This window comes from Panthera leo, chromosome B4, assembly GCF_018350215.1.
Source record: "Panthera leo isolate Ple1 chromosome B4, P.leo_Ple1_pat1.1, whole genome shotgun sequence".
NCBI classification, from domain to species: domain Eukaryota; kingdom Metazoa; phylum Chordata; class Mammalia; order Carnivora; family Felidae; genus Panthera; species Panthera leo.
The window spans coordinates 42041793-42322782 of NC_056685.1; the positions used below are offsets into that span (position 1 = coordinate 42041793).

Sequence of the window (280990 nt, forward strand, 5' to 3'; positions counted from 1 at the left end):
CTCCAGTTCAAGCACACCCTCTATTCTGAAAATCGAAAGCATTTCGTAAAGTGGTTCTTTTTGCTCTTCATTCCAACCCCTTATTATTGAAATAATAGTGAGGAAAACTCTTTGTCAATAAAGCTTCCCTGGAATTCTTCCATGATTGTAAGTTGCTCTCCGAGGAGTAAACTGGTAAGTTCTACATACTATGGATAAGATCAGACCTGTATAAAAACAACTCCTTTTTAGATACAGTCAGGAAATGAGTGGCAAATGTAATTACTCAGTTGTATCAAGATAATCGGGGCATAATCTCAAGAAGTCATACTTGGATAGCCATGGCTAGAATCAGCTTTACTATGATCAATTATAATTAGCATATGAAAGCAATGAATAACAGGCTTCATTATAAATCTATTTTATGTTGTAGTTGAAATAAAATGATCTGTAAGAATTCAGTGCAAAGGGGAATACAAATAAACCAGGAGCCATTTTGAGTGGCAATCTACACACAGAAACTATAAAACTTAAGGAAAAAAAAAACAAAAACTATCAGACTACCTAATGATTATACATCTATGTCAACTCACTAATAATAACTTCTAAATCTCTAATGTTGTTTTGGATTTCCCTCTGAGTGCACCCTGATGTTAAGTGACAGTCCAAGAATGAGCAGAGAATGCTAAGAATCCCAAATGGTCTACTGGGCCAAAGCCAGAAACTAAGTTCTATTGATGTGTATCATATTCCAACTGGCACATAACATGCTTCAGTTAAAGCTGATAAATGTCTGAGAGAAATGGAAAGTAATAGTTGGGATTATTCTGCTTTTGATCACTCTCGTGGAAAAAAAAAAAAAAAAATCCAGACAGAGAGAGGAACCCCATCACATAATCATACCAATATCATATACAATTACGTCAATGCCTAACTCCTTAAAATTAGGAAAGGAGGCTCATGCTTCCTTCATGTGTCTGCAGAAATATGATCTCTGCACATGGAGAAGGAAGAAATGAATGAATGCGTATACTGATTCTCTCATAAATGGAAAAGGTGACAGCCAATGGAAAACTTCTATGGAGCTTCCTTCCACAAGATTTACACATGAATAAAAAGAGCAAATTAGCTATCTCTATAAATGGCGGGTTCCAATTCAACCACATGTTCATGCAGAATGTCCCATTCATAAGTAGATCTTCGTCATCTTGCAAAGTGACTTGTGATGTCCATTACAAAGAACATCATTCCAGCCCCATTCTCTTGGTAGATGACGAAAATGTAATATAACACAACGCTCATTAAGATTACTGGGTTCACTTGAGTGCCAAAATCTGAAAGGGAAAAAAATGGATGAGGTTGTTTCTCCACACAGGGCTTTGAAAAGGGTTAGGGACAGTGAGGAAGGGGGCTGAGGTTGAACTGTGTGGATGTCAAGGGTGGATATGCCCAAATCATTCCTTCTCCATTTCTCATGCAGGTTCTCCTCCGCCTGAAACTCTGGCATTTCCCTCAGAAACGGTGTGTGCATCACCCGATATTGTGTCATTTCATTGCATTAAACGTTCTCCTAGCAGATAGCCCTTCTATTTGTCCATCATTATGTCCTGTTCCCAGAGGACTACCAGTCCATAAGCTCCCTTAAATGATGAAGGGAAAAAAAAAAAAAAAAAGATTTCATCCCAGTCCCAAATATCACTGTAGTGTGTTTCCTTTTTTTAAATATATATTGCTTTTGGTGTCTGAAGAACTAGTTAAGATCCCTAAATCTGCTAACATCCCTGTTATCTTGGACATATAATTTCATTTTCCTGATTTCCATATCTAAAAAATAGAGACTAGAGTCATATTCCTTTATGATATGAGGATCAAAGGTAGTATTACCCTAAAATGCACTAAAGGATTTAAGAGTTTTAAACGACCTACATGAATATGAGATATTATAAGTATCACAATTTAGCTTATTTGCTTTATGAGAAATATTAAGTCAATAACTGGCCATGACCTTAACTGACATAAATTTTTGTTATATTTAGAGACATAATGTAGTAGTTAAAAGTACAGACTTTGATGTCAAATAGAGCTGGATTTGAGGATCACTGTCGCCACTGTTGGATAACCTTTGTTGAGCTGTCTAAACTCTCTAAACTCAATTTCCTCAAATCTACACTGGGAAAAATAATAACGTGTGCCTCACAGAGTTCTTGTGATGATTATATATGAGATAATAAATAAAATTATTTAAACCTAGTGCCCAAGAGTTAAGAGTGAGCTATTTTATTTTCATAGCTAATAGTTGGAACATTCTAAAATCCGTGCATGATCCAGGGCCCGGGATTCCTGTATCGAATTCTGTACTCACGTGACACTTTCATTGTAGGGTGTCTGATCAACCCATTGCCAATCTCTTTTTCCCTTTGGGTCTGACAGCCCTATATAATAAGCAGAAGACATATCCACGTTCTGGATGATAAAATCCTAAGGGAAGAAAAGAAAGGAGTTATAGCCTTTAAAGTATTCAGGTAGAACTAAGTTCTTTACAGTAGCCTTAGAGAGAAGACAAGAAAAAGAAAGGATCCAGGAAGAGCCACATGGGGACCCTGCCCAGGAGCCGCAGTCTTCTCTGGCTGAGCAGTACAAGATCAAAGATAACACTTGTGACCATGATGTTTGTCTTGCTCTGCTCAGGCTGCTATAACAACATACCCCAGATTGGGTAGCTTATAAACCACAGAAATTTCCTTCTCACAATTCTGGACGTTGGAAACCGCAGATGAGGGTACTAGCAAGGTCAGGTAGAGGCCCTCCTCCTCATCCATGGACAGCTTTTTCTCACTGTGTATCCACACGACAGAAGGGGCAAGGGAACTATTTTATAAGAACATGAATTCCATTCATGAGGGTTCCACCCTCATTACCTAAACCCTCTCAAAGACCCTACCTCCAAATACCACCATCTCAGGGGGTTAAGATTTCACCATATGAAGTTTGGTGGGGATATAAACATTTAGAACATAGTGATGTTCAATATAAATGGAAGCCATTTCTATCCACGACCATAATGAATTCTCATCTCAGATTCACTTCCCTTCTCCACTTAAGTAGTGTTCTTCAAAATCATGCATTAGAAAATTTTTGCAGATTAAATCATTCTCCTTTCATAACTTCTTCAACTTCATTCATTTCTGATTGTTGACCGTGACTCTTCATGACCGAACTCTGTTTCTCTATTTGATATAATACCCCTTCTCCATGAAATAGTTACTACTTTCTAAAATATTTACAGGTTGAAAGAATAAACTAGTATTTCAGGCTAAGACATTTTCATTCTTCCACTCCAAGCCCACATATTATATTTTAAATGCCCCAATTTATTTTGGGAGAGATTCGTTTTATGGAAACAGGAAGAAGGTGTAGCACGTAATGGCTTAGGTAGCCTTTCTTATCAATTATACTAAAAGCCTTCTGCCACACCACCAATATCCCAAAACAGTGAAAACCTCCTCCTGAGACAAGAGAGGTAAACAACAACCAGATGGGACTCCTGGTTCCACCATCTATTAGAAAGCACCTGCTCGTCCTTGGTTTTGATCACCAGCAGGTGAGCCTCCATTGCTGAGCAGTTCTTCTCACTCTCCGTCCAATTTCTTATTGTATTAGAAATAAAGTAGCAGTTGGAACTAAATGGCTTCCAATCCTTTGGGCAGCAGCTCCAATCTTTCCCTGTATTGACAGAAAGGCCATAGATGTCCAATATAAAAGAAAAATTTTAAGTGTGTGTATTATTAAAATGAAGGACCAAGGAAGACCCCATGGAAACTGGAACTTGCATCTTCATCCAGAGGTGAAAAGGAGCCACCCACCAGGTATCAAGGGGATCAAGTCTACCTGTACCAGGCAGTAACAAGGCAGGGCCCCCCTTCCCTTGCCAGAGTGGTGTCTGGAAAAGGCAGCTAAAACAGAGGTCTTAAATAAGATCCAGACTACTATACCAAATGTCCAGGTTTCAGTGGAAAATCACCCATCATACCATGAATTACAAGTTCTCAAAGTTAGTTTTTTTTTTTAATGTTTATTTATTTTTGAGACAGAGAGAGACAGAGCATGAACGGGGGAGGGGCAGAGAGAGTGGGAGACACAGAATGTGAAACAGGCTCCAGGCTCTGAGCAGTCAGCACAGAGCCCGACGCGGGGCTCAAACTCACGGACCGCGAGATCATGACCTGAGCCGAAGTCGGACGCTCAACCGACTGAGCCACCCAGGCGCCCCTCAAAGTTAATTTTTAAAAAGAAAATAAATACATGCCAATATCAAGAGAACAGAAATACTAGAATTATCTGACAGATTTTAAAGAAACCATGACAAAGATGCCTCAACAGGAAAGTACAAACATGTTTGGACCAAATGAAAACAAAACAAAACAAAACAAAACAATGCCTCAGAAAAGAAATAGAAAATCTCAGCCAACAGGGGCACCTGGGTGGCTCAGTTGGTTCAGGGTCTGATTCTGGATGTCAGCTCAGGTCATGATCTCATGGTCGTAGGACTGAGCCACGCATCGGGCTCGGCACTGAGCGTGGAGCCTGCTTAAGATTCTCTCTCTTTCTCTCTCTCTCTCTCTCTCTCTCTCTCTCCCTCTTCTGACCTGCCCCCAATGCTCTCTCTCTCTCTCCAAAAAGAAAGAAAGAAAATCTCAGCCAACAAATTAGAGATATAAAGGAGAACAAACAAGTTTTTATAACTAACAAATATAATAACCAAAATAAAAAGTTCGGTGGCTGGGCTCAAAAGCAGAGGAGACAGAAAAATCAGGGAATTGAAAGGCAGAATTGAAATATAGAAATTACTCAAGCAAATAACAGAGCCAAAACAGACAAAAGTAAATAAATAAATAGACTTCCCATTTCCAGGCTGGCATGCAAGAATCTTGGAAGTTACCATACCAACCTAAGAAGCAAAAAGCCGAACAAACCACAAATCAACAACTCCTCACAAGCAAAGCCGCTGCTCTTAAAATTATGCAGGCAGGCAAATACAGAGGATCACAACTTACTGAAGCAGAAACCCAGGAGCCACAATTTCTGTGGGAACCAGCTGCAGGGTAGGGAAACCTGAGGTGTAAATGGGGAATTGCTAGAAGCATAGCAATTTGAAGCGCCCCAGTTTGAAGAGACAAAGCAAGCATCAGAGCCAGACTCGGATGTAGCAGGATATTGGAATTATCAGAACAGAAATTTAAAACAACAATGATTAATATGTTAAGGGCTCTCATGAACAAAGTAGACAGCATACAAGAAGAGATGAACTATGTAATCAGACAGATGGAAATTCTAAGAAACAAAAGGAAACATGATAGATGCTGTAACAGAAACAAAGAATGTCTAGGACGCCTGGGTGGCTCAGTCCGTTAAGCGTCCGACTCTTGATTTCTGCTCAGCTCATGACTTCCCAGATTATGAGACCAAGCCTCAGCTCTGCACTGGCAGCACAGAGCCTGCTTGGGATTCTCTCTCTCTCTCTCTCTCTCTCTCTCTCTCTCTGCCCCTCCCCCACTCCCCGCTTGCTCTATCAAAATAAATAAATACACTTAAAAAAAAAAAAAGAAATGGGATGCCTTGGTGGCGCAGTCAGTTAAGCCTCTGACTTTGGCTCAGGTCATGATCTCGTGGTTCGTGAGTTTAAGCCCCACATCGGGCTCTGTGATGACAGCTCAGAGCCTGGAGCCTGCTTTGAATTCCATGTCTCCCTCTCTCTCTCTGCCCCTCCCCCACTCGTGCACACGCACGCGCTCTCTCTCAAAAATAAACATTTTAAAAAATTAAAAAAAAAAAAAAGGAAGGCAGACTGTCTTTAGTGAGCTCATTATTATACTGGACACAGCTGCAGAAAAAAGTCTGAGCATGAGGGTGTCTCAATAGAAGTCTCCAAAACTAAAAAAAGGAAAAGAACTGGGAGGGGGGGGGGGGGGAGCAAACAGAATATCCAAGAAATGTGGGACAGCTACAAAAAGTGTTAATACGTGCATGATGGGAATAGCAGAACAATAAAAAGAGAAAAGAACAGAAGAAATATTGAAGCAATAACATTTGAGAATTTCTCGCAAATTAACGACAGATACCAAACTACAAATTCAAAAAAGCTCAGAGCACACCAAGCAGGATAAATGTCAAAGAAAACTACATCTAAGATATATCATATTCAAACTACAGAATATCAAAGATAAAGAAAAATCCTTTAAAAAGCTAGAAGGGGTAAACACATCTACAGAGAAGCAAAATAGAAATTACATCAGACTTCTCCAAAACCACAGATACAAGAAGAGAATGTAGTGAAATATTTAAAGTGTTCAGAGACAAAAAACTATCACCCTAATTCTTATCCTGCAAAATTAACCATCAAAGGTGAAGATGAAATAGGGACTTTTTGGACAAATAAAAATTGAGGGAAATTGTTGCCAGTAGAACTTGCAATGTTAAAAGAAGTTCTTTAGGGGGAAGAAAAATATTATAGGTCAGAAACCTGGACCTATATAAAGTAAGAGCATCAAAAAAAGAATAAGTGAAGGTAAAATAAAAACATATTTCTTATATTCTTAATTGATCTATATTCTTTTTTTTTTTTTTGAGAGAGAGAGAGAGAGCATGTGTGCAAGCAGGGGAGAGGGGGCAGAGAGAGAGAATCTCAAGCAGGCTCCACGCTCAGCATGGAGACCAATGTAGAGGTCAATCCCACACCCCTGGATCATAACCTAAAGCACAATTAAGAGTCGGACACTCAAATGACTGAGCCACCCGGGCACCCCTGATCTATATTCATAATTGATCTTTCATTTGTTCAAAATAATAATGTCAACAATGTATTAGATTATGTATACAAAGATGTAAGTGAAATAAGTGAGAGTATTAATACAAGAGACAGGAGGGAGGACTTAGGATCATTTTGCTATTTTAAGATACTCTCACTATGTATGGAGCTGTATAGTTATTTGAAAGTGGACTTGGATTAGTTGATAAGTATATTGCACACTTTAGAGCAACGAGTATAAAAGAAGTATAATTGATATGCTAAGAATGCAATGAAAATGGAATCATATCAAATTCTCAAAACCACAGAAGAGTGAAAGACAAAAAAGGAACAAAGAACAAGGGCAAGATATATAAAACAAAAGAAATATGATAAATATTGATACAACCATATTAATAATCACTTGGGATGTCAGTGGTCTAAATTCACGAATTAAAACACAAAGATTATCAGAGTGGATCAAAAAAAAAACCAGACTCAACTATATATTGTCTACAAGAAACCCACATTAAAACTTTAGGAGGAGAATATAAAGACATGTGTATATTAAAAGTAAATGGGTAGTGGGGCACCTGGGTGGCTCATCCGGTTGAGTGTCTGACTTCGGCTCACATCATGATCTCACTGTTCATGAGTTCGAGCCCCGCATCGGGCTCTGTGCTGTCACCTGGGAGCCTGGAGCCTGCTTCGGATTCTGTGTCTCCTTCTCTCTCTGCCCCTCCCCCACCTGTGCTCTGTCTCTCTCTGTCTCTCAAAAATAAATAAATATAAATTTAAAAAAAAATTGTTTTAAGTAAATGGGTAGTGAAAGGTATACTGAACAAAAGAAAGCAGGAGTAGCTATATCTTTTTTTTAATTTTTTAACGTTTATTTATTTTTGAGACAGAGAGAGACAGAGCATGAACAGGGGAGGGTCAGAGAGAGGGAGACACAGAATCTGAAACAGGCTCCAGGCTCTGAGCTGTCAGCACAGAGCCTGACATGGGGCTCAAACTCACGGACCGCGAGATCATGACCTGAGGCGAAGTGGGCCGCTTAACCAACTGAGCCACCCAGGCGCCCCAGGAGTAGCTATATTAATTGCAGACAGTGCGGGGTGCACAGCAAGTAAAGTTACCAGATATAAAGATGGTCATTGCATAATGATAAAGGGGTCAATTCTTCAAGAAGTCATAACATTTTTTAATGTGTATGCACCTAACAACACAGCATCAAAAAGTGAAACAAAATAGAACTTCAATACATATCCATTACCACAGTTAGAGACTTAAGCACTCCTCTATCAGAAGTGGTCAGATCCAGATGCACAAAATCAGTAAGAATATAGTTGAACTCAACAACAATATCAATAAACCATATATGACTGACATCTACTGACTACTCTATCTGACAACAACAGAATACACATTCTTTCTAGGTTCACATAGAACATTCATCAAGACAGACCACATACTGGCCATAAATATACCTTAACAAACTGAAAAGAATAGAAATCATACAATGTCTGCTCTCAGACAACAAGGCTTATTAAACTAGAAATCAGTAACAGAAAAATGGAAAATAGTAAGATGGACGAGTAGGAGCATCCTGAGCTCACCTTGTCCATCGACACACCAAGGTAACAACTATCTCTATACAACCAACTCTGAAGACTGACAGAATAGATCTTCCACAACTAGTCATAGAGAGAGGGCCACATCAAAAAGGGTAGGAGGGGCAGAGATACGGTTGGGAACCAACCCCTGGCACAACTAGCCACAAATGGTAGGGACATCACAAGCATGGAGAAGTGAGAGGATAAGACACTGGTTTTAAATGACATTAGACGAGATGGATCTAGTAGATATATACAGAATATTCATCCAAAAACAGCAGAACACACATTCTTTCCAAGTGCACATGAAGCATTCTCCAGGATAGATCACAGGACAAAACTCAATATATTTCAGAAGACTAAAGCATCTTTTCCAACCACAACAGTATAAAACTAAAGATTACAAGAAATTACAACAAAAAACTAGAAAAAGCACAAACATGTGAAAGCTAAACAACATGCTACTACATAATGAATGGGCCAACCAAGAAATCAAAGAGGAAATTTAAAAATGCAAGAAGACAAATGAAAATAAAAACACAACAGTCCAAAATCTTTGGGATGCAGCAAAAGCAGTTCTAAGAGGGAAGTTTATAGTGATATTGACCTACTTCAAAAAAACAAGAAAAATCTCAAATAACCTAACTTTTCACCTAAACGAACAAATAAAAGAAGAACAAATAAAGCCCAATGCTGGTAGAAGGAAGGAAATAGAAACTAAAGAAATAGAAAAGATCAGTGAAACCAAGAACTGGTTATTTGAAAAGATGAACACAACTGATAAACCTTCAGCCAGCCTTTGCAAAAAAAAGAGAGAGGATTCAAATAAATAAAATCAGAAATAAAGGATGAGAGGGGCACCTGGGTGTCTAAGTTGGTTAAGCATCCAACTTCGGCTCAGGTCATGATCTTGCGGTTCAAACCCGACATCGGGCTCTGTGCTGACAGCTTGGAACCTGGACTCTGCTTCAGATTCTGTGTCTCCCTCTCTCTGCCCTTCCCTGCTCACATTGTATGTGTGTGTCTCTCTCTCAAAAATAAATAAACATTGAAAAAAATTTTTTTCTTTAAAGAAATAAAGGATGAGAAATAATCAAAATCACAGAAATACAAAGAATTATAAGAGAATGTATAAAAAAATGTAGACCAACAAACTGGACAACCTAGAAATGGATGAATTCCTAGAAACATACCATCTTTCAAAACTGAACAAGGAAGAAATAGAAAATTTGAACAGACCAATTATTAATAACAAAATTGAACTGGCAACCAAAAAGTCTGAAGAAAAAAAAGTCCAGGATCAGATGGCTTTATAGGTAAATTCCCACAAACACTTAAAGAAAAGTTAATGTGTATTCTTTCAAACTATTCCAAAACTTAGAAGAGAAAGGAAAACTTCCAAATTCACACTACAAGGCCAGCATTACTCTGATATCAAAACCAGATAAAGATACTACCTTAAAAAAATTAAAAAAAACACTATTGGCCAATATCTTGGATGAACACAGATGCAAAACCTCAACAGAATATTAGAAAACTGATTTCAACATTAAATTAAAAGGTTCATTCACCACAATCAAGTGGGATTTATCCCAGGGAAGCAAGGGTGGTTCAATATTAGCAAGTCAATCAATGTGATACATGACATTAATAAGAAGGATGAAAAACCATATGATCATCTCAATAGATGCAGAAAAAGTATTTGACAAAATATAACATTTGTTCATAACAAAAACTCTTAACAAAAGGGGTTTACAGGGAACATATCTCAAAATAACAAAGATCAATTTTTAATTTTTTGAGGAACCTCAGAGAAAGACAGATACCGTATGTTTTCACTCATAGGTGGATCTTGAGAACTTAACAGAAGACCATGGGGGAGGGGAAGGGGGGGTTAAATTACAGAGAGGAAGGGAGGCAAACCATAAGAGACTCTTGGATACTGAGAACAAACTGAGGGTTGATGGGGGGTGGAGGAGAGGGGAAAGTGGGTGATGGGCATGGAGGAGGGCACTTGTTGGGATGAGCACTGGGTGTTGTATGGAGACCAATTTGTCAATAAATTATATTTAGAAATAACAATAATAATAATGAAGATCATATGACAAACCCACAGCTAACAACATAATCAATGATGAAAAACTGACAGTTTTTCTTATAAGATCAGGAACAAGACAAGGATGTTCACTCTCACCACTTTTATTCAATATAGTCTGGAAGTCCTAGCTGTAACAATCAGACAGGAAAAGAAATAAAAGGCATCCAGATTGGTAAGAAAAGAAGTAAAACTCTCACTATTTGCAGCTTATACGATACTATATATAGAAAGTCCTAAAGACTCCACCAAAAAAATCAGAACTGATAAATTCATTAAAGTTAAAGGATACAAATTAATATATTATATTATACATACTGTTGTATTTCTACCCACTAATAACAAAGTAACTGAAAGAAAAATAAGACAATAGTCCCATTTATAGTTGCACCAAAGACAATAAATTACCTAGGAATAAATTTAACCAGAGGGGTAAAAAACCTATACTCTGAAAACTATAAGATGTCGATGAAAGAAATGAAGATGACACACATGGAAAGATATACTATGTTCATGAATCAGAAGAATTAATATCATTAAAATGTCCATACTACCCAAAAGAATCTACAGATTCAATGCAATTCCTATCAAAATAACAACAGCATTTTTCACAAAACTATAACAAATAATCCTAAGATTTGTATGGAGCCACAAAGACTTGGAATAACCAAACCAATCCTGAGAAAGAACGAAGCTGGAGGTATCACAATTTCAGATTTCCAGATATACTACAAACCTTTTGTAATAAAAACAGTATGGTACTGGCACAAAAATAGACCCATCAGTCAAGGGAACAGTATAGAAAGCCCAGAAATAAACCCAAAGTTACATGGTCAATTAATCTATGACAAGGGAGGCAAGAATATAAAATGGAAAAAAGACAGTCTTTTCAATAAATGGTCAATAAATTTGACCGGTAGGGAATTCCGGTAGGGAATACCGGACAGCTACATGCAAAAGAATGAAACTAGACCACTTTCTCACCATACACAAAAATAAAGTCAAAATGGATAAAGACCTAAATCTGAGACTTAAAACCATAAAACTCCTAAAAGAAAACATAAGCAGTAATCTCTTGGACATCGGCTTAGCAACATATTTATGATATACCTCCTCGGAGAATGAAAACAAAAGCAAAAATGAACTATTGGGACTATATTGAAATAAAAAGCTTTTCACAGAAAAGGAAACCATTAAAAAAAAAAAGGCAACCTAGTGAATGGGAGAAGATATTTGCAAATGATATATCCAATAAGGGATTGACATCCAAAATATATAAAGAACTTAAGCAACTCAACACCCAAGAAACCAAATAATCCTATTAAAAATGGGCAGAGGACCTGAATGTTTTTCCAAAGAAGACATACAGATGACCAACAGACACATGAAAAGATGTTCAATACCATTAATTATCAGGGAAATGCAAATCAAAACCACAATCAAATATTACCTCACACCAGTCAGAATGGCTAGAATCAGAGACATGGAATCAAACAAGTGTTGGCTAGGAGGTGGAAACAAGGGAATCCTCATGCATAGTTGGTAGGAATGTAAGTTGGTATAGCCACTGTGGAAAACAGTATGGAGGCTCCTCAAAAAATTAAAAATAATCACATAATCCAATAATTCCACTACTATATACCCCCCAAAAAACCAAAAACACAAAATCGAAAACATATATGTACCTCTATGTTTACTGCAGTATTTTTTACAGTAGCCAAGAAACAGAAGCAACATTAGTGTCCATTGATAGATGAGTGGATAAAGGAGCTGCAATATTTATATACAATGTAATACTATTCCGTCATGAGAAAGAGGGAAATCCTACTGTTTGTTACAGATGGACCTAGAGAGTATTACACTATGTGAAACAAGGCAGACAGAAAAAGACAAATACCATAAAATTTCACTTTGTAGAACCTAAAAAACAAAACAAATGAACAACAAACCAACCAAAACCAAAAAATAAACGGACTCTTAAATGCAGAGAACAAACTGGTGGTAGCCAGATGGAGGTTACCGGAGGAACGGATGAAATAGGTAAAGGGGATTAAGAGGTACAAACTTCCAATTATAAAATAAATAAGTCCTGGAGATGAAAAGTACAGCATAGGGAATACAGCCAATAACATTGTAATAACATTGTACGGTGACAGATGGTGACTATACTTATCAAGGTGAGCATCAATATATAGAATTGTCGAATCAATATGTTATACACCTGAAACTAATATAACAGTGTATGTTAATTATACTTCAACAAAAATATTTAAATGATAAAATAATAAAATAAAATAAGCTAAGTAAAAACAACTACCAACTGTAATTCCAGTGAAAAGACTACCTACCAACTGTAATTCCAATGATAGGAAAAGACAAAGTAGGCAGTAAAATTTCAGTGGTTACCAAAAGTTTGGAAAGGAGAATGGAGCACAGGGGACTTTTTGGGCGGTGAAGTTATTCTGTATGATATTGTTTAATAATAGATACAGAACATTATGCATTTGTCAAAATCCACAGAACTTTACATATTTGTTGTATAAAGCTTTAAAAATCCATTTAGGAAGTCAGAGAATTCATGAAAGAATGAAGACTGTGACAAGATAATCTAACTGTATTACAAATGTCAGACACAACACACTGAAGGGGGTGGGAAGAGGATGATGACCTAAGTGACTTTGGAAATGGAGTCTACAAGAATAAAGACAAAAGACACCGCATGCCAGCACTGTATTCTAGTTGATAAAGTTGTTTCCCATGGTGGTATGAGTTTACAATTCCGATACTGCTATATGTGTTAATTGGAATTGAATAATTAAGGAAATGTACTGAGCAAGTTAATGGGACCAGATTTCTCTCTGTTGGAGTAGTCACTAAAGATATCAAGGGAAGTAGGCTAGAATGATGCAATGTGTTAATGGAGGAACATTTCAGACATCAGTAAAAACTGATGTATACCTTATTATAGATATACATAGTTGCCTATAGAAATATTTGTCAATATATGTACACGCACAGGTTAGTACACACATAGAGATTTCCTTGTTCTGTGAACTGGGAGGGCTAAAAGAACACCTCAGCAGCAGTGAGCATACCTAGTATTCAAATCTTGGTTTCTAATGCCATTCTTCAATAACAGGAGCCAGGACTCCACAGAGAAATAGCTGATTCTAAGACTAAGGCAAGAAATATACAATATAAGCCCAGAGAATATTACAATCCCAAAAAGTAAGGAAGTGCTCAAAAACCAAGTAAAGCAACAAAGTGATGGGGGCATGTCAAAGGGCCATGGGAGCCAACTGAAAGACTCCCAGGGGCACAAGCAGAACAATTTGAGCAACAAAATAAATACAGTATTGGATTATAACCCAAAGTGTAAGATAAATATCCATGAGTATATAGAGATATAAATACATGACTGAATAAATTAATAAATAGGATAGAACAAATATCAAATGCACAAGAATTCCTAGTAAACTACATAGAAACTTGTTTTGCACTGAACTGTGTTCCCCCAACAGTCATGTGCTGAAGTTATAACCCTCAATGTGACTACAGTGGTAGACTTTAAGGAGGTAATAAAGGTTAAATGAATCATAAAAGCAGGGCCTTAAAATAGGACTTGTGTCCTTCTAAGAGGAAGAGACACTAGAAAACTCTCTCTCCCTCCCCATTCACACAGAGAATTGGTTATGTAAGGACACAGCAAGAAGGTAGCTGTCTACAAGCCAGGAAGAAAGGCCTCGCCAGAAACCGACTCTTATGGCACCTGGGACTTCCGGCCTCCATAACTATGAGAAAATAAATTTCTGTTGTCTACGCCTCCCAGTCTGTGATATTTCGTTATGACACTCAAGCAGGCTAATACAGATTTTGGCTCCAAAGTGGGGTGCTATTGTAACAAACACCTAAAAACATGAAATGGCTTTAGAACTGGGTGATGGGTAGAGGCTGGAAGAATTTTGAGGTGCATGCTAGAAGAAGCCTAGATTGCCTTGAAAGGGCTGCTGGTAGGGGCCCCTGGGTGGCTCAATCAGTTAAGCCTCTGACTTCGGCTCAGGTCACGATCTCAGGTTTGGCTCAGGTTCATGAGTTCAAGCCCCACATCGGGCTCTGTGCTAACAGCTTGGAGCCTGGAGCCTGCTTCAGATTCTGTGTCTCCCTCTCTCTCTGCCCCTTCTCCACTCACAAGCTCGCTCTCTCTCTCTCTCAAAAATAAACATAAAAAAAATTTTTTTTTAAAGAAAAGAAAGGGCTGCTGGTAGAAATATAGATATTAAAGATAATTCTGGTGAGGACTCAGTAAAAGAGAGCTGTAGAGAAACATCCTATCGTCTTAAAGAATATACATACACCATAATGAACAGAATGTTGGTAGAAATTTGAACATTAAAGATGCTTCTGGTAAGGTCTCAGAAATGAGAAACACATTATTGGAAACAGGAAGAAAGGCAATTCTTATTATAAAATAGCAAGGAACTTGCTGAATTGTATTCTAATGTTTTGTGAAAGGTAGAACTTGTAAGTGACAGCCTTGGATATTTAGCAGAGGAGATTTCTAAGCCAAGTATTAAAGCTGTGGCCTGCAATGGAGTACTATGTGGCAATGAGAAAGAATGAAATATGGCCCTTTGTAGCAACATGGCTGGAACTGGAGAGTGTGATGCTAAGTGAAATAAGCCATACAGAGAAAGACAGATACCATATGTGTTCACTCTTAAGTGGATCCTGAGAAACTTAACAGAAACCCATGGGGGAGGGGAAGGAAAAAAAAAAGAGGTTAGAGTGGGAGAGAGCCAAAGCATAAGAGACTGTTAAAAACTGAGAACAAACAGGGTTGATGGGGGGTGGGAGGGAGGGGAGGGTGGGTGATGGGCATTGAGGGGGGCACCTTTTGGGATGAGCACTGGGTGTTGTATGGAAACCAATTTGACAATAAACTTCATATATTGAAAAAAAAAAAAAAAAAAGCTGTGGCCTGATTTCTCCTTACTGCTTATCGTAAAATGCAAAAGGAAAGAGATAAATTGAAGGAAGTGTGAAGCAAAAAGGAACCAGAATCTGAAGACCCACAAAATTCTTAGCCAGACTGTAGAAAGTGAGAAAGGGTGTTCTGGAAAGAACTCCAAGGATGTGGCTGGACAAACATTCCGTAAAGAGATTACCCATGGATTTAAACAGCCATCTCCACAATGAAGACTATTTCTTTGTACACATAAAGATACGCATATAAGAATTTTAGGTCTTATTTCTTTGTACACCTGAAGCTTGAAATGATCATGAGACTCAACTTCTTACTATGATCTGCCTGTGAATCTTACTGGAAATATTAACTTGGTATCCTTACATAGTGTAGTCAGCCACTGAATTATAGGCACATTCATTTTTACCTTCCATGGTCACATTCTCTTTCAGGCATTCCAATTCTGTGTGAGGGAGCTCTTTTGCAGTCTTTTTTTCTTTAAGAAGCTGAGAATATTTTTGGAAGAAAACTGAAAAAAAAAAAAGGCCATTCATTTTCTGGTGTTGTGACTTTGCTCTCTATTGTTACTTTCTCACATTCTGTTTTATAGGAACAAAATCTACAAATGTCCAGTTGCTTGAATGGAAGGCTCCTGACAATGGAAAAGATTTCTCATCACCCCACATTCAATGTAATCCTAATCCACTGATTTTGAAACCATAGATTTCTCCAGGAATAGCCAAAAGATCAGTAGTTGGAGGGAGGCATGATGGCTCCATTATAATGAGTGCAAAGGGATTTATCCATATTTTCCTTCAATACTAAATGCAGAAGGTGAGCCCTGAAGGTGGGAGAATGGAGTGAAAGCAAACAGTTCTGTCTGAGGATGTACACAGCGTAGGTCTGTTGTGGCGGAGGAGGGTGGGGGCCGTTGCAGACTGAACTAATTCTGAGTTGTGGGTTACCTGTAAAGTGAGATTTTTTTTTTTAAGCCAACATTGATCAGGAGATATGGGCATTATTTTCCTCCTCCTTCTTCCTTTACTCTATCCACTCTCAACTGGCTTTTTTTTTTCAGCACACCAATATACTCAAATATGTCACAACTTAAAAATAATTTACCTCTTCCTCCAGAAAGTGAATTTTCTCTTTTTTTCCTCCTTACCTCCCATTTGCTCCCTGCCCCACTACATGCTGGCTTCACTACTTCTTATGCCTTTTAAAATTTTGATATGCTCTTAAAGCCAGAGATACGAAGAAATCCACCTAGTTGCCAAATTGGCTTTAGATCTTACATAGTCTTGGGCAGGAAAGACATGATTAAGGTGAAATTTCAATGGAAACTCTTCCTGGAATATCTCTTCCCTTCGTCTTTTGTCCACCTGCTCATCTCAAAATCTATGTCTGTGCAGTCAAAAAAACCTGGCCTTATAAACACTAATAGGCAAACACAGATTTGTCCTCACTTACACAACTGTCTAGCGTAGAAATGGTACCTAATATAGGTCCCTCTACAAGACACACACACACACACATATATTCAATTTCTTTATAGGGTGGATACCATTATTTTTATAAGGAAGTAACTAAACTCAAATAAGTAACAAAATTTCTAACAGATTCCCATTAATTGTGTCTCTCCCTCCCAAAGAAGACTTCTTTTCCAGATTTCTGGATAGACCCGTTATTAAATGTCAGTATCTAATGGATGCCATCTCTTCATGGAAGGCAGACATTCCATATAGCTTCAGTTGGATACTTACTGATAAAAGCGATAAAAAATGAGATTGCCAATAGCAGCAGAAGCACCAGCAATGAGGCAAAAAGTAGCTTGGGAAAACTGGGATTACTTTTGTTCAGGCTGGTCTTCTCTTTGGGAGCTGAACGAGAAATCAAAGGAGTTTCATCAGTAACAAATTCTGATTTTTACTTTCCTTCTCCTCCCCTTCCTCTTCTCCCTTTTCTAGGATGATATACTATTACCAAGAATATGACATCTGAAATAATAGGAAAATAGGAAACAAAAATGTTCACTATAGAAACGTTGGAAACTACATAAAAACACAACCTCTTACCACTGGGGGAACTGTTGCTAATGTTTTGATATATATCCTTCCAGTAATTTTCAAAGTGTATATACATAAGTATACATTTTCCCACATGATTGACATACCACAGACACTAGCTTCAGACCTACTATATTGTTATACACTAGACCATGAACATTCTTCATACAACCATATTTTTTCTTTAACGCTGTCTATTGTGGTTGTATAGAATTTCATTATGTATTTAAATAATCTTCCAGATTGTTTCCAATTTCAACTACTATAAATAATGCCATAGCAGATAAATCGTTATTATGGTCATCTCTCATCACATTCTTAAAATAAGGTCAGACCTTTCTAGTTACTATTTCATGGTTAAGAATTATTTTCTCAGGGTGCCTGGCTGGCTCAGTGGGTTAAGCTTCTGACTTTGGCTCTGGTCACGATCTCATGGTTTGTGTGTTCGAGCCCCATGTAGGGCTCTGCACTGAGAGCTCAAAGCTTGGAGCCTTCTTCAGATTCTGTGTCTCTCCCGGTCTCTGCCCGCCCCCCCACACTGTTTCTATCAAAAATGGATAAACATTAAAAAATAAATAAAAAGAATTCTTTTCTCAATGGCTAGTATCAAAAAGGAAAAAAGTTTAAGGAGGGTACTTGTGATGAACACGGAGTGTTATATGTAAGCGATGAATCACTAAATTCTACACCTGAAGCCAATATTACACTATATATTAACTAACTAGAATTTAAATAAAAACTTAAAAAAAAAAAGACAAGAAATAACAAGTGTTGGTGACCATGTGGGGAAAAGGCAACCCTTGTGCACTGTTGGTTGGGATGTAAATTGGTGCAGCCACTATGGAAAACAGTATGGAGGTTCCTCAAAAATTTAAAAATAGAGGGGCACCCAGGTGGCCCAGTCGGGTAAGCATCGACTTCTGATTTCAGATCAGGTCATGATCTCACAGTTTGTGAGTTCAAGCCCTGCATCGGGCTTTGTGCTGACAGTGCAGAGCTTACTTAGGGTTCTCTCCTCCTCTCTCTGCCCCTCCCCCCCTCACTCTCTCTAAAAAATAAATAAACTTTTAAAAAATTAAAAATGGAAATATCATATGATCTATTAACTCCAGTACGGGGTATCTCCCCAAAGAAAACAAAGACATTTAATGAACCAAATCAAAAAGGTATATGCACCCCTATGTTTATTGCAGCATAATTTACAGTAGCTAGGAAAAGCAACCTAAGCGTCCATCCATCCATGAATGGATATACCAAGTGTGATATTTATATACAATGGATTATTATTCAACCATAAAAAAAAAAAGAAGGAACTCTTGTCATTTGTGACAACTTGGATGGGACTTGAGGGCATTATGCTAAGTGAAATAAGTCAGACAGAAAACAAATACCATATGATCTCACTTATCTGTGGAATTCAAAAAACAAAACGAAACTCACAGATACAGAGAACAGATTGGCGGTTGCCAGAGGTGGGGTAAGGAGTGGTGGGGAATGGGTGAAGGGGATTAAGAGGTGCAAACTTCCAGTTATAAAATAAAGAAGTCATGGAAAATAAAGTAAGATAACAACAGAGAGGGAGTCAAACCATAAGAAACTCTTAACTATAGAGAACTGAGGGTTGCTGCAGGGGTTGTTGTTGGGGGGGGGGTGGCTAAATGGTGATGGGCATTAAGGAGGGCACTTGTTGGGATGAGTATTGGGTATTATATATAAGCAATGAAGCACTAGATTCTACTCCTGCCACCAATACTACACTATATGTTAATTAACTTGAATTTAAATAAAAACTCGAAAGAAAAAAAAAAGAAGTCATGGAGATTAAATGTACAGCATATCGACTATAGTTAATATTATAGATTATTATAGTATTATCAACTATTAAATATTATTACATATTTGAAAGTTGCTAAGAGATTAAATCTCAAAAGGCCTCATCACAAGAAAAAAATTGGAGTGACTATGGTGATAAATGTTAACTAGACTCATTGTGGTGATCATTTCACCAATATATACAAAAATCAAATCACTACATTGTATACCTGAAACTAACACGGTAGTCCCCCTCCCCGCCCCCATCCCCGCAGTTTTGCTTTCCACAATTTGTTACCTATGGCCAACTGTGGTCTGAAGGCAGATGATCCTCCTTCTGATGTATCCTCAGAAGGTAAATAGTAGCCTAAGGCTAGGTCACAATGCCTAGGTCATTCACCTAACTTCATCTCATCACATAAGAATTTTATCATCTCACATCATCACAAGCAAGGTGAATACAGTTCAATATTTTGAGATAGAGAGACCATATTCACATAACTTTTATTATGGTATATTAATACAATTGGTCTGTTTTATTATTAATTATTGTTGTTAATCTCTTACTGTACCTAATTTATAAATTAAACTTTTATCATAGATACATATGTACAGGAAAAAAAAACACAATATATAGGGTTTGGTACTATCCACTATTCAGGCATTCACTGGGGATCTTGGACCATATCCCCCCAGATAAGAGGGGACTATTGCAGAATGTTTTATGTCAATCGTACCTCCACAAAAAAATAAAGAATAGTCTTCCCAAAGTTATGAGGTATTGACAAGCAGGGGGACGAAATCCTCAATAATGTATAACATAATCTCGGCTTTAGAAAAAATACAGTTAGATATAGTATTTATATCTGGAAAGATCTACACTGAAATGTAAATTATAGTGATCTCTAGATGGTAAAATAAATATAAATTCGTGTATGCCTCCAGTTTTTAATTTTTTCTTTAGTGAGCCTTTCAACATATAATAAGGAAGTTTTGTAAAAAATTTTAAGGGGAATGACCCAGCAATAGCACTGCTAGGAATTTACCCAAGGGATACAGGAGTGCTGATGCATAGGGCCACTTGTACCCCAGTGTTTATAGCAGCACTCTCAACAATAGCCAAATTATGGAAAGAGCCTAAATGTCCATCAACTGACGAATGGATAAAGAAGCTGTGGTTTATATATACAATGGAGTACTACATGGCAATGAGAAAGAACGAAATATGGCCCTTTGTAGCAACGTGGATGGAACTGGAGAGTGTTATGCTAAGTGAAATAAGTCATAGAGAGAAAGACAGATACCATATGTTTTCAGTCTTGTGTGGATCCTGAGAAACTTAACAGAAGACCATGGGGGAGGGGAAGGAAAAAAAAATAAGTTAGAGATGAAGGCAGCCAAACCATAAGAGACTCTTAAAAACTGAGAATAAACTGAGGGTTGATGGGGGTGGGAGGGAGGGGAGGGTGTGTGATGGGCATTGAGGAGGGCACCTGTTGGGATGAGCACTGGGTGTTGTATGGAAACCAATTTGACAATAAATTTCATATTAAAAAAATAAAAAAATAAAAAATAATAAGAAAAAAAGAAAAAGAAATAAAATAAAATAAAATATGCAAGAAAAAAAAAGGTTTTTAAGGGGAAAAAAACAGTTTCCCTGAGCGTTCTCCCTATCTCCACGGAAGTGTTTTGGAAAGCATGCGCAATCATGACCTCCCACTCACAGCTTCTTATAATACACATGCTTTTTTTCTCTTTTGCTCTATATCTGATATATCATAAATGATAACCATATTACCTTTTATCTACTCCCAAATTCAGTTAAATCCATCCTGGGGAGGCAGGATGCAATGGATTTCCTGAATTCAAGGAAGACTCCCTTTGCAACTTTCTAGTCCTTCATCTGCAATGGTCTTGGGTTACACTTTGGTCCCACGGTAACAAAGACGCCCACAAAGCTCTCCACCCAAGCTCTTCCCCTCTAACCGAGCCTGAGTCCACTGACTCATCAACATCCCCTGTATCTGGGTTGACGGTTTCAAGACCTGTACCCAATCTCTCTCTTTTTTTTTTTTTTTTTTTTTTTGGATAGAGTGAGAGAGTGCATGCAAGTGGGGCAAAGGGAGAGAGAAAGAAAATCTTCAGCAGGCTCCATGCTCAGCTCAGAGTCCAACATGGGGCTCGATCCCACGACTCTGGGATCATAACCTGAGCTGAAATGAAGAATCAGACGTTCAAGTGACTTGAGCCACCCAGGCCCTCCTGTACCCAATCTCTTGATTGCAGTCTCACTCAGCCTCAGAAGGCACAGGAGAATAACCTCAGCATAATTAGCATTCTCCTTAGCTCAGGACCTTAGTGGACTTGTCACACCTCAGTTTGGTTAGCGTATAACTACACAATCCCTTAATGCTTATCTTCAGATAACTCAATCTTCTGAGAATCCTAGGTGCCCCACCTGTGGCCAGAGAACCAGCAACTAACACTATCATGCTTCATTTACAATACTCTCTCTTCATCCTTCTTCTCATCACTAACTCTGACCACCAGAAAATGTGCTTACCTGCAGGAGGCCTTTCTTTGGTGCCTGAGGACTTGGATTCATTTTTGAAACTCAATTCAGCATAAGTGGTCTCTGAAGTCATATCGAGAAGAAATCTTCTCTTCAAAAAATCCTTTACATCTCTTCCTTAAAACATCTTAAAATAAAACCCAAACATGGTGGCAATTTGTCATACTTCCTATCAAGAACAGGGGCCCCATATAGGCAAATAACTCTGAGAGGAATCTCGTGAAAATTAGCAACCTCAGAGGCCAAATCTCCAGGATCAGCACAATGAGAATCATAGCATTTGGACATACGTCAGCAAATGTAATAAGGAACTTCTCATAAATTTATAAATGTAATAAGGAAATGTAAAGTAGGAACTCAAAGGGTAGATTTAAAAATATATATAGGAAGGAAAGACATAGAGAAACTAAGCAGTTAGAGAACGCTTTTCTGAGACCTGTATTATCTGAGCTCACCAGCCAAGAATGAACTTCATGTATTTGTGTACATCTGTATGCAAACATAATTATTTATAGACCAATCTGGGCATAGATTCATTCATGTTGTATTCTCATCACATGTGGCTGATCCGGCAACTTTTGGTGACCACATTCTAAGAGGATCATTGACAAAAAACTCATGTGTCAGCCTCCCCACTTTCAAGAGTGTATGTAGGAGGGAAGTCAAAGCTTACGTCATACATTTTCTGAAGCTGCTCCCCAGTGCTCTCTGCTTTTCCCTGTTCTTAACTGACTCTTTCATGGATCTCCATTCATTTTGATATAGTCGCTTCCAGAAGCTCCTGAAAGCAGCTCTCTTTGCTGGATGTTAGTGGAATAGGCCAGCCTGCACACCACCCTTCTCCATCCCTTTAATCCCTTACACCACCACAACAAAAAGACTCTACAGGCCAATGTGACTGTTTTTTAACAAGTTAAGATAATTTAATAGAGTCACAAATTAGGAGATAAAGTCAGTGACAAATGTGACTTTTTCCAAAGGACAAGAGGAAAGCATTCCAAAAAAAGAATCCTTCAGTTCAGAATCTTCCGAGATGTGCTCTTGAAAGCTCACTCCCTAGATTCAGCTCTCCCCAAAGGATCCTCCTTCTTTTAATCTCCTGCACCAAACTCCTCCATCTCCTGCATAACACACACACACACACACACACACACACACACACACACACACACTTACCTCTATCTTTCCATATCAAGGTACATTGAAAACCGTGCATTCACACTAATAACCTCTAATTCCAATCCAATGCTAAGGAGTTCATTCTAGTTTTCTCCCTTCCACATTTCTCCCTTCTGTTACAGTAAGAAACCGGCTTCCATTGTCTTTTACTTACTTACTTACTTACTTATTTTGTTATTTGAGTAATAAACACGTTTAGTCAATTTTCTATCTTTGCCATTCCCTCCTCTAAGATGCTCTTCTCTTCCTGACGGGGCTCTGACTTGCCAATCCAGGCCAACATTACTACTGGGGCCTTTAACCTGCTTGGGTGTTCTCGCACAGAGCCAGCCAACCCCCATGGACCTCATCCTCAACTTGCTCAGGTCTGACCCCACGCTGGGCCATCCTCCATAGGAAATCCCTCCTCACTCTGCCTAGACTCTGACTTCTGATGCCGGCTCCCTAACACCCACCTGGAACCCATCCTTACCCTACTCAGGTTCTAAAACCCGACACGAGATCACCCTGATGTGTGGAAGCTCTCCTCGCCCTCCCTGGGCTCTGAGTCCCCACGCAGGGCTACGCTACCATGTGGACGGCTTCCTCATCCCTTTCGGCTTCTGAAACCCACACCGGGTCTGCCACTTTCCTGACCCGTGCCGGATCCCCCACCTCCCAGCAAGGACCATCCTGCTTGAGCTCCCTGCACCTGGCCTCCCCACCACATAGATGTCTTCTTCACCTTTCAGGCCCTGGCACTCCAGACCAGGCTGCTTCTGACATCCTACACCAGGCCGTTGCCACGTGTGGACATTCTCCTCGGGATGCATAGGGTCTGATGCCCGAAACACTTTCCAATCCCTGCAGGGATGTTCTCCTCACTCTTTCAGGCTCCAGCACCACCATCAAGCCAACCCCCCTGCAAAGTCACCCTTCTCACCCTGCCTGAGCTCTGACAACCTGCACCAGACCACTGTTGCTCTCCCACCCCACCCTACAACAGACACTTACCTTGTTCTGCTCTACCTAATGTTTCATTTAGGACTGAATTGTTTCGTAAGGAAAAGGAAAGGGTTTTGAAAAGAGGCAAGAGAGGGAAGAGCTAATTCTTGCAAATTTTCTAGCAAATTACTAGACTCTACAAGTACTTGCACACTTGCCTGTGTGTGTGCATACACCCTCCTCCCGAGAATAATCACTGATGATCAGAGCCTCAACAACGTAAGTTTGTAAAGAAAAATACATACATACATACATACATACATACATACATACATAAATAAATAAATATGTTCCCAAAGGTATCTCTGTTTCCCTGGGACAAATCACATTATAACTGGATTATACTATATCACAAATAATCCCAAAACCTGAATGGCTTACAATGACATTTATGTCTCACTCACATCGCGGGTAGGCTTATGGTCTGCATAAGGTTGACTGTAACTGTGCTTGGCTCTTCTCTTAGTATTTTCTCATTCTGGAACCTAGGATCATAGAGCAGCTCCTTATAAGTTGAAACATACAGTAACACTCAAATCCTCTATTCAGATAAGGGACACATTACATCCGCTATGATTCCTTTGGCCAGTGGAAGTCACCTGGCCTTGATATGAAGAGGAAAATACACCCTACCTATGGGGAGACATGTCAAGGGCAGCAAAATTCCCACAGACTAAGTGGCTTAAATAACAATCTATTTCTCACAGTTCTGGAGGCTGGGAAGTCTAAGATCAAGGTGCCAGAAGATCGGATATCCGGTGAGGATCCCCCTTCCTAGTTCAAAGATGGCCATCTTCTCACTATGTCCTCCCATGGCAGAAGAGGTGAGGGAGCTCCTTGGGGTCTCTTTTATAAAGACACTAATACCATTCATGAGAGTTCTACCCTCATGACCTTATCGCCTCCAAAATGCCCCATCTCCTAATACCATCACATCAGGAATTAGGATTCAACGTATGAATTTTGAGGGGGGACACATTCAGGCTATAGCACTCTTTACTTTTTTTAATTTTTTTAATGTTTATTTTTGAGAGAGAAAGAGAGGAGCAGGGGAGGGGCAGAGAGAGGGGTAGAGGATCTGTGCTGACAGCAGAGCCCACATAGGGCTCGAACTCATGAACCATGAGATCATGACCTGAGCCAAAGTCAGACGTTTAACCAACTGAGCCACCCAGGTACCCCTAGCACACTTTAAATAATTTAGCCAAGGGATCTCTAGAGCAGTGATCTCCAAAATGGGGCACAATACCCCCGCTGGTATTAAAAAAGGATCCTCTAGGGGCGCCTGGGTGGCTCAGTCAGTTAAGCATCCGACTTAGGCTCAGGTCATGATCTCGCAGTTTGTGAGTTCGAGCCCCGCATCAGGCTCTGTGCTGACAGCTCCAGAGCCCGGAGACTGCTTTGGATTCTGTGTCTCCTTCTCTCTCTCTGACCCTAACCTGCTTACACTCTGTCTCTTTCTTTCAAAAATAAAACAAAAACATTTAAAAAAACTTTTAAAAAGGATCCTCTAGGGCACAGAAATAAAATACTAGAACATCTATTTTTAGATATTTAAAATGTTAAGTAAAATAAGTTTTATGACTATCATATGAGTTTAGTGTTTGTTGCATGTCATGTTGGTACAGGATCTATCATGAGGAAAGAGTGGAGGATCCACAACTTTCTTTTTTTATTTTTTTTCTAATGTTTATTTATTTTTGAGAGAGAGAGCGAGCATGTGAGCAGGCGAGGAGCAGACAGGGAGACACAGAATCCGAAGCAGGCTCCTGGCTCTGAGCTGTCAGCACAGAGCCTGACACAGGGCTTGAACTCACGAACCGTGAGATCATGACCTGAGCCGAACCGACTGAGCCACCCAGGTGCCCCAAGGTTCCACAACTCTTAAGAAGTTGATGTTGTACCTATACGTGTTCATTCATTCTCTGCATGCTGCATCATATTACAGTTTAAATATCTGTATAGTTAAGAAGTTGGCTGACCTTTGTACCCAGTTCCTGGAAGGTAACTTCTAAATCCTTAGAATTTCCTGAGTAATATGAATGTCTTTGTTATTCATGATGAGCCCTGACACTTTATGGTAATGAAGTCACTCTTTGTGAGCCCCTAGTTTGTGCTAACAAGATGACGCTAACAAGATAGGGACTGACCAAGTCAGAAAAAAGCCATGGGACTAGAGGGTTGAGGCTTTGAGCCATGAGATACCAGTCCAGCCAGGGAAGAGACGGAGACTGAGCTCAGCCTCATGGCAAATGACACAACCAAGCATGCCTATGTAACAAATGCCGATAAAACTCTGAGCACCAAAGCTCAGGTGAGCTCCTCTGTCTGCCAATACTGTGTGTACTGTCACATATTAATGTGCCAGGAAGGTGACATATCCACAGGGACAATGAAAGCTTCACACCTGGGACCCTCCCAGATCTCACCCTACGCGTGTCTCCCTTTGGATAACTCTGATGTGTATCCTTTTGCTATAATAAAACTGTAAGTATAGCTGGCAGTCTTCTGAGTCCGGTGACTTATTCTAGCAAATTATCAAACCTGAGGGAGTCATGGGAATCCCCAAATTTGTAGGAGGTTGATAAGAAATAAGGGAAGCCCGAGAAACCCCCAAACTTGTGACTGGTGTCTGAAATGAGAGCAGTCTTACACAGGACTAGGCCCTTAATCTGTGAAATCTGGCCTAACTCCAGGCAGTTGGTATCATAAATCATTACAATACCACAATATGATTAGTTTCATAAAACAAGATATTAGAATATTTGTGATTTTTTTTTTTTTTAACAAGATGGGAAGTGACCATCTTGTTCACTTTGGCAAATGACTTAAAAGAATTGGGAAACTTACTTAATATTGCTATGCTTAAAAAAAAAAAAAAAGACGTGTTCCAATTTTGCTGACTTTTTCAGTGCTATGTAATAGCTTCCGGTGGTATGCTAATTAGCAGATATCAAAGCATATGAGCACACACGTACATGCGTGCACACACACACACACACACACACACACACAATTAATCTGTGCTTTCAAGGTAAAGGTGATGTTTCAACAGTGAGAAGACGACTACCTCAAAAAAGGAACTGTGTTATGGAGAGAGCAGATAGAAAATTGATAATTAGAAAAAAATTAGTTCCACCATGTTGTGATGTTTTTCCTTTTGCCAAAAATTATATAAGGATGTGGTTGATACATCTTCCTTTTTGAAATCTTCAAAATCTGGTTTCAGTGGGTTTTGAACTCATTTATCAATGAATTTAAAATGAACACTCTCATTAGTCTGCAAGAACAACTGGATTAATAACAGGAAAAAAGATATTTACCAGCTGGTTTTAACAGAAAGATTTATAAAGAGAATTGAAAAACAAGAATCACAACTTGTTAAGTACAGCTAATAATACACATCCCTTTTGAGCCATGTATCGTTATGAGGTATGTTTCACAGTTGATAGTTACTAAAAGCAAGAGCTGAAATAAACCAAACTTATAACTAATCAGATACTTTGCTCTCATAACAAGTAACACTAAATTTAAAATCATTTGAAAATATTATTTACTTTGCCTTTACCACATCCTTTTTAACTTTCATTTTTATTATAATATACATAATAGACTTGCTCGGGAGACCATCAGTTATCTGTATAACCAACCATCTTAGTAGTTTAACACAACAACCGTTAATTCAGCTCAAATTCCTGATTTGGGCAAATTGGGCTGGGCTCAGCTGCATAGTTCTGGTTTGAGTCAAGGGTGGCCGATCTCAGCTCAGTCTATTCACATCTCAGCTCAGTCTATTCACGTATCTCTGGTCAGATACCAGATTGATAGGCACTTATCTAGGATGGCCCCGACTGAGACAGCTTATATCTGCTCTGTGTGGTCTCTCATCCTCCAGCCGACTAAGCAGGGTTCCAAGAGCAGCAAGAGAGCAAGTCCAATGCACATAATCCCTGCTTGCCTCACATCACGTAGTCTTTCCTTGGCCAAAGCATTGCACCATCAAGCCCAGAGCCAGTGCAAATGCTACAAGACAAAAACTATAAGAAGGTGTGGACAAATTAGAGTCACTGCTACATTCAGTCTCGTTCAGAGAGGTAAATAAATCTGGATCACAAGATGCGGTACCAATTCTCCTTGGGATTTCTCCTGGTTTGATGCTCACATAAGTGCTCTGGTTGAGACAATGGTAGTGATAGATCCTGAAACATAAACCATCCTTTGTTCCAGGACAGCAAAGAAACAGACTCAGAAATACTCCTGACACATGGTACTAAGGACACTAATGATCAAAAGGGGTGTCAAAAAGAAGGCTGACTGTGAGACGCCTCATTTAAATACAAAGAAATATACCAAAAAGGCGTGGGATGTGATCAATGAATGCAGACTAGAGGTCCCTGTCTGAGGGGCCATCATAACCTGGAGCTGGGGAAGGACAACACACACGAAAAGCAGACAATTAATACACCAACCACTTTTTAAAAATGGAAGCCCACAAAGTATGGCAGGAAAACAAACACGCATCAATAGTTTTACATGTGGCTAGCAACTGATAGGCCCTCAAAGTGACATTTTAATTACAAGATCAGATAATCGATGACTGGAAAGCACTGATGTGCACTGAAAAGAACTAAGAAAGCCTGGACTGCCATATTTTTCTTCTTCTGACCCTACCTTTAAAAAGAGGGATAAGGGGCGCCTGGGTGGCTCAGTCGGTTAAGCATCCGACTTCAACTCAGGTCACGATCTCGCGGTCCGTGAGTTCGAGCCCCGCGTCGGGCTCTGGGCTGATGGCTCAGAGCCTGGAGCCTGCTTCCGATTCTGTGTCTCCCTCTCTCTCTGCCCCTCCCCCGTTCATGCTCTGTCTCTCTCTGTCTCAAAAATAAATAAACGTTAAAAAAAATTTTTTTTAATAAAAATTTAAATAAATAAATAAATAAATAAATAAAAAGAGGGATAAGTTAATATCAGTTTTGGGAAAAATAAACCTGTTGGTTTTCCATTGAAGGTTTATGATACTTCCATCGAAGCTACACAAAGAGTGACAATCAAGAGTCCTAAGGCCCCTAAATAGAATTCATAGGACACCACAGCCAAATGAAAGCAATCCTTGCACTGGTGCGAACCTATAAAGAAGTTCGTAGCACCAATCACTCTAAAGACCATCTTCACGCTTGCCCTTCCTGGCAAGGTTATTGCTTATTTAGTTATTTGTTGTTATGACTCAACCTGGGTTTCCTCTCCTTAAAAGCGACCAGTCCTGCTATTAGTCATCAGCACTGAAAAAGAATGCCAATAATGGTTAAGGCATTTGAGCTTACCATGCCCTGTGCTGCGATGAATATATTGCTTTTCTCATTTCAATATTCAAAATAATCCTGAAAAATATGCATTGTTACTCCCCATTTGACCAATGAGAAAACTGAGAGTTTGACAAGTTATTAAACTGGCCACAGAGCCAACAAAATTAGACTTTTAATTAATTTGAATCCAGGCCTAATTCCCAAATTTGTATTCTAAAAGGTTATCTTTCGGAGTGGCTTCAACATGGTGGAGGAGTAGGGGGCACCAAAGTTCCCTTGTCCCTCAAACAGCACAGAAACATCTCTAGGGGCCCACGGGGACAACTTGGTGGGCCATCAGCGCTCAATTGCAACCTGGGAGAGATACAACAGGTGGCGAAGACACAGAGCGGAGAGATCCCCTTCTGTGGAGAGAGAAAAGGAAGAGAAAGAGAGGCTGTAGAAGTGTAGGATTGTATGTGGACAAGAGAAACACTATGGACTGGAGAACAGAAAAAATGGAGAAAGCACCAATTTCTAACAGGATCCAGGATTGTGGGTCTTTCTCCCGACTGGGGCAGGCTGCCCTGCACTTGCACCTGGCAGGGAGGAGAGCCAGCCCTGGGCTGGGTAGTGTGCTCAGAGGCACAGTCAGAGAGCAGTCCCCTCCCTTGAGTGCGGAAGAAGGTACATAGCCACTCTAAGGGCGCAAAACCCCGCAGCACCCACCAGCCGGAGGCCTTTTGTCAGCTGGCTGGGCAGAGTGGCTCCGGCTCTACCCCAGAACCCCGGGCACACAGAGCGGGATCCTTTAAGACATCGGGGTTTGAATCCCAGCTGACCGCCAGAGAGGCACGGGAGACTTAGAGCAGGACAAACCTGTCCCACTCACTCCCATGCAGAACTGTGAGGATGGCCTGAACAGAGTGGTCTGGGACACCCGGTCCATGGAGGAGAGACTGGGGTGTCGCCATTTTTCTCCCTATCACCAACAAGGTGGGGTTTCAGGGAACAGGACAGTGGGCCCACAGTGGAGGCGGGACCTGCCTACACCAAACCACACCCCTCCCTGCCTGGTAACTGCGTATCTATGGAGCAAGACTGACACTGATCAAACCAGACAGCCCCTCCTCCAGACCACTGGTTCCAAGGCACCATCAGACATCAGTCCAACGATTTTGCATTTTCTGATTTGATTCTTGGTCTATATCTATCTATATACCTATATATACTAATACATATTGTATATTTATACGTAATAAAAATATGTAATAATATATATTATATATAATATATATATTATATATATTATTTATATATAATATATATTTTTATATATATTTTATTTATATATAATATATATGATATATATATTTTATATATATATTATATATATAATATATTATATATATATAATATATTATATATATATATGTTTTTTTCTTCCTTTTCTTCCTCTTATTTCTTCCCTTCTCTATTCTGGTTGTTGGTTTGTTTAAGCAGACATTTTTAATATATTCTTTTTACACCTCTTCTGTATCTCCTTTATTTTTTTTCCTCTCTCTCTCTCTCTCTCTGTATTAAGCTATATAGTTTCTCTGATTCTCTGCCTGGTCTTTTTTTTCTTTTCTTCTTCCCCGCCCCTGTCATTTCTCTTTGTATGGGATAAGGCTTCTTCCAGCACGGTTCTTTTAAAATTTTTTCCAGGGTTACTTCAATGAACAAATCAAAGCATACCTGGTGGAGGGTCCAAACCACCACTACAAGTTGGGAAATAAAGCAACCAAAGTCACAACAACGGACAACGGACAACACACTCTGAAAACACCTCCTGAAGAGCCAGGCCCTATACAGTGTATGATCCCTTTTTAATATATCAGTGCTCACAGCTGCAGGACACATAACAAGCTATTAAAACATGTAAAAGATGGAAAACTAGCCAAAATGATGAAATGGAAGAATTCTCCTCAAGAGAAATTCCAGGAAGAAATGACAGCTAGAGAATTACTTAAAACAAATATAAACGGGGGCGCCTGGGTGGCGCAGTCGGTTAAGCGTCCGACTTCAGCCAGGTCACGATCTCACGGTCCGTGAGTTCGAGCCCCGCGTCGGGCTCTGGGCTGATGGCTCGGAGCCTGGAGCCTGTTTCCGATTCTGTGTCTCCCTCTCTCTCTGTCCCTCCCCCGTTCATGCTCTGTCTCTCTCTGTCCCAAAAATAAAATAAACGTTGAAAAAAAAAAATTAAAAAAAAAACAAATATAAACAATATAATTGAGCAAGAATTTACAAAAATGGTCATAAGATTCATCACTGGGCTTGAATAAAGCATAGAAGACAGAAGAGAATCTATTGCTGCAGAGATCAAGGAACTAAGAAATAATCATGACAAATTTAGAAATGGTGTAAATGATGTACAAAATAAACTAGACGCAGTGACAGCAAGGATGGAGAAGCAGAAGGGAGACTAAGTGAAATAGAAGATAAAATTAAGGAAAATGATGAAGCCAAGAAAAAGACAGATAAGAAAAAAACTAGATCACAAGGAGAGAATTAGAGAACTAAGTGACTGAATGAAACAATAATATCCATACACAGGAGTTCAAGAAGGAGAGACAGAAAGGGGCAGAAGGTTTACTTGAACAAATTATAGCTGAGAACTTCCCTAATTTGGGGAAGGAAGTAGACATCCAGGAGGCTCAGAGAACTCCCTTAAGATTTAACAAGAATAGGTTTTCTCCACAGCATATCACAGTGAAACTAGCAAAATTCAAAGATAGAGAATTCTGAAAGCAGCTATGGACAAACCAGCCTTAACCTACAAGGGTATACACATATGGGTAGTAGCAGACCTGTCCACTGAAACTTGGCAGGTCAGAAGGGAGTGGCAGGAAATATTCAATGTGCTGAATAGGAAAAATATGCAGTCAAGAATCCTTTATCCTGCAAGGTTAACTGCAAGGTTATCCTGTCATTCAGAATAGAAGGAGAGATAAAAGCTTTCCCAAACAAATAAAAACTGGAGTTCATGACCACTAAACCAGCCCTGAAAGTGGTCCTAAAGGGGACTCTGTGAATGGAATGCTGCCAAGACTACAAAGGACCAGAGACATCACCACAAGCATGAAATTTACAGATAACACAATGACACTAAATCGATACCCTTCAATAATAACTCTGAATGTAAATGGACTAAATGCCCCAATCAAAAGACATAGGGTATCAGAATGGATTAAAAAAAAAAAAAAAAAAAAGATCCATCTATATGCTGTGTACAAGAGATTCACTTTAGATCTGAGGACACCTTCAGATTGAAAGTAAGGGGACAGAGAACAATCTTTCATGCTATTGGAAATTAAAAGAAAGCTGGAGTAGCCATACTTATATCAGACAAACTAGACTTTAAACTAAAGAGATGAAGAAGGGCATTATATCGTAATCACAGGGTCTATCCATCAAGAAGAGCTAACAATTGTAAATGTTTATGCCCCCAACTGGAGATAACCCAAATATATAAATCAGTTAATCACAAACATAAGCAATCTTATCGATAAGAATACGGTAACTGCAGGGGGCTTTAATACTCCACTTACAACAATGGACAGATCATGTAGGCAAAAATCAATAAAGAAACAATGACCTTGAGTGATACACTGGACCAGATGGACTTGACAGATATATTCAGAACTTTTCATCCAAAAGTAGAATACACATTCTTCTCAAGTGCACATGGACCATTCTCCAAGATAGATCACATACTGGGTCACAAAACAGCCTTCAATAAATACAAAAGAATTCAGATCAAACCATGCATATTTTCAGATCACAACACTGTGAAACGAAATCAACCACAAGAAAAAATTTGGAAAGCCTCCAAATGCATGGATGTTAAAGAACATCGTACTAAAGAATGAATGGGTCATCCAGGCAATTAAAGAAGAAATTTAAAAATATATGGAAGCAAATGAAAACATGACAATCCAAACTTTCAAATGCAGCAAAGGCAGTCATAAGAGGAAAATACATTGCAATCCAGGCCTACCTCAAGACACAAGAAAAAACCCCCAAATACAAAACCTAATCTCACATCTAAAGGAGCTAGAAGCAGAAAGCAAAGAAACCCCAAAGCCAGCAGCAGAAGAGAAATAATAAGATTAGAGCAGAAATAAATAATGTAGAATACAAAAAACGGCAGAACAGATCAATGAATCCCAGAGCTGGTTTTTTGAAAGAATAAACAAAACTGATAAACCCCTAGCCAGACTTCTCAAAAAGAGAAGGGAGAGAACCCAAATAGATAAAATCACAAATGAAAGAGGAGAGATCACAACCAACACCACAGAAATACAAACAATTATTAGAGAATACTGTGAAAAATGATATATCAACACACTGGACAACCTGTAAGAAATGAACAAATTCCTAGATACCCACATACTACCAAAACTCAAATGGGAAGAAATAGAAAATTTGAACAGGCCCATAACCAGCAAAGAAAATTGAATCAGTTATCAAAAATCTCCCAACAAATGAGTCCTGGACCAGACGGCTTCCTAAGGGAATTCTACCAGACATTTAAAGCAGAGTTAATACCTATCCTTCTCAAGCCATTCCAAAAAACAGAAATAGAAGGAAAGCTTCCGGACTCATTCTATGAAACCAGCATTACCTTGATTCCCAAACCAAAGAGAGAACCCACTAAAAAGGAGAATTACAGGCCAATATTCCTGATGAACATGGAACCAAAAATTCTCAACAAGATACTAGCAAATCGAATTCAACAGTATATTAAAAGAATTATTCACAATGATCAGGTGGAATTCATTCTTGGGCTGCAGGGCTGGTTCAACACTTTCAATCAATACATCACATTAGTAGAAAAAAGGATAAGAACCATATGATCCTGTCAATAGATGCAGAAAAAGCATTTGACAAAACGCATCCTTTCTTAATAAAAACCCTCAAGAAAGTCAGGATAGAAGGAACATACCTTAACATCAGAAAAGCCATATATGAAAAGCCTACCACTAATATCATCCCCAATGGGGAAAAACTGAGAGCTTTCCCCCTAAGATCAGGAACACGACAGGGATGTCCACTCTCACCATTGTTGTTTAACATAGTGTTGGAAGTCCTAGCCTCAACAATCAGAAAACAAAATGGCATCCAAATTGGCAAAAAAGAAGTCAAACTTTCACTTTTCACAGATGGCATGACACTTTACATGGAAAACCCAAAAGACTCCACCAAAAAACTGCTAGAACTGATACATGAATTCAGCAAAGTCACAGGATACAAAATCAATGTACAGAAATCAGTTGCATTTCTATACACCAATAACAAAGCAACAGAAAGAGAAATCAAGAAGTTGGTCCCATTTACAAATGCACCAGAACCATAAAATGCCTAGGAATAAACCTAACCAAAGATGTAAAAGATCTGTATGCTGAAAACTATAGAAAAGTTACAAAAGAAACTGAGGAAGACACAAAGAAATGGAAAAACATTCCATGCTCATAGATTGGAAGAACAAATATTGTTAAAATGTCAATACTACCCAAAGCAATCTACACATTCAATGCAATCCCAATCAAAATTGCCCCAGCATTCTTCTCAGAGCTAGAACAAACAATCCTAAAATTTGTATGGAACCACAAAAGACCCTGAATAGCCAAAGCAATGTTGAAAAAGAAAACCAAAGCAGGAGGCATCACAATCCCGGACTTTAGCCTCTACTACAAAGTTACAATCATCAAGACAGTATGGTATTGGCACAAAAACAGACATAGACCAACAGAATAGAATAGAGAACCCAGAATTGTACCCACGAATGTAAGGCCAACTAATCTTTGACAGAGCAGGAAAGAGTATCCAACAGAAAAAAGACAGTCTCTTTAGCAAATGTGCTGGGAGAACCGGACAGCAACATGCAAAAGAATGAAACTGGACCATTTTCTTACACCATACACAAAAATAAACTCAAAATGGATAAAAGACCTAAATGTGAGACAGGAAACCATCAAAACTCTAGAGGAGAAAACAGGCAACAACCTCTTTTACCTCAGCCACAGCAACTTCTTACTCCACACATCTCTGAAGGCAAAGGGAAAAAAAAAGCAAAAATAAATTATTGGGACCTCATCAAGATAAAAAGCTTCTGCACTGCAAAGGAAACAATCAACAAAACTAAAGAGCAACTGAAGGAATGAGAGAAGATATTTGCAAATGGCATATCAGATAAAGGGTTAGTATTCAAAATCTATACAGAACTTACCAAACTCAACACCCGAAAAACAAGTAATCCAGTGAAGAAATGGGCAGAAGACATGAATAGACGCTTATCCAAAGGAGATATCCAGATGACAAATAAACACATGAAAAGACGCTCAACATCACTCACCATCAGGGAAATACAAGTCAAAACCACATTGAGATATCACCTCCCACCAGTCAGAGCGGCTAAAATTAACAGCTCAGGAAACAACAGATGCTGGCGAGGATGTGGAGAAAAGGGAACCCTCTTGCACTGTTGGTGGGAATGCAAACTGGTGCAGCCAGAAAAGTGTGGAGGCTCTGCAAAAAATTAAAAATAGAACTACCCTACGACCCAGCAATAGCACTACTAGGAAATTATCCAAAGGATACAGGAGTGCTAATTCATAGGGGCACATGTACCCCAATGTTTACAGCAGTGCTATCAACGATAGCCAAATTATGGAAAGAGCCCAAATGTCCATCAACTGATGAATGGATAATGAAAATGTGGTTTATATATATAATGGAATACTACTTGGCAATGAGAAAAAATGAAATCTTGCCATTTGCAACAACGCAGATGGAACTGGAGGGCATTATGCTAAGTGAAATAAGTCAGAGAAAGACAGATATCATATGTTTTCACTCATATGTGGAATTTGAGACTTAACAGAGGACCATGAGGAAAGGTAAAGGGAAAAAAATAGTTTCAAACAGAGAGGGGAGACAAACAAACCATAAGAGACTCTTAAATACAGAGAACAAACTGAGGGCTGATGGGGGGGGAGGTGCGGGGGAGAGGGGAAAATGGGTGATGGGCATTGAGGAGGGCACTTGTTGGGATGAGCACTGGGTGTTGTATGTAAGCAAGGAATCATGGGAATCTACTCCCAAAGTCAAGAGCACACTGTATACACTGTATGTTAGCTAACTTGACAAGAAATTGTATTTTAAAAAATAAATACATATATAAACATAAACTGCTACTTCTTGCAAATACATATGTACAACCTATGTACATACATACATACATACATAAAAGGTTATCTTTCAAAGAGTGAGCTACTGAAGCAGATATTGGATAACTATCTTTCAAAGATGTTATGGATATTTTCTACAAAACTGTCATTAAATCTCTTTCGAATCAAAAATTTTGATTCCTTGGAACATATAAAAATATTAAGGATTTGGATTTTAAAAAGATGGAGTTTATGTGGTGGCTGGTGAGAAATGGAAAAACTGTGTGTCTCTAGTCCCCCTATTGCTGAATATTATTTTTGCAGAAGTCCCATGCAACTAAATATAGGTTGTGGCAACCTGCCAATGACTCAAAGATACTCCTCCTGCCAAGAAAATATCTCAGAATCAGCCCTTTAGAGTTTCCCCCTGAATCTGACCTTCAACCACCAAATGTGAAGCATACTCTTGGCAAAAAGCAGCTAACTTGGGGCACCTGGGTGGCTCAGTGGGTTAAGCATCCGACTCTTGATTTCAGCTCAGGTCACGATCTCACCGTTCATAGGATGGAGCCCCACGTCGAGCTCCTTGCTGACAGTGTGGAACCTGTTTGGGATCCTCTCTCTGTCCCTCCCCTGATCACACTCTCTCTCCTTCTCTCTCTCAAAAATACATAAACATTAAAAAAAAAACTTTTTAGGGCACCTAGGTGGCTCAGTCGGTTAAGCATCCGACTTTGGCTCAGGTCATGATCTCACAGTCTGTGGGTTCAAGTCCCATATCAGGCTCTGTGCTGACAGCTCAGAGCCTGGAGCCTGCTTCAGATTCTCTATCTCCCTCTCTCTCTGTCCCTCCCCTGCTTGTGCACATGCGAGCACTCGCTCTCTCTCTCTCTCTCTCTCTCACAAAAATAAATATATAAACAGCAAAGACACATCTGATTAACATCACCAAGCTATGTCTAAGCTCCTGAGCATAGATTAATGTAATAAGTCACCTTTATTTGTACTTTTCTTCAGGCTTTATTGAGATAAAAATGGACATAGAACTTTGTGTAAGTTTAAGGTGTACAATGTGATAATTTGATATATGAATATATTGTGAAATTATTACAACAGAGTTAGTAAATACCTCCATAACTTCATATAATTGCCCTTTCTTTTTTTGTAGTGAAAACATTTAAAATCCATTCTCTTAGCAAATTTCAATTATATAACACAGTATTTGACAATATTAGACTATACTCACAATGCTATACAGTAGATCTCCAGAACTTGTTAATCTTAGAGCTGGAAGTGTGCACCCTGTGACCAGCATCTCTCTATTTCCCTTGGCTCCTGGTCCCTGGCAACCATGATTCACTCTGAGTTCAGTTTCTTTAGATTCCACATATAAATGAGATCATACAGTATCTGTCATTTTTTCCAGCTTTGTGGAGATACTATTGAAATATAAAAAATGTAAGTTTAAGATGTATACAGTAATGATTTGATACACATATATATTGGAAAATGAATACTACCATAGGGTTAGTTAACACATCCATCCCTTCACGTGACTGGTCTACACTCTTAACAACTGCCAAGTATGTAACACAATAATGTTATTTGACACACAAGCAAAGGCAACAAAAGCAAAAATAAACAAGTGGGGCTGCAGCAAAATAAAAAGCTTCGACACAGCAAAGCACAGACCACCCATCAGTAATACCTCTCTCCCGGGGCTTTAGATCAAAAAAGAAAAACCAGTAGTTAAGAACAAGAGGAATCTGGAATATCTTGTTCCATCAGATATAAAGGAACTGAATAATTATTTTTCACATCACCAAAACGGGTGACCCGTTGAGATTCCCAGCCTCGGTCCCCCCGCAAAGATCAACAGCTATCCATGAACAAAAACTGCTCTAGGAGAGCTGTGAAGTCTACTTCAGAAACTTTAGCAACACGGTGGAACAAAAAACCTGAGAATAACCACACAGGAAGAGAACAAACAGCTTCATTTTGCCTGCACTTTCCCACCCTCCCACCCCGGACCACCCAAGGCAACACTGCTCAGCACCAAGAGGGTTCTTCCCAGCTGGAAAGAGTTCTCCTTACCAGGAAAGGGAAAAATGGGGTGAATGATCAGCCTCCCTAGCCTTTCAGAGCGCTTCAAGAAGGTCTCACTTCAGTTTCAACCCACCCAGACTGGCAGAGTCGAGTTGCATAGCATCAGCTAGGAACAAGGAAGAAAAGCAGAAGCTACCAACAGCAGCCACGCATGGTCACAGGTCACATTTCACAGCTCGGCGACATGATCCGCAGAAAACCCAGATTGTGCCACTGCAGAAACTAACGACCGCGGCAGACTCCCTGTAGATTTCACCAGCGTTTGCCTCACAGATACTCACATTTGCTGACATCAGACATCCGAGTCCCTCCCCGTTCCACCACCTCTCCGTGCACACCACCCCCACCCCCCCGCCAGAGCCCCTGAACCACACCAGCAGTCAACCATGGCCTCTGCAGCTGTTCCAATACAAGATGCTAGCATGGACACCAGAGGATTACCCCAAACGTCATGTGTGCACTTAAGTGTAGCTTCTCCAGCTATACACTTGCACGCCACCAGCCTGATGCCTATCACTGGCCACCACTACCGTGCACACACCCAGAGGGGGAGACCATGCAACTAGAGGAGAATGCACCAACGGCCCAGGCTGTTGCCGGTGAGCCCAAAGCTGGCTCCCACCCTTGCGGCCTGCCCTGGCCCCCACTATTCCATGTGGCTGCAACTGGTCCTCACCGCTTAACTGGCTCTCGCAGCTGGTCCCCACACCCAAGTGTGTGCATACCACAAGCCCCAGCCACCACCACTGCCTGCCCTGGCCCAAACTGCTGGGGACTCCAAAACAAGTGTCAAAAACGAGCGTCAATGCCGTGGACCCCAACGGTCTGAGCCAAAGACACATCGTGCCCCACCCCATCTATGGCACAACTACACACCCCAGCAGTTGGCACCCTGCACCACTAGAACTGGGGTCACAGCATGCTCTAGCATAGGCCCACCCACAGACAAATGCCTTCCCTTAAGCAAGTTAGGCCATAGGTCTAGAAGAGGGGCTGTTTCTTCAAATATTCAGACAACTATACTAGGCTACAAGGATAATGAAGAATCAGGGAAATATGCAGGGGGATACAGTAAACCTCTAGTAACTAGCCCCAAAGAAATGGCGATCTAGGAATTACCTAACAAAGAATTCAAAATAATTGTTCTAAAGATGCTCAGAGAACTGAGAGAAACAATTTCATATTAGAAAAACAATACAAGAAAAAAGAAGTCCAACAGAGATCATAAGAAAATATCAGAAATTTTGTAGCTGAAGAATTATCACTGAAGAATTCAACAGAAAGCTTCAACAGCAGCCTTAACCAAGCAGAACAAAGAATTTTGATCTAGAAGATAGATCAAACGAAATCTAGAGAGCAAAAAGAAAAAAGATGAAAAGAGAGGAATAAACTCTACAAGACTTATCGGAAACCATTAAAACAAACACACATCATTGGAGTCCCAGGAAATAAAAAGCTCTTTAAAGAAATAATGCTCTTTAAAGAAATAATGGCTCTTTAAAGAAATAAAGAAAGCTCTTTAAAGAAAAAATGGCTAGGGGCGCCTGGGTGGCTCGGTCGGTTGAGTGACCAACTTCGGCTCAGGTCATGATCTCATGGTTTGTGAGTTCAAGCCCCGCATCAGGCTCTGTGCTGACAGCTCAGAGCCTGGAGCCTGCTTCTGATTCTGTGTCTCCCTCTCTCTCTGCCCCTCCCCCACTTATGCTCTGTCTCTCTCTCTGTCTCAGAAATAAACATTAAAAAAAAAAAAAGAAAAGAAAAGAAATAATGGCTAAACATGTCCCAAACCTAGAGAGAGATTTGGACATTCAAATTCACAAAGGAAGACATCACCACAAAAATGCAATTCAAATGATCTTCTGCAAAGAAGAACAAAGGTAGAGGTATCACAATTCCAGATTTCAAGATGTACTACAAAGCTGTAGTCATCAAAACAGTAGGGTACTCGGGTCTGGATGGCTCAGTCAGTTAAGCGTCCGACTTTGGCTCAGGTCATGATCTCACAGTTCAAGAGTTCGAGCCCCACATCCAGCTCTGTGCTGACAGCTCAGAACCTGGAGCCTGTTTTGGATTCTGTGTCTCCCTCCCTCTCTGCCCCTCCCCTGCTCATGCTCTGTCTCTCTCTCTCAAAAAAAGTAAATAATAAACAACTTAAAAATTAAAAAAAAGAAAAAGAAAAAGAAAAGCACAGAGAAGAAATATGCAGTCTTCTCTGTGGCACTTAAAAAAAAAAGAAAGAAAGAAACAGTACGGTACTGGCACAAAACAGACACGTAGATCAATGAAATGGAATAGAGCGCCCAGAAATAAACTCAAACTTATATGGTCAATTACTTTATGACAAAGAAAGCCATGGATATACAGTGGGTAAAAGACCATCTCTTCAACAAATGGTGCTAGGAAAACTGGACAACTACATGTAAAAGAATGAAACTGGAACACTCTTACACCATACACAAAAATAAACTCAGGTTAAAAATCTAAGTGTGGGGTGCAGGGGGCTCAGCTGGGTGAGTGTCAAGCTCTTGATGTCCACTCAGGTCATGACCCCAGGGCCCTGGGATTGAGCCCCCATGTCAGGCTCTGTGCTGAGCAGGGAGCCTGTTTGAGATTCTCTCTCTTTCTCCCTCTGCCCCTCTCCCCAGTTTGTGCTTTTTCTCTTTACAAGTAAAAATAAAAGGGGGGCACCTGGGTGGCTCAGTTGGTTAAGCATCTGACTGTGGCTCAGGTCATGATCTCACAATTCGTGAGTTCGAGCCCCACATGGGGCTCTGTGCTGACAGCTCAGAGCCTGGAGCCTGCTTTGGATTCTGTCTCCCTCTCTCTCTGCCCTTCCCCCACTTGTGCTCTTGCTCTTGCTCCTCTCTCTCTCTCTCAAAAATAACCAACCAGTAAAAAAAAAAAAAAAAAAAAAATTTAATAAAAAAAAAAAAAAAAAAAGAAAGGTGTACCCAGGAGGTTCAGTCAGTTAAGCATCTGACTTTGGCTCAGGTCATGATCTCATGGTTCATGGGTTCGAGCCCCACGTCAGGCTCTGTGCTGATAGCTCAGAGAATCCTGCTTTGGATTCTGTGTCTCCCTCTCTCTCTGCCCCTCCCCTGATCGCTCTCTGTCTCTGTCTGTCTCTCAAAAATAAACATTTTTTTTAAACTTTTAAAAAGTAAAAATAAAAAATAAATAGGGATGCCTGGGTGGCTCAATTGGTTAAGCATCTGACTTCAGCTCAGATCATGTCTCATGGTTTGTGGGTTCAAGCCCTGCATCAGGCTCTGTGCTGACAGCTCAGAGCCTGGAGCCTGCTTCAGATTCTGTCTTCCTCTCTCTCTGTTTCTCCCCTAATCTCTCTCTCGCTCTCTCTCAAAAATAAATAAACATTAAAAAAATTGTTTTAATTTAAATAAATAAAAACCTAAATATGAGACAGGAAACCATAAAATTCCCCACAAAAAAAAAAAAAAAACATAGGCAATAATTTCTACATCGGTTATAGAAACGGTTTTCAAGATATGTCTCCTGAGGCAAGGAAAACAAAAGCAAAAATAAACTATTGGGACCACACCAAAATAAAAAACTTCTGCACAATGAAGGAAACAAATCAACAAAATGAAAAGGCCACCCACTGACCAGGAGAAGAAATCTGCAAATGATATATTCAATAAGGGGTTAAAATCCAAAATATATAAAGAACTACAACTCAATACCCCCCCCCAAAAAAATAATCCTATTAAAAATGGGCAGAGGACCTGAATATTTTCTAAAGAAGACATATGTATGTCTTCATCAGAGAAATGCAAATCAACACCACAATGAAATATCACCTCATACCTGTCAGAATGGCTAGAATCAAAAAGACAAGAAATAACATGGGGAGAAAAAGGAAGCCTCACGCACCATTGGTGGGAATGCAAATTGGTACAGCAACCGTGGAAAACAGTACGGAGGCTGCTCAAAAAAATTAAAATTAGAAATAGTGTATGATCCAGTAATTCCACCACTGGGAAAACAAGAACACTAATTCACCCCTTAAGAGGCACCCCTTATGTTTACTGCAGCATTGTTTACAGTAGCCAAAAAATGGAAGCAACCCAAGTGTCTACCAATAGATAAATGGATAAAGAAGATGTGGGGTGTGTGTGTGTGTAATGGAATATCCCACAGCTGTAAGGAAGAAAGAGATCTTGCTATTTGTAATATGGATAGCCCTAGAGCGTATAATGGTAAGTGAAGTAAGTCAAACAGACAAAGGCAAATACCATATGATTTCATTCGCATGTGGAATTTAAGAAAAACAAACAAACAAAGAGACAAAAAATAAAAAATAAAAAGACTCAAATACAGAGAATAAACTGGTGGTAGCCAGAGGGGAGGTCGGTGGGGGGATAAGCAAAATAGATAAAGGGGATTAAAAAGTATGAACTTCCAGCTACAAAAAAAAAAAAAAAAAAAAAAAAATAAGTCACAGAGATGAAAAGCACAACACAAGGAATACAGTCAATAACATTATAATAACGTGGTTTGGAGACACATAGTGACTATACTTCTCATGCACTGAGTAATATGTACAACTATTGCATCATTACGTGGTATACCTGAAACTAATAAAACACTGTGTGTTAATACTTCAATTAATAAAATAAATTATCTTCTCCAGGACACATTATGGTAAAACTGTCTAAAATCAAAAACAAAGAGATTTAAAAAGCAGCAAGAGAAAAAATGTCTCTCTCACACAAAGCCATAAGCAGATTTGCCAGTAGAATCCTTGCAAGCCAGAAGAGAATGAGATGATATATTCGTGTTCAAAGTGCTGAAAGAAAGAAACAGTCAACCAAGAATATTTTACCCACGAAAATTATCATTCAGAAATGAAGGTGAGGGGTGCCTGGGTGGCTCAGTCAGTTGAGTGTCTGACTCTTGATTTTGGCTCAGGTCATGATCCCAGAGTCATGGGATCAAGCCCTGCATCAGGATCCATGCTCAGCTTGGGATTCTCTCTCTCTCTCTCTCTCTTTCTCTCTCTCCCCCTGTTCCCCTCTCTCTCTCTCTCTCTCTCTCTCCCTCTTCCTCTGCCCCACCACACACTCTCCCTCTCTCTAAAATAAATTTTTTTTTAAAGTTTAAAAATGAAGGTGAGAGAAAGACTTTCCCTAAGAAACATAAGTTGAGGGTGCTCATCACTACTAGACTTGCTTTATAATAAATGCTGAAAGGATTCTTCAAGCTAAAATGAAAAATTGCTAGTTAGTAATATGAAAGTATTCAACACACTGGTAAAGATAAGCCTATAGCTATATTCATTTAATTCTAGCATAAATGTTAAACACAAAGGCATTAAAAACAGCTATAGCTAGAATAATTAAATAGATATACAATATAACAAGAGGTAAATAGTGACATCAAAAACATAAAAGGGGGAATAAAAGGGTAGAGTTTTTGTATGCAAAGTTAAATTGTTATCAGCATAAAAGACTATTTCATATATGTGTATACACACACATACATACATATATATGGTGCTTTATGGAAGTTTCCAAGCCTACAGTAGAGTCAAAAACATTAAGAGAGGGGCATCAAAACATACCACTACAGAAAACCATCAATTCACAAAAGAAGGCAGCAAGAGAAGAAGAAAGGAACAAGGGAACTACAAAACAAAAAAAACAATTTTAAAAATGGCATTAGTAAATCCTTACCTGTCAATTACTCTAAATGTAAATGGATTGAATTCCCCAATGAGAAGACATAAAGTGACTAGATGGATAAAAAAACCAAGACTCAACTATATATAACCTACAAGACACCCACTTCAGTTTTAACGATACACATAAGTGAAGAGTGAATGGATGGGATAAGATATTCCACACAAGTAGAAACCAAAAGAGAATGGGATGGCGATCCATATACCACAAAACAGACTTGAAGCCAAAAATGGTAACAAAAAAATAAAGTCATTAAATAATGTCAAGAAGATATAACAACCCCAAATATATATGCATCCAACAGCAGAGCACCTAAATATATTAAGTAAATACTAACAGATTTGAAGGGAGAAATAGATGGTACAGTAATAGCAAGAGACTTCAGTATACCACCTTCAACAACGGATGGATCACCCAGATAGAAAAATCAACAAGAAAATGTTGGACTGCAGCCATTCTTCAGACTAAGGGACTTAACAGACATATACAGAACGTTCCATCCAACACCAGTAGAATACACATTCTTCTCAAGTGCAAACATAACATTCTCCAGAACAGATCGTATGTTAGATCAAAAAAAGTCTCAGGAAATTTAAAAAGACTGAAATGTTCTCCAACCACAATAGTATGAAACTAGAAATCAGTAATAGAAGAAAACCTAGAAAATTCATAAATATATGAAAATTAACACAACCCTGAATAACCAATACATCAAAGCAATCAAGCAGGAAATCAAAAAATAGCTTGAAACAAAAGTAAAAACATAACATACCAAAACCTATGCGAGGCTACAAAAGTAATTCTAAAAGATAAGTTTCTGGCGGTACATTCTTACATTAAGAAAAAAGAAACATCTCAAATAAAGAACCTCACTACACCTCAAGAAATTAGAAAAAGAAAAACAAACTAAGCCCAGAGTTAGTGCAAAGAATGAAATAACAATAGTCAAAATGAAAATAAATGAAACAGAGACCAGAAAAACAATAGAAAAGATCAACAAAACTCTGCTGGTGTTTTGAAAAGATAAAATTGCCTTGCCTTTAGCAAGACAGAGAGAAAAAGGAGACTCAAATAAGTACACTACAAAATGAAAGAGGAGACATTACAACTGGTACTACAGAAATACAAAGAATAGTAAGAGACTACTATAAACAATTATATGCCAAGAAACTGGATAACCTAGAAAAATGAAAACATTCCTAGAAACATACAGCCTACCAAGACTAAATCAGTAAATAACAGAAAATATGAACAGACCAGTAACAAGTAAGGATTTTTAATCAGAAATCCAAAACCTGCCAACAAAGAAAAGTCCATAACCAGATGATTTTAAAGGAGAATTCTACCAAAAACTCAAGAGGGAAAAACACTCCCAAATTCATTTCATGAAAAAGAAATAAAGAAAACAATCCCATTCACAATAGCACCAAAAACAACAAAATTGGAATAAATTCAACCAAGAAGGTGAAATTTCTATACCCCAAACACTGCAACTTTGATGAAAAAAAAACTGAAAACAAAACATGAAAAGTCATCTTGTGTTCATGGATTGAAAGAGTTAATATTGTTAAAATGTCCACATTTTTTTTTACAACACTCCTAAAAATTAACTCAAAATAGGTTAAAGATTTAAATTTAAGACCTGATATGGTAAACTTCTATAAGAAAACATAGGGAGGAAGTTCCCTGACATTAGTCTTGGCAATGATTTTTTAGATATGATACAAAGAGCACAAGCAACAAAAGCAAAAATCAACGAGTGGAACTGTATCAAACTAAATATCTTTTGCACAAGAGAAACATTAAAAAAAAAATGAAGACAACCTATGGAATGGGGAAAAATATTCACAAACCATATATGTGACAAGGAGTTAATACTCAAAATATTTAAGGAACTCCTACAACTTGGTAACAAAAAAACAATCCAATTAAAAATGGGCAGAGGAACTAAATAGACATTTTTCCAAAGAAGACAAAATGGTCAACAGCTCTTTTTTTCTTTCATTTACAAAAGGTTTATTTAGTCACAAGTAGTTGACTGTCTCAATGTGACTCAAGACCACAAAGATACTATTTCTACTTTACTCCCTTCCAAGCCCTAGGGCCCAGCCTGGCAGGAGTGATGCTTGGGGCCCATTCACAAGAAAGATGGTCAGCATCAGTAAACATCAGGGAAATGCAAATCAAAACCACAATCAAATATCACCTCACACCTTGTCATCAAGATGACAAGAGTTAACAAAAGTTGGCAAGGATGTGGAGAAAAGGAAACCCTTGTACACGGTTGATGGAAAGGCAAATTGGTACAGCACTACAGAAAACAGTATGGAGGTCTTTCAAACCATTAAAAACAAAACTACGATATGATCCAGCAATTCCACTTCTAGATATACATCCAAAAGTAATGAAAATAGGATACTGGAGAGATGGAAGCACTCCGATGTTTCGTGCGACATTACTCAGAAAGATCAAGATATGGAAACACCCTGTGTCCATTTATGATGTGGTGTATATATGTGTGTACATATTCAGCCATAAGAAAGAAGTAAAACCTGCCATTTGCAACCACATAGATGGACCTTGAGGGACAATGCCAAATGAGACAAGTCAGACGGACAAAGACAAATATATGTTATCATTTCTCTGTGAAATTGAAAAAACCCAAACTCACAGAAACAAAGAGTAGATTGGTGGTTACCAAGGGCTAGGGCGTAGGAGAGTTGGGGAGATGTGGTTTAAGGGTACAAACTTGCCACCAGTAGATAAGTCCTGGACATCTAATGCATGGCATAGTGATTATAGGCAATACTGTATTATAACCTTCAAAGGGGTAAGAGACTAGATCTTAACTGTTCTCACCAGAAAAAAGAAATAATAATTCTGTGATGTAATAGAAGTGCTACCTAACACAATGGTAGTAACCATATTACAATATATAAATGTATCAAATCAATATGTGGCACATGCCTAATGTCATGTTACATATGTCAATTATATCTCGATAAAAATTTATTTTTTAAAAAAGAAAAGAACTCCCATCATTATGTCCTTACACTTACCATTTTATTGCACATCCTGATAGCCAGAATTAGAATAGCCATTAAGCAGCAGTAGTAGTCCCATGTGCCAGGCCATCCTGAGCACTTTAAAATGTTATTGTCACCATCTCTCAAGGCAAGGGAAATGAAAGCAAAAATGAACTATTGGGACCTCATCAAGATAAAAAGCTTCTGCACTGCAAAGGAAACAATCAACAAAACTAAAAGGCAACCGACGGAATGGGAGAAGACATCTGCAAATGGCATATCGGATAAAGGGTTAGTATCCAAAATCTATAAAGAACTCACCAAACTTGACACCCAAAAAACAAGTACTCCAGTGAAGAAATGGGCAACAGATGTGAACAGACATTTTTCCAAAGAAGACATCCAGATGACCAACAGACACATGAAAACATGCTCAACATCACACATCATCAAGGAAATACAAATCAAAACCACACTGAGATACCACCTCACACCAGTCAGAGTGGCTAAAATCAACTCAGGAAACAACAGATGTTGGCGAGGATGTGGAGAAACAGGAACCCTCTTGCACTGTTGGTGGGAAGGCAAACTGGTGCAGCCGCTCTGGAAAAGTGTGGAGGTTCCGCAAAAAATTAAAAATAGAACTATCCTATGACCCAGCAATAGCACTACTAAGAAGGTATCCAAAGGATACAGGAGTGCTGATTCATAGGGGCATATGTAACCCAGGGTTTATAGCAGTGCTATCAACAATAGCCAAATTATGGAAAGAGTCCAGATGTTCATCAACTGACGAATGGATAGAGAAGATGTGATTTATATATACAATGGAATACTACTTGGCAATGAGAAAGAATGAAATCTTGCCATTTATAACAACGTGGAAGGAACCAGAGGGCAATATGCTAAGTGAAATAAGTCAGTCAGAGAAAGACAGATACCATGTTTTCACTCGTATGTGGAACTTGAGAAACTTAACAGAAGACCATGGGGGAAGGGAAGGGGAAAAAATAGTTTCAAACAGAGAAGGAGGCAAACCATAAGAGACTCTTAAATACAGAAAACAAACTGAGGGCTGATGGGAGGGGGTGCGGGGGAGAGGGGAAAATGGGTGATGGCATTGAGAAAGGCACTTGTTGAGATGAGCACTGGGTGTGGCATGTGAGCGATGAATCATGGGACTCTACCCCCAAAACCAAGAGCACACTGTATACACTGTATGTTAGCCATTACTTGACAATAAATTGTATTAAAAAAAAACAAAACACTAAAAAATTTTTCAGTAAAAAAATAAAAATAAAAAATATTATTGTGACAATAACTCTAGAAAACTAGGAACTATTATATTCATATCACATAGGAATAAACCAAGGCAAACAAATGTTAAGTAACTTGTCCAAAGCTAAAAAACCAATGGGGCGCCTGGGTGGCTCAGTCGTTTAAGTGTCTGACTCTTGATTTCGGCTCAGGTCATGATTTCATGGTTTGTGGGTTCGAGCCCCACGTTGGGCTCTGTGCTGACAGCTCAAAGCCTGGAGCCCACTTTGGATTCTGTGTCCTTCTCTTTCTGTCCCTCCCCCTGCTCATGCTCTGTCTCTCTCAAAAATAAATAAACATTAAAAAAAAAAAAAAAAAAAGTAAGTGGCACAGCAAAATTTTGCACTGTGGCAATTTGTTCCCTCCCAAATCCATGGTCATAACCACGACTACACTTTACTACCCATTAGTCATCTATTCTGATAGGATCAGGGGAAGGGTCATTAAAATTAATAAGTACATTCCTCATTCAAATATTTATTTATTAAAGTCTGAAGAAAGTATTATTCTGTACTTCATTTTCTGCCTACCTAAAGAGCTACCTTTCTACATTCTCAACAAATGCATCAAATGCATGGTTAGACTCCATAGATATGTCCCTTGACAGTCTTCATGTACGTCTTTCTCTTTAAACACCTTCCGTCACCAGGATGTATGAGCAGTATTTCCTACAGTTGCTGGAGTTGCTAGAGGGAGCTTGCCCTCTAGTGGCCCCATGCTGATATGCAGCCAGAGGTAGCATTCACAGAAAGGGCTTCAATGACATTCTTTCCTAGTATAGGTTCAGTGGCAGAACACATGTAAGGGAAAAGAAAATATTAAAAAGCAAGTAATCCACAATGGGTCTTAATGCATTATTGTGGGTTTTTTAATGTGTATTTACTTTGAGTGAGAGAGAAAGAGAGAGAGAGCATGAGGAGGGGCAGAGAGAGAGGGAGAGAGAGAATCCCACGCAGGACACGGAGCTCGATCTCACCAACTGTGAGACCATGACCTGAGCCAAAATTAAGAGTTGGACACTCAACCGACTGAGCCCCCCAGGCACCCCCCGCGTTACTGTGTTTTAATTGAGCTGATGACACTGTGCTTAGACTGAGTAGACCGATAAGGCAGAACAGGAGGGCACTGTGGACAATTACGTTACTCCCGGCTCAGATGTAGCCAATTCAACTATACCAGAGCTTTTTCAAAAAAATGAACTACCGCTCTACTTTGATATCTTTCAAAACGGGACTGAAAATGACAATAATGGCAAAATCTGAAATAAATGCCCAAAACAATCACAAGCCTATATGTAAGTCCCCCAGGGTTAAGGGACCTGAAAATCAAGATAACTCTCATTTTTCCTTTCTTTCTCAAGAGAATATGTGTGTGATTGATGGGGAGCTCTTGAGTAGGAGCTGTTGTTTGTTTTTTTTCTTCTTTTAAGTAGGCCTCACACCTAGCATCAACATGGGGCTTGAACTCAAAACCCTGAGATGAAATCAAGAGTCAGACGTTTAACCAACTGAGCCACCCCATTGCCCCCAAGTGGGAGTTCTATAGTCACATACCGTATGTGTGTGTCATGCACAGTTAAGAGGCAATAACAGAAATGGTGTGTTTTTTTAAGCTACAAGATAACTAAAACATAACCAAAGTGCAATGTCATCTTAAGACAGTGATGGTCATCAAAATGAGACCGTAAATTACCAAGCGTATCCGCAGCTGTGCTTTATTTACAATACCATTTTTCTTTTCCCAGGTCACAGGGTTTATGTACCAAAGTAAAATTTTTCTTCATCACTGCCTTTTTGATTCCCTCATAGTGATGGATTTTGGAGCACATAAATGAGATTTTCTGCAACTATGACAAAGCATACAAAGAACACTTACATCATGTAGCTAGGAACAACCCTGAGAATGAGTAAAAGAAGGAAAATACCCAACTTACTGATTTCTAATCCATCTTCACTGAAATCACTGTTAATTCGACAAGTATTTAATGAGCATCTACTATAACACAAAAGTATAGGGAAGTATGGTTTGTAGATAAAAATGAAGACATGGTCCTTATGTTCAAAGAGCTTAAAAACTAAATTCTAACTAATATTACAAACTAATATTAATTAGCATAATTAATATTACAAAGTAATGTTATTAAAGAATTTCAACAGCAACCTAAACAAAACAAAGGAGATCATTTTTCAGACTGAAAGAATAGGTGACATTTCATGAAGTATTATTCACGCCAGCTTTACGAAACGGGAAGGATTTCAATAGGCAGGAAGGTATTGTAGGCAGAGGGAATTTTAGCAAGCAGTCAATATTCAGGGTGCTAATGGCATTTGAAGAATGACTAGTATCCTGGTTTCAGGAGCATATTTTGAGTGAAAGGGAAAACAAGGCTGAGGATGAAATGGTACTTTGGCCTTTATGATCTAAGCAAAGGAAAATCATTAAAGACAATGAGTCAGGGAAGAAAGGGCGTGGGCAGGGCTTGATTTAGGAAGGTGATTCCGGTGGCAACAGGGAAGGTGAATTGGAGCTAGAGGAAAAGAAAAGAAAGCTAGAGGCAGGCCAACTGCCTAGAAGGTTATCAGGATGAAGTGGAGTAATACCAGTTCACACTACAACTGTGAAGGCAGATTCTAATGTATAACTGAGGGGGTTGAGCTAAAAAACAAAACAAAACAAAAAAACCAAAAAGACTGTCCACTTTCTTCCCCAAACAAAACCTGAGGCTTATGATACACTTCTGTCAGTGACAGTGCCTCACAACCTCAGTAATGATAAGAAAGGCCATGGGTGGGAAAGACATCTAGGCCCTACTCTAGGAGGTACATGAGAATCTCTACAGAGAGCAGTGTGTTACTTTATTTAAAAAAGCAAGCACACGTATCATTCTGATTCACCTTCTGTGAAAAGCACTGAATGAGAACTCCAAGATCCTTCTGGCTTCCAAAGTCTATAACTCTGTCTTTAGTTCCATGTCTCACAGATTCCCCTCATTGATGCTGATTATAGTTCTGGGACGTGAGTGGTGGCCTCGATCGTGAAGATAATCTGAAGCAAAAGAAATGAACTGTACCAGCAAATGAATAATTAATATATACGATCTCTATAAGGAGTGGAGTGCTCTGTGGGTTTAGAACCGTGAGTACCGAAGTCTAGCCTGAACTGCTGAATGAAACCCTATTTCTTGAAAAAGAGTATTAGATATAAAATGTCCATTTATTACCTACTGGCCCGTTTATATTGGGTCAGTTGAATTAAAAAGGCACTGAAATAGGCAAATTAAAGATAAAGGAGACACTACCTTTTTCCATATTTTTAATTACCATTATTGCACCAATACAGCATACGCTTTATATACATATATCTTAAATTTCATTTTCAGTTTTTCAGCAATTCAAATACATAATATATTATCATCTTGAGAATACAAAGAACACAACATGGAGGAAGATTGAGAAAATAGTTTCCCAGTAGTCAGTCACTAGTGATTCTATAGACTTTCCACTTAGTGTTTTCTATTGGAATTTTAAAAAGCCCTGCCATGGCTCTGTAAGAATAGAGCTGCCTGGAACAGGAGGCAATGAGAAAAAAATGGACCCAAAGTTAAAAAGAGTCAAGAAGGAAATCCAGGAGAGAGACTATATTTTGAAACTAAACACAAGCCTCCCAAAGTGTACACATCCAAAGAAGTGCTGAGGGAAGAAACGAGATCTTCCCATTTCACCCTCAAAATTGCTCATTAACAAACACAACTGATAGTGCCCATTCATTTGAGAAAGGGAACTGTCTTCACAGCACTGTAAAAGGAATGGTGGGGTAGAGGGAAGGGAAAGTGGTGGGAGAGCAACTTGCTTTCGAGATACCCTCTGTGATGGTTTAGCGAAGCGGTCACTCGGGCAGAACCTAGGACGGCTAGTGCCGTGGACTCTCCAGCTTCCTTCATAAGTGACAATGTATGTAATAGCAGCTTTCTATGAAAGGGCTAGATGCACTGAAAACTAAATGTTCACGCAAGGGGCCAGATACCCAGGCAGCAAGGCAATGTGGGTACTGAAAAAGAGTTACGTGCTTTTCAACCCGTCTGCTCTACAGATCAGGTTAAAAACTCTAAACCCTTCAACTCCAGGTCAAATAATGGGGCAAATACAAAGTAATGCCGCGCTTCAAATGCAGCCACCAGACGGAGCTGCAAGAAAGTCAACGCTTCTCTACAATAGGACTTGGAAAACACAGCCCCTCGAACCTCCTTCATCTAAGAGACACCCACTGATCAAAGATGTTGCACTATTCAACAAATAAAAGAACAGTGGAGGTGCCACCAACAAACCCTCTGAGCACAGGAAGAAACAATGTAAACACACGAGGGCGATGGAGCTGCCCCCCGCCCTGGATGTTCACTGGACAGGATAAGCCTGCAGGAGGGTCTATCTCAGAGACCCAGGAAACAGGTCTTTCTTCACACCTATCCCTGTCAAAACTCTGAATCTGTAAACACTGAGGTTGGTCAGTCCATTTGGAGGGTCGTAGGCTAGTGGGAAAGGAAATTTCAAGGTTTTTGTCTCCCCTGAAATTGCTCAATAGGGCTTCACAAAGAGGCACACAGGGTCATGAGATGATTCTGAAATAAGTTGAAGAATTGAAAAGAACAATTTTACAGATGTTAGAATTCACTTCTCCCTCAAAGAGATCTGGCCTTTGGGGCCCTGCATAGTCAGCCACAAGTATGAGAAGACCCACCACTCCCCTGCCTTAACAGTGAACAGGAGATGAGAGATTCTTCCTCGGCTGTACGCAAGTAACAACATAGGGGGGTGACGTGATCCAGCTTGAATGCAATGGAGGAGCTATGAAAAAGATTGTCCAGTAATTTTGGTTCTGGGAAGAGAAGGGGTTCCTAACTTCCCTCACAGATTGGTGCCCTCAAGGTCATTTTTTTTTTCTTCAAGTCTGTCCTTAATGCTATTCAGAACTGGACCCAGTTGGATGGCTGTGGTGCCTGGTTTGGAACAGAGCTGCAAGACAGGAGAACAGAGAGAAAGCCAAAGGAATTAGGACAGCTACTCCATTCTTCACTTAATAGTTTCCAAGAAATCAATGCCCAGATTTTCTGAAACTATACCTCACAGAAATTCTACTTATCAAGGCTTGAAACATCCCAGCCAAACTTCACCCTACAGCTTTCTTCTCCCACCATCCCCAGCACTAACTCTACTTCCTTACCTAAACTTCCTGCCTAAGACTCTATGATCTGGAAATGCCCTGCCTTCCCACATCAAGATTTCATTGGACGGTGACATTCCCTGTACCCTGCTTGACAGTATGCTGGTTTCACTATGCTCATACCTGGAAGCAGTGCTGAAGTCTCCCCACAAGTCATTGCTTGCAGACACTGGAGCTGGTGCTGGTGCCGGGACAGGAGCAGGAGCATCCAAATCTAAAAGGATATCTGAATACAGGGCAGACGGAAGAAAAAGAAAAGGGGAAGCATAATAAAAATCTTAGAAATAAAAACCTACGCTTACACCAAAATCTATACACAAATGTTCCTTGCAGCTTTATCTGCAATAGCCAAAAACTGGATATGAGCCAGATGTTTCCCCGTGGGTGACGACGGTTAAACGCGCTATGGTACATCCATACCATGGAATACTACCCAGCAAGAAAGAGAAACAAACTGCTGATGTACACAGCTTGGATGAATCTCAAGGGAATTATGCTGAGTGGAAAAAGCCAATCCCCAAAGGTTATGTACTGTATGTTTCCACTTATATAACATTCACGAAGTGACAAAATTATAAAGATGGCAAACAGACTAGTGATCGCCAAGGGTTAGAGGAGGAGTGGGGCAGGACTCGGGGGGAGGTGTGGGTATAAAAGGATGATGTGAGGGACCCTTGCACTGAGGGAGCTGTTCTGTATCCTGACCGTGGTAACAGATCCAGGAACCTAACACAATCACAGTGCAGAGAGCTAAACACACATATACACACGAATGAGAACACGTGTAGCTGGTGAAATCTACATAAGATCAGTAGACGGTATCAATGTCAATTTCCTGATTAAGCTGTTCCACTTCGGTTTTGTAAACAGTTACCATTTAGGGAAAATGGGTAAAGAGGACCCAGGATTTCTTTCTGTTATTTTTTACAACTGCGTGTGAACCTACAATCATCTTAAAATAAAAAGCTTCATTCAAAAAAATTAAAAATAAATCTTAGACATTATCCCCCCAGTGCCTTCTGGAGACACTTATGAAAAAAAGTAGGTTACAACCATTTTTATCTCAAAATTCCAGAAAGAAAAAGTTTACTCTTAGTCGTCAATTATATGAATAATCTCAGAAAAATTCCTTTTCACGTTCTAATGTTCTCACTCTTTCATTTTTTTTAATGTTTATTTTTTGAGAGAGCACACACATACATACGCATGTGAGAGAGGGGAAGGAGCAGACAGAGAGGGCTACAGAGGATCAAGGCAGGCTCTGCACTGACAGCAAAGAGCCTGACACAGGGCTCAAACACACAAACTATGAGATCACAACCTGAGCCGATGTCAAACCCAGGCACCCCTAATATTCTCATTCTTGAAATGGAAAGAACTAGATCTATTCTTTTTTGCCATTAGATGGTACAGAAAAGTGAAAATGTATTCACGAACCCAGATGCTGTCTAACGGTCTCCCAGCTGCCCTAACGAAGAAACAGGAAAAATGAAAACATCACGTTTACTGAGTGGCTGCTCTGCGCCACGGACAGTGCTAGGTGGCGTCAGGCCACCCCACCTTCACAATCTGGGTGTAGTTTTAAGTCTCCATTATGTAGATAAGGATATTAAGACAGAAAATGTAAAGGTAAATAATATTACCAAGTACACTCAGATATAAAATAGCAGAGCTCAGGGCGCCTGGGTGGCTCAGTCGGTTGAGCATCCAACTTCAGCTCAGGTCATGATCTCACGGTCCGTGGGTTCGAGCCCCGCGTCGGGCTCTGTGTCAGTCCAGAGCCTGGAGCCTGCTTTGGATTCTATGCCTCCCTCTCTCTCTGCCCCTCCCCCACGCAGGCTCTGTCTCTTTCAAAAAATGAATAAACGTTAAAAAAAATTAAAAAAAAAAAAAAAAAAAAAAAAAAAGCAGAGCTCTCACCAAAATCTGAGTGCATCTGACTCTCAGGCCTACTAGCATCTAACCAAGGTACAATGAAGGAAACAGTCTTTTTCTTAATAACCACTCATTTTCTTTTTTGGAGCGGGTGGGAGAATCTCAAGCAGGTTCCACACCCAGCTTGAAGCCTGATGCAGGGCTCAATCTCACAACTGTGAGATCAAGAGCTGAGCTGAAATCAAGAGTCAGATGCTTAATCAACAGAGCCACCCAGGTGCCCCAATATCCACTCATTTTCTGACAAAGAACCTACCAAATACCATGACTCTCGGTTCAATAGAAAAGCTTAAATCCCTTGCTAAAGGCTGTCAGAATCACCTTTCAGTACCAAGTGTCATTAATAGCAAAAACATCAATACTCTCCTTGGCAAACAGGGGTACGGTACCCAACTGAAACTTAAGATATGATGATTAAGATTGATGTGTAAGTGATGAATCACTAAATTCTACCCCTGAAATCATTATTACACCACATGTTAAACTTGGATTTAAGTAAAATTTAAAAATTAAAAAAAAAAAAAAGAAAGAGAAGATAAGATGATTTCTCAAAGTTAAAAGTAACAGAGATGGAGCGCCTGGCTGGCTCAGAGGGTGCAATGTGCAACTCTTGTTCTCAGGGTCTTGAGTTCAAAGTAACAGAGAGATTTACCTGCATCACTACCTCCATGGTTAGATTTTGGAATGGGTGGTGGAGTGACATGATTGCTGATGGCAACTGAGGAGGATGGTGGGGGGATAGTGACTTTGCCTCCAGGTGGGGGCGGGAGCAAGCTCAGGCCCCCAGTTCCTGCAGCCTTGGGCTTGGAAGCACCACCTTTCTTAGTTGTAATGTTCTATAAAAAAGAAAACAGAGAAGAAAGAGAAAGAAAAAGTCACAAGCTTATTATGGAAATTCAGGGAGCGGGAGGAAAGAAACCATACTCACCCCAATACTCAACTTGATGGTCTGTCCTTCCTTGAAGCCCAGATCCAACTTGGGACGAGTGTCCATTTCCTGAGATTCTCTGGAAATCTCAGATTCCTGCTTTACCCACCTTCAGTAAAAGAGTAAATTATCTCAATTTGGGACTACCTGAAAGCAGAGCTGACACACAAATTTGAGTGTAACTGGCTTATGTGAAACAGGACTCCAGAAAGCAGAGTGAAGGAACATGAAAAGTGAGGAAGGAAAAGAAGAAAAGCCAAAACAGGGCAACAGGGTTCAATATCACCGAGGAGCCATTCAGAATGCATATTTAACTTGTCCCTCCAAAGGAGGGCATTTAGCTGCCAATTTCCACCCGCCATGGGTGAGGGCTGCCCCTGAGGGGACGTTAATTCCTCCGTCCTTCCGGACTGCATCCCTGTGCCAACTGAGTGCACTTCCACAATTTCAGAGTTCTGAGGCAGAAAAGCAGACTTATGCCTGCCCTTGAAGTAGGAAGCTGACCATGCATGGCGCTGTCCACCACAGCTGTGGCAAAACTGAAGCAATGTCGTTGCAGGAGACATACAACACGTCAGCTACACAAAGCAACAAAACTGGCATGTAACTCCTCCTCTCTCACATACAGTCCTGCTCTTACTATATGCCTCCCTCGGCCACTGAAGAGAGCAAATGTCAATTCCTCCAGAGGCATAAGCAAAAGCATCATCTCAAAACACCGTACAAAGGACCAAAAACATATCCTGGGCTATAAGGAAAGGACAGAAGAGACACAAAGATGATGTAAGGAAACAGTGAATGGGAAGATTCAAATTCGTAACAAACTAGTTTATCAAATACAGAAACCAGCAGATAAAAGAGGTAGTATCCATTCAACTGAGGAGGAGCATTTCCAAAACCCTTTAGCTTGGTTAAGGGTTAACTTAGCCAAGGTTTAACTCGGTTAAGGACAAGAATCACTCACTTGAAATGATCTTGCAAGGAGACATTAAAGTCAAAGGCATCACCCCGATCTGTGAAGCCAATGCCAATGAAAGCACTACGCCCTGTGAAAAAGACAGGAATACTCAGAACAGGAAGTGTCCCTTAGGGAAAATTCCACCCAATGAAAATTAACAGTTACCTTAACTAGATAAAGTCTGTGAATGTGAAACATTTCTCACAGCCCAGGGGTCCACACCCTACATATTGCCCAAGAGACAAATGCTGCCATACTTGTTTTTGTCAATAATGGGGCGCCTGGGTGGCTCAGTCAGTTGGGCGGCCGACTTCGGCTCGGGTCATGATCTCGCGGTCTGTGAGTTCGAGCCCCGCGTCGGGCTCTGTGCTGACCGCTCAGAGCCTGGAGCCTGTTTGGGATTCTGTGTCTCCCTCTCTCTCTGACCCTCCCCCGTTCATGCTCGCTCTCTCTCTGTCTCAAAAATAAATAAACGTTAAAAAAAAAAAAAAATTTTTTTTAAATAATATTTTACTGGAACACAGCTATTCCCATTTGTTTACATATTATCTATAGCTGCTTTCATACCACATCAGCAGAACTGAGTAGCTACAATAGAGACCATTTGGCCTGCAATCTAAAATATTCACCATCTGTCTTTCCAGAAAGTTTGCCCACCTCTGATATAGACTATGGAGAAAAGATAGAAAATGCCCTAGACATAGATGATTTAAGACAGTCCCACCAAAACCCACCACAAACAATGAATGAGTGGGCAATATGTATGAATTCTTTGGTTGGATAGACATTTATTTATATCCACCTATTAATTATCATATCTTGAGCTTGTTTTTATTTATTACAAACAACATGTTAATCCTTGTCCTTTAGCAACCATAGTTAACTGTGGAGCAAGGGGTGGAAAAATTTAGTAAACTGAAGTTAAGATAAATGCAACTGAGACGCACTTTATTGAAAGGCATCACCTATTTTCCTAACCTCACCCATTCAAAATCCCAGATCCCTTACCAGTACCATCCTGGATCCGGATTACAAAGTAGCGGCTGGAATCTGTCACCGTCTCCACAGCAATACCAGGATATTGTTCTACTGGTGCCTGAGCAAAGAGCTCCCCTAACAGGTAAGAAAAGGACTTCCTTGAGCTAAAGAAGCAAAAATCTAAAACTCTAACAAATATTTCCATTCCAGTCTCCAACTTAAATGTATTTATAAAAGTTCACCAAAAACGGGGTGCCTGGGTGGCTGAGTCGGTTAAGCATCTGACTCTTGATTTCGACTCAGGTCATGATCTCATGGTGTATGGGTTCAAGCCACGTGTTGGGCTCTACGCTGAAAACTCAGAGCCTGCTTGAGATTCTCTCTCTCTCCTCCCTCTGTGACCCTCCCCCTGCTCACTCTCTCACTCTCAAAATACATAAATAAACATTAAAAAAAAAAAAAAAGAAGAAAAGAAAAAGGAAAAGAAAAGGCACACCAAACTAATACCCTTAATATCTTAGAGGGTCACCAGCACAGATTACCTGAAACTTTATCCTCAAGCTTGATATAAGCAATCTTCCCTTTTGAAGTGATTCGGAGGCGACCAGTCCAATCAGGCTGGTCTAATTTCCAGTCAGATGCCCTAGGACAGGAAAATAGGAAGCCTCAAGTCTATGGCTTTTATTACGAAAAACCTACACAGAATCATTTGCCGTATTTCTATTTCCCTTCTTGCTTATTCTACCTATTAAATAATTAACAAGAATAACTCATGATCCCTGCTGCCCAGATGCCTCATATGACATATAATCCAAAGCAAACAAAAGACAGTGTTACTTCTTAAGAATCCTGGAGTCTAATAAGGATCAATAAAAACATGTAAAAGTACAAATACAAGCAATTAAAACGAACTCTCATAATGGTACTATACTGCCACACTGCAGATGACATTTTATATAATAGTGTTTTACTGATCAAGTAATAACAGAGTCTACTGAATGAACTATACTGGGTAACAGAAGGCTTCCCAAATCCCTAAATGTATTATCATCTTTCACTGAATTCAACCAATACTTACAGAATGCATATTAAGTCACAGGCACTGTTCTAGGTGAATGAACAAAACAAAGACTCCTACCCTCGTGAGGTTTATATTCTAATAGAAAATAGACAATAAAAAATAAACACAATAAGTAAAATATCAGTATTTTACTGATCTCAGAAAATGGTAAGTACTAAAGCAGAAAGAAAATGAAGCAGAAAAGGGAAATCGGGAGGGTAGTGGGAGGGTAAACAGGTTGCAGCATTCAAGAGGGTAGTCAGGGGAGGCCTTATTAACAAGGTGAAATGAGGGGCACCTGGGTGGCTCAGTTGGTTGAGTGTCTGACTTCAGTTCAGGTCATGATCTCACAGCTCCTGAGTTCGAGCCCCGTGTCGGGCTCTGTGCAGACACCTCAGAGCCTGGAGCTGCTTCAGATTCTGTGTCTCCCTCTCTCTCTGCCCCAAACCCACGCGCATTCTGTCTCTGTCTCTCTCCAAAATAAATAAACATTAAAAAAAAAAATTTTTTTTTAAACAAGGTGAAATGTGGGCAAAAATGTGAAGGAAGCAAGAGAGTTACTCATGCAGATATTGGGGGGAGGGGGGGAGGAGCTCCAGGTTTGAAACAATTAGTGCAAAGGTGCTAAGGTGCGAGTGTACCTGGAAAGCTTGCCCTCAAAAAGAAAGCCACTGCAGCTGGAATAAAATAAGAGATGAGGTGGGGGTGAGGTAACAGAGGGGCAAATTGTATAGGCCTCGTACGAACTTTAGCTTTTACTGAGTGAAAAAGGAGCCAGTACCAGTTTTAAGCAGAGGTGAAACATGATCTTCCTTTGACTTTAAAAGGATTACCGGGCGCCTGGGTGGCGCAGTCGGTTAAGCGTCCGACTTCAGCCAGGTCACGATCTCGCGGTCCGTGAGTTCGAGCCCCGCGTCAGGCTCTGGGCTGATGGCTCGGAGCCTGGAGCCTGTTTCCCATTCTGTGTCTCCCTCTCTCTCTGCCCCTCCCCCGTTCATGCTCTGTCTCTCTCTGTCCCAAAAATAAATAAAAAACGTTGAAAAAAAAAAAAATTAAAAAAAAAAAAAAAGGATTACCTTGTCTGTTGTACATAGAAGCAATGTAAATACTGAAGCAAGGGGATTATAGTTAAGAGACTACCACCGCAATCCAGGAGTCATGACGGTGACTAGGAAGGGACAGGAGCAGAAGCGGCTAGATTCTAGACACATTTAAAGCAAAGAAACGGGGTTTTCTAAAGGACTGAATGTGAGGTAGGAGGAGTCAAGGATGACTCTGAAGTTTTTCGCCTGAGCAAAGGAACTGCCAATAACTGAGACAGAAAGGCTATAGGTAGAGCATGTCTGAGAAGAAAGCTCAGGAGTTCAGTTTTGAATATGTTGAGTTGGAGACGTCAAATTGATTTCTCAAGTGAAGATACAGAGAAGGCATTTGAATATGAGCCAGGAGTTCAGGAAAAACATGTGGGCTAGAGATACAGATGTCCGTGGAAACATTACAAAACACTGAATACTTATAATCTGTGTGATACATGAATTTGAAGGAAATCTAAGACATTATTTAAATATGACCAATTTTACAAAGCTCTGAATTTGTGAGTTTGTTTTTGTCAGCGTGTGGAAAAGAGAGGGCAAAGTAAAAGTTATTAAGTAACTCATCATGGGGCACCTGGCTGGCTCAATCACTACAGCATGTGACTTTTGATCTCGAGGTTGTGAGTTCAAGCCCCCTGTTGGGTACAGAGATTACATAAAAATAAAATCTCATAGCACCTTGGTGGCTCAGTCAGTTGAGCACCAGGCTCTAAATTTCAGCTGCATTCGTGATCTTGCAGTCACGAGATCAAACCCCGCATGGGGCTCCACACTGAGGGCAGAGCCTGCTTGGGATTCTCTCTCTCCCTCTGCCTCTATCCCATGCTCTCTCTCTTTTCGTCTCTCAAAAAGAATAAAAATTTTAAAAAAACAAAATCTTTGGGGCGCCTGGGTGGCTCAGTTGGCTAAGCATCCGACTTCAGCTCAGGTCACGATCTCGCGGTCCGTGAGTTCGAGCCCTGTGTCGGGCTCTGGGCTGACGGCTCAGAGCCTGGAGCCCGCTTCCGATTCTGTGTCTCCCTCTGTCTCTGACCCTCCCCCGTTCATGCTCTGTCTCTCTCTGTCTCAAAAATAAATAAACTTAAAAAAATAATAATTAAAAAGTAAATAAATAAAATAAAATCTGTAAATAAAAAACCTCATCCCTTAGAAACCTGAAGACTAATACTTGCAAGGCAGAAAGGTAACAATAAAATATATCTAAACAAGAAGCAAAGGTGGAAAGGACAAAAAAATGAAAATTAGCACAGGTTTTGAACGGGATTTATAAATCCTTGTCATGCCCTCATCTCTTAATGCAGTGCCTCAAGTACTTGAATCTGATCCACACTATAATGCTCTAAAGGTCCCTGAGTTTTCATTTTTTTTAAGGAGTCATTACTTATTCTACCATCACACCATGAGCTAAACACTGTGTACTGAATATATCAGGAACAAGCCTACTAGATGTGTTTCCTGGGACAGGTTCCTTGACTGATTTATCTTGCGTGGCTAGTAGCCAATATTTAACAAATCCTCAGTAAGTGAATGGATATCCCCAGAAGCAATTTCCCTCAGCCCTGAGCCTTAGTTGCTTTCCCATTCCCAAGACCTAGCCTGAGGAACTCTTGGTTTCGCTGGACTTCTGAACTGACTTCACAAATTTTCATTGACGTTAGTAATAAACCCTTACAGCAACCATCTGGAATAGGCATGGAAAGCCTACCATCTCTGTCCGTCTTAATGAAGAATAGTAACACAGGAAGTAATGCCTAACTTCGAAGTCCAGCATTCTTCTCATCACATTAAAACAGACTACTGAGTTTACTAATGATTTAGCTGAGGGAAGGGCAGTGATGAATATAACAACAGTTTCATAGGTTGGGAAACCATTTTCTAATCATTTGTAACATTCTCATCGATCTAAATTGTCAGAGAAAGTCTGGGAAGCAACAGCTTACGCTACGTGAATCAAAGTCATTCATTCCCTCAATCTTACTAATCACTCAAAGTATTCCTCCTGCTTCCTAAAAATCCCAATTTTTCCTTTAAAGGCAGCCTAAAGAATAAGTCATGCTCATAATGTAAAATGGGTTCTGTAAACAAGATTAGGCAGACAAAAGGCATACAAGTAACATTTATCAAGTACCTATTATGTGCCAAGCATTATGCCTCTTCCTATGAAAATTAAGTGAAAGGATACTGCAAGGTAAGTAGTAGTATATCCATTTTTACAAATGAGGAAACTACAGTTCAAGAGAGGTGTGGGGCGCCTGGGTGGCTCAGTCAGTTGAGCGTCCGACTTCGGCTCAGGTCATGATCTCATGGTTTGTGAGTTCGAGCCCCGCGTCGGGCTCTGTGCTGACAGCTCAGAGCCTGGAGCCTGCTTCGGATTCTGTGTCTCCCTCTCTCTCTGCCCCTAACCCATTCACATTCCATCTCTGTCTCTCTCAAAAATAAATAAACATTAAAAAAATTAAAAAATAAAAAAAAATTAAAAAGAGTTAGGTGTCTTGCCAAGAGTAACCCAGCAAATAAATGGGAATCTCAATGCACACTTAGTTCAGCTCTCTTCATTCACTATACTAAGAGTGGCTAATGATAAAATGCCTCTTGAGGATAAGAAATGTCAATAATACGCATAGACAACACAGACAACAAGAAACAGAGGAAAATTAAGAAATTGTTTTGATGGCTCAGTGCAGTTAACGGACATACAGATAAAAGGCTGTGGATAAACTAGGAAGTGAAAGTTGAGAATGCAGGTGGGTGAGAGGAGGAAGGTTGTTGAAAAAGCTTAAAGTAGAAGAAAGAGAAGAGAACCCCACTGTATGATGTATCATACCCTTTCGGAAGTCTTAACTACTGAACAATTCAGTCAGTGCTAATTTATGTGATGAAGTGTAATCTATTCATTTCTCCCACATTTACAGAGTGCCCGCTATGTGCAGGACACTGTACTAGACCCTGGTACTATAAACTTAGGAAAGACCTCAAGTTGTTCACAGCTAGTCTGGAGAAACAGCAGACGGAACAATCGATTACAATACAGAAGGAAGAGCGCTAGGACAGAGATCAGCAGTGGTGCTACGGAGGCCCGCACAGAGCGTACCTAAGCCAGAATGGCAGGGTCACTTCTTTGGGAAGCCCAAAGCAGCAGATGTCCCTGCTGACTCACACACCACTACCAGTAACTACCATCGAAAAGCACGTAGATCCCTATTCGTGGTCGATTTGGGGCCTGACTGAAAAACTGGAATTAGGACCACCTCCGCCAAAATGTGCAACCCACAGTGTCTAGTGCACAGGTCAGCAAGCACGAAGAGAGTGATTCATGATGAATGAAACCCCAGTAAGGAGGCAAGCTAATGGCCACAGGAGGAGGACAAGAGCCAAAGCAATGATAAATGCCAAGAGGAAAATCATGATGGTGAGGTGGACGAGAGAGGGGTAAAAACAGTGCCTTGTATTTAATATGCTGCTTTACTGTTTCCTAAATTTTTTCACATTTCTTATATTATTTCACGTAACCCTCCAAAAACTTCTCTGAGGTACAGAACCAGAGCAGGTTTTCTGATCACTTTTTTTTTTTTTTCTATTTTACAGATGAGAAAACTGAGGCTTGCAGAGATTAAGAGATTTGTCCCAAATCACACAGCTGTTAAACTGTCAGGGTTCATACCCGTATTTTTGAATATGTTAACCCTGTTAACGTGTTAACTCCTTCCACTACATGACTTCATGACTGCCTACAGCATCCTCAGAACCTCACCGACACGCGATCACAAAGGTGGTTGGTTAGCCCTACAGAGAAAATGCTGCATTAACTTTGGAGAGAAAGGCTATGAGAGAGATTAAGAAGGGAGGAAAGGAAAATAGAAAATACCATGTAATCATCAAGAAAATGTACTGGAAAAAAACAAACAGAATGGACAACCACTGGAAAACCTACCATCATAACCTTTGCCACTAGCAAAAGAAGTGAAAGGAAAACCAAACGGCGGATCATGCTTGGTGGCAAGACTGGCACAAAAGATTAAATCGTATCACCTAGAGAGCGGCCGACACAATGATTACCCACCATTATGCACGGGGTACTGGAAATGTTTATGAGAGGCAGGGAGGTCAGGAGGGGGTACGACGAGGAGGAGAAACCGAAGGACGCAAGAAAGAACGAACCAAAGGTGACAGGCGATGGAGCAGGCACGACTGGATGGGTATGATGGGGAGCAAATGGGTAACCCAGAGGGGCCCAAGGGAGGAGGGGTGGGAAGACGCAGATGGTAAATTTTTTTAAGCGGCGGAAACCAGGCTGGCATGCCACAGTGGGAAAAGAACAGGAGGACGGGGCGAGAACAACCCTGGTGGGAGGCTAGCAAAGTGACAACTCAGAGGTGGCAGTGGCGGGGACTCGCAGCGTGCCACCTGAGGAAGACACTGTCATCCCCGACCCGGTATGCGTGTACTGCAGAGCCTCGGGGCTAGTACCTGTAACCGCGGTTGGAGGCCCGGGGAGGGATCCGGTAGACGCTAACGTCGGGCTTCACACACAGAACAGACTCGTACTCCAACTCCGCCGCCATCTTGGCTCTGCACTCCGCGCCACCGGGGGCGGGGCGTAGGAACGGGGGCGGGCGTAGGAGGGGGTGGGAAGTTGGGCCAGGCGCAACTTCCGCTTACGCTACTTCCGCGCGAGTTTAGTTTGGTTCCTGAGATTAACCTCCGGTGGTGCGGGTTGGGGAAGCCATATTGAAAGCTGGAAACCGTGAAGCTGCGCAGTTCGCCATCTTGGGTAATGGCAAGACTTCCTTTCCAGGGCGCGGCGATTCGCGTTATGGAAATCTCCGTTTCGGAAAGGTGGTTGGGGTAATCGCCATCTTGCGGCTGGCAGGTGCCCGCAGTGCTTAGGAAGGAGGCGGACTGTCCTGGAATCTGGAGGATTTTTTTTCTGACAGAAGTCACTATTTAGCCGCAGTTTCCTGGCAAAAAAGGGGTATCTGCCCGTCGGTAATCTCAAACTGGGTACCTATGGTAAATGTATGACCCAGTCGTAGACGTGGTGGATTTTAATCCTCCAGCGTCTCAACGTTTAAAATGCCCAGCCTGATGAGTTGCCTGATAGCACCTTTTAATCTCGGATTAAAAGCGCTTGTTGAAATAGTTTGCCGCACTTCCGATGTGCATTCTGGTTATCTTTCTGGAAAATGTGAACCTCTTAAACTCTTAAATGGGACCCTCAATTCCTGACAAATTCGCGAAGAATGATGAACTGTTATTTAATGCCCGCAGTTTGCTCCCAGTCCTATAATGATAAATCCAACTGAATTCTTTCCATAAGTATGTTTCTTGTACACTCCACAGGTAAACTTGCCTCAACACTATCGCTTAGAAACTGTTTAACGTGGATGGCAAATGTCAAAACCAAGATACGAACTCAACTGTGACTACAATACAAGAGTGGTCTTAACCACTTCGTTATATTGACTGGTTGAAATGGGTCCTTAATTGTCTACGTAGCTAAGGGATAATCTTAAAATTCAAAAAGCCTTATGATGTATCCCTGTCAAGGATGTGGGAAATCAGCTACTGTCAAATACTGGTACCAAGAATGAAGTGAAATTTAGCAGAATTGATCAAAATACTGTAAATAACATTCAATTTAGTAAATCCACTAATACTTATTTTAGAGACATTCTTACATGTGCAGAAAAGTAGGGACAATGTTTATTACAGCATTGTTTGTAATAGTGAAAACTACGAAACAACATGAACGTCTATCAATAGAAATAATATACATATTAAAACATATATAACATAAAAATTTTTTTAAATATATCTTGATATTAGAACCATAGGAAAATATTTAAGATAAAAAACCAGACAGACAAAAAGAAAAACAGCAAACTTTCACTTAAAATTTCAGTAATCCTCAACTATTTCTCATTCCGGAATTCTGTTCTTCATATTCTTCAAACCTTTACTTGTGCTTAAACCTACTATCTCGAACACTTTCCCCCCGGCCTGTCAATTTCGCAAACTGATACATTCACCTATCTGCTCAAATATTACCTCCTTTGTGACTTCACCAGGTATCATATTTTTTTTATTCTAATTCCAGTGTAGTTAACATGCAGTGTCGTATTAGTTTCAAGGGTACAATATAGTGAGCCAACGGTTCCATATATTACTCACTGCTCATCAAGATAAGTGTACCCTTAATCCCTTTCACCCAATGCAGCCACCCCTCCACCCACCTTGCCTCCGGTAACCACCTATGTGTTCTCTGCAGTTAAAGAGTCCAGTTTTGGGGGGCACCTAGCTGACTGAGTCAGTAGAGCATGTGACTCTCATTTTCGGGGTTGTAAGTTCGAGCCCCACGTTAGGTGTAGAGATTACTTAAAATCTTAAAAAAAAAAGTCCGTTTTTTGGGTTGTCTCTTTTTTTTTCCTTTGTTAGTTTTGTTTCTTAAATTCCACCTAAGAGTGAAATCAAATGGTGTTTGTCTTTCTCTGACTGACTTTCACCAGGTACTTACTTCAAATGAATTTTCTCTGATGCTTCCACTTGTTTCTGTTATACCTTTTTGTTATACATAATGGGTGTATATTATGTTATACATAATACTTCAAATATCTCCCACTATACCACAAGCTCCATAAAGGCAAAAACTTTGCTTTTTCAGCACCCAGCACAATGTCGTTCACATAGTAGGCAATACTTATTATTAAATAACAGAAGATTTGCATTTAACTATAATCATTTAACTTATTACTTTCGCCACTTCCCAACATTTTTCAACTTCAGGCGCCTTCATATAGTTTTCAAAATATTCAGAGTGTTGGGGCGCCTGGGTGGCTCAGTGAGTTAATGAGCCGACTTCGGCTCAGGTCATGATCTCGTGGTCCGTGAGTTTGAGCCCCGCGTCGGGCTCTGTGCTGACAGCTCAGAGCCTGGAGCCTGTTTCGGATTCTGTGTCTCCCTCTCTCTGACCCTCCCCTGTTCATGCTCTGGCTCTCCCTGTCTCAAAAATAAATACAACGTTAAGAAAAATAAAAAAAAAAAAGTATTCAGAGTGTAGAAGGGGATAAAATGAAAAGTAAAAGTCCACATCTCTGTATTATAAACAACTTTATGCCAAAAAATTCGATAACTTAAATGAAATGGTCATTAATGTGCAAAAACTTACCTAATATTATTCAAGAAGGCATAGAAAATCTGAATAGTCCTATAACTATTAAAGAAATTGACTTCATACCTGAAAACCTTCCCACAAAGAAAACTCCAGGCCCAGATGGCTTCATTATTGATCAAACATTTTAGGAAGGAATAATATAAATCTTATGCAAGCTTTCTGAGAAATAGAAGAGGAAGGGGCACCTGGGTGGCTCAGTCAGTTAAGCATCTGACTTCAGCTCAGGTCATGATCTCAAGGCTCGTTGAGTTCGAGCCTCTCCTCAGGCTCTGTGCTGACAGCTCAGAGCCTGGAGCCTGCTTCAGATTCTGTGTATCCCTCTTTCTCTCTGTCCCTCCCCTGCTCATGCTCTGTCTCTCTCTCAAAAATAAAAAAATAAGTAGTAAAAATATTTCCCAACTAATTTTTATGAGACAATCATTTGCCTTGATGCTGAAACCAAAGATATTATAAGAAAACTGTAGACCAATATTTCCTCATAAGCAATAATTCTTACCAAAATACTAACAAATCAAATCCAACCATGTGTAAAAAAAGAGAATGCATCATGACCAACTGGGATTTACTCCAAAGAATTTAAGGTTCTGTTATAGAGAAAAAGCACATAGTCAACTCAACAGAAACAGAAAAAAGAATATGAAAAACTTCAGTACTCAAAAACTCTTACCAAACTAGGAATAGAAAGGGAATTCCTCAGTGTGATAAAGGACATCTATAAAAACCTTACAACTAACATCATGCTTACTGATGAAATATTGAATGCTTTTCTGCTAAGATCAAGAACGAGTGAAGAATGAGGCAAGTTTATGCCCTCACCACTTCTGTTAATTATCATCCTAAAGGTCCTCGTCATTACAATAGGGTAAGAAAAAGAAATACAAGTATACACATTGGAAAGAAAGAAAGAAAACTGCTTTGACTCGGGGATGGGGGTGGGGATGGGGAGGGGGGCACCTGGATGGCTCAGTTGGTTAAGTGCCCAGTTGATGGGATAGAGCCCTGCATCGGGTCCTGTGCTGACAGTACAGAGCCTGCTTGGGATTCTGTGTCTCCCTCTCTGCCCCTTCCCTGCTCATGCGCTCCCTCGCGTGCACGCACTCTGTCCCTCTCAAAATAAATAAACATTTTAAAAATTTTTTTTAAGTTAAACATACATTTATCACATAACCCATCATTCCACTCCAAAATATTTACCCCAGAGAAATTAAAACATAGATCCACAGTCGGGGTGCCTGGGTGGCTCAGTGGGTGGGGTGTCTGACTTCAGCTCAGGTCATGATCTCACAGTCTGTGTGTTCCAGCCCCACATCAGTCTCTGTGCTGACACCTCAGAGCCTGGAGCCTGCTTCAGATTCTGTGTGTGTGTCTCTCAGTGCCCCTCCCCTATTCACACTCTGTCTCTCTGTCTCTCAAAAATGAATAAATGTAAAAAAAAGAAAAAAAAATTTTTTTAAAAACTAAAAACAAAACATAGATCCCCAGAAAGGAAAATGTTCATAGCAGCCTTGTTTAAAATAGCCAAAAACTGAAAAAAAATACGAAATGTCCATCAATAGGAGAATGGATAAACAAATTGTGGTGTATCCATATAATGAAATACTGTCATATGGATATTCAACAGTATTAAGAAGGATAGCAATAAATAGCCTCAAACTAAACTCAGTAATAGCAATAAAAAAATTTGAAGTACTAATACCCATAATGACATAGATCGATCTCAAAAATATTATACCAAACAAAAAAGCCAGCCCCATACATACCATATGACTTCTTCTTTTTTTTTACATTTATTTATTTTTGAGAGAGACAGACAGAATGCAAGTGGGTTAGGGGCAGAGAGAGAGGGAGACACAGAATCCGAAGCAGGCTCCAGGCTCTGAGCTGTCAGCACAGAGCCTGACACGGGGCTCAAACTCACAAACCGTGAAATCATGACCTGAGCCAAAGTCAGACGCTTAACTGACTGAGCCACCCAGGGCCCCCCATATGACTTCATTTATATGAAATTCCAGAAGATTTGTTGGTTACACAAAACATATATATTAATCAAGACTCAAGAAAGTGTATTTTTAATGCATGCATTTTATCGTATGTAAATTAGAACTAAATAAAATTTATTTAAAAAAATTAAAATCTACCTCCGTGCTCTTCAAGATCTATTCTTCTTTCATTCTTCATTGAATTAACTACTGTTAATTTTTTCTGGTATTTTATGTGCATTACCCATTTATAAGTGTATGTGTACATATGTGTGTGTATATAAGTGTATGTGTGTGTGTGTGTGTATGAGTGTATGAATTTACACAAATGGAGTTATGCTATACATATTTGTCCACATTTTGCTTTTTACTTAACAATATACATCAAAACACCTTTTTGTGTCAGTATATATGGATAGACCTCAAACTTTTTAGCATTTTATGCATTCCATTAAAAGCTTATTTATCTATATAGTTCCATTTATCTATATATAAAGTTCCATTTATCTATACAGTATAGAATCTTTTCAAACTACCTGAAATTAAATTAATAATATTTACTTCCAAAGAATCAGCCAATAGGAGGTAGTAGAAGCATAGGAAATTTGAATTAGGAGAGACCGTTAGATATTTTTAAATAGCCTTTTCTGTACTTTTTTTTTTTTTTACTATGACCCACAGTACGAACACATTTTATATTAGAACCCAATGCACACATGTATACTTGAAACAAAGGTTTCCCAAAATGATAACCTTATTAAACATGATGGCAGTTTATAATTTTATTTTGCTCTGTTCTATTTTATATTTTTGTTCTCAACCCACATAACTGATTTTAATACCGAGTAGTACATCTTGACTCACAGTAAAAAAATAAATAAATAAAAAGGGATCTAACTCTGCTCATCATTTTACAGGTTAAAAAAAAAAGTAATGGAAAAAGACCAAGAATAATTCTGATAATTAGATCATATACTAAGATTATTATGTACATTATACTCTGCCTTTTAAAGAGTTGTCTTATAAACTCTCCACCAGCTGTACAATAAAGTCGAATTTTCGTAGCTAGTTGATTCTTCATAATCTTGCCCCAACCTTGCTTTTCAGGCTCACAGAGAGCCTCTTTTCTCATACTGTCTTCCTCTCACTCCCAGTGTCCCCTCTAACCTAATCGCATTGCTAATTTTGTAATTTTCCAAACACGTCTTTGTTCGTGTTACACATATTTGCATAGACCGAAATGCCCTTCCCATTCATTCCTTGGTAAAATGCCTTCAGATGTAATTTAAATATCAATTTATCTGAGCAGTTTTTCTCTCTTTTATTTAGCTTCCCTAAATAAAACTAGTAACTCCCTGCTCCATGCTCCCACTTACTTATACTTATCTATACTTGGACTTACTTATACTTAGTTTTAATTTTTACCACATTGCATTCAGCTGTTTATAGGTACATCTATTTTACAAAGGCAAGAAACCCATTTGTATTTACCCAATATCTACCACAGCTTTCAGAATGTAGCAAGAACGCCATATTTTTTCATTGTTGTTAAATGAATGATCATTTCTATCCATCTTTACTGGGACAATTTGTCCTTGCCCTGATCAAGAAAATTTTAAATGGCTCGGCTGCAATTCACCTTTGCCTACCAGTAGGGGGTAGCAGCTACACAATTTAAAAGTTCTGGACTGGAGACTGTCCTAGAAATCAAGCTAATTTTCTCGTATGTGTGATTTTTCCAAGTGTATGTGATTTAACCAAGTTCAACAAAAGCACTTTTGTTAGAAATGACAGAGGCTTCATCCAACTCAAATTTTGATTACTTTTAGATATATTTCAAACATGAAAATAAAAGTCAGAGTTTCTTGACTCTTTTCCACCAGTAACATATTTCTCAGCTCTTTATTCTTTGTGCGCATACAAAAAGCAGTTTATCACAGGATTTTCAATTCCGTTTTACCTTTGCTCAGGGTACTGTTATCTATCATGAAATGGTACTTGTTAAAGTATAACTTTCCCAAATCCTAGGATTGCTACAAATGCACTGATAACAATTGTAATGAGCATTCAATCATAGTTTACAAATCTTCCTAAGTTAGAATGGACCTTCGTGACCTTGTAGTTGAAATCTTGCACTTTACATACGACAGACTTGAATCCCAGACTTGTTAAGTCATTTGTCCAGACACATTTGGTGATGCAGTCAGAATTGAAAACTCATGCCTCCTGATTTACAAATCAACATTCTCTTCACCACACCATACTATTTAATACAGGAAGCACTTAAGATACTGGTTCAAGGAAAAAAAAAAGATATTGGTTCAAAAATAGTACACTCATGTAGTTTTGTATGCACATCTATTCTTTTCATTTGATATAAACCATAAAGATAAGTTCGCAAGTACATAAAATACATGGGATATGTATTGCAAAATTTTTGTGATTAGAAAATGGAAATAATCTAAACACCCATCCATTTAGAATTGATCAATTCCATAAATAAATAAATTACGGTACATCTATCGATAAAGTATATGCACCTATTAAAAATTGAGGTTGACCTATATGCTCAGATATGAAAAGGTGAATTAAATAAGTGGAAAACTGCATGTATAAAAAAAAGTGTAATATTAGGTCATTTGTATAAAAAACTAAATATAAGGGATGCCTGGCTGGCTCAGTTAGTAGAGCATACGACTCTTGACTCTCGACCTTGGGGTCCTAAGTTCAAGCCCTACATTGGGTCTAGCACTTCCTTAAAAAAATGATAATAAAATAAATAAGTAAAGAACTATAAGATATTTAGACTTGCTAGGCACAAAATATTTATGGAACTACAGCCAAGACACTTAATACAGGCTATTATATCTGGTAAATGGAAAGTAAAGAAAGGGAAACTCTTTTCCATTTTATATTCTTCCTTTTTTAATTTATTTTATTTAAAAAAAATTTTTAATGTTTATTTTTTTTTAACGTTTATTTATTTTTTGAGACAGAGAGAGACAGAGCATGAACGGGGGAGGGGCAGAGAGAGAGGGAGACACAGAATCGGAAGCAGGCTCCAGGCTCTGAGCCATCAGCCCAGAGCCCGATGCGGGGCTTGAACTCATGGACCGCGAGATCCTGACCTGAGCTGAAGTCAGGCGCTTAACCGACTGAGCCACCCAGGTGCCCCTAAATCTTTATTTATTTTTGAGAGAGAGAGAGAAACAGTGAGAGCAGAGGAGAAACAGAGAGAGAAGGAGACAGAATCCAAAGCAGGCTCCAGGCTCTGAGCTGTCAGCACAGAGCCCAATGTGAGACTCAAACCCACAAACTATGAGATCGTGACCTGAGCTGAAGTCGGATGCTTAACCAGCTGAGCCACCCAGGGGCCCCTCATTTTACTCCCTTCCTTATGTTACTCTTGTAATAACTAACTTGTAATAGTAAGTCAAGAACTATTCATATAAAATTTCAAAGCATGAAAATAAAGCTACATATTGCTGATGAAGTCATGTATATGTAATAAAAGTATAAAAGCAAATTGGGGGGAAGTGGTTATCTCTGGGAAAAGAGAGAGATAAAAGATTTGGGGAAGGAGTATGTATCTTTTAAAAATATCTGAAGTAGGGGCACCTAGGTGACTCAATCAGTTGGGCATCTGACCCTTGATTTCAGCTCAGGTCATAATCTCACAGTTCATGAAATTGAGCCCCTCATCAGGCTCTGTGTTAAATGTGAAGTCTGCCTGGGATTCTCTCTCTCTCTCTCTCTCTCTCTCTCTGTCCTCACTTGCTCATGCTCCTTCTCTCTCTCTCTCTCAAAATAAATAAAAGTAAATAAACATTTTTTAATAATAAAAATATATATATATCTGAAATAAATATTAAAACCTTAATAAAGCTGCATAGTCACAACTTGATAAAGCTGATACTGATCCTATTTTTTATGTCCTTATACATCTGTTTTAAATATGTGATTATAATAAAATAGAGAATGGGAGTCCAAGAGTTAAAAATTTTTAATTAAGTAATGAAGAAATGACGTGGTAAATTACTGAGTGCTATAAGTGAGCTGTTGAATTATATGTATAATTTAAAGTGAGTATGTGAAATATTCAAACACACATACACATATACTTCACATATACTTCCAGGTATGTAGAAAAACTTTGAAAAGGGTATATTTAAAGTTTATTTATTTTGAGAAAGACAGAGAGAGAGAGAGTGCTAGCAGAGTATGGGTAGAGAGAGAGAGGGAGGGAAAGAATCCAAAGCAGGTTCTGTGCTGTCAGCACAAAGCCCGATGTGGGGCTTGAACTCACACACTGTGAAACCATGACCTGAGCTGAAATCAAGAGTCGGATGTTTAACCGGATGAGCCACCCGGGCGCCCCTGAAAAAGGGTATATTTAATAGCAATAACTTCTTGGGAAATGGACTTGGGAAGTGGAGAATGTAGAGAAAGAATTTTCACTTTCACTTTCAACATGTCTGCATTCGATTTTTTGCAATGAGCACATATTAGTTGCATAATTCAAAAATGAGCATTGTTAAAAGTTAGAAACACTGTACTGGTTTTACAATGATCTCGTGATGTTTTAGTTAAAGAGTAAATAAAGCCAGTCATTCACCTAAATCTACCTCCTCCTACTCCTTGCTTCCCAATGTGGTGCTGTAGCTACTGGGTCAAGTTAAACGGGCCCAGTTTGTGAATTTGACAGTCTCTAAATCTGAAAGGTAACGAATTCTAACTTTGTCCAATTGATTTACTCCGTATCCCCCACACAGAAGACATGCCTGGCACACGGTGTGTTCCATCAACATCTACAGTTAGAATGGAAGTGACCTAGAGGCTTAAGGGGGGGAAGAAGACTGAGCAAGTCCTAGAACTACAGAGTTTAAGATCCAAGCCACCCTAGCATTTGTAGAGAAAGCTCTACCAGGTCCTACAACCGTGAAAAATAAAGGCTATGTCTCACTTGAAGTTCCAGATGAGAACTCTTGAGTTAGGATTCTTTTTTCTGACTTAAGAAAAATGCCTGTTTCTTCCTAGGTGTCCAAGCCTTAACGGCTGCAGAAGGTGGAAAATGATTTGGCTCCACGGAGGTTTGTAGCAATAACTCATCCTTTGAGAATCTTCATTCCATCTCAAGGACATGAGGCATGTGGCAGGTGTGGGATGGAATTAGGAGAAGGACCCGACACGACAGCTCAAGATGTCTGATTTTCCTCCCAACTCTGTTATCTTATACTGCACTACCAAATGCAAGTCCAACAGAAGCAATTTCTAGTCCCTCCTATAGCTACTAGAGTCTGTAGATGCTTTTTTTTTTTTTTTTAACGTTTATTTTTGAGAGAGAGAGAGAGAGAGAAAGCATGAACAGGGGAGAGGCAAAGGGGGGCGGGCAGAGGATCTGAAGCGGGTCTGTGCTGGCAGCAGAGAGCCCGGTGCAGGGCTTGAACTCACGAACTGTGAGATCATGACCTGAGCAGAAGTCAGACACTCAACCAACTGAGCCACCCAGGCGCCATTTTCTAAGGAAACAGTTGGTCTCCAGAGAACTCTCCTTATTTAATGAAGAGTTTGGGGTGACATTTCTCACAACCCAGAGAGTCAAACATTTTTAAAATCGGTCCACATCCAATGTTGGCAAGGATATGGGGCAATGGAACTGGTGGGAGTTTGGCGATATCTAGTAAAGTTGAACGTGCTCCTACCAGGAGTTCTCCACTGAAGCAGAACAAGCCCTGCATATGTCCCCCACGTGCAAACATACAACCAGGGGCTGGAGGTTGTTAGGAAAATTGCACAAAATATTATCGCGGCGTTGTTTACCATTTGTGACAGCAAGGCATTGGAAATAATGTCCATCACTGGAACAAATCAACTGGGGTATATTCCTACAATAGGGTAACATTAAACAGTGACCATGAGTGAACTGCTCACCACGTGCACCAAAAGGGATAGATCACAAAAACATAATGTTGACTGGGGAGAAAAGTGAGTTAACAAAAGAAACAACAAGATTGTCCATTTGGACAATATTCAAAAACAAACAAACCTAAAATCGTATGGTTTTGGCAAATACGTTTAGGCGGCAAAGCCATTTTCAAAATGAAGGGAAATGCTGAATACGAAACTCCCAACTGTGGATAGTGGGGAGGAGGAAGGGAGGAGGACGATCAGGATGTACACAGAGGCTGCTTGAGTGATACTGGCCAGCATTCTGCTTTTAAAACTGGATGATAAGCTCATAGTAGTCACGTCATTATTGTTTAAAACGTACATGTTCATTACAGACTCTTTCAAATGGGTTATATACCTCCCGGTAACATTTAAACAGTGATATAGGAAGCAAGCAAGTGGTCAGTTATTGATTTCAACAACAAATAATCAGTAGAACAAGAATAATGATATTGAGGGGCGCCTGGGTGGCTCAGTCAGTTGAGCGTCCGACTTCGGCTCAGGTCATGATCTCACACTCCATGAGTTCGAGCCCCACGTCGGGCTCTGTGCTGGCAGCTCGGAGCCTGGAGCCTGCTTCTGATTCTGTGTCTCCCCCTCTCTCTGCCCCTCCCCTGCTCATGCTCTGTCTCTGTCTCAAAAATAAATAAAAACATTAAAAAAATTAAAAAAAATAAGAATAATGATATTGATCATCTGACTCTTGGTTTCAGCTCAGGTCGTGATTTCTGAGTTCGTGGGCTCAAGCCCCAGCATCGGGCTCTGTGCTATTAGCGAGGAACCTACTCGGGAGTCTTTCTCTCTCTGCCCCTCCCCCACTCTCACCAAATAAATCAATAAATAAACAAAATTTAAAAAAAAACAATAATATTACCTGGTATTTATATAGCACCTTTAAAATTACAAAATGCTTTCACATACACTATTTCATTTATTTCTCACAACAGTGTTGGCTGCTAGATAGTATTAACCCAATTTTCATCAAAAATATGCTGAGATAGGGGCGTCTACATGGCTCAGTCGGTTAAGCGTCCGACTTAGGCTCAGGTCATGATTTCACAGTTCCTGAGTTCAAGCCTGGCATGGGGCTCCATGCTGACAGCTCAGAGCCTGGAACCTGGTTTGGATTCTGTCTCTCTCTCTTTCTCTCTCTCTCTGCCCCTCTCCTTCTCGCACTCTGTCTCTGTCTCTCTCAAAAATAAATAAGCATTTAAAAAATTGTTATTTTAAATATGCTGAGATACAGAAAGACCTATTGAGTTGCTCATTTAATAGTTAAGTGTCAGGAAAAGAAAACCTTAAATTTCTGATACCAACGCAACAGTTGCCTATAATTTATATGTTTACATGTATTATTAGTAATACTGTGTCTCTGGTTGAATTATAGTAATGAGTGACATTTATTGAGTACTGCGTGCTTATGTGCTTTCTATCATTATTCCTCGCAACAGACAGGTACTATGATTATCCTGCCTGTTTTATAGGCGAAGAAACTGGTACAATGTGATTAAGTAACTTGTCCACAGTCACAACTGGCAAACAGATCTAAATGTCTCCCAGCTCGGGTCCTTTTTTTTTTTTTTTTTAAAGGTTTAATTCTCCTTTTTTTTAATTAATTAATTTTTTAAAATTATTTCAGGGAGAGAGTGAGCAGGAGAGAAGGGCAGAGGGAGAAAGAGAGAGAGAGAGAGAGAGAGAGAGTCAGAGTCTTAAGCCGTCTCCACGCCTGACATGGGACTTGATCTCAAGACGTTGGGATCATGACCTGAGCCAAAATCAAGAGTTGGACACTCATCTGATTGAGTCACCCAGGTGCCCCCAAGTGCAGGTGCTTAACCAGCATGCAACTCTGCCTCCGTAATTTTTTCTTCTCCCTCCAACCTCCCCATTCAGTTGGTGGGCAGAATATGCAAGACTTTTAGCAGTTATGGTAGATCCTCATTATTCACGAATTCCATGTTTGTGAATTTGCCTATTTGCTTAAATTTATTTGTAACCCCAAGATTAATATTCACCAAACTTCCCACAGTCACTCTCAGACAGGCACAGAGTGGCAAAAGACTCACCAGAGGGGCGCCTGGGTGGCTTAGTCGGTTGGGCCTCCGACTTTGGCTCAAGTCATGGATCCAAGGTCCATGAGTTCGAGCCCTGTGTCAGGCTCTGTGCCGATGGCTCAGAACCTGGAGCCTGCTTAGGATTCTGTGTCTCCCTCTCTCTCTCTGCCCCTACCCCACTTGCACTCTGTCTCTCTCTCTCAAAAATAAATAAACACTAAAAAAAAAAAAAAAAAGAAAGAAAGACTCACCTGAAATGCACATATACAGCTGAGATTGAGATTGAACAAGATAGTGCCATGCCTTCCTGTTTCGCTTTTCATATTGCAGACAAATGCCCCTCTCAGTCTATGTAGTGCTAAGACTTTTGCATGTTTCATGCTTTTTCTTGGAAGTTTTCCTGTTTAAAATAGCCCCCCCAGGCATAGTGCAGAAGCTGTGCTATGTTTCTAAGTGCAAGAAGCCCGTGATGTGTCTTACAAAGAAAATACACGTGTTAGGTAAATTTCATTCAAGCATGAGTTATAATGCTACCGGTAGAGAAGTCAGTGTTAATAAACCAAGAACATACACTGAGGCTCATGGGTGGCTCAGTCAGTTAAGCATCGGACTCTTGATTTCAGCTTATGTCATGATTTTACGTGCATTGACAGCACAGAGCCTGCGTGGGATTTTTCTCTCTCCCTCTCTCTCTCTCGCTCTCTCTCTCTCTCTCTCTCTGCTCCTCGCCAGCTCTCTCTCTCTCTCTCAAAATAAATAAATACACATTTAAAAAAATTTTTTTGAAAACACGATGTACGCCGAATAAGATGTCTTTCAACAGAAACACATATAAAACAAGTTTATGCAGTTGGCCCTTGAACAACACGGGTTTGAACTGGGCAGTTCTACTTGTACATGGCTTTTTTTTAAAAAAATAAATAAATACAGGACAGTACTATAAATTTATTTTCTCTTTCGTATGATTATCTTTTTTTTTAATTTTTTTTTAACGTTTATTTATTTTTGAGACAGAGACAGAGCATGAATGGGGGAGGGGCAGAGAGAGAGGGAGACACAGAATCAGAAGCAGGCTCCAGGCTCTGAGCCATCAGCCCAGAGCCCGATGTGGGGCTCGAACTCACGGACCGCGAGATTGTGACCTGAGCTGAAGTCGGACACTTAACCGACTGAGCCACCCAGGCACCCCTCGTATGATTATCTTAATAATGTGTTATTTTCTCTTGCTTACTTCATTGTAAGAATACAGCATATAATACCTATACAAAATGTGTGTTAGTCTACTGCTAATTCGCAAGGCTTCTGGTCAATGGTAGACTATTAGTAGGTAAGTCTAGAGAGAGTCAAAAGTTATATATGGATTTTTGACTGTGTGAGGGGTCGGCACCCCTAACCTCCATGCTATTCAACTATCAACTGTATAGGGATCTGTTGACCAAAATACTGTGACCAGATGACGGAATGTAAATCTGCATTCATTTCCCCAAGCAGCAATCGTTCTGTATCTGCACAGCATAAATTACCACTAATACCAAAAGAATAGAGCATTCACGAGGGAACATGGTGGCCAAGAGGAGGGGGTCTGGAGGCCAGCTGTCTGGTTCTAGTTCTGCCATTTACACAGTAGTGTGAATGTGGGTAACTCCTCAGCCTCTTTGCAACTCAGTGTCCTTTTTGACAGTGAGATACTAGTATTAGGATCTTTCGCATCACTGGGGAGTGCTGGTGCTTAGCACAGTGTTGGTAGATGTGTTCTCAGTGTGTAAGGTCTTACTATTATCGATACCGATCTACGTTTGAGATAAGAATTCTCATGTTTGTTTAGGTAAAGATAAGCATTGACGCATTTATTTTCAGTAGATCAGTAGTTCTGCTGCTTCACAGCAGAGAACATAATAACTAAAGGGGAGTTACTATTCTGACATCATTTTTTCCTTAATGGCGGGCAAAAGTGGTGAGTACATAAGGAGCACTGTATCTGAAATGGCTATGTGTGATACTGTGATTTATAATAAGAAATATATATCCTGATCTCTGCCCCCAGTTCCTTACACAGAGCTGCTAAAACCCTTGTAAATTCCTAAGTGGGAAGAGCATTGGGAGCGTTTGTTCTAGGAGTGCTTGGGTGGCTCAGGCAGTTAAGCCTCCACTTCGGCTCAGGGCATGATTTCGGAGCTCGTGGGTTCGAGCCCTGCATCGGGCTCTGTGCTGACAGCACGGAGCCTGGAGCCTGCTTCGGATTCTGTGGCTCCCTCTCTCTCTCCGCCCCTCCCCTGCTCACACTCTGTCTCTAGATCTCAAAAATAAATAAACTATATTAAAAAAAAAAAAAAAAAAAAAAAGAGCATTTGTTCTGTATGTTTGGTCTTTGAACCTGATTCCTGACACAGGGGTCCTGAAATTCTTGTAATCTCTTGGGTGATAGAGGTGTCTTGGGTTCTTATGAGGCAGCTCTGGGTGGGCTCCCGGATAGCTCCTGGATGAGGGCTCCGGAAAGACGGAGCCATGGTTAGAAGCTTGAAATGTTCAGCCCCATTCCCCATTTTCTCGAGAAGGTAAAAGAGTGGGAGAAGGCATTAATAATTGATCTTGCCTAGGTGAGGAAGACTCCATAAAAATCCGCAAAGTATGAGGTTCAAAGAGTTACCAGGGTGGTGAACACATCCACACTGGGAGGGCTCTAGTAAGTAATGGAATCCAAGGGAGAGAAGGTCATGGGAACGTCCGACTCGTAGCCAAGAGGGACAGAAGTTGTGGGTAACCTGGGGACCTACTACTTGGGATTGGCACCCGAAGCGAAGCGCAGTCTTGCGGGACTCGGTCCTTGATCTGCGGGATGCGATACTATCCAGGTAGACAGCTGGAGTTAAACTGACACCGGCTGGCCTCACAGAATGGTTTGGTTGTGGGAAGAAAAATAAAACCCACAAGTGTGGTGGCCAGACGTGTCAGAAGTGAAATGTCGGCTGTATGAAAATAAAGGAGACACACAAAAGATGGAGAATTGGGTTTTTTCCCCTCTACGGAGGGGAACGCTGGGTGGTTTCCCAACTCAGTAGCGCCACCTTCTGTCCCCTGCATCCTAGTGAAAACGAAATGGGGAAGAAAAGAGAAAGAAGAAAGGAAATGGAGAAGACATTTTCTAAGTAATGCACAAATAGGATAACTAACCTACAAAATCCACCAAAATTTACTCACAAAATTGTGTAGAGACCTGTGTACCCCACAAGTGTCCTGAGTCCTGTCCCCACCAGAAAAAGTCCCTATGGTTTCTCATCAGATTAGATAAGCACAAACGGAAAGGCTTGCCCCCATGTCCACTTTCAGTTCATGGAATTAAAGTCACAGAGGGTGTTCTTGAAAAATGCAGCTGCACTCAGTTTACTTCCCTTTCAATCTCCCTTCCTTGGCTCTCCTCCGTACATACTATAATAGAAAATTAATAACCAATAGGGCTGCCTGGCTGGCTCAGTAAGAAAAACATGAGACTCTTGATCTTGGGGTGGTGAGTTTGAACCTCATGTTGGGTGTAGAGATTACTTAAGTAAATAAAACTTAAAAAAAAAGAAAATTAATAACCGGTAAATCAATAAAATATTTAATTTTCTTTAAGTCACTCAGATTTGAGTGACTTACCATGTCAAATCTGGCTGACTTCTTTCAAGATCCATGACTATGTGCATCAAATATTTGTTATATTGATGCGATAAACTGGTTTTTTGTTTTGTTTTGTTTACTTGTCAACTGAATTGTTTTCATTTCTGGGTGACTTTGTTCTTCAAATTGTATTCCTACTTGGTTTTATTATAACTATGTGCATAATTTGTCAGTTATACTAGAGGAAGAAGAGAGTACATCTAATCTACATCCTTAAGGGCCAAAGGTTAGGGTTTGATTTGGCAGAAAGGACATGACTTAACAATCAGAAAAGAACATTCTGTAAATTATTTGTTACACGTCCAAGATGGGAGAATGGCTGTGATATAATAGACGATTAGAAGCCATGTGATTTTTTTTGGCATAATAATCGCTAACATTTATTGAGAGCTTATGTGCGTGTATTAATTTATTCCTAACAATCCTACAGAGTACAAGGAATATTCCCCCAATGGGTCATTGCGCAGCCAGTAAAGTACAGACCATTGTAGGTACTTCAAACAGGGTATTTGATATAAGGACTTGGTTACAAAAGTGTCAGAAGGAGTAGAGGAATCAAAAGGGAGAAAATGATGTAACCGCAGGAGACGGAATTCCCTAGAATTGGAAGAGAAACACGGAGAAGGGTGTTACAAGAATGGGCAAGTGTGCACTTGTCTTTGAGGCTGAGGGCTCTTGGTGCTGCTTAGCAGGAATGTAGGAACTGACAGGCCTGAGACTGCTGCAAGAACCAATAATCCCGCTAGAGCCCACGGCTGCCAGCAGCTGCCACAGCCAGCCTCCCGCCTCTCATCTCCATTGCCGAAATCACCAGAGTTGTCTCCTGCTAGGGCGGCCACAATTTAAATGATTCCACTTTTAATCTCTTTCCGTGTGTGTATGTTATATATATATATATATAGTTTTAATATGTATTCTATTGTGCAATTTTTGTCCTTTTACCTTTAAAATAGGTTTGCAATATCGGGCACTTGGTTGCCTCAGCTCGTGGGGCACGCAGCTCTTGACCTCTGCGTCATGAGTTAGAGCCCCACATCGGGCTTAGAGATTACTTAATAAATAAATACGTAAATAAATAAATAATAAAATAGACTTGCAGTCGTTGCGAACAAACTAAGTTCCAGAATTAAATCTGATTCCCTTCACTTTTCACCGTCCATTAGCACACGAGCATGCCCCTCCGGCAGAGCCTATCCAGAACTCCACCCGAGAGAAGGTCTATATAATGTGGTTCCCAGGCTTCCAACAGAGAGATCATAAGGAAGGATGGGAATGGGCTTAAGTCTCGATAGATAAAACCTGACACAATCCCTGTTTTGCAGGTGAGGAAATGAAATCACAGAGTTTAAATCACTTCTGTACAGTCACATAATTTAGTGGCAGAGGTGGGATTCAAACTGTTTTCATCAAAGTCCTTAAGGACAGAAACTTTGTTGTATTTTGATTTTTAATTCTCTCAGACAAAACAGGCTAGAGATTCTATGACTCCAAAACGTTCAATTTGGCCAGGTGAGTAGAGGTTGCCATCACCGAAGACGTAGAATTATCAGCAGCTCATAGAAGGTTTTAATACGACTGACTTTGAAATATACATTCAAAACTTCATTCTTTCTAAAGAATGCATCTAATCTCTGCTTACATGTTTATAATCAGATATGTAAAAGAAACAAAACAGAAGATCACCGCATAAATCTCCCCAAATTTTCCACATTATACCACAAGAACCATGTGGTAAGGGACAGACATGTTATAAGAAGGGACAGACATCATCCAAAAACAGGAGTACTATTTACAAGATGTTTTCAGTAATTTTCTTCCCGATCTGAAAATCTAAGGAATACAACTGGAAGTTCTCTAATTGGTTTTAATTGCTTTATAATCTTTAGAAAGGCAGGAGTCGAGGGGCGCCTAGGTGGCTCAGTCGGTTGAGCATCCGACTCTTGATTTCTGCTCAGGTCGTGATCTCACAGTTCGCGGGTTTGAGCCCCACATCAGGTTCTGCACTGACAGTGTGGAGCCTGCTTGGGATTCTCTCTCTGCCCTTCCCCGGCTCGCGTGTGTATACGCAAACTCTCGCTCTCTTTCAAAGATAACAAATAAATATTTAAAAAATTAAAAGTCAACATCCTTTTCAACTATTCCTTCCTTCATTCGTTGGTGTCCCAAACATGTGTTATACCAAGCACGTAGCAGGTACTGGAGATAGAAACAAAGTCATGGTCTAGTAGGGAAGTAAGACAGACAAATTATTTTTTTCTACGCTACTGGCACCTATAACATTTCTACCCATCTTTAAAATTTTTTTTTTTTCAACGTTTTTTATTTATTTTTGGGACAGAGAGAGACAGAGCATGAACGGGGGAGGGGCAGAGAGAGAGGGAGACACAGAATCGGAAACAGGCTCCAAGCTCTGAGCCATCAGCCCAGAGCCTGACGCGGGGCTCGAACTCACGGACCGCGAGATCGTGACCTGGCTGAAGTCGGACGCTTAACCGACTGCGCCACCCAGGCGCCCCTCTACCCATCTTTAAAGTTCAGCTCAAGTGCTACCTTTTTCAGGGCATCATCTTTCTCTTTGCTTCAAGAAGAATTAGCCTTTCTCTCTTCCATGTTTACAGGGCAAATTGGGAATCTCCTAGCAGCCCTTAGTATGTAATAATTACGTAACTCTCTCATTGCTTCTGTTTCACCTAGTGCAAAAGCATAGTGTCTATAGTAGGAACAGGGTAGTGTTTGATACTGAACTTAATGATAAAGACCTCACCTTTTGCAAATGGAAAAAAAAAAACTCTCACCACTGTTGGTGGGAGTGTAAATTGATGGAATCTCTTTAATGGGAAATTATATATCTTTCAAAAATGTAAATGCACAAACTCAGCTTTAACAATTATAACTCTGGTAACCTATTCTACAGAAATATTCATAGATGTGTAAAATAAAAGAGTATTCGTTGGAGCATTGTTTATAACCGCTTTAAAATTTCATGGGGCGCCTGGGTGGCTCAGTCGGTTAAGCGTCCGACTTCGGCTCAGGTCATGATCTCACACTCTGTGAGTTCGAGCCCCGCATCGGGCTCTGTGCTAACAGCTCAGAGCCTGGAGCCTGTTTCGGATTCTGTGTCTCCCTCTCTCTGACCCTCCCCCATTCATGCTCTGTCTCTCTCTGTCTCAAAAATAAATAAACGTTAAAAAAAATTAAAATACTCCTTTAAAACAATAATAAAATAAAATTTCATAAAAACAGAATATCCATCAACAGAGGAATAATTGATTAACTGGGATAATATGGAGCAAATTAAAAAGCATGATGTGGATTACTATGTCCTGATACGAAAAGATAAATAGAAAAAGCAGAATAAGACACATGTGTAATGAAATTGCACTTATATAAATGAAAGAGATTACCACTAGGGAGTGAATATAGGATAACTGGATGTTCTGGAAATTTTGGTTTCCATTTTAATCCTTCTATATTTAGAGGGGTTTTTTTTGTTTTGTTTTTTGTTTTTTTGCCATGGGAATGAATTATCTTAAGTATATATGTGTGTGTGTATATACACATACACACATATATATGTATATATACATACATACACTTGTGATAATACTATCTGTTGTATGCTTAGTATTTGTGCTTTCTGAATACCTTCATTATTCAACGTTTCCAAATACTAGATCAAAAAACAGAATATAATTAATAGAATTACATGCACTAACATGGAAATATGTTCTGCTATATTGTTAAGCAAAAAAGCAGGTCATAAAATCACATGGAAATTATGATCCCATCTTTGTTTGAAACTACCTTTTTAGGGGCGCCTGCGTGGCTCAGTCGGTTGAGCGTCCGACTTCAGCTCAGGTCACAATCTCGCGGTCGGTGAGTTCGAGCCCCACGTCGGGCTCGGGGCTGATGGCTCAGAGCCTGGAGCCTGCTTCCGATTCTGTGTCTCCCTCTCTCTCTGCCCCTCCCCCGTTCATGCTCTGTCTCTCTCTGTCTCAAAAATAAAAAAAAATAATAATTAAAAAAAAATGAAACTACCTTTTTATTTTTATTTCTTAAAGATTTGATTTTTAAGTAATCTCTATACCCAACATGGGGCTTGAATTCACAACCCCAAGATCAAGAGTTGCATGCTCTATCCACTGAGCCAGCCAGGCATCCCTGAAACCACCATTTAAAAGATACGTGTTATGGGGCACCTAGGTGGCTCAGTCAGTTAAGCGTCTGACTCTTGACTTCGGTTTAGCTCACAATCCCAGGGTTGTGGGACCAAGCCAGAGTTGGGCTCCGTGCTGAGCGTGGAGCCTGCTTGAGGTTCTCTCTTTCCTTCTGCTTCCGCTCTTCTGCCCTGCTCGTGCGTGCTCTCTCTCAAATAGACATAAATACATTAATTACTTATTTAATTAATTAATTAATTAAATTCCATGGTGATTTCTCTGCAAACAGGAGGAGGAGCAGATACGGTTTGGACAATAAGTTGATTAATATGGACTGAAGCCTTTACCATAGGCAAGAGTGTTCAAATACATTTGACCCAAATGAACTTTATTTCACATGCATATGCGTAAAGGAATAACGTGAGCGAGAATTCTTTCCAGTGTATACTTCAAGCAGGAATCATTGCGCGAGGTCCCGCTTCAATCTTCTGCACTCCTTCCTGATGAAACGATCCAATTGACGGACTCTTCTGCCCATTCCCAATACCGGAAGCACTCTCCCACGCCCCCCTGCCTCTCTCCTTTTGCTCCATTTACACACTCTAAACAGCATGCCCGCTTCTGGTGTCTATAGAAGTCTTTAAGGACCTGCCCAGCTCTTACTTCTACCTTAAGACTTTCCAGGATTGCCCCAGACTAAATATACCCTTCCCTGTTATTTTCTACTATTCTACTTCTACTGGTATCTCTGCCGTTATAGTCTGGGTTGTATTACAGTTTTGTAGTGTATGGGTGCGTATTCCTACCAGATTGTGAATCTCTCAAGATTAGGGCATAGCTCAATCTGACTTCGGTATGGCTTGCTTCTTTCCACATGTTAAGCATTTAAGGGATGCTGTTTGAGAGCGTTAAGGGATGCCGTGCGGGGCGTTCGTCCCAACTACTCCTCACCTCCACCCTCACAGATGGCAGGGCCATTTTAGTGCGTTTTTAAAGCACAAGCCCAAACCTACAAAGCAAGAAGCTGATTACAGAAGTACTTCCCTCTTTAGCCGTATTCTGTCCCACAGAAATCATCTGAGAAGTATGCCCTCCCACTTCCGTTCTTTTACTCTCCTTATCTGAGACATTCATACATGACTCACTTTGAAACTCATCCTCCAAAGTCAAATAGGAGTCAAAAGTGAGGAATTCCGTCTATCGTCATCAAAAACGAAGAGAGAGGGGAAAGAGGAATGGTTCAGCAAGTTTCCTAAATATACTTCATAACTTGATTGTGGGTAAGAGTGAAGACCAGACTGGACGTGTGGGGACCTCCAGGCTGGTGCTGAAACCTTCAGCTACCATCTCAGGTTTTTGGTAAGAAAAGCTTACATCCACCTGGTCCCTGGTGCTTGTTTTCCTTGTTAGGGATAATGGTTTGAGGGTCGTTATCCTCTCCCTCCCCCCCCCCCCCCGCCCATTCCTTCCCCAGCTTGTATTGCTTTTGTTTTATCCCCACATCCACCTCTCTTTCTCTAAATATCCCACATTCTATTTATTTTTCTTCTTATAGTTTCATTCTAGAACTAATAGTGAATTTTCATACAATTTTTTCTCTCTTAAATTGGCTATCTTTCTCTTTTTGAACTATGATTCCAGCTTTCCAAATCAATGGTTTTGTTTGTCAAATCAGTGACCTATTTTTTCTTTATGTGTATATATATATATATTTTTTTTTTCATTCCACTTTCTCTTTTTTTTCTTTTATTCTTTGGCTTATTCCTTATTGTTACCGACTGTCATCCTATCACTAGTATTTGATTCTGGAATCTGCTTTCTCTCCCTATCATAATTGACTTTTAGCTTCAGGATTTCCTTTATCTTTTTAAATACTTTCAGCCAATTCAGTATTGAAAATTAAAAAGAAGAAAGGAAAGAAAGAAAGGAGCTCTACCAATCTTAAATGCAGAGGTATTTTTCAGTCAAAGCACTTGGAGAAATGTAAAAAGTTATCTTGTTCTGAAATACTTTTTTTTTTTTTTATGTTTATTCATTTCTGAGAGACAGAGAGAGAAAAAGAGCAGGGGAGGGGCAGAGAGAGAGGGAGTCACAGAATCCGAAGCAGGCTCCAGGCTCCAAGCTGTCAGCACAGAGCCCGATGCGGGACTGGAATCCACGAACCATGAGATCATGACCCGAGCCAAAGTCGGACATTTCACCGGCTGAGCCACCCAGCCGCCCCTCTTTTCAGTCTTTATTATTTCAGTTGGTGCAGTTCTCCATACCTTTCCCTTTATTAGCAATACCAAAGACTTTTTAGTTCTGTGATTTTCTCTAGTAAAAGGAGTATTGGTGTGAAAGGCATTGGTCCTAAAATCTCAGAACCCTCCTAGTTGTGAATGTGTGAAAGTCAGCTAATTTGCTGAGTGTCAGCGTCAAAAACTGCAAAATAAAACTAGAGACAAGGAAAGATGATTACTAAGTTTCCCTTGAGCCCTAGCTTTCTCTGATTCCACCCTTCTCTCAATATTTTATGGATCTCCGCATTAATATGTGTGTTGGAGTAGGACCCCGGACCAGGGTACCTGCCGTGCACAGCAGGGAAGGAAGGGCTCCTGATGGGACTTGAATATTGTGTGGGTAAGGCTACAGAGAGGGGAATGAGAATCACTTCTTCTTTTTTATTATTTTGTTGACTCGGTTATTTTAACTTCTGCTAATCATGGAAGGCCCTATGAAAACATCTGGTTAAGTCAGCAGAATGACTCCGAAGCCACAAAATTATTTTGGGACTCTATGAAAGGAAACATAAAATGCTATTGCAGCCAGTAAGAACCGGGAACTGGAAAACCAAAGGGAAGTTAGAAGAGACAGCGTCTTTAATGGGTTAATGGATAGGAATAAGAATTTTAAATTTAGTTGGAAAAAAAAAAAAGTAAACCCCCAAATGAACATCCATCCACTGAAGTAATTTTTGACCTTTAGGTCATCATATAAGGCATTGTGCTAAATTCTGTAGAACGAGTACTTAGGAAGAGGGTTCATCTTTACCATCATGAGATTTAAGGCCAGCATAATAGATAAGACAGCCACGATAATAATTATAATACAAGACAAAATATATCATTGCACAGATAATATGAAAGGAGATTCAACATACACGCATACACGCACAAATTTAAGAGGCTGAAGAATTAATTTCTGTTTGAGACTGTAAGAGAAGGTTTCAAGGAAGAATAATATTTGAGCTTGTTTTTGAAGAATGCCTAGGATTTCAACAGATAGAGATTAAGGATGCAAGACGGAGGAGGTTAAGGTTAAGGGTATAATTCCAGACAGAAGTAAACAACATGAGCCAGCATAGTGAGTTGTTCAGGAAAGCCGTAAGATAGGGTACATTTATGAGTCTTCAGAATTAAGGGAGAGTAATGTCACAGAGGTCAAGAGAATGGACTGGTGGATGAAAACAGAATAAGATGTTGCGATTTGTTCTTTCTTTCTTTCTTTCTTTCATTCTTTATGTGGAGGGAGGGGCAGAGTGAGAGAGAAAGAGGGAACTTTAAGCAGGTTCCACACTCAGCTCGGAGCCCGACGCAGAGCTCAATCCCACAACCCTGGGATCATGATCTGAGTCGAAATCAAGAATTGGATGCTCAACCGACTGAGCCACCCAGGCCCCCCTGGATTTGTTATTTATATGTAATTTTAGCATAGCGATGGGGCAGAAGACAAATTAGAAAAGGTAAAAAATGAATGGTGGGAACAACAGACCCTGAAACAAGCTAGTCTCCTTGAAAAAGAGAAACTGCTAAAAAAAAGAGACTTGTGAAACATAACATCCTGGGACACCGGGGTGGCTCAGTCAGTTAACCAGCTCTTGTTTTTGGCTCAGGTTATGATCTCACGGTTCGTGAGTTCGAGCCCCACATCGAGTTCTGTGCTGACAGTTCTCTCTCACCTTCTCCCACTCTCCCTGCCCCTCCCCCGCTCGCGTGCACACGCATGTACTCTCTCTCTCTCAATTCAAACCTCTCGTCCTAATGCAAAGTGTGATCCTAGATTGGCCATAACTGTGGACAAATCAGCTATCGAAGATATTTTGGGAATGATTGGAAAAACACTGGCTAAAGACTGAACATTCCTTAAGGTACAGTCTTACTGTATGATATGGAGACTAGCTGAAAAAAAAAGAAAGCAGTTTATAAAACAATATGCATGCCAGTTGATAGCAACATTATTCACAACAGCGAAAAGGTGAGAGCACTTCACATCAAGAGATGAATGGATAAATAAAATGTGGTGTTTACATAAAATGGAATATTATTTAGCCTTGAAAAGGAAAGAAATTCTGACACATGCTACAACATGGATCAGCCTTGAGAACATCATGCTGAGTGAAATAAACCAGACACCAAAAGACAAATGCCCAGTAGTCAAATACATAGTAACAGAAAGTAGAATGGTGTTTTGCCAGGGGCTGGGGGAAGAGGGAAGTGGGGAATTGTTGTCTAATGGGTGTAGAGTTTCAGTTTTACTAGATGAAAAAGTTCTAGAGAGTGATTGCACAATAATGTGAATATACTCCACGCTGCTGAACTTTATACTTAAAAATGGTTGGGGCGCCTGGGTGGCTCAGTCGGTTAAGCATCCGACCAGCTCAGGTCACGATCTCGTGGTCCGTGAGTTCGAGCCCCGCGTCGGGCTCTGGGCTGATGGCTCAGAGCCTGGAGCCTGCTTCCGATTCTGTGCCTCCCTCTCTCTCTGCCCCTCCCCCATTCATGCTCTGTCTCTCTCTGTCTCAAAAATAAATAAACGTTAAAAAAAAAAAATTTAAAAAAAAATGGTTAAACAGGGGCACCTAGATGGCTCAGTTGATTGCGTGTCTAACTCTTGATTTCAGCTTGGGCCATGATCTCACGTTCATAGGGATGAGCCTAAGTCGGGCTCGGCACTCACAGCATGGAGCCTGCTTCGGATTTTCTCTCTTCCTCTCTCTCTACCCCTCCCCCACTCACTCTCTCTCTCTCTCTCTCTCTCTCTCTCTCTGCAAATAAATAAACTTAAAAAAATGTTAATCTTTAAAAAAGTGGTTACAATGGTAGATTTTGCATTATGAGTATTTTAACACAATTTTAAAAACTGGGGGGGGGGGGGGGCGCCTTGGGTGGCTCAGTCAGTCAAGCTTCCGACTTCAGCTCAGGTCACGATTTCACAGTTCTTGGGTTTGAGACCCACGTCCGGCTCTGTGCTGACAGCTTAGAGCCTGGAGCCTGCTTCTGATTCTGTGTCTCCCTCTCTCTCCGCTCCCTGCCCCCCCACTCACACTCTGCCTCTCTCTCTCTCTCTCTCAAAAATAAACATTAAAAAAATTTTTTGAGAAAAAAATGCCTACATATATACACATATACATATACATATGTGTATATATGTGTGCATATTTTTTGTTAATCAAAATTTGACAAAATTAGATCATTCTGTGCATATTAAAAATTTTTTTCTCAAAAATACATATGTGTATATATGTATGCATATTTATGATTATACATTAAAAAAACTAACAAACAAGACAGAAATGATGGGTGAGGAGGAAATCAATGCAGAGAGGGTAAACAACTCTTGAGAAATTTGAAAGCAAAAAGGGAAAGATGAGGTATCTAAAGACATAACTGAATCCACTGCACCTTTTTTGTGGCGGTGAGTCCTTCAAAGGTCTGGTAGAGGGAATGGATGAACTTCAACCCTCAAAGAAATGAGAATATACTAAGTTAAAATCTTAACCTGGTGATGGAGCTTCACAAAGCCCTTTCATGGATATAAAGCTGGGAACCTCTGGTCTAGAAGTTATTGTTTGTTGGGGCGCCTGGTGGCTCAGTCAGTAGAGCGTCTGACTTCGGCTCAGGTCACAATCTCATGGTTTGTAGGTTCAAGTTCTGCGTCGAGCTCTGTGCTGACAGCTTGGAGCCTGTTTCGGATTCTGTGTCTCCCTCTCTCTGACCCTCCCCCGTTCATGCTCTGTCTCTCTCTGTCTCAAAAATAAATAAACGTTAAAAAAAAAAATTAAATTGATACAGTAGATTCTAATTGTCACAGATGTTTTTGTGTGGTCCAGTGTGAAGTCAAGGAATACAAACTAGGGGGGTCTGGGTGGCTCGGTAGGCTGAGCATCCAATTCTTGATTTCGGCTCAGGTCATGATCCCAGGGTCATGGGATCAAGCCCCATGTTGGGCTCCACTCAGAGCATGAAGCCCACTTAAGATTCTCTCGCTCTCCCCTGCCCCCCTGACCCTCGTATGCATGCTCTCTCTCTCTCTCTCAAAAAAAAAAAAAAAAAATTAAGAAAGAACACAAACTAAAACAGTGTGAGGACTTTTGTAGTTCATAATGGGGGAATGTTATAATCCCAAGCATATGCTTTTTTAACATTTTATTTATTTTTTAGACAGGGAGAGACAGAGCATGAACGGGGGAGGATCAGAAAGAGAGGGAGACACAGACTGAAACAGGTTCCAGGCTCTGAGCTGTCAGCACAGAGCCCGACTCGGGGCTCGAACTCACAGACCGTGAGATCATGACCTGAGCCGAAGCCGGACGCTTAACCGACTGAGCCACCCAGGCGCCCCAAGCATATGCTTTTTTAAAACAGTAGTTTTAATATTTTTGTTTATATTTTTCTAGAAGTTCAGCAATGGAGTCTTTCTCTGCTGAGACCAATTCAACTGACCTACCCTCACAGCCCTGGTATGAACCCCAAATAATTCTCTCCATGGTCATTCTCAGCCTCACCTTCTTACTGGGATTGCCAGGCAACGGGCTGGTGCTGTGGGTGGCTGGCCTAAAGATGCAGCGGACAGTGAACACAGTTTGGTTTCTCCATCTCACGCTGGCGGACTTCCTCTGTTGCCTCTCCTTGCCCTTCTCCCTGGCTCACTTGGCTCTCCAAGGACACTGGCCCTATGGCTGGCTCCTCTGTAAGCTCATCCCCTCCATCATTGTCCTCAACATGTTTGCCAGTGTCTTCCTGCTGACTGTCATTAGCCTGGATCGTTGCCTTTTGGTACTCAAGCCAATCTGGTGCCAGAATCACCGCAATGTGGGGACAGCCTTCACTATCTGTGGATGTATATGGGTGATGGCTTTTGTAATGTGCATACCTGTGTTCATGTACCGGGAAACATTCACCGTAGGCAACCATGATATGTGTGGCTATGATCTTGGCTTCTACGGCTCATTAGATTATTCAGACTTCACCATTGATCTACTGGAAAATGGATCTCTTGACAACTCCATTGTTCAGCTGCCTGGAGAAATGGATGCAAGGCTGCAGTCTTTCTCTGAACGAACCAATGATCTGCCTTGGACAGCCACCACTATCTTCCATTCTCAAACATTTCAAAGACCTTCTCGACAGTCACTCCCTATAGATCCAGCTAATTTATCTAGTCAACGTCCATATGATAACTTATTTAAGCCTGCGAATGAAGTCTCACCTATAGTCCCCAGTGGGTTTCCCATTGAAGATCACAGAGCTAACCCACTCGATTTAGAGCTTTACTCTGACTCTTCCAGCAATTCCTCAGACTTGTATGAGCTATTCCAAGATTTCCAGGGTGATTATTTAGGCCAGTTTTCATATAACAATCAAGTACTAACCCCCCGGGGGGCAGTAACCATCACCAGACTAGTGGTAGGTTTCCTTCTGCCCTCTTTTGTCATGGTGGCCTGTTACAGCCTCATTATCTTCCGCATGCGACGGGGCCGCTTCACCAAGACTCGGATCAAAACCTTGAAAGTGGCCATGGCTGTGGTGATTGTCTTCTGCATCTGCTGGGCTCCATACCACATTGTTGGGGTCCTATCATTGTTTTTTGACCCAGAAACTCCCCTTGGAGAAGCTCTGCTGTCTTGGGACCACGTGTGCATCGCTCTCGCGTCGGCCAATAGTTGCTTTAATCCCTTCCTCTATGCCCTCCTAGGAAAAGATTTTAGGAAGAAAGCAAGGCAGTCGATGAAGGGCATTCTGGAGGCAGCTTTCAGTGAAGACCTCACACACTCTACCAGCTGTCCCCAAAGCAAAGTTTTTACGGAAAGAAATAGTATCAGTACATCTGTGTGAAAATATGGAGCGGTTGACCCCAGCAGAGGTTCTTAGGTATTCACCCAGTGTGCCATTTTCTAAAACAATAAGGGATATTGTGAGTAGGGGATTTCAGAAACCATCAAAGAATCAATCCAGAGGTTCTCAAAGTATGAGCCCAGGCTAGGGGCATCCTCATCACCTGGAAACTTGCTAGAATCTCCAAGAAACTTGCTGAACCAGAATGTCTGAGGGTGGGGCTCCAGAAAGTGTTTTAACAAGCTCTCTTGTTTCTAATGAATGCTAAATTTGAGAATTGTAAAAATTAGTCTATTTCTATCCCAACCGAAGCTAAATGAAACCAACGAGAAACTAGTCTGTTTCAAAATAATTTTTCCATCATGAAATTTTTTTTTATCGTTATTTATTTTTGAGAGAGAGGGAGAGAGAGAGAGCATGAGCAGGGGAGAAGCAGAGAGAGAGGGAAACACAGTATCTGAAGCAGGCTCCAGGCTCTGAGCTGTCAGCACAGAGCCTGATGTGGGGCTCGAACTCATGAACCGTGAGATCATGACCTGAGCCGAAGTTGGATACTCAATTGACTGAGCCACCCAGGCGCCCCAAATTTTTTTTAGTATTGTCTGAATCCCTCCCCACCAGATTCAATTTAAAACCATTCCATCTAGTCTTACCTGAGTGAAAGATGATCATTTATTTATGGCTCTGTTGTGGTGGTGGTGATATTTTTAAATGAAAAGAAGGTACAAAAAGAAAGAAAAAGTCTATGAAAACAAGCAGTTATGAGACTGAGTCTGGAAGCAGAGTACAATGTCAGATGCTTGCTATGTGCAATACTTCTGGATATAGGACATGGGAATTCCAATGGAAATTCCAAATTTCCATTATTCCAATTAAATAGGCATCTACTGTGTAAGGACAGGCTGCTAAGGCATCTGAAAACTTCCTCACGAAATGGCACGTGAGCTGTGGTTTGTGGAGTTTTCTATTTGTTTACTCAGTCTGCCTACTGAGAGAACCATCTCTCTTCCATTAGAGTTTTCTTAAACTCTATTCCCTTAATCCCACCCTACCCTGGCCTCTAAATCGTCTTCCATATTAGACTTTGTGCATCTAGTAACCTCTAATTTCATAAGAGTCAAACTTGAAACTTGCTTGAAACTAATGCTTGAAACTAATACCCTCAACACCCACCCCCCGCCCCCCCAAAGTCGTTTCAAGTGAAAAGGGAAAGAGGGTAGAGGACAGAGCAGCAATCCTTGAATTCATTGCCTGATGACTGAGTACCCCCCCGGGAAGACCATCACACTTTGGAAAGCATGGCTACAGGTGTAGATCATTCACCGGATGTGTATCTTGGGGCTTTTTAAAATTATTCTTTATCTTTTCCAAAGTAATACATGCACATAGTTTAAACAGCATTCCCAGCTTATACTGAAATGTAAGAAGTTTCCTGCCCCACTCCGCGGAACCAATCCCTCCTCCTACACCCATCTCCCAGAAATAACACTTGTAGCAATTTTAGATGTTTCTTCTGATGTTTACCATGTTAAGTCATGTGCTTATGCAGCTAGTTTTTTATACATGATAAAGTGACTTCTCGTTTTGGAAGATGAAGAATTTTAACCACATTCCTCATTTTTGTGTATCCATCATCCTAACATTCATTAACCATCATACGTTAATTTGCTCATGACCACACATTTTCTTCTCCTCTGTGGATCCATTCCAACCATATATATGGCTTTCCTTCCATCCTTGTTTCATTGTTAGAAAAAAAAAAAAAATTATTTAACTCTATCACCTTCTCATTTTTCTGGGTATATAAACTTGTATGTGTTCAAACTCTAAAATTCCAGGTTTCTTTGTACTACAACATAGCCTCATCTAAGTGGAATATAATTATTTAATCTAAAAAAAAGAGAAAATGAGATGTTTTAGACTTGCAAGATACTGTTATTTGTTCAATGGTTGAGGTAAGGATCGAGACTACAAATAGGTTATAAAATACTATGCAGAAAAATTGCAAATCACTGGGAATTCTTCCAATTGTGAGGTAACAATGTCTAACATGATGTAAGATTTGCAATGGCACCTTCCAATGTAATCTGTTTACCTAATTGACATGAATAAATGCTTTCTTTCTTGTGGTTCCTTGCAAGGCTGTGATTTGTGGATCCTCTTAATTGTCTGACACTCAGAATATATCATAATCTCAAGGCACCTGGGTGGCTCAGTCAGTTAAGGGTCTGACTTCGGCTTCGGTCATGATCTCACCGTTTTGTGAGTTCAAATCCCGTGTCGGGCTCGGTGTTGACAGCTCAGAGCCTGGAGCCTGCTTCGGATTCTGTGTCTCGCTGTCTTTCTCTGCCCCTCGCCTGCTTGCAATGTGTCTCTCCCTCTCTTTCAAAAATAGACATAAAAAAAAGTAAAAAGAAAAAAAAGATTCTCTCTCTCTCCCTCTGCCCCTCCCCTCCTGTGCACACATGCATGCTCTCTAAAATATATATAAATGTATTAATATATATTTAAATATATATTTATAAATTTAAAAAATATATATTAAATAAATATATTTGATAAAATAATTATAAATATATTAAAATTTAAATATATATTTTTATATTTTATATATGATATATACATATATATATCATAATCTCTAAATAAACAACAAATAAATCTCAGTGGGTTGCTATAGGCTTGCTCTAACAGCAATTAGCTAGGCTTCAGGAAGTCCCAACATATTTCACGAGACCGCGGGTAGAATTCCCAAACTCCTGCATTTAGTATATAGGATATTAGGGTGGAATGGCACAGTTATATTCAATAGTTGCTATTTCTGGGTTCCTTTTGAGAGTTCCAATCCTTGGAAATGTAGTCTGAAAAAAAAAATCCTACAACTGGAATTCCCTCGTTTCTTATGAAAAACCCGGTAAGTACCTGTAAGTACTGACAGGAAGTCTCACATGGAGAGCCAGCTCCTCCCTCTAATCTTTGAAATGTCCCAGAACACAGGCAAGGTGGCTTAGTTCACACACCAAGCTACAAGGGGTGACTGCCTCTCCCAACAAGATTTTACTATATTTAATAGCATTTTTAAAAAGCAGTATTAAAAGCATGTTTTTTGTGGGGCGCCTGGGTGGCTCGGTCGGTTAAGTGACTGACTTCGGCTCAGGTCACAATCTCACGGTCCGGGAGTTTGAGCCCCGCGTCAGGCTCTGTGCTGACAGCTCAGAGCCTGGAGCCTGCTTCCGATTCTGTGTCTCCCTCTCTCTCTGCCCCTCCCCTGCTCGTGCTCTCTCTCTGTCTCAAAAATAAATTTAAAAAACATTAAAAAAAGTAATAATAAAAAAAAAATAAAAGCATGTTTTTTGATTCTTCTTTCCCCCTGAATCTTACCAAAAAATTTCAAAATCAACCAATCAAACCCAGTGGTGGGAGGGCGGGGAGGGCTACATGGCCAGCTGAAAACAAATGTTTTCGCTTTTCTCCCTTCCTACCCTGGCCAAAAGACATTTGAGACCGGCACCAGTAAGATAAAAGCGTCAACATTCGTCTTCCTTTTTTTTTTTTTTTTTTTTTTTTTATTAAGAAAGCATGCAAAAAACAACAACAACTTGTGAGACCAAACACCCCCTTGCCAGCCTGCACCAATGCAAAGCATTATGGGTGGTATGAAGGACTCACCAAACCAGAAACATGGGGGTTGAAGAGAGGAAAGCAAGGATGGGTGGACCTATATCAAGCAACTGCTCCTTCTGTCCCTCTCCTCCAAATTTCTCCCCTATTTCCTCTTGTAGGCAGTGAGCTCCTGCGGTTTTGCACACATCACCCAATACAACAACAACTATACTTCAAGCCCAGCAATGCCGGACTCTCCAAAAAAAGTAGTATTCTTTCCATTTCATGGAGGGGAGGGGAAACTGAGGCCCAAAGAGGGTCAGCTTTGTCCTGTGCCATTTAGCAAGGCTGAGTTTAATAGAAGGGAGCTAAAAATCTCAGGAGGTCTGAGAGCCGATCTTCAGCCCTAGTCCCAAATTTCAGTTACTCCAGCTGCCCGCCAGAGCCTTAATGAGACTAGTTTTCAGAAGACACAGATGAATTATAAACAAGGAACATTTACATGTACAATTTAGTCTACCCTCGCAGATCCTGTGTGGATCTGAGTAGAAAAGGGGCTTAGAAAAGAGAAGTGATCATCACTCATCACTTGTAAAGGGGGAATCTTGGGGAGAACAGATGGCAGGGTGTATGTAGGAGGCACCTTGACTGGAAGGAATAAGGAACAGATGCCTAGAATAGGAACACGGGGCAAAGGCATTTTGCCACCCTCTAAGAGAAATTCTCCTTTCCCCAATGGGAAATATTATGTCATACTTCAACCCCACTGACTGCCCTCCAACACAACAGGGGATTCAAGCCACTCATACCCCCATTTCTTACAAAGAACTTCACAGAAATAAAGTGCTCTTTAGTTAACCGCCCTTTCTTGCCCCTTTGCTTCAGCCTTCTTCAACAAGCTCTCGTGTATAACCCCCTTACAAAGAGAGGGAGGGGTGGGTGAGGGGGAAAAGCCGAGGAGCGGAAAGCTAGATCTCCTGGAAATCATCGGTAAATAGAAGAATGTGAACGAAAAGCAGAAATCACAGAGAGAGTGGCCTTGTCCATTCCTTACATTTTGTCCTGTAGCTTCCAGAAAGCGAACATTCAGGGAAATGAAAACAGAAGTAAAATTGTTTTTCCCTCTCATGACTAATATTCAACAATTAACATTAAGTACACACTAAGTACTTTGCAACAGTAACTCATGGCCGCTCCTCGTTGGAGAGAAGTTGTCCCCGTACCTTATTCTGGGAGTCTCCTTTGATCCTCATAAACTCTCCCCTCTAGATTACGTACTCCCCACAACCTATCTCCTTCAGCCCTCAAAAGCCTAATCGCAAAAGCTTCAGCCCCAGAGATCTGGATTCGGAGAGAAGTTATTTGCCCACATAGTTAAATAACTGCAATGTTCCCTACCCATGTGTATGCTGACTCCTATTTCCTTCCCCCACCCTCCCACCACTACCACTAAAGGTTCGGTTCTGCTATGATCAGCGGGAAAGAGATTCCCATGTTGTCCTAGCATAGGATGAGACTAAGAGGGTGAGAATGGCTCACTTTTCTTTCTTGAGAGTTCCAGAAAATGGAGGAAGAAATAAAAGGGAAGGAACTGAGCAAACAGCTGGAGGAGGACAAAATAAAATTTGCCGAATGGGCAAAAGGGATTGAAGGATCATTTGTAAATGCAAATAAGAGCCACAGTGGATTTCCAGAGGAAATTATGTTTGAAAACTCAGAAGGGTTGAACTGAAGCCATCTCCTAAAAGCCCAACCTAGACTGAATGGTTGTCCTCGTCCCTATCATAGAAGCAGAGTTCCGGCCAAGACCAAATCTATCCCCAATAGACAGAGGGCTAGGAATGAGCCAATGGAAGTTTCTAGTAGCATATACCCAATTTCTGACTGTTTTATATTCTATCGCCCCTCTAAAGTACTTGACTCGACCCACCCCAGACCTCTTATTCCACTAGGATTTTATCGTCACCCTCCATCGCTCTTGCCCTTGATGGGGAGTGAGGCTCGGCAGAAGGAAGGATTGGAGATATAAAGGGACAAGGAAGAGCTCGGAGGACAAAATTAGCACCATTGAGTAAAACCTGCAAATTCGCGGCTGCCAAGCAGTGTTTCAGATCCCTTTTACTCGATAAGGTGGCTTCTCTAGGACTGGACTGAACTGACAGGAACAGAAAACGATTTAGGGCCAAAAGGTGGGATTAGCATCGAGTTTCTCAAAGACAAAGGTAAATCAAAGTTGGAAACCCTTCTCTGCAGCCATCGGGGACTCCCCTTCCAGCCAGATGATTTTAAATTAGCAAGGGGTGGACATGGTCCGTGGAGTAGGGACAGGAGACTGGGAACAGCATATAACCAATAATAATAATAACAATAATAATAATAATAATACCATAATAAGAATAATAATAAAAGAATTAGGGGAAAAAAATAAGAAGAAAGAGGAAGAAGGAGGCAGGAAAGGGGGGGGTTATCTTCGGCAGCATCTTGCGGTGGCTTCTCTGACAGAGCAAGAAAAAAAGAGAATATATAACTATATACAGGCAAGGAGGAAGGGATGGGCTGGGACTGCTCTTGCCCCACTGCCAGACTTCACCACCCAGCCTTGGGCTCGTGGCCACACTCCGTGATGCCCTAAGTGATCAAGTCCCAGTCGAAGTCATCAGGGATCTCCTCATTGGCACCAGGAGGTGGAACCGGTGGCCGAGGGACCATATGGTGTGCTGTCGGAAAGACAGGAAGAAATTAAAAGGAGAGCGGACGGGAAGCTATTCTCGCAACCTAGACAGGCAGTGCTCCGCCCCAAATAATTCCACGAAGGGCTGGAGAAACTATTGTCCTTATCAGCCCAGAGTTATTTTCGTTGCTTAGCCACCACTCCGGCTGGGTCTCAGGAAATAAACCAGAGTAAACAGGGTTGCACGGCAATGTCATAGTAGGCAGGCACTAAGAATTATACTTATGAAGACCACGTAGCAATGAAAAAAAAATGCACAGAATGTACTGTTATATGAAATCACAGAACAGAAATTTGTATATGTACTACACGGATAAGGAACACATGAAGAAAGTGTCAGATGTCACCCGAAACACTGAAAACACTTGGGGTTAGGCGGGAAAATAATAGTGATTTAAAGTGAACAACCAGTTAATTTTATACTATTTATGGCAAGTTACGATCTTCCTTCAACTCCCCCCCCCACCCCGCCCCCACCCACAACAGAGATAGTTCAGTCCCAGGCCCCTGATACTAGAAGCCGGGTGACAGGAATGCAGACATGGGCACAAAGCAGGTACATCTGTATAACATGTTCATTTTAACTGCCTGAGCATATCTCCCATCTAGATTCCAAAGCTAGACATAAATGTTCTCCATCTTTTGTTTATATGGATGCTTTTACTTCCTTTTGTTATTGCAGGCACAAGTTACGTTTAAAGCAAATCAGTCTTGAGGCGCCTGGGTGGCTCAGTCGGTTGGGCGTCCGACTTCGGCTCAGGTCACGATCCCATGGTTCATGAGTTCAAGCCCCGCGTCGGGCTCTATGCTGACAGCTCGGAGCCTGGAGCCTGCTTTGGATTCTGTGTCTCCCTCTCTCCCCACTCACACTCAGTCTCTCTCTCTCAAAAATAAATAAGCATTTTTAAAAAGACTTTAAGAAATAAATAAATAAAGTCAGTCAGTCTTCCTTAGGCTTCCAGGACCTGTACCTCCCTAGCAAGGGGCCTGCCCTCTGGCCTTGGAAATCATGAAGGCTCACCCACTCCCAGCAGGGGCAGGTAAAAAGGAAAGAGAAGGCAGGCTCAGTGCCAGAGGAAAACAAGACGACTCGTCAAGGTAGACAGCGTTGGGTTGTTGGAGAAAAAAGCTTCCTGGCTCTTACCTGGGCGATTGTATCCTGCTGAGTCCTGGGTGGGGATCGGGTACATTGGTGACGGGCCAGGGTAGAGGTGGGGGGCTTGTGGGTGCACATAAGAGTTCACTGCCAAAGCAAGACAAGAATTATTTGAGTTACTTGAATATGCTTCACTATACTCAATGAAGGAGGGCCCAATAGAGAAAGGAAAGGGAGTAATGCTTCCTCCTCTGAATGTCTTCTCCCTTCCCTACTCTGTTCTGTAGCTCCAGCAGGCGTAAAGGCTTTCTGCAGGAGCTATCAGTCTTCCCCACTCCGTGTGAAAAGGCACCCCAATTGTCCCTAAAACTGTGAAATATCATAGCTATTAGAAGCATGACCCAATATAGAAACATGATCATTGAATCCCTCATTTCACTGGTTTGAAGCTCACATAACTAGCGAATCTCAACTCCACCTGATATGATTTGGGTAGGGGTTGCTGAGACACAAATTTGGAATGGCCCCTTTCCCTTCCCTTTCCTTAAGTAATTCTAGTCTCCCAAATTAAGGTGTACGAAGGAATCACACAGGTTTTCCGTATAGGACTTTACTGACACGAGAGCTGTTCAGTCAGTCAGCATAGCAGCCAAACTAGTCCCACCGCCCAGTGTGGGTCACCGCCCATCAGACGGTTTTTCTCAATTCCCCTCTGCCCTCTGCCTCCCCCCCTTCTCATTACAAGCTCCACCCCCTTGGCAACTTGCTTTTGTTCACTACCTGGGTTCATGGCTGGCTCTTGCTTGCCGCTGGTAAGGGCACAGGAGTCAGCGATACGGGCAGGGGCTGGTGGCCGGTGGGAGCCCCCCTGGGGGGGCACGTGACCAGTCTGAGTAAGGAAGTGGTTGAGCGAGTCACACAGATTGGCAATGTGATGCTGGTCGAGGCTCCAGTTCTTCTGCTCTGCCTGTCGCAGACACTCCATCAGTTCTGCAAACAGAGAAGCAAGAAATGCTACCCTCTGCAGAGGTCCCCAAGCCCCTACCGGATCTACCCCCGTCACTGTTCCAGCCACATCATAAGTCAACACCACTGACTATACTCATTGCCAGCAGTAATTGACATCTCTTGGGGCTCTACGTTTTCAAACTCTTCTTCTAGTTGTTCCTTACTAAATTCTTCTTATAACTTCCATCGTACTGGTAAAGAAAAGAAAATTTCCAAGTGAGTGAGTGAATTAGTCGTAATCACACCGGTAGTAAGCGGTGATAAAACTACAAAATGGCGGGGCGCCTGGGTGGCTCAGTCGGTTAAGTGACCGCCGTCGGCTCAGATCATGATCTCACGGTTCGTGGGTTCGAGCCCCACATCGGGCTCTGTGCTGGACGCTTGCTCGGAGCCTGGAGCCTGCTTCAGATTCTGTGTCTCCTTCTCTCTCTGCCCCTCCCCCACTTGTGCTCTGTGTCTCACTTGTGCTTGTGACTCACTCTGTGTCTCAAAAATAAATAAATGTAAAATAAACAAACAAACAAAAAAACTGCAAAATGGTGGTCCAGGTTTCTGAATTCCTGACAGCCTTCCCTCTCCGGGGACAGAAGTGGCTAGGATAAAAACACCGCCATACTTTGAGTGCGTTAAGGCAAAATTAATTAAAATTACTTTGAAAAGAACATCGGCATCGTCCACCCTGTGAAATATGGAGGGGAAGCAGTGGAGTCCTTCACCCTCAAACTTCCCCTTCTGGTTCTGGTTCCTACTGGGTTTTCTGCTAACACTGTCTTCCCCTGCCCTCCGGTCACCACCTTTTCACCACTAACCTGAGAGCTGTGACTGTTCAATGCTGGACCAGTTGAGCCGATTCACCATCTTAAAGCTTTCCTTTAAGGAGTCGATATTGCAGCACCAGTCAGGAGGAAAGGCTGGAGACAGAACGGGCAAGTGGGTAAGAAACGGAGGGAAGGGTAAGCCGGCAGCCAGCCGACGGTGGGCCGCCCGCATGCCAGGTCCTCAATCACATCACAAACACCATCTCGCAATCTCCCTCCCTGGAGACTGAGGACTGGTAGAGCTACCGGCGCTCTAGGGATGGGCAGCCTTGAGGGCAGGCCGGAGACTACGTCCAGCAATCGAGGCTGGTCCGAGAATTCCAGAAGACAGAGCCCCAGGTGGCAACTTCGGCTCACTCAGAGGAGCGAACCGTAACTTCCGAACCGACCGCATCTCCAGGCGACAGTCCGAACCGGGGGGAGAGGAGGGTCAGTCGGCCCTCCGCGGGGCCTCCCGGCACGTCCTTACTCACCGAAGCCAGTACTATTGACAGGAGCCTGGCCTGGTGCCTGCTGTGGCGGCGGAGGCGGTGGCTGGGCAGGATGGGCGTGCGGGTGGTGCTGGTGCGGGCGGTAGCCTCCGTGCTGCAGTGGGGGTGGGTGCATGGCCATCACGGAGGGAGGCCCGTAGCCCTCAGCCCCAGCTTGCTTCCCCCCTGGGGGGGTACAAGCATCCGGGCTCGGGGTGTGCAGCGGGGGCGCGCCCCCGACAGTCGAGGGGCCCTGGGCCGTTGCCTGCTGCTGCTGCTGCGGCTGGGACTGTTGGGGTGGCGGCTGTGGCGGCGGCTGCTGCTGCTGCTGAGGTGGCGGCGGCTGCTGCTGGTACATGTAGTAGTTGTTGGAGGGCGGCATGTCCCCCAGGAGAGACGAAAAGCCTGCGGGGCGGGAGCAAGCAGGAGAGCCAATGGGGCAACGCATTTTTCGGCCAAGAGGGATTTCCACGGGCTGAAGGTGGGAGGCCAGAAACCCCAGGCTTCAAAGGGTAAGGGCGTTCTGGGACAGCAAGGGTCCCCTGGGCCCCGTCTGCCTCCCACCGCTCCCCCACCTCTGCAGGTTTCACAGACAGGGGGAGGGCCTCGACAGCGTGGCAACTGCTGAAATTTCAGCAAAAAGATCAGCATGTGCCTCTTTGTGCTATTCTTCGGAGACCTGGCAGGAGGCCCGGAACCATGGTCTCAAAAGAAGTCAGAAATCAGGTGGAGTTTAAAAAGTAAATTATAGGGGCGCCTGGGTGGCTCAGTCGGTTGAGCGTCCGACTTCGGCTCAGGTCATGATCTCTCGGTCCGTGAGTTCCAGCCCCGCCTCGGGCTCTGTGCTGACAGCTCAGAGTCTGGAGCCTGTTTCGGATTCTGTGTCTCCCTCTCTCTGACCCTCCCCCGTTCATGCTCTGTCTCTGTCTCAAAAATAAACATTTAAAAAAAAAAAAAAAAAAAGTAAATTATAGGGCACCTGTGTGGCTCAGTCGGTTAAGCGCCTGACGCCTGATCCTGGCTCAGGTCATGATCTCACGGTTCGCGGGTTCAGGCCCTGCATCGGGCTCTTCGCTAACAGTGCAGAGCCGGCTTGGGATTCTCTCTCTCCCTCTCTCTCTCTCTGCCCTTGCCCCACTCTCTCTCTCTCTCAAAATAAATAAGCATTAACCAAAAATAGTAAATCATAAATAAAGCCATTGGGGTGCGGTGGCTCAGTCGGTTGAGTGTCTGACTTCAGCTCAGGTCACGATCTCACAGTTCATGAGGTCAGGCCCTACGTCGGGCTCTGTGCTGACAGCTCCGAGCCTGGAGCCTGCTTCCGATTCTGTGTCTCCTTCTCTCTCTGCCTCTCCCCACTCGCATAAACAAACATTAAAAAAAATTTTTTTTAATAAATAAATATAAAGCCACTGGGCATCTATTCTCTCCTCTTCCTTACTATGTCTACAATCTTCTGCTGTTACCACCATCTCAGGTTCACTATCAACAAATGGGGTTGGGTGAGGCGTCGAGTAAGGCTGGATTAACTTCTCACACACACTGGGCAGGAAAGAAGTAGACACTGAGGCTAAGGGTTTTCAGCCACAATTAAACTTGAGTGAACACTGTAGTCCTTACTCAATCTCACTGTTCGCTTTATTTCAGAGAGCCCCTCCCTGCTCCCCACTTCTGATCAACCAATCATCTGCCTTGGACTCATCCCTCGGGTAAAGGGGGGATAGAATCTTGGAGCTGAAGCCTTGGCCCCCACCTCTAATTTCTTTAAAAAACAGAAACATACAGGAATCACAGAGGGCTGGACCAGATGATCTCTCAAGGAGCCTTCCAGTAAAAACTTTACATTACTCTCCTGTGGTAATGCAGGAAAATTGAGTATGGACTGATATTAAGGAAGTATTATTAATTGTGTTAACAGTGGGCCACCTGGGTGGCTCAGTAGGTTGAGCGTCCGACTTCGGCTCAGGCCACGATCCCATGGTTCGTGAGTTCAAGCCCCGCGTCGGTCTCTGTGCTGACAGCTCAGAGCCTGGAGCCTGCTTCCGATTCTGTGTCTCCCTCTCTCCTGCCCCTCCCCCAATAACCAAGTCTTCATCATTAAGGATGCATACTGATATCATATCTATAGGCGGGATGATATGTCTGAGAAGTTCATTAAATTACTCCAATTAAAAAAAAAAAAAGCTGGGTGGTAAATGAAACAAGCTGAACAAAATACTGGTAGCTGTTAGGGGCGCCTAGGTGCTCAGTCAGTGAAGAGTCTGACTCTTAGTTTCGGCTCAGGTCATGATCTCATGGTTTGTGGTTTTGAGCCTTGCTGACAGCATGGAGCCTGTTTGGGATTCTCTCCCTCCCTCTCTCTCTGCCTCTCTCTTGCTCACACACGCGCACTCTCTTGCTCTCAAAAATAAACAGGGGTGCCTGGGTGGCTCAGCTGGTTAAGCATTCAACTCTTGATCTCAGCTGTGAACTCACAGTTCTGCGCTGATGGCACAGAGCCTGCTTCAGATGCTGTCTGTCCTCTCTGCCCCTCCCCTGCTTGTGCCCCCCTCTCTCTCAAATGAATAAAGAAACTTTAAAAAAAAATGCTTTAATAAATTAATTAACTAAAAACATACATTGGTAGCTGTTAAAACTGGTCTGTGCTAAAGTTGGAAACGTAAGGGTTTATTATACAGTTTTCTCTAGTTTTGCAGATGTTTGAAATTTTTCCTACTAAAAATCAACATAAATATAAAAATGCTAAAAAATTGTCTCACAATATAACGAGTTCTGAGGGTAAGGATACCACTGCTGCCCCCTCGTGGCCATCCTCTAAATGACCTGCGTTCAGCCATAAAGTCACTGCCCCTCGTCTGGAAAGGGGAATCCCTCCAACTCACTTTCTGAAGCTAATAACCTAGCCTGCCTCTTGAAACGGCTGTCCTTCAGAACTAAGCCAGAAGAGCTGGGCTCCAAATAATTTTATTTTATGAGATGCTTCCCCTGACCAGTGACCACCCTCCCCTTGTATTAAAAATAAGATAAAAGGCCAGGGCGACTGGGTGGCCCAGCGGATTAAGCGTCCAACTCTTAATTTCGGCTCAGGTCACGATCTCCCAGTTCGTGAAATCGAGCCCCATGTGGGGCTCTGTGCTGCCAGCACAGAGCCTGCTTGAGATTCTCTTTTTCCCTCTCTCTCTGTCCCTCCTGCTTCTCGTGCTTGCGCGCTCTCTCTCTCTCTCTCTCTCAGAATAAATAAATAGACATTAAAAAGTTGAAAAAGGGACACCAGGGTGCCTCAGTTGGTTAAGCATCAGACTTCAGCTCAGGTGAGTTCAAGCCCCACCCGGGGCTCTCTGCTGTCAGCACAGAGCCCGCTTCAGATCTTCTGTCTCCCTGTCTCTCTGCTCCTTCCCAACTTGCATGCTCTCTCTCTCTCAAAAATAAACATTTTTTAAAAAACTAAAAAGGGGGGGCGCCTGGGTGGCGCAGTCGGTTAAGCGTCCGACTTCAGCCAGGTCACGATCTCGCGGTCCGTGAGTTCGAGCCCCGCGTCAGGCTCTGGGCTGATGGCTCGGAGCCTGGAGCCTGTTTCCGATTCTGTGTCTCCCTCTCTCTCTGCCCCTCCCCCGATCATGCTCTGTCTCTCTCTGTCCCAAAAATAAATTAAAAACGTCGAAAAAAAAAAAATTAAAAAAAAAAAAAAAAAAAAAACTAAAAAGGGGTGCCTGGGTAGGTCAGTCAGTTAAACGTCCAATTTTAGCTCAGGTCATGATCTCACAGTCCGTGGGTTCAAGCCCCGCATAAACAAACTGTGTCAGCTGTGCTGACAGCTCAGAGCCCGGAGCGTGGTTCGGATTCTGCGTCTCCCTCTCCCTCTGCCCCTCCCCCGCTCATGTTCTGTCTCTTTCTCAAAAATAAAGAAACATTAAAAAAAAATAAGACAGATGGGAGAGAAGAGAACGTCACCACCCATTCAGAAGTACAAGTATAAGCAGAAGACGTTCATGCTCTCATCCCAAGTGCAGACTCACCATGCTGAGAGGAGGAAGATTTCTCCAGCATGGATTTGTAGAGGTTGCGAAAGGACCAACTTAGATCCTGAAAATTGATCTCTGAGTAGGAGAACTTGAAGTCATGGTTGGTATTATACAGGGGAGGGGGACCCTCAGCACTTTCTCGGCCTGGAGCCCCGGCTGCCACTGCTCCGCCATCCACAGATCCTGTGCCCTGCAAAAAGGAGTAAGAAAGACTTGATGCATGTCCTAAATAAGGACCAAAACAGCCCTTGAATGGTCACCAAGCTCTCTGGCTTGTCGTCATCCTCTCCTGACTTTTCAGTGAATGAACATCACTTTCTCCTTCTGTCTCATTTATTCCTACCACGATTACCTCTAGCCCTTTTCTTATGTTCCATCCATCTTCCCTTCTCCTAACCTTCTGGCTCCCCTTCTTCTCTTCTTACCACTTTATTCCCCCTGATCATTCTCCAAGTTCTGTTACGTCTACCTCTCAGCTTCCCTCTTGTGCTTTCCCCTTCCTTCCCAATTTATCTCCTACTGCATCACAAATACCCAATACATAGTTTTGAGCTGGCAGATATATGAAACCATTCAACTGTCCCCCACCCCCATCCACCCATCCCTATGCACCTGACACCTCTACTTCTTACCTGGCTGTAGCTGGTGATAGATGTGGGGCTCTGAAGTGACATCTGAGGATTCCCCTCGGAAGGCAGTGAGGCTTCTCCACTCCCTGGAATGCCTCCCCGTGGGCTCTTGCTTGCCTCCTGTTCTGGCGAGTCTTGAGATAGCTAAGGATTGTGAAAGAACAAAATCTATACGTAGAAACTAAACATCCTCCCAAGACCCATGGTTTCACCTCTGCAGGCATTCCTCCTTTGCCCCAAACATAGAAAAGGACTGAAGATACAGGAAAGGATGCGGAAGGAGCAGGTGGAGCAGAAGCAGCCCCTCCCCACGAGGTGGGGACTTACATCATCATCTGGAGGGTGTCTTCTCTTCCGGGAGATGTCAGGGCAGGTGTCGATCGTCCAGTAAGAGCCCTGGAAGGAGAACCCATCCCCACAGAAAACAAAATCATTACACACGGAAATTCTCACCTTTGGTAAAGTAGATACTTGGGAGAATTTTCACCAACAATTAGTCATATTAAGAAAAATAACTGGAGAGGGGTATCTGGGTGGCTCAGTCAGTTAAGCGTCTGACTCTTGGTTTCGCCTCAGGTCATGATCTCAGGGTTTTGAGTTCAAGCCCTGCATTGGGCTCTGCGCTCACAGTGTGGAGCCTGCTTGGGATTCTCTCTCTCCCTCTCACGCTCTGTCTCAAAATAATTAAATAAACTTGAAAAAAAAAGAAAAGAAAAAGGAGGGGCACCTGGGTGGCTCAGTCGGTTGAGCGTCCGACTTCAGCTCAGGTCACAATCTCGCAGTTCGTGAGTTCGAGCTCCGCGTCGGGCTCTGTGCTGAAGAATCACACAGAATCCTGAGGGAACTGGCTATTTTTGAGGAGTAAATTATGTCCTAAAAGCCCAACGAGTATGTCAGAGGTATGCCCAGTGGTCCAAACATAGGCCTGGATTGTTCTGGAGGGCCAAAACATTGGTATCTAGTTCAAAGAGCTGGAAATGTCCAGACACAACCCTTCCCTTCTGGGTGATCTGAGGCAAGGCTCTCCTGAACTCTAGTGTCCACATCGATCCAATGAAGAAACTGGTCTATCTCTTTTCCCCTTCTTTTCCCCTTTAAAGATAAAAGTCATGGGATTTTTGTACAGAAAAGTTCCTACAAAGGTTCTGAAGTCCACCTTTTACATCTAGAAAGAGGACCACACATTAAAAAAGACAGCATTAAAGTCAACTTTACCATAAATAAGTCTATTGAAAAATAAGATTTCACCATCTTTCTTTTTTTTTTAATTTTTTTTTTTTTTTGTTAATGTTTATTTATTTTTGAGAGAGGGAGAGACAGAGCGCAAGCTGGGGAGGGGCAGAGAAAGAGAGGGAGACACAGAATCCGAAGCAGGCTCCAGGCTCCAGGCTCCCAGCTGTCCGCACAGAGCCCGACGTGGGGCTCAAACTCATGAACCGTGAGATCATGATCTGAGCCGAAGTTGGACGCTCAACCGACTGAGCCACCCAGGCACCCCTTTCAGCATCTTTCTTAGTCACTCGTGCCAGTGGAGGCCCACAAGCTTGATAGCCACGCTGTTCTTTTGAGAAAAAATAAAGCTGCTTCTCTAATTAACATGATTTCCTCTTCTGGATAATTAAAACAGCCACAGGACTCTGGGCTGTCAACTACTCCTCTCTCCTTCCTGCCCCTTCTTTCAATGCTTACAGGAGTGTCTCACCTTCCCAGGGTCATCCCGAGGTCTGGGCACCTTCCGGAAACACTTGTTGAGAGAAAGGTTGTGCCGAATTGAATTCTAGGGAAACAGAGAAGCAAGTTAGCTTTGAGCATTGTGTAAAACAGAAAATTTTCCAATAGGACACAGAGGGACACCAAAGGACATAACACACAATAAAGTTCAAGTACCAAGCAAACTGAGCACCTCTTTATTGATGGAGGAACTTACCTACTAGACAGCAAGAGCAATGAGACACGAAAATGCAGAAGTCAAACTGATGGGAGGTAATGGCTACAAACTTGACCACCAGGTGCTTCCAGTATATAAAAGAAGTATATAATCTGATTATATAGTTTTTCAATCTTTCCACCCAACTGAAAATAGGTTTATAAACGCCTCAAAATCACATCTGTCCAGGGGGGCCTGCGTGGCTCAGTCGGTTGAATGTCCGACTTCAGCTCAGGTCATGATCTCCCAGTTCGCGGGTTTGAGCCCCGCGTCGGGCTCTGTACAGACAGCTCGGAGCCTGGAGCCTGCTTCGGATTCTGTGTCTCCCTCTCTCTCTGCCCCTAACCCACTCACATGCGGTCTCTGTCTCTCTCAAAAATAAATAAACATTAAAAAAAAATGCTTTTTGAAATCACGTCTGTCCAGTTTCTTAATTCATTCTATCCATGGTCAAAGAATAACACTTGAAAATGGTTTATGTAAATAAAAACAAAACATAAATTAGGAGCAAAACAACGGCACAGGTCCACCTTTTGTTTTCTCAACCGCCCACGGAATGCTCACATTTGGAGGAAAGAAGCCACGTTGCCTATGTGTGCTGGGTGAGGTTGGGGGTTGTGGTCTGTGGCGGGGGCATATCCATAAAGGAAAACCTGAACGCCTTTAATAGTCTCCAGCTCATCATCTGGTTTGTACATTAACTGGTGATTTGCAGAGCGAAAGAACTGCGTTAGAGTCCCAGTCCTACTCAACAATTGGCAGATGAGTTGCGCTTCTAAAAGACTGAGGACATCAGTCTTCCTTCTCTGCCTGGAAGAGGAGTTTCCTTCCTCCTTTAGCTCCAGCCAAACAACTTATCCTCTTAGGACTTGCTTGGTGGATGACGTGTTGGTGAAGGACATTATTATTATTATTATTATTATTATTATTATTATTACTATTGGCATACGATTCTTCAAAAGATGAGGATTATGTGCAATGAAGCTTTGGAAATCTGATGAGGCTCCTACCTCTAGGTAGGAAGGAGCAATGCCATGCCTTGCACAGTGACTTGAACATAGCAGCGTGGCAATAAGCATTTGTGAAATGAATGAATCTCCTTTTTGAGGACTCAGAAGATAAGAGGGTATGACGAGCAACAAGCATCCTGCCGTCCTCATAACTACACTCAGTAGCTCGGTATCCCTTGGAGTTCCCCTGATATACCTTATGAAAGTTGTTCAACTCTGAAAAAGAGTAGGGGATGGGAAATGATAAGATTTTTAAGTTCGCACATCTCTGAAACAGGTCAGAGCGAACCGGACCAGGTTATAGGAAGAAACAAAAGTCGAGGAAAAGGTTGTCAAGGGCTGAAAATAAGCACAGGCTACAGAAGCCATCCCACCTTCCAACCGATGCCAGCGTTCTTGTAATAGGGGAAGTTGTCACAGATCCAGCGGTAAATCTCGCTGAGGGTCATCTTCTTGGCAGGAGAGGAGTTGATGGCATAGGTGATGAGGGTGGCATAGCTGTACCGTGGTTTGCCATCCTGGTGGACAGCTGCCTCGTCTTTGCTCAGGGTGGCATTAGGATCTGTGGGTGAGCCCGGCGGGCACTTGCGGCCGCCACCTGGAGGCCCAGCCTGGGAGGCACTCCCAAGCTTCTCAATGGTAGCTCGAAGGGTCAGCTGGGGGAGCCAGTCTATGGAGGTGAGGCTACTCTCTAGGTCAGAAGCCATGGTACTTCTGGGTTCTGCACAGAAGAGAACAAAGGGGAGAGGAAAATAGAATAGGGGAGTGTAACCTCTGCTTACTAGCGGCAAATAATATTCAAATCTTTGCGCTTTCAGGGAAGTAGAGTTTCTTCGCACTATAATTCCCACAGGAGACTGTCATGGGAAGGCCCTCAACCAAGTGTTCCCAAAGCCCCCGAACAACGTATCACCAATCGTCCATCGGATGACAGATTGGTACTTACCTTACATCTTAAGGTAGGACAAGCCAATAGGACTCCCTCCCTTCCTTCAGGACTAAGAGAGATATCAAACCACCCACGGAATTGAGCTATTCCCTCCATCCTCCTTACTTGAAACCCTGCAACATAACATTTTAAACTATGTAATTAAGAAAACAAAAACAAAAACTTCATATACCAGGTAAAATCAGCCAAAGTCTACTCTGCGATCATGTGACACTTGTTTGATTACATACAACATCCCCGATAGATAGCACAAGTGAACATGTAAAGAAAAACAGTCTGAGTAAACACAAATGCACACTAACGAAGCACACACCGACACTGCTAATGATGTTTTGTGTCAGCTCTATTTGAGCACGCACCCTGTTGATTCCCACACATGCGCACCTGAGGCACATGAGATATATCCCAAGCATAAATTGCATATGACAACCAGCAAAGGACAGATTGGACGCGAAACACACACGCAAACGGTGGCCCACGTCCCCAGAGATCGCAATCGGCTACACAACGTACATCACCAGCAGAGCACAAAGTCACACACAGAGGCAACAGATCCTGAGTAGGGCTGCCCTCGCACCTTTAAGGCTACCCCTGGCGAGCTCCCGCCCACAGACACCAAACCAACACCAGGAAGAAGGCATCAGCAAGGACCTCCCACCTCTCAGCCCGCCTGGCTTCAAGGAGCCCGGGAGACACCCGGCTGCGTGCACACCGGTAACAATCAGATAGCCCGGCTAAAAATAGCCACTCCAGGGCCAAGAGCTGGCTCCCCTTCTCCCGCCCTCCTCCTCTCTCCTTCCTTCCCAGCCAGGCACACACACACGCTCGCTGCACCTCCGTGCAAACTCCTGGCGCTGCCAGACCGCCCACGCCTGATGTTTGCACACCCTGCTGCCACCCACACCGCCTGGGCGCTCCTGCTGGCGGAGAGGTGTAGCTAGAGTGACGTCTCCGCGGGGGAAGGTGAAGAACGCAGGGTGCTGCCTGTACTGCAGGGTCTAGAAAGGCTGGCAGGAAGCGCTTGGTAGCCATTTGGCGCTCCCCTACGGCCCATGCCGGCAAGCCCCTGGAGCACTTGCTGCCTGACGGGTTTGTGCCTGCACCGCCCGGGGGGATGAGGGCCGGTGTTTCTTTCTCGTGCCCCTGCTGACAGTCCCACCAGGGCATCTGTCGCGAGGAGCCGGGGCTGGCACGCCTCAGCATTCAGAATCCTGGGCAGAAACACATCGCGTATGTGATCTCTAAATCCGCACCCGGATAATATGCACAAGCATGGCACACACAAATCCACACACTTTGCAGGTAAAAAAGCTCAACCCCAGATACGACCGCCGAACCCTCTCTCCGGACTCCAACACACCCTTCAGGCCGTCAGCTCACTCTTTGACCGGTGACCCTTCCCCTTGAGATTCACCCTTTCTCCTCAGGGTCAGAGTTCTCACTCGTGTCCCTCTTCCCCACCCCACCCCCCAGGTCCCCGCCCACACGATCTTTGCATGTACACACATGTCTCCCGTGCTGTGGGCCTCACCAGCGACACACCCACTCCACAACGCTGAGGGAAACACCTTAGTGCCTCAGGGGACTGAGCAGCAAGAGACCCAGTTGAAACCCAAGAACTGTTGACAGGAGGAAGGAAAAAAAAAAAAGGCTATGTTTATAAATAGCATCATGAAGGGGCTTCCCCTTCACCCTCAGCTTCTCTCCCCACCATCCTCCTTTTCAGCCCACCGCTACCATCTGGCCTTAAAATCATGGAAACCTCGGCGGCTCAGCCGGTTGAGCATCTAACTCTTGATTTCAGCTCAGGTCATGATCTCATGATTCATGAGATCGAGCCCCGCATGGAGCTTGGCATGGACAGTGTACAGCCTGCTTGGGATTCTCTCTCTCTCTCCCCCTCCCTCTCTCTCTCAAAATAAATAAATAAACATTAAAAAAAAAAATCATGGAAACTTGGGAACTGATAGGGACATCTAATCATTCCAGGAAGGGTCAGACCTCCTAGCACATTAGTAAGTCAAAACTCAGTAACATCTGGGATAAAGCAGGGCACCTGGGGCAATAATCGGTCCTACAGCTGGGTTTTCCCAGCTGAACAGTAACATGACAATCAGCAGGTTCTCAAGGACCAGAGTTCCCCTGGATCCTCCCCAGAAAGGTTGGGGGTGGGGGGAGGCCTGTAAAGAATCCCCCATTATCTCTTGCTCAAGATCCCTAGGAAACCTCATCTTTTTTTTTTTTTTTTTTTTTATTTTTGGGACAGAGAGAGACAGAGCATGAACGGGGGAGGGGCAGAGAGAGAGGGAGACACAGAATCGGAAACAGGCTCCAGGCTCCGAGCCATCAGCCCAGAGCCTGACGCGGGGCTCGAACTCACAGACCGCGAGATCGTGACCTGGTTGAAGTCGGACGTTTAACCAACTGCGCCACCCAGGCGCCCCCCTAGGAAACCTCATCTTAAGAACACAGAAGACTTCCAGGATGCTTCATCTGAAAGTCTCCCCACGTTGGACAGGGACAATCTACAGAGTAAATTTCAAGTGGTTTACAGAACCCGTGTGGCACATGCCGATCACCGTGAATTCCAGAAGGGGAAGCACTCTCAGCCTTTTGCTAGTTGTTCTGTGCCCTGCCCTCTCCACAACCCGGCAAGCAGGTTAGGAGAGGTTAAATTTAACCTCTCGGCAGCAGCCTCCTGGTCAGCCCTCCAGATACCACCCAGCGCTCAAAATATATCTTAACCTTACCAGTTACAAGACGCTTGCAGCAAAAGGTCCTTCTGATCTTTTCGCACCATTCTCCCTTTACCCATCTGACTTCCTTGCCCTCGCCACTTCCCCATTCTTGAAGGGCAGCCTAATGCATAGGATCTCAGAGACTGAGGTTCCTCGGTTCTATTCCCCACCTTGACACTGACTCACCAACACTAAATGTCCCGAACCACCCCTTGCTCCCTGAAGTCCTGATGCCTCGGTTTCCCCCTTCAATAAAAGGGATGGAGTCATAAACACTGCCAAAGCTTCCTCCCTGGAGGGAAGTGAATGAAGCTTAACGACCTCGTGGCTGCCAAGCATTCCATGCTCCCCAAAATAATGGCAGGAGGCTAATGTTCAAGGCTATTATTAGAAAAGCAAACAAGAGGTACTTCCATGTCTCAGTCCCACCAACCTAATTACCCAGACCTCTCTCTCCAGGTGGGCCTCCTGCCACTGGGCTTGGGCAGAACCTGAGTCAGGCTACATTCTTCTCTGCGTGCTGGAAGACTGAAAGGAAATACCCATAGAAACTGGGAAAGGCAGCCAGAGGGCAGGCTCCATCAGATCCACAGGACCTCTAAGGAAGACTACAGTACTGGGGGAAAGGCTGAGAAAAACCGAAAGACACTCTGTTGGAGCGGAAGACTGATCCTGGATGAGACATGTAAGATCCCAAATAAGAGGCACGGTTTTCTTCCCGCTTTATCTGAAAGGCCAATAATTGTTCCCTGTATGGTGCCAGGTCAGGCATTAAGGAGCGATAACTCCCTGCCACGTACAGAATGCCAAAACTAACAGAGCAGTGGTTAAGTTTACCACATTACCAATTACCAGCCAGGCCGCCTGGGTTTCAAGCCTGGCTCCACAACCCACTGGCTGTGCCAGCGCAGGCAAGTTACTTAACCTCTCTGTGTTGCAGTTTCTTCTTCTATAAAATAGAGATGATAACTGCACCTACATAGGGTTGTTGTGACGATAGCCTCGAGTTGATATTTTCAAAGTATTTAGCATGTGTTATGTAAGTATAGCTATTTTTTTTTTTTAATGGGGCAGGAGGGGAGAGAATATTAGAAATTAGAAACTAGAAAACAGACCAGAGAGGTAAGACTGGAAGCAGCAAAGCCCGCCACGGTTTACAAAACCTGCGCTGAGCTTGCAGTAGCTTTCGGGATGTCAGAACCCCAAACTTTTCCTTGGGGGATCGTGTCACCCCAGTGCTGACCGAGGCCAGGACGAAGTAAACTCCGAAGATGAAGGAATGAGGGCGTATCATCTCTTGTTTTTCAGCAAGAACCAGGTCTCGTCGTAAAAGACACGATCTGGAAAACGGCCCTTTCCGAATCGTAGCTAAATCCAGGCCCACAGCCATCTGCTTCTAACGGATTCCACAGAGGCAGGGAGAATTAGGGAAACCCAGTCCCGGCTGGGCCGTTACACGGTGCGGTGGTGGGACACCTGGTAGTTCTGGGACGTGGTTTGCCCTGAGCCATTCGACAGGTTGCATTCCAGCGTCTGGGAAAGCACTTTGTAAAGAAATAAGCTGCTATTACACCACAGTCGGCTCTTTTCAAGAGGTGGGGGAGGGAGTCCTAGAGTTGAGAGCCAAGGATCCTCATGCTTTTGAGACCAGAGACATCAGAAATTAAACTCGGGGCGCCTGGGTGGCTCAGTCGGTTGAGCGTCCGACTTCGGCTCAGGTCATGAGTTCACCGTCCATGAGTTCGAGCCCCGCATCGGGCTCTGTGCTGACAGCACGGAGCCTGGAGCCTGCTTCCGATTCTGTGTCTCCCTCTCGCTCTCTGCCCCTCCCCCGCTCATGCTCTGTCTCTCTCTGTCAAAAATAAATAAACATTAAAAAAAAAAAAAAGGAATTAAACTCTCCTGCTAGTTCTAGAAGAAGTGGCCCCCAGGCTGACTCTGAGCTGCCCTGCCACAGGAGATGACTTTCATGCAGCCATTCATGAGGGTTCCCACCGGCCAGGGCAGACCGAGCCTTTTCTCCAAGCAGAGCATCCTGACCAGCACCTTCTCTAGGTCCTTGCACAGGAGCACCTGCTTCTAGAGGCCTACCAGAAACATAGGATTCTGGGTGATTGGAGGTTTCGTGTGAAAAGTACATGCGTAACTGTCTCCACACACACGTAACCACTCGAAACACAGAGGAGCCACATTCACCTGAATTAAGAAACACGTGCACACCCTTCTATAGCACAGCCGTAGAAAGCCGGATCGTAACCCTGCCTCATACACGACTAGCCGGTAGTTTCCAGGACCAAGTACGTGCATTTAGGGACTCAGGCAGCCCCCCACGGCTCAGACAGAGAAAGAAGAAGAAAACACCAAAATCACGTAGGATGAAGCCTCCCACTTGGTTTGGCTGTGAGGTGCCTGCAGATGATGAGGTAGATACAAATGGCACAACAGGAAAGCTAGCGACCCCGGGCTGAAAGACATACTGCTGATCGCAGCGCCCCCCTCCGGTTCTGCTATTGGGATTTCCTGGCACAGTTCTCCTGCCTTTTCTGAAGAGTCTGGGCTTTGATGATTCCTGCTCATGTCTCGTGAGAGAAAACAATATAAGCTTCCAGAGACACGGAACCGAACAAGAAACAGGAAGGGACAAGATGAAGCTGTTAGGTGCTCTTCTGAAAGAAAACTCATCAGAGGTCAAATCTCCCTGGTGGTCAACTGATTCGGATGGAAGAGTGGAAGGAGGCTAGGCAGCAGCACCCCTCTCTTCCTATCCGGGATCTACCTTTTCCTGAGGACCTGTCAGTGTAGGGCAGGAGCTGCGGAGGGCACAGGGGCAGTGGTACGGGGCCAGCCCCAGGGAGGAACTTCAACCCAGGAGTTAGACTTCCCTACACCCTTTCTTCTTGCCTTGGGACATGCGGGCTGTCCCTTTTCCCTTTGGAGTTTATTGCCAGAAGATTTTATTCCATCCAGGAATGGGAATGTCACAAGAGAAGGCCTCCTGGTGTCTAGGAAGGGTGAGTGGGGACAGGCTGATCATCTTGTCCAGGAGACGGTAACCACAGGGGTGGGAGAAAACACTCTGCTGGACATTAAGCTGAGGCAGGGTTCCAAGGTAAGAAAATGCAATGCCAATGGAGGCTAGTCAGGTTCAGGCTCTGGGATGCCACGATGACTTTGGGGCGGGCCCACTCTGGGGTGAAAAAAGCCCCCAAATGGAGGAGGGTATAGGAGTCCGGTTGGGATGTGTCCATCATTATTACACCGTATGGATGGCGTTGTGAAAATGCAGGTGTTTGCTGATCTTCCTCTGCCGTCAGCATGAAAACGTACATTTCCCCAGGGACCTCAAATGACTCCCATCCGTCTAGTCCTCAAACGCTAAAGAAGCCCATTTCCCAGAGCCTGGGCGGCAAGATGTCAGTTTGAATCCGAGAGCTTCCTCAGAACACATTGCCCTGAGGATTCTCGGAGTTATTACTCTACCTTCCCCAGCAGTGAAACCCACGAGCCACCAGCTCAGCCCCTACACCCACTAGTACCTAAAGAGGACAGAGAAGGTGAAAGAGAGCACTAACCTGTCTCCAAGGTTCCCCCAGCAAAGGGAGGGAACCACCTGGTACTGGAGTTTGGGGTTGGAGGGACTCCCCTCTTCAAAGGCAGATGAAGCGTGTCATCCTCGGTGGCTCTTCCGGTACTTGGCTGAGCATCCCAAGCTGGGGAGGGGAACCGGGTTCCCTGAAGGTGAGGAGCGGAGGGAGGAGGGGGAGGGGGAGGGGGAGAAGGAGGTCCTACCTGGGGAAGGTGGCACACCCCCCACACCCTGCCTGTTCCCCTGGGGAGGAGGGGAGGAGCCTCTCCCAACCAGGAGTTGTCTCCTCCCCCTTGGGGGAGTCCCCCTCCCCCCCAAAGTGGATCCTTCGGGAGTGGAGGGCTCCTTGTGTCTGCTGGAGATCTGAGCGGAGGGGCTCTGCCCTGTTCCACTGTCTAGGTACAAGGAAGTTGAGGGGACAGTTCTTCCCCTCTCCTGAAAGGCTGAAAGCCGACTCCTCTTCTGTCCCTGGAGGGTCCCCCGCTTCTGAATGCAAGGACTCCTCTCCCCCGTGAGTACTGGATAGGATGCAGGGCGCCTACTCCACAGGCATTTCCCCCTTTTCTCTTCGCCTCGAAAAGTCCTGAACTGCTGAGAGTGTGCGTTTGGAGGGGTGGAGGCACGCTGGGGCGGTCTCACTCGGTCTGCTTCCTTTAGTAAGATCACCCCTTTCTACTTCTGGAGGTCTATCCCCGGGCCAGGATGGGGGTTTTCCTCGCCCCTACGAAGGAGAGAGTCTCCCCTCCAGGGGTCTCTCCCTTGCCTCGCCCGAGTGGTGAGGGTCTTCCCTCCGGCCGGGAGAGAGGCTGCTCCCCGTCCCCGCTCCCGCCTCCGCTCCGGGGGTGCCCCCGAGGGTGGGGTTTTCCTACTCCCGGCTCTCCCTGAGCTGGCCTGGGCAGCAGGGTCCGGGAGGCCGCGGCTCCCGTCGCCGGTCCCCGGCCACTGTGGCGGCAGCGCCTCCTCTAGTCCCGTCCCGTCCGGTCCGCTCCCTCCGGCGCGTGAGGCCCCCGGCGCTGCCACCTCTCGGGCTGCGGCCAGTCCGGGCTCCCGGGGAGCCTGAAGGCGGACGGACAGTGTCAGGGCTCGGCTCGGGCTCGGGCTCGGCTCGGCTCCGCTGCAGGCCCCGGCTCCTCCCCGGCCTCCGCGCCGCGCTCCGCGCCCCTCCCCCTCCCCCGCCCGCCCGGCCGCCGCCGCCGCCGCCTCCCGGCGCGGGTTAAGGAGGAGCGGGCGGCGCCGAGCCGCGGGCAGCGCCGCCGGGGTGCGCCGCGCAGGGGAGAGAGGCGCGCGGCCCGCCGCCCCGGGGGCCGCGCCGCCGCTCGCTCACCTCCGGCCGCCCGGCCGCCGGGCCCCGGCGCGGGACGGCGGCCCCCTGCTCTCTCCAGCGGGACGGTCCCTCGTAGGCGCCCGACGCTGTCAGCTGCGCTTTAAGGCGCGCACGCTGTCGTGTTCGGTACCCGGCGGACCCGAGACGTTGTCTCCGGCATGTCTCCGGTGGGCTTCTCGGTCCCCTGAGCTAGTGCATGCAGCGTATGGCGTTGGGACGGGTTTAACGTGTTAGCCTGACCTCATCCTGGAGTTCAGGAAATGCTTGCCGAAGGAGTGAAGGTGTCAAGGGATAAAGGGGCATGTTACGGAGAACACTCTAGACTAAACTCTGCGTAAACTTGTGCAAGGCCCCTTTTCTATGGAATCTTAGTCAGAGGGGAGGGGACCTTGATACCAGCCCTGCCTACCCACTAAGGCTGTTGCAAGGATCACAGGAGATAGGGTGTGTGAAAATGCTTTTTAAACGGTACAGTATACAAAGGAGGCAAAATAGGATTATCGTTCAGCTCGCTTGACGATCTTATACCTTATCCTGAGTGTCAGACAATATAGGATGGTATTCTCTGCCCCTTCCAGAATAACCGCCTCCCAGAGGCAGAAAATGCCACCAGGGAGCCCACCTCCGCTTTTCTTTCCTCTTCCAGTCGCGTTATTCCTCTGGGAATTCTTACATGTTTCATCCTCTGGCCTGTTACACTTTTCTCAAACTGTCCTACTTTCTATCATATAAAACAATATGAATGCAAAAAAATATTTTCCATGAAATATTTGTTTGTTTGTTTTTTTAAACATTTATTTATTTTTGAGACAGAGAGAGACAGAGCATGAATGGGGGAGGGTCAGAGAGAGGGAGACACAGAATCTCAAACAGGCTCCAGGCTCCGAGCTGTCAGCACAGAGCCCGATGCGGGGCTTGAACGAGCTGTCAGCACAGAGCCCGATGCGGGGCTTGAACTCACTGACCGCGAGATCATGACCTGAGCCGAAGTCGGCCGCTTAACCGACTGAGCCACCCAGGCGCCCCTCCATGAAATATTTGAATTGCTCAGAAAAAGACTGCATATTCAAGATTGTAGCTTGATGACATCATTTTGCCTTTACATAATAAAGTCTTATCGTCTGGCTAAATGTATCAGACTTTATCTAAATTATACCTATATAAAATTACGTTGTATTTACTATGTGCCAGGCACTGAGCTAAGCACTCTGCATGTGTTGTCACGTTTCATTCTTCTAACAATCCCACAAGGTACTACTATTACAATACCTATTTTGTAGATGAGAAAACTATGACTTAGCGATATTGACGATGTCTAAGTTTACATGATTAGTAACTAGCAAAGTGAGACTTAGACTAACAATCCAAGTGATTCCAAAGACCCAACTCTTTTTTTTTTTTTTTAAGTTTATTTTTTACTTAGAGCGTGAGCAGAGGAGGGGTAGAGAGGGAGGGAGAGAGAGAATCCCTAGCAGGCTCCGTGCTGCCAGTACAGAGCCCAACATGGGACTTGATCTCACAAACCATAAGATCATCACCTGAGCGGAAATCAAGCCTAACCAACTGACCCACTCAGGCACTCCCAAGACCCAACTCTTAACTTCTGTTTCATTGCTTTGAACTGTCAGAATTAAAAACCGTCCTTAAACTTATCGAAACAGCAATGTATGAGGACAGATGGTAGGTACGCTTGTAATGAACATAGCATTGTTCATTACAATGGATCAATGGATAAACTTGTCCAATCACTGTGTTGTACACCTGAAACTAATGTTAACATTGTGTGTCAACTACACTCAAAACAGAAAATAGTGGCATTTCCTCTGTGTAAATAGAAAGCAGAAAGGTTGGGATTCCTTTCTGCATATATTTGTGTGTGTGTGTGTGTGTGTGTGTGTGAACACACATACATATATTTTTCACCAAATGCATATATTTTACAAAGAAAAAAAATCCTTAAACTTAAAGGAAGTGGAGTCCAGTTGAGCCTTTTCTTTCTCCCCACCCTTCCACTATCCAGATTTAAAGCTGTATTTTCCCCCTCTTTGAAACATTAACTCATTCTCCCACACACAGATAATTTGGCACCAAATGCTTCTTGCTATGTTTTGGATGTTTTGTTATGTTTTATTTATCAACCATTTCTATGTATTCCACAACATTTTCTATGTGTGTGGAATTTGGGGGGCAGGGGCAGAAAGGTAGAAGTACTAAAAAATGGGAAAGCCAGGGAAGGATTAGACTCTTTTCCTGGAAATTTAGAAAAAAGCTCAAGAAATTATTTGATATATACAAGATATTTGCTGCAGCATTATTTGCAACTGTATAAAATGAGAAAATTTGCTTAAATAACCATAATAGGGTAACTGTTAAATAAATAATGGTGCATCTGTATAATAGAATACTATTTACCTTTTAAAAGAGTAATTACGTTTAACTCTGGAAGGCAGGATTAGCGAGGAGTTGATTTTCTTTTTATTTCTTCTTTACCATTTAGATATTTTGCAATAGGTGTGTATTATTTTAAAGAACCAATTTTTTTAATTTTTTTTAACGTTTATTTATTTTTGGGACAGAGAGAGACAGAGCATGAACGAGAGAGGGGCAGAGAGAGAGGGAGACACAGAATCGGAAGCAGGCTCCAGGCTCTGAGCCATCAGCCCAGAGCCCCACGCGGGGCTCAAACTCACGGACCGTGAGATCATGACCTGAGCAGAAGTCGGACGCTTAACCGACTGAGCCACCCAGGCGCCCCTAAAGAACAAATTATTTTCATAGATCTGAATATAATCCAGTGAGAAAATCATGTTTAGAAAGTTTGTATAATACAGTTATATAATTGCTCTTTAAAACATATACTTATGTGTATGCGTATATTTGAGTATGCACACGCCCACGTGCACATTCAGGTGGATATACACCAAAGATGTGAGCTTGAAGATTATTTCGTTTACATCATTTTCTACTATATCTATAATTAGCGTTTGTATGGTTTTTGCTTATGTAATTTTTAAATTAAAAGAAAAAGAAACTGATAAATAACCTTGTGTTTGTTTTGATTTTACCCTAAGACAGAGGAAGCACTTGCATTCATTCTTTGTATACTTTGCATTAAGGAGGGTGATATGGAGCAAATAAAAATATAGTCACCGAGGGGCACTTGGCGGGCTCAGGCAGTAGAGCATGTGACTCTTGATCTTGAGGTGGTGGGTTTGAGCCCCACATTGGGTGTAGAGCTCACTAAAAAACAAAAATTACATATATATATATATATAGCCACTAAAACGTGCAAGAAACCAAAATATAAGGATCCACCCTTTTCTAAAATAGCACATGCTACATAATGCATAAATGTTAGTCTACCTTGAGCAAAACATTTCATCATACTGGTGACTAATATGTCACAATACTGTTTTGGAAGCATTTATTAAATATCTAAGTATTATATGAAACAGAGTGGATAATAAGATTTGTGTATCCAAATCCCAGCTTTGGTTCTCAATAACTGTGAGAACTTAAATCACTTAACTGTTCGGTTTCCTCATCAGTAAAATGGGGATAATATTCATACCTATTTCACAGTGTTGTGGAAAAACTATGACTTAGTTAAGTGCATGAGGGAAGAAGAACCTGAAGATTGAAAGAGACTTAAAAATCATAACAACTAAATGCAATGTATACGGATAAAGAGACATATCCACCAAATACAATATATGGGCATTTGGGGGGATCCTGATTTGAACAAAGCAACTGGAAAAAATATTATGAAGTAACTGGTAAAATTTCAATCTTGACTCTGATGATATCAAAGAGTTATTGTTGTATTAGATGTGTTAATGATACTGTGTTTTTATTTAAGGATTTTTATCTTTTCAGTTTTTTTGTTTTAATGTTTTATTTATTTTTGAGACAGAGAGAGACAGAGCATGAACGGGGGAGGGTCAGAGAGAGAGGGAGACACAGAATCTGAAGCAGGCTCCAGGCTCTGAGCTGTCAGCACAGAGCCCGATGCGGGGCTCAAACTCATGGACCATGAGATCATGACCTGAGCCAAAGTCGGAAGCTTAACCGACTGAGCCACCCAGGCGCCCCAAGGATTTTTATCTTTTAAAAATGCATACTGCAGTATTTAATCATGAAATGCCTGAAATTTCCTTCAAAATAATCAGGTGAGAGAGGTACAAATGATAAAAGATTGACCAAGCGTTGCTTATTACAACAGGTTTTTTAAATTATTTATTTTTTTTAATTGTATTTTAAATAATTTCCACACCAAACATAGGGCTCAAGCCCACAACCCTAGATCAAGAGTCACATGCTCCACCAACTCAGCCAGCCAGACCACTCCAATATGGTTTTAAAAAAAATAAATAATACTATTCTCAAGGCACCTGGCTGGGGGAATCTTGAAATCAGAGTTGTGACTTCCAAATCCATGTTGGGTCTAGAGATACTTAAAAATAAAATATTAAATAAATAATAAACAAATAAATACTATCCTTTGTACATTTGTATGTGTTTGAAATTTTCCAAAAGATTAAGTTTATTTATTTTGAGAGAGACACAAACAGTGCCAGTGGGGGAGGGGCAGAGAAAGAGGGAGAGAGAGAATCCCAAGCAGTCTCCACCCTGTCAGAGCAGAGCTGGATGCAGGACTCCAACTCAAGAAACCAGGAGATCATGACCTGAGCAGAAAACAAGAGTCTGATGCTAAATGCTTAAGGGATTGAGCCACCCAAGTGCCACTTCCCGAAAAATTTTTTAAGAGGAGCCTGGTTGGCTCAGTCCCTGGAGCATGGGACTCTTGATCTTGGGGTACTGAGTTCCAGCCCCATATTGGGGGGAGAGTTTACTTAAAAAAAATTTTTTTTTAAATACTGTTTAAAAAATGCAAGATAGCAAGGATTATGTAAATATGTCCTATAATTATATGCTTTGTATTTATAATACTGTATTATCTAATGTTTGCTTACACTTTTCAGATTACAACGTTTTCATTTACACTATGTTTTTTATTATTATCCCTATTTTACAACCGAGAAGAGTGAACCAGAGCCAGACTGCAAGGCTGTGTCATACACCGCCTACACTCTTCCAGTTTTCCAGGGGACCTGCTGGTAAAAGGTGTAGGAAGTAACCCACAAGCCACTAAGCACAGGATTCTTGCTTCCTTTCATGGCTGAAGTCAGATCTAGTGGGTAGGGAATACAGGAACATACAAACGATTAATTTAGAAATATTTACAGACGAAATTTGCGCTCACGTTTGCACATCAGAAAAATTCTAGCTGCTACTTGAAAGGGTAATGTCGGGAGCACAGAATAGAACACAGCAGAGGGGATTAAATTCTCTCCATGTTATGTTTCCTTCACATACATAACTGTTTATTATCTTAAGTTTCCTATGCTAACTTTATGACGTCTATTAACCTGTTTATTCTCCCTAAAACCAAGGGTAGAACTACGGTTACGGGATGAAAAACTGTAGGAAGCGAGGTTGGAAGGCAGGAGGACGTCACATCCCAGTGGTTTTGAGGCCCAGCCTCCCAACAGCTCTGTTCCACCTTAAGAAGCTTTGGCCTCTCCCCCAGCCAAGCGGGCACTCAGCTCCTCCCACTCCCGTGTCAGCTCCGACCCGGGAACGTGGGGAAGGGAGGAAAGACGCACTGAATGGAAAGATTGGCGCCCGAGGCCGCAGGGTCTCTCCTTCCCCTACTCTAGGCGCACGGGAGGAACGTGTAAAGCACCGGCCATTGGGTTTGGTTCTTTTCCGGAGGCTTCAGGATGGGGGCGTGTCCGGCTGAAATTGGCGGGGGTGGGGGAGGAATATGTGAGGGGTGGGGCTCATCTTGGGGTGGGGTCGAAGACAACAGAACTGAGGCGTGTGAGGTATACAGTATGCGGTGATTGTTAGTGGAAAATTGTAAATTCACGAAATCCGGACGCGCCCCTCCAAGCCATTTCCAAAAGAGGGGGCAAGTTTTCCATTCTCCGCCCCAATTCCTCGTCTTCGTTTTAATTGATTGAGTTTAAGGTAGGCTGGGCCCAAGCTTGCTTGTTGATTGGCTGCAGAAATAATCCATCAGGATGACGCAAGCGAGGGGGTGGCTATTGGGGGAGGAAGTGAAGATTATTTTGGTACAGCCTACCGCAACTACTGATTGGTGGAGATTTGCAGTGAGGTAAAAACAAGGCATACAAATGTCCACTACAGTGAAGGGCTTATTGGCCATCCTCTCAGGGACGATGTCTGGGGTGGGACTGAGAAGAGCGAGCTGGACTCTGTTATGGTACTGAAGGACCAAATTGATTGAAACCCGGAAATGAGTTTAGAAGGGAACTGAAGGAAAGAGGGAAATCCGCGGCACCTTCGTTGCCCTCAAACAAGGTCATTTCCTGCATAGGATCGATAATTTCCTGTTTACTCGAAGAAGTCAGCGCGTACCCTGGCTTTCTGGAATACACATGATAATTACATTCTTAGGAGCCTTTGGTCCCAGGCTTCCCATTTACTTACATTACCTACAAGAATGAGACAGAGGAAAGGAAAAGCATGGGGTTTAACCTTGCCTGAAGGGAAGGCTAGGGAAACTGAGGCTTTAATAGAGAAAGCTAAGGACGGACCCTGGACCACAGTATCCAAGCAGGTGGGTTCCTAAAGAAAGCATTCATAAAATAATTGAAGAGAGTGGGCAGAGGTGAAGAGAACTGAAACGATTTGTCTGAAGGAAAAGCATTAGTCAAAAAAGAAAGCTTGGGTATTCATCATTCTGTCTCTGATGCCTAGTAGCGTCAGGTACTGGCAGGTGATCTAAACCAAACAAGAATAAGACTAAGTATTTATGTCAATTTTATGATCCTGAAGAAATGTTTCACACCTACCACCTTGGTTAATCCAGCCATAAAATGAAAGCTAGATCTGCTTCCTAGACCTACCTGGGAAGCTACCTACCTGTGAAAACACTACCATTTTCCCCTTAATACCCTGAGGACTTTAAATTTTGCAAGCAGATTTCCCCTTAACCTGCATTTCTAGAAAAATTGAAAAGATAGATGGAATTAGTAAAAAGATGTCTTCTACATCCAATGAATGGAAAAATCTGAAAAAATCGAGGGTAGGAAGAACTTAAGTCTTTGAGAGTGTTGAGAGATAAACATCTATACTAGAGATTATGGAATTGCTTGCTTTCCAGCAAGTTAATAGCAAGATTTCATCAATGCTTTAACATGATCTAAAAACTGTGCTCTGGGTGGCTCAGTCGGTTGAGCATCCGACTTCCGCTCAGGTCATGATCTCTCAGTCTGTGAGTTCCGGCCCCGCGTGGGGCTCTGTGCTGACAGCTCAGAGCCTGGAGCCTGCTTCGGATTCTGTGTCTCCCTCTCTCTGCCCCTCCCCTGCTCATGCTCTATCTCTTTCTCTCTCTCTCTCTCTCTCTCTGTCAAAATAAATAAACGTTAAAAAAAATTTTTTTTAAAGAATTATATTTATGAGATAGAAGTGCATTTTTTCCCCTAGTAATGTTACATGAATTATGTGGAAACATACAAAATTACTTTGGGGTTAATAATTCATACAGTTAAGCACTGTCTGTCACTTTCCTTTTGATGATGTGCAATAAATCAAAGCAGAAATTGTCTCTGAGGGAAAATAGAGCCTAGCATCAAGTCTAAGGAAAGATAAAGAAAGAAAGAAAGAAAGAAAGAAAGAAAGAAAGAAAGAAAGAAAGAAAAGAAAGAAAAAGAAAGAAACTTGCATTGTTCCTGATCAAAGATCCAAGCCCTCTAGCACGTAAAGATAAACCAGTGACATCTTGATTGGTGAGAATATAAGACACTGAGTCAGATAGAATCTTAGGCCCTAGGAAAATCTTTAACCTTCTGGAGCCTAACTGCGCCCACCTCTCCAACCACCTGCCTTGAGAAACACAGTAATCTTGTTTCTTTCCATGGAGGTCCAAGGAATGGCTACAAAGCTCCAAAAGACCAAGAAGGCAAGCACCAGGTTATGCTGCACTTGGAATTTATGGAAAGAAGAGGAAAAGGGAAGGCAGAGGTGTAGGTGGGACAAAGTACTTACTATTGCTTAGATGTTCTATCTGTCAGGGTTGGCTACAATAAACAGAAACCACTTTATTTTAGGCAGAAAAGGTCTTAATACAGGAACGTGGGTACTTACAAAATTGTTGGAAGGACCTAAAAGGAGCAGGGCCTCTGCCGCATCCCAGAAATGGCTTCAAAAACAAGACTACTGGGGTGCCTGGGTGGCTCAGTGGGTTAAGTGTCTGACTCTTGATTTTGGCTCAGGTCGTGATCTCACGGTTAGTGGGTTGGAGCCCCACACCAGGATTCTCTCTCTCTCTGCTCCTCCCACCCCCTCCCTTCAAAGTAAATAAACTTAAAAGCCAAAACAAAAACAAGACTACTAAATTCACTCAGCAGGGAACCTTCAGAAAGGGGAGGAATCAAGACCGTTGCTGAAACTATTGAGTTCAAGAACATAGTGCCTTGGTTATGATCCAGTAGTCAGGAAGCTACTGTTGCTCACACTGCCTCAGCAGCCTTTAGGGACCATGAAGCTTGTAAGTGGATACTGGAACACTGCTGCAGAAAAACCCTACATCCCATGACCATGCTGGCCAGTAGCAACAACCAAAGCAGCCAGAAGATGGCCCCTGCCTCACTTCCACTTTTCAAGTCTCTTGGATGTGCCAATTATTGATAGATCAAAACTTAACAACTAGAACCCTAGCTGCAAGGAAATCTAGGAAATTGAGGTTTTGGTTTTCCAGCCTCTGTAGGTACAGGGAAAGATATAAAGAGAGAGAATGGGTGTCAGCCATACCTATCACAAGTATACATGTACCTGCATTAAAAAAATTTTTTTTTTTTTTAATTTTAGAGCACAGGGGGCGCCTGGGTGGCTCAGTCAGCGGAGCGCCTGACTCCGGTTCAGGTCACGAACTCACAATTCCGTGGGTTCGAGCCCCACATTGGGCTTGGGGAGCCTGCTTCAGACTCTCTGTCTCCCTCTTTCTCTGCCCCTCCCCCATTCTCTCCCTCTCTCTCTTTCTCAAGAATAAACTTAACAATAAAAAAAGAGAGAGAGAGAGCATGAGATAGGGAGGGGGCAGAGGGAGAAAGAGAGAATCTTCAGCAGGCTCCAGGAGGGGCTCCTCCCTGGTCGGGCTTCATGCAGGGCTCCACTCCGCTTCATCCTCCAACCCTGGGATCATTAACCTGAGCCAATCTCAAGAGTCCGACACTCAAACAAATGAGCCACCCAGGCACCCCTTTACATTTTAAAAATGTTCTTGGTAATGGGCACCTAGCTGGCTCAGTCAGGGGAGCATGCCATTCTTGGTCTCGGTGTCGTGAGTTTGAGCCTTACATTGGGTGTAGAGATTACTCAAATAAAAAACTGTGAAGGAAAAAAAAAAAAAGAACATGCTTGGTAATAAATAAGTAGAATGAAAGGACTCTGAGCCAGAACCAGCAAAAGAAGGAAGCAAAGTATGTTTCACACTTTTTTATTTTATAAACCAATCGGGATATAATGGGGAACAGAGAACTTTTGATATAGTGACATAAAGACATTACCAGGGTGCCTGGGTGGCTCAGTCCGTTGAGCGTCCGACTTTGGCTCAGGTCATGATCTCACGGTTCGTGGGTTCGAGACCCATGTCGGGCTCTGTGCTGGCAGCTTAGAGCCTGGAGCCTGCTTTGGATTCTGTGTCTCCCTCTCTCTCTGCTCCTCCCTTGCTTTCTCTCTCTCTCTCTCTCTCTGTCTCTCTGTCTCTCCCAAAAATAAAAAAATAAAAAAATAAAAAAAACATTACCAACTATCTTCTACCATAACCATCATTTCACAAGAGAATTAACATCTTTAATTTTTTTTTTTTTTTTTTTTTTTTTTTTTTTTTTTTTATGAAATGAAAGAGAGACAGAATGTGAGTGGGGGAGGGTCAGAAACAGAGGGAGACACAGAGTCCTAAGTAGGCTCCCGGCTCTGAGCTGTCAGCACAGAGCCTGACGCAGGGCTCGAACTCATGAGCCTCGAAAATCATGCCCTGAGCTGAAATCAGTCGCCTAACCAACAGAGCCAGCCAGGCCCCTGAGAATTTACATTTTTAATACAAAAAAGACGGGAAGGCTATACTCTCAGAATTTAAGAACTGGATAAATTTCACTTCCCCAAAAAAGAAATACTACCTCGTTCCTTCCTTTCTCAAGAAACATCTTGTTTCAGTGTGACAGAGCTGCGAAGCCACTGAAGTAGTATAAGGTCACTGCCAGTGCAGAGAAGAAACTTAGCTTCTCGTCCAGTCTGTTCCAAGACTTACCGAACAACCTTAGGGCGTCTGGGTGGCTCAGTTAGTTAAGCCTCCAACTCTTGATTTTGGCTCAGGTCATGATCTCACATTTCATGAGGAGTCTGGAGCTGGGCTCTGTGCTGTCAGCACAGAGCCTGCTTGGGATTCTCTCTCTCTCCCTCGCTCTGCCCCTTCCCCCTCAAAATAAATAAACCTTTTTTTTTTTTAAGTTAAAAAAAAAAAGACTTAGAAAAGATGTGGAAGGAGCAGTTTCTAAAAGGAACATATTCTAGGAAAAAATTGTTAATTAAAAAATTAAAAAAGCATTAGACTAATGGAACCCTTAGTTCCCTTACAGTTCTAAAAGTCCATTATTCAACTTTTTTCTGGACTCCTAATTACCCTCTCCCTGGACTTCAGCTTGTAGACTCTACTAAGGCCAACTCATCCCCTTCAGTGACCTAGATTTAATAAAGAAAAGCACAGATTTTTTTTTCCATGTCATTCTTTTTGTTCAAAAGCTACCAACTGTCAATAAAACATAATCCAAACTATTCAGCTTGGCATTCAAGGCCTTCCTCAACCTGATCCTAATCCCTACCTGATCCATAATTCCCTAACTTTCAGAGAAGAGCTGGTATCGCCTGACTAGGTGCTTTTGCTACTATTTTCCCTCATTTTATTTCAACTAATACTCATTGAGCTTACTGTGCATCTTCCACGCACCAGACTGTGTTAGAAGCTTCAAGTTTAACAATGAATCAGGCCTAGCCCCTGTTGGGGTGACCACCCATCCCAGGTTGCCCAGGACTATCCTGGGATAACTGGGACACTTGATCACCCTAGCCCCTGTCCACAAGAAATTATAAGGCTCTTAAGACCCCTTCCAACTCAGACACTCTGCCTAGATGCATATTCTTTCCCCCAACTTTCTTCCAGAGTAATTATTTGGGATTTCCTTAACAATTAGCATAGTATCAAAGACTATTCCTAAGCAATGACTTTTATGTCTGTAGCACCGCCTAGATTATAAACTCCTGGAAGGCACAGACATCCTTCCCGGACTCCACAGTGCCTACTAGTGCCTTTAGATAGTGACAATAAAAGGGATGCATGTTGAATTGAACAGAGAAGTTGGACAAAGTAATTTGTCAGGCTTTTTTGTTCTTTGTGTTTTAGCAGCAGCCATTTTTTTTTAATGTTTTATTTTTGGGGGGGGGGGTGTGCACGCAAACGGGGGAGGGGCAGAGAGAAGGGGACAGAGGATTGAAAGGGAGCTCTGTGCTGACAGCAGCGAGCCCGATGTGGGTCTCGAATTCAGGAGCCAAGAGATCGTGACCTGAGCTGGAAGTCAGGAGGCTCAACCCACTGAGCCACCCAAGCACCCCAGGCTTTTTTGTTGTTGTTGTTCTCCTTTGAAAACTTCTACAAGTGAAGCAGGTAAGGAAACATTTTTCATTGGATGGTTGTTTTTATAAAGTTAACAGCACTCAGACCAAGTGACAGAACATACTCCAAAAGCCCTTCCAGTCCAAATCCCCCAAAGGGTAACCACGATCTAGATTTATGACACCAGAGATGAGTTTTGCTGTTTTTGACCTTTATATACACACAACAGTTGACTACATTCTTTGCACCCCGATTTCTTTTACTTAACTTTGCGAGACTCATCCATATGGCTGTGTGCCACTGTAGGACATTTGCTCTCAGGGCTTTATTACACTCTCATTGAGTGACTATACCACCATGTACTTATCCATTCTTCTCTCAATGACGTTTGGATTATTCCCAGTTTTGAAGCTATTAGGGACACTGCTGAGATGAACACTTTGGTACCTGGTTTTTTTTTTTGGTGAACATGTATATGCATTTATGTCAAAATACCTTGCAATGAAACTGTTGGGTCATAGGCTAGGCCTAGGTTCTGTTTTAATAAATACTGCTAAATAGTTTCCCCAAGTGATTGCACCCAACTGATCAATGTATACTCCCCTGGACAGTGTATGAGTTCCTGATTCCTCATCCTCCCTCCCACGACTGACATTCCCTCTTTGTTCTCTTTTCCTCCACCTTCATTTTAACCCTTCTGGTGGGTGTGCAGTGGTCTCTCAAGCAGTTTTAATCTGGGGTCCCCTGAGGACCAACTCAGCTGCACACTTTTCACGCGTTTATTGTTCATTAGGACGGTCTCTTTTGAGAAGGGCAGTATAGATCTGTAAAAAAAACCCAAAGCCAAAAAAACCACCTTGTCACTGTTGCCTCGCCTCTTTACTAAAGGCCAAACCACCATGGGGAGGCTCCAAATAATTCCAGGTTAGGTTCGGGGAAGAATAATGTCTCTAAAACTTTTGTGTATCTGTCTCTTGGCCCCTCCCCTCCCCTGGGGAGCACCCAGAAAAAGGCAGCAGGGGACGACCTTTATTACTCCTAAGCCCCAAACTCTGAAGAGTCCTTTCTGGGAGGCGGCAAGGTAGACAGTTGGACTTCCCATCAGAAGACAGCTAATGGGGCCAAAAGAACTACCAGGAATTGCCGCCCCCCCCCCAACCCCGCCTTCTCGGCAAGCACTCAGGCCCGCCCCGCAGGGATATCTGGGGGCATCATCTCCGGGGCGAGGGGGCGGTGAGGGGGAACGGGTATCTCTTAAAGCAGAAATGTTAACACCCTCTTAACGGCGACATTGAGGATGGCGGGGCCCAGCGCCGTTTCCCCGTAAAGGGTCGCCCCTGCTGCCTCCGTCCTAAGACGCGGGATGGGGCTTGCGGCGGAGGCCCGGGCTGGTCAGTTTGATGCGGAGGTGAGAAGCAGGGCTGGGGCGGGCCAGGCTGGGGCTCGGGAGCGGGGCCCCTGCGCCGCCCGCGGGGGGGGGGCGGGGGGAGCATGCGTCTTCCTTCTGGAGGGAGCCGGATAAACGAGTCACGTTTTACTACCACATCAACGGATCCGTCCAAAAAGAATCCTTAGCATTTGGTAGCAGCGCGGGCCTCCTAACGGCCGCTCAGCGAGCGCGGCGGAAGCGCGGTGGCGCCGTCGCCGTCGCTGCCACTCCCGGGCGCGGCGGCCTGGGACCAGCGGGAAAGCGTGGCGGGCCCTGAAGATGGGCGGTTGAGCCGAGCCGCAGGGCCCAACTGCAGTTGCCGGGTCCGGGTGGTGGGCGCGCTGCGCTGTCCCAGTGGCCCTGCTCCCGTGGCCCGCAGGTGGGAGGACCGGCCCGCGAGCTGGGACCAGGTGAAGGTGGGTGGTGACCCAGAGTTGGGGTGGGCTGAAGGAGAAGGGGTCCTGCGGCTCTGCAGAAACTGGCAAGTCGTCTCAGAGCATTGGAAAGAATACTGATTATTTCCTGAGCGCCAATTATGTCCCAGTCCCTGCTCTAAGTGCTAGGAAGCCTACCGGGAACCAGGTAGGAACAATGGCCCTGGCCTCCTGGAGCTTATATTCTAATGAAGGGACAGACACGAAAACACAGAGAGACGATGATAAATCTTATGAAGAAAATGCACAGTGAGGAATGGGGAGGGGACTGGTGTATTAACCTGGGCGAGGGAGAAGGGGTCGCATGTCAAGTCAGAGGAAGGTGATGGGGTGGGTCTGGGAAGTCTTTTCCAAGGAAGTGTCTTTTGACCAGAGACCAGAAAGAAGTGAGGAAGCCTCCAAGAATGATTCAGGCCGAGGGGACTGTGTTGACCTTGAACGGTGTCTACCAGGAGTTTAACTGCTATGCAGATGAGATTAGCTTTGTAGGTGAAATCTGGAATTTTCTTAGAAAATTATGGGTCATCCATTCATTTAGTGCTTTATTCCTTAAGTGTGAGAGAAGGAGAGTAAGGCCTGGTGCCTTGGCAATACACTCTTAATAATTTTGTTCCAGTGGAATGCATAGACTAAATTTAGAACTTCCATTTGTTTTCCGGAAGAGATCACCTGAATGAATTTTGTTCGCGTTCCTCTGTTTCTGGTTTTGTTCCCACTTCCTCCCCTGCGCCCCGTTCCCCAAAAGAGATAAGTAGCAAAGGGAAGGGAGAGAGAAGAGGCTGGGGTAAGAAGTCTGAAGAGCAAAATGGGAAGGAGAAGTCACAAGAAGGCTGTGGGAGAGTCAAGGGAATGATCTGTCCTAATTCTCTGCCTCCTAAGCTCAGGAAATACTGGTGCTCCAACATCCCAGCCAATCCCCACAAGTATACACCCGCCACAGGAGAGGAAGGAACAGACTCAGACATGACTCCACCGCAGCTCACTGGAGCAGTTTAGGCCAAAGGTGGCTCATTTCAAATATTTTACATTAAATGGCAAAATAAGCCACGTTAAATCAAGGAATTTTGTAACAGCAAGATTACCTAACCCCCGCTTATTTTGCTGATGGAGAAACTGCTGGTTGGTGACAGAGCAATGACTCAAAATGTAGAGGTTCCATTTTTACCACATCCACCTCTGTCCCTTTTCTCTCCCCTGGAACCCTTAACTTGATAAAATTCTTCCCACTGGCTGCCGAACCAGTGGAAAGAGCTTTGTTTGAAGACCCCAGAGTGGAGTTCATCTAACACATCGTTAGAATCACATGAGGTTTCACTTTCTTCCACAACTATTTATTGGTATGCCCGATGGCCAGCGGGCTAAGTCATACTTTTAGCTCTCAAGGAGTTTTAAGTCGATAGAGCGAATAAATAACTAGCCAATTGCAATTTACAGGAAGCAGTACCTTGAAGAGGAAGTGGAGGGAGAGTCAATTCTTAGTATAGCAGAGAGATGGAGAGCAGCAAACAGGATGTGAGTATTGAGAATGTATTTCAGATTGGTGTCCAACTGTTTTGTCGTGGTTATGTTAATACCGATCATCTCCCTAAACTTTTGTTGTCTTGATCATGTATGACATACCCGAGTGGTGGTGGGAGAGACGATTGCAGCCCATAGACTTGGTCCGTTCCCACATTCTCTCTACTCAACAATCAATGAGCATTTGCCACTTGGGGTGTTTTGTGCTTTGATGTCACCGAGAACAATTAGAAGGACAAAATATCCGTTTCAGCACTGTAATGGCAAATAGGCCTTGGTAAAATTATACGCAAGCGGTCTTAGAGGAATGTCCTTGCAAAGAGCTGTGGCTGTGTAGATGTGAAGACTGATATGATATATGAATGTACAATAATAGGAACTCTTCTTATAGAGCAGGCTCTAGAGTGTAACTGAAGCCTGTCAGTTACAAAGCATCGCGGTAAAAATCCCCAAAAAGGTACTAAGTCACGTTTGACCCTTTGGAATGAGATGGGGGTAGGGTAGACATCATTTGGTGGCTAAAATTACATACTGCCTGAAGTGAGTGGTTTACCACATGTGATCACATCTAGAAAGACTAAATAAGGTCGCTTCTGGGAATTCTTTGGTACCTTGCATGGCTGGCATTTCAACCTGCCAGATTTTCTCCTGAACTTTTTAATAGTCTCGCTGAGGGAAGAAAACCCGGGGAAGCAATTGCTCTTCCTTAGCATACTTTCCAAAAGATGAACATTTTGGAAAATTTTTAAAGTCAACCCATTTTATTTATTTTTTTTATTTTATTTTTTAATGTTGATTTATTTTTGACAAAGAGAGAGACAGAGCATGAGCGGGGGAGGAGCAGAGAGAGAGGGAGACACAGAATCCAAAGCAGGCTCCAGGCTCTGAGCTGTCAGCACAGAGCCCGACATGGGGCTCGAACCCACAGACCGCGAGATCATGACCTGAGCCGAAGTCGGACGCTCAACCGACTAAGCCACCCAGGCACCCCAGTCAACCCATTTTAAAAGATGATGCATTTATATGACAATTATTAAGACTATCTTTTTAAGTTTATTTTTATTTATTTTGAGAGAGAGAGAGAGAGAGCAAGTGGGAGAGGGGCAGAGAGAGAGGGAGACAGAATCCCAAACAGGCTCTGTGCTACCAGCACAGAGCCCAGTGGGGGGCTTGAACCCACGAACTGAGAGATCATGACCTGAGCCAAAGTCGAGCTGGACCCTTAACCGACTGAGCCACCCAGAGGTCCCTGTTAGGACTATTTTAGAAAGACATTAGAGGAAGCTCTGTAAGAGCAAGATATGAAACACAGAAATTAGAATGATTATTTTTTTTAAATTATTTTTAAAAAACCTCTATACCTATCAAGAGCAAAGCCAGTGTGCCCCTGCCATCCCAGACCCCTACCCAGCTCCCCCTGCCACGTATTTATTTAATTTAATAATTAGATTTGACTCCTTACTTTGTTTTCCATTTCAAAAATCACAGGACTGTCTACCTCTGTTAATTGTGGGCTTCTATTTATGCTGACCTTGTCATTATTAACATACCATATATCACGGGAACGCCTGGGTGGCTCAGTTGGTTAGCGTCCGACTTTGGCTCAGGTCCTGATCTCACGGTTCATGGGCTCAAGCCCCGTGTCGGGCTCTGTGCTGACAGTTCAGAGCCTGGAGCCTGCTTCCGATTCTGTGTCTCCCCCTCTCACTGCCCCTCGCCTGCTCGTGCTCTGTCTCTCAATAATAAATAAACGTTAAAAAAAAATTAAAAAAGATACCATATATCATGGTTGTTGTTTTAATTTAAAAGAAGTACATGCCCACAAAACCTCGCAACAATACGGAAATCAAAGGACAAAGTCTCTTAAGTTTTGGTGGTAAATAAGGATAAGCAAAGGTTTAGATGGTTGTTTGTGTTGTTACTGGCATTAAAAACAGTGACTTTTCTTTTGACATGGTCATTTTGACATAGCCAGATATAAATGGCTCTGAAAGTTTGTCCTATTTCATATCTATTAGCTACACTACAGTTAGCTCTTTGCATGACATCTCTCTTTGCCAATTATTGTGACAGTTAAATTAGATCATATGTTCTAAGCTCTCGGCAAGGCATTGGGCTATGGAGGGAAACATCCAGTTCTTCCCTACTATGATTGTCTCCTGTGGGTCTCATTACTACTCACATAAAACACTTCAGTTCTGGTCACATGTGTAGAGGTTTTCCTCACACCAAACAATTTTCTGTGACACCACTTGGTTGTCCTACAGTTTAATTCAATGCGGACACTATACCTGGAGATAGTGTCAGATTCTACAGGTTAGGGACTCAGTCCCATTAGACCTCCCCATCACACACACACACACACACACACACACACACACACACACTTCAGAAACCAGTCAAGCCCTGGTTATACCTGTACTTTTTTTTTTTTTAATGTTTATTTATTTTTGAGAGAGAGAGAGAGAGACAAGAGTGCGAGCAGGGGAGGAGCAGAGAGAGAGGGAGACACAGAATCCAAAGCAGGCTCCAGGCTCTGAGCCATCAGCACAGAGCCCGACGCGGCACTCGAACTCACGAACCATGAAATCATGACCTGAGCTGAAGTCCGACTCAACCAGCTGAGCCACCCAGGCGCCCCTATACCTGTACTTCTGGCCAGTTGACTGTAGATCAGAATTCCAAAGTCCCCCTCTTTGGGTTTGACTAATTTTCTGGAGCAGCTCACAGAAGTCAGGGAAACGCTTGTGTTTACCAGTTTATTAAAGAATATGATAAAGGATACAGATGAACAGTCAGATGAAAAGATACATAGGGCAGGTCTGGGGGGTTCCTGAGCGTAGGAGTTTCTATCCCCCTGGAATTGGGGTGAGTCACCCTCCCAGTGGACATGTATTCACCAGCCCGAAAGCTCTCTGAACCCCCTACTATGGGGATTGTGTGGAGCTTCCTCACGTAGGTGTGATCAATTATTAACTCCATTTCTAGCCCCTCGCCCTGCTCTGGAGGGTGAGGGGGTAGGGGTGAAAATTCCAAGCTTTTAACCATGGCTTGGTCTTTCTGGTGACCAGCCCCCATCCGGAATCCACTCATTAACCTGAAGAGTCACCTCTTTAGAACAAAGGATGTTCCGAGTGCTCTCACCACTCAGGAATTTATAAGGGTTTTAAGATCTCCGTGTCAGGGACAGGGTCAAAGACAAATATTAGAACAATAGGTGCTCGTAATGTTCTTATCACCTGGGAAATCACAAAGGTTTTAGGAACTCTGTGCCAGGGACTGGGCGTATAGGAAATATTAAATAATTGGGAACTTGCCGTTATTGAAATACATTGATTTGTGGGGCAGATGTTATTATCTAGAGATAAGTTTTCTAGGTCACACAACTAGACAACTAGAGCATGCTACAGCTGGCCTATGATCGGTGTCTTTATACCATAACCCTCTTTCTTTCCTTTTGTTTTACATTGTTCTAGTAGACATATCAAGAGGTTCAGAATTCAAAAGCAATTAGGAGAAACCAATCACAGTGTTAAAAAGATAACCTACATTATTATTCACCCACTGGGTTTTAGTTTAGGCTCAAGAGGAGATCGAGAAGGAATATGGAGTTAGAAAACTAAACCTAGGGGCGCCTGGGTGGCTCAGGCGGTTGAGTAACCGACTCCTGATTTCGGCTCAGGTCATGATCTCATGGGTTTGTGAGTTCGAGCCCTGTGTTGGGCTCCACGCTGACAGTGAGGAGCCTGCTTGGGATTCTCTCTGGGTCCCTTTCTCTCTGTTCCTCCCCCGCTTGTGCTCGCTCGCACTCTCTCCAAAATAAATAAATAAACTTAAAAAACAAAACAAAACCTAAATCTAAAGACTGTCAAACATCCTTGCCCTCTAGCCCTATGTAACTCTTCAGCTTGTTATGTTAGGAAATGCCATGAAGGTATGGAGGTACATAAACATCACTTATACAAACTATGATGGGAATGAGATATATAGTTCTTTTTTTTTTTTCATGTTTATTTATTTTACGAGAGAGAGAATGCAAGCAGGGGAGGGGCAGAGGGAGAGGGAGAATCCAAGGCAGGCTCCACACTGTCAGCACAGAACCCGATGCAGGCTCAATCGTCAGACACTTAACCGACTGAGCCACCCAGGCACCCTGGAAGTGATACATTCTGTGAGGGAAAATGAGCAAGGGCACCCGGGTGGCTCAGTCGGTTACGTGTTGGACTTCAGCTCCAGCGGTTCGTGAGTTCGAGCCCCAAGTGGGGCTCTGTGCTGACAGCTCAGAGCCTGGAGCCTACTTCTGATTCTGTGTCTCCCTCTCTCTCTGCCCCTCCCCTGCTCGTGCTCTGTCTTTCTCTCTCTCTCTCAAAAATAAATACACATTCAAAATTTTAAAACAAATTAAAAGAAAGCAAGGTAAAGACATAGATGTTGGAATAAGAGGGTAGGGTTGCATATTCTAAATACTGTGGTCAGGGAAGGGCTGTCCAGCATGAATTCAAGCAGAAACCAGAAGGACAATAAGGAGTGAACCATGAGAAGATCTGAAGAAAGCGTTTCAGATAGAGGGAAGACTAGATGTAAAGGTCCTGGAGTAAAAAGGCTTAGCAGATTAGAGCAGGGGGTCCATAAAGTTTTTGTAAAGAGCCAGATAGCAAATATTTTAGGCTTCGTAGGCCCTTTGTCTCTGTTACAACTATTCAACTCTGCTGTCATATGTTAAAGCAGCCAGAGACATTATATAAACAGCAAGGTTGTGTTATAATGAAACTTCGTCTTTATAAATCTTTTTTTTTAAATTTTTTTAATGTTATTTATTTTTGAGAGAGAGAGACTGAGCGTGAGTGGGGGAGGGGCGGGGGGGGGCCCGGGGAGGACACAGAATCCGAAGCGGGCTCCAGGCTCTGAGCTGTCAGCACAGAGCCCGATGCGGGGCTCAAACTTACGAACTGTGAAATCATGACCTGAGCCAAAGTTGGACACTTAGCTAACTGAGCCACCCAGGTGCCCCAGCAAGAATTTTTTTTTTCAATGTTTATTTATTTATTTGGAGAGAGACAGAGAGCACGAGTGGAGAAGGGGCAGAGAGAGTGAGAGAGAAAATCCCAAGCAGGCTCCAGGCTGAGCATGGAGCCCAATGCAGGGGTCAGTCTCACAACCTTGAGATCATGACCTGAGCTGAAATCAAGAGCTGGATGCTTAACTGACTGAGCCACCCAGGTGCCCCCAAAAGGCAAGAATTTTTTAAAATGAACATCTTGAGAACCATCTCCCTGCTTGCGAAATAGAACCTTATAGGTAATGTAAGAGTCTCCTCTAGCTTCTTACCATGCTAGACGTCTCCATGTTTCTGAATTTTTGTCTGTCTAAGTGAAAGTCTTATTAAGAGATATGATGGTATGGATATAGTAGAAAGGGAAAATTTGATGATATAAGGGAAATACTTTCCGGTCAGAATTCTTGAGTAAGGTAAGAGGGAAAGGGATCCAGGTCTCTAGCCGAGAGGCTGGCCTCACCAGATGGGAGCAGGAGACACAAGCATTTCAACAGGGAGTGGGGGGGAGAGGGGGGGCTGAGTGTTTGGATTCAGACACGGTCAAGTTAGTAGACTTCGTAGTGAAGTAGAAAGATGAGGAATTTCTCGTCTCCAGTTTTCAGTGAAATTAGAAAGGAGATTATCACTTGAAGAGTGAGGAAAAGGTGTGAACTTGTTTTCTTACAGAGTAGGGAGTGAACTGATTTCAGACAAGAAAGCTTTGTGGGGCGCCTGGGTGGCTCAGTTGGTTAAGCCTCCGGACTGGATTTTGGCTCAGGTCATGATCTCATGGTCTGTGAGTTTCAGGCCGGAGTCTGGCTCTGCTCTGGCAGCACGGAGCCTGCTGGGGATTCTCTCTGTCTCTCTGCCCCTCCCCTGCTCGTGTTCTCTCTCTCTCAAAATAAATAAGCTTAAAAAAAGAAAGAAAAAAGAAAGCTTTGCAGAACAGTGCTGAGAGCCCACTTAAGATCATCACCTAATCTAAATTAATCCCCTAAGCAGGGTTGTGGATTTTTCCCCAGCCATTTGTTTAGTTAGTGAGTGCAAGCAAGCAGAGTAAGTACAGTTGGAATTAACCAAGGGCTGGGATCTTACCAAGGAATACAACGGGAGGGGAAGGAGTGCCAGAGTCGCAGGTTGTGCAAAGGAGCCTGTAGAGGGACGAATGAAATGATTCAAGCTGGGTGATGTCGCAAATAAAAACCGAAAAGTGCTCATCAGTGAAAAGTTGATGGGGTCGATGGCTTAGAGATCCTACTTGTATTATGAATTGTTAGGGGCGCCTGGGTGGCTCAGTCGGTTAAGCATCCAACTTCAGCTCAGGTCATGATTTCACACTCTGTGAGTTCGAGCCCCGCGTCAAGCTCTTTGCTGACAGCTCAGACCCTGGAACCATCTTCAGATTCTGTGTCTCCCTCTCTCTCTGCCCCTCCCCTGCTCATGCTCTGTCTCTCTCTGTCTCAAAAATAAATTTAAAAAAAATATTAAAAAATTTATGGGGCGCCTGGATGGCTCAGTCGGTTGAGCATCCGACTTCAGCTCAGGTCATGATCTCACGGTTTGTGGGTTCGAGCCCCGCGTCGGGCTCTGTGCTGACAGCATGGAGCCTGGAGCCTGCTTTGGATTCTGTGTCTCTCTCTCTCTGTTCCTCCCCTGCTCTCACTGTCTCTCTCTGTCTCAAAAATAAATAAAATTAAAAAAAAAAAGAATGCAGAGGAGGTGATGGACAGTGTGAGATGCAAGAAAGAGGTTTTGGAAGGAATACGTCTATCATTAATGGCCAGGCCTGGGGTGTCACCATGGGATTAAGTGACTGAGGTGGGTTGGAAAATAAAATGACTGGAAATGAGTAGACAAGGAACTGAGAGCCCAGCACATTGTTTCCAGGGATGACAGAGTGCCTAGGAATGATGATGGTAGGAGGGGTGTAACCAAGAGAGTGAATCAGGTTTTAAAATGTCCAGGGAATGAGGGGAAGTAAGCCAGGAGATCAGCAGATGATTACAGTATCCTGATGGCATGTACCTCAAAGGATCCGAGTCTTGAGAAACTAGACGATGAGAAGTTGTTTGGAAGTGACACTGTAGAGCTTCGTTAAGAATTACAAATGAAATGCTAACCCGGGCCGTAGTACTTTGACGGGAGTGAGAAACTCTGACTCGAAAGTTCAGAAAGGGGCTCATGGAAAAAATGGCATTTACGGGGGACTTTGAAAGGTGAAATGAATTTTGACAGAAATCGCTTTGGAAAGATATCGCCAGCCAGAGAAAATATTATTACGAAAGAAGAGGGAGTTAACACCGACTGTTCCGCCCATGACTGGTGTTTCTGCCATCGGGCCTGTTGCCGTGTTGTTAACTGCGGTAGGGTGTCAGTAGGCCACTAGGTGGCAGTGCATATCCTTGAGGATGTACAGCCCTCCTTGGGACTGTGGGTTTTTGTGAAGGCTGGAAATGAAAATCTAGCCCCAGCACTGCCGAGGGGAGGCAAGTGATGTGTGGATTGGTGTATTTAGTAAGGCTTCAAAGTGTTGTCATGGTCTTAGCATTAAAGGGGCAAAGCCGTCAAGAGAATAAACTTGAGAACATTTAGGCAAAAGATCAGGAAGAAGATGAAAGGAAGCTGTCTCAAGACAAAGGTGTGATGTGTCAGAAGTAAAGGCCGCACTTTCTTATACCATACACAAAAATAAACTCAGTGAATGAAAGACCTGAATGTGGAAACTGAAGCCATAAAAACTTCTAGAGGAGAGCATAAGCAGTCATGTCTTTGACATCAGTCAGCCTTAGCAACATTTTCCTAGATCCGTCTCCTCCGGCAAGGGGAACCAAAGCAAAAATAAACTCTCGGGACTACACCAAAACAAAAAGATTTCCACAGAGAAGACAATCACCGACAAACGAGAAGGCAACCTACTGACTGGGAGAGGATGTTTGCAAATGGAGATGTGGTGTCTATATACAATGAAATAGTACTCTGCCATGAGAAAAGAAAGATCTTGCCATTTGCGAAAACACGGATGGACCTAGTGGGTATTATGCTAAGTGAAATAAGTCAGACAGAGACAAACAAATACCATATGATTTCACTTCTACGTGGAACCTAAAACACAAATGAACAAACAAAGCGAAAGTGGACACACAGCGACAGAGAACACACTTCCGGTTTCCAGAAGGGAGGAGAGCACGAGGATGGGCAAAACGGGTGAAGGAGAGTGGCAGGGACAGGCTTCCAGTGATGGAATGAATCCATCATGGGGATGAAAGGCACAGCTTGGGGAATAGAGTCAACGGTATGATAACAGTGTCATATGGTGACAGATGAACTTCACTTCCTGTGGTGAGTGTAGCTTGTCATTCAGACTTGTGGAATCACTTTGTTGTATACCTGAAACTAGTGTAACACTGTGTGTCAACTCTACTTAAAAAAAAAAAAAAAAAAAGAAGTAAAGTCCCAAAGAAGGAAGCACAGAGAAGGGAAGAGACTTGCAGACCTGTGGTAACAGGGCGGGAAGTGGGTACCAGAGCAATACTGAAAGACAGAAGCAGTGGTCTCCTCCTCCTCCTAATTTTTTTTTTTTTTTTTTTTTTTTACTTATTTACTCACAATTTGGAGAAGTTTTGAAAAACTACATACCCTTCTTACACATTTTTAAGTTAACAGCTAAGAAAAATTTTCGATGTTTAAATAGCTTCCGGGGATTAATTTTTCTGCTGTCTAGTATATGAAATATGTGCTTTCAGGGCCAATGCTGGACTTTCCAGTGCCTTTGTGCAAATTTGGAAATGAATTCCCTGGGGAAAAAAAAAAGAATGGGCAGATTTTCTAGGGATGGGGCCCTGTGCAAAGAAAAAAGGCGCATCCCCTGTTGGCCAAGGAGCAGGGCCTGGCCAGTGGGATGCAGACTATATTTCAGCCTCTACTTACCCCAGGAAACTGCACAACTGGGTTTCACCCTCCACCTGCCGCTCAACCACACAGCCATCCACACGGCCTTGTAGATTTTTTTGGAGTATAAAAACCTTTGCAGAAATACAGACTAAGTGGAAAAGCCAGGAAGCCCATTCACACTTATGTTCTGTCAGAAAAAGTCTTAAGTTGTTTCATTTCAAATAAAAATGCTAATTTATATCCCTGTGTCAACCATCATACTTAGTTCTAAGACAAACAGATGCTGTGGAACTTTGCTTCGGGTTTCTTTGCCAGTTGCTGCTTCTAAAACGTCAGCACACTTAAGACTCACTTGGAAGAGTCACTTGTTAATACAAATTTCGTGGTCCCACCCTACTGGCATTCTGAGACTCGGCAGGTCTAGGGAGGAGCTGGACATTTGCTTGTCTTCCAAGCTCCCAGGAGATGCCCACGTGGTCCCTCCATGGATGATCACACTTTGAATAACACTGGATGAAATAAGGCATTGGCTGCTTTAATATTTCCCGTCAATGCCATAATGACTGTCACAGTGCTGTCCCTGAGGAGCGATGTGCTCTCAGATTTTGCCTGTTGCACCACTGTAAAAATTTAAGATAGGTTAGAGATTAGCTTTTCTCTTGCCGAGTAGGTGAAAGTAGTGACAAGTGGGAAAGAAAAAAGAGCAAACCTTTTTTTTTTTAAGTTTATGTATTTATTTTGAGAGAGAGAGACAGAGAGAGCCTGTGTGTGAGCAGGGGAGGGGCATAAAGAGAGGGAGAGACAGAATACAAAGCAGGCTCCATGCTGTCAGCATAGAGCCCAACTCCAGGCTCGAACCCATGAACCATGAGCTCATGACCCGAGCCAAAGTCAGATGCTTAACAGGCTGAGCCACCCAGGTGCACCAAACTAGGCACACATTCTTAAGAAAAGCAGTCTTATGAAAGAAAACACATGAAAGTTGGAGATCAGGAAAATTATTTCATTAAAAATGGGTTGGAAGGGCTAAGTGAAATAAGCCATACAGAGAAAGACAGATAACATATGTTTTCACTCTTATGTGGATCCTGAGAAATTTAACAGAAACCCATGGGGGAGGGGAAGGGAAAAAAAGAGGTTAGAGTGGGAGAGAGCCAAAGCATAAGAGACTCTTAAAAACTGAGAACAAACTGAGGGTTGATGGGAGGTGGGAGGGAGGGGAAGGTGGGTGATGGGTATTGAAGAGGGCATCTTTTGGGATGAGCACTGGGTGTTGTATGGAAACCAATTTGACAATAAATTTCATATATTGGGAAAAAAAATGGGTTGGAAGGGAAGGAAGGGGTGAGTAGGTCCTGCGTAGGGGATTTTGGAGGCAGTGAAACCATGCTGTATGATACAGAGGGGAGATACAAGTCATTATACATTTATCCAAACACCAAGAGTAAACCCTAATGTAAACTGTGGACGTTGACTGATAATGATGTGCCACTATAGGTTCATCAACTGTAACAAATGTAACATTCTGGGGAGGGATGTTGGTAATGGATCTTGAAACAAACAAACCAAAAAACAATAGGGGCGCCTGGGTGGCTCAGTCGGTTAAGCCTCGGACTTCAGCTCAGGTCACGATCTCATGGTTCATGGATTCAGCCCCTCATCAGGCACTGCGCTAACAACTGAAACCTGCTTCCTGAACCCTGTTTTGTATCCTGTGTCTCCTTCGCTCTGTGTCCCTCCCCCACTCGCGCTCTGCCTCTCTCTCTCTCTCAGAAATAAATAAACATTAAAAAAGAAAATTAAAAAAAACAAACCAAAAGCCCTGTCATCAGAAAATAAATAAGCACTGCAATTGACATAACTATCTTAAAAGGGTGTAACTCATGTTGGGTTGCCTAATGTCCAGAGTGGGAGGTAAGGGGTTACCCAAGGAAGTGATGAAGTCATTTTACTGAGCAAATGACACTCTTCGATTTCCAACACTACAAACAAAGAGAAAGGCCTCTGAGGGAAAGTCCACCTGTGGGATGAACTGTCTACTGACCTCTGGCAAGTAACCTTCACTTCCGGGGCTTTGTGGCCCTCGGCACCAACAGCTCAGAACTTTACGATTTCCAAAGCACTTTAATGTAGGTTATTTAATCCTCTCAATAACTCCATGCCTAGCTCTGATGCTACAGAACTAATCCATAAAGCACAAATCAGCCAAGGTATACAGGTTTATAATAGGCCCTTTCACGTTATACAATAAATTCTTTCAAACATCTGAAGCTGCAAAGTATAAAACGAATTCTTTGTCATAATGGAAGCTATTGTATGCTTAAAACATAACAATTTATGACTTTTTCGATATCCACTAGCAGATTTTCTTTTATAATTATGTTTCATTCACTACCAAGTATTTTTTCCTATTTTTCATTGCTGTAGCTGAGAGAGATGGACGGGGGCGGGGAATGACCCAGAAGTATGGTGGGTGACTGGGATAATGTACACGTGTAATCGACACAGATAATTGAAAATTAATAGCATCATATTCCTCAGCCTAAGAAGGCACGGAGAGCTTTTATTTACTGATAATTGCATTAGGTACTTTGCCACTTTTTCCGATTTAATCCTCTTGACAATGTATGAGATGGAATAGAACTTCAGCTCCCTGGTTACGGTTGTTGCCAGAGAAAATAGTTTTTCCGTGTAGGTATGTCTCAAACATTGCATGGGCACATTAACACTATAAAAAGTATTCATTATTCATTTGAAATTCAAACGTAACAGCATTCTGTTTGGTTTTTGCTAAATCTGGCAACTCTTCCTGTTTCTGTTACCCCTCATGCTTAGAATGAATTACTTTTCTTCAAAAAACACATTGCAAAAAAAAAAACCACTTTGCAACACATTACAGTCCTTCAACGAATTGCCTACCTAATAAAGGCCTATCTCAGAGATACTGCAGGTGCAGTTCCAGCCAGCACAGTAAAGCGTATATCACAATCAGCTAAGTCGGATGAATTTTATGGTTTCCCGGTGCATATAAAAGTTATACGTACACGATACTATAGTCTATTAAGTGTGCGCTAGCTTCATGGCTGAAAAACACAATGTACATTCCTTAATTAGAAAAATACTTCAGGGGGCTCCTGGGTGGCTCAGTTGTCAAGCATCCAACTCTTTCAGTTCCGGTCATGATCTCACAGTTCATGAGTTCCAGTCCCACGTGGGGCTGACAGGCAGAGCCTGCTTGGGATTCTCTGTCTCCCTTTCTCTGCCCCTCCCCGGCTCATGCACTCTTGCTTGCTTGCTCTTTCTCTCAAAACTAAATAAACATTTTTTTTTTTTTTTTTTAATACCGTAGGGGCACCTGGGTGGCTCAGTTGGTTAAGTGTCCGAATTGTGATATTGGCTCAGGTCATGATCCCGGGGTCATGGGATCGAGCCCTGCATTGGGCTCTTCACTGAGTGTGGAGCCTGCTTGAGATTCTCTCTCTTCCTTCTCCTCTCCACCCTGCTAAAATAAATTTTAAGAAAAAAAGTTCTTTAGGGGTACCTGGGTGGCTCAGTCGGTTGGGTGTCTGACTTCGGTTCAGGTCATGATCTCACGGTTTGTGAGTTCAAGCCCCGCGTCGGGCTCTGTGCTGACAGCTCGGAGCCTGGAGCCTGCTTCGGATTCTGTGTCTCCCCCTCTCTCTGCTCCTCCCCTGCTCATGCTCTGTCTCTCTCTATCTCTCAATAATGAATAAACGTTTAAAAAAATTATTAAAAAAAGAAAAAAAAGTACTTTATGGCTTAGAAATGCTAACCATCCTCTGAACTTTTTGCTGGTGGAGGGTGTTGCCTTGATGTTGATGACTGATCAGGGTGGTGGTTGCTAAAGAATGGGGTAGTTATGGCTCTTTCTTTCTTTCTTTCTTTCTTTCTTTCTTTCTTTCTTTCTTTCTTTCAATAAGTTGTAGGCCCAATGTGGGGCTTGAACTTAAGAATCCTAGATCAAGAGTTTCATGCTCAGGGTGCCTGGTGGCTCAGTTGGTTAAGCGTCTGACTCTTGACTTCAGCTTAGCTCATATCTCAGTGTTTGTGAGATCAAGCCCCACATCAAGCCTTGTGCTGACAGCATGGAGCCTGCTTGGGATTCTCGCCCTCTCCAACTCTCTCTGCCCCTCCCCTTCTAGATCTCTCTCTCTCTCTCTCTTTCTCTCTCTAAAAATAAACTTGGGGAAAAAAAGAGTTGCATAGTCTACCAACTGCCAGATGGGCACCCGTGGCATTTTCTTAAAATAAGAAAACAGTGAAGTTGGCCCCATTGATTGACTCCTTTCACAAATGATTGCTCTGTAGCATGCGATGCCGTTTGATAACATTTCACCCACAGTACAACTTCTTTCAAAATTGGAACCAGTCCTCTCACACCCTGCTGCTGCTCTATCAGCTCAGATATATGTAATGTTCGAAATCGGTTGTGGTCATTTCAACAGGCTTCACAGCGTCTTCAACAGGAGTAGATGCCATCTTGAGAAACCACTTTCTTTGCTCATCCGCGAGAGGCAACTCCTCATCTGTTCAAGGTTTATCTTGAGATTCCAGCAACTCGGTCGCAGCTTCAGGCTCCACTTCCGATGTAGTTCTCTTGCTGTTTCTACCACACCTGCAGGTCCTTCTCCACCGAGGGCTTGAACTTCTCAAAGTCATCAGAGAGATTTGGAATCACCATCTTCCAAACTCCTGTTCACGTTGATACTTCAACCCTTTCCCACGAATCACAGATGTTCTTAATGGCATCTAAAATGGTAAATCCCTTCCAGAAGGTTTTCAATTTACTTTGCCAAGATCCATTGGAGGAATCACTGTCTCTGCTAGCTAAAGCCTCACAAAATGTATTTCTTTTTTCTTTTTTTCTTTTACTTTTTTTAATGTTTATTCATTTTTGAAAGACAGAGAGAGACAGAGCACAGGCAGGGGTGGGCGGAGAGAGAGGGGGACACAGAATCTGAAGCAGGCTCCAGGCTCTGAGCTGCCAGCACAGAGCCTGACGCGGGGCTCAAACCCAAAAGCCATGAGATCATGACCTGAGCCAAAGTCGGACGCTTAACCGACTGAGCCACCAGGTGCCCCACAAAATGCATTTCTTAAATAAGACTTGAAGTAGACTTATTCTTCGATATGCGCCCTGCAGAATGGCTGTTGTGCTAGCAGGCGTGAAAACAGCAGGAATCTCATCGGACATCTCCATCGGAGCTCCTGGGTGACCAGGTGCGTTGTCAATGAACAGTCGTGTTTGGAAAGAAGTCTTTTCTTCTGAGGAGTAGGTCTCAGCGGTGGGTAAGATATTCAGTAAACCATGTTGTAAACAGATGTGCTGTCTTCCAGGCTTTGCTCTTCCAGTTACAGAGCACAGGCAGAGTCGAGTTAGCAGAATTCTTGAGGCCCTGGGACTTCCAGAATGTGCACGAGCACTGGCTTCAGCTTAGTCACCAGCCGCATTACCCCTTGCAAGAGAGTCAGCCTGTCCTCTGAAACTTCGAGGCCAGGCACCGACTTCTCCTCTGTAGCTATGAAAGTCCTAGGTGTCATCTTCTCTCCGTAGAAGGCCGTCTGTCTACACTGAAGTTCGGTTGGCTGTTTAGCGTGGCCGCCTTCATTAATTATCCGAGCTAGGTCTTCTGGACAAGTTGCTGCAGCTTCTACGTTAGCACTTGCTGCCTCACCGTGCACTTTTATGTTATAGAGATGACTTCTTCCCTCAAAGCCCCTGAACCAACCTCTGTTAGCTTCAGACTTTTCTTCTGCGGCTTCCTCGTCTCTCTCAGCCTTCATTGGATTGAAGAGACTTAAGGCCTTGCTCTGGATTAGGCTTCGGCTTAAGGAAATGTGATGGCTGGTTTGATCCTCTATCCAGACCTCTAAAACTTTTTCCATTATCAGCAATAAGGCTGTTTCATTTCCTTATCATTTCTGCGTTCACTGGAGTAGCACTTTTCATTTCCTTTTCATTTCCGAGAATTTTTCCTCTGCATTTATAACCCTTTGATGCAAGAAGCCTGTCTGAACTTTGAACATGCCTTCCTCACTAAGCTTCATCATTGCTAGCTTTTGATTTAAAGTGAGAGATGTGCAACTCTTCCTTTCACTTGAACAGTTAGAGACTATTGTAGGGTTATTAAGTGGCCTAATTTCAATATTGTCGTGTCTTGGGGAATTTGTGTCTTGGGGAGTAGGGAGGCCCAAGGAGAAGGAGAGAGTTGGGGGAATGGTCAGTCAGTGGAGCAAGTCAGGACGCACACATTTATCCATTAAGTTCACCATCTTATATGGCACGGCTTGGGGCACCCCAGAACAATTACAGTAGTAATATCAAAGATCACCGATCACAGGTCACCAAAAGAAGTATGATAATAACGACAAATTTTGAAATATTGTGAGAATTACCAAATGTGACAGAGATATAAAGTGAGCAAATGCTGTTGGAAAAATGGTGCCAATAGACTTGTTCAACACACTGTTGCCACAAACCGTCAGTTTATAAAAAACACAGTATCTTCAAAGCACAATAAAGCAAAATGCAATTAAAAAAAAAAAAAAAGGTATGCCTGTAATTTTGTCCTACTGACGATTATATTGGCAGAGGAGCCAAAAGTTAGAGGCAGAGGGTTGTTAATGCTTTAGATAACTTTTACAGGACTCTACTGCGGGAACTGTAGGAAATCCCAGAAATTTACTTCTACTATTCCAAGATTTTTCTGAGGCTCGAGTCCTCAGTCCTAACTTCAGTGAAGAATGATTTATTTCTCTTTATGGATCAACCTGACGAATAGACATGTTGGTGAAATCTTACAATGAGAATTGTAAATTTTTTAAATTGGAAGAGACTTTACAGATCATGTAATTTTTGCAGTTTCCAGAACCGGGCTCTGACTCTCTCTTTATTTTTTTTTTATTTTGTTAAGTTTATGTATTTTGGGAGAGTATGAGAGCAAGCACAAGTGGCAGAGGAGCAGAGAGAGAGGGAGAGGGGATCCCAAGCAGGCCCAGTGCTGTCAGTACGGAGCCTGACATGGGGTTCAAACTCAGGAACCATGAGATCATGGCCCGAGCCAAATCAAGCCTCAGACATTTAACCGGCTGAGCCACCCACGCGCCCCTGACTCTGATTCTTAAGCAAGAGCCATTGTCTCCAGGACTTTGCAGGTGGGGTTTCCCATGCCTACTGCCAGGGAGTGTCAGCACACCTTACCTTTCCCCTCTTCTTGCCTATGCTCCCTCCCAGACACCTCTCCCTGTCTGAGTACCAAACATTCCAAATGTTTTTTGTTCTTAGGTTGTAATATGTTATCTATGGCTCCAAAGTGGCGGTGATAAAGGAGAAGGAAAGTGATATGGAACAATCAGAGATGAAAATAAACATGCCCCAGACATGAGACAATCCCCTTGGTGAAACTGTGACAGGCCTGAAGAAGTCTAGTTCTTCCCAGTGAGGGAGAGAGAGACAGGAGAAGGTCAGTCTGCACAGGCTCCTTGTAGTGGCTAAACGTGAGGTTATTCTTCCAAAACCAATAGGATTCAAGGCTGTGAATGCTAAAGGACAGTAAATGTCAAGTTAGTCAGCACCTGATCTCTAATGAATATGTAACCTTGCCTTTGTTGTGGAGAAACGAACTGAGATTAGCTGAAATATTTTCTAAAAGACTTTCTTCTACAAGGAGGGTCACCAGCTCTCAGAAAGGGTTTTCTCCATGATCAGATAGGACATGTCTAGAAGCTTACAGTGGCTTTAATCCATAATACATCTCTATGGGTATACAGAGATTAGTGCCAAAGACTCAATATATAATAGTTGATCAGTAAATGTTTATTGAATAAACACCCCCAGGTCAGGTTCTGTATTATTTTTCCTGCTTTGTCACAACTATTTCTATGGATTATTTTTGTTGTCTGTAGTTTAGGAAAAACAAAATCAAACAAGTAATCATACCATCTGCCTCTCAGGGAAATTTACTTGAAAATAGAGGTTTACATCAGATGTACGTATTAAGTCCTTTCATGCCTGATATTCTTTTTTTTTTTAGATTTCATTTATTTAAAAAAATATATTTTAAAAAATTTTTTTTAATGTTTATTTATTTTTGAGACAGAGAGAGACACAGCATGAGCAGGGAAGGGGCAGAGAGAGAGGGAGACACAGAATGTGAAGCAGGCTCCAGGCTCTGAGCTGTCAGCACAGAGCCCGACGCGGGGCTCGAACTCACGAACTGTGAGATCATGACCTGAGCCGAAGTCGGATGCTTAACCGACTGAGCCACCCAGGCGCCCCTAAAAAAAAATTTTTTTTAATGTTTATTCATTTTTGAGAGACAGAGAGAGAGACAGAGCATGGGTGGGGGAGGAGCAGAGAGAGAGGGAGACACAGAATCTGAAGCAGGCTCTAGGCTCTGAGCTGTCAGCACAGAGCCCGACTCAGGGCTTGAATTCACTAACCTGATCATGACCTGAGCTGAAGTTGGACGCTTGACTGACTGAGCCACCCAGGCGCCCATGTAAGATTTATTTAAGTAATCTCTACATCGAGTGTGGGGCTTGAACCACAACCCCGAGATCAAGAGTCGCGTGCTCCTTTGACCAAGCCAGCCAGGCCCCCAATCTTTACCTGATATTCTGAGCCCACCTTCCAGTCATCACCCTCTGTTAGTATGAAAGCCCCTAACTAGTTTTAGTAATCTTAGTAATCTTGCTAAAATTTGTGCTCATGTTATTAGAGTGCTGAACCTGCTAGCTGTCTCTGGTACTCAGAATAAAGTCCAAACTCCTTCACCTAGCATATTAAGCCTTTTGTGATATGATCCCTACTTAACTTCCCGGCCTCTTCTCATCCCTTGGCCCTCTACACTTCAGCCATGCAGACATTTTGGCAGGTTCACAAACATACCATACTCTATCCTTCGAGCTCTTTCTCACACGGTACCCTCAACCTAGAACACTATTTTCTCCTATCTCTCTCCCTCCTAAATTGTCAGGCCTTCAGGTCTTTCTCAACTTATCTTCTCAAAGAGGAAACCTTCCTGGTCACTACCACACCCTTCCTTCTGCCTGAATTTTGTATCTCTTCCCCAAGTCCCCCATGCAAGACCGGAAGTCATGCACTGCTGAGGGGGGGGGGGGGGGCGGTTTATTCACATAACTCTGTCGTGCATGGTGACATGGGGTGTGCAGACACGATCTGCACAGTCATGTGGGGTCATCATGGGAGTTGATGAGTCTTTTAAGTCTCCCGTGTTTCCATCTCTCATAAGTCTGATAATTCAGTACTGACACGGCCTATTACCATTCTGCCCCACACGAGGGCTCCTTTACAATTCTAGGCCCTGTACTGAGTGCTGGGAGAAAACGAAGGGAAACTAAAGAAATTAATGTGTATATTCAATTTTAAAACATAACAAGGTTGTGGATAGTCCCATAATGGAACTGTAAATGTCAAAAAAAAAAAAAAAAAGTTCTGTGTAAGTACTCCAGAGAGATTATTGTTTCTGGGCATTGGAAAGAGCACAAGTGGAGGGACATTTGAGCTGGGCCTTGAAGGGATGGCCACTGGCAGATACAGTAAATAACCATGTTTCAGACAGAGAAAATATAACACAAAGAGTATAAAGGTAGTCTGTGTGACCCGATTAGATAGGAGTGAATGAGGAGGCTGGAAATAAAGTCAGTGGTGGAGGGTTTTGAGTGCTTCATTAATCAATATGAATTTTATATTGTAGGCAGCAGTCATTGAAGAGGTTTGAGTACAACCAGTGATATAATTAGTTCTGTTTAAAAATATTTTTCACTATTATTTTTTACTACCAAACAAAGCACACCTATTCTTTTTTTTCTCTCTTCATTTGTTCCACAAAAATATACATCAGATAAAGCAAATAATCCCACTCACTAGAGTTAACCATTTCGTATAATGCTCCATATTTTTCCTGTGCACATGTGCATGTGTTTATGTATAACTTATTCATTCCTAAGAATGAGATCATTCTCGTCTTTTATGTTTATTTATTTATTTATTTATTTATTAACGTTTATTTATTTTTGAGACAGAGAGAGATAGAGCATGAACGGGGGAGGGTCAGAGAGAGAGAGGGAGACACAGAATCTGAACCAGGCTCCAGGCTCTGAGCTGTCAGCACGGAGCCCGACACCGGGCTCGAACTCACGGACCTCGAGTTTGTGACCTGAGCTGAAGTCGGCCACCTAACCGACTGAGCCACCCAGGCGCCCCTATGTTTATTTATTTTGAAAGAGAGAGAGCACATGCACACACGAACAGGGTATGGGCAGAAGAGAGGGAGTGAGAGAATCCCAAGCAGGCTCTGTGCTGTCAACGCAGAGGTTGATGCAGGGCTCAGTCTCACAAACCTTGAGATCATAATCTGAGCCACGATCAAGAATCCCGATGCTCCACTGACTGAGCCACCCAGGCACCCCAGAAAGGAGATCATTCCAACCATGCTTTTGGCCACTGCCTTTTTGGAAGTAATAAGTATCTTCTATGAGGAGGCAGATCACACAAACATGATCAACTGCAACAAAAACGTGAGCATATGTAACTATATCCTACTTCACTAATAACATTCAACATAGAAATGATACCCTATTTTTACCTATGAGACAAGACAAATTTAAAAGAATGATCAATATTTAGTTTTGGCAGGGATATAACAAGACACTCTTTATGGATGTGGTGGGAATAAGAATCAGGACTTTAGGAAAGGGAAACCTAGCAATTCTATTCAGAATTTAAAGTATATCTACCTTTGAGGGACACCTGGGTGGCTCAGTCAGTTAAGCATCTGACTCTTGATTCCGGCTCAGGTCATGATCTGGCGGTTTGTGGGCTCAAGCCCTCCACCGGGCTCTGTGCTAACAGCGCAGATCTCTGCTTGGCATCTTCTCTGTCACCCTTTCTCTCTGCTCCTCTCCCACTCCCAAGCATATGTGCGTGCTCTACCTCTCTCTCAAAATAAATATGCTTCAAAACTTTTAAAAAAATCTGTATCTACCTTTGAAATAACAATGTCGTATCTGTAAACTTTTCCTATAAGATTCTCTGAGAGACGTTCATAGTATAAATGCACAAAGACGTTTATTGCAGACTTATTTGCGATAGAAGTGCATCCTAAAGGAACGATAAATTGTGGTGTCCCCTACCATATTATGGGCTACTGTGTAGCATATCGAAATGTACTGATACAAAAAGAATGTTTTTGATATGTTGTTAAAAGAAAAAATATCCGAGTGGTAAGATGGTATATGTATTTATAGAAACCGTTCTACAAATCGTACATCTAGACAAGCAGAAAGCATGGGTATGCATTCGTCTATAACGTGTGTATGTATATGTGTGCTCATGTGTTGTGTATTACACCCCCAAAGTTGAACCCTTGTTAATGTCTATAACGTCTGTATGTATATGTGTTGTGTATTACACCCCCAAAGTTTAACCCTTGTTAATCTTGAAATTGAACAGGAATGCAGTGAGTCTTTCACTTTTTACTTTTCATATTTTTAAGTAAAAAAATACATTTACAAAAATGAACATACGTTATTTTAAAAATACACAGTGAAGAAGGGCACCTGGCTGGCTCAGTCAGTAGAGCATGTGATCTTGATCTCAGAGCTGTGAATTTGAGCCCTGTGTTGGGCATAGAGCTTACCTGGAAAAAAAAGAAAAAAAAGGTAAAATATACAGTGGAGAGAGGCGCCTGGGTGGCTTAGTTGGTTAAGCGTCCGACTCTTGATTTCGGCTTACGTGATGATCTCACGGTTTGCAGGTCAGAGTCCTGCGATGGGCTCTATGCTGACAGCGTGGAACCTGCTTGGGATTCTGTCTCTCTGCCCCTCCCCCACTTGTGCTCCGGTGCACGAGTATGTGCATGCTCTCTCTCAAAATAAATAAATAAAACATTAAAATATATATATACAGGGAAGAAGCATATACCTAGACATGTTTCCTTTTTTCTTTTTTTAAAACCATTTTTTTTTTAATGTTTATTTTCTTTTTTTTTTTTTTTTTTAAATTTTTTTTTTTTTTTTTAACGTTTGTTTATTTTTGAGATAGAGAGAGACAGAGCATGAACAGGGGAGGAGCAGAGAAAGAGGGAGACACAGAATCTGAAACAGGCTCCAGGCTCTGAGCTGTCAGCACAGAGCCTGACGTGGGGCTCGAACTCACGGAACGTGAGATCATGACCTGAGCCGAAGTCGGATGCTTAACCAACGAGCCACCCAGGCGCCCCTTTAATGTTTATTTTCGAGAGAGAGAGAGACAGAGTGCAAGCAGGAGAGGGGCAGAGGGAGAGGGAGACACAGAATCCCAAGCAGGTTCCCAGCTCCAAGCTGTCAGCACAGAGCTGCACTCTGGGCTCGAACTCATGAACCACTAGATCATGACCTGGGCTGAAGCTGGATGCTTAACCAACTGAGCCACCCAGGCGCCCCTACCTAGACATGTTTTCAAGTCCATATATATACTTATATTTTATTCTTTTTAATAAGGACATAGTATTTTATTGATACCTATACTATTTATTCCTTCTGCAGTTATTGAGAGCCTATTCTACGGCAGATACCAAGCCGGGCATTGAAGGAAACAACAAGCACTTAAAACAGATTAACAGAGAAGGGTCTTCTTTAGGAAGAGTGAGTAGGGAAGTCCTTTCTCAGTAGTGACATGGAAGCTGGGACCTAAAAAAAATATGCTAGCCATGGGAGAAAAAAGCATTCTTGGCAGAGGGAACATATATAGACAGCCCTAAGGTGCAAGAGAGCTTGGTGTTTCCTGGGGAATTGAAAATAATATCGATGTAGTTGTGACTGGTATGTTAGGGAGAATATATAGTGCAAGGTGAGATTATAGGTAACATTTTTTTTTTAAGGTGGCTCCACGCCCAGTGTAGGGCTTGAACTCAGGACCCTGAGATTAAGAGTTGTGTGCTCTACTGTGCTGACAGCTCAGAGCCTGGAGCCTGCTTCAGATTCTGTGTCTCCCTCTCTCCCTGCCTCTCCCCTACTCACACTCTGTCTCTCTCTCTCAAAAATAAATAACGTATACAGGGGCGCTTCGGTGGTTTAGTTGGTAAAGCGTCCGACTTTGGCTCAGGTCATGATCTTACAGTTCATGAGTTCAAGCCCCCCATCGGGATTTGCACTAACAGTGCAGAGGCCGCTTCAGATCTTCTGTCTCCCTCTCTCTCCTCCCCTCCCCGGCTCCCACACACGTTCTCCTTCTCTTTCTCGAAATAATAAATAAACACTTAAAAAAAATAATAAAATGAATGTTTACAAACTTTACATGTATTGCAAGTGTCTATTTTCTTTTTTTTTTTTTTTTAATTTTTTAAATGTTTATTGTTTTTTAGAGAGAGAGAGAGAGCACGGGTAGGGGAGGGGCAGAGAGAGGGAGACAGAATCCCAAGCAGGCTTCATGCTGTCAGCACAGACAGGCACCCTGCAAGTGTCTATTCTCCAAAACCTTAGCCAGGCCTGGGGATTGTCAGTCATCATACTTTTTAACAATCTCGGTAGGGAGAACAAAAGCAAAAACAAAACCCTTTTTCTTTTCATTTGTTTTGTTCCTAAGTTTGGATGTCTTTTTGTTTTGGCCATTACTGAATCTTCCTGTACACGTGCTTGTTCCTGTGCTTGGCCTGTTATTGTCTTTCATTGTTCACTTTCTTTTATTGCTATGAAAGAGCTCTTTGTATATTATGAAAATTAAGCCTTTGTCATATGAGTTGCACACTTCTTTGCCAATTTTTTTAAATTTTATTTATTTATTTATTTAGTTTTAATTTTTTTATGTTTATTCATTTTTGAGAGAGAGAGATAGAGTGCGAGCAGGGGAGGGGCAGAGAGAGAGAGAGAGAGAGAGAGGGAGACACAGAATCAGAAGCAGGCTCCAGGCTCTGAGCTGTCAGCACAGAGCTCGATACGGGGGCTCGAACTCCTGAATGGTGAGATCATGACCTGAGCCGAAGTCGGACGCTTAACCGACTGAGCCATCCAGGGGCCCCTTAATTTATTTTAATTAATTAATTTATTTATTTTGAGAGAGAGAGAAAGAGCAAGTCAGGGAGGGGCAGAGAGAGGGGAGAGAGAATCCCAAACAGGGTGTGCACTGACCCTATGCAGGCTGATGCAAGGCTCAAAGCCGCCAGCCATGAGGTCATGATCTGAGACAAGTCGGATGCTTAACTAACTGAGCCACCCAGGTGCCCCAGTTTTTTTTTTTTTTTTTTTAATTTGATCATGTTTTATCACATAGAGAGTTTTAATTTTACGGGCACCCGGGTGGCTCAGGTGGTTGAGCACCCAACTCTTGATTTTGGCTCAGGTTATGATCTCACGGTTCTTGGGCTCAGGCCCCACACCGGGCTACCTGCTGGCAGTGCGGAGCCCGCTTGGGATTGTCTCTCTTTCTCTCTGTCTGCTACTCTCCAGCTTTCACCCCCTCCCAAAATAAATCAATAAACTTAAAAAAATGGAAAGTTTTCATTTTCTGTGGTCATGTTTATAAGGTTTACTCTTTATAACTTGCATGTTACAGGTTTTGCTGAGAACAGATCTGTATTTTAAAAAGGCGATTATAGTGATAATGAAGTATATGATTATACCTGGGGAAATTGAAGAAAATGGGACCAGTTGGTATTCACTGCAAATTGAAGCAGTGACTGACTATGAGCATGGGGAATAGAAGACAGATTTGAGGGACTTTTTTTTTTTTTAAATATAACAGCTTGATTGAGATACAGTTCATAGCATATAATTCACCTACTTAAAAAAAAAGTGTTACAATTCAAGGGTTTTTAGTATGTTCCCAGAGATTCACAACCATTAATCAATCTGAGAACATTTCATCACCCCCAAAGGGGCCCCACAACCATTAGCAGTCTTTCTGCATTCTTCCTTAACCTCTCCCAGCCCTTGGCAACCACTAAGGTATTTCTGTCTCTCTAGATTTGCCCATACTGGACATTTCATGAATGGAACCATAAAGTACAAGACCTTTTGGGACTGGCCTCTTTGACTTAGCATATTTCAAGGCTCATCCATGTTGTAACATGTACTTCTTTCCTTTCTGTGGACAAATAATATTTAATTATACGATGATAATCCTGCATGTGTTTATCCATTGATCGCTTAATGAACACTTGGGGTTTTTTTTCCATTTTTGACTCTTATGAATGATACTGTTATGAACATTATTACATATTTTTTTATTTTGAGAGAGAGAGAGAGAGTATATGGCAAGCAGGGAATGGGGCAGAGGGGGAGAGGGAGAATCCCAAGTAGGCTCTGGGCTGTCAGCACAGAGCCTGATGCGGGGCTCAATCTCACAAACCATGAGATCATGGCTGAGCTGAGATCCAGAGTCAGACACTTAACCAACTGAGCCATTCAGGCGCCCCTGTTATGAACATTCATGTGCAAGTTTTTATGTGGACATAAGTTTTCAATTCCCTTGGGTATTTACATTGGAGTGAAATTGCTAGGTCATACAGTAATTCTGCGTTTAATTATTTTCCAAAGCACTGCACCATTTTACATATACACCAGCCATATGCGAGGATCCTCATTTCTCCATATCCTTGGAACAATTCTTATTTTGTCATTTTTATTATAGCTGTTCTAGTGCATATAAATTGGCATCTCAATATGAGTTTAATTTGCATTCCCTCAAAGACTGAAGATGTTTCTTGCTTATTGGCCATTGGTGCATCTTCTTTGAAGGCATGTCTGTTCAAGTCCTTTGCACATTTTTAATTGGATTATCTTTTGTTGAGTTGTAAATTCTTTTTTTTCTTTTTCTTTCTTTTTCTTTTTTGTGAGCTCTGTGCCCAATGTGGGACTTGAACTCACAACCCCAAGAGATCACAAGTCGCATGGTCTACTGACTGAGCCTGCCAGGTGCCCCGAGTTGTAATCTCTTGTATATTCTGTTTATGTTCTTTATCAGATATATGAATTATATTTTCTCATTGTATAGGTTGTTCTTTCACTTTCTTGATGGTATTCTTTGGTGTTTTGTTTTTGATGGTATTCTTTGAAACACAAAAGTTTTATGTTGATGCAGTTCACTTTATCAAATTTTTCTTTCCTTACTTGTACTTCTGATATTATAACACAAAAAGCTTTGTCTAACCCAAGTCAAAAGTGTTTATATTTAGATTTGTGAACCATTTTGAATTAATTTTTAAGTGAGGAAGGGATTCAACTTCATTTTTATGTTCATGGATATCCAGTTGTAATGGCACCATTTTCAAAATAAACTTTGATCTTATCAATAACTAAGCCAGTATTGAGGGACATTTTTTTTAAACTTTTTCTTTCTTTTTTTTTTTTTTTTTAATATTTCCAAGAGAGAGAGAAACAGAACATGAGCAGGGGAAGGGTAGAGAGAGAGGGGGACACAGAATCCGAAGCAGGCTCCAGGCTCTGAGCTGTCAGCACAGAGCCTGACGTGGGGCTCGAACTCATGAACCGCAAGATCATGACTTGAGTGGAAATTAGGTGTTTAACAAACTGAGCCACCCAGGCGCCCCTAGGGACATTTTTTTAAAGCAGACTTAAAAGTACTTGACAGTTGGAAAGTGAAGGAGACAGAAACATCAGAAATTTTAGTTTAAGAACTAAAATTAACTTCATTAACCATTAATGGTAACTTCATTAATCAAAGTGGAGAAATCAGTTGGGGGAGGAAAAGCAGAAGCAGATTTGGAAGATCTGTTTTGAGCATACTGAACTTGAGGTATTTATAGGGTATCCAGGTGGAGATTCACAGCAGGCAATTATAAATTTGCTATGGAAATCAAAAGAATGTTTGGAGTAAAAGCCAAATTTTGAAGTCCCTTCTGTGAGTGAGGTTGAGACCACTTGAGAATCGGTTCAAAGATGAACCTGATGTTTGAGTCATTGAAGAAGAGCCCAATGGAGAAAGAAAAAAAGTAGAAATTAGAAAAGTTGAAGACTACCTAGAAAATGGTGTGGGAGCTGAGAGAGATTGAGGTTGGGGAGGGGGGGGCTCATTAACAGTTTAAATGATGAAAAGAAGGAGGCACCTGGGTGGCTCAGTCAGTGGAGCATCGGACTTTGGCTCAGGTCATGATCTCACGGTTTGTGAGTTTGAGCCCCGTGTTGGGCTCTGAACTGACAGTGTAGAGCCTGCTTCATATCCTCTGTCTCCCTCTCTCTCTGCCCCTCCCCAGCTTGTGCACTCTCTCTCTCTCTCTCAAAAATAAATAGACATTAGGGGCGCCTGGGTGGCTCAGTCAGTTAAACGTCTGACTCTTGGTTTCTGCTCGGGTCATGATCTCACGATTTGTGAGTTCAAGCCCCACATGAGGCTCTGCGCTAACAGTGTGGAGCCTGCTTGGGATTTCTTCTCTCTCTCTCTCTCTCTCTCTCTCTGCCCCTCCTGTCCTCTCTCTAAATAAATAAACCTAAAAATAAAATTAAATAAATAATCTTTTTTTTTTTTTTAATGATGAAAAGAGTATGCATTGGACGATAGCTAGGAAGGCCACTGGTTTTACATTAGGTTATTCGTGTCTTTTGCACCCGAAGCTTCAACAGAGAGGTTGCAGTGGAATGTGGGGAAGAGTGCTTGAACCTTCAAGCAAAAAAAGTTTTTTCCTTTGGAAATTATTGCTAAAGACTGTACCTACCACAAGGAGGGCAGAGTGCTTTTCTTTTGCTCTAATCCTGTCCCTATACTCCAAAACTTAAAACAGCTCAGATAAGCCTTGGAAAGCAAGACTTTCCAAAGACTAGGAACGAAAAAAAGAAAAAAAGAAGATTGCAACTTACGATTAATAGATATTTCTCTCGGGGTGCCTGGGTGGCTCAGTGAGTTAAGCGGCTGACTTGGGCTCAGGTCATGTTCTCTTGACTAGTGGGTTCGAGCCCCGCATCAGGCTCTGTGCTGACAGTTCAGAGCCTGGAGCCTGCTTCCGATTCGGGGTCTCCCTCTCTCTCTGCCCCTCCCCCACTCACGCTCTGTCTCTCTCTCTCTCTCTCTCTCAAAAAATAAACCTTAAAAAATTTTTTTTAATACATACTTCTCTTTCAGTGAAGTGGTTCACTGAAGACTTATCTTCCTGAGAAGCTCTTGGCCTCGTTCCATTTATCAGAGGCCAACTGTCCCTTGTACCTCTTGGGAGGGTCCTCAAACAATCAAACTCAAAGTCTCAGGGAACGAGGTCCAGTTTCCTTGTACATATGTGTAAGAGCTCTGGTTTCCTTTTTCTGGACTTAACCTCTTTTCTCCAGATAAAAGAACGTCTACTTCTTTGAAGGAAACCATACCTTCTCACAAGTATGTCACCATAGGCACAGGCCGTAGCCTATTTCCATAAAATAAATAAAAGTTTCAGTCATACCAAAGATATCGCTAAGTAGCAGGTGTGTAATTTCATACAGAGGTCCGAACTTCTATGCAGACCACTAGCTATTCTGATATATGTTGATGCTGAATAGGAGAGAAAGAAATAGAAACAGGAAGTATAGAGTCCTCTTTGGAGGAATTTGACAATGGAGAGTACCTTGACAGAGTCCGCTAGAGAAGTTGAGGTATAGGAAGGATGAGAGTATTTCAGGATGTGGGTACTTTAGAATTTCATTGGTAATGGGGCGCCTGGTGGCTCCGTCGTTTGGGCGTCCGACTTCAGCTCAGGTCATGATCTCGCGGTTTGGGAGTTCGAGCCCCGCGTCGGGCTCTGTGCTGGCAGCTCGGAGCCTGGAGACTGCTTCGGATTCTGCCTCTCCCTCTCTCTTTGCTCCTCCCATGCTCATGCTCTGACTCTCCCTGTCTCTCAATAATAAATAAACGTTAAAATAAAAGAATTTTTAGACTTTCATTGGTAGTAGGAAAGGACATGCAGAAGGTGAGAAATTTAAGGCAGAAAGGGGAATAATGGATGGAACAGTGTCCTGGATCATGGACCATAAGTTTGAGCCCCACATTAGGTGTAGAGATTACTTTTAAAAAGTAAATAAAATCTTTATTTATTTATTTTTAATTTTTTTTAACGTTTATTTATTTTTGAGACAGAGAGAGACAGAGCATGAACGGGGGAGGGTCAGAGAGAGGGAGACACAGAATCTGAAACAGGCTCCAGGCTCTGAGCTGTCAGCACAGAGCCCGACGCGGGGCTCGAACTCACGGACCATGAGATCATGACCTGAGCTGAAGTCAGACGCTTAACCGACCAAGCCACCCAGGCGCCCCTAAATAAAATCTTTAAAAAAGGAGAAGGACTTATTGCAATAGAGCAAGTGACAAATTATGATGGTTTTCACAAGGATGGTGCAGTGGAGATGGGAGAGTAGAAGAAATCTGGGATATTTGGGAGGTAAAGCTGACAATACTTGCCATTGTATGAAACGTGGAAGGTGTGAGAAGGAGAGAAATCCTGAATAGCCCCTAGCAATTTGGCTTTTGCCATAGGGCAATGGTGATCATGTTTACTAAGATGGAGAAGGCTAAGGAAGGAAAACATTTGGAGATTTGGAAGAGGAATCAGTACTCCTATTTTGGCTACGCTTAGCTCAAGTTGCCTTTTAGCCACTCAGGTAAGAGAGGTAAGACAGGCAATAGATTCATGACTTTGGAAATCAGGAGGCAAGTCAGTAATGAGAAATTTACTGCCTTACAGTTACAAAGCAGCTCATTATATTTTCAATAGCTCTAATTACTAGAAAGTTCTTTCTATGATATTTGTAATATAAATGTGATGCCTACTTCTCTCAGGATACTGAAAAGTACATATTTGGGGAAGCACACCAAATATTTGGAGAAGACGTTCATGTTCTACCCATCGTCTTCATCTCTAAGCTAAATAACCCTAGTTCCCTCAGCTTCTCTTCATTACCTTGTTTCCAAATACTTCATCATCCTGGTCACACCTTTTGTGAAGTAGGATGCCAAGGGACTTAAAGTGACCTGGATAACATATCCCAAACATAGGACCAATAGCTTTCTGACTTGCTATTCTTTCAAAACTACGTTTGGGGCCCCTGGCTAGCTCAGTTGGAAGGGCCCGCAACTCTTGATCTAGGGGTTGTGAATCCAAGCCCCATGTTGGGTAGAGAGATTACTTAAAAATAAAATCTTTTTTTTTTAATTAAAAAAAAAAATGTTTTTATTTAGTTTTGAGACTGAGAGAGACAGAGCATGAGCAGGGGATGGGCAGAGAGAGAGGGAGACACAGAATCTGAAGCAGGCTCCAGGCTCTGAGCTGCCAGCACAGAGCCCGATGCGGGGCTCGAACTCCCAAACCGTGAGATCATGACCTGAGCTGAAGTAGGACGCTCAACCGACTGAGCCACCCAGGCGCCCCCCAAATAAAATCTTTTTAAAAATACGTTTATGGGGCACCTGGGTGGCTCCATTGGTTGATCATCCAACTTCGGCTCAGGTCGTGATCTCACGGTTCGTGAGTTTGAGCCCCACACTAAGCTCGCCGCTGTTAACACAGAACCCACTTCGGTTCCTCCGTCCACCTTTCTGTCTGCCCCTCCCCTCTCAACAAATAAACATTAAAAATTTTTTTAAATATGTTTGTTCACTTTTTATAATTTGTCTCTTTCTTTTCTTGCTGTCATTAGTGTGTTAGGGTCCCCTCCTGTGGCATAAGACATCTCTTCTAATTTTCTTCTAATATGTTGCCGCTTTGGACATCAGGTAAAAAAACTTACGCTCTGTATCAGATATTAACATTTTGCATTGTATGTTTGCAATGTTTTCTAGTAATCTAAAAAGAGAGAGGGGTGCCTGGGTGGCACAGGCTTAAGGTTAAGCATCCGACTTCAGCTTGGGTCATGATCTCATGGTTCCTGAGTTTGAGCCCTGCATTGGCTCTGTGCTGATAGCTCAGAGCCTGGAGCCTGCTTCTGATTCTGTGCCTCCTTCTCTCTCTGCCCCACCCCTGCTTGTGCTCTGTCTCTCTCTCGAAAAAGAAACATTAAAAAGTAATAATAAAATAAAATAAGTTAGTATTCCAAATAATTGAGTTCCAGATAGGTGAGGTCTTTCACCCAAGGATCTCATTAGAGATTTTCCAAGGGAATGGTTCTCACTCATCAGCGACTTTGCTCCCCAGGGACATTTGGTATTTTCTGCAGACATATTTGGTTGCTGTTACTGTGGCAAAGAGAATGTTACCGGTATCTAGTGGGCAGAAACCAAGGATTCTAGTAAACATCATACAATGCACAGAACTGCCCCAAAGACAAAGCCCAGAATAGTACCTAGATTTAGAAACGCTGGTCTGTGGTATTTCTCTGAATTTTTTTAAATAACCTTATTGGAAAAAAGGTTAGGAAAACCTTCGGTAAAAAAACTGACACAATGTACTTAAACTTAAATTAATTCTGCATCCAATTAATTAGTACTCCTTCCTTTTGTTGCATGCAACTATCTGTTAGTAATCTTTCTAGAATTGAAGGGGAAAATAATGAAGCCCCACGCTTTTTCACTGAAAAAAAAATTCATAACTCCAATTTCTTTTGTTTTTTAAGTTTACTTTTTCATTTTTTTTAGTAATCTCTACTCCCAATGTGGGGCTCGAACTCACGACCCCGAGATCAAGAGTCACGTGCTCTTCCCACTGTGCCAGCCAGGCGCCCCTCCAATTTTTTTTGGCACCTCTCTCAGTCTCCGCAGTTGTTAGAATATTAACAGGTGGTCAGTGATCAAATCTGGGCATTTCTATGTGCATTTATTTAAAGCAAAATTACACTCTCACTTTTCTCCTTGCCCTTTCTAGCCTTTACTTTCTCTGGTCCATACTTTGTTCATTTTTTCCGGGAGAAAGGTCGTGTTTCTTGAGAAGAGGAATCACCCTGCTTTTCTTCTGTCATCTCTTAATATTAGATAAATAGAATACAACTTGAACTAGAGGCTTTGTTCTCCTTATCTTTCGGGTGCCCCAGTGAGGCATGCAGCTATTTTGGGATGTGGCTTTACTACTTACTACTCACTAGTTTGTTACCAGCGAGTCAGACGGCGGCAGAAGTCAGTGTCCTGTCACTGGTTGTACTTAGAGGTAGAGGTGTGGGAGACAGAAGAATGCAGTTGGGTGCACGTCCTCCGCCGTGGGAACATGCCAGTCTTCCTGGGGCTGTTTTGTTTCTTGGTATTGACTGCAGGTGTCAAGATCAAAGGGGAAATAATGAGACAAGAGTAAATTCTTCATTCTCTGAGTACCTGAAAGGAGCAGGGCTGAATCGAAACTAAAAAGTCAAAGGGAAGGGATGCCTGGGTGGCTCAGTCGATTAAGCGTCCGACTTCAGCTCAGGTCGTGATCTCACGGTCTGTGAGTTCCAACTCTATGTCGGGCTCTGTGCTGACAGCTCGGAGGCTGGAGCCTGCCTCAGATTCTGTGTCTCTCTCTCTCTGCCCCTTCCCCGCTCACACTCTGTCTCTGTCTCTCTCTCTCTGTCTCTCTCTCAGAAATAAACATTTAAAAACAATTTTTTTAAGTCAAAGGGAAGAAATAAATTCTTTCCTCAGCCATACCCTAGGACAACAGCCAGGTAGTTCTTTTTGGATGCTTCTAAATTTTCAAATTACACCTGTGTTACCACTCAGAATCTAGTGGCAAAAGTCATCCTTCCCCAGTATCTTTGTGTTTAGAGCTGGAAGTTCATTCATTCATTCATTCAGATATTTATTGAATGTGTCTATATGTACCAGGTACCTAAATGAACCAAGGAAGCTTCCAAAAATATGGAAATTTCAAGTGTATATTTGAAAGTGGAATGATAAGTGAATACCCCATTAATAGTCAAAATAGTCCTATAACTTACCACCTTTCTTCCATGGTAATAAGCCACTAAATATTTGTATAGGCTGTCTATTTGTGGAACTCTTGAGATTGCAGAGAATAAAACAGTTTGGACCATCTTTTAGAATGAGAGGCCCAAGACACAGGTTGAATGACTTTATTAATTCCTAGATGGTGGGAGCACAGCAGGTCACTACCGTAGTCTGAACTACTACCTGGATTTTCTAATGTTCAACCTTGTCTTTGCTCTGACAATAGCACTGAGAGAAGATTGTTTACAGAAAATGCAAAACCACCCCAGATTGGTTTCTATCCAGAAAGCCTTCTGATTGCAACAATGGACAGGAAAGTGAAATGAAACAACGGAATTTGGAGTTCAGGGGTGGGGTTGAGAGAAGCAATGGAAAGAAGAGATTAGAAAAAGCAACAGAATGAGGAGACCATATTTTAGTTGGGACAAAGCATATAAGATAAAAGTGACAAGTGGGGCGCCTGGGTGGCTCAGTCGGTGAAGCGTCCGACTTCGGCTCGGGTCATGATCTCCCCGTCCGTGAATTCATCCCGCGTTGGGCTTTGTGCTGACAGCTTGGACCCTGGAGTCTGCTTCGGATTCTGTGTCTCCCTTTCTCTAACCCTCCCCCGTTCGTGCTGTGTCTCTCTCTGTCTCAAAAATAAACATTGAAAAAAAAATTTTTTTTAAATAAATAAAAAAAAAAGGTGATAAGTCTGGTATCTCCGGAGTACAGGTAGTGTTGTAAAAAAAAAAAAAAAAAAAAAAGGAAAAAATGCAATAAGATTTTCCTTCATTCCACACCCAAGGGCTTACAGTCAAAATAGCATGTCTGGTATTCAAAGACTCCAGCAGTGTAGCCTGAACTTGCTTTTCCAGCATTCTCTCTCACTAGACTCCTATAGGCATCCTGCTCTTCAGCTCAACTGGTCGAAGCACTATTACCCAACCTTCCACACCAGCTTCCTACCACCATACCTCTGCCAAGGCCATTCCATTTTCCCAAAACGCCCTTCTCTCATGTCTACCTGTCTCTTACCTTATTCGTCTTTCAAGATCTACTCCAAATTCTGACTCCATGAAGACTTTCTCGATTCTTCCCGCACAAACAGAATCCTTTGGCTTCCTTCAGAACTTTTTTTATCTTGTCCCCTCCGTGGCCAGATCGTAATCAACTTCTGGGGGGAAGGGGGGCACTTTGGGTCTTCTGCATTACTCAGCCGTGCATTTTGTAGGCTCTCTCAATACATGTTTATGTGTATATCTTCATTTTTCTCAACATTGTATTTAAAAAAAAAAAACTCATTGAAATTTTTCTGTATTTAGAAACCCATTGTTTCTTACTGTTTTTATTAGATGTTGTCTTATCCAAAGATGGAGAGGTCCAAGTAAGAATGCAGCTAATGGGCGAAAAAGTAGAGTGAAATTGGAAGAGGCCAAGTTTCTGGCTAGGGAGTGGGGACAAGTCTGACTTTAGGTGAAGGGAGATATTGTTAAAGAGGGTGGGCTAGACAAAAGGAGCATTAAGAAGATGGCTTATAACCTGGGATAAATGCAAAGAAAAGAAAAGAGAGCAAGAAAGAGAAGGAATTGTAGAAAATTTGAGGTCCAAATATTTGAGATCCAAATATTGAAAAGATGGGAGGAAGAATAGTCAAGAGACTAAAAGGGTTATGTCTAAGAGAAAGAGCCCAGCCTTTGGTTGTCTTTGGGAGGTCCTTTCTGTGTGCAGGCAAGAAAAGGAAGTGAAAAGCAACATAGAAGTAAGGGTGTCCTCTGTATAACCTCCCACTGGTCCCTTCGTTGGAAATAGGAATGACTCAAAGAGGTTACATATAAGGATAAATAAACGTTTTCTTGGAATTGTTGCTGTTCACGGCAAAGTTCTGTGCGAAGCTGTTTTCACCAGAATCCTGTATGATCTGGTTCAACCCCTGACTGTGTGTCTCCTCCCCTCCTGTGTGTCTATGTATATTTCAGGTCCCTGGGTTTGCTTATGTCTGTTGCCTTAGAACCTCCACTGTGTGCCTTTTACTGGGCAGTATGTCTCCACCCATTTCCATAAGTAAGTTGTTTATGGCATCTTATCACCTGTGCAGTTCCTCCTTGGATGGTATCAGGTCTTATCTGTGCCTATGTCTTTTCCTTTTGCCTTAATCTTTTATTTTTCTCTATGCACTCTCTCCCATTCCGCTTCTGTCACTGCCTTTCTTACCAACTGGCTTACTATGATTTCATCTCCATGGCAACCCCTCCCTGGGGAAGAATGAGGGGAAAGGGAAGTAAGAGAGAGCCTAGAATAAATGGACAATGAGAAGCTGGATTGGAGTTGAGGGCAACCTTCTGTCCTGGAACAGAATAGAAACAAACCATGTAGATGGATTGCAGCCAAGTCACACAAAACCTTAAGGGAACACAAATTGGGGGGCCTGACCCCAGCCCCTGTTAGCATACTCATTCAGCAGATTCCTCCTATTTATGCCAAGCTGTCATCTGTTTTTCCTTCTCCTGTGATCCAGATGAACTATTCTTTCTTTCTCTGTTTCTAGGCTTCATAATTCTTATACAGTTATAGTGTCTGATACGTTATAACTTGACAAGTGATTTTCTTAAAGATTCACGAGTATTCACGTTGGAACTGCAAGGTGATTCTTTTGAGGTCCTACAGCTTTTGACAAGGATTCCTTCTGGACATTAAGTGATCGTTAAGTGATAATAAAGAACACTTGGAGTGGCCTTAGAAAAGGACAGAAAAATATATTTAATGATACTGTGCACTCTTGTGTAGGACCAGAATGTTAGACAAGAGGTTTATTAAGTAAGAAAGAAGATTTCACAAACCACGGGATTTGTTTTCCATAAGGAAAGTGAAGTAATGGAGTCCTTCTTTCCAGTGATCTTTAAAACCGAGTAGTTATCTGTGTATCTGTAAAGGAAATTGGCTAGATCGGTGTATCTCAAACTTTAAGCTCCTTTTTCCCACTTGCTTCCCTTGACCTTAACCTGGAGAGCTTGTTAAAAGATAAAAGTGACACCTGTGGTGACAAATTTTTGAGCCCCACCCTTAGAGACTGGGATGGTGTTGTCCTGGGGCTGGAGGGAGGGATGGTGGAAGGGGTATGAAGTTGTATTTCTAACAGGATCCCTGGAGACGATGTAGCCGATCCCTTGATCACCTGTGAGTAGCACTGGTGTAGATGGATTCCAAAGTCAAAGAATACAGTTGACATACAGAGTACATAAACGTGTGGATATCGCCTTACTCTTGGATTAAAAATATCTTTTTCTTGGGGAATGGAAAAGCACAGATGAGCTAACTCAGGTTTTGTTTTTTCCCGCCCATTTATTTGCAAGCTGTGATACCCATTTGACAGCTTTCTTTGCTCTGTAGAGTGACGGACAATCCCCGTTTGCTCATGGCCTTTCAGTGCCAAAACTGGGACAGTCCAGGGCAGAGTGGACATTGGGGTGATCTCTCTGTTTACACGAGGCTAGTGAAATAAGAGGACTATAAAAAGAAAAATGAATTTGACTAAGAAAATGTGGTTTCTAGTCCTAATTTACAATGTATTAATTTTATGACTTTAAATTGGATGTTTAAATTTTCCCTATTTCCGGGCGCCTGGGTGGCTCAGTCGGTTAAGTGTCTGACTTCAGCTCAGGTCATGATCTCACAGTCCGTGGGTTTGAGCCCTGTGTTGGGCTCAGTGCTGACAGCTCAGAGCCCGGAGCCTGCTTTGGATTCTGTGTCTCCCTCTCTCTCTGCCCCTCCTCCACTCTCTCTCTCTTTCTCTTTCAAAAATAAACATTAAAAAAATTTTTTTAATAAATTAAAAAAAGAACAACAAAATGAATTGATGATGGTAGAAGTAAGTATAGTGGTTACCTCCGGAAAGGGAGACTATAGACTGGAAGAGATGCAAGGAAACATGGGGAGCTAGAAGTGGTCTAGAATCTAGATCTCGATCTGGACAGCGGTTATACAGGTGAATATGGACGTAAATATTCACCCAGCTGTACTGGGTGTAATGTACTTAACATTAGTGCATTTTTACCTGCTTTATTATATGTAAAAAAGAAAAAAAGAAGGCATAAAGAAAGAACTCACCCTCAGTTCTGACCCCACTAGAAAACACATTCTTGTTCTTGAAATTTTTCTAACAGCCCCAACACTATCAGGCTTGGCTTTGTGACTTGAACACCTAATATGTGGATTTAGAGGTCATCTCCTTGTTCAGATATCTTGCTTTCTAGACTTGAGTAATATATGACAGTAAAGGGAAGTGGAAACCCTTTGTCACTTGGTCAGGAAGAGGGCCAGGTTTACATCAACATTGCAACAAATCTTTGTTTTTATTGTTCCTTTTCTTATTTTTCATCTTGGTGCCGGTAGGCCTACTTTTCTTAGATTGGCTTTTCCCCTACCCGCCCCCCCCCCCCCCGGCCCCCAGCACACCCCTCATGTGTGCTGCAGGGGGAGGGGAGGAGTGGTCTTCACTTTTTCTTTGTGTCTGTCCCATCAGTAGCCTACTTTGGCATCTTTTCTCATGTGTCTCATTAAACTGAATGGTCCATGCTGACGCTTCCTTTTAAGAGTCTATTCCAGGGACTCACATCCGGTGCCCCTTGCCAAGGAGACTTCCAGTAGCTTTTACAGCTGTATTCCCAGACTTGACTTGTTTTTGAAATGTGCCTGTGGCATTCCCACTTCTGGGGAAATCTCCCTTGCATAGTCCTCTCCCGCCCTCCTTTCCTCAGCAACGATTCTGCTGTGTTTCATTCACCCTCAGCCTAGCTTAGGTAAGAAGAAAACTTTCAAAAAAAAGAAATCTATTTCTCAGAGGATTAATCAGGTGACCAAGTTGTCTGCGGGTCTAAAAAGGAGAGATTATCAGAAATATATGAGTGGAGAGATAACAGAAACCATGAGTTGTATGATATGTCCTTTCCCTTTAAAACTGTGTTGCTCTAGTTTCTTTCTTTTTTTTTCTGTAACATCAGTGTCTGTTTCATAGAAGTTACTTAATAAATGTAATGCATGGGGAGAAATATAAGGTGCGTCTGAAAAATGACACAGTAACCACACCCAGAATCAGGATGCTAAGGGAACTTTCTGAGATACAAATCTGTGGATCAGTGTTTGCATGGGTGTGTATATCTGTCAGAAGTCATGATCTGTGCACCTAAAGTGTATGAATTGTATATATTTTATATGTAAAACTGACTTTTAAACATAGAATCAAAATGCTGCAGGGGCATTAAGAAGAATCTGTAAAGATCCGAGATCAGGAGAAGTGTGAAATGTGGAACCTACATAGAGAAGAGGGGATCAGAGGTGAGAAAAGAGCAGAAAAAATGAAAAGACCAAACCAGACATGGGGCTAAACAGACATGGTTGTCGGGGCAAAACGGAGGAATGGGGGCTTGCAGACTGACCCTGCTCAGTGATGCCGAAAGGGATGTTTGGGGATTAGTTGTGCAGAACAGAAACACCTGCCCTGGAGGCAGAACTCTTGTCTAACCTTTTGCATCTCTCTAGAGATGCCTCGAGTTCCTGGAAATTGCAACTTTGGCCAGTGGGGTGGGCAGGCCTGCGTGCCCCTCGGGGCTTCGCGCAGCTGCGCGGCGGAGCGGAAGGGCGGGCGCGGCGGGTGGCGGGCTCGGAGCTCAGCGTCACCTTCTCGTCACTGCAGGGGACGTGCGGGGTGGCACGGCGCCCGCGGCGCGCTCTCGGCGCGCGCTCATCCTGTCCCCGCCCAAGACCTGGGAATCCTGGCGGAGGGGCCCGGCCCCAGAATCCCCCGTACACAGGGCTTTCCTCGGTGTCTGCTCTTGGGCCAGTTTTGGTCAAGGAGGGAATGCAATGAAAAGAATGAAAGTGGAAAGGGGCAGGGAGAGCTCAGGAGAAAAAAGACTGAGCAGAGTGCAAGGCTGGGGCAAGAGGCGACCTGGAAACCGGGCAGCCCAATGTGTGTGAGAAGGAGGGAGAAAGAGCAGTTAGGGGAGGAGGGGGACTGAGTTGCCATGAGAAGAGTCCGTCCGAGGAGAGCAATGATTTTGAACTGATGAAGATGCTGAGTCGTGGGGTCGCCTGGGTGGCTCAGTCGGTTAAGCGTCTGACTGGATGTTAGGTCAGGTCATGATCTCAGGGTTTGTGAGTTCGAGGGGACAGCCAGCGTCTGGCTCAGGGCTGACAGTGCACAGCCTGGTTGGGATTCTCTCTCTCTGCCTCTCCCCTGCTCATGCTCTCTCTCTTTGCAAATAAATAAATAAACTTTAAAAAGGGCGGGGGGGGGGGTAGATGCTGGGAAGGTGTGGCATGATTGGGAGTGGAAAGCATCAAAGAAGAGAATAAACTTTTATAAGGAAATGGAGGAAACGCAAGTTGCAGGTATAAGGGCCAAGGGCAGGTTGCCCCCAAACGTGTCACTTCAACATATTGATTATTATAAATAAAAGTGACTTAAGGGAAAAAAAACGAAACCTTACTCAAGAAAGCCTATGCAAGAAGGACACTCAGACATTCCTCTGTCTCCCTGAAAGCAGAAAATAAATCTCCCATGTCAAAGGTAGCTTCCCTGTACCAGGAGGTAAGGAGACATCCTTATCGCCAGAGGTAGGAAATTTAGAGCCCAGAAGACTGTATAAACAACCTTTGTTACTTTGTACTAATTTACTACCCCCCCTCCCCCCACCCCAATTCTGTTTAAAATTCCTTACTAATTGAAGCTCCCAGTTTGCCCTGTCAATTCCTCAGATTTTTTGTCTCTTTGTCTAAACAGTGTAAAAACTGCCTACCTTTGTTATTGTTTGAGGTCTCAGTTTCATCATGGGGCCTCTGTGTGCACCTAAGAAAACTTTGGAGTTTTTTTCCCTCTGGTTAATCTGTCTCCTGTAAATTTAACTCTTAGTCCAGCTGGAAGACCTTGAAGGGTAAAGGAAGCATTTCCTTCCCTTCACAGGCAAATAGGAGTTGTTTTGCATGCTGCTTGCTCTGGACCTAGAAGTTGCCTGAGAGGAGAGCAAGTAGAAACCAGGAAAAGGAAAGAAATCGAAATCAAGGTCTCCCCTTTTCCTGCCTCAGTTGCCTTACTCTTGAGGTGTAAGTTCCTCTGTGTTTATCTTTCTTTCCCTTCATGTACTATGGAGAAAAACAAGCACCATGTTTTCAAAACGAGGTGATTGGCTCAGTTGGTTAAGTGTCAGACGCTTGATTTCGGGTCAGGTCATGATCTCATGGTCGTGGGACTGAGCCCCACGTTGGGCTCTGAAAAAAAATTAAAAATTAGAATAAATAAATAAAAACGAAGTGATTTACGTATCATGACATTCTATTTGTGAACTGTATTTTAGTTATGCACTTGGTAGTATCCTTTCATGCCACTTGATGTAAACTTTTTATGACTATGGGTAGACACATACAGCCTCTATGTGTCTTCAAAACAGTATCTATCGGGGGCGCCTGGGTGGCTCAGTCGGTTGGGCGTCCGACTTCGGCTCAGGTCATGATCTCGCGGTCCATGAGTTCGAGCCCCGCGTCGGGCTCTGTGCTGACAGCTCAGAGCCTGGAGCCTGTTTCAGATTCTGTGTCTCCCTCTCTCTCTGACCTTCCCCCACTCATGCTCTGTCTCTCTCTGTCTCAAAAATGAATAAACGTTAAAAAAAAATTTAAAAAAGAGAGAAAAAACAAAACAGTATCTATCGTATCGTAGAAATTCAGTCATTAGCAAATTCAGTTCTGGGGGTGCCGGGTGCCTCAGTCGGTTAAGCATCGGACTCTTGATCTTGGCTCAGGTCATGATCTTGGAGTATGTGAGTTCAAGCCCCACATCGGGCACAGATGGCCCTGATGGCACAGAGCCTGCTTGGCATTCTGTCTCCTCCTCTCCCCCCCTCACCTGCTTGTGTTCTCTCTGTCTCTCAAAATAAATAAACTTGAAAAGAAAAAAGAAAATCCAATTCCGTTCCACCGGAGACGCATCGATTGTGCCACATTAAAATCTGAATTTGCAAAGAAATGAATTAGAATAGTCATTTGTATTACAGAATTATGCAGGGCTTCAAAAAATTATTAGAGTTTTACTTTTTCTTTATAACAAGCTCCCATAGTATATTTAAAAATATGACTCAGGGGTCTCCTGGGCGGCTCAGTCGGTTGGGCGGCTGACTTCGGCTCAGGTCATGATCTCGCAGCTCTTGAGTTCAAGCCCCGTGTCGGGCTCTGTTGTGACAGCTCGGAGCCTGGAGCCTGCTTCAGATTCTGTGTCTCCCTCTCTCTGCCCCTCCCCTGCTCGCACTCTGTCTCTCTCTCAAAAATAAATAAACATTAAAAAAATTTTTTTTAACTGTTTAAAAAAATATGACTCAGCATCTAGCAGTGACAGAAACCAGTAAGTATAGGATCGACAGATTAATGATCTGTATTCAATAACGTGTTCTTTTTATAATGATTTACTCAGAGACCTAATTCCCCTAAGGTCCTTATTCCTCTGCTATTCACATCCCATTTCTCACCCATCACTTCATTGAATAAACGGGCAACGGCGGTGGTAACATTTTGGCTCCGGTTTCCATCCCCAACTTTTGCAACTTGCACTTCACTGGAATAAGGGGTATTAGAAGCTGGGGAAACCTCTGGCAACAGTTTAGCGCTCAGTACATTACTGTACACTCCAGCCATCCTTCCATCCTTCTCGCCTGCCCCATCTTCAGTGGTTGTGTAAAACTCAATGTGTCTGCTCCCCTTTTTGGGTGGTGTGAAGTGACCATGCAGCTAAGAAGGACAGGGACACAGGACTTGAAGATTAGCCACCAACCCATCTTTCATTAGCTGCTTTCTCTAATCCAGACCTTAGTTTTCCTCTCCCTAATAATTCGGAGGTCGCTATGTTCAAAATGGCCACTAGGCTCTGGAAAACAGTGTGGAGGTTCCTCAAAAAATTAAAACTAGACCTACCCTATGACCCAGCAGTAGCACTGCTAGGAATTTGCCCAAGGGATACAGGAGTGCTAATGCACAGGGGCACTTGTACCCCAGTGTTTATAGCAGCACTCTCAACAATAGCCAAATTGTGGAAAGAGCCTAAATGTCCATCAACTGATGAATGGATAAAGAAATTGTGGTTTATATACACAATGGAGTACTACGTGGCAACGAGAAAGAATGAAATAGGGCCCTTTGTAGCAACGTGGATGGAACTGGAGAGTGTGATGCTAAGTGAAATAAGCCATACAGAGAAAGACAGATACCATATGTGTTCACTCTTACGTGGATCCTGAGAAACTTAACAGAAACCCATGGGGGAGGGGAGAGAAAAAAAAAAAAAAAGAGGTTAGAGTGGGAGAGAGCCAAAGCATAAGAGACTCTTAAAAACTGAGAATAAACTGAGGGTTGATAAGGGGTGGGAGGGAGGGGAGGGGAGGTGAAGGCATTGAAGAGGGCATCTTTTGGGATGAGCACTGGGTGTTGTATGGAAACCAATTTGACAATAAATTTCATATATTAAAAAAAAGAAAGAAAAAAAGAAATATTAAATGTAAAAAAAAAAAGCAAAAAACAAAAACAAAAAACCAAAATGGCCACTAGGGATTTAAGCATTATGGTATACACTGTGTTTCTAAATAAATAAAAAGAACCAGGTGAACCTATCAGCCCCCCCGTGAAGCAAGGGAACCCGTTTGAGAAGGCACTTTCAACACTGGTAATGTTCCTCCCATGCCCTGTTAGAAAGCATGAGAGAAAGGTGGAGAATGAATCCCTATTTCCTTTTGCATCTCCAACTTGGTAGGCCCACTTTGTTTGCATTCCCTAACAAGAAATCCCCAGGGGGTTTTTGCTACTCAAGCTGTCTGTATCCCACCCGGGTGTATTCTATTCTCCCCTTACTCTAATCCAGCTGCACTGTCCTTTGCACTCCTTCCCCTGACCTGGACCTATGTAACCCTGGGTTCTCCCGATTTAGGAACTATTTCACTTGATTCCTCCATTGTCTAACTCAGAAGCTGGCAAATTTGACCTAAAGGGTCAGATCCTAAATATTTTAGGCTTGCTGGGGCCCCGTGGTCCGTGTCATAACTATTCACCTCTGACATTGTAGTGCAAAAGCAGCCACTGACAATATGTAAATGAATGAGGGTGGCTGTGTACCCGCAAAACTTTACTTATGGATGCTGGAATTTGAATTTCATATAATTTTTTACAGTGATCTCTATGGCCAACATGGGGCGCGGACTCATGACCCCGAGATCAAGAGTCACAGGCTCCACCAACTGAGCCAGCCAAATGCCCCTGAATTTCATGTGATTTTTACAAGTCACAAAACATTATTCTTTTTAATTTTTTCCAACCATGGAAAAATGTCAAAAGTATTCTTGCTTTATAGGTGGTACAAGAACCGGCTCCCCAAATCCATTACTCCTGAAGGAGATGCTGCCTTTTTGCCCTTTGGTATTTTTTGTTGTCAGAGCCAACGCTGATGAGGAACAGGAGCTTTCTGTCCCTCACGTCGCCTCCTTTCCTGCTCTCCTCATCTCCTCTCCATCTATGAGGATCTTCTTGCTATAGCCTGAGAATAAAGACCCTTACTGCACCACTAAGGGGGGATGGCTCCCTTTTCCCACAACTCTTGAATAACCACATATCGTCAGCCTCCAGATTTATTGCACCCCAGCCATGCTTCCTGTTTATGACCAGCGGCTTAAGAAGGGATCAAGAACAAGCTCTATTTCTAGGAGGAAAGAGATGGGGGTGGGGATGGGGAAACACTGGCTATCCCAGATACTTTGCTGTAAACCTACATGGACTGTATCTTTCTTGTAATATACAGCAATATAGTGTAGAAGTACAGTCAGGCAATTAGCTTTGCCCTGAACTGTGGTCCTTAAGCAAATTACTTCTAGATTTCTCACGGGAAATCAGGATGGTAATACTAAATTTAAACTATTGTTGTGAATTGTAAACGAAGTAACATGGTAAGAACCTGGCACTCAATAAATACAGCTTCAATTACTACAGAGAAGAAAATTTGTGAGCTTCTCACATGTAATTAGAGAATCTTTGGAAAGTGTTTAGGTTCTTTTTTTTTTTTTAATATGCATACCTGTATTTTTTTTTAATGTTTATTTATCCCTGAGAGAGAGAGAGAGAGAGAGAGGGAGAGAGAGTGCAAGCAAGGGAGGGGCAGAAAGAGAGGGAGACCCAGAATCGGAAGCAGGCTCCAGGCTCTGAGCTGTAAGCACAGAGCCTGACGCGGGGCTCGAACTCACGAGCTGCGAGATCATGACCTGAGCCGAAGTCGGATGCTTAACTGACTGAGTCACCCAAGGCGCCCTGAAACTGTTTAGGTTCTTAAAAGTAATGAAGATCGAGACTTTCGTTTGTGATTTGCAGTAATTTCTTTATCTCTGAGCATATATATGTTCGACTCTTAAGTAGATATGTCTGTTTCTTTTTTCTTTTCTTTGTGGATGCTTACATGACAGTATATACTGGGCACTGTTGTGTGTGACTGATTTAATCTAATCCTCATAACCAATCTTGAGAAGTAGACTATTATTGCCTTCATTTTACATATGAGGAAATAGAAGCACAGTGGAGCTAACTGACTTTCCCAAGATCACACCATATAAGTAGCAGAGCTAGAATTCAAACCCAAGATGTCTGGCCCCAGAATCCATGGTCTTAGCTACTGTTGTTTTAAAATAATTTTTGAGGGGCATCTGGCTGGCTCAGTCGGTTGGGTGTCTGACTTCAGCTCAGGTCATGATCTCACGGTTCGTGGGTTCCAGCCCCACGTAGGGCTCTGTGCTGACAGTGTGGAGCTTGCTTGGGGTTCTCTCTGTCCCTCTCTCTGGCCCTCCCCACTCACGCTCTCTCTGTCTCTCAAAAAATAAGCATTAAAAGCCTAAAGAAAGAAAAGAAAGAAATTTTTAAAGCAGAAATAAAAAGTAAAAATGTACTAAATCATATTAAAGCTAATTTGTCAACCAAATAAAAAAAAAAAAAAAGTAAAAATGTGTGCATAACCCCAATACACATTTAAGCTCCATGCAAGCAGAGAATGGAGTTCTCCTACCACCTTGACCACAATACCCTTAGTATCTAAAACTGGGCCTGGCAACCTACAGATCCGTATGAACGAATAGATGAATTAGCCCTGACCTATATCCCATCATGGATTTTCCAGGCCATTTGTCTTTCTTCCTTATTCTTAGTATAGTATTAATTAGTTAACTAATTGATACCTCTTCCCTCTAATAGTATTAAGAGGGAGAAAGCCAAAGAATATCAATAGAAGGCCCCGAACCCTTAAAGGACCACTGAACAAGGGTCCATGAATTTAATGGACTACCTTTTTCCTTTAATTTTGCAAAAACGTGTAAACTTGTTTATTTCCAATTATCTGAAATTACCCATTTATATGTAACCGGAATTAAACTGGATTTAAAAAGCCCACCTGGAACCTAATATTTAAAGAATTGAGATTGTGATTTTAATCAGAGTAACTCTCCCACATTTGAACATTCATACGGTTACAGGATCGTAGGGACAGGCTATCAAAGTCACATTTTTTTCCACACATTTTTTAAATAGGTACATAATCATGCAATAAGTTCACATCCAACCATTCAAGAAGAACTCGGGTTTTACACACCCAGGAGATTGTACAGATTCGTGTCAAATAGGGAAGAACCAGAAAGGATGAAAAACAGCCAAAAAAGGGAGATAAAGATATTGCCTACATCCCTGGTAGCATCAGCACGAAAATACATTCCGTGGGAGGAGGGGAGAAGCAGAAGAGTAAAAAAAAACGACAGGAACCTTTGGTCACCCTTGAGTGATGGAACTGGTCGCTTAGGAGATTTGGCAGACTGTCTGCAAAGCACGTCTGCACCAGCTTACGTAGCCTCAAAACGCAAGCAGGCGGGGCTAACCTACAGGGTAGCACAGCCGAGAAGAGATTCTTGGGTTTCTGGGCCCGCCTCATCCAAATATTCCAGTGACTTCTGCTTCAATTCGGGGCTGAAAACAAGAAGGCTGGTGGCCACAGCTATTTGAAAAGAAGATGTGTAAATTAGGGAAGCTGATTTTTCACTGCCTAGAAAGATTGCATGGCACTTGTAAATGAAGCACGTATGGGAGACATAAAATTATTATAAGTACAGTGGCTAGAACACTGCCTGGCACATCATAAACACTGGATGAAATTTGTTGAGTGCATGTAGTATGGACAGTTCTGATAAGGAGAATCCACGGTTCTCAGTTCAGCTCAAGCCCCCAGTGCCTCACACATCTCTTCCGTGATGAGTTGCTGAAGGCCAAAGCTAAAATATGTGGCTGTTTGGAGGAGTGAAGGTGGAGGTTTTTTAGTCTCTTCCCACTATGTCTGTCCTGTTAGGAGGGTTGGTCATACTTCTCGCTCAAGTACCCTAATAATAAATGGCGCTGTGACTGCTTTCTCTTAACCTACCCCCTGCTAGGAGGGAATTAGAGCCTCTGGCTTGAAAAAGATCTTGTTCTTTGTGATCCCACCTGGAGCTCAGACCATCTCGGAGTGGGAGGGGAACTAACTTGAAAGCAGACAATGCCTGCGGTTTCCACACTGCAATTCCACCGATGACCCAGAAACCCCCAGATTCCTCCCCTCCCCCTTCCTACCATAGCCAATGCTTGGCAGCTCCTTCGGCTGTTTTCTGGGTCTTGTACTCCCTTTTTGAGACTGTCATAAAAGCTTATGGTCAGAAAAGTACACTGAAATGCAACTTTTGCATTGACTTTCAGGGGGATTGTGTCCATCTCAGAACCCCATATTAATAAATGCCACCCCAGAGCTTCAAACAGCCTTTTTCTTCCTAGAGAACTTGATGGATTTTTTTTTTTTTTTTTTTTTCCTGAGGACCTGGCCTGTGCTGGGCAGGAGGGTCACCAAAGTTGGGGAAGTAAGTGTCCTGCTGAAAGAAGGCAGAAACTTAATTATGAAACACTGCATCAAACTGTAGTGGCATTGCTCCTTACGCCATCCACAGATTGGCCCTTGGTTATGGTTTTTTGAAAGGGTGGATATGAGTCAGTGTGAACACTTCACTTATCAGTGTTTAGTAGCTGTCTTCCTGTAAATGAGCCAGGCAGGGGTATCCTGGTGATAGTGTCAGACTAATAGCCACAAAGAGAACAAAAGACATTTATGGTTTTAGAGCATTGCCGGAGTAAACTTAAGGAACTTAAACAAAGCTCTTTGCTTCTTGCAAGCAGAAGTCTATGTTTTCTATTAGCGATTGTACAGAAGTTGACATTTAAAATACTTGTTTGTGATCCATCAGTCACACTCCTTGGTATTTACCCAAATGAATTGAAAATCTACATCCACTTGATAGAGAACTGAGGGTTGTTGGAGGGGAGGTAGAGGGGGGGATGGGCTAAGTGGGGATGGGCATGAAGGAGGGCACTTGTTGTGATGAGCCCTGGGTGTTGTATGTAAGTGATGAATCACTAAATTCTGCAACGGAAACCAGTATTATACTCTGTGTTAACTAACTAGAATTTAAATTCAAATTTGGAAATAAAATCTACGTCCACACACAAACTTGTGCATGAATATTTATAGCAGCTTTGTTTATAATTGCCAAAACTTGGAAGCAACCAAGATGCCCTTCAGTAGGTAAACAGATAACAAGCTGTGGTACATCCAATGGAATATTATACAGGGTAAAAAAGATATGACCTATAGAAGAAGAGGTAAAGAGATAAAGATAAAGATAAAGAGATAGCTCATAAAAATGAGCTATCATGGGGTGACTGGGTGGCTCAGTCGGTTAAACATCTGACTTCGGCTCAGGGTGTGATCTCATGGTTCGTGGGTTCAAGCCTTGCATCGGGCTCTGTGCTGACAGCTCAGAGCCTGGAGCCTGCTTCCGATTCTGTGTCTCCCTCTCTCTGCCCCTTCCCCACTCACACTCTGTTTCTCTCTGTCTCAAAAATAAATGTACATTAAAAAAAATTACGAAAAAAAAAGCTAGAAATGATTATGGTTAGTGAGGAAGGCATGTCAAAAACCAAGTGAGCGTGAAAGCCGGGTCTCTTGTACCCGTTAGTCAAGTTACGAGTGCAAAGGAAAACTTATGAAGGAAACGAAAGCACTATGCCAGTGAACACAGAAATGATAAGAAAATGAAACAGCCTAATTACTTATATGGAAAACTTTTCAGTGGTCTGGATAGATGATCAAACCAGCCACAACATTCCTTGAGCCAAAGTCTAACCCCGAGCAAGGCTCTAAGTCTTTTCAATTCTATGAAGCTGAGGGGCACCTGGGTGGCTCAGTTGGTTAAGCCTCCGACTCTTGGTTTTGCCTCAGGTCATGATCTCACGGTTTGTGGGTTTGAGCCCCGCGTCAGGCTGTGCCGGCCTGCTTGGGATTCTCCCTCTCTCCCTCTGTCTGCCCCTCTCCCACTCTCTCTTCCCCTTTCCCTCAAAATAAATAAATAAACTTTATTTTAAAAATAAAATAAAAATCTGATGAAGGCTGAGAGAGGCGAGGAAGCCGCAGGAGAAAAGTCTGAAGCTAACAGAGGTTGGTTCAGGGGCTTTGAGGGAAGAAGTCATCTCTATAACATAAAAGTGCACGGTGAGGCAGCAAGTGCTAACGTAGAAGCTGCAGCAACTTGTCCAGAAGACCTAGCTTGGATAATTAATGAAGGCGGCCACGCTAAACAGCCAACCGAACTTCAGTGTAGACAGACGGCCTTCTACGGAGAGAAGATGACACCTAGGACTTTCATAGCTACAGAGGAGAAGTCGGTGCCTGGCCTCGAAGTTTCAGAGGACAGGCTGACTCTCTTGCAAGGGGTAATGCGGCTGGTGACTAAGCTGAAGCCAGTGCTCGTGCACATTCTGGAAGTCCCAGGGCCTCAAGAATTCTGCTAACTCGACTCTGTCTGTGCTCTGTAACTGGAAGAGCAAAGCCTGGAAGACAGCACATCTGTTTACAACATGGTTTACTGAATATCTTACCCACCGCTGAGACCTACTCCTCAGAAGAAAAGACTTCTTTCCAAACACGACTGCTCATTGACAACGCACCTGGTCACCCAGGAGCTCCGATGGAGATGTCTGACGAGATTCCTGCTGTTTTCAAGCCTGCTAGCACAACAGCCATTCTGCAGGGCATGGACTGAAGAAGTCTACTTCAAGTCTTATTTAAGAAATACATTTTGTGGGGCACCTGGTGGCTCAGCCGAAGCATCCGACTTCGGCTCAGGTCATGATCTCATGGTTTTTGGGTTCGAGCCCCACGTCAGGCTCTGTGCTGGCAGCTCAGAGCCTGGAGTCTGCTTCAGATTCTGTGTCCCCCTCTCTCTCCGCCCCACCCCTGCCTGTGCTCTGTCTCTGTCTTTCAAAAATGAATAAACATTAAAAAAAGTAAAAGAAAAAAAGAAAAAAGAAATACATTTTGTGAGGCTTTAGCTAGCAGAGACAGTAATTCCTCCGATGGATCTTGGCAAAGTAAATTGAAAACCTTCTGGAAGGGATTTACCATTTTAGATGCCATTAAGAACATCTGTGATTCGTGGGAAAGGGTTGAAGTATCAACGTGAACAGGAGTTTGGAAGATGGTGATTCCAAATCTCTCTGATGACTTTGAGAAGTTCAAGCCCTTGGTGGAGAAGGACCTGCAGGTGTGGTAGAAACAGCAAGAGAACTACATCGGAAGTGGAGCCTGAAGCTGCGACCGAGTTGCTGGAATCTCAAGATAAACCTTGAACAGATGAGGAGTTGCCTCTCGCGGATGAGCAAAGAAAGTGGTTTCTCGAGATGGCATCTACTCCTGTTGAAGACGCTGTGAAGCCTGTCGAAATGACCACAACCGATTTCGAACATTACATATATCTGAGCTGATAGAGCAGCAGCAGGGTGTGAGAGGACTGGTTCCAATTTTGAAAGAAGTAAGGGGCGCCTGGGTGGCTCAGTCGGTTAAGCGTCCGACTTCAGCCAGGTCACGATCTCGCGGTCCGTGAGTTCGAGCCCCGAGTCAGGCTCTGGGCTGATGGCTCAGAGCCTGGAGCCTGTTTCCGATTCTGTGTCTCCCTCTCTCTCTGCCCCTCCCCCGTTCATGCTCTGTCTCTCTCTGTCCCAAAAATAAATTAAAAAAAGAAAAAAAAAAACGTTGAAAAAAAAAAAAACGTTGAAAGAAGTTGTACTGTGGGTGAAATGTTATCAAATGGCATCGCATGCTACAGAGCAATCATTTGTGAAAGGAATCAATCAATGGGGCCAACTTCACTGTTTTCTATTTTAAGAAATTGCCATGGGTCATGGGGGGCGCCTGGGTGGCTCAGGTGATGATCTCGCAGTTTATGAGTTCAAGCCCCGCGCGGGGCTCTGTGCTGACAGCTCAGAGCCCGGAGCCTGCTTCGGATTCTGTGTTTCCCCCTCTCTCTACCCCTCCCCTGCTCACTCTCTGTGTCTCTCTGTCTCTCAATAATAGATAAACGTTAAAAAAAAAAAATTTAAGAAATTGCCACGGGTGCCCAGCTGGCACGGTTGCTAGAGCATGAAACTCTTGATCTGGGGTTTTCAAGCTCAAGGCCCACGTTGGGCCTACAACTTACTTAAGAGGAGAAGGCGAAGAGAAGAGAAGAGAAGAGAAGAGAAGAGAAGAGAAGAGAAGAGAAGGAGAAGGAGAAGGAGAAGGAGAAGGAGAAGGAAGGAGGAGAAGGAGAAGGAGGGAGGAGAAGAAGAAGAAAAAGAAGAAGAAGAAGAAGAAGAAGAAGAAGAAGAAGAAGAAGAAGAAGAAGAAGAAGAAGAAGAAGTTGCCACTATCACTCCATTCCTTAGCAACCACCACCCTGATCAGTCATCAGTCATCAACATCAAGGCAACACTCTCCATCAACAAAAAGATTGCCACTTGCTGAAAGCTCACATGATGGTCAGCATTTTTAAGCAATAAGATAATTTTTTAATGCTTTTATTATGTGCTCTGTCAGCACAGAGCCCGACGCGGGGCCTGAACTCATGAACTGCAAGACCATGACATGAGCCAAAGTCGATTGCTCAACTGACTGAGCCACCCAGGTGCCCAAGCAATAAAATACTTTAAATTAATGTATGTACATTGTTTTTTTTTTTTTTATCAGACACAGTGTTATTGCACATTCGATAGACTGTAGTATAGTGTGCATATAACTTTTTGTGCCCTGGGAAACCAAAAAAAAAAAAAAATCATTTGACTTGATTTATTATGATATTTGCTTTATTGCAGTGGTCTGGAACCGAACCTGCAACCTCACCGAGGAATACCTATGTATGACATTCTACAAAAGGCACTACTATGGAAGCAGTCAAAACCCTGGTTGCCAGGGGATGGGGTGTTGAGGGGAGGAGGGATGAATAGGCAGAACACAGGTGTTTTAGGGCAGCGAAACTATTCACTATGATACTGTAACGACGGATACATGTCATTACATGTTTGTCCAAGCCCACAAAACGCACAAGACCCAGAGCGAACCCCCGTGTAAAGTGTGGACTTTGGGTGACTCTGATGTGTCAAGGTAGGTTCATCAGTTGTACAAATATACCCCACTAATGTAAGATGTTAATAATAAGAAAGTCGGGATGGTATATGGGAACTCTCTGTACCTTCTGCTCTGTTTATCTGCAAATTTAAATTTGCTCTCCCTAAAATAAAGTACTAATAATAAGAATAATAAAACCCCCGAACACTGGTTTATATGTTTCTCTTCATCCCCTTCCATGAGACCTTGAAGACAGAAACCAAATCCTTTGCATCTTTAGAATCACAGAATCTAAGGATGGAAGAGGAGGAGAGTGTCCTATTGTTAGCACAGATCCTAAAGTATTCACATGTCTAAAACAAAACTCTTGTTTTTTTTAATTTTGTAAGTTTATTTATTTGGAGAGAGACAGAGACAGTGTTGGTAGGGAGGGGCAGAGAGCGAGAATCCCAAGCAGGCTCTTCACTGTCAGCACGTACGCCACACGGGACTCGAACTCACGAAACCGTGAGATCATGACCTGAGCCCAAACCGAGAGTCTGACACTTAACCGGCCGAGTCACCTGGGTGCCCCCACAACAAAATTCTTGATTTGACCCCTCAAACCTGCTCCTCTCTCTGCTTTCCTAATTGAAGTAAATAGCAACCCAAGGCCTGCAGCTGCTCAGACCAAAACCCTGAGGATCATTTTCTACTCCTTCTTTTCTTCGCTCGCACCCACCATCTAGACTCTCGGTTAACCCTATAGGTTCTATATTGAAAATATCTTTTCGAATCCAACCACTTACTGCTCCCACTACTACTACTCTCATTCAGGTCAAGTCGCCATCATTTCTTACCTGGACCAGCAGCTTCCTAATTGGTCTCTGTGTTTCCACACTTGCTCTCCTCTAGCATCTTCTCCACTGGACAGCAAAGACCTTTTGGAAAACATAAATCAACTAATGTCACTGGTTTGCCTTAAAACCTAAAATGGCCCGGTAGCTTCCTGGCTTTCTGTCACCTCTAAAATAGAATCCAGGGGCGCCTGGGTGGCGCAGTCGGTTAGGCGTCCGACTTCAGCCAGGTCACGATCTCGCAGTCCGTGAGTTCGAGCCCCGCGTCAGGCTCTGGGCTGATGGCTCGGAGCCTGGAGCCTGTTTCCGATTCTGTGTCTCCCTCTCTCTCTGCCCCTCCCCCGTTCATGGTCTGTCTCTCTCTGTCCCAAAAATAAATAAAAAAAATAAAATAAAATAAAAAAAAAAACGTTGAAAAAAAAAAATTTAAAAAAAAAAAAAAAAAAAGAAAAAAAAATAAAATAAAATAAAATAGAATCCAGGGGCGCCTGGGTGGCTCAGTCGGTTAAGCGTCCGACTTCAGCCAGGTCACGATCTCGCGGTCTGTGAGTTCGAGCCCCGCGTCAGGCTCTGGGCTGATGGCTCGGAGCCTGGAACCTGTTTCCGATTCTGTGTCTCCCTCTCTCTCTGCCCCTCCCCCGTTCATGCTCTGTCTCTCTCTGTCCCAAAAATAAATAAAAAACGTTGAAAAAAAAAAAAATAAATAAATAAATAAATAAATAAATAAAATAAAAATAAAAATAAAATAGAATCCAGAACCCTTGCCACGGCTTACAATGGCCTAGATGATCAGAATCCTGCTTAACCTCCAACATCATTTCTCCTCCCTCTTTGCTCCTGGTTCACAACACTCCTGCAGAGCAGGCTTTTGGCCCCATGCCAAGCACACATCTTCCCCTCCTCTTGGCGTCTTTGTACTTCAATTGCCTTCTGTTTGAAATGCTGTTCTCGAAAATGCTCCCTAGACTTGCTTCCTCCTGACACTCCGATTTCTGTTCAGATGCCATCTCTGCTAAGATCAATCCTAACTCCCCCATTGTATATACCCCCCAATTCTTTATTACCTTACCTTGCTCCACTGTTCTTCAAAGTGCTCCCTTATCATTCCCTGACATTATATATTTACTTGTTTGCTTGTTATCTGCCGCATTAGCCTGCTGCTATAACAAAATGCCACAGACTGGGTTGTATTAAATAACAGAAATTTGCTTTCTCACAGTTCTGGGGGCTGCAAGTCCAAGGGCAGGGTGCCGGCAGGGTTGGTTTCTCCTAAGACCTCTTTCCTTGCGGTAAACTGCCGTCTCATGGTGTTCTCACATAGCCTTTTCTCCGTGCGTACATCCCCAGCGTCTCTTTCACTTTCTACAAGGACACCAGTCATTTGGGATTAGGGCCCCATTCTTATGACCTCATTTAAACTTTATGACCTTGTTTAAACTTAATAACTTCTGGGGCGCCTGGGTGGCTCAGTCGGTTGGGCATCCGGCTTTGGCTCAGGTCATGATCTCACAGCTTGTGAGTTCGAGCCCCACGTTGGGCTCTGTGTGGACAGCTCAGAGCTTGGAGCCTGCTTAGGATTCTGCACCTCCCTCTCTCTCTGCTCCTCCTCCTCCTCTCTCTCTCTCTCTCTCTCTCTCCAAATTAAACATTAAAGAAAAATTTTTTTAACTTAATAACTTCAGGGCTTCTGCATGGCTCACCCAGTTATGCGTCGACTCTTGATCTCCACTCAGGTCATGATCTCGTAGTTTGGGAGATCAAGCCCCGCATCAGGCTCTGCACTGACAGTGCTGAGCCTGCTTGGGATCCTCTCTAACCCTTTCTGCCCCTTCCCCCCACTCTCTCTCTCTCTCCCTCTCTCTCTCAAAATAAATAAACATTAAAAATAATTAATAACCTCTTTAAAGGCACTGTCTCCAGCTATACTTACACTCTAAGGTATTATAGGTTAGGGCTTCAACATACACATTTTAGGAAGGCACAGTTCAATCCATAACACCCACCCCCAGATTTATGTCCTTCTCACATGCAAAATACATTCATTTCCATCCCAGGAGCCTCAAAAGTCTTTCTTATCCCATTCTAGCATCTGGTCTACATCCAGAGTCTCACCTGAGTATCATCTGGATCAGATATGGGTGAGACTGGAGGTATGATTCATCCTAAGGGAACATTTCTCTCCAGCTATGAACCTGTGAAAGCAAACAAGTTACGTGCCTCCAAAATACAGTAGTGGGACAGGCGTAAGACAGACACTCTGTTTCCAAAAGGGAGAAACTAGAAAGAAAAAAGGGCTGATGAGTTACCAAACAAATCTAAAATCTAGCAAGGTGAACTCCATTAGTTCTTTCTCTTTCTTTCTTTCTTTCTTTCTTTCTTTCTTTCTTTCCTTCTTTCTTCTTTCCTTCCTTCCTTCCTTCCTTCCTTCCTTCCTTCCTTCCTTCCTTCCTTCCTTTCCTTCCTTCCTTCCTTCCTTCCTTCCTTCCTTCCTTCCTTCCTTCCTTCCTTCTTCCCTCCCTTTCTTTCTTTCTTTCTTTCTTTCTTTCTTTCTTTCTTTCTTATTGCGGTTAAAAGCACATAACATAAAATTTACCATCTTAGAGCACCTGGATGGCTCAGTTGGTTAAGCATCTGACTTTGGCTCAGGTCATGATCTCACAGTTCGTGAGTTCGAGGCCGCATCGGGCTCTCTGAAACCTGCTTCAGATCTTCTTTTCCCCTCTCTCTGCCCCTCTCCTGCTCACGCTTGCACATGCACATGTGCTCTCTCTCTCAAAAATAAACATTAAAAAGGTTTTTTACCATCTTAATCATCCATAAGTGTACATCAGACGTGTTAAGTGTATTCACATTGTTACGAAACAGATATCCAGAACTTTTCATCTTGCAAACACTTTATACTCATTAAAGGACAACTCCCCTTTTCTCTTTCCCTCCAGCTGCAGGTAACCATTCTACTGTCTGTTTCCATGAGTGTGACTACTTAGTTTATTTATTTGTTTATTATTTGAGAGAGAGAGAGAGAGCGTGCGCAACTGGGGGAGAGGGGCAGAGACACAGAGCGAGAGAGAATCTCAGTCGGGCTCAATGCTCAGCCTCTAATACCTTAGAATGTAACTGTAGTTGGAGACAGGGCCTTTAAAGAGATTGTTAAGGTTTTTATTTTTTTTAATGTTTATTTATTTTGAGAGAGAGAGAGTCAGGGGAGGGGCAGAGAGAGAGGGAGAGAGAGACTCCCAAGCAAGCTCAGCACGGTCAGCACAGAGCCCAACACGGGACCCGATCCCACAACCTTGGGATCATGACCTGAGCCGAAATCAAGAGTCAGATGGACACTCAACCAACGGAGGCACCCAGGCGCCCCTGACTGTGATTACTTTAGATACCTCCTATAAGTAGAATCCTACAGTGTTTATCTCTTTATGACTGGTTTATTTCACATAGCATTATGGCCTCAAGGTCAATTCATGTTGTAAGATGTGACAGGATTTCCTTTCTTTTTGAGGATGAATAATATTCCCTTGGATATATATATATTCCTTGGATATTTATCTGTTCATCTCTTGATGGACACTTGGATTGCTTCCACCTTTGGCGATAGTGAATAGTCCTGGGTGTGCTACATGAATGTGCAGATATTTCTGTTTAAGACTTTGCTTTCCATTCTTTTGGACATATACCTAGAAGGGAGCTTGCTGGATCATAGGGTAGTTCTATTTTTAATTTTTTTGAGCAACCACTATGCTGTTCTCCATGACAATGGTACTACTCTACAATTCAACCAACAGTGCCCAAGAGTATCAATTTCTTCATACCCTCACCAACACTTGTTATTTTCTGTCGTTGTCGTTTTTGATAATGGCCGTTGTAATGGGCATGAAGAGATTTCTCATTGTTGTCTTGATTTGCATTTCTCTGATGATTATTGATGTTGAGCGTCTTGTCACGTGCCTGTTGGTCACCGGTATATCATGCTTGGAAAAATGTCTATTCAAATCCTTTGCCCATTTTTGATCAGGTTATTTGAATTATTTTGTTGTTAAGCTGTTCATATATTCTGAATATTAACCCCTTATCTGATATATGATTTGCAAAATTTTCTTTGGTTCCATAGGTTGCCTTTTCACCTTGTTCATTGTATCCTTTGATGAACAAAGGTTTTTAAGGTTGATGGAGACACATTTGCCTTTTTTTTTTTTTTTTTTTTTTTTTTTTTTTTTTTTTTTTTTTTTTTTTACTTTTGTTGCCTGTGCTTTTGGTGTCCTAGCCAAGAAATCTGTTTCATTAGATTTAAGTCTCAAGATAACCCTCCTTGGCTGAGTACTCTGCCCTCGGGGCCCCCTGCGGTGACAGCCTTTCCTTGAGGGCCCTTGTGCTCTGGCCTGTGGTAGGAGAGGCAACCCTGCTGATCTCTGAATCAACTTCAGTGTCATTCTTATCTCTTATTGAAAGACAGCACATGACGATAGTTCTGTTGTCCCGTCCTGTAGAATCCTAGCAGGCTTCACCTTCCTTCATTTTATCTTCTCTCTGTGCCCATAGTCCAAGCTGACTGTGTGTCTACTGACATAACACCATTTCCCTTCCTAGATTCTGCTAAGGTGGCAGATTAAAGCCATGCGTTCTGCTCATGATCTATCAAGTGAACTTTCAGCCATACCCTTGGTGTCCTCTCCAGAGCAAGCATTCTTGTTTTGTAATATGGATAGGCTAAGAATTTTCCAAATCTTCATCTTCTGGTTCCTTTTTGCTTGACGGTTCCTCCTTCAATGTATCTCTTTCTTCTGCTGTGTTACTATCGGCAGCAACGAGAAACCAAGTCATACTTTTTACACGGTACTTAGAAATCTCCTCAACTAGATATCCTATTTCATTACAAACAAGTTCTCCTTTCCACAAAACACTAGAACACAATTCCTCCAAGTTCTTTGCCACTTTACAACAAGGACCAACTTTCTTCCAGTTTCCGATAACATGTTCCTCATTTTCGTCCGAGACCTCACCAGAATCACCTTTCCCATTCGTATTCCTAGCAATAATTTCTTCAAGACAATCTCGGCTTTTACTAGCATGTACCTCCAAATGCTTCCAGCCTCTACCCATTACTCAGCTCCAAAGCCACTTCTAGGTTTTTAGGTATCTGCTATAGCAGCATTCGATTTCTTGGTAACAAAATTTGTCAGGGCCCTGCAGAGAAACAGAACCAATAGGATGTGTATATATAGAAAAAGATTTTTGTTTTAAGGAATTTACTTATGGAGGCTGGCAAGTCCAAGCAGGGTGGGCTGGCAGGTTGGAGACTCTCTAAAGGCCATCGCCTGCAGAATTCTTTCTTGCTTGGAGGCGGAGCAGGGGATATTAGTCTTTGTTCTCTTCAAGCCTTCAACTGATTGGATGAAGTCCACCAACATTATGGAGGGCAATCTGCTTCATTCAAAGTCCCCCAATTTAAATGTAAATCTCACTTGAAAACTCCCCCAGAGAAACATCTAGAATAATATTTGACCAAATTTCTAGGCACTGTGGCCCAGGCAATTTGACATATAAAATTAACCATCACAGGGGTACCTGGGTGGTTCAGTCAGGAGAGCATGCAACTCATTTTTTTTTTTTTTTTTTTTTTTTCAGAAGGGGCAGAGAGAGAGGGAAGAGAGGGAGAGAGAGATTCCCGAGCACTGACAGTGCAGAGCCCCACATGGGGCTTGAACTCATGAACTGTGAGATCATGAACTAAGCCAAGATCAAGAGCTGGATGCTTAACCAACTGAGCCACCCAGGCGCCTCGAGCATGCAGCTCTTGATCTCAGGGTTGTAAGTTCGAGCCCCATGTTGGGTGTAGAGATTAGTTAAAAATAAAATCTTAAAGGGGCACACCATCAGTGTGGAGCCCGCTTGGGATTCTCTCTCTCTCCCTCTCTCTCTGTGCTTCTCCCCAACTGATGCGTGTACATGTGCATGCTCTGTCTGTCTCAAAAATACACTAAAATAAATATATAAATAAAATCGTTTTAAAAAATTAACCATCACATATGCCTTCCATATTGAAATTTAAGGTTAGGGTATGGACTTTGAGGGTAGGGACTTGTCTTAGTGACATTTGTATTACCTGCACCTAGAACTGTGCCTAGCGTGTAGTAGGCAATGAACAGTTGAGGGAAACTGCATAAATGATTGACTGAATGAATGAATGTATACATTTGCCAGAGCTTTAGAGTTTGAGGGTTTTTTTCTTCTCTTTTCTCTTTTCTTTTCTTTCTTTCTTTCTTTCTTTCTTTCTTTCTTTCTTTCTTTCTTTCTTTTTCTTTCTTTCTCCCTCCCCCCTCCCTCCCTCTTTCTTTCTTTCTTTCTTTCTTTCTTTCTTTCTTTCTTTCTCTCTCCCTCCCCCCTCCCTCTTTCTTTCTTTCTTTCTTTCTTTCTTTCTTTCTTTCTCTCTCTCTCTCTCTCCCTCCCCCCTCCCTCCCTCCCTCTTTCTTTCTTTCTTTCTTTCTTTCTTTCTTTCTTTCTTTCTTTTCTTTCACATTATCTCATTTCTCTCAATAATCCCATGAGCTGAGTATTATGGCCTTCAACTAAAATACTGAGGTTGAGACAGAGAAGTTACGTGACCTGTTCAAATGTCTAAACTCTAGTTCATGTTTCAGAGCTGGGACTCAGATTCTGCTCTTTTGACCCCCAATCCTCTGCTTGGTCAATTATAGTAAGCTGTGATTATTCTGTCTCTCCTACCTATTCTTCCTAGTGTTGATAATAAGGACAGTGGATAACATAATAATGCCAAGTCTCTGCTAGGTGTTAAAAAGGGTGTTTAAGGGGCGCCTGGGTGGCTCAGTCGGTTGAGCGTCCGACTTCGGCTCAAGTCATGATCTCACAGCTCGTGAGTTCGAGCCCCACGTCGGGCTCTGTGCTGACAGCCCAGAGCCTGGAGCCTGCTTCAGATTCTGTGTCTCCCTCTCTCTCTGCCCCTAACCCACTTGCATTCTCTCTCTGTCTCTCTCAAAAATAAACATTATTTTTTTTAAATAATAAATAAATAAATAAAAAGGGTGTTTAATGAGTGAAGAGGATATTTATGCCCCACTCAAGGCAGCTGTAATCAGTGAAGGGAGGTGTCAGAGGAGGAACTTCTGCTTTAGTGGTAAGTGATCATTTCAGGGAAGCACTGAGATGCTCTGCAAGGAGAGAGTGTCACTTGCTTTCTAACCCCGAAAGACCAGTTAAGAAAACACTAGAGAGTATCTATAAATCTAAACCCCGATATTTTTTTTGCATGCTGCTTATCTTTCAGAATTAGGTTGGCATATGGGAGGGGTTAGTATGGGGCTGCTTGTGGGCAGCTATTGTATAAGGCAGTGGTATTTTTTAGTTTGAATTGTGACATAGACACTCACTTCCTTTCCTTCCTGAACCAGTAACCTGGTTCTTCCTTTTTCTTCAGATCTTCCTTTGTCTACTATGATGACCTACTTATCTGTCTAGATATTGTGTCAAGAATATTCTGACAATATTATTTGTTATGTTTATTTCTTCATTTTGAGAGAGAGAGTGAGAATGTGTATGAACGGGGGACAGAGAGACAGAGACAGAGAATCCCAAGCAGGCTCCATCACTGTCAGTGCAGAGCCTGACACAGGGCTCGATCTCACAAACCGTGAGATCATGACCTGAGCTGAAATCAAGAGTTGGACACTTACCCGGCTGAGCCACCCAGGTGCCCCCTGACAATATTATTATTGATTATTAACAATAAGTATAATATACATGATGTTATGGCATGGTAAAATCACTTTAATCTCTGCTAAATATTAAAAAAAATACTTGATCAAAAAAAATAACTACTTGGTATTGACAAGCAGACTTAAAAGCATGAAATGAAGTTTTTAAGGACATGAGCACCAAATAAGGGTATATATTCAAAGAAATTTAGGGGTATGGTGTTCACTGTTCTTTTCATGAGACGTTCTTACCAAATGATTGTTCAATTGAAATTAATCATTTGATTTCATTAAAGAGGCGACAAGGAACAAGCCTAGTTGACTGATTAGGCAGGGCTTAAAGGGCAAGTTGTGCTAGTGAAATTGCAAAGAAACAGATCATAAAATTTTAAGTGGCATTCTGGTTTACCAGTGGAATGAAGAGTTCATGTCCAGTCAATACATTCACTCCCACAGAGCACAGTCTCCAAAACGAAACTATTTAATCCCCCCGAATACTTATCTAGTGTCTCCTCTAAATAATGTATCGTACCAAGTGTGGAGAGGGTGATGGAAATGATGTTGGAGGAAGAGACACGGAAATGAAATGGACACAGCCACTGTTTTTAAAATTGGAGTAGATTTCTTTCACTTGGTAATATGCATTTAAGAGACTTCCATGTCTTTTCATAGCTCAAGAGCTCATTTCTTTTTAGTACTGAATAATATTCCATTGTTTGCATATACCACAATTTGTTTATACATTCAAGGATATCTTGGTTACTTCCAAGTTTGGGCAATTATGAATAAACCTTCTGTAAACATGCGTATGCATGTTTTTGTGTGGACATAAATTTTCAACTCCTCTGAGTAAATATTTACCAAGGAGCAGGATCACCGGATTGTATGGTAGATGTATGCTTAGTTTTGTAAGAAAGCACCCGTCTTCCCAAGTGGCTGTACCATTTTGCAATCGCAGCAGCAATGTATGAGATTTCTGATTGCACCACATTCTCGTCAGCATTTGGTATTGTCAGTGTTCCAGATTTTGGCCCTTCTAATAGGTGGTACTGGTATCTCGTTGTTTTATTTTGCATTTCTCTTATGACATATAATGTGCAGCATCTTTTCATATGCTTATTTGCCATCTGTATATCTTCTTTCTGCTGAGGTCTTTGGCCTATTTTTAATCAGGTTGGTTTTTTTTTGTTGTTGAATTTTAACTGTTCTTTGCATATTTTGGATATTGGTCCTTTATCAGATGTGTCTTTTGCAAATATTTTCTTCCAGTGTGTGGTTTGTCTTCTTATTCTCTTGAAAGTGTCTGTGGCCCCTGGGTGACTCAGTGAGTTAAGCGTCCAGCTCTTGGTTTCGGCTCTGATCATGATCTCATGGTTGGTTCATGAGTTTGAGCCCCATGTAAGGCTCTGCGCTTCACAGCATGGAGCCTGCTTGGGATTCTCTGTCTCCCTCTCTCTCTGCCCTTGGCCTACTCACACTCACTCTCTCAAAAGTAAATAAATAACCATTTTGAAAAAGTGTCTTTTGCAGAGCAGAAGTTTCCATTTTAACACAGTCCAACTTACCAAATATTGTTTCCGTGAATTGTGCCTTTAGTGTTGTGTCTAAAAAGTCATTGCCATAGCCAAGGTCATCTAGGTTTTTTTCCCCATGTTATCTTCTGGGAGTTTATTAACTTTGTGTTTTAAATTTGGATTTGTGATCCATTTTGAGTTAATTTTGTGAAAAGTGTAAGATCTGTCTGTTACTAGATTGTTGTGGGGTTTTTTTTTTTTGCCTGTCGATGTACCATTGTTCCAGTACGATGTGTTGAGAAGGAGACTATCTCTGCTCCACTATGTTGCCTTTGTTTCTTTGTAAAAAATCAGTCAGCTGTATTCATGTGGGTCTTTCTGGGCTCCCTATTTTGTTCCATTGATCTGTTTGTCTATTGTTTTCACCAATACCACAATGTCTTGATTACTGTGGCTTTATAGTAACTCTTGAAGTCAAGTAGGTAACATCGGTTACACAACTTTGTTCTCCTTCAATATTGTTTTGGCTATTCTGGGTCTTAGGCCGCTTCATATAAAATTGAGAATCATGGGGTGTCTGGGTGGCTCAGCTTACTCAACATTTTCAAGATGTCGGGTCTTCCTAACTTGAACTATGGATCCAGTGCAATCCCATTCAGTGTCCCAGTAAGTTATTTGATGGAAATCAAAAAAACTGATTCTAAAGTTTATTTATTTATTTATTTATTTATTCATTCATTCATTCATTTACTTATCTATCTATCTATCTATCTATCTATTTACTTATTGAGAGAGTGAAAGAGAAAGAGTGGGAGAGGGGCAGAAAGAGAGGGAGAAAGAAAATCCCAAGCAGACTCTGAGCTGTCAGCTCAGAGCCCAGTGTGTGACTCCATCTCATGAACCTGTGAAATCATGACCTGAGCCAAAGTCCAGCGTCAAACGCTTAACCAACTGAGCTATCCAGGCATCTCAGGATTTTATTCTTTGTGTTTGTTTGTTTTATTAAGTTCTTTTTTTTTTAATGTTTTTTCTTTTTTTTTTTTTTTCTTTTTTTTTTTGAGAGAGAGACACAGAGTACAAGTAGGGGAAAGGCAGAGAGAGAGGGAGACACAGAATCTGAAGCAGGCTCTGGGCTCTGAGCTCTCAGCACAGAGCTGATGCGGGGCTCAAACTAGTGAACCACGAGATCATGACCTCAGCTGAAGTTGAACACTTAACCAACTGAGCCACCCAGGCAGCCCAGTATTTTACTCTTTATAGACAATCCTGTCATGTTCAAACAGAATTTTAGGTCTTTCCTTTCTTTTCTTGTCTTGTTATATTAGCTAGTATTTCTAGTTAATATTGCAAAGGAGTAGTGAGAGGGAACATTTCTACCTTGTTTCTGATCTTAGTGGGAAAGCTTTGGGTTTTTCGACATTTCAGTATGTTGTTAGTCGTGGGTTTTTTGGTAGACATTTTTTATCAAGTTAAGGAAGTTCTTCTGTATTCCTAGTTTACTGAAAGTTTTTAAATCATGAAAAACTGTTGGATTTGGTCAAATGATTTTTTTGCATTTATTGACATGACCATGGGAGTTTTCATTTCTAACCTGTTGGTATGATGGATTAAATTAATTGATTTTCAATTGATTATTATTATTATTATAAAAATATAATTATTATTAACACTCCTTGCATGTCTGTAATAAATCCTAATTGGTCATGATAGATAAAAATTCTTTTTATTAATGTTTGTATTAAATTTACTAATATATCCTTAAGCATTTTTGTATCTATATTTATGAGAGATGTTGGTCTATAGTTGTCTTTTTTGTAATATCTTTGTCTGGTTTTGGTATAAGGGTATAATGCTGTACTTACAGAATGAGTTAAAAGGGAATTAGTCATCTTAATGGTAGATGATATCAAATTTTAACCATCAAATGAATATTTTTGTTTTCGAAATACAGACCACTATTCTTTTGTTTGTTAACACATTCTTTTTAGAGACAGCCAAGATATAAATACAATTAAAACTATGTTCAGGGACACCTGGCTGGCTCTGTTGATGGAGCATATGACTCTTGATCTCAAGGTTGTGAATTCAAGCCCCACATTGAGTGTAAAGATTACTTTTTCTTTCTTTCTTTCTTTCTTTCTTTCTTTCTGTTCATTTGAGAGAGAGAACACTCTCACACACTAGCGAGGAAGGGGCAGAGAGAGAGGGAGAGAGAGAGAATCCTAAGCAGAGTGTAGAGCCTGATGCCGGGCTCACTTTCATGACTGTGAGATCACGACCTGAGGGGAAATCAAGAGCCCACTGCTTAACCAACTGAGCCACCCAGGTGCCCCCAAAATAAAATCTTAAAAACAAACAAACAAACAAAAAACAAAACCAAGAAACTGTTCAGTTCTATTTGAATCCTTAGCAATTACTGCCTGATCAGCACTCATTTATGCAGTTCTCTCAACAAACATTTATTTATCATTTACAATGTATCAGATAATCAGAATATTGAGCCAAATAAGGTGTACTCACGGTTTTCAGGAAGCTCACAATGTATTTGGGGAGATAAATTTGTAAACCAATAATAGCAAAGCGTTTTTAAAGTAATATACACAATAATATGGGATGATAATAGAGTTGTCTATGCTAAATACATTTAGAAAGTGTCCACTTTGAAACTGGTGACAGACTTAAACATAAAATTAGAAGTCCTAACAGATATTTACCAAAAACACACATTTCAAGACACTTACTTAGGAGTATAGCCTATAGCATTAAAGAGTATGGATAACAAGTCCTCAAAAGTACGTGCTTACAAATTAAGTGGTAATAGCCTAGGCTATTACTATAGGTGTTTTTGTTTTATTTTGTTTTGTTTTAATGTCAGAGGGTTTGGTTGACTGATTAGATGGAGCTTCAGAGATGGGTGGTGCCAGTGAAACAGACACAAGACTGATTGTACACTTCTTCAATTGGCTTTATGCTTTACCAATAAAAAATAAAGCTTCAGGAATGCTAGTATACTTGTGAACTTTGAATACATTAAGGAATGATTCTTGGGAAATAAAGGAAACTGTATTACCTTAATCAAGTTAATCAAGCCACATCCATGTATATCCGTAAAAGAAGTTTCTTTTCTAGGGATAGTTTTTGAAACATCTATGAATCACTACCTTCATTAACAAAGCGCTTCTATAATCATGTTGTAGAATTTACTAATTAAGGCGGTACCTGCCTGGCTGCATCCGGTGGAGCATACAACTATTGATCTCAGGGTTGTGAGTTTGAGCCCCACATTGAGCACAGAGATTACTTAGAAATAAATAAGGGCGCCTGAGTGGTTTTGTCCGCTAAGCATCTGACTTCAGCTCAGGTCATGATCTCACGGTTTGTGAGTTTAAGCCCCACACTGGACTCTGTGCTGACAGCTCAGAGCCTGGAGCCCACTTCAGATTCTGTGTCTCCCCTCTCTCTGCCCCTCCCCTGCTTGTGCTCTGTCTCTCTCTCTCTCTCTCTCTCTCTCAAAACTAAAAACAAACAGAAAAAAATACTAAAAAAATAAAAAACATTCTTTGTTCACCTATTTGATAGGCATTGTGGACATAAAGGTAAATAAAATCTCTGCCCTCAGAGTGCTCACAAATTAGAAGGGTAAGCAAATACGTAAACAACTAATTGCTATGGGATTTTAGTAAGTACTATAATATAGGTATGTTTGAGATAGATTGTGACCCGAAGGAAACCTTATCTTCCTTGGTTTGTCTGTGAAGGTTTCACAAGGGGGAAGAGATACTGGTTATTGTATGCATGACCACTAGTTAGCCAGTTGGGAAGGATATTCAAGATGAAAGAGTACAGAAGAATGAGTCTCCGATAACATAGTATTATGGGCCGAATTGTGTTACCCCAAAATTCATACAGAAGTCCGAACCCCCAGTACCTCAGAGTGTGATCGTATTAGGAGACAGGGCCTTGAAAGAAGTGAGGAAGTTAAAATGAGGCCTTTAGGGTCAGGCCTAATCTAATCCTACTGATGTCCTTATAAGAACAGGAAATGTGGGCATTCAGGAGCCACCAGGAATGTATACACATAGAGAAAAGGGCCATCTACAAGTCAAGGAGAGAGTCCATAGGAGAAACGCAACCTGTCAACCCCTTGACGTTGGACACCCAGCCTCCAGAAGTGTAAAAATAAATTTCTGTTGCTCAAGCCATCCAGTCTGTGGTGAATAGTTACGGCAGCCTTTGATGTGTGTATTTTCACACCACCAAGCAACTCCTCAATTCTCAGCTGAGGATAACAGAATGCCCTTCCCAATTCAACTTAGCTCTGATACAATCCAGCCGAGATAGCAGCAGATGTCACAGATTAAAGGCTCAGCCTCCCTCTCCCTCCGCTTCAGACACCAGTGGCAAAGCCAGGTCTTCAACTGCCGTAGATTAGAGGTTCCAACAGCCCCCTCCTTGGATTTGATTAACTTGCTAGAGCAGCTCACAGACCTCAAAGAAACATTTAGTCACATTTACCAGTTTATTATAAAGGATATAATAAAGCATACCGATGAAAAGGTACACGGGGCCTGTTCAAACCCTGACAGTTGGTTCAGGTTGGCCTGGGCAAGGAGGAGATATACTTACCGTGCAGCTAGTGTGACTGAGGAGTTTAATTATTAATTTCATCCCATTTTAATAAATTTAAGTTTGTATTTAAAATCTGAAGAAGCGTTGGGGCACCTGGCTGGCTCAGTCAGTAAAGCATGCAACTCGTGATCTGGGGGTGTTGATTTCAAGTCCTATGTTGGGCGGAGATTACATTAAGAAAGAAAGGGAAGGAAGGAAGGAAGGAAGGAAGAAAGAAAGAAAGAAAGAAAGGAAGAAAGAAAGAAGCAATTTTTAAAAAGAGGAGCAGTGTAAAAATATTAGAAGTACTACAAAATGTTTTTGTTAAACGCAACTTCATCATTTCACCTCAGTCGTTGAAAATTTAGTGTCCCAATTAAGATATGCTGTAAATGCAAAATACAGATTGCATTTTAAAGATCTAGTACCAGGGGCGCCTGGGTGGCTCAGTCAGTTAGGCGGCTGACTTTGGCTCAGGTCATGATCTCACAGCTCGAAGGCTCATGGGTTCAAGCCCCGCGTCTGGCTCTGTGCTGACAGCTCAGGGCCTGGAACCTGCTTCCGATTCTGTGTCTCCCTCTGTCTCTGCCCTCCCCAGCTCACGCTCTGTCTCTCTCAAAAATAAATAAACATTAAAAGATAAAAAATAAACAAAGATCTAGTACCAAAAAAAGAGAGAGAAAGTACCTCATTAATAACTTTTATATTAATTACAGGTTGCAATGGTAGTATTTGGCATATGTATATATTAGGTTAAATAAAATATAGTATTGAAATTAACTCATTTCTTTTCACTTTTTGTAAACGTGACTACTGGAAATTTTTAAATTTCATATGTGGCTCACATGTTTCTCTTGGACAGCAGTGATCTAGACTTTATTCAATAAGCATTGAAGATATTTGAGTAGGAGAATGATCCGCTTAAGATTTCGATTTAGTGTGGGGCACCTGGGTGGCGCAGTCGGTTAAGCGTCCGACTTCAGCCAGGTCACGATCTCGCGGCCTGTGAGTTCGAGCCCCGCGTCAGGCTCTGGGCTGATGGCTCGGAGCCTGGAGCCTGTTTCCGATTCTGTGTCTCCCTCTCTCTCTGCCCCTCCCCCGTTCATGCTCTGTCTCTCTCTGTCCCAAAAATAAATAAAAAAAAACGTTGAAAAAAAAATTTTTTTCAAAAAAAAAAAGATTTCGATTTAGTGTAATTCATCTCAGCACTGGTGTAGGATGGAGTGATTTTTAAAGGAAATCTGAGGAGGGGAGAGTGGTAAGGGTCTGAGGGCTGGGATTAGGTGCTTCAGGATCAGCTAGAGTGATGAATGGTTGCAACCCAGTTTAGACAAGAAAATCAACATTTCTCAAATTTTTTCTTTCTTTACCCTGTGTTTTCTTGGGTGCTTTTGGATTCCAAATGAATTCTGACTGCACTTAACGTGGTAGAGGAAGATTAGAAAATAACATGTTGCAACAAAAGTTGTTCTTTATGAGGAAAATTACAAATACAAAGCAAAGAGTAGAATTAACTCTGGCAATCTTTAGCCTTTAGCTATTTGGTGAGCCTTGAAATGCCATTTACACTGGCCTGTGGAAGAAGCAGTTTTTTTCTCTGTCTTTAACTCTACGTGTTTCAAACCCGTATTTCTCGATTTCAGGATTTTTTGGTTTGTTTTCCCACTGAGTTATCGCAGTAGCAAACAGCCTCCCACAGACTAGCAAGAAGCTAAGATTGAGATTTGTGGTCTGCAGATAGCTGTATTTGGATTTAGGAGACTTCAGGCCATTATTTCGTTCATTACTTTCTTCTTAGCAGACCTGCATTAAACTATGAGGTGGGAATTTAGTAACATTTCTCCCCAGTCTATTCCATTTTCACATGTATCCACCACATTTCCTCTTTTGTTTTCAGTAAAGGTGGAAGAACGTCCCACAGCAATCGAATGATACAGGATACATGTTTTATTTACCTTGGTGGCCTTCCCTAGCTTAATCACCAAATTAATCACCAGAGCTTGTAACTCCTAACTAGAGTTGGGAATCTAGTGGGACCTACTCTCAAAGTGCATCGAAGACCCCAATCAACCAACCAATCTCCCCAAAACATACCAACGCAGAGATGTATTGAGCAACTGTTATCTATTGCCCAGGGTGTGGATTACCTAATGGATGTCTGTTACTCTGGGGGACAAGCCCAGCACTGACTGGTTTCGGGTCAGGAGTTTATTAGGTCCCTCGTCCCCAAGAAGCATGTGTCTCAATATGTCAGCACACTTTTACATTCTTGAGATTCAGTTGAATTCCAGTTGTAACCTTTAAAAAAAAAAGTACATATATTGCCAGGAGTAGAATGCTCTCTGTTCCTGTGGCTTAACTTTTTTTAAGGTAATTTTCTCAGACTGAGTTAGCCAGACAAAATATGTTTCACATCTCTCTCCCTTTCGCCCTCCTTTTTCCCCAAGAAGGAAATATTCTACAAAATTATTTCCAAAACTTAACCTGCAGTCTTATCTTTCTCCATAGCTGTTTTACACACGTTTATTTGGGACACATAAATCCTGCGCCTTCACGATTACATTTATTTCATTAACCATTGGGCAAATAATTACTGGGGCAAAAACTGTGTTCTGAAATTATGCCGGAGCCTGCTCTGAGTAAATGAAGGGGGTAATACGGACCTACCTTTTACTTTTATTTGTGCCATTTGCCCTTGCAAAACATCAAAGAATAATCATGCTAAGCCTAAGGAGAAGGAGAAAGAAAAGATAAAGTGATTTAGAGCCAAGAGTGACACTGTGAGACAAATAATAAATAAAAGCAAAGATAAGAAATAAGATAAATGGGAATGCAAACTGCTGCAGCCATTCTGGAGAACAGTATAGAGGTTCTTCAAAAAAGTAAAAATAGAACTACCCTACGACCCCGCAATTACACTACTAGGTATTTATCTAAGGTGTGCTGTTTCGAAGGGGCACAGGCACCCCCGTGTTTATAGCAGCACTATCAACAATAACCAAAGTATGGAAAGAGCCCAAGTGTCCATCGATGGATGAATGGATAGATGTGGTATATATATACAATGGAGTATTACTCGGCAATCAAAAAGAATGAAATCTTGCCATTCGCAACTACATGGATAGAACTAGAGGGTATTAGGGGCGCCTGGGTGGCTCAGTCGGTTGAGCATCTGACTTCGGCTCAGGTCATGATCTCACAGTCCGTTGAGTTCTAGCCCCGTGTCAGGCTCTGTGCTGACAGCTCAGAGCCTGGAGCCTGCTTTGGATTCTGTGTCTCACTCTCTCTCTCTCTGCCCCTCCCCTGCTCATGCTCTGTCTCTCTCTGTCTCAAAAATAAATGAAAACATAAAAAAAAAGATGTGGTATATATATACAATGGAGTTATTACTCAGCCATCAAAAAGAATGAAATCTTGCTGTTTGCAACTACGTGGATGGAACTAGAGGGTATTACGCTAAGCAAAATTAGTCAGAGAGAGACAAATATCATATGACTTCACTCATATGAGGACGTTAAGATGCACATAAGGGAAGGAAAGCAAAAATAATATAAAAACAAGGAGGGGGATAAAACATAAGAGAGTCTTAAATATGGAGAACAAACAGAGGGTTGCTGGAGGGGTTGTGGGAGGGGGGATGGGGTAAATGGGTAAGGGGCATTGAGGAATCTATCCTGAAATCGTTGTTGCACTATATGCTAACTAACTTGGATGTAAATTTAAAAATAAATAAATTTAAAAAAAAGAAGAAGCAGCAACATAATTTTTCAAAAGCAATAATAATAATAATAATAATAATAATAACATAAAAACGCAGAGGGAGGCAAAACCATAAGAGACTCTTAAATGCAGAGAACAAACTGAGGGCTGATGGGGGGGGGGTTGGGGGGTAGGGAAAATGGGTGATGGACATTGAGGAGGGCACTTGTTTGGATGAGCACTGGGTGTTGTACATAAGTGATGAATTACTGGGTTCTACTCCTGAAACCAATACTACACTGTATGTTAACTAACTTGAATTTAAATGAATAAATTTAAGAAAGAAAGAACGAAAGAAAGAAAGAAAGAAAGAAAGAAAGAAAGAAAGAAAGAAAGAAAAGAAGGAAGGAAGAAAGGAAGGAAGAAAGAACGCAGAAAAGACCAGAGGAAAACAGGGCATCATGGTCCTCTTAACTCTAAGTTGCAAGGTCCAGCCATGAGCCTCATGTAGCTGTTGAGTATTTACGTGTAGCTCATGCACCTGAAGAGCTGAATTGTTCATTTTTATTCATTTAAAATATTTTCCGATCAAACACAACTTTGTTGTTTTGATAGACACCATATTACTTTAACTATAGAACATTTAGAGCCTAAAATGGAGATGTATGCTAAATGTGAAATATACACTGAATTTCAAAGACTTCTTAGGGGAAAAAAAAGTAAACTACCTTAGTAATAATTGTTAGATGGACGTCATACTGAAATGATATTATTTTGGCTATAGTGGGTCAAATAAAATAATTATTTTTAAATTAATCCCTCTCGTTTCTCTAAAAATTTTTAATGTGGCTACTGGCAAATTTTATATTACATAAGTGCTTGGACTCTATTTCCATTGGACCTCGCTGCCATACAGGATATTCTTTGTCCTTTGGCTGCTCAATTCAGTTGCTGTGGTAACTAAAGGGGCCTCTAGGCTCAGTGTTTCCTGGAAGGACCCGGAGTGAGTGGGGGGAAGGGAGGTGTGACCTCAGGGAAGGTTTTCTTGGATGTCACGTTTCACTCATACTCGGTTCTCTCAGCTAACAGTCGGATTTAGAAAATAACCTCGCTGTAAAAAAGAGAGAGACATCATAATCTGGTTTGTTTCAGGTCCAGTAGCATCAGTTTGAATTCTAGGCCCTCAACCAAAACCCCAAAGAGAGATGCACTTTCCCTGGTTTACCAACTAGAAACATTATGTCCATTTACTGCTCTATCACTGCCGCACCCTCTTCCCCCACAGTGAAGGGGTTGCTAGGCTACAAATTAATGGGCATTAGGAATTTGACCAGTGTTATCCACCCCCCAACACACACACCACCAGCAAAGCCTCGATACTATCTCTCCCCCAACTCTTTAATCAGAACTAAATTGTCTTCTTTGTTTACTCTCACCCTGGAGCCTCTTCTCTCTCTCTCCTCTTATTATCCTTCCATCTTCCTCTGTTCACATTTTTCTTATCTGTTTTTCCTACTCATCTTGGTCAATTGTCTCCTATGGCTTAGAAATCGGATACTTATCTCAGTCTTTTCTTTCAAGAAATTCACAGTCCGTAATTAATAGGCTATTGGTCATTCTCTCCAGTGTGTAAGAATCAGTTGGGCTTGTCCCTTTCTAACAAACATGGTAAGTGGAAGAAGGGAAATGCTATAAATTCCTTAAAAGCCAGGAAGTTTTTTGCCCTACATACTGATGAGTCCCCAACTTCTTGGAGAGCATCTGACGTGTAGTGCGTGTGCAGCAAATACGTGTTTAACTGAATTTGGTAATTGTTCCATCTGTAGAGGCAAAACATTGTAGAATGGGTAGGATTCAGAATGGGTGGTATGGTGAATGCCATATTAAGGAGTTTGGATCCTATCCCATAGGCAGTTGATTTTTTCCTTGCTGCACCCCAGGGAAGTTGGTCTGGCTCCCAGATACTCAGGTTTTCTTCCTCCTGGGAGAGATTGTACTAATCCGAGGACAAGGAGAGCCAAAACCTGGTCCAATTCTTCCCTTGTTTGCGTTTCTTCTCTCAAACTGCCCTTCCTTCCCCTTCAAGATTGTAGACCTAGCCTGTAATCAAAAAGCAGCTGATAAATTCATAGCATTATGAATCCCTCTGCTTACACTCCTTCAAGCAACCTTAACTCTCAGATAGTAGCACTCAGTCAACTTTGCCTTATATAAATAGCGTTTATTCTCTCTTTATAGATTAATTTAATTCCCAGCAGATGCGAGAGCAAAAATTAAAGTGTATTTGCCCTCCCTCCAGCCTTTTCTGGTAGCATTTTGTCTGTGAAACTAAGAGGCTATATAGCGGCTATTAGAAGAGGGAAGGAGGACGAGCTTAAAAAACGGAGTGGGGAGGGTGAAGGATGTGGTTTTGAAACAAGGGGAGGGAGGGAGTTGTCGTCTAGGGTGGGGGTAGAATTTGAGGTCACAAAATTCCGAGAGGTCACGGGATCACTAGAGGCGGGTGTGGGGTGGGGCTGGGGGGGCGGGGGGGCTTGTCTCCCTTGCAGGCTCCACCCTTTGCAGAGATTATAAATAAGTAAGCCGGCGAGCTCTAACGGTGAGAGTGAGGGGGACATGTGGAGCGGTCCTGGGGACCTGGAGAAAAACTTGCTGCCCAGAAGGACATTTTGGAGGTTTTGCTGACTGCAAGAGGTGGCTCTGGGATCCCACTCCTAGATCTTTATTGAAGACTGGAAAAGAATTAAATTAGGGCCATGGGGACACATAAGGTAAGAGATGATACGATTATCAATTATTTTTGCGCCTGCGGGGCACACTCAGAAAGGCCGAACTCAGTGGTGATGACTGTGCTGGGTTTTATTCTAAGTCATCTAGCCATCTTCAGGCCTTTTCGCTTCTCCAGCCTGCAGTGCCACAATTTGGCCACTACTCTGGATGTTAGAGCCTATCAAGGATTCATCCCCGTCCCGCTCACCTTTCCGTCGTAGGGAGAGACACCGGGAGAAGTTGTGTGTGTTTCTCAGGGGGTTTTTTGTGTGTGTTTTTGTTTTGTTACATAATCACATGCACTGAGGATGCGAGGGTGAGATGGTTGAGTGTTAAGGCTGCCTGGCTGTGTTGATGACAAGCGTGGGTCTCTGAGCGAGCGCAAAGATTCCTCTGGAAGCATTAGACCTTGAAAAGACCTGGGATTGGTTTGGGGGCCTGGGTCAGTGTTCAGCCATCTGCTCTGTAACCTATAGGAGTTCCTGGATACTAAGGAGATAGAATTCCCGTGGCCCTTATTGTGATTGCGATTGTGAGTGCACGATACATTAATAGGTCATCGTGTGTTGTGTATGCAATATTTGCAAGGAGAAAAGCATCATCACCAAGGTAAACTTATTTGAAAATAAATGAAAATAAGAGAAGGGATGAAGATGGGGGGTGGGGCGGGGAGGAAAAGGCCCTCAGGATAGTAAATGATGAGGTGAGGCAGAAAAGAAGAGGTGCTTACTGATGGGAAAAGGATTAAGCAGAAAGAGCTGTGTACGGGGCGGGCGGGGGCACTCGGGTACTTAGGCCTAGTTGCCTAGGGTACAAGGTCAGCTTGGAGAACGGAAACTCCTAGCCAGCCACTTGGTCTAATCGGACAGGGAGGGGGTTCAAGGAAAGGAAGGACTGGGAGAGCGCTGCAGAAGATGTCTTCAGGCTTAACAATTAGGCTTCCCTCGAGCTGGTAATTTCAGATAACACTTGAATTACTCCAGCAAGGTGAAAGACGACTCCCTCCTCCCCACCTTGTCTCCCCAGTGTTTAGGATGGAAGGGAGCTAGTGCACGCCCCCTGCTGGGTGGGGGCAGCGGTACGTTATCAAGTAAACAGGAAAAATTTCAAATTGGACCTGGATACCTGTGGGTAGATGCTGTAGATTACATTATCTCGAGAGATAAGAACAGCCCAGTGATGAGGACACCACCACCACAACTCTGGGCTTCAGTGGGAGCTGGGGTACAGGAGAGACACTGTTTCCAAAATAATCCACTTCCAGGAAGCCCCAGGTCTATGCTTGCTTTTATCTGGGGCAATTTTTTTTTAATACTCTAAAACCAATTAACCCAGGTCCCCTTAACTTTCTTCCCATAGTATCTTGCCACTTCTCCCAGGTTTACGTAATGGTCTGCACATCTCTGGATAAGTTCTTCAGTACAACCTGTTGTTTTGTGTTCCCCATTCATTACCTAAATTTCATTAAGGTTTTGTTCTTTGCATACTGCTCATAGCCAAGTGCTCCTAGTACTCAATCGAGAGTTTTAAGGACTGTTTTTTTTCCCTTCTCTCCCTCCCCACCCCAGGTCACGGCGCCGCTGATCTTTGCCATCTCCATCGCTACGATAGGCTCTTTCCAGTTTGGCTACAACACGGGAGTCATCAATGCTCCCGAGATGGTGAGTGCCGGAAACTAGAGTTAAGGGTTAGAATTTGGAATAGGGAAATTATTCCTTGAAGTAGGGTTTCAAGAGTGAAGAATTTCAGTCAAACTTGGTGCCTAGCTCGGCTAAGGCTGAAGAGGCAGAATAACGGTGGGGAAGTCTATAGCTGAATCATTAAAGCAAAAAACTCAGTTGCTCCTTAAACCCGTGACTGGACCCATTCTCCTCTCACCCTGTCGTGATGGTAGGAAAATGGGGAGGTGGGGGGTTCTTGGGAGGACTGGGGTAGTCACTGAATAACGGTGCTACTACCTACTGGGATTTTCAGGACAAATCCAGCTTGTTCTTTTCGGAGCTGCCATTAACTCCAGTATGTTCTGGGTCTCTTCCAATCCCATCTGTTCACTCACTGGATTCTCCACCTATAAAGTAATCGTAATGCTGTTTTCTTAGGGAGGAGAAGATCGCCCATATTTGTCCCTTCTCTCATTCAAGTGTAACAGTCTGTCTGCCCACCAACCATTTTAATTTGCAGATCATAAAGGACTTTCTCAACAACACTTTGAATAACACACACAACAACCCTCGCGATGAGGTGTTACTCACTTCCCTCTGGTCTTTGGCTGTGGCCATCTTCTCCGTCGGTGGTATGATTGGCTCCTTCTCCGTTGGACTCTTTGTCAACCGCTTTGGCAGGTATTGACTAGAAACTGGGCAAAGAAGGAGGCTATGCTGGTTGCATTGAGAACAGGTATTGAGAATCAGGATGGAGAGGCTGTGGGGCGCCTGGCTGGCCCATTAAGCATCTGTCTCAGGTTAAGATCTCATGGTTCCTGAGTTTGAGCCCCACGTCCGGGCTTCCTGCTGCTGTCAGCACAGTGCCTGCTTTGGGAGGACCCTCTGTCCTTCTCTCTCTGCCCTTCCCCCTCTCGTTCTCTCTCTCTCTCTCTCTCTCTCTAATAAGTAAATAAAAACTTAAAAAAAAAAAAAAAAAGGAGGGGGAGGAGGTGAGGATGTATTTGAATGAGAGCATTCCCCAATCTGATCAAGGCAAGCTTAGTCCAACAGGCACTGAATAGGACTGCCCTTGCTTGAAGCCGTGTTGCCCGTCAAGAGATTAGCCTTTGGCAGTCCAGCATAAGCTAATTCAGGATTCCCTAATAAAGTACACTGTGGAATTTCCCAGAAACCTGTTTATATTCACAAGGTCAGAAGTTGTTTGCTTTTCTTAAAAACTTTGCGGTCTCGTGCAGATGTTTGCATTATTTTACAAAGCCGGATCGGGAGGAAACATTTTCTAATCCTTGGTCTGTGGCACGTGTGGACAATGGCCAAATAACTGAACTGACATTCCCCCCTCCCCCAAAAGAAAATTGAATCTCCTCATTCTGTGCTAACTTGATTAGAATGTCTTAGCAGAATACTTCCAGTATTCTGGTGAAGGAACCATTTTGTCTGCTAATGAAATGTCCTGGAAACACAAATGGAATTCAACTTTTTAAAAAATTAAAGCAATCTGTTTCATTTGATCATTGTTTGGCTTGCATTGTTGAGGGCACCTTGTGTCAACTAAAGTCACTGAAATTTTAATGTGGACCTCCCAATTCACGTGACTTTCTTCCAGTTGTTCTTTTCTTGAGAGAAAGAACCTCTCTCCTAGAGAGAGGTGGGGACCCAGGGAAAGGAATGCAGAGAAAGGCAAAAGAGAGAATGAGGGATGGTTTGGGATGTACCTTTAAGATCTCCCCAGGATTTCAAAGCTCCCCTGGGTAATTCCAGTGGGCCTTCCAAGGGGAGAATCTAGATTTGGTTCTTCCCAACATCTGCAGTAATTTTTCAGTGTTAACCTCTTACCTTGTCATCCTTTAGCTGTTCCAGTGGCTTTGCCTCCCACATCTAACACACAAATGCGGCCATTTATTATTTTATTCTGGCTCTCAATACTAATTGTCGACGACCTCCCCACAGGTTAGCCTTAGAGAAGGCGAGCTGCAAGGCGGTCTGCTTTTTACAAATAGAAAAACGTGTGTCTGAACTCTATCTTTGTTACTTGTTGGTGACATCTAAGCAGTTACGTTATAACAAGACTCCGTAAGAAGCATACAGAGATCAGTACTGGTCCAAAAATTTCTCTAGAATGTGTTGGACCAGCTGTAGCAGAATTGCCCAGGGTGGTGGTTCTCAAACCTTCTCTTTGAATGAAATCACCTGGACTGCTTTGGGGATCAGATTGCTGGGCTCCACCCTAATGATGCAATAAATTGGGTGGATGGGACAATTTTAATTTGTTGCAGATCTCTAGCTGATGCTGTTAGTCTGTGGCCAACTTTGGGAACTACTGGCCTTTGTGGTTACTGCGATTCTGGCTACAGCTGGGGCTTAGGAGAATCTTAAACAAGTTCTCTAGGTGATTTTATGCACACAGAGGCGCCGATCCTGGTTATCCCAGCTAGAAATGTTCTGATAACAGAAAAAGGAAAAGTTAGACCAAAAAGAGAAGGTACATAATAAGGCTGGAGAAGGGTGAAAAGACAAGGAAAGAAGGAGAGAGACTGGGCCTATTTTGCTAATTTCTCTTGTGTTTTCATTTAACCTTTCAGGCGCAATTCGATGCTCATCGTCAACCTGTTGGCTGTCGCTGGTGGCTGCCTTATGGGGTTCTGCAAAATAGCCAAGTCGGTTGAAATGCTGATCCTGGGCCGATTGATTATCGGCCTCTTCTGCGGCCTCTGCACAGGTTTTGTGCCCATGTACATTGGCGAGATCTCGCCTACCGCCCTGCGGGGGGCCTTTGGCACTCTCAACCAGCTGGGCATCGTCGTCGGGATTCTCGTGGCTCAGGTACTTCCTGAATGTCAGTTTCATGGCTCCCTAAATTAGTTAACATAAAGTAGTCCTGAACCTCTGGCATGTATTCAACTACGTAAGTTTCAGGTATCATTACTACAACTCACAGACAGCTTCGGGAGAAAGGGGAAGAAACAGAGTTTTTCTTTTCCTGTGGTAAAAGCACGGAGGGTTTTCCGAATTTCGTTTTTAATCCACCGTGGCTTGGAAAGGATGAGATTTATGGTAGCCTCTTTCCCTGGCTTCCAGATCTTTGGCCTGAAAGTCATCCTGGGGACAGAAGAGCTTTGGCCCCTGCTGTTGGGCTTCACCATCATTCCCGCAATCCTACAAAGCGCAGCCCTTCCCTTCTGCCCGGAGAGTCCTCGATTCTTGCTCATTAACAGAAAGGAAGAGGAGAACGCCAAGGACAGTGAGTATCCCTCACACCCTCACTGTAGGAATTTTAGGGCTGTGGTTTGTTTCAAGACGAGGGTGTTGGGTCTGTCCTCTCCTTTCCCTTGCCCCTCAGAACCCAAGTGAAGGGTTTCCTGATGGCTCTCATGTCAGAAACTTTCTTTCTTCTCTCTTTCTTTTTTTGTTTTTTAAATTCTTTTTAATGTTTATTTTTAAGAGAGAGCGCACGCACAATCAGGGGAGGGGCAGAGGGAGAGGGAGACACAGAATCCGAAGCAGGCTGTCAGCACAGAACCCGACGCCGGGCTCAAACTCATGAGCTGTGAGTTCATGTATGGCCTGAGCCTAAGTCGGACGCTCAGCTGGCTGAGCCACCCAGGCACCCCTCAATTCGACCCCTAAAGAATTATGTGAGAATTAAAAAGGGGGAGGGCTGTGTGTCCGACTTCATGTCATGATCTCGTGGTTTGTGAGTTCAAGCCCCACATCGGCTCGCTGCTGTCAGCCTGTCAGTGCAGAGCCTCTGTCCCCCCTCTCTCTGCCCCACCGCCCCCTCAAAAATAAATAAACACTTTAAAAAAAATTAAGAGAGAAGCCGATTAAGGCACAGATGCTAGCCCAGGCTTGTCTCGCGTGGCCTCTTCCCAGCTGTTACGGGGAAAATGACCTTGGGTCAGCACCTTAACCTTATCCTTGGTTTGCTTGTTTTACCAGTCCTCCAGCGATTGTGGGGCACCCCGGATGTGACTCAGGACATCCAGGAGATGAAAGATGAGAGTGCTAGGATGGCACAAGAAAAGCAACCCACGGTGCTGGAGCTCTTCAGATCGCCCAGCTACCAGCAGCCCATTATCATTTCCATCATGCTCCAGCTCTCCCAGCAGCTCTCTGGAATCAACGCGGTGAGTATCTGCTCCACGTCTGAGGGGGCAGGCCCACGTTGCACTTAACTCCCCTGACCGCGGTGCCAGGTGCTGGCGTGGTCACCCCACGATGCTCGCCACATGGCGGCCACTCCAAAATGTTGATTATCCAGGCTCTGACTTAGTGTTGGTTTTTATTTCCTTATTACTAGAGTTCATTGATTTAAGTAATCTCTACACCCGACGTGGGGCTCGAACTTACAACTCTGAGATCAAGAGTCCAAACGCTCCCCTGACTGAGCCAGCCAGGCGCCCCTGTTTTATTGCTTTAAGATTCTGTCTGCAGCACATGTTTTCCATGTGGAAAAATAAGATAAATTAAAACAAAAAATTCATCACCTTTAGTCTTGGAACTTGTGGTTCACATTTGTCCTCTTCCCAATTTTTTTCAGTATATAAGACATTACAAATTTATCTACTTTTCATTAATCCTCTTTCTGACCCACTCATTTTTTATTGCCGGTTGTCTTTAACTTTGGTCAATCTTTTTTTAAATTTTTATTTATTTTGAGAGAGAGAGAGAGAGAGAGAGAGTGCATGAAGGGCAAAGAAGAAGGAGACAGAATCCCAATCAGGCTCTGCGAGGTCAGCGCAGAGCCCGATGCAGGGCTCGAACCCACAAACCATGAGATCATGACCCAAGCTGAAATCAAGAGTCAGACACTTAACTAGCTGTGCCACCCAGGTGCCCCTAACTCTGCTCAATCTTATCTCGTGTCATCAAAGATAATGTAAGCCATACAACTAAAGTAGATCCAAGAATTTACTGCTGTGGCTTTTTTTCCCAGGACTTTACAGTCTAGAAAGTATGGTAAAGCCCAGGGGAATAATGAGGCAATCCATTCATGAGGTATACATATACTATTCTATATGTATATTTACAACTAGAATAGTGACTGATCGTTTAAAGTGGGGAGCAAAATGGAAGGTGACAGTTGGCAGGTAACTTATATTCTATGCATATAATCACCTTTCAGCATTTGAGTCTTCGATGTGGTAAGAGAGGGTATTCCCCTACCTTCTATCCATTTGCAGATAAAATATTTGTAATTGAGACATACTGCTGTTCTGCCTCTTTAAATTTCAGATGAATGCCTTGAGAGCTTCTGACCAGTCTTTTCTTTCTTTCTTTTTTTTAATGTGTATTTATTTTTGAGAGAGAGAGCTAGGGAGGGGCGGTGGGGGTGGGGGGGGTTACTTAGAGCCGAAGCAGGCTCCACGCTGACAGCAGAGGGCCCTGCGCTGGGCTCGAACTTACAAACTATGATCACGACCTGAGCCAAAGTCAGACGCTCAATCAACTGAGGCCCCCCCCCCCCCCCCGCCCCGCCCGGGTGCCCCTCTCATCACTCTCTGATCAATATGATTAGATCATTTTGTAGCAAGTTGGCCTTTGGCCTTTTCTCTGCAACACGCCAAGAAGGTTGCTTGTATCTGAAATAGCAGTGCTTCTCATGCAGGGTTGGAGGATGTAATATCAGAAATTGGGAGGAAAGATAGTTCAATGAATCTCGTTCTCAAATTTTGTCGCTTTAAAAATCACTGCAGGGGCACCTGGCTGGCTCAGTTGTATAACATGCAACTCTTGATCTTGGGGTTGTAAGTTCAAGCCCCACGCTGGTTATAGAGGTTACTTAAAAAAATATATATAGGGGCGCCTGGGTGGCTCAGTCGGTTAAGCGGCTGACTTCGGCTCAGGTCATGATCTCGCGGTCCGTGAGTTCGAGCCCCACGTCAGGCTCTGTGCTGACGGCTCAGAGCCTGGAGCCTGTTTCAGATTCTGTGTCTCCCTCTCTCTGACCCTCCCCCGTTCATGCTCTGTCTCTCTCTGTCTCAAAAATAAATAAATGTAAATTAAAAAAAATTAAAAAAAATATATATGTATATTTGTGTATATATATGTATATTTGTATGTATGTACACACATATATATATATATATATATTTTTTTTTTTTTAATTAAAAAAAAAAATCACTGTAGTAAAATACACTCTGAAGACTTTCCAGAGCAGCAGGGCTGGGACTAGAGTGAGGCATCGAGGTGCAAGCCAGTGGTCCTAAACATGAGCGCCTCCTTAAATTGTGCACCTCACTCGCACCCAGCATGCATAATTTAGACTCCAATGCGGGCCCTGTGAAGCAGGATCAGAAAAAGCCCACTCTTGGAAAATTACGAATGATGAATTAGCACTCTGCAGTACAGACTCCTCCCACTTCAGGAAATGATGTGTGAAAACACTTTTTCAACCCACATTTGAGTAAACGGTGTTTTCTAATTTCCTTAGAAAAGGCAGAGGGTCAGAGGTTGGGTAGTGTTTACCTAGCAGAGTAAAACTGCTTGAGGGTGAGATGATGTACGAGTTAGCTTGAATCCCACTTGATAGCAGCAAATAGCAAAGTAATTTGAGTGTAAGAACTTTCCTTGAGATGTGTACGTATGCATTAGGTTTTTGTTGTATAGGCTTTTAGATAAGAGAGAGTATTGCCATAACTATTCATTGCTAGGTTTAATTGTTCAAATGTCTTTTCTCACAAGCTTTATAATATTAAGTATTATTGGAAATTTTTTTAACAGTCTTAGCTCCCCCTTCTCTTCTAGAGCAGCAATTTTTGATTGGGATGATACTACAAATCTTTTTTCCTTCCTCCCTCCCTTCCTTCCTTCCTGCCTGCCTGCCTGCCTTGTTTGAAGATTTTATTTTTAACTAATCTCTACACCCAAAATGGGACTTGAACATAGAACCCCGAGATCAAGATCTGCATTCTCTACTGACTGAGCCAGATAGTCGCCCTAGTTTCTTTTTTTTTTTTTTTAAAGTAAACTACACCCAACGTGGGTCTTGAACTCTAAGCCTGAGATCAAGAGTCGCATGTTCTACCGACTAAACCAAGAGCCCGCAGATCTGCTTCCAAAAGCACAGCCTTGTGGCACCTGTCTGGCTTAGTCGGTTGAACTTCTTGCTCTTGATTTTAGCTCATGATCTCATGGTTTGTGGGTTCGAGCCCCACACTGGTCTCCATGCTGACAGCACAGAGTCTGGTAGGGATTCTTTGTCCCTCCCTCTCTGCCCCTCCCCCACATGCACTCTCAAAATAAATAAACTTTAAGAAAAAAAATTTATTAAGAGCACAGCCTTGGGTGTGCTCAGTCGGTTAAGCATCCGGCTTTAGCTCAGGTCATGATCTCCCAGGTCACGAGTTCGAGCCCCGCGTCAGGCTCTATGCTGACAACTCAGAGCCTGGAGCCTGCTTCGGATTCTGTGTCTCCCTCTCTCTCTCCCCCTCCCCTGCTTGCGCTCTATCTCTATCTCTCAAGAATAAATACACTTAAAAAAAATAAAAAATTTGAAAAGCACAGCCTTAGTCTTATTTTAGAAAATACAAATATACGTGGTTTCTATCTGAGGTGGTAAGAGTTGTTTCTTGAAAGGTAAATCCCAGTATAGATGCATATATTCATGAAAAAGTCTGACGAATTTTGCTGTAGAGACAAACACTCTGGATGAAATCATAAACTCGTGACTCAAACCTGAGGGACTGAGCCTAGATGATCTAGACACTGCCAGGCACTGTTCCCTTATTACCTTGAAGTCTGAGTCCAATATTTTGACATCTCTTTAACCGTGGTAGTTGTAGCAGCCATACATAACCGTACACGTTAAATAGCAGCTTATTGAATAGTATAAAGTTAAAATGATAGGAGGTATTACTTCCTGAAACACTTAGGATGGACCCAGAGCTAGGAATTCTAGCCCGAGTTCTGCTTCCAATTACATATACAGGCTTGAGGTTACTCCTCAATTGCTTCACCATCAAATTAGAATATCAGTGTACCTATCACTGTTTTCAGGGCTAGGGTAGTTATCTATTGAAGAAGCTTACTTAAGGGGCTTGCTGCTGGTTGGCTCAGTTGGAAAGGCATTTGACTCTTGATCTTGGGGTCACAAGTTCGAGGCCCACACTGCGTGTAGATCTTACCAAAAAAAAAAAAAAAAAAACTTTAAAACACACAAGGCTCAGTTGAAAAAATTAATATGACTTAAACCTTTAAATCTAAGTTGGTAAAAAAGATGTTAAGGAAGAGACTTAAATGGAGCAGAAGGAGTAAGCGTACAAGAAAAAATGGAGACAAGCAGCTAGAATTGACAAGAACTAAGAAGAGAATAGGGGTAAGATTCAGAAGATAATCCATTTGCAGAAAAGATATCGTGATTGAACAAGAAAACCCCAGAAAGGACCCCCTTAACCTCCTGGGACGGTCGAGTCTACTTTTTGAGGGTTCCCTGTTTGCGGTTTCAGAGCTGCATCTTTTGTTTCCCACTAGGTGTTCTATTACTCAACAGGCATCTTCAAAGATGCGGGCGTCGAGGAGCCAATCTACGCCACCATTGGCGCGGGTGTGGTTAATACCATCTTCACTGTCGTTTCTGTAAGTTGGGTGCTTTGGTAGTTTGCAGGGCCGGGCCGGCGGGGGGCAGTTCTTACTACACATGTTCAAAGATGGGTTTCACGGCCTTCCACCTCCCCACCATCACCTAAACCTTGTTGGCCTGTTCTTCGGGGAAAGAAAAGCTATGGAGTGATGGGTGTAAGCAGACTTCGCTCCCTCCAAGCAAACAGGAAGTGCATGAGAAGGAGGGAGGTGTGCGGGGACTACAGAGTATGCTTTCAGCTTGGAACTAAAATGGGCAGGGTGACCATAACAAGTATCCCGCCATTGGGAAGGCAGATTCGGGTAACTCATGCAGCGTTTTCACGAAAGGGAAAGCAGAAATTTCATGTTCTGTTATTCTCCTTATAGCTGTTTCTGGTGGAAAGGGCAGGGAGGAGGACCCTGCATATGATTGGCCTTGGAGGGATGGCTTTTTGTTCCATCCTCATGACCATCTCCTTGTTACTAAAGGTGAGTGTTCTTGGAGGAAAAGAAGGGGGGCGGGGGGAGGCGGGTAGAAGAGGTTACAGGTGACACAGGTGGGAAGATCCGTAAGGTCACATGCCCAGAGTTTTAAGAAAAGTGGATCATCAGCGATAGGTAGTTAAACTGTTACAATTCTTGTATCCGGATAACATGTGGCTTGTAAAATACCCTATGTAATTTAATTCTTAAAGTAATCTTGAAGTAATAATGACTCCCATTTTACGGACAGTGAAATGATCTCAATGTGAAAATGACCTGTGTGTGAGGTGAGCACAAGGTTAGGATTCAAAAACCCAAGGCTTTTGGCTAGATAGTCCAGTAACCCCATTGGACCCCAGCACAGGGAGCTTTTCGTGCTCAGTAGGTCCTCATCTCTGGGAGGCTAGATCCTAGCCAGGTTGTGCTGTCTTTTAGTACTCACTTGCCTTTGTTCCTTTCTCATATAGGATAACTATAATTGGATGAGTTTTGTCTGTATTGCTGCTATCTTGGTCTTCGTGGCCTTCTTTGAAATTGGCCCAGGCCCCATTCCCTGGTTTATTGTGGCCGAACTCTTCAGCCAGGGACCCCGCCCAGCTGCCATGGCAGTGGCTGGTTGTTCGAACTGGACCTCCAACTTTCTGGTGGGGCTACTCTTCCCTTCAGCTGCAGTAAGTAAATTACAACGAAACTCCCCTAGGGGCGCCTGGGTGGCTCCGTCGTTTAAGCATCGGGTCATGATCTCATGGTTCATGAGTTCCATTCCGACGTCAGGTGAGCTCAGCTCGAGCCCCACTTTGGGTGAGCCCCGCTTCTCTCTCCCTCTTTCTCTGCCCCTTGTAGGGGTTCGCTGTCTGCCCCTCACTCACTTGTGCCCTCTCCCTCTCCCTCTCTCTCAAAAAAGAAAGAAAGAAAACGAAATTCACCTAGCCAGTCTCAAAACCAGCTCACTTAAGCCAACAGGTTTAAAATCTGTTTCCTGACACCACAGAGGATTAGATATCAAGTGTTTTAAAACAGATTTTCTTTCTCATTTTCAATGGCATATAGAAAAAGAAGGAATGATGGCAAAAAAGGATTGAAGCAGGAGGGTAAGACTGGGAACCCACCCCTCCCCGCCCCCCAGAGAGAGAACACGTGCATGGGTGAGGGGGTGCTGAGAGAGAATCCCAAGCAGGCTTCGTGCTGTCAGCACAGAGCCCGATGCGGGGCTCAAGTCCACAAACGATGAGATCATGACCTGAGCTGAGATCAAGAATCAGACACTTAACCAACTGAGCCACCCAGGCACCCTAAAACTGGGAACTTTTATTAAAAGACCACTAGTCCGAGGTGATTACAGGCATAGTTCTGCCTAGAAACAATGATAGTTTTAAGCCTCCAAGGATTCCAAACCAACACTTAAATCCATAATTTGAATTCGCATTCATGACTTCGTGACCTTAAAGGCTCACTACACAAAGGGATGTCAATGAATGGATGAGACAGCTCCTATTCTAAAATGACTTGGAGGGGCGCCTGGGTGGCTCAGTCGGTTGAGCGGCCGACTTCGGCTCAGGTCATGATCTCGCGGTCCATGAGTTCGAGCCCCGCATCGGGCTGTGTGCTGACAGCTCAGAGCCTGGAGCCTGTTTCAGATTCTGTGTCTCCCTCTTTCTCACCCTTCCCCATTCATGCTCTGTCTCTCTCTGTCTCAAAAATAAATAAACGTTAAAAAATTAAAAAAAAAAATAAATAAAAATTAAAAAAATAAAAAAAATAAATAAATAAAATGACCTGGAGTTGGTTCCTTAAATAAAGGAACTTGCAGTGGACTTCTGGAAAGCAGTTCCTATTTCTGTGAGTCTTTCAGAAACCCAGATTTGATCTGATTTTGTTTTATTTAAATTGTACTTAACAGAGAGTGACAGAGAGAGAGCACACACAGGGGAGGGACAGAGGGAAAGAGCAAGAATCTTGAGCAGACTCTATCCTAAGTACAGAGCCTGATGTGGGGCTCAGTCCCATGACTCTGGGACCAGGACCTGAACCAAAATCAAAAGTCGGACGTCGAACCACCTGAGCCGTGCAGGCGCCCCAGAAACCCGGATTTTAAAAATCATCTTCAACAGTCCTAAACTACTCCGTAGGTATTTAGAAGCAGGGAACTTTAGTGAAGAGGAAAAAGAACGGCTCAAAATTGCAGAGAAATCTAGTAAGTTAGCAAGGGCATCGGAAATCTCTGAGGAAGCCTTGATGTTCTTGTTAAATGTGGAGAGGTTATATCTTGGAGCCTACTAGAAATGGACGGCACGGAAACGAGTTTGGCCACGACCAGATTTGACCCTGATGCTCCTTTTTTTTTTTTTTATATCTTTTCACTAGTTCTATTTAGGAGCCTATGTTTTTATCATCTTTACCGGCTTCCTTGTCATCTTCCTGATCTTCACCTTCTTCAAAGTCCCTGAGACCCGTGGCAGGACTTTTGAGGAAATCACACGAGCCTTCGAAGGGCAGGCGAGGGAGGCTGTCAGAGGTGAGAAAGGCCCCATCGTGGAGATGAACAGCATCCAGCCCGAGAAGGAGACCGCCACCAGCGTCTAAGCCGTGCCTCCTCCCCGCCTCCCTCCCAACACGGAAAAGCAACCTCTCCCCAGAGGAGGGAGAGACCTCATCAGGTTGTAACCCAGGACTGTTTCCGAATGCTGCTACTTGATTCCTTTCTCTTCCCTCACACACCATGAGCACTCAGAGGAGCCCAATGCTGGACTTAGTCGTATCTTCAATGGCTTTCGAAACATTTCAGTTCTTGGACGTTTCTCTTCCGTGTAGAAGAGACCAAGTGAACCTAGCTTCATCTCCGGAGGGACTGGCCACTTGGCTTATGACAACATTGCCAGCTCTTCCTCCCTTGGCTTCTACTGTGGCCCCACAAGGGCCTACAGGGGAGTAAGAGTGAGGTACAGTTTCCCTGACCCCAGACTTACCAGGAAGCAGATCTACAGGAGTGTGGAGGGCAGAGAGGGATTAAATACGAGCACCTTCCTCGCTTCCATACAGCTCTCTGCAGAGCAGATTAACTTGAGTTTTATTTATTTTTACCTTCTGGTTTTATTGCATAAATATTTATTTTTTTAAGTGTGAAGTAATTTTACCAAATAATGGAAACGTAAGGAAATTGAGGTTAGAGGGAGGCGCTTAAAGAGAGGTTTATAGGGTAGAAGATTCGATACTGGCGAGGTCAAGGTGCAATAAGGGAAGATTTGCAGAGAAAAGTAATGTGTTATCGGAGGGGGTACGATGGGGTGCGTGAATGTTGCGCGTTGCCTCTCAGCGATTTCTGTCCTTCAGGTGGAAACTCTCAAGTTAAATTTCTCAGAGAAGTCATGTGCCTGTATTAAGCTACTGGTTACCTTTGGAACTTTTTTCTTTGTTTAAGATTTTATGTAGTGTTACTTGAAATCTCGGGTTATTATTGAGATGGGCATTGTAGTTAATGGTGGTTAACGGGTTCTACTTTTGGTTGGAGTCCGAAGAAGGGAAGGCGGTTTCTAGCAATCCTGTCTCCCCTCGCTGGACCAAACAACTCCCTCCCCTTGTAGTGGACTCACTTTTTTGTATTTTGTTTTTTTAATGAGCTCCTACCACCTGCCTGGTGGGAGAGCCTTCCCAATGAGCATCCCAAAATATTGGTTCTTGGTAGAGGTTCAGTATTTCTAAATGCTATTCTTTAGGAGATTTTAGTTGTTGATTTTTATTTTGTTTTAAGCCATAGCTTTAAAAGAATTCAGAGGAGAATGTTGGTAACTACCTTGAATTTGTAACCTCAGCTCTGGGGGTGGGTCTTTTCCTGAACGATTATTATCCAGTTGAACTATATGTTGTCGCTTTAAGGTCATTGCATGTGTGTTCATCTGTTGCCATATTTCCATAGTGTTACGTCAAGTGCCCTTCGGGGCCGTACATTTGAGACAGTTATGAGTAAGTGTGCAGTGTAACCCACACTTGAGAGAGTATGAATGTATGTGCACTGACACTTTGCTCTGGGTAAGGTAGTTTATTGGTAACTTGTTTCCTTGGTGTTCTACAGCCCCCCCTTTCGAACAGAATGTGTTAAAACTCATCTCTCTATATACAGAGAACACTGCCTCTTCTGGGTGGAATTTGCATCTATGGTTTTCTTCCAGACTTTATACAGTTCAGTCTCATCTGGCTACCTTTCCCTGTTGGAGAGATGGGGGAGAATTCCTTAAGGAGACTGCTGGTGGTAGATTCCATCTCACCCTAGACCCAGACAGTGGGAGTAGGAAAGAAGTGTGAGATCAGGACATGTGGCCTCTGGAGGTCGTTGGAGGGGAGTCATGGGGTAGTGGGAGGCCTTTCTTTTAAGAGGGCAAAGAAACAAACTGAAGACTTCTAACTCTGGAGCATTTCGGAGAATTAGATGAGATGGAGGGGTTTCTGTTCGCCCCAGCTCACAGACACCTCCACAAATCTCTAGTTTCCCAGTATTTGAATAAATGGAGATTGGACCCCATGACATTTACTCTGTCTTCCCTCTTTCATATGTTGCTTGATCACCCTCTCTCTCCTTGGTGCTTACACAGTTCAGGCCCTTTAGCCAAACCCTTGCCTATGACAGTATTTTACTTCCCAGTTCTCACTGTCCCCTCTGGTCGTTGAGCCGCTGGAAAGAAAAACAAAACAAAACTCACAGAGCTTTTGGAATGGGGCTTTGAACAGGTGACTTCCTCTAACCGCCCTTCTACTTCTGGCTCCTCAAAAACAGTGGGTTGGCAGTTAGCAGGTGGAAGTCTTCCCATTTCGCAGCGACCGGATTGTGAATATTTCCAAATGGATTTTCTATTACTAATGTTACTGTGGTTCTTTGTTTTGAAATAAAAATTCTGAATGTACATATGACATCACAGGCTTGTCTTTTTTCATTTATGCTTTGCTGTGTTTTTGTCCTTCCTGGAACACAAAATCAGCTTTAAGTCCTGGTTTGGCCACATAGTGCCTGTCGCTGTCTTGAGTAAGTTTCTTTATGAGAGTCTAGTACACATAAAAATAGCGATACATGTTTATCACACAGATGAAGTGAAAAGCCTTAGAGCGTTGCTTTGCACACTCAATAAATTACCGTTGCTTCCTTTCCTGAATGAGAATTCTGCTTTTCTCTCTTGTGCTTTCTTCCTTCCTTTCCCCTCTAGTCTTTGCTCTCTGAAATTCATCCTACACTGATTAAGACGTCCATACTGTATTTATATCGCCATCCTACTCAAAATCCTTCAGTAGCTTCCAGTCAACTACAGAAAAAACAAAAAACAAAACTTAAGCCCCCTACGGATCACTCCCCCACCCACCCAGGGCAAGGTTTGATTTACCATATTGTAGCTCCTATTTATACAGGAAAACACCCACACCCACTTCATCACTCATTAACACTTTTTTTTTTTTTTTAATGTTTATTATTTTTGAGAGAGAGACACAGAATCTGAAGCAGGCTCCAGGCTCTGAGCTGTCAGCACAGAGCCCGACCTGGGGCTCACAGGCATGGACCGCCAGATCATGACCTGAGCTGCAGACTGAGCCACTCAGGCACCCCTCTCATTAACCCTTTCATGCCTTCATTTATTACTTTAACACTCCCCTACATTTCCAATCACTTCCTAAAGACACGTGAACAGCTACTTATCTCTATTTAGTCCAGGCGTGAGCTCCATAAAGCCTTCCTTACTGGCAACATAATCCCTCCACTGGTACTCTGTGTGAGAGGTGATGAGGATGAAACCCTGACCTGAAAGAGCCCTGGGAGAGCACCATATTCTCCACGATTGTGGGGATCACAGCTCCCTTTTTCTATTTTTGCTTCCTTGTAATTCATTCTCCAGCAACCAGACTGATCTTAAAGACTTCCAATTACATCTTGTAAACTGGCTTGCAGGCTCCTTTCCTGTGGCCTGTTAATTCAGGGACCACACATCCCAGTTTACTGCGATCGCCCTGGTGTAACTTCCAGCACACTGCTTTCATTCATTTTCAAAACTGCCCTCAAAATGTGTTTGGGGAAAAGGTCTGCTTCTTCAACTTCATCTCTTGACACTCTGCTCACAGACTAGCCACACTGGGCCTTCTAGTTTTCAAAGACATCAAGTTCATTATCAGTAGGTTCTTTACACTTGGCCCCTTGTACTTAGAATATTCGGCCTCGACATTTTTTTTTTTAATTTTTTTTTTAACCTTCATTTATTTTTGAGACAGAGAGAGACAGAGCATGAACAGGGGAGGGTCAGAGAGAGAGGAAGACGCAGAATCTGAAGCAGGCTCCAGGCTCTGAGCCATCAGCCCAGAGCCTGACGCGGGGCTCGAACTCACGGACCGCGAGATCATGACCTGAGCTGAAGTCGGAGGCTTAACCGACTGAGCCACCCAGGCGCCCCTCGGCCTCGACATTTTGTGCGGCTCAATCTGCCTTGTGAGTTAGGTCTTAGTAAACAACCTCTAGAATATAAGCCCCATAAAAGCAAGGACCTGGTCTGTCTCACTCATACGTGCACACTGTTGAACAGCTAACATGTTTAAGTGTTATCAGTCTGGTTCCAATCAGAAAACAGAAACCACACAGTGATTGGTTGATTGATTGATTGGGGTGGGGGGAGGACAAATAATTTTTAATTTTTTTAAACAAATACACCGAAGAAACCGCACAAGTATTTAAGCAGGGAAAATGTAATATAAAGAATATCAAGGGAGGCCTGGCTGTTTCAGTCAGTACAGCATGCGACTCTTGATCATGAGGCTGGGGGGAAAAAGATACCAAGGTATAATAAGAGTAAGTAAAAGATAATAGATAGGACGGGTCAATATGGTATCCTAGAGCTGAGGGAGAGTATCCAAAGAGAGACTTGGAAGAGAGGGCATCTCCCCAAAGCTGAGGTTCAGATCTTACTGGAAAAGGCACGGTTGCAGTCTACTGGATAGCAGAGAAATGTGCTGGGTTGCACAGGCCAGAGCCAGTGTGGCCAGGGAAGCAGGGAACAACTGCAGGTGAGCCACAGCTAGTGGCGGGACAATCGAGGGTACCCAGGGAGTCAGTCGGGACACCAACATGGTTGGGGGGGCGGGGCAGGGCGGGGAAAGGCGGCGCTTTGGGCCTTGTGGAAAGTGATTGCCAGACAGAGGCGGAGGCTGTGAGGTGACTGAAGAAGCCTGCATTCTGGGTGTGTGGCTGGGGCAGGGTGCCACCAAATGTCCTGTCACCTGTGGTGCGGCCACCGGAATCCGCAGCACCATCTACTGAGAAAACTTCACTGTGCTTAACGCTCTCAAGAAGAAATGATTTCAAGGAATTCTATCCCTTACCAACAGGTACTGAAGGATGAATTTGGAGCTGTGGAGCAATAAATCGGTAAGCGGCACAACTGTTAGATGGCTGGCCGTCCGAAGCGATCCTTGGCTGAATCTACCATTTCCACACCTCCCAAAGCCTACCTGTGCTTCGATGAAATTCAAGTTGAATGAATGAATTAATTAATTAATTAATTAATTTATGTATGTATGTATGTATGTATAACCGAAAGCGTTTGTTGCAGTTATTTGGCTGAAGTTCCCACTGTGCGGCTGCCGCTGAGGTTGGGCTGGCGGTCCCTGCCCAGGGTTTTGGCAAGTGAAAAAGAGGAAAGGGAGAAGGTGGCCCCTGAGCTTGGAGTGGGTGCTGCCGGATGAGGCGGGGGGCCAGGCTGCTGGTGAGGCCCCAGCCCTCTAGCTAGCTCTGGCTCTGCGTTCCCGGTCTTCCCCACGCCGGCCCATCACCACAGAGAACCTCCAGGGTGTCGATCCCCAAAGAGTGACGCCAACGAATCACCCAGTGTTACATCTGTGTCCTTGATCCGGGCCCTGGTTGTCGGCGCGGCTGCAACCCGCAGTCCGCCAGGCACCCAGCCACCTTCCTCCTTCCGGTCGCCGCCCTGCTCTCTCCGCGACCCCTGCTGCAGGGCGCACCGAGCGCGGGGGTTCCCAGGCCGCGGAGCCCCGCCAGCCCTGCGGCCTCGACCAGCCACTTCCTCCGCCCTCCGCGGCGTCGCTGGAAGCTGGTCTGGCGCCTGGGAAACCGCAGACCCTGCGAGAGGCGGGGCTTCGGCCGCGCCCTCACTGCGCAGGCGTGGGCGGCCGCAAACCAGTCATCCTGAGTCCGTTTTGTTCGAGAGCGTTAGAACGATTCCTGACTGGCTCTGGTCCAGGTCATAACCCAGCAAACCTTGCAATGCAGGTGTTTCCCACCTGTCTCCTTATAAAGCGACTTTACCCTTCCTGGATTGCCCTAGGCTTAGTGACTTAATTGATGGGACTGAATCACGTGAGTTAGGATAGATTTCAGAAATTAATTCCAGGGGCACCAAGGTGGCTCAGTGGGTTGAACTTCCAACTGGATTTGGGCATCAGGTCATAATCTCACAGTTCCGTGGGTTCAAGCCTCGCATCGGGCTCTGTGCTGGCAGCGTGGAGTCTTGTTTGGAATGCTCCATCCCTCTCTGTCCCTCCCCCTCGTGCGCTGTCTCTGCCTCTCTTATTTCTATTTTTTTAATATTGATTTATTTTTGAGAGAGAGAGAGACAGAGTGTGAGTGGGGGAGGGGAAGAGAGAGAGGGAGACACAGAATCTGAAGCAGGCTCCAGGCTCTGAGCTGTCAGCACAGAGCCCCACCTGGGGCTCGAACCCACGAACCATGCGTGATCTCATGACCTGAGATGAAGTTGGACGCTTAACCAACTGAGCCACCCAGGCGTCCCTGAAGCACAACGTTTTTAATTTTCTTGGTGGTTTTGTAAAATAGTATAGCCATTATGGAAAATAGTATGGAGGTTCCTCAAAAATTTTTAAATAGAACACCTTAAGGGGCCCCGGTGTGGCTCAGTCCCTTAAGGATCCGACTTCAGTTCAGTTCATGATCTTACAGTTCCTGGGTTCGAGCCCCACATTGGGCTCTGTGCTAACAGCTCAGTGCCTAGAGTCTGCTTCAGATTCTGTGTCTCCCTCTCTCTCTCTCTCTCTGCCCCTTTCCCACTCATGCTGTCTCTCTCAAAAACGAATAAATGTTAAAAAAAATTTTTTTTAATAGAACACTGGATGATTCAGCAATACCAGTTATGGATATATATCCGAAAGAATTGCAAACAGGTTCTTGAAGAGATTTTTCATACCCATGTTTATAGCAGCACTATTCACAACAGTCAATAAGTGAAAGTAACCCCAAAATCCATCAATGGATCATAGATAAACAGAATGCTGTATGTTTATCTGAGGGAATATTATTTAACCCTAAAAAGGAAGGAAATCCTGTCATATCCTACAACATGGATGAACTGTGAGGTCATTAGGCTAAGTGAAATAAGCCAGTCAAAAAAGACAAATACTGCGTGATCCTACTTGTATGAGGTATCTAACGTAGTCCAGATAAATAAATAGATAAGTAAGTAAGTAAATAAATTCATGTAGTTAAAGTCGCAGGAAGAGAAAGTAGAACACTGGTTGTCAGGAACCAGGGAAAGAGGAAAAGGGGAGCTTTTTGTTTAATGGGTATAGAGTTTCATATTTGCAAGATGAAAAGTTCTAGATCTCTGTTTCACGGGAGCATGACTATACGTAACACTACTTTATCGGTACATTTTTTTAAATATTTATTTATTTTGAGAGAGAGAGGGAGAGAGAACTCTCATGAATGGGGGAAGGGCAGAGAGAAAGAATCCCAAGCAGCCTCCCCCTCTGTGCTGTCAGCACAGAGCCCTCCGAGGGGTCCATCTTAGGAGCTGTGAGATCATGACCTGAGTCAAATTGATGTATACATTTTTGTTTTAATTTTTTAAATGTGTATTCATTTTTGAGAGAGAGAGAGACAGCTGGGAGACACAGAATCGGAAGCAGGCTCCAGGCTCCGAGCTATCAGCACAGAGCCTGACGCGGGGCTCGAACTCACAGACCGTGAGATCATGACCTGAGCTGAAGTCGGACGCCCAACCGACTGAGCCACCCAGGCGCCCCAAATTGATCTATACATTTAAAAAATGCTTAATGTCTTAGTCTCTTCAGGCTGCTTTAACAAAATACCACAGACCAGGTAGCTCATAAACAACAGAAATTTATTTCTCATAGTTCTGGCCTGGAGCCTGATGTCCAAGATCAGTGTGCCAGTTTGCTTTGGTGAGGGCCACCTTCTGGGTTGCACACTTCAGGTTGTATCCTTAGGTGGTGGAAGGGAAAGGGGAGCCCTCTTGGACCCCTTTTATAACAGCATTAATCTCATTCATGAGCGCTCTACCCTCGAGACCTTATCACCTCCCAAAGACCCCACCAACTAATACCATCACATTGAGTATTAGGACTTCAACTGGATCAACTTTAAGTCATTTGTTGTCATTGTTCGTGCCGTGGCGAAACTTCGTAACTGTAAACATCAGCTGTGGGCAAGTGTGCAAACACGGGAACTGTTTTTACTGCTAAGTAAGAGTGTAAAATCGTACCACCACTTGAGAAAGCGGTGGCTTTCTGGGAAAAATTGAAAATGCATCGCCCCAGTTCTTCACCCACCCCATCCCACCCCCAATTCCATGCTCTCTACTAAGTGTTTTGTAGTTTTGTTATGGTCTGAATGTTTGGGTCCCCCCCAACCCCAAATTCACACGGTGAACTCCTTCCTAACCCTCAAGGCGATGGTATTAGATGGTGTGGCCTTTGGGAAATGATTAGATCATGAGGGTGGGGCTCTCATAAATGGGATTAATGCCCTTACAGAAGCTCTCCACCCACCCCCGAAGCTTCCTCTCTCTTTCCCTCATGTGAGATTACAGCAAAAAGATGGCAGTCAATGAACCAGGAAGCAGGCTCTCATCAGACACCAAACCTGCTGGTGGCTTGATCTTGGGCTTCTTAGCCTCCAGAACCATGAGAAATAAACTTTTGTTGTTTATAAGCCACCTAGTATGGTATTTTTGTTATAGCCACCCTAACAGACTAAGACAAGTTCCTTCTACTATAAGAGAGGAGTGTGCTTCCATTTTCCTTGTTTGTTTGTTTGTTTGTTTATTTGTATTTTCGACACCCAACATGGGACTTGAACTCAGGACCTTGAGATCAAGAGTTGCATGCACCTCCAAATGAGCCAGTTAGGGGCCCCCTTTTTTTTTTTTATTTTGTTATGCTTTCCTTTAACTTCAGTCTCAGTCATATGACTTGATTTGACCAATAAAATAAGGCAGAAGAAATAGCTATGTCAGTTCTGCCTTAAGAGATCATGCCTTACTATCATTTGCCCTCTTTCATATCTGCCATTGCCAAGGGCAGAGCTTCCCTGGGTAACTGCTGCAAACTTAGACTGGCCTCCAAAATAAACAGGTAGAGATATCTTAGTCCAAGCCTCAGGGAGAAGCCTCACTCAACTCGATCTGTGGCTTGAAGCTTAGCCAAACCCAGCCTGGATCTGCTGACCACTCCTAGCCTATTTGCAGATTCATGAGGGATAAGAAAAATTTGTTATTTTAAGCTACTGTATTCGGGGGCTGTACGAGCAAAAGGTAACTGATAAAATACAACTACCTGATGCCCCAATAATTCCATCCTTAGTCATATACCTAAAAGAAATTTTGCACTAAATTTAGGCAAGGATAGATGCAGAGGGACAGTTAGAAGCCACTGTAATTATCCTGGTAAGAGGTGACTATGACTTGGGACCAGTGGAGCTGGAAGAATTGGCAAACAGGTATGTGGCTTTAATGAGAGCCTAGAAGTCTGGAAACCCAAAAGGAAAAGAATAAAAGAAGACGTGTCACGGGGCGCCTGGGTGGCTCAGTCGGTTAAGCGGCCGACTTCAGCTCAAGTCACGATCTCGCGGTCCGTGAGTTCGAGCCCCACGTCGGGCTCTGGGCTGATGGCTCAGAGCCTGGAGCCTGCTTCCGATTCTGTGTCTCCCTCTCTCTCTGACCCTCCCCTGTTCATGCTCTGTCTCTCTCTGTGTCAAAAATAAATAAACTTAAATTTAAAAAAAAAAGAAGAAGAAGACATGCCAGGCAAACTTTAATTAAAAGAGTTAATTTAGGGCACCAGGGTGGCTCAGTCGGTTAAGCAGCTGACTTCAGCTCAGGGCATGATCTCAAGGTTCCTGAGTTCAAGCCCCGCATCAGGTAAGCTCGAGCCCTGCTTCTCTCTCTCTCTCTCTCTCTCTTTCTGTCTGCCCCATTGTGGAATTCTCTCTCTCTTTCCACACCCTCGCTCACTTGTGCCCTCTATCTCTCAATAAAAAAAAAAAAGAAAGAAAGAAAACAAAAACTGTCAACCCAGACATTAACAAAATAATAATAATAATAAGAGAGAGTTATTTAGGGGAACTTGCTGGCTTAGTCAGTAGAGCATGTGACTCTTGATCTAGGGGTTGTTAAGTTTGAGCTCCACATTGGGCGTAGTGATTACTTTAAAATAAAATGTTTAGGAGCGCCTGGGTTAACTGGCTGAGTCAGTTAAGTGTCCAACTTTAGCTCAGGTCATGATCTCACAGCTCAGGTTCATAGGTTTGAGCCCTGCATTGGGCTCTGTGCTGATGGCTCAGAGCCTGGAGCCTGCTTGAGAATCTGTGTCTCCCTCTCTCTCTGCGCCCCCCCCCCCCTTACACTCTCTCAAAAATAGGTAAACATTTAAAAAAATTATTTTTTTTTGCATATGTACTTGGGGATATTTTGGATCATCTTTGTCCCATTGATCTATTTTTTTCTGCAGCACCAAATTGCTTACATATTTTAAGGGCTGCAGGGCTACTCCCTCCTCATTTTCCTTTGGAATTTTTCAGGATTAATTTCTTCAACTTCCAGTGAAAATCCTTCTGGTATTTTAACTGGGATAACATTGAATATGAATTCATTTGAGAAGCATTACTATCTTTACAATATTGGGGGCACCTGAGTGGGTGATTCAGTTGGTTAAACAACCAACTCTTGGTTTCAGCTAAGGTCATAGTCTCACAGTTCATGAGATCTAGTCCTGCTTCAGGGTCTGTGCTGACAGTGTGGAGCCTGCTTGGAATTCTCTTTCGTCTCTCTCTCTCTCTCTCTCTCTGCCCCTCCCCCACTTGTGCTCTGTCTGTCTCTCAAAAATAAATAAACATTAAAAATTTTTTTAAAAAATTACTTGAGGTGCTGAGGAGCATGCAACTCTGGATCTAAGGGTTATGAGTTCGAGCCCCATCTTGGGTATAGAGATTACTTAAAAATAAAATCTTAAAAAAATTATTTAGGAATACATGAAGTAGGGGCACCTGGGTGGCTCAGCTGGTTGGGTGTCTGCCTTTGGCTCATGTCATGATCTCATGTTTCTGTGAGTTCGAGCCCCACATCAGACTCTCTGCTGTTAGTGGGGAGCCTGCTTCAGATCCTCTGGCCCCCTCTCTCTGCCCTTCCCCTACTCACGCACATGTGTGCTCTCTCTCTCTCTCTCAAAAATAAACATTAAAAATTTTTTAAAAAAATACGTGAAGTAAAAACAGGCAGACTAAAGAGACAAATAAAAAATATTGGAGTTTAATCACCACCTCTCACTAACGAGCAGGGTACTCAAAAATCAGCATGTATATAGAAGATGTGAACATTACCAACCACTTTTATCTCAATGACATTTAACGAATGTTACACCCACCCAGTGACTAAAAAATACACATCATTTTCAAATGCACACGGAATGTTGACCAAGGTAAACAACATGCTGGGCCATAAAATAAGTCTTAATAAAATTTAAAACACTGAGATTTACAGAGTATATTCTCTGTCCACAACAGAACTGAATTAGAAATCAGTAATAACATTACAACTAGAAAATCACAACGCTTGGGAATTAAAAACAAACTTTAGGGGCCTCTGGTTGGTTCAGTCGGTGAAGCATGTGACTCTCAATCTTGGGGTTGTAAGTACAAGCCCCATGTTGGGGGTGGAGACTATTTAAAAGTAAAGACTTGGGGGGCACCTGGGTGGCTCAGTCGGTTAAGCATCCGACTTCGGCTCAGGTCATGATCTCACAGTCCGTGAGTTCGAGCCCCGTGTCGGGCTCTGTGCTGACAGCTCAGAGCCTGGAGCCCGTTTCAGATTCTGTGTCTCCCTCTCTCTCTGCCCCTCCCCTGCTCATGCTCTGTCTCTCTCTGTCTCAAAAATAAATAAACGTTAAATAAATAAATAAATAAAATAAAATAAAATAAAATAAAATAAAATAAATAAAAGTAAAGACTTGGAAAGAAAGAAAGAAAAAGAAAGAAAGAAAGAAAACTTGTGAGTAAGTAATCCATGGACCAAAAAATAAATCACAAGGAACACTGGAAAATATTCTTAAATAAATTATAAAATACAACTTATCAACATTTGTGGGCTGCAGCTGAATCAGAGCTTTGACAGAAATTTATAGCTGAAAGTGATTATATTGAAAAATATGTGGAGCGCCTGGGTGGCTGAGTCAGTTGCCCAGGCTGAGGTCATGATCTCACGGTTTGTGAGTTCAAGTCCTGAATAGGGCTCCCTGCTGTCTGTGGCAGAGCCTGCCTGGGATCTTCTGTCTCCCTCTCTCTGCTCCTCCCTGGCTGATGGGCGCACGCCCCCTCACCCCATGCTCACGCATTCTCTTTGTCTCTCAAAAATAAACATTAAAATTATAAATAAATAAATAAATAAATAAATAAATAAATAAAATAAAACCCAAATATCATTTTCTTCTTATAAAGCTAAAAAAGACAAGCAAATTAAACCCAAAGTTAGTAAGAAAGAAAATAATAATGCAAATAGTGGAGGGGGGCCTGGGTGGCTCAGTCGGTTGGGTTGAGAATCTGACTTCAGCTCAGGTCATGATCTCCCCATTCGTGGGTTCGAGGCCTGCATCGGGCTCTGTGCTGACAGGTTAGAGCCTGGAGCCTGCTTCGGATTCTGTGTCTCCCTCTCTCTCTGCCCCTCCCCTGCTTGCGCTCTCTTTCTGCCTCTCAAAAAATAAAATAAAACGTTAAAAAAAATTCTTTAGGAAAAATAAACAGTGGAAATTAGTGAAATAGAAAGCAGACAGGCTAGAGAAAAAAATTAACATTTAAAAATTAGTTCTTTGAAGATTAATGTAATTGATAAATCAGTAACAAAGGGAGACTAAGAAACAAAGGAAGAAAATACAATTTACCATCAGAAAATTTTTGTTAAATATTTATTTATTTATTTAAGTAATCTCTACACCCAACATGGGCTCGAACTCACGACCTGGGTATCAAAAGTTGCATCTTTGGGGCTCCTGGGTGGCTCAGTCAGTTAAGCGTCCGACTTCAGCTCAGGTCATGATCTCACAGTCCATGAGTTCGAGCCCCACGTAAGGCTGTGTGCTGACAGCTCAGAGCCTGGAGCCTGCTTCGGATTCTGTGTGTGCCTCTCTCTCTCTCTGCCCCTCCTCTGCTCATGCTCTATCTCTCTCCGTCTCAAAAATAAACATTAAAAAAAAAATTTTTTTTTAAAGTTGCATCTTCTACTGACTGAGCCAGTCAGACACCCCTTATTTGCTTTTAATGGCTGTAAAAATACTCCAGTATATGGATTTATCAGGACATATTTAAGCGAAGTCCTATTGATGGACATTTAGACTTTCTTTCTTTTTTTTTTTTTTTGTGGCTACTCCCAACACTGATGCAATGAGTTTCTTTATGTAGTTGGCTGAATAATGACTCAGCATACATTCGCAGGAGTGTTAGAAAGCTATTCACATTTTGTATTTCTATGCCAATAACTGACATTATTTATTGCCTATAGTCCATGACCTAAAAAAAAAATCATATTAGATGAATGTCTCATTCAATCTTCACAGGAACCTTTTGAAATACCTTCAAGCATGACCTACAAGAAAACTGAAACACAAAAGATTGCAGAGTAACTTGCTCAAGGTCACAAATGGTAGGGGATTTTAATTGGAGTGGATTTTAATTGGAGAGAACCTGGTTTGGGTCTTTTTATCTGACTGCATTTCAGAAGGGCCATACCAAATATCAAATCAGTCTCCCTTCAATCTGTAATGTTTTTTTAAAGTTCTTAATTTTTATATTAAGTAGTCTACAACCGACAGGGAGAGGGAGAGAGAGTATCCCAAGCAGGCTCTGCATTGTCAGCGCGGAGCCTGATTCAGGGCTCGAACTCACAAACCGTGAGATCATGACCTGAGCCGAAACCAAGAGTTGGACGCTTTACTGACTGAACTGCCCAGGTGCACCACGATATCCTCTTTAAATGAATATTCAAGGGAGTATTAAAAAAAACTCTTACACAGTTGGTGCTCAATATTAGTAGCTAATATGGAAACCTGCCGGGTGGTTTGGAATATAATAATAAGGTAGACTTGACTAGGAACTATTTGGATATGGTAGATGAAGGAAAGTAAATATCCTGGGATAACTGCCAGGATCTGGCTATGATAATAGGATGGATTATCTTGCCATGAACCTGCACAGAAAATCCTGAAAGAGGAGTGTGGGAAGAAGATAATGGGTTTGATTTTGGACGTGCTAGATTTGCAATGCCAGTGAAATGTCCATAAGAAGTACGGTTACCATTCACTGAGTGCCTACCTGGGGGGTTTTGCCTACGTTAGCGCCAATCCTCACCACAAAGTAAGAAAAGTATTACACTTATTCTTTTTTTTAATTTTTTTTAATGTTTATTTATTTTTGAGACAGAGAGAGACAGAGCATGAGCAGGGGAGGGGCAGAGAGAGAGGGAGACACAGAATCTGAAACAGGCTCCAGGCTCTGAGCTGTCAGCACAGAGCCCGACGCGGGGCTCGAACCCACGAACTGTGAGATCATGACCTGAGCCGAAGTCGGACGCTTAACCGACTGAGCCACCCAGGCGCCCCTTACTCATGCTTATTCTACAGATGAGGAAACTGAGTGGCAGAATCAGGTTAGTGTAAATGGAGATACCAAGTAGGCAGACATGTCTGAGATCTGGCCGCTGCAGAGTCGTAAACTGAAGATCCAGACTTGAGAACAATTAGCCTAGAGGTGTAGGGGTGCCAGTGACAAAGAAGGGTAAAGCATGAAGACTGGTAATAGAACAGGTCTGAGGGCGGACTCCCGTGGAATACTTCCATTAGCAGAGGAGAAGCCCTACAAGGTCTGCAAGGTAACGGTGGGAAAGGCATTTATGAGAATAAGGGTTATTAGCAGAGATAAATTTTATTTTTATTGCCTTATCTGTATGGCAAGGCAAACATCTAATTAACAGACATCTGTTCTTACTGCCCTATGAGTTGCATTCCTTCCCTTCAAAGTCCCCTATCCCAGTCTCCCTAGCTCAGTTAGACATATATACCTCATTTTGCCTGACTGCCTTTGGAATTTCCATGCCTGTGTGGATTCCCCGTATGTATGCTATTAAATTTGGTTTTCTCTTGTTAATCTGTCTCATGTCAATTTGACTCTTATCAAAAGGACTCTGGAAGGGGACAGAATTCTTGCTCCCGGACACCAGCATTCTGAAATGGAAACAAATGTGTATAGGAGTATAGCTGAGGTTATAGGTTTTAGACTCAGCTCTACTTAGATGTGTGTCCATAGGGAAGTTATTATTCATGTTCCAACCCTCATCATCTGTAATGGGACAATCATACCTCATCTTGTTTTATGAAAATTAAATAAGAGATGCATTTAAAGTAGTTATCACAATACTGGGCACATAGTTGCTATAAATGTTAGAGTCAGGTAAGGTAATATCCAAGGTCAAAGCATTTAACTGTCTGTCTTATCTCCAAGAAGACAGGCATAACCTCCAACACCTAGCAAAATACCTGATACCTAGGAAGTATTAACCAATATTCCTTGACTGAGCTAATGAAGGGTGAATTTTATGATGTTTTTTACATTTTAGTTTGATTTATGACAATGGCTCATTGAGAACAGAAAATGAATTGCAGTGGATTGAAGAGGTATTGGGGGGTGCAGTTTCTCAGTGGAGACAGGGGTTATAGTCAACTCAGACGGAAGAGAAGGCCCTACACCATTGGCTGGGTTCTGTAAACTTCCAGAACTTCCGTTTCGTTTACATAGAAATGGTAGTTAACTTCAGAGTGTGGCTTAAGGATCACGTGAAATCAAATTTATAAATCTATTCCCATGTAAAAGAAATGCTGTCTACATGTACTCATACATAGTTATTTTCCTCCAAGTTGAAACTGGCTTTATTTTCCACTATTCTTTTGGAAAATGCACGTGGCATGAGGAAAGACAAAGTAAAAAGCCGCTGATGGAGTTAAGAATAATAATCATGTTTCTCTCATCCTGATGGGGATTGTAGTGCAGAGTCTCAACAGATAAAAAAAAAAAAAACCCTTTTTTATATGAATAAGAATTGATCAGAGAACCAGTGGAAATTAACATAATTGTGCTGAATGGGTCAAAGGGCAGCACCAGAGGAACCTTTAAAGCCTACACAGTTTGGGGAATGTTAAGTATGATCCTAGGATTTAAGTGGCTGAGGAAGGATTTAGACTTAAGAAATGAGACCTGGAAAAAAAAAAAAAAAAAAAAAATGAGATCTGGGATCGAGGGAAGGCTAAGAATCAGGGGCGATCTATGGTTGCAAAAACGACAGGAACTGCGTGGCTTATACAGTTTAATGCGCACTTACTATATTGTCTGAGAATGTTCACTTCCACTATGGAACAGAACCGAAATTTTTGTAACACATACGGCACATTAATTACAGAGAAATTAGCAGCCAGTAGGACATATTAGATTTAGGTGGGCAGAGTATATGTGCACAGAGCACCGAAAGGAACGGAAGGAGCCAGAGAAGCCTTATTTAGCACCTCTTATTTAGCAAGCGGGGCAGGGGCAGAGAGAGAGAGAGGGAGAATCTCAAGCAGGCTCTGCACTGTCAGCATAGAACCCCAAATGGGGCTCGAACTCCTGAAACCGAGATATCCTGACGCGAGCCAAAATAGAGTCAGACGCTCAGCTCAACCAACTGAGCCACTCAGGCAGCCCGGCAGCATCTGTTAAGTCTTCACTTAAATTGGCCATCCATCCTTGACCCCATTCCAGCCCCACATGTATAATGCTCAGGTAGTGAAAATAAATTCCACAGCGGTTCATCAAGCTAAGGAGAGCTGCTCTTGCGGCCAGGAATACTTGCCACAGTGTCTGCAATAGAGCATGCCTGTGTGACTGTGTCCAGGGACATTCCTTCTGCACGACCCCAGCCCTTCGATCTCAGGTTCTGCTCCTCAGTCTTTGCAGTCACATCAGGCACCAGAGACATATATGAACATCGCTACCCTTTCTATCCTCCTTGCGCCCTGTCCCTATGTCAGCGTGACCCATCTCATTCCCCATACTTTGTGGCGTGAGAGTGTGATTAGATTGATTTCATATGTTTCTAGCACCTTTATATCTTGAATATATATATTTAAATACATATGTATATTTAATGGATGTATTTAAATGTATATGTATATTTAATGTTCATTTATTTTGAGAGACGGGGAGAGCCGAAGTATGGGAGGGGCATAGAGAGAGAGAAAGACAATCCGCACTGTGAGCCCCGGAGCCCCAGGCGGGGCTCGAACTCGCGAACCATGAGATCATGACCTGCGCTGAAATCAAGGCTCCAACGTTCAGCCGACTGAGCCGCCCACGGGCCTCTGATTCTAGCGTCTTAACCTGATCTTTTCTGATAGCTTGCTTGGTAGTATACCTGGAGGTAATGCTACCATTGGCGAAGTAATTTCTTAGCTTAACCTTTTCAAGTTCTCAAGAAACGCTTTCTTCTAGGACCACAGTTTTACATCAACCACCCACAACCCGGGAATCCTTCAAGGAAAAACTTGCCAGCAGCTGCTGCTTCTTTTAAATCAGGTTTCGCTTCAACCTCACGCAGAGGAACCTATTCAAATGCCTACATTTCAGCATCCTCACTCGAACTAACTTCCTGTGCCAGAAGCTTTTGTCTGCCCCAATTGGCTTCTTTATTTAACAAATTCTCTTTATCTCCCGCTTGAGGCAAAGCTCACGCGGCCCCCAGGAGGCATGCAATATTTACTAAAGTTCCTCCCCCACTTGCCTGCCCCTGTCTGGCAGTTATCTGCTCTTTCCTTTAGGTTTGCAGTCGTGGCCTGTTTTTTTCCCCGTAGACACCCAGTTTTCTGAATAGTAGGATTATTCAGAACAGAATTAAACTTGTCCTTTACCCCCGAGAACCGGGTGCTTGAAATTCAGTAAGCAAGGCTCCTAATCCTACCGCACCAAAAGCTTTGAATCTAGGCTGTGAAATTCAGACGACCCAGGCAAACCGACCCGGTGCGCTTCTTCCTTTCAGGTCCAAACCGAAAGGGAAATGGAAGCTGAAAACGAAGAAAAAGTGAATTTTAAAAACTGAAATATGAGAAAGTAACTTAAATATGACACCGGAGGTAACAACCACCTCCTCTCGGAGGATGGAGAGAGCAAGATTTTCAAAAGAAAGGGATGTAAAAAGATGGAGGGGCTTGGCAGGTGCACTTATAATTAATTTCCTTTCTGCCTTATCTCTATCATACTAGTTTATATTCCTGGCGATTCTGTGACCAAAAGGGTAAGTGAAAGGTTTTAAAATTGAGTTTGCACCTCTCCTCATTCTTCTTGGCAACTTTGTCAAGCTTTTATAGGGCTTACTTAAGAAGATAGTGAATTTTGCTTTTATTAACTTTATTCTCAAAGAGCAATCTTTTACCTTCTTAGGTATTGTGTGTGTATATATCTATACATATATATGTATATATATGTTAATAGCAACATAATATATATAATAACATTATATATATTATATATTATAATATATAATAGCATATATATGTTAATAGCAACATAATTTGTAGTGGTAAATCACCAAAACAGAAGCAATTTTAAATAACTTACAGTGCATCTGTAATGTGTAATATAACAATTGAGTCAGTTCTAAATTTACTGGTATGAAGAAACAACAAATTTACTGGTGTGGAAAGATCTGTATGATATATTCTCTCTTTTTTTTAACATCATTATTATTATTTTAGAGAGAAAGAGAGGGCAAGCAGGGGAGAGGGGCAGAGAGAGAGGGATAGAATCTTAAGCAGAATCTCCTGACTCAGCATGGAGCCCCAATGCTGGATCCCAGACCCAGGGATCATGACCTGAGCCCCAATCAAGAGTCAGACACTCAACAGCCTGAGCCACCCAGGTAGTCCTCTTTTTTTTTTTTTTTTTAATTAAACCAAGCGTGGCTGGCTCAGTCAGAAGAGTGTGCTACTCTTGATCTCTGGGTTGGTAGGTTCAAGCCCCACATTCAGTGTAGACATTACTAAAAAAAAAAAAAAAAAAAAAAGAGAGAGAGAGAAAGAGAGAGAGAGAATAAATAAAAACATTCATTTTTCTATGTTCATGAGCACAATCCTTTTTATTTAATTTTAATTTCACTTATTTTAAAATAAGCTCTATGCCCAACGTTGACTCGGGACTCACAGTCCTAGAAATCAAGTGTCATAGGCTCTCCTGACTGAACCAGCCAGCTGCTACCGCTCCCCTCCACCCCCGGCCACCCCAGGATATACTTTTAAGTAGAAAAAGCAAGTTACAGAACAAAATGCTTGATGGTATTCCATATAGGATAGGAAAAATAGGTTATAATTCTATTGTGTGTCACGTGTACACATGGAAATGTCTGGAAAGATAATATCAAAGTTAACAGTGATGTTGAAAGTTAACTTTATGTAATGATCTTCTCTTAATATTGTACAAATAGCTTTTATTTTTTTTAAGGGAATGACAAAGTCACACTGAGATGTAAGAAAGAGCCCCCAAACTTAATATTTCCCTGTAGTTCAATGACCTGAACTTCACCCTGATGTTCTTCCCGTCAGAAATGTTGTTAAAGAGAATATTCAAGAAGGAGACCATCTCAACCTTGGCTGATACATTTCAGGAAAATAGGAAATCTTTTTTAAGAATGCAACTATAGGAGTGGTTGGCTGGCTCACTTGAAAGAACATGCGACTCGATTTTGGGTCGTTGAGTTTGGAGCCCCACCTTGTGTGTAGAGATTACTTAAATAAATAAATTTTAAATAATGTAATTATCGATTTTTAGGATTCTTCCAAATAGATATATACCTCTAAATTCTGACATGCAAAGAGGTTGAAGATATAATGCTAAGTGGAGCAAAAAAAAAAAAAAACACCTCTCAGAAGAGAATGTATGGTATGACCCTGTTACAATATATAAAAAAATTCGCATAAAATCACCCAGGGGGTGCCTGGGTGGCTCAGTTGGCTAAGCATCTGACTTTGGCTCAGGTCCCGATCTCACAGATTGTGAGCTCTAGTCCTGCATCGGGCTCTCTGCTGTCCGTGCAGCGCCCTCTTTGGAGCCTCTCTCTGCCCCTCCCCCTCTCTCGTGCGCGCATGTGCACACTCTCTCAAAAATGAAAACATTTATGAAAAAGACCATCCAGGGGCACCTGGGTGGCTCAGTTGGTTAAGCGTCCGACTTGGGCTCAGGTTATGATCTCACGGTCCATGCGTTCAAGCCCCGCGTCCGGCTCTGTGCTGACAGCTCAGAGCCTGAGCCTGTTTCAGATTCTGTGTGTCCCTCTTTCTCTGACCCTCCCCTGTTCATGCTCTCTCTCTGTCTCAAAAATAAATAAATGTTAAAAAAAAAATTAAAAAAAAAAAAGACCATCCATATGACATATACTAAAATACCTGTAGAAATTAAACTGTGCTTACTAGATTTGATTTATTGTTCATTTCTCTATTATTTAAATTTGTTCTCCATAGCACGTTTTAGTTTTGCAGTCAAAAAGGTCCAGGCAGCTTCTTTCTGCCTGTAGGCGTCCTGTGCTTTGATAAAAACACCTTTCTGTACTGGGGTGGGGAGGGTGGGGAGAGGCCCAATCTCTTAAAAAAAATAAACCCAGACTCTGGTTCCCTGATGATAGTGGGGTTCCCTGAGGTGTTTTGTCTTTACCCTGACAGGTGCCTGTTTGAAGACACAGGAGGTGACTGGCATTTCCAAAATGGCTAATCCCCAAAAGAAAACGCTAAACACCAGAAATTCTTTTTTCCTTCTTTTCTTTCAATCCTTCTTTTCCCCTTCATTTTCAGAACCATGTTTTAAATGTAACAGGTGTTCTGCCACTCTAAATCTTTAATTCTTAGCCATTCCCTTGCCTATTCCCAATGTCTTATAGCTGAACTTAGTCCAAAGCAGAAACAAGCAGCGATCAAGGGTGTAAAAACATCTGTTACATGACAATGTTCAGTACTAGAGAGCTAACTGGAGTTTCTGAAGACTTTGCGGGGCCTGGGTGGCTCAGTTGGTTGAGTGTCCGACTTTGGCTCAGGTCATGATCTTGCAGTCTGGGAGTTTGAACTCTGAGCTCTGTGCTGACAGCTCCAGGGTTTGGAGCCTGCTTTGGATTCTGTCTCCTTCTGTCTCCGCCCCTCCCCCACTTGTGCTGTCTCTCCCCAAAAATAAAATTTTAAAAAATTAAAAAAAAAAAAAAAAAGACTGTCACTTTGTACTAGCTATTTTCCCAAGGTCCTAAGTTCTGGTCCACCATTTAGTATTTCCTCATATGTGTTGGCAATTCGTTATGTGCATTTAGTTTTAGAGCAAAGGATTTCATAAAAATGTTAGTGACATATTATCTTTTTTTTAAAGTTTATTTATCTATTTTTGAGAAAGAGAGAGAATGGGGGGAGGGGTGGGGTGGGGGGGACGGAGTATCCGAAGCAGGCTCCACGCTGACAGCAGAGAGCCCAATGCCGGGCTCAAACTCACCAACCGGGAGATCATGACCTGAGCCAAAGTCCAATCCTTAAAGGAGCCACCTAGGGGCCTCCCTTTTTTTTTTTTTTTATTTAAAAAAAATTTTTTTTTTTTCTTAATGTTTTTATTTATTTTTGAGACAGAGAGAGACAGAGCATGAGCAGGGAAGGGGCAGAGAGAGAAGGAGACACAGAATCGGAAGCAGGCTCCAGGCTCTGAGCCATCAGCACAGAGCCTGATGCGGGGCTTGAACTCACAGACTGTGAGATCATGACCTGAGCCGAAGTCGGACGCTCAACCGACTGAGCCACCCAGGCGCCCCTCCCTTTTTTTTTTTTAAAGTAAGCCCTACACCCAACATGGTTTGAACTCAGGAACCTGAGTCAAGGGTTATCCGCTCCACTGACTGAGCCAGCCAGGCTCCCTAGTGACATATCTTAAAACGCTCTAATCTCTTAAAAAAGAATTTTTCCTTCACTCAATACACTTAAATGAAAAGGCCAGGTGGCAGAACAGTGAAATCACATTTGTAAAAAGTCATACTGGGGGGGGGGGGGGTCGGGGGGCATCTGGGTGGCTCAGTTTGGCTCAGGTCAGGATCTCAGTTTGTGAGTTCAAGCACCCCATTGGGCTCTCCGCTGTGGGCACAAAACCTGCTTCAGATCCTATCTGCCTCTCTTTCTGCCACTTCCCCAACTTGTGCTGTCTCTCAAAAGTAAACATTAAAAAAACAAGTCATATTCAAATTTGCTTGAATAACAAAATGAAAATAGTAGGGATTTAGAGATTTCATGTACTATTTTAATTGTTCAGTCAATGCTTTGTTTTCATGATTTACTCAGTTCATAACGTGCTTGGCACAAAATTCAACTATCTGACAACTTTTAAAAGAATATTGTGTTGTACTTAGGTATAGGCAGAAATTACCCCTGATGTCATTTGTCAAATGTCTAGAGAATTTGGATGGTCCCAGAGCAACATTGGAAAATTAGGGAAACCGTGAGGGAAATGACCAGGAAAACTGCCTAGTGGACCGGTCTCTGTGTCTGCTTCAGAAAGTAGATGTTGCCATGGAGCAAGAAGGCAGTGGTGATTAAAAGTGCTCTGATTCAGATCAATTCGGGGTGAACTGGGATGGAAAAGGATAGTAAAAAGAACTATTAGTATAGTTCATAGATGCCTACTCTGCTTCTTCTAAGGGGAAAACATAATTTACCTAGGAAAAAAGTATTCCCAACTAGCCTCAGAATTTTTTTTTTTTTTTTTTAAACTTTTTTTTTCAACGTTTTTAATTTATTTTTGGGACAGAGAGAGACAGAGCATGAACGGGGGAGGGGCAGAGAGAGAGGGAGACACAGAATCGGAAACAGGCTGCAGGCTCCGAGCCATCAGCCCAGAGCCCGATGCGGGGCTCGAACTCACGGACCGCGAGATCGTGACCTGGCTGAAGTCGGCCGCTTAACCGACTGCGCCACCCAGGCGCCCCTAGCCTCAGAATTTAAACATGTCTCTGATCCAGTTTATGTTAACACTAATATATTTGTAGATTTACTTTAAGTTTTTATTTTGAGAGAGAGAGAGCGTGTGCACCAGCAGGGGAGGGGCAGAAAGGAAAGACAGAATCCCAAGCAGAGCACAGTTCGAGGCTCGAAGTCATGAACCACGAAATCATGACCTGAGCTGAAATCAAGAGTCGGAGACCTTATCAACTGTACCACCCAGGTGCCCCTATACTTTATTTTTTAAAATTTTTTTAATGTTTATTTTATTTTTTTTTAATTTTTTTTTTTTAACGTTTATTTATTTTTGAGACAGACAGAGACAGAGTATGAACGGGGGAGGGTCAGAGAGAGAGAGGGAGACACAGAATCGGAAGCAGGCTCCAGGCTCTGAGCCATCAGCCCAGAGCCCGACGCGGGGCTCGAACTCACGGATTGTGAGATCGATCGTGACCTGAGCTGAAGTCGGAGGCTTAACCGACTGAGCCACCCAGGCGCCCCTTAATATTTATTTTTGAGAGAGACAGAGACAGAATGCGAGTGGGTTGGGACAGAGAGAGAGGGAGACACAGAATCCGAACAGGCTCCAGGCTCTGAGCTGTCAGCACAGAGCCCGATGCGGGGCTCGAACTCACGAGCTGTGAGATCATGACCTGAGTTGAAGTCGGCGCTCAATGAGTGAGCCACCCGGGCGCTCCTATACTTTATTTTTTAAAAGATTATTTTAAGAGAGAGAGAAAGGGGAGGGGCAGAAAGACAGGAGCATCCCAAGCAGGCTCCGCACCGCCAGCAGGAAGCCCAACGCGGGGCCCAAACTCAGAAACCGGAGAGGTCTGGACCTGAGCCAAAACCAAGAGTTGGATGTTCTAAAACATTGATATTGTGCTTTGTAGCTTGTCTATAAACTTAAGTCCCTTTTTAAATAAAAGCTGGCATTAAAATGTTTTAAAAAAGCTTATTTCCACACAGTGCCTTCTGGCACAGTACAATTGTAGAGAAGAGTGGACACATCCCTGGTGTGAGTTACAGGGTGAGATTCCAATTGGTTGACCTTTTCCCCTCCTTCTCCAGTCTTCTCTACCTTCCATTATTACCTATTCCCTGGCTGCCCTTTATTTAAGCCTCTTTACAAACCTAAGAGCTCTGTTTATCACTTTTCTGCTTCTAATCTTCCAGATGGGGCACTCGTCTTTAACTCCCAAGAACCACAAATTTTATTGTTTCAATATTATTACACACACAAGGAGGAAAAAAGTTTGTTGAGATTTAATTAACCAGTCACCTAGCTTTGTATACTTAGCTATCTTTTCCTTACTCTTTTTTTTTGTCCCTTTACTTTTGTCCCTTTCTAAGAGCAGCCTCTTAGCAGTATCTTAAAGAGATTTCAGTTAATTGGTCCTTCCCACATCAAAAGACTCTAATAAAGACCCGTGTTTAGTCAAGTTTTTTAGTCACTGAGCTACTGGTGAAATCAGGGTAGAGACAACTAAAAGATAAAGTGGGTATTTATTTGTACTTAAATCTATCATAAACCACTAGCCAAACTGGTCCTATCATCACGACACATTAAAATATAAAAACAGCTTTCTACAAATACTGGAATAACGAACACGTCAGGAGTTGTAGTTAAACCAGCACAGGGGGCAGAGGAAATCAACGACGCACATTATAACTTAACCCTCCACCATTAACAATTGAGGTTGTTAAGCCTCACTATCTCAGAAAATACAAATAATCCTTCATCACATCTTTGTATTTTTACTTCCTATTCTTGTGGTTAAATTCTGGAGCCTAAAGATATACAAATTAGTATTGTATCTAGTTATCTAGAGCCAGAAACATATTTCTGCATGTTGTTCAAAGCAGCCAAAGCTACGGAATCCTCTTTGATGAGACTCCTGCCGTTCCCCCTTGATGGACAGAATAAACATAATGAAAAACTGAATTATCAAGGCAGACAAATCCTAGAAGTAATACAGCCATCGCCCAAATGGAGACGGATTAATACACTCATGGTCACGCGACTTCAGGCTGTATGTTCAGGGTAGTTTGGGAATAAATCCATTATTTGCTGGGCACTAAAATACTTAGCCGTTTGCTGTATTACACTGTGGCTTTCCCCAGTCGTTTCTAAGATGGACTGCAAATCGCTGACAGAATTTTGCTGTAACTGTATCTGGGGCTGCGGGGATTCCTCTCCACAGTCGTGCAGCTGACTGTTCCAGGCCTGGCCATTCCAGGCTTGGGGGCACCAGGTCTGACTGTTCCAGGTCTGGTTGCTCCACGACTGACTGTTCCAAGTCTGGTTGCTCCATGACTGGCTGTTCCAGGTCTGGTTGCTCCACGACTGGCTGTTCCAGGTCTGGTTGCCCCATATTGGAAGGTTTCCGGAAGTGTTCATCAGGTATCCCTGGTGATAGGAATAGAAGCCTGGGTATTCTGGATTTGCAGAGCTGTTCTGAAAGAGAACGGTAGATCAACTGAAAGGCTAGAAAGAAAATCAGGATGGTCTGCAGCTGGGGTTCTAACACATTAGCAAGGACCAAAACGAAAAAGCCATGGAAAAGAAAACAGAGGCATGCCTGGCTGGCTCAGTCAGTAGAGCATGCTACTCTTGATCTCAGGGTCGTGAGTTCAAGCCCCACGCTGGGCATGGAGCCTACTTGAAAAAAAAAAAAAAGGAGGAAAATACGTTTCCTGTTACCTGAGTCACAGTGTTGTTATTCTTTGGCCAGTTGTTTTTTTGCCACCTCTTACATTTCATTCTCTGGTTCTGGAACCAGGTCTTAACCTACAAAGAAAAAGGTGACAGGAAAACAGGAAAACATAAAACACCAGTAATGTGGATGTACTAGGGATCAAAGAATATTGTTAACAATTCTCCTCCCCCCCCCCCCTCCGCAACTACAACTATTTAAAGCTCAGGAAACTGAAACTTCTAGAGTACTTTCTGAAATCTTGAAACCATTTTCTATGAATGAGTGTCACAGCCCCTCAAGTCAGTTGGCTGCTTTTTAATAAACCTAACCAGTTTGAGAAAAACCACTGCATATCTATTCTAGAATGTTCACATTAAATGTCTACCTATCTCCCTTTTCATAGTTTACCCACGCCAGTAGTCAGCTAAAGGTACTTTGTCTGCAATAAAGAAGGCTCCCCCATAAGCACACTTCCATTTAACATGATAATGGTGGTCATTTCAACTCAAGAAATATGAAATATACCACAAGGACAACTATTTGGAAAATATCAAATCTATTTAAGCATCCAAGAAGCTTAAATTTCCAGGTGATTACAAATAAGTATAAGGTAGAAAATGACATTAAGGAGGACCAGAAGTATTTATATACTTAGACTAAGTATGGCACCAGTGACAGAAAACCATACAGTATCTGTCTGACTGCAAAATGTGCAAGAATATGGAAAATGATTAACCTCGCTAGTAATGAAATGCACACAAACAAGAGATTCCAGTTTTATTTTAATGAGGAGCAGTGTTGGTTAGGGACTCTCCTAACCTGGAAGATGGGAATACATGCATCTCCTTTGATTAAGGAAAAATTGGCAACATTTTCACGATTTTGGCTTGCGCAACAGGGAAAAGTGGTTAAATACACCATGGCATATTAACACATTACAACGTTAAAAAAAATGGTCACGGGGGGCGCCTGGGTGGCTCAGTAGGTTGAGCGGCCGACTTCGGCTCAGGTCATGATCTCGCAGCTCGTGAGTTCGAGCCCCGCGTCGGGCTCTGTGCTGACAGCTCAGAGCCTGGAGCCTGTTTCAGATTCTGTGTCTCCCTCTCTCTGACCCTCCCCCGTTCATGCTCTGTCTCAAAAATAAATGAACGTTAAAAAAAAAAAATTAAAAAAAAAAAATGGTCACGAAACATTGCAAAGATCCTACTCTCATATGAAAATTATCTGTAGGCGGTACCTAAGCCTACAAGATGCACACACAGATGTTAGGAAATGCTCATCTGCAAATTGGGTTTTTTATTTCGCACTGCAAGAACAAGTAGGCAAACTCTACCTGCTTATAGCTAAGGTTCAGAATGTTGGAAAGTTCTTGCATCTGCTGGAGACTGAGGTATTTCTGTCTCTGAAATCTATCATTGAGTACATATAGCTGGGTCTGAGAGAAGACGGTTCTGATCTTCTGTTTCTTGCCCTGAGCTGGATCGTCCTTCTTCGCGGTGATCTCCTCTGCAGAAGTGGGCAGCACTTTTACTCTGGGGCTGGTGGAAGAATCAGGGCTGTCCTGAACAAGTAGATCCATGCAGGAAGGAAGAGGAGAGACTGTTGGGAATAAAACAACACTTTTCTCTAAAACCTTTCAAATAGCAAATTACATTCGCAAACCTATGGTTGTCAAAGCATTTTTTGAGAGCCCTCAACCTCAGGTAGTAGGTAAAAACATAGAGGTGATAATGGTGGTCATTTCAACTCAAGAAATAGGAGTGACCCCCGAACACTTCGCTGATCTTTGTAGGAGGCCAATCCAATAACTTACCAGTCGCTGCCATCTTACAACCAAGGGACATGGCCAATGGCTTACTAGTTGGGAAGCAGAGTGGGACTCAACTTTTTTTTTTTTTAAAGACTTTATTTTTTAATGTTTGTTTATTTTTGACAGAGCAGAGCATGCGCATTTGGGAGAGAGAGCGGGGGAGGAGCAGAAAAAGAGGACAAGGATCCCAAGTGGGCTCTGCGGGAGCCCAACACAGGGTGGGGAGGCGGGGGGTGGGGGGTGGGGGGGGGTGGGGGGGTGGGGGGGGTGGGGGGGGTGGGGGGGGTGGGGGCAATTCAGGAACTGAACCGAAATGGGACACTTAACCAACTCAGCCACCCAGGTGGCCCAAGATTTTATTTTTAAGTAATCCCTATGGCCAACATGGGGCTGGAACTCACAACCTTGAGATCAAGAGTCACATGCTCCACTGACTGAGCCAGCCAGGTGCTCCTCAAACCTCGTTGACAAAAGCTTTCTACTGCAAATCGATGCTCAAGAGTCCATGCTGTGACTGTTCAGAAAAGTGGGAATGATCACTGGAGTCCCCTCCCGCCCCTATCATGTCCCTTCCTAACTTCCTTTTGTAAAGTTAATCATCCCTTACATCATACTTAATACTGTAGGATCAGTTTCTGGGGACCCTTTAAAATCCACAGTTTAGGGGCGCCTGGGTGGCTCAAGTCGGTTAAGTGTCTGACTTCAGCTCCGGTCTTGATCTCCGGGTTGGTGAGTTCGAGCGGCCCGCATTGGGCTCTCTGCGGTCAGCAGAGTCCGCTTTGGACCATTTGTCTCCATCTCTGTCTGCCCAGCCCCACCCCCCGCCCCCGCTCGCGTGCGTGCTTCCTCCCCTCCAAAAAAACTAACAAATATTATATTGCCTAGATTTAGTAGCCGTTTAAACTCTTTAATTTCTACCCTAGTCATGGAATAAAGAGACAGCCTTTACGAGGCAAAAATTCACAATCTTGTGCTTCTTGTTAAGTGGGCGAGACCAAGGACTTCAGTGGGGGCATCTCCTAAAAAAAACCGGTCTCTATAAACTTGCACTTGGCTTGCTAAGGAGGACACGCCCACTTGCTCATTCCCGAGCCATTTCTCACAATCCAGCGCTGTATTTTCAATGTTCGGAATTATAAAAGGGCATCGACATGAAGTTTAGGAAAACCGGGAACATTAAAATCCAACAATCCAATAAAGCAGTTTCTTAGTCCTTCTCCAGCAGCTTGGTTTTAGAGGGAATCATGTAAACAATGTTTAAACGATTATTTTTACCATGAATCTTAAAAGTGGTTTTTCTTGGGTAAACATTCGTTTACGTTTTCATTTTTAACAATTACTGCCGAATTGATTCACAAAAAAGCGGTGCGGACTTTACAGCAAACTGATCATCCCCCACGCCTGCGGTTACCATGTAGAAGCCAACCTGAGTTTCAAATTTGGGCTCTCGCCCCTGAATGTCAGCAGGTTAAACCTTCTGGGATCCTCTACCATAAAATGGGGTGGACATTTCCTCAGGATATAGGAGACTTGAGCATAGCAGGCTCTCAGAAATTCGGAGCTGCCCCAATTACCACCCACAGAACCAAAGAGGCAGGAGAGCCACTGCCGCTGTTGTACGAAGGTAGAACTTTTCAACAAGGTGCGATTCATAATTAGCCACGCCATTTCTGGAACTCCTTGAAAACCCGACAAATCAAAAAGGTGATGCTCACGGCATCCCCTACGCCTAGCTGTGATGTTAGCACTTCTGACTTAATAGTAACATTTACTGTTACTATGTGCTCAGCACCCAGTCTGTTAAGATGTATATATCAACTCATTTTTCACAACACATTTGTGTTTCCACAGGGCCTATGCACCTAATGCCTCACTTACCCAGTCAGCCATTGAAATGCCAGCGTCCTGCGGCCCTTGTCGCTTACCTGACACCTGGGACCTGGGTGCAAGGGCACGCACCCACCAAGTTACAATTGGGACAGGTGTCCAGAGGCTTAATAGAGGACACCTGCTTTCATTAATGGGCTGTAATTGCTCACGAGGGAAACGAATGACCCTTCCCCTCCTCAGATTTCACTCTCCCTCAAGGAAATCAGCCTTTCAAGGATTAATTTTCTCTTACCGGTCTCCGTGTGGGGGGTCTCAGCAGATGACATTTGCAAGGGTGCATAATTTTCTTCAGGCCCATCAATCTCAGGCACTGGAGAAGAGTCCCTAGAATCGGGCGCTTCGGGGCAAGGCGGGCATTGGAGCTGAGCTGGATCCGTATTCATGTTGCTGAGTTGAGGGAAGAGAGAAAAAAAAGAGGGAGATGCAGGCTTACGTGTCTAGGTGGAAGAACTTAAAAGAGAAATCTGAAGATCTCCAGATGTAAGAGTATCAGAAAGACAGGATGCAGTGGCGTCACCACCGAAAGGGCCAAGCGCCAACCAACCCAATTTAGTAAAAGGTGAAGATTCTGGAGTCTCTAGATTTATAAGGAAAGTTCGCCCATCCTTAGACCCGCCCCTCCCGGCAGCCCCACGCCCACACACACCCTCGTGAATTCTCAGTTAATCCTGTCTGCCAGTCTCACCAAGGCCATTGTCATGCAAAAGGTAGCTGCCGGGTAGTCCAGACTGGGTGGGGAACGGGAAAACTGGGGCCACAGGACCTAGGAGCAAAAGTAAAACCGGCAATTAAATATTTCTGGGTTCACCACGTTTCCGTCTTTTAAAATCAAAGATGCACTTGAGGCACCTCAGACGACTGAATCTTCCACTCGGGCAGTTAATATCTTGATCTAAGGCCCCGTAGGGTCTCAACATCGAGCTGGTTATGGCAGAAGCTCCAACCACGTAGCTCTATTTTCCTCCTGAGTCCCCCTAAGGTCACAATAAGACACACATTGTATGTTGCTAAGGCGTCAGTGGATGTTAAAAATAGTACTTGTTTTCAACTCCCTCTTCTTGTTTTTTAGCTTTGGAGAGACAGGCTTGTCTTTGCCCCAGGACTGTTGTCTCCTTTAACAAAAGCCAGAGGAGGGGACCTGTAGCCTGCTGATCTGTAGCTGACTTTGGTGCCTGGTAGGTAATTATGCATTTGCCACCAGTATGGAAAAATTTTCAGTAGTTTTTAGACATGCGTGGCTGGATAGAATCTTGACTCGGTTTCCTCATCTGTACCTTGTCTGTGTTGCTATAAAAATTAGAGGAAATAAAGTGCTAAATCCTCATAATATTTGACACTCAGTGATCTACAAATGGGGGCTATTAATAGGAATTCTGTCTTTATCCTATGCTCATGAGCTCCAAGTTTGAAATTACCTTTTTGTTGTGTTTATTATTTTAATGCAGCGAACAACATGATAGATTGAGAGCAGTCCTTTCTTATTTCACCTGGGACGTTCCTAGATCTAAAATAATGAAATTTATTGACCTGTAAACCGACCCAACTGAAAAGAGGAAGGTAGAGAAGAACATCCTCCAAGCAAATGATATTCCTGTGAATGGATTTGCCAACACATTTGCGACAAGTTTCTTTTAGAATCTGTGTTGGACCTCCCGTCTCTTCTTTTTTTTTTTTTTTTTTAATGTTTATTTATCTTTGCGATATAGAGAGAGACAGAGCGTGAGCAGGGAAGGGGCAGAGACAGAGGGAGACACAGAATCCAAAGCAGGCTCCAGGTTCTGAGCTGTCAGCACAGAGCCTGACGCGGGGCTCGAACTCCTGAACCGGGAGATCATGACCTAAGCCGAAGTCGGCCTCTCTTTTCTTCTCTGGCTCTTTTTTACGTTAGCTTTTCCTTCCCTGGCCCGGCAATTCTGTCATGTCCTGCAATCCTACTCCATCCCCGGCTTCAATTATTTTTTTTATTTTCAGTCAGTTTTCCAAAGGAGCAGTTTTTAGGGTTCGGTTTTAGCAGTACATATTTATAGACAAAGATTACAGTCTGCAGCTTTCAATTCTCCTCCCTACTCCTGAATTCAATATTAGAGAAACCTGAGGCACCTGGGTGGCTCAGTTGGCTAAGCTTCCAACTGGCTCAGGTCAAGATCTCAAGGTTCATGAATTCAAGCCCCGCGTCAGGCTCTGTGCTGACAGTTTGGAGCCTGGAGCCTGCTTCAGATTCTGTGTCTCCCTCTCTCTCTGACCCTCCCCCACAAATGCTCTGTCTCTCTCTCTCTCTCTCTCAAAAATAAAAATAGACATTAAAAACATTAATATTGGCGAAGCCTAACATTTCTTCCTCTTTTCCAATCTCCCACCCCTAAAAGTAAACCCTTAGCAAATTCCAATTACGTATTTTTCTGAGCTGCAAGCTGATTACACCTGTCACATTCTCTGCTACTTGGGTCTCCACCTAGAGCTGCTGGCTTTGCTTCCACGCAAAGAGAGTTTTGCTCATAACTTGAGGATGCCAATTCGTGAGCATAGGAGTACTGCTGGGACCAAAGCATGGAGATAAATTCTATGTAATCTTTTCTTCGTCTTCTCAGACCGTCCTGCTGGAGGGGAAAAGAATACAAATAGGAACATCAAGGAAAAGATGGGTGGAAATACAGTGTGCTCAGGCAGACAGTCTCTGTCTCATTACAAATAGAATATGATTTTTTATACTTTTTAAAATGTTTTTTTATTTATCTTTGAGAGACACAGCATGAGTGGGGAAGGGCAGAGAGACAGGGAGACACAGAATCCGAAGCAGGCTCCAGGCTCTGAGCTGTCAGCACAGAGCCCAATGTGGCTCAAACTCATGAACTGTGAGATCATGACCTGAGCCGAAGTTGGATGCTTAACCGATTAAGCCACCCAGGTGGCCCCATAGAATATGATTTGTTTTAATCAAGGGAATGTAATGTTGGATGTGTACTAAACTTATTGTGGTAATCATTTTGCAACATATCGTACATCAGTTCATTATGCTGTGCGCCTTAAACTAATACAATGTCAAATGTCAATTACATCTCAATAAAACCGGGAGAAAAGTAAATTAAGACGCGGAAGGGGCGCCTGGGTGGCTCAGTCGGTTGAGCCTGTGGTCCATGAGTTCGAGCCCCGCGTCGGGCTCTGTGCTGACAGCTCAGAGTCTGGAGCCTGTTTCAGATTCTGTGTCTCCCTCTCTCTGACCCTCCCCGGTTCATGCTCTGTCTCTCTCTGTCTCAAAAATAAATAAAGGTTAAAAAAAATTTAAAAAAAAAAAAAAAAGACGCGGAAAACTTGACTTCCTGCCTCTCAATTCGCACAGTTGGTAAATGAGTGCAGTCAAGGCCACCAGACGCCTTACTTTGCCCACAGCTCTCTAAACTGCAGGTACCAGAAGCTTTGTTCTTTGCTGACTGGAATCTTTGCATGAAAGCCTGGGCTGAAGTCACCCCTCCCCCATCTGTGTCTTATTGTATCTAGGGTCGGAGCCTCCGGAGAGAAAGACCAAAGGGAAGGGGGCTGGTAGCTAGAAGGCAAACTTAACTACATTCTTTGCCCAGGAAAGCAATTTGAATAAGGTTGAGCATGCTCAGGTAGGTGTTGGAGACCTAGGAATTGTTGGGGTGGGCTGCGTGGGTGGAGGAGGGGTGTGTTACAATGCGCTAGAGTCCAGGGCTGCAAATGCAAAAAGTGATTTTAGGTTTTGTTTTCCTAGGACCGCCCTCTGGGAAAGAGCTGAAAAAAAGCTAAAAATGAAAAGTATTTTTCAGACAAGATTTATTCCTCACTTTAAAGTTAGGAAACGCACGTTGGGTGACGTAATCCTTTCAGAGCACAGGTGTCCCAACTTTGCACCAGATTTTTGCTGACCTGTCACGAAAAAGAGGAAGTGACAATCATCAGGAGGATGAATATTGACTTCACTGCTCCTCAATTTAATGTATACATCAAACATGGAATTAATTTCTCACGGACGGGATCGTCGGATTTATTATTGATGCATCATTGTTTTTACCCTGCACCCATTGTCCATTTGAGTTGACTTGGATGTATCCAAACTGATAAGCATTCACCTGTTTTCTTTTCACTTAATTCTCACGTATGTTTCTGCTCCTATTTTCTCTTTACGTTCTTTCACTCTGGCTAATAAACCCATTCTATAAGTAAGTAACTGTTTCTTGCCTACATACATACAGACATAGTGTATGTATTTATTTACTTCTTATTCAACTAATAATTCATGAGTGCCTATCATGTGCTAGAGAGAAAAGAAATAAACATCATCTTAATTTTGAGGAGGTAATAGTTTAGTAGAGTAGATCAAAACAGACCAAAAAAAAAAAAAAAAAAAAAAAGAAGAAAGAAAGAAAGAAAAAAAAAATGTCCTGGGATGAGTATTGAAAAGAAAAATAAATCCAAAAATGATGTATGTACTGGATGCTAAGGGGGCCCAAACAAGAGAAGGTGTGGTTGGGGAGGGGAATCCGCAAAACCTTCTTGGAGGATTTTCCGTTGAACCGAGATGGAAAATTGTTGAGAGAATAGGGGAGGGAATTCTAGAAAATGAACACTTTTGGCAAAGAATCATTATTATTTTAGAAAAATAATGGATGGTTAGGAAGAATTATTATTATTATTATTTTAGAGAAGATAATGGGTCATTGGAAAATAGGGACAAGAGACCTGACAGGTAATGAAGTGACCACAGGTAGCAAAAAAAATTTTTTTTAATATATTTATTTGTTTTGGGGAGAATGCAAGCAGGGGAGGGGCAGGGAGAGGGGGACCGAGGATCTTCGTGCTGACAGGCTGACAGAAATGAACCTGGTGGGGGCTCAAACTCACGCGCTGAGAGATCATGACCTGAGCCGAAGTTGGACTCCTAACTGACTGAGCCACCCAGCCGCCCCAAGAAACTGTAAGTTTTGACTTAAATCTTCTTTCTTTAGTTTATGCTCTGTTGGTGTCCTACCTAATGGCCTGATGGTTCTCTCTCTGTCTCCTTTCTGATTCTTCTCATCTCCTTTCATCTAAAGGTTAGAGGGTACCAAAGCTTAGTTCTCAAACCTCTTTTCTATCTTGACTCACTATAGTGGTGATCTTATCCTGTCTTATTACTTTCAATACCTTCTATATGCCTTTGACCTTCAAATGTACATCTTTATCCTAGACCTAGTCCCCAAAATCAATCTCATATATTCAACTGCCTACCTAACATCCCCACTGGGGTTTCTATAAGGCGTCACAAAATTCATATTTCAAAAACCAAACTCCCAATATTCCTCTTTAGACAGGCTCCTCCTACGGTCTCCGTCTCAGTGTATAACAATTCCATCTTTTCAGTTCAGGCCAAAACCTTAAGGCCATCTCTGTTGATGGTGCCTTCAAAATACATGTAGAACCCAATGTCTTCTTTCTTTTAATTTTTGTGTCTTCCAATGTTTCTTTCTTCAATGGTTGGAGTATTTTTTTTTTTTTAATATTTGTTTATTTTTGAGGGACAAAGGGAGAGAGAGAGAAAGCAGGAGGGCGTGACGGAGGGGCAGAGAGAGAGGGAGGCAGAGGATCAGAAGCAGGCGAAGGGGGTTCTGTGCTGACGGCAGCGAGCCCCATGTCGGGGCTCATAGTCACAAACCACAACCATGAGATCGTGACCTGAGCCCGAGTCAGACGCTTAACCAACTGAGCCGCTCAGGCGCCCCTGTGGGAGTGAATTTTGATCATCACATGGGCCAGGGCTTAGAGAGCCAGCAGAGCAGCAAGAAATGGTTATTTATTTTATTTTTATGTATTTGTTATTTTTATTTACTTTATAGCCCATGATAGGGCTTGAACTCACAAACCCTGAGATCATGACCCGAGTTGGAATCAAGAGTCTGATGCTTAACAGTCTCGGCTACCCAAGGTGCCCCATGGTTATGTTCTTTTAAAGAACATGTATTTATTGGTTATTGCCTGTGTCACAAGAGAGCCAGGGGCTTGAAATTACGTGTGTCCAAGCTGCATTTGACCTTTTCTAAACTATCTCCCAGGTTACCAGTCTATCCAAACCACCATCTGTCCCTTGGATGATTCCAATAGTTTCCCACCTGGTCTCTATGTTTGCACCCTAGCCTTCCTATTATCTAGTCTTCAACATATTGTCCAGAATGAATTTTTGTTAAGACAACTCATATCAAGCTATTCCTTTGCTTAAAATCCCCGTTCGGTGTTATCACATTTACAGTCACAAATTGAGGTCCTGGATTAACGTGAACCTCTTCTGGCCTTGTAAGACTCTGTCCTGTCACCTTGTGTTCTCCACCCTCCTAGCTGGCCTCCTAACTGATCCTGGAACAAGCCAGGAAATCTCCAGAATCAGGGCTTTTGCTATCATTCTTATCTCTCCCGATCGGTTCTTCCCCTAGAAATCTAAGCAGCTTGATCTCTCCACTCCTTTACCTCCTTAACATTACCTTCTCAAAAATGTCCCGCACTCCCTATCATTTTCCACTTGGTGTTTCTTTTTCTTTCACTATTCTTATTTTTTAATGTTTATTTATTTTTGACAGAGAGAGAGAGAGAGAGAGAGAGACAGAGATGGAGACAGAGCATGAGTGGGGGAGGGGCAGAGAGAGAAGGAGACACAGAATTCGAAGTAGGCTCCAGGCTCCGAGCTGTCAGCACAGAGCCTGACGCCGGACTCAAACTCACAGACCTCGGAGATCATGACCTGAGCTGAAGTCAGACGCTCAACCGACTGAGCCAACCAGGCGCCCCTCCACTTGCTTTTTCTTCAGACCTCCTGTCACCATCTGACACAATATATATTTGCTCTATCCTCATCTGTCTATATCATCTCTTCATCTGTCTATCATCTTCTATTTCCCTACAACTAAAATATAAGCTAAGGGGTACTTGCCTGGCTCAGTCAGGAGAGCGTGTGACTCTTGATCTCAGGGTCATGGGTTCAAGCCCCACGTTGTGTGTAGAGATGAGTAAAATAAAAAAAAATAAACTTCTAAAACATTGTTAAAATATAACTACGTGATGGGGCCCTTGGCTGGCTCAGTCGGGAGGAGCATGTGACTCTTGATCTTGGGGTTGTGAGTTTGAGCCCCATGTTGGGTGTAGAGATTACTTGAATATAAATAAAAACTTTTTAAAAATCTTAAAAATATGGCGCCTGGGTGGCTCAGTCAGCTAAGCGTCTGACTTTGGCTCAGGTTATGATCTCACGGTTTGTGAGTTCGAGCCCCACACCGGGCTCTGTGCGGTCAGCATTGGAGCTGCTTCAGATCCTCTGTCCTCCTCTCTCTGTCCCCACCTCTCTCTGCCCCTCCCCTGCTGGTTCTTTCTCTTTCTGTCTCAAAATAAATAAACTTTAAAAAATGTAAAAAACAAAAAGTTTTTTTTTAATCTTAAAAAATAAAATATAAGCCATGTGACGACAGTTATTTGAATTTTTGCCAGTTTTGTTCCGTGTAGTATTCCAGCCCTAGAAGAGTGCGGCTGTCCTCATCAGCATCACTTGTGAGCTTGTTAGGGACACAAATGGGTGGGTGTAGCACAGAACTCCAGAATAGGAATCTGTGGTGGAGGGGACTGGGAATCTGTTTAAAAAGTTCTCCAGGTGATCCTTTAGTATGCCATTGTTTTGAGAAGTACTATCTAGAAAAGTACCAGGAAAATAATAGATATTCAGTCATTATTTGTTGATGAAGGAATGGGTTTAAAGGAGACCTAGGGCTTTGTAAGCAAATAGAGGGCAGGAGGCACTTCCTTATATTTAAATATTAAGCTGCATTTCAATTAATAATCTTTAAAAAGCAACAATGCTCTTTGCCTCAAGTCTCCTAAACTGTATTCAGTGAGCCTGAAGCTCTTCTAAAAGAGTCAACCTTAATTTGCAACAAACAATCCATCTTTCTGGCTCCTCTGGGAGATAGATGACCCTCAATTTACCTGTGTTATCAGGATGAACCACACCACCGAAGCTGCTGGTTTAGAGATAGCTAGGAGAGCAAAACCACACTTTTTTCCCCTAAAAGAAACTTACTATGAAAAACTTCACACTTTTTAAAAAAATGTTTTTTATTTATTTTTAAGAGAGAGAGAGAGAGAGAGCAGGGGAGGGGCAGAGAGAGAGGGAGACATAGAATCTGACGCAGGCTCCAGGCTCTGAGCTGTCCGTACAGAGCCCTCTGTGGGGCTCGAACTCACGCGCTGTGAGGTCATGACCTGAGCCGAAGTCAGACACTTAAGTGACTGAGCCACCCAGGTGCCCCGAAAAACTTCACACTTACATGGTGGATAATATGATAAACCTTGATAATATATCTGTCATCCACTTCAAGTAATTCATGGCCACTTTATTTCATCCAGTGACTTTACCGTGAGCACAAGTTTCAAAGTTCCGTAAAAATTCACCCAATAGGGGCACCTGGCTGGCTCAGCCGCTAGAGCACGTGACTCTTGATCTCAGGGTTGTAAGTTTGAGCCCCGTGTAGGGTGGAGAGATTACTTAAAAATTAACATCCTTAAAAAAAAAAGTTTATTTATTTTTGAGAGAGAGCATGAGCTTGACCAGGGGAGGGGCAGAGAGAACCCCAAGCAGGCTCCGCACTGTCAGCACAGAGCCCGACGCAGGATCTCACAAACCAAACCGCAGGATCAAGAATCGGCCATTCAACCGACACAGGCACGCAGGGGCTGCCCCCCACCCCCAATCTTAAAAGAAAATTCACCCTACAAAATAGGTGAGATATCACTGACTCCTTTTTCCACCACCCAAACTTCTATTCAGTCAGTCAATAACTATGTCAAGGTCACTTATTCACGCTGCCATCTTAATGGCCTCACTTGACCCTTGTCCAAGCACCGTCTCTTGCCCCCATCTCTGTACGCCTCCAGTGAACCTTCCACACGCCGAACCAACTCTGTGCCGGGGTGATTTACTTTCCATTCAGCCTTACTGTCCCTCTGCTTAAGTGTTGGCTAAGGAAGCACGAAGTCATCACTCTGCCTGCCTCTCAAGCCAGTTCCAAGCCTTGGCAAATTGTTCTACCCAAGCAATCCCCTCTACTCTGAATGCTTCCCTCCGGCTCTTTGTTTGGTTCGTGTTTTTAGGGTTTTTTTCTTAAGCTTTTTTTTTTTTTTCCTGCCTTATCTTTTTTTTTTTTTTTAATTAAAAAAAAGTTTTTAATGTTTATTTATTTTTGAGAGAAAGAGAGTGAGCAGGAGAGGGGCAGACACAGAAGCCAAAGCAGGCTCCAGGCTCGGGGCTGTCAGCACAGAGACGGACATGGGGCTCGAACTCATGAACCATGAGATGATGGCCCGAACCAAAGTCAGAGGCTTAACTGACGGAGCCACCCAGGCACCTCTTCCTTGGTTATCTTTTAAGACACAGATCGGGCATCACCTTCCACCGTCCCCTTCTCTGGGTGAATTAGATGTCTCTCTTCTGTACCTCAATCTTCCCACAGCAGTGGTCACTGCATTTTAGTTGTTATGTTAGGAATAATAATAACTGGCGGGAATAATAACTCTTTAAGGGCCTGGTTTATTTCTAGAACCTAATGCAATGCTACTCCAAGTATAGTCCTTTCTGGCAACATCAGCATCACCTAAGCGCTTGTTAGAAGTCAAAATCAGGGGCGCCTGGGTGGCTCAGTCGGTTGAGCGTCTGACTTCGGCTCAGGTTATGATCTCGAGGTCCATGGGTTCGAGCCCCGCGTCGGGCTCTGGGCTGATGGCTCCCAGCCTGGAGCCTGCTTCGGATTCTGTGTCTCCCTCTCTCTCTGCCCCTCCCCCATTCATGCTCTGTCTCTCTCGGTCTCAAAAATAAAAAAACTTAAAAAAATATTAAAAAAAAAAAGAAGTCAAAATTATTGGGGCGCCCGGGTGGCTCAGTGGGTTGAGCGTCCGACTTTGGCTCAGGTCATGATCTCACGGTTCGTGAGTTCAAGCCGCACGTCAGGCTCTGTGCTGACAGCTCAGAGCCTGGAACCTGCTTTGGATTCGGATTCTGTGTCTCTGTGTCTCCCTCTCCCTCTGCCCCTCCCCCGCTCATGCTCTGTCTCTCCCTCTGTCAAAAATAAATAAACATTAAAAAAAAAAATTAAAAGAAAAAGTCAAAATTATGGGCTCCATGTTATCCCAGACTTACTGAGTCAGCATCTCGGGGAGTGGGACCCAAGAATCTGGCTTTTATTTTATTTTGTTTTATTTTTAGTGTGTGTTTATTTTGAGAGAGAGAGTGTGTGCACACTAGTCAGGGGAGGGACAGAAAGAGAGAGAGAGAGAATCCCAAGCAGGCTCTGGGCACTGTCGGCACTGAGCCGGACATGGGCTCCATCTCACGGAACTGTGGGGTCAAGACTTGAGCTGAAATCAAGAGTCAGACACTTAACTTACTGAGCCACCCAGGTCCCCCAAGAATCTGTTTTTCAGGAATCTGTAATTCTTGTGCATCCAGTAGTTTGAGAACCAGTGCTCTAGAATACAGTGCGTAGCAGTAGCAAAAAAATCTCAATACATATGGTTTTAAATCTTTTTTTTTTTAATGTTTAGTTTTGAGAGAGAGAAAGAGAGAGGGAGAGAAAGCTGGGGAGGGACAGAGAAAGAGGGGGACAGATCTGAGGCCGGGTCTACTTCACAGCGGCAAGCCCAACGCAGGGCAATGCAGAGCTCGAACTCACGAACTGAGATCATGACCTGAGCTGAAGTCGGAGGCTCAGCCAACTGAGCCACCCAGGATCCCTTCAATACATCTGTATTGAATTAATGAATCAGCTCATGTGGTTAAAACACTGATATTCAGAAAACTGGAGAATTACAAGAACTCTCAAAGAAAACCCCCCCCCCCCCCAACCCAACCATCTTCTTCCCTGTGGCTCTGTTTTGCATTTGTCAGAGTTTACTCTAACTAAAGGCTTTTAATATTTAAGAACTGAATTCCTAGGTGTAGCGAATTCTAAGGTGTCCCTGTGGAGACCTCTCAAGGGTAAACTGAATTGGCAAAGAGCCTTGACCCTGAACCACACTACGGATGTCGAGGCTACTCCCTGTTTCCCACCCTACCCTCAGGGGATCTTGACCCAATGTAAAAAGGGAATCCTTTCTCGTCCCTAGCGGGGCTAGCCCCCAGGGAGAGGAGACATACCTAAGAATGTCCAGCAAAACTTTTCCGAGCATAAAATTGCTCTGGAACAAGCCCGGAAGAGAAGTGTGCTTCTTGATTTCTCAGTAGGTGTGAGAGAATGAGGAAGAAGAAGAACTTGGAAAAAGTAGGTGGTGGGAGGGGCTGGGGGGAGAATAAAGGGAAAAATCTAACACCTTGCCAGTTGCTCTAATTTGCTGGTAGTGGGATTAGATAAAGCTGTTAACTCTCAAAATACCACATCTAAATAGTTGACTCAGAATATCTCTGGATACCAGAGTATTCTAATATTATAAAAGGACTAGAGGAAGAGGTAACAAGAGCATCCTGCCTTCCAGGAGTAAGTAAGTTTAATTGTGAAAAATGAGTTCAAGGTTAAGGCAACTAGTTTGATGTTGAGAAAGGAATTCAAATTTTAAGGAAGCATTTAAGGAAGCATTTGTTGAATGCACTAGAAAGGGTTAGGGCAAAATGAAACAAAGATTTTTCTTTTCTTTTTTTTTTTTTTTTAAATTAGTACTGAGAAATTACTTGCATAGAATGAACAAATCTCAAGTTGTACAGCTTGATGAATTTTTTTTACTTATGTATACAGATCAAGTTACAACCACCCAAATGAAGACAGAAGCCTTCTAGCACCCCAGGAGGCCGGCTTGCATTTTTGTTAAAGGCTCAGAATCTCAAAATCCAATGTCTCTCAGACCTTGGTCAACTTCTTTTGTGTTTTAGATATAAGGTAAGACAGCCTGAATTTTTAAAAAATTTTTAAAAGTGTTTATTTTTGAGAGAGAGAGAGAGAGCAGGGGAGGGGCAGAGAGAGAGAGGGAGACACAGAATCCTAAGCAACCTCCAGGCTCTGAGCTGTCAGCACAGAGCCCAGAGCCTGAAAACAGGCTCAAACCCACAAACCATGAGAATATGACCTGAGCCTAGTCGGAGGCTTAACTGACTGAAATTCTGTTCAGGCGCCCCTGAATTTTTTTTCTGAAGTAGGCTCCACACCCAACTCAACTGACTGAGCCAGCCTGGCACCCCCACTAGCCTGAATTTGAATCCCCATTCTACCCACTAGCTATGTGACAAGGTTCACATTTCTGTGCCTCAGTTTCCTTCCTATGAATAACAAAGAGTGAGATAATACAAACTGATCAGATTTGGACGCGGTATTTTGGAAGTGCTCCGTAAGTGTTAGCTCTTATTATTTTCTCTATGCAAGCTATATTTTAGGGAATCCATGAATTCATTCACCCAACAAATACCTATTAGCATCTCTGAAATGTCAAGTGCTAGGAAAAAGAAATGAGTTAGCGTGCTTCCTGTACCAAAGTACTTTATAGCGTAGTATGGAAAAGAAGCCATGCGAACGAATGCGTGCGTGAAGATATTGTGAAACTGGGGTATGAATATGGGGTAGGCAGAAGGAGTACAAAGGAGGGACTTCTGTGCTGGAGGGAAATGAATTAAGAATGTCATTATACCTGGCGTCAGCTGGCTCAGGGTCGGGCCAAGATGTGGTGTGTGCAGAGCCTCTGAGGCAAGTCCTGGGCCTTAGCTTCCCACTGCTGACCCTCCAGCTGCCTTTCCTCTGTCCTCACTTCGTGGGGAAACCACTCGTCATGTTTGTCTTGGGCAGTCCCAGCACTGGCAAGGGGACCCAGTGTGCATCGTAGAGAAAATGAGCTACACATACCTGTTTGCAGGAGAACTTCTTCGTGATGAAAGTAAGAGCCCAGATTCACGGGATGGTGGACTCACTGAAAAGTGCATTAAAGATGAAAATACCGTGGGGCACCTGGGTGAAGTCGGTTAAGGTCCGACGTCAGCTCAGGTCATGATCTCATGGTTCGTGGGTTCATGTTTCTCTTCGGGCTCTGTGCTGATGTCTCAGAGCCTGGAGCCAGCTTCAGATTCTGTGCCTCCCTCTCTGTCTCTCCCCCACTTGTGCTCTGTCTCTCAAAAGTAAATAAACCTTAAAAAAAAAAAAAAAAAAAAAAAAAAAGATGGAAAGATTGTGCCAGTTGAGATAACCATCAGTTTGTCAAAGAAGAAAATGGATCAGACAATGGCTGCCAATGCTCAAAAGAATGGATTCTTGATTGATGGGTTTCCAAGGAATCAAGACAACATTTAAGGTTGGAACAAGACCATGGATAGGCAGGCAGATGGATCTTTCGTTCTGTCTTTTGACTGTAATAGTGAGATCTGTATTGAACAATGTCTTGAGAGGGGAAAGGGTAGTGGTAGAAGCGATGACAACAAAGAGAGCTTGGGACAGAGAATTCAGACCTATCTTCAGTCAACAAAGCCAATCATTGACTGATACGAAGAGATGGGGAAAGTTGAAAAAAATAGATTCCTCTGGCCTGGATGACTCAGTCGGTTGAGCATCTGACTCTTGATTTTGATTTAGCTCGTGATTCCTCCATTCATGAGTTCAAGCCCCACGTTGGGGCTCTGCGCTGACAGTGCAAAACCTGCTTGGGATCCTCCCTCTTACCTCTCTCTCTGTCCCTCCCCCACTCACACGTGCTCTCTGTCTCCCAAGATAAATCAATAAAAATTTAAAAACAAAAACAAAAAAAGAAAATAGATGCCCTAAGTCTGTTGATGAAGTTTTCGATGGAGTTGTGAAGATTTTTTTTTATAATTTTTTTTTCACGTTTATTTTCTAGAGAAAGAGAGAGAGAGAGAGAGACAGAGTGTGAGGGGGGGATGGGCAGAGAGAGAGGGAGACACAGAATCTGAAGCAGGCTCCAGGCTCTGAGCTGTCAGCACAGAACCCAATGTGGGCTCAAACCCATGAACCGTGAGATCATGACCTGAGCGGAAGTAGATGCTCAACTGACTGAGCCACCCAGGCGCCCCGGAAATTGTGAAGATTTTTGACAAAGAAGGCTGACTCTAAACCTGAAAGCATCCTTGAAATCATGCTTGAATATTGCTTTGATAGCTGCTATTACAACCCCCTTTGAAGGCAGTTTTAATCTTTCATAATTACCTCTTAATGGCTAGAAAGTATGTAGTAAGACAAATTAAATTTAAAAAAAATTTTAAATGTTTGTTTATTTTTGAGAGAGAGACAGAGACAGAGTGCTATCTAGGGAAGGACAGAGACAGGGAGACCCAGAATCCGAAGCAGGCTCCAGGCTCTGAGCTGTCAGCACATGGCCCGATGCAGGGCTCCAACTCAGGAGCCACGAGATCATGACCTGAGCCAAGGTCAGACGCTTAACCACCTGAGCCACCCAGGTGCCCCGACCAATTGCATTTTTATTTTTGATTTTTTTGGTCACAGGAGTAGATCATGAATTCGGGTCTAACCTCATCTTAGCTATGGTACCCACAAAACAAAGAAGGATATCAGCTAATTCTTTGTTTTTCCTCAAAAAAGCATATCCCTTTTATAGCTTGTGCCTTCTGTGAGCAGAACTTTAGTCTGTGTGTATATCCCTTTAGTAATTACAACATGTTAGGATTAAGGATTTTCTACTTCCTTGTTTTCTTGCAGGTTTTAAATTTCCAACATTTTAAGTGAATTTTATGGACCAAATTCCACAGGAATTTTTGTGTGGTCAGTTCTTGCAAAATGTGTTTGATAAACAAACTCATAAAATGAATTCCTAGAAGTGTTTTAGTATTTATCAAATAACTGAGCATTTCCTATAGAAAGGTAAGAAACCTTAGGCTTTGTTTTATTGCAATTTACAGAAAGTTGTGCGACAAGGCATCTTTTTTGCTTCCAGGGATCGGGATGGGGTCACTGGGGGTTCGGAGCCTGGCAGAATTATCAGCTTTAGTGTGACATGAATCAGAGGGTTAGGGGCAAGGATCACATCTAATGACATGTGTTCCTGTGCCCTTTTATATAAGCGTTATTCATGAGTAAACTGATTTTTAACAAAATTCCTAGCAGTGGAACCTTGAAATACATGTACTAGGCTTATGGTAAAATGATTTGGTTAGTGTTTTGTTATTTTGATTTTTACTTACGCTTATTTTTGAGAGAGAGAGAGAGAGAGAGAGACAGAGCACGAGTGGGGGAGGGGCAGAAAGAGAGGAAGACAGAATCAGAAGCTGGCTCCAGGCCCTGAGGGGTCAGCACAGAGCCGGATGGGACTCGAACTCACGAATCATGGGATCATGGGATCGTGACCTGAGCCAAAGTCAGACGCTGAACCGACTGAGCTACCCAGGAGCTCCTGGTTAGTGTTTTAGTAACACTTCATTGGAATTTCTTTTGTTTGTTTTCTTTTTTTTTTTTTTTTTTTTTTTGCTTTTGAAGTTTATTTATTTCAAAAGAGAGAGAGGGAGAGAGAGGGAGGGAGAGAAGGAAGGAAGGAGGGAAAATCCCAAGCAAGCTCCACACTGTCAGCTCAGAGCCTGACATGGCTTGATCTCAGGAATCTCAGGAACTGTGAGATCATGACCTGAGCTGAAATCTAGAGTCTGAAGCTTAACCTACTGAGCCACCCAAGAGCTCCCCCCCGCCCCCCCCCCCACTTAATATTCATATAAAGGTAAAATAAACATTTCAATAGGGAAGATCTTTGGCAGATCTCACTCCCATTGGAGTACAGCAGGGAGTCCAGGAGACCGTAAGTAGGGTGTGGTGGGGACTAAAATGATGACAGGGATGGAGGTTGTGTACAGAGGCAGCCGTGTGGACTTTCACTCCCTGAGACTGACCTGGCTACCTCCACTGCTGAGTGCCCCGTCTGCTTGTAGCAAAGACCAATACTGCATCCCCAACATGGCGCCATTCCCTGGGGTGGGCGATCAGCCATCTACCTAGCGGCCGGTTGATTACACTGGATGGCTTCCACCTTGGAAGAGGGAACACTTTGTTCTTCTTGAAATGGACACTTACTCTGCGTATGAATTTGCCTTCCCTGAGTGCAGTGCTTCTGCCAAAACTACCATCTGTGGACCTCCAGGACGCATTATCCACACAGCATTGCTTCTGATTGAGGAGCTCACTTGGTTGCAAAGTGAGCTCCTGTTTATGGAATTTACTGGCCTCGCAATGTTTCCCATCATCCTAAAGGGGCTGGGTTGATAAAATAGTGGAACAGACTTTGGAAGACTCAGTTACAGTGCCAACCAGATAGTGATACCTTTCAGGGCTGGGGCAGTGTCCTCCATTAGGCTGTGTGTGCTCCAAATCATCCAGTACATGGTGTTGTTTTCCCATAGCCAGAATTTACATGTCCAGGAATCCAAGGCTTAGAAATAGGAGTGATATCCCCTACTGCTATCTCTAGTGATCCACTAGCAAAATTTTTGCTTCTAGTCCCCCTGGTGCTATGCCCTGCTCGTCTAGAGATCATGCCCTACCGTTAAGGTCAATAGAAAATTATAATAACCCAATCTAGGCAGGACACTAGTGGCTTAGACCCCTGAGGAATGAAGGTTTAAGTCACTACCAGGAAAAAAATTACCAGCTGAAGTGCTGGTTGAGGACAAAAAGAATACGTTGTAGTCTTTTGATAAGTTTGACGAGTATAATGCAATATTGTTGTCTATATTCACTATACTTACATTAGATCTCTATTACTTATTTACTACTCGTTGGGTTCAAAGGGAATATGGAATGGAAAATGAAAGAAAGTAGATATAAACGTCACCTGTGACCATGTGATCAATTTCAGAAACAAAGACTGTGATTGTTGTGTTTCTTCCCTTTTTTGTTATTGTATAAATCTGCTCCCGGCTCCTATAACAGAATATCACAGACTTGGTGGCTTAAACAACAGAAATTCATTTTCTTGCACTTCTGGAGGCTGGAAGTCCCAGGTTAAGGTGCTTGTGTGGTTGTGAAGGGGAGGAAGACATTATTTTTAGTCCACATTTCATCTAGCTGGACTAAGAATTAAATTTACAAAGGACAGATTAATAGGGGAAACACCCAGAGTTTTATTACATGCACATAGAGGCCCAATAATAGCATTGAGACATAAAGAAATAACCAGGACAGGCAGTTTTCATACTGTTCAGACAGAGACAATCTGTGAGGAATTGAGAGGAGAAAGAAAACTTAACTTTGGGAGCATCCATTAAGGAAGACATTCTAAACAGAATTTGGGCTGGGGTATGGGCGCCTGGGGGGCTCAGTTGTTTGAGCTTCGGACTTCAGCTCAGGTCATGATCTCACGGTTCGTGGGTTCGAGCCCCACTCCGTGACCTCAAGGAGCCTGCTTTGAATTCTGTGTCCCTCTCTCTCTCTGCTCCTCCCCTGCTCTCTCTCTCTCTCAAAAATAAATAAATATGAAAAATAAAGAAATAAAGAAGAATTGGGGCTGGGGTAGTAAATTAGCTCAAAGCAATAAGGGTTGTTTACAGTCTTCTGGGCTCTGAATTTCCTATCTCTAGGGGAGGATGTCTCCTTACTTCCTGGTACAGGGACGCTATCTTTCATGTGGGAGATGTTTCTGCTTTCAGGAGGACAGAGGAGGATCTGAGTGTCTTTATTGAGTAGACTGTCTCTTACAAGTAAATTTTGTTCAAAATAATATGCCAAAGTGGCACATTTTGGGGCAGGCTGCTTTTGGCTCCTGCAGCTGGGCCTGATGAGAACTCTCTTCTGGGATTGCCCGTGGCAGCCTTCCTGGTGGGGCCTCACACAGCCTTCCTTGTGTGTTTGTACTCCTGGTGTTTCTTCCTCTTCTCACAAGGACATCAGTCCTGTTGGATTAAGGCCCTACCCTTATGACCTCATTTAATCTTAATTACTTCCTGAAAAGTCCTTTTCTGCAAATAGAGTCACATTTGGAGTTAGGGCTTCAACATATTAATGTGAAGAAGACATAGTTGAGGGGCGCCTGGGTGGCTCAGTCGGTTGAGCGACCGACTTCGGCTCAGGTCATGATCTCGTGGTCTGTGAGTTCGAGCCCTGCGTCGGGCTCTGTGCTTACGGCTCAGAGCCTGGAACCTGCTTCGGATTCTGTGTCTCCCTCTTTCTGCCCCGCCTCCACTCATGCTCTGTCTCTCTCTCTCTCTGTCAAAAATAAATAAACATTAGAAGACATAGTTGAGTCCTTAACAGTTACAAATGTGTGTGTGTGTGTGTGTGTGTGTGTGTAGCAAATATTTTTATTTACTTTGTTCTCTTATCCCCATGACATCTACAACAAGACGTATTCATAGTTAACTTTACATTACAGTATTTAAGTTACAGGATATCAGGGAGAAGAGTGAACATCACCCAAAGACTTTGCATTATCTTATGGGGAGAGAACATGTTTTTGGTTTTACCCCGGATAGTTGTCTTATGTAGGCAGGAGTAAGACTTTGCTCTCTGCCTTAGTTGGAGATTAAATACGGTTTAAAGAGATGTATACGGGTGCTAAGTTGATAAGGATTGTTTCCAGTTTAGGGCTATCGCTCACAATGTTGTATTATTCTTGTATATTTTTCCTGGTGTATGTGAGTATTTCTAAGGACATACACTGGGTAGTGGAATTGCTGATTTAGAGAGTATGAGTATTTTTATTATCTATTTTATTTTTAAATGTTTCCTTATTTTTGAGAGAGAGAGAGAGAGCGTTAGCACGATCAGGGGAAGGGCAGAGACAGAGCAGGGGACAGAGGATCTGAAGCAGGCTCTGTGCAGACAGCACAGAGCCCCTCACGGGGCTTGAACTCATGAACTGTGAGTTCACGACCTGAGGCGAAATCAGATGCCCAACTGACTGAGCCACCCAGGTGCCCCTAAAATTTTAGCTGTTCTTAAGAGTGAATATATAATTATATTTCGTAGTGTTTGTAACTGGCATTTCCTGTCGGTGTCAATAAAGCTGGGCATTTGCATTTCTCTTGTGAGATGTCTGCTTAGCTCTTTTGCCCATTTGATTCTTATTGATTTTAGTATTAGTTCTTTATATCTTTTAATGAACAGAAGATCTTAATGCAGTCTAATTTGTCCATCTTTTTCTTAATGCTTTTTGTGTCGTTTTTGAGAAATCTTTCTCTGTCCTGAGGTCGTTTTATTTTTCTATATTGCTTTTCTCCCCCCAGTTTTTTTTATTGTGGTAAAATGCACATAACATAAACCTTACCATTTAATGATTTTTCAGCATACAGTTCAGTGGTAATATACTTATAATGTGCAGCCATCGTCCTACTCCATAACTCTTAATTTGTAAAACTGAAATATTATACCCATTAGATAGTAACTCTGCTTTCCTCCCTCTGTCCAACCCCAGGAAACCACCGTTCTTCTTTCTGGCTATGATTTGACTACTCTAAGTATCTCATATAAGTGTACTCCTACAATATTTGTCTTTTTGTGATTGGGTCTTTCTTTCTTTCTTTCTTTCTTTCTTTCTTTCTTTCTTTCAGTTTATATATTTATTTTGAGAGAGAGAGAGGAGAGAAGAAGAGAGAGAATGAGCCAGGAAGGGGCAGAGAGAAAGAATGAATAATCCCAAGCAGGCTCTGCACTGTCAGTGTAGAGCCCATGAACCTTGAGATTGTGACCTGGGCTGAGATCAAGAGTCTGAGGCTTGGGGCGCCTGGGTGACTCAGTCGGTTAAGCGTCCGAATTTGGCTGAGGTTATGATCTCACGGTCCGTGAGTTCGAGCCCCGCGTCAGGCTCTGTGCTGACGGCTCAGAGCCTGGAGCCTGCTTCAGATTCTGTGACTCCCTCTCTCTGCCCCTCCCCCGTTCATGCTCTGTCTCTCTCTGTCTCAAAAATAAATAAACATTAAAAAGAAATTAAAAAAGAAAAAGAGTCTGAGGCTTAACCTACTGAGCCCCCCAGGGACCCCTTGTCATTAGGTATTCCACTTAATGTAATGTCCTCAGGGTTCATCCATATGTTATAGCATAAGTCAGAATTTCCTTCCTTTTTAAGGATGACTAATGTTCCATTGTATGTATATATCACATTTTGCGTATCCATTCGTGTGTCTGTGGCCATTTGGGTTGATTGCATGTTTTAGCTCTTTTAAATAATGTTGCTGTGAACATGAGTACAAATATCTCTTTGAGATCCTGCTTTCAGTTTTTTGGAGTATATGTGCAGAAGTTGCATTGCTAGATCAGATAAGAATTCTATTAAAAAAAATTTTTTTTTTAATGATTATGTTTATTTTTGAGACAGAGACAGAGCATGAGCAGAGGAGGGGCAGAGAGAGAGAGGGAGACACAAAATCCAAAGAAGGCTCCAGGCTCTGAGCCGTCAGCGCAGAGCCTGATGCGGGGCTCGAACCCACGAACCGTGAGATCATGACCTGAGCCGAAGTCGGCCACTTAACCGACTGAACCACCCAGGCGCCCCAGGAATTCTATTTTTTTTTTAATTTTTATTTTTTCATTAAAAAAAAAATTTTTTTAACGTTTTATTTATTTTTGAGACAGAGAGAGACAGAGCATGAACGGGGGAGGGGCAGAGAGAGAGAGGGAGACACAGAATCGGAAGCGGGCTCCAGGCTCTGAGCCATCAGCCCAGAGCCCGACACGGGGCTCGAACTCACGGACCGTGAGATCGTGACCTGAGCCGAAGTCGGACACTCAACCGACTGAGCCACCCAGGCGCCCCAGGAATTCTATTTTTAATATTTCGAGGAGCTGTTGAACTGTTTTCCGTAGAGGCAGTGCTATTTTACATTCCTACCAACAATGCACAAGGATTCCAATTTCTCTACATGCTTGCCAACGCTTGTTTTTTGTTTTTGATAGATAGCTATTCTAATGGGTATGAGGTGATATCTCACTATCATTTTGATACATTTCCCTAATGATTAGTGATATTGAGCATCTTTGCTTATTGGCCATTTGTATATCATTTTTTTGGAGAAATGTCTATTCAAGTCTTTTGCCTCTTTTCTCCCCAGCATCCCCCCCTTACAATCCCATTTTTTTTAATGTTTATTTATTTTTGAGAGAGAGAGAGCGAGAGAACGAGAGAGAGCGAGCATGCGTGGGGGAGGGGCAGAGAGAGAGGGAGACACAGAATCAGAGCTGTCAACACAGAGCCCGACACGTGCCTCGAACCCATGAACTGTGAGGTCATGACCTGAGCCGGACACTTAGCTGTCTGTGCCACCCAGGTGCCCCAACAACCCCATTTTTTTATTTAAATAAATGTTTTCAGTTGAAGTATAAGTGAAACATGGTGTTAATCCTTTGTCGTGTGTGTGTGTGTGTGTGTGTGTGTGTGTGAATTTATTTATTTTTTAAATTAATTTTATTATTGTTTAAAATTTACATTCAAGTTAGCATATCAATGATTTCAAGAGTAGATTCCTTAATGCCCCTGACCCATTTAGCCCATTCCCCCTCCCATAACCCCTCCAGTAACCCTCTGCTGGTTCTCCATATTTAAGAGTCTCTTCTGTTTTGTCCCCCTCCCTGTTTTTATATTATTTTTGTTTCCCTTCCCTTATGTTCATCTGTTTTGTCTCTTAAAGTCCTCATATGAGTGAAGTCATAGGATTTTTGTCTTTCTCTAATTTTGCTTACCATAATACCCTCCAGTTTCATCCACATAGTTGCAAATGGCAAGATTTCATTCTTTTTGATGGCTGAGTAATACTCCATTGTATATAAATACCACATCTTCTTTATCCATTCATCCTTCAATGGACATTTGGGCTCTTTCCATACTTTGGCTATTGTTGATCGTGCTGCTATAAACATTGGGGTGCCTGTGCCCCTTCGAAGCAGCACCCCTGTATCCCTTGGATAAATGCCTAGTAGTGCAATTGCTGGGTCATAGGGTAGTTCTATTTTTAGTTTTTTAAGGAACGTCCATACTGTTTTCCAGAGGGGCTGCACCAGCTTGCATTCCCATGTCAATTTTTTTTTTTTAAAGATTTTATTTTTAAGTGATCCCTACACCTAACAGGAGGCTCCAACTCACAACCCTGAGATCAAGAGTCACACGCTTTTCTGATTGAGCCAGCCAGGCACCCCTACTTTGTCTGTTTTTGAATTGTTTGGATTTTGTTTTTGTTTTTGTTTTTTTGTATTTATTTATTATTTGTGAGAGAGAGAGAGAGTGTGTGTGTGTGTGTGTGTGTGTGTGCCCGAGTGGGGGAGGGAGAGAGAGGGGGACAGAGGATCTGAATCAGGCTCTGCACTGACAGCCGCCAGCCAGATGCAGGGTTTAAACTTGAAGTCAGGTGCTCAACCCACCGAGTCACCCACGTGCTCTGAGTTGTTTGTTTTTTTGTTATTGAGTTTTAAGAGTTCTCTATATATTCTGGATATTAATCCTGTATCATCAGTTGTGATTTATGGATATTTTCTCCCATTCTGTGGGCAGCCTTTTTACTCTGTTCATATGGTCTTCTGGTGCACATACATTTTTTACAATTTTAGAATTTTAAATTAAAGCCCACAATTTATTTAAATTTTATTGTTGTTGTCTGTGACTTGGTGTCATAGCCAAGAAATCATGGCCAATTCCAGTGTCGTGAAACCTTTGCCGTATGTTTTCTTCTAGGAGATTATGGTTTTAGGTCTATATATGGTGTTAGGTAAGGATCCAACTTCATTCAACTCTATTGCCTTTGAAAAGTTTTATAGTTGTACCTTTCCCATTTAGATCTATGAATTACCTGCAATTGACATTTGTGTATGGTGTGAGGTAGAAGTCTAATTTTATTATTTTTCATATGGATGATTAGAGGGAGAGACAAAAGTCCTAGTACCAGCTAATGAGATTAGTTTCCCATTTATTTTTTATTTATTTTTTATTTTTTTTATTTTTAAAAAAAATTTTTTTTAATGTTTTGTTTATTTTTGAGACAGAGAGAGACAGAGCATGAATGGGGGAGGGGCAGAGAGAGAGGGAGACACAGAATCTGAAGCAGGCTCCGGGCTCTGAGCCGTCAGTCCAGAGCCCAACACGGGGCTCGAACCCACGGACCGCGAGATCGTGACCTGAGCTGAAGTCGGACGCTTAACCGACTGAGCCACCCAGGCGCCCCATAGTTTCCCATTTTTCTTCAGTGCTGCCTGTATCAAGTCTCCGTATATATGTAGTTTACTCAATTTCACTTGTCTACTTGCCTACATGTGTGCAGGGCTATACCGTCTTAACTGGTATAACTATAATAAATACTGATATCTAATAGAATAAGTTCATATATTTTATTTGTGTTTTAAACAAGTGTCTAGGCCCATACTATTTTTGGCTCATATTATTGAGTCAAAGTCCATCACATAAATAGGGAGTCAGTCAAATTTTTAAAAACATATCTTAAGAATTTGTTTGGAATCACAGTGAAGACATAGAAATTTGGAGGATATAACAGCGCCTGGGTGGTTCAGCGGGTTAAGCATCTGATCTTGATCTTGGCTCAGGTTATGATCTCGTGGTTCGTGAGTTTGAGCCCCGCATCAGGCTCTGCACTGACAGGGGGGAGCCTGCTTGGGATTCTCTCTCTGCCCTGCCCCTGCCCTCACTCTGTCTCTCTCAAAATAAATAAATAAACTTAAAAAAAGAAAAGAAATTTGGAGGATATTTACACATTTAAAATATTGAATTTGTAATACGACAAGGATTTATCTCTCATCTTCTTAAAATTTTTTAAAGTTTGTATTTATTTATTTATTTATTTATTTATTTTGAGAGAGAGACTCAGACAGCATGAGTAGGGAAGGGGCAGAGAGAGAGGGAGAGAGAGAGAGAATTCCAAGCAGGCTCCACACTGCCAACACACAGCCCTATGCAGGGCTCGAACCCACAAAGCCGTGAGATCATGACCCGAGCCGAAACTGAGAGTCGGATGCTTAACCGACCGAGACACCCAGGAGCCCTTAATTTTTTTAATTAAAATATAGTTTTCTCTGTAGACACATTACGTAACTTTTGTTACATCTATTACTAGGTCCTTGATATTTTTTGATGCTATTGTACATCACATGCTTTTATTAAATTTTATTTTCTTCTCTTGTAAGTTGAAATATGATAGAATTTGGGGGTACCTGGGTGGCTCAGTTGGTGATGGTCCAACTCTTGATTTTGGCTCAGGTCATGATCTCATGGTTCATGAGTTCCAGGCCCGCATCGGGCTATGAGCTGACAGCGTGGAGCCTGCTTCGGATTCTCTCTTTCCCTCTCTCTGCCCTTCCCCCACTTGCATGCACGATCTTCCCCCGCCCCCAAAATAAAATAAAAAACATGATAGATTTTATGTATCGATTTTTGATCTAGCAACCTTGCTCATTTTTAAATTCTAATAATTCATCTGTAGATTAAAAATTTTTATGTACCTGATTATCATGCAAGTAATCATATATTTCTTACTTTTACAAATTCTTATATCTTGTAATTTTGCGTGTAGTCATTCTACTTGCTAGGATTTCCAATACAATATTAAACAGAAGTGGGAATACTGAGCAGCTATGAATTATTCTCAATGTCAAAGCGAAAGCTTTTAATGCTTTACCATTAAGTATGATATTTGCCATGGCTTTTAAAAAAAAATTTTTTTTTTGGATGTTTATTTATTTTTGAGAGAGACAGAGGGTGAGCAGGGGAGGGGCAGAGAGAGAGGGAGACACAGAATCTGAAGCAGGCTCCAGGCTCTGAGCTGTCAGCACAGAGCCCCATGCGGGGCTCAAACTCATGGACTGCGAGATCATGACCTGACCTGAAGTTGGCTTAACCAACTGGGCCACCCAGGTGCCCCTGATATTTGCCGTGGCTTCAACACACACTTTGATTAACAAGCATGCCTGTTTGCAGCAGAACACCTTGTCCCCAGCCAACTCTGTCTAGAAATTACAGTGCAAGTAGGTAGGCTTCATAAAATATGTAAATCATCCAGATGCCCCCACCCCTATTCTTGGGGTGGCCCTGTGGCCTGTAGACAGAGAGGCGGGGAGGGGAAGAATTCCTGCTCTGCCTTTGTTTACAGAGGGATCTAGTGGGGCAATCTGCCTTTGGGGACTGAAGTTGCTATTCAGCCCAACAGCGACACCATCTGGATGGAACAGGAATGAACTGAAGTCCAGTGAGTTGAACTTAGAACAGTTGGGCTGATGATCACTCAAAAACCCTGGCCATTAACGCTTTGTGCTGACAGTTGGACTGTTCTAAAGGGATTTACCCTATGGCTTGGACAATGAGAAGCCGAGAGGTGGGTATTCAGGAATAAGCCCTTGTAAAGTCAGAATATATGGATAGAGAAGCACCTGGCTGATTCAGCTGGTGGAGCACGAGACTCTTAACCTTGGGGTTGTGAGTTGGAGCCCCATGTTGGGTGTAGAGATTACTTAAAAAAAATTTTTTTTAAAGAAAAAAAAGTACGTGTGGGAGTTCCTGGGTGGCTCAGTTGCTTGGGCATCCAACTTCAGCTCAGGTCATGATCTCGCGGTTGGTGAGATCGAGCCCCTCATTGGGCTCTGGGCTGACAGTTTGGGGCCTAGAGCCTGCTTCGGATTCTGTGTCTCCCTCTTTCTCTGCCCCTCCCCCACTTGCACTGTCTCTCTCTGTCTCTGTCTCTCTCTCTCTCTCTCCCTCCCTCTCTCAAAAATAAACATTAAAAAAATAGTAAGTGGAAAGACATTTGGGTTCCCCTGCAAGAGCCTGAAGCAGTCTTCACTGTCTTCCCAGTCTTAAGGGACTGACAGTCAGGAAGCTCATGTCCTAGCTCTGGTCTAAGCCCCAGGAACTGACCCTTCAGTAGATACGAAATTGGGTGCAGAGGAAGAGTGGGTACTGCAGTGCTAGAGTAGGGTGGCACGGAGCCAGAGATGCTGGATTGCTCTGGAACTACAGTGATTTGGTTAATCCAGTAACAGCATGCTCTGTGTATTCCAAACAATGCCCAAGGCAATTGCCAAAGGAGTTTGGGTCCACCTACCAAGGTTCCCAACCAGTGAGTGAGTGACGAGTAGATTATATTGGCCACCTCCTTCCGAATGAGGGTTCTAAATATGCCTTTGTGTGGACATGACAGCTGGTTGAACCCAAGCTTTTCCCTGTCCCTGTGCAAACCAGGGTGCCACCATGAGGAAATTAGAGAAGCTGAGTACCAAATACTCCCACTGAATCGACAGTGTTTGGGAGGTGGCATTTCAAAGGTCGTGATATCCAAGACTGGGCAAAAGAACATGGCATTGAATGGAGCTTTCATCCCCCCTATAATCTGCAAACAGCAGGACTGGTAGAGAGGAAGAATGGAATATTAAAGCAGCAGATGAAATTATTAACAAGTAAAACCACTTTGGCTGGGTGAATGAAGGTACTGCCCCGGGCTCTAATACTTTTGAATGATCAACCAGTAGGGACTATTGTTCCATATGCCAGACTGGGGACGCCTGCTGAGACACTCAGTGTTGTAAATGTATAAAAATCATGGGAGGGGCACTGGATGACTCAGTCGTTTAAGCATCTGACTCTTGATTTCGGCTCAGGTGATGATCTCATGGTTTGTGGGATCGAGCCCCGTGTCAGGCTCTGCAATGACAGCGCAGGGTCTGCTTGGGATTCTGTCTCTCCCTCTCTCTTGCACTCTCCCCCACCCCCTGCAACTTGCACTCTCTGTCTCTCTCAGAATAAATAAATAAACTTAAAATTGTGGAAAACAGCCATGACCCCAGTTCTTACTCTGGATCAGTATGCTATGTTTCTGAGAACACCAAGCCCCCACCGTGCCTGAAGAAGGAGTTCTCTACTAGAATTTGCAATGGGATGTCCCATCAGGGTGGGTGAGTTACTTTTCACCCCCAAGTAAGGGGGAACTACTCAGTCTCACTGGCATCCTGTTGTCCTGCTTCAAGTTGCACCAGTTGAAATGCACTCTACCTGGAATGTAACATGCACCGTTGAGAGGGGAGAAGGTAGTGGTCCTTGTCTGGCATAGTTCACCCTTAATCCATCTCTCACACTAAATGGTGCTGTCCCCCTCCTCCGCTCCCCACTCCCCCCCCCCCCCCCGGGGCAACATGTACAGCATGAACAAGGAGGTCAAGTTCCTAAAGCTATCCATTCTCCCCAAGGCCAGGTGGGTGTGTTCTGTTTTTCTGGCACAAGTATCTGCCTGCCATCTTTGTCCCTCTGTGTTGGACTGGAGAAAAACGTAGCACCCATAGAAGCCTTTGCTCTATTTACCCAACAAGCCTTAAGTGATAGCTGGCAAAGCTTGTATTTACTGAATACTGAAATGTCTCTAGAGAGAAAAGCCGTCCCCCCAACTAGGATGGCCTTGGACATCATTACTGGCTTGCAAGGGAGCACCTGTGCCATCATCCAAAGACGATGCTTTGTGCTCCTACCTGATGAATCTGCTACTGTATCATCGGTATTAAATCACGTGAGAATACAAGTGAACACCCTGGACGATTTAACCCCCAGCCTAGGGGATTAATAAATCACGGGCTTTTGGTAGAAAAAAGACATTGTTACTTATTTTGGGAATTATTATCTTAATCTGTGTTTTTTTCTTGCAGGTGCCTATATTGCTGCTACGGTGTCTGCCTCCAATGCAGCCAGATAGCCACCAAATGAGCCATCTGTATGCTAATGAAAGCCTTGGCCGACCGCTCCGGGCACACTTCAATAGAGGGAGGCTTGTAAGATTATAAGAGACTGTCCCAGAAGGGGTAGAGTGTCGCAGTAAATCGTGCAGGAGAATGTGATCTCTGGTTGACCTGTGACCCGGCCCTGGGCAATTGGAGGCTCCTGATCCCCACCCACGTCCTTGGAATGTATGTTCTGTTTACTGTTCCCACAGTGGGAGCCATTTGCAGGGACAGAACCTTAAGGGAACAAAGTTTTGTTGAGACCATCTGGAGGTATACGTGACTGAACCCACTTAAGGGCTCTATAGAAACTTTTAAGACTCTGACAGGCAGTTTCAGAGATCTGTTCATCTTGTGGCTGCCCGAAGCAAGGCTCGTAAATAAGTTCCCTTGCTTATTAAGTCTGACACCTAGTAATCTGGAGTGGTGGACCTCTTTCTTCCGTCTTTCACTGCCCTCAGTGTGTGAGTGGGGGCCAATTTCAGATTTCACTGGGGAAATTCATGAGATCACAACCAACAGGGTGGAAGGCAAGGGAGGTTTTGCTTTTTTTTTTTTTTTTTGTCCCCATGACCTTCAAGTATTTCTTTCTTTTTTTTTTTTAAATTTTTTTTTTTTAACGTTTTATTTATTTTTGAGACAGGGAGAGACAGAGCATGAACAGGGGAGGGTGAGAGAGAGGGAGATACAGAATCTGAAACAGGCTCCAGGCTCTGAGCTGTCAGCACAGAGCCCGACGAGGGGCTCGAACTCACGGACCGCGAGATCATGACCTGAGCCGAAGTCGGCCTCTTAACCGACTGACCCACCCAGGTGCCCCAAGTATTTCTTTAGAAGGCCCTAATTCATACCTGGAATATATTTGGAGTTCTCATTTAGTGCGGCTAAATTATAATGACTTCTTCAATAGAGTGCACGGTAGGGTGCAAGGTACTTTCATGAACAGTATCCCATTTGATTTTTGCAATCAACTTTATTTTTAATTTTTTAACTTTATTTATTTTAAGAGAAAGAGAGAGGGAGAGAATCCCAGGCAGGCTCTGCACTGTCAGGGACAAGCCCGATGCGGGGCTCAATCTCACAAGCCTCAAGATCATGAATGATCTGAGCTCAATTCAAGAGTCTGATGCTTAACCGACTGAGCTACCCAGGCGCCCCGCACTCAACTTTAACCTAGGATGTGGTAACCATTGCTTTCAGGGTCAGAGAGACTTGAACATGTTCTTAGCCTGAGAGGAAAGAATGAGTGTTTTGACTGGTGAAATCTGAGTTGAAGGGGGTGAGTCAATAAAAGGAGGGAAGATCAGATTAAAAAACAACAACAACAACAACGGATAGAACCATCATATATTTATAACCTTGATCTAGCTTTTTCTTTTATGCTGAGTAAAAGAAGCCAGACACGAAGAGTCACACATTTATGTAAAATGTCCAGAATCGGTAAATCCAAGCAGACAGAAAGACTGGGTTGCAAGGGCTAGGATGGGAGAATGTTGCCTGATGGGAACCTGGTATCATTTAGGGGTAGTGGAAATATTCCGGAACTAAGTAGAGGTGAACTATTCACTTTTATTTTCATTCATTCATTCATTCATTCAATCATTCATTTTTATCTTAGAGATTGAGAGTCCCAAGCAGGCTCCACGTTCAACGTGGAGCCTGTTGAGGGGCTCAATCCTGTGACCCCGGGATCATGACCTGAGGTGAAATCAAGAGTGAGTCGCTCAACCGACTGAGACACCCAGGCGCCAAACTTTTATTTATGCTTAAAATTTTACTTATTTATTTATTCTTAATTTTTTAAAATGTTTATTTCCAAGAGAGACAGAGACAGAGGGCGAGTGGGGGAGGGGCAGAGAACGAGGGAGACACAGAATCCAAAGCAGGCTCCGGGCTCCGAGCTGTCAGCACAGAGCCCGATGTGGGGCTCAAACTCACGAACTGCGAGATCATGACCTGGGCTGAAGTCGGACACTCAACCGACTGAGCCACCCAGGCGCCCCTTTTTACTTTTATTTGTAAGTAATCTCTACACTCAATAAGGAGCTCGATATCAAGAGCCACGTTCTCTACCGACTGAGCTAGCCAGACACCCCTATTTACTTTTAAATGGCTTATTTTAGGTGAATCTCACCTCAATAAATTATTTCTATGGGGGGACTAAAGAGCAGGCCCCAATTATCTACCCCCAGAAAAGGCCCCAGGGCAGGGAGCAGCAAAGGTTCCCGCTCCCACCCAACCCCTTACACTGAGGGCCTACCTGCAGGGGACCTGGTTGTGTGTTTCCCAGTCTTCAGTCCCTAAGCTAGCCCACTCACCGTCCCCTCCCCACCCCACTGCCACCCCACCACCTTCTTTGTGCTGAGCACACCTCCCACACCCTGTGCTTCTGTCTCTCTGTCTGTGTCTCTCTCTCTCTCTCTCTCTCACACACACACACACACACACACACGCACACGCACACACACTCACCTGCCTAGGTCTGAGGCCAGCCTGGGTTGGCAACCCAGGGCAGGCCTGGACCAGGTCGGAGGGTGCAGACAGATGCCAAGCAGAGCCCTTAGGTAGAGTTCCTTAGCACGGAAGGGTAGGCAGCAGGCCCAGGTCCCATCCCTGGGTAGAAGACAGGCCAGGGAACGAAGGAGCGCTCAGCCCTCTTAAAGGAGCCAGGGGCAGGGGAAGGGCTGGGAGGGGTGTTATATTCAGCAGACGGTGAAGCTAGGCTTCTGAAGGCATCGCTAGCCCAGGGTCCCAGCACTGACCGCAAGCGGGAGGCATGGCAGCACAGCCTCAGGCACAATGGGCAAAGAGGACAAGGACTGGGCAGAAACCCTGGCCTGGGACATGGGAGCGTGGCTCCGCGATGACAGTTTTCCTAGCTTGGGAGGAGTTCTCACTCAGGCACTCAGGATTCCGGGGTCCAGCCAACAGCAACTCTGGCACCATGAGATCAGGGCCTGGGGAGGTCAGGGTGGGGGGCAGGACGAGGGGCGGGGCTGTAGCCCACCCTGCAAGAGGGGTGGGGGCCAGGGCATAGCCCTCCCCAGCTTGAAGGGCAGCACCCAGAGCCACCGCTGAACAGCAGGGCCCATGGCCTTCGGTGTCTCTGTGGAAATAAAGAGGTTGCTGATCAAGGCCGCAGTAGTAGAAACGGGAGCTGTTTTCTGAGCACTGTTCCCAGTTAGGGCCGGTGCCCAGAGAGGGGCTCCCGGGATGATCTCCATCTAGTAGACGTAACCTTGGTACAGCTTTTAACATAAACTACTAAGCTACTATTCTGAGTTATAATATGTTCAAAAGAAACCCTGACCTCACCTATAACTCTATCACACCCCTGAGCCATCAATGGTGATAACCAAAAAGTCATGTTTTGTCTTACTCTAATGGGAAAAAAAATCTTTTTTAATTTTTTTTTTTGGGGGGGGGGAGGGAGGGGAGGGTGGGTGATGGGTATTGAGGAGGGCACCTTTTGGGATGAGCACTGGGTGTTGTATGGAAACCAATTTGACAATAAACTTCATATATTGAAAGAAAATTATTTTTTTTTTAATTTACATCTAAGTTAGCATATAGTGCAACCATGATTTCAGGAGTAGATTCCTTAGTGCCCCTTACCCATTGAGCCCATGCCCCCCCCCCCCCACAACCCCTCCAGTAACCCTCTGCTGGTTCTCCATATTTAAGAGTCTCTTCTGTTTTGTCCCCCTCCCTGTTTTTATATTATTTTTGTTTCCCTTCCCTTATGTTCATCTGTTTTGTCTCTTTTTTTTTTTTTTTTTTTTTTTATTTATTTTTGGGACAGAGAGAGACAGAGCATGAACGGGGGAGGGGCAGAGAGAGAGGGAGACACAGAATCGGAAACAGGCTCCAGGCTCCGAGCCATCAGCCCAGAGCCTGACGCGGGGCTCGAACTCACGGACGGCGAGATCGTGACCTGGCTGAAGTCAGACGCTTAACCGACTGCGCCACCCAGGCGCCCCTGTTTTGTCTCTTAAAGTCCTCATATGAGTGAAGTCATATGATTTTTGTCTTTCTCTGACTAATTTCACATTTAAAAATTTCAAAGAGGTGGGGGCACCTGGCTGGGTCAGTGGAGCATGCGACTCTTGATCTTAGGGTTGTAGGTCCGAGTCCTACAGTGGGTGTAGACATTACTTAAAAATAAAAATCAAATCCTTAAAGGGTCGCCTAGGTGGCTCAGTTGGTTAAGCGTTCAACTTCGGCTCAGGTCACGATCTCACGGGTTTGTGAGTTCAAGCCCCCCATCAGGCTCTGTGCTGGAGAGCCCCCAACAGCCCTGGTGAGAGCCTGGAGCCTGGAGCCTCCTTCGGATTCTGTGTCTCTCTCTGTGCCAACCCTGCTCACACTCTCTCTCTCTCAAAAATAAATAAACATAAAAAACAAAGTAATAAAATTCTTTAAAAAATTGTTTTTCAAAGAGGTGAACAGGTAAAGTTATGGAGGTGGAGAAGAAGGTATAAGAAATTCGAAATACTCTCACATTGGTATTTCAATAGAGAGCATTATGAGTATATAAACACCACATATAAAACACAAGTTGATACAGCCTTGAATATTTCCCAGGTTAAAACCAAAAATGCAGCATGTGTAGCTGAGAGATGCAGGCACAA

The 280990-nt window shown here is 42.8% G+C and overlaps 6 protein-coding genes and 1 pseudogene across 15 annotated transcripts; 3 read left to right on the top strand and 4 right to left on the bottom strand.

Moving 5' to 3' along the window:
- Positions 1 to 1046: 1046 nt before the first annotated feature.
- LOC122224203 (C-type lectin domain family 4 member A-like) lies at positions 1047 to 21961 on the bottom strand. Its single transcript, XM_042945724.1, has 6 exons — positions 21879 to 21961; positions 17201 to 17317; positions 15865 to 15966; positions 3551 to 3702; positions 2342 to 2457; positions 1047 to 1313 (listed from the first exon to the last, which is right to left on the bottom strand). Exons 1-6 carry the CDS (start codon positions 21958 to 21960, stop codon positions 1166 to 1168), a joined length of 717 nt encoding a protein of 238 aa, XP_042801658.1. The 5' UTR covers position 21961; the 3' UTR covers positions 1047 to 1165.
- Positions 21939 to 65433, bottom strand: NECAP1 (NECAP endocytosis associated 1). Of its 3 annotated transcripts, none has more exons than XM_042945722.1 (8): positions 65326 to 65433; positions 59247 to 59347; positions 58735 to 58839; positions 57733 to 57814; positions 56769 to 56877; positions 56493 to 56676; positions 54029 to 54131; positions 21939 to 22014 (listed from the first exon to the last, which is right to left on the bottom strand). In XM_042945722.1, exons 1-8 carry the CDS (start codon positions 65418 to 65420, stop codon positions 21993 to 21995), a joined length of 801 nt encoding a protein of 266 aa, XP_042801656.1. In that variant the 5' UTR covers positions 65421 to 65433; the 3' UTR covers positions 21939 to 21992. The 3 variants fall into 3 exon arrangements, with proteins under 3 accessions (XP_042801656.1, XP_042801654.1, XP_042801655.1); XM_042945720.1 differs by lacking the exon at positions 21939 to 22014 and adding an exon at positions 50849 to 51733; XM_042945721.1 differs by lacking the exon at positions 21939 to 22014 and adding an exon at positions 51987 to 53697.
- Positions 65434 to 86996: 21563 nt separating this feature from the next.
- C3AR1 (complement C3a receptor 1) lies at positions 86997 to 94332 on the top strand. 2 transcript variants are annotated; one of them, XM_042948406.1, is made up of 2 exons: positions 86997 to 87184; positions 92484 to 94332. In XM_042948406.1, the coding sequence occupies exon 2, from the start codon at positions 92494 to 92496 to the stop codon at positions 93919 to 93921; it is 1428 nt and encodes a 475-aa protein (XP_042804340.1). In that variant the 5' UTR covers positions 86997 to 87184; positions 92484 to 92493; the 3' UTR covers positions 93922 to 94332. The 2 variants fall into 2 exon arrangements, with proteins under 2 accessions (XP_042804340.1, XP_042804342.1); XM_042948408.1 differs by having other exon boundaries at positions 92487 to 94332.
- Positions 94333 to 97358: 3026 nt separating this feature from the next.
- Positions 97359 to 119634, bottom strand: FOXJ2 (forkhead box J2). The gene is made up of 11 exons (XM_042945725.1): positions 118495 to 119634; positions 111610 to 111956; positions 110001 to 110075; positions 108626 to 108694; positions 108302 to 108442; positions 107664 to 107859; positions 103651 to 104052; positions 103169 to 103270; positions 102132 to 102341; positions 101400 to 101498; positions 97359 to 100241 (listed from the first exon to the last, which is right to left on the bottom strand). Exons 2-11 carry the CDS (start codon positions 111940 to 111942, stop codon positions 100153 to 100155), a joined length of 1716 nt encoding a protein of 571 aa, XP_042801659.1. The 5' UTR covers positions 111943 to 111956; positions 118495 to 119634; the 3' UTR covers positions 97359 to 100152.
- Positions 119635 to 132859: 13225 nt separating this feature from the next.
- On the top strand, positions 132860 to 221922 carry SLC2A3 (solute carrier family 2 member 3). 7 transcript variants are annotated; one of them, XM_042945729.1, is made up of 12 exons: positions 132860 to 132938; positions 134828 to 134905; positions 156408 to 156506; positions 207880 to 207972; positions 208493 to 208653; positions 210558 to 210798; positions 211054 to 211216; positions 211915 to 212102; positions 216448 to 216552; positions 216925 to 217026; positions 217488 to 217691; positions 219385 to 221922. In XM_042945729.1, the coding sequence occupies exons 2-12, from the start codon at positions 134885 to 134887 to the stop codon at positions 219601 to 219603; spliced, it is 1596 nt and encodes a 531-aa protein (XP_042801663.1). In that variant the 5' UTR covers positions 132860 to 132938; positions 134828 to 134884; the 3' UTR covers positions 219604 to 221922. The 7 variants fall into 7 exon arrangements, with proteins under 7 accessions (XP_042801663.1, XP_042801660.1, XP_042801661.1 ...); XM_042945726.1 differs by lacking the exon at positions 132860 to 132938 and adding an exon at positions 133122 to 133375; XM_042945727.1 differs by lacking the exon at positions 132860 to 132938 and adding an exon at positions 133122 to 133369.
- A 22429-nt stretch (positions 221923 to 244351) lies between these two features.
- NANOG (Nanog homeobox) lies at positions 244352 to 249107 on the bottom strand. Its single transcript, XM_042948409.1, has 4 exons — positions 248957 to 249107; positions 246358 to 246623; positions 245030 to 245116; positions 244352 to 244783 (listed from the first exon to the last, which is right to left on the bottom strand). The coding sequence occupies exons 1-4, from the start codon at positions 249105 to 249107 to the stop codon at positions 244352 to 244354; spliced, it is 936 nt and encodes a 311-aa protein (XP_042804343.1).
- Positions 249108 to 257537: 8430 nt separating this feature from the next.
- On the top strand, positions 257538 to 262781 carry LOC122225333 (annotated as a pseudogene).
- Positions 262782 to 280990: the final 18209 nt, after the last annotated feature.

Coding starts and splice junctions, on each gene's coding strand:
- FOXJ2 (XM_042945725.1), bottom strand. CDS start 111,942: ATGGCTTCTGACCTAGAGAGTAGCCTCACCTCCATAGACTGGCTCCCC. Junction 102,342..103,168: donor TGAACAGTCACAGCTCTCAG/GTTAGTGGTGAA, acceptor CTCTGTTTGCAG/AACTGATGGAGTGTCTGCGA. Junction 100,242..101,399: donor AGCAGGATACAATCGCCCAG/GTAAGAGCCAGG, acceptor TCTTTCCGACAG/CACACCATATGGTCCCTCGG.
- C3AR1 (XM_042948406.1), top strand. CDS start 92,494: ATGGAGTCTTTCTCTGCTGAGACCAATTCAACTGACCTACCCTCACAG.
- LOC122224203 (XM_042945724.1), bottom strand. CDS start 21,960: ATGACTTCAGAGACCACTTATGCTGAATTGAGTTTCAAAAATGAATCC. Junction 2,458..3,550: donor TCAAAACCAAGGACGAGCAG/GTGCTTTCTAAT, acceptor TTCTTCCCTTAG/GATTTTATCATCCAGAACGT. Junction 1,314..2,341: donor CCCTACAATGAAAGTGTCAC/GTGAGTACAGAA, acceptor TTTCCCTTTCAG/ATTTTGGCACTCAAGTGAAC.
- NANOG (XM_042948409.1), bottom strand. CDS start 249,107: ATGAATACGGATCCAGCTCAGCTCCAATGCCCGCCTTGCCCCGAAGCG. Junction 246,624..248,956: donor GACCCCCCACACGGAGACCG/GTAAGAGAAAAT, acceptor TATTCCCAACAG/TCTCTCCTCTTCCTTCCTGC. Junction 245,117..246,357: donor TGAACCTTAGCTATAAGCAG/GTAGAGTTTGCC, acceptor TTTTCTTTGTAG/GTTAAGACCTGGTTCCAGAA.
- SLC2A3 (XM_042945729.1), top strand. CDS start 134,885: ATGGAGAGCAGCAAACAGGAT. Junction 210,799..211,053: donor TCGGGATTCTCGTGGCTCAG/GTACTTCCTGAA, acceptor CCTGGCTTCCAG/ATCTTTGGCCTGAAAGTCAT. Junction 216,553..216,924: donor CCATCTTCACTGTCGTTTCT/GTAAGTTGGGTG, acceptor TTCTCCTTATAG/CTGTTTCTGGTGGAAAGGGC.
- NECAP1 (XM_042945720.1), bottom strand. CDS start 65,420: ATGGCGGCGGAGTTGGAGTACGAGTCTGTTCTGTGTGTGAAGCCCGAC. Junction 59,348..65,325: donor GCCTCCAACCGCGGTTACAG/GTACTAGCCCCG, acceptor TTCCTGTCCTAG/GGCATCTGACTGGAAATTAG. Junction 58,840..59,246: donor GCTTGAGGATAAAGTTTCAG/GTAATCTGTGCT, acceptor CTTACCTGTTAG/GGGAGCTCTTTGCTCAGGCA.